The sequence below is a fragment of the Excalfactoria chinensis genome, chromosome 10 (assembly GCF_039878825.1).
Source record: "Excalfactoria chinensis isolate bCotChi1 chromosome 10, bCotChi1.hap2, whole genome shotgun sequence".
Lineage (NCBI taxonomy): Eukaryota > Metazoa > Chordata > Aves > Galliformes > Phasianidae > Excalfactoria > Excalfactoria chinensis.
The window spans coordinates 2,610,040-2,839,334 of record NC_092834.1 but is presented as its reverse complement, the minus strand read 5'-3'; the positions used below and the strand labels follow the sequence as shown (position 1 = coordinate 2,839,334).

The window sequence follows — 229,295 nt, the reverse complement described above, 5'->3', positions numbered from 1 at the left end:
GCAGCACAACAATTGCCCACTGTACACATTGGCCGTGCCGCTCACTGCCAGCCCTGCTGGGAGCTCCACGCTGCCTTTCTCAGCACTTCTTATTAAAGACTGCTTTTATGAAAAGCGTTTTTTATTAAAATAGTTCAGGTGTATCTGAATATAAGTTCAGGTCTGTGAACTTCTATTTAATTCGTATACAGAGAAAGGTGATTTCAGGTGCTCTTTTGAACTTGGTTTCAAAAGCCTGTCCAGGTTTGGTTTGGTGATGGGTTTTTTTGCTTGGTTTCACTAAGAAGGTTTAGTGTGTTATTCAACATTGTGACACTTTGCTGGTATGGCTCGGACTGTGCTGGATGAGTCCATTTGCAAGGCACAAAGTGGCTGTGGAAGGGACACAACACATTTCACTTTGTGCCAGCAGCAGGCTTAGGGCTGGATATGAAGCTGATAGCTGAAATCTGAGAGTAGCCGTGGATGTACGGATGAGAGAAGTGATGATGCTGTCATTAGATTGGATATAGGGAAAAAGATCTTTACAAAAAGGGTGATGAGGCACTGGGATGGGCTGCCTAGAGGGATGCTGGATGCCCAGTCCTTGGAGACACCCAAGGTCAGGGTGGATGGGCTCTGAGCACCTGGTCAAGCTGTAGATACCCCTGTTCACTGCAGGGCAGTTGGACCAGATGGCCTTTATGAGTCCCTTCCAACTCAAATGATTCAGTGATTCTATGATTCTAGCAAACGAGCCGAACCCATCTGATGGTGCACGCTCTGTCCTGCCTTGATGCAAATGATTCATATTCCTACAAGGCCAGCAAGGACGGGAGGTCAGGTCTGGCAAGCAAATAGCAGCAGCATCAGCGCATTCAGCATGATAACTGAAAGTATGAGGCACACATGAATTATAAGCAACAATGAACGTGCTCAGACCCAGGCAGGGCAGAATTACTTGTGATCAGCTGGCGGAGTGGGATGTAGAACAGGACTCTGGACTTTGCTGTAGCCTGAATGGAGCTGGATTTCTGCATTACATTATTTTTATAGTCTCTTCTCCAACAGAGATCTCTATTTCTTTGGTAACTGAAAGTATGAATCTGGGCTGCATATCCTGTGCACAGAATCATTAAGGCTGGGTGAGAGCAACATCAACGCTTTGCTTCTCTTTCCTTACCTTTGGCTTTCAGGTCAGGAAATCTTAATAATTTCCTTGTTATTAATTTAATCCACGGTTCCTAGTAATTACCATAAATTAAACCTGCTGGGGGGGAAAAGCACAGCCCATAAACTGCAGCAGCGGCCGGCTTTATTTGGTCACGTCAGTACCTGGAGGATTGTTTCCTGTAGGTCGCTCCCTTGGCTGTTGTGATTAGCACAGGATCAGCACGGAGTTTCCTGTCCACCATTTAAACACAATTCTCACTTGCCAGGAATTCTGCTAACACATGGGGTCCTATTAAATGCTTAAACTTGGTGTGAAACGAGCTCGCTCTTGCCCCTGTTTAGGCATTAAATATTTCCTGAGGACATTATGGTGCCCACCTCCTCCTAATGCCCAGAGCAAGTGGACACAGCACCAAGAACAAAAGTTGCAATGGGAAAATGCATGGCATCTTTTTGCATACATCCTCCTATCGCCTTCATTCTGACATGTGGGAGTCGTGGTGCCTTTGGGAGGTGTTAGGTGGGAATTACAGCAGGGCCTGCAGGCTGGGCTGCAGCCAGGCATTCTGGCATGGCACTGCTCCTCCTGCACGCGCAAAGTGCCTGCCTCAGCCAAAGGTTACCCAGCCGAGGTGATAGCTCTGCATTCCTGCCATGTCTTAGCTTTTTTAAATTAAATTCTTGCAACATGAGGATTTAATCCCTTCTGCTATATACATCGCGGATGTGTGTGTGTGTGTATATATATATATTTTCCCTACAAAAATTTCATCAGGCAAGTTATTTGTGAGTTTGAGAATTGGCTTGGATACAGGGTCAGTAACTTTCCACCCGGAGCCCATGGAAAGTTTGGGGTTTGAGGCAGGATACAGGGTCAGGTTTGGGCTTGTACTGAGTCGAAACCAGATCTGGGGTTGAGAGCCACTGGGGATAAAATCTGTTGCATTGCTCGTTATGTATTATTTTTTATTAAAAATAATGGAAAAGAGCAGTTTTACTGTGCCTGGGTCTTTCAAAAGCAGTGAGATTTATCACTGTTAAAATGGCAGTAGGAAAATTAGTGTACAGAATCAGTACAGAACTGGATTTGAAGTCCGATCCCAAAAGGGAAGCTCTGGACTGAAAATTCAGCTCCTTCAGTTTTTACTTGGAATAGAAGAAGATAACTGAGGACGTGATCTGGTTGTTGATTTCTTGTTGATTCCAGCCAAGGATGCCCCAGCTCCAGCTCTACAAAGGGATCAGCACTTAAGGTTGGTCCTCACCTTAAAGCAAAGAGAAACCAAACCCACAGCACTGGACAGTGAACACTCAATTGCTCTAAGCCATAGCCCAGATGGGAAGCACCTACCTTCCAGCAAGGATACAAATCTGTTTCATGATGCATTGATTCTGGAGACCTCAATATGTCAGCATGGTGCTTTGCCCTGCAAGGTGTGCCCAAAGCTTCTCCCTCCACACAGCCATCATGGTGGGCACAGATGCAGCTTTTCCTCAGTGAAGATATTGGTTTTTGTCACCACTTTCAGCTCTGAAAGAAAAATTGTTCCTCCAGGTCTTGACATCTGCTGCTATTTAAAGGAACATCATCATCACCAGTGCATTCCTCTGGGAGTCTTAAGGTATGCAAAGCCATATTCTTCCAAACCTTGTGATTGAAAACAGATTATTACATGATGGTGTCCCTATAAATGCCATGTATTGCTGAGAAACTTACTAATTAGGGGTCCTGCAGGGCAGAAGCTTGCAGTGAATTGAAGAGGCTGTAACCATCGTTCAGGTCAGTTGTGGCCACCTGCAGCTCTCTGCTGTGCTGTAGTTTGCAGTGCCCAGGTCTCCCCTGCTGCGTTCAGGCAGTGTTTCGGGGTGAAGGAATGGTGTCAGAGGAGAAATTGCTGCTCTGCCTTCCTCCTTCTGCAGTATTTTCTGTTAATTGAAATTAACATTGCTCAGGTCAGCGCACCATGGCTTTGCGTTAAGAAACTGCCCATGTGGCCCTTCCTTCTGTGCTCCCACCCAGGGTGTGCACCCACCGAGACGCACACGTGCACCACAATTAATGACTTGGCTGATTTCAAAGCACATTGCACTTGGGGCCGTCGTATTGTTTTGACACAAAGACATGGGCTTTCACTTTTAGGGATATTCAGTTTCATTCTTCTTCCAATTCTAAACCTTCCATGTTTTTGTCCTCAGGGAGCAAATCCCTTCAAGAGAAGCCAGGAAAGGTTAAAAGCAGAGGGCCACGGATGTGACAAAGCTTTGACACTGTGTCATTTTTATCTTCCTCTGCAAGCTCTCAGCAACAACCAACTGCCAGGGCCATAAAAAATGTCAAGGGTGATTAACCATGTGGCAGCTGGGGCATATATCTCAATGAAGACAAGGCAGAGAGAAGCATCAGGTTGTACAAATATGTCTCTCTCCCACTGGGACAAAGTCCCCTGATATTCATTATTGAGCAAACTGATGGTGTTGAGCACCTGTCAGGATGTGCTCCAGGCACATCTCACCCAACTCGTTGGTCACCTCAATCCCAATATATCTGTCCCCAAAGCATTGGGTGTCCTGAGCTGGAATCTGTGCTGTACCTACATGGGGACTCAACTATTTGTTCCATCTATTGTATTTTCCATGGAAAATATTTTTTTGGAGAAATACATTTGTTTTTGTTTTGTTTTTTAGACAGGCTTCAAACTGTTGCCGAGGCCTTTGGCTTTGCAAATACTTGAAAGAATGGGAATTTTTCACCCTCACCACTGAAAACAGCCCAATTTTTTGCCCACTGCAATCTGAAAACAGATGAATAAACATTAAGGCTGATAATTTTGGGCAAGCTATAAAAACTTGTGGCATTAAATGAACAGATGATACTTTTCTAATTAGAGTTGATGTAGCATCCTCAGTTGTACAATCCTAAATTGATTTCTGTTGGCGTATGTAGAATTCAGTGATTTACAACTAAGCTAAGGGATAACTCCTTGGGTAACATACAAGCTAAGGTGTAAATTTTAGCTTAAACTTTACCAGAGTTTCAAGAAACCTTTGGGAGTATGAAGCAAGAAGAAGAAGAGCTTTTGTTTTCCTTCTGATGCAGGCGGCTGAGGTTGGGCATTGCAGAGTAGAACCCAGAGCTTCTCCAGGCAAATAGAAGAGATCTGAGAGACTCCAGTCCCCAGGATGGTCACCACAGCTGCTTTGAGCATTTAGCAGTTGTTGCTTCCTGGGAATGATCATGAGGTTGTGGGTTATGCCCAGTCTGTGGGTTGCTGGCTGAATCTTGTTGTTTTTCATCTTGTCCCTCAGATACAGTTTTGGCTGAAGCTGATGGGAGCCCTTGGGTTGGAGGGATGGCTGCCACCTGCATCCCTCGCATCCCAGCTGAAAGCCCTGAGGACTGTGAATGATACCGAAGGATAACACTAAAAAAGAGATAGATAGATAGATAGATAGATAGATAGATAGATAGATAGATAGATAGATAGATAGATAGAGGAAAGTAGGAATTAAATTATATTTTCTTGGCCTTTATGTTTGTCCCACAGCATAAAAATAAAAAGTGAAGAACAAAATGCAGGGACGGGGTTTCTTCTTGGAGACCTTCAAAAGCCCTGGGTAACCTGCTCTGGGTGTCACAGCTTGAGAGGGGTTGGGCCAGATGGACCCTTCCAACCCCAACCTTTCTGTGATTCTGTGACAAAGTCGTGTCATGCACGATCAGAGCTTTCCAGAAGAGCAGCTCATTCTTTGCATAAAAGTCATAGAGTTTTGAGGAATCTGCAGCATTCCTGGTGTATTCCGGTGCTCGGCTCCCCTGGCTGAAAACCAGAAGTCTCCTTTCAGTTCAAGTGGTGCTCACTTCCCTTCCCAGTCCTCAGACCCTCTTTGGAGGGAGGTAAAGAGCCTAAAAATATCAGATCTCCTCCCATCTGCCCCCCAGTGAAGCACTGTCCTCAAGCTGCTTGCCCTCCCTCAGCATCCATAAAGCAGAGCTATTGGGGTCAGAAAGATCAATGGCATCGTAAAACACTTCAAGCGTATTCCTTCGCGTGGTGCCTTGGCTGGGATGGCCATTTAGTGGGCGTGAGGCCTTCATGCACACAGCTGTGATCTGTTTTTTCCATTGCGGACTCTTCTTTGACCCACCTGCTTGGGAGAGTGATGGGGTTCTGTCCTTAGTTCAGTTTTCCTTTTCTTGGAAAGTGATAAATCTGTTAGGGCTTGTGAGTATTTTTTCCCTGCTTTATAGCTTGCCATAAATATTCAGTAGTACTGTGCTTGTGGCTGAGGGGCTGATGGTTCCAGATGACCCATGTCTGTGATGCCACGGAGTTCTCACCAACAAGAAATAAGGGATTTCTTTTTTCTTATTGGTGGCTTAAAAGTCGAGTTTGGCTTTGTTTCCCAGCTGCACACACAACAATTTGTTTTTTCTCTGTGGTGCTCTCCTTCCTATGGAGGTTTTGTTCTTAATTTAACTCCTTTGAAGCCTCACTTCTGGTAGCCATGCAGCAGCACCAGAAGAGACAGGGCATGAAATGGAAAACTCTGACTGCAAATATCCCACAGGGGTGCAATCCTGCAAAAGTCTGCATTTTCAGGATCAAGTGTTGAGGGCATCTTGTCTCAGCTTGCTTAAAGCCAGATTTGCAACTTTGGAAGATCAAGGGGAAGTGAAGATGTGTCCATAGGGCTGATGGAAGTATCCACTCGCTCTCCTAGCCCCATAAGTACATAACGGTGATACAGAGCAGCTCATTTGCAGAGTATTTGCTACAGAAGAGCTATCATTCATCAGAGGAGATATGTGCTTAATGCAAAAAAGAGCCTGGGATTGTGGAGCTGCTCTGCACAGCCTGTAGCTGAAGCATGTTGTGATACCCCTGGGTAAAGATCAAACTGGAAAGGACTCACCGACATCTGATTCTCCTCAATTTTAGTTGGATCCAAATCTAGCAAAAGGGCATTTTACGTCTGGTCACAGTCCAAAAAGATATAGCAAAATCACCTGGAGTTACAAATGTGTTGCAGAACCTGTCCCTAATCACATTAAGAGCTCTAAACTGTAAGGCTCAATTGTTTGCCAAATGAAATATTCTCCTCCGGTATTTGCAGAAAGGAATTACAGTCTGTGAGTAATGTTTTTCATTTGGTATCGAAGCACAGTTTCTATTTTATGGATCCAATCCTGAGCTTGGGGAAAGAGTCATTAAAAAGGCTTTGTTTTGCAGGGGAGTGAGGGCAACGTTACCCTGTCTTCACCCCATCTCAGGGCTGGGCTCTATGCACCAGGACCAGCCGCTTCCAGCACAGACTGTGCCACCCCTGGTCCCCACCCATCACCTGCAGTGCGAGGAGACGTGGTGGTTGTGACACCAGCATTTGGGCAGCAGCAGGTCCAGGACTTTTCCCTTTGAGTGAGGCTTCCGAGCCTCTGGGGTTGACACCATGAAGCTTTTTTCCGCCCTTCTGAGAGCTTGAGTTTGTTGTTGTTGGATCTGAGGTTGTGCTTAAAGAATGGGAAGACTGTGCCATCACACAATCTGGGCCTCCAGAGCCCCAAAGCTGCACCCAGCAGGCATGAGGCTCCCTGTGCCCATGAAGCATCTGGTGGGCTCCATGGTCCTCTGTCCCACACTGGGTTCATGGAGCCAAGGGCTGTGGGATGGTCACACAACTCAGAGCTCCACTCCTTCCTGATGGCTGCTCTCAAAATGCGGAACTCATCTGTGAATGCTGGAGAAAGGGAGGTGAGAGAGGCTGCGCTGCTGTTATAATGAGGACAAGGGGATAAATCCCATTGCCTGTGTTTGATCCTCATCTCCTACGTATAGTGATGACCAAGAGGCTCCTACCACAGATAAAGCCAGCCCTTTTGTGCTGAGCATAGCAGCTGTGGCTCCTGGTCTGCCGATGGCTGTGCATCAATGCCAGCCATAGATGTGCTGTCCTCCAGTGAAATGATGGATCAGATACAAGAGGCTTATACAGAAAAACCCCAAATCTTCAACACACAAAGGTAACAGATGAAATGAGGTCCTCTGTGGACTGTGTGCCATCCCATGCTGCTGCAACCCCAGTATAAAAGCAAAGCAGCTGGTGTTTTGTACAGCATGGAAGCTTGACCAATGTTTCATGTGTTGTTGAGCTGCAGGGGAAGGAGAACCCAAGCAGCCTCGTACCATCTCATGGCAAGCAGCCCTGCCCTGGGGACTTCGGCCTGACTTCTCAAAGCATCTTAATATGCCCCAGCTGGCAGAAATAATTGGATCATTATTAAATAACTGTCTGCAGCAACATACAAGCTGCAGTGTGCTGTACCGATTATTATGTCTCCATCTACTCACCCTACCTCAGTGTGATTCCCATGAACCATCTATAGCAGTGATGACTCAGTAGCAAGAATCTTTTGCAACAAAGAAACTACTCTACTTTCTGCCATGGTTAATGCCCCCAGTTTAATGAAACCTCCAAATCATTCTCACCACCCTAAATTAAAGGGTAGCTTATGCAATTAAACTGTTTAGCTTTCAGAATGCCCCTCTCAGGGTTATCTGCAAAATGGGTTGAGATGCAGCTGCTACTAATATTGCTTGTCTTAAAACTGGCAGAGGAAAAATCACTTTCATCTCCTTATTTTCAGTAATGTGCCTTTACTTTCAATTAAGCTGATTATTTGCACCATCTTGTTCCTGATCACTGTCCCATGAGGTTTCCCAAGCCAGGAAATATTTTATGCAATACATAACTGTCAATGTTTAGAGCTCTGTGTTTGTGTCTTTCAGGAATGAGGGGAGAGCTGAGTCTTGTGGCCAAATCTTACTCCAATTTACACCAATATTAATTCAAAGTCAGGCTGTGGTTTGCAGTGGAATTACTCCAGACTTATGCTGTTAGATCAGAATTTGCCCTCTTTTTTTCCCCCCCAAACAGAAGTTTAAGGAAGCAGAGCGTTTCCCAAGAACTCCCTCCCCAGATCTCTCTGCTGCATCTGGAACGTATTGCTCTATTTCCAGGGGTTAGATACATCCTGCTTTAACAGAGCATCCTCGAGGACCCCCAGTAGAAGTCGCAGCACCCACCCTGATGAACGTGGTGTGAAAAGCAGCTGCTCCTGCTGGGTTTGGTCACCGATTAGTTGGGAACAGAACATGGAGCTGGTGGGACAGAGCAGGACTGGGTGGTGCCTTTGTGGTTCTCCAGTGCAGCCCCATGTCCCTATCCATGTCCCCATCTTCCAAAGCGCCCTATGTACCATTGTCCTGGGTTGTCTCTCACAGCAAGTGTCAAAGACTCTGTAATTCAGCATTTCTTTCTCTCTTTTGTCCCCAGGATGTCAAAACAGAGGCACAAATAGATGGCACAAAGGAAAAAAAGAGCTCATTTCTGCCATTTCACCAGGAAAGGCTCTGCAGCAATTTAGCGTGTTCTATTCAGGATTCATCCGCAGCAAACTTGCCTTCTGCCTCAAACCTGTCAAGTGCCAATATTCATTTTAATGATCTCATTTTACAAATAATGGAAAGAAAAACAATACATTCAATAGAAATGAGATTAGAAATGGGAGGGGAATGAATTACAAATGCGAGAGTCCGTAGTTATTCCAAGGAAGATAAATCTCATTTTAAGTGGTCTCCAGTGAAATAGCGTCTTGCTAAGAATAAAACAACCAAAAAACCAAAGCCAACAAAAAAGCCCACATCTTTCGCTGATAAAGAAAGGTGCGTGGCAGCAGCAGGGAGTGTTTTCTGACACAGATCAGTTGTCATAGTATCTTGAGATCGGTGATACCTTGTTTTTCTTCTTGGCCTTGCCACTGTTTCCCAGTAATAAATCATTTAACGCCTGGTGCCAGCATTGCAGGACAGTCTGGAGTTGGTAGGTATAAACTGGTGTCATTTCAGCACCCAGACACCATTTGTGGTAGTGCTGTGGGACAGTCTGCCATTGGGATATCCTAATTCAGGGCTGTATCCTCCATGGGGATGAACCCATTGTATGTGTCCCAATGTAGGCACAATGTCAGTGATGGCTTGGGAATTTCCTGTGTGTTTTTGCCATATGTTTGGGCAGATTTGCTGGCTGTGTGAGTAGCAGCAGCAGCAGAGGTGTTGGCAGAGCCCTCACTGAGCCCAGTCCCACAGCCCCCTGTGCTGGTAGTTGACGATTCCCTCTGGGATTGCACCATTACATTTGAACTGAGTCCTGATGGGAAGATTTGGGACCATTAATCAGAATCCATAGCTAAGAGAATGTTTCTGGTCAGGCAGGGGATGGTTGGCATGGCCTCCTCTCTCAGTCCCTCCTCCTGCAGTCAGGAGTGAGGGCTGTGATCTGTGTGGGGAACAAGACATGACTGCACACTGAATTGAATATCAGCAATGCTGTGCTTGATCAATTAATACCTCCGGGGAGCAGATATTAACCCAGCTTAGTGACTAAGGGCATGGATACATACTGGGGTGCATGGATGCTGACCTGCTATATGCCTCTGCAGAAAGGTTTTACCCCAAAGTAACTTCCGTGAGACACCAAGCTGCAGCCATAGGAGAGGGCTCAATAACTTTATAGACTTCAGACACAGATGCATTTGTAAATAAATTACTCAAATGTTTATCTAGTGAGGGGCCCAGATTAACTCAGAAATACATTCAATAATGAGCCAGATCACCTTTCTAAACCAGAACTTACAGCATAGAAGGTGTTGGGTTTTTTTTCCCCAAAAAGAGAAACTTGGGTCAGTTGTGTGAGGAGACACAGCAAAACCACAGTGAGTTTGGGGATAAAGGGTTTCCTTTGCTTCCTCAGCAAACAATGTCTTGCTACAAATAACCACATGCCCTCGGCCTTGTCCTTTCTTGATGCTTAAACTGTCAATAATCATCAGGTTGCTGTCACAGCGCTGCTCAATGGGACTGACAGATTATATCTCTAAAGTCCCTTTATTGGACCTTGTTCCCAGAAAAGCTTGCAAATTGCTCTCATCTTACCAGACAAAGGCGTTGCTCACACTCTGAGTCCTTGGATATCCTACACAATAACGTATGAATTGGTGAGAATTACCTGAGATAAAATATCCCTTACAACATCAAAGTTCCTGATCTTTTACCTGTCATCCACAGGTATGTGACAGTCCTGACAGGCTGGAGATGGAAGGAAGAGATAAAGCAAAAAGGAGAAAAGAAAATGGAGAAAAATCTCTGAATGAAATGTTATATTGTGACTTGGCACGCAGGTTTCAGCACAAGGGATCTGTGGGGCTAGCAGAGGTGTGAGCGAGGCCCAGGGCTTTGCCTTTCAGAATGAATGAATGAATGAATGGGCAGCAGCTGGTACCGAGCAGCTGTGTCACAGCCCTGGTCTTGGTTACTGATAAAGCAAACAGGGGAACAGAGATTAGAATAAGGCTAAATCATGATCACATGCATCTTTCTAGCATGTGAGGTTAGTTCTAGGGAACGTGACCTGGAGGAAAAGGACTGTTTTTATCGAGCAATGGCTGGCACATTGCAATTAACACCTTGCAGCTGCCCCCAGGTGAGATCCTGGCAATAATTAAGCAGGATGCAATGTTTGGCTGTCAAGGAAGCACTGAGGAAGAAGCTGGGGGAAGGTTTTGTTCCTGGTGAGGAGGCTGGTGTCTGCTTATGGCTCTGATCTCACATTGTGTCAGGGGTGATGAGGTGACCAGGATGAATTGCTGCTGATGGCAGCTGGTCCTGCTCTTCTCCAGCTCCTGGTGTGCTGATGGTTGGTTTTCATGGCAAGATGGGTAGAGCCTGGATGAGGTGCTGGCGTCACCCCAAGTCTGCTGGCCACGCCAGCCCTCTGCACAAAGGTAGGTTTGAAACAATTTCATTGATGCAAAGAGGTTGAGCTGCCAGAAGATCTGTTTTGCTGGTTTAAAATCTGCCTTCCATGCTGTAAAGGCAGCACTGAGATTCCTCTGCCTGCTGTGCTTTGTCTTCCTTCCATGCTGCAGCTCAGGGAGTGCAGATCAGGCACCTTTCGGTCCTTAGAAAGGGCTGCATTTGGCAAAGCCACAGAATACTTTCCCCAAATGATGTAAACATTGCATGTTATTTGCTGCCTTGCCAAAACGATCCAAACTGAGTAGCGTTCTTTAAGGCTTCAGATCCTTGTTTAGAAAGAAATATATGGCATTTTATAAATCCAAATTGATTGTGCACCCTGCGTGTTGAAAATACATGCAAAAAATAGGACCCCAAAACTCCATTAAACCACTTCTGAGACAATACATCACTGCACCTTTATGTTGCACAGAGGGCTTTAACAACCCTTCTCCAGGAGAATATTTTACTGGGTAACAAAAAAAAAAGGTTATTGAAAACACATATATTTGATACTTTTGGCAATTCGTTTTACTACTTGCATTTCCAATTCATTGGTAAAGTTCATGAAAAAAAATATTTTTGCAGTTGGGTCATGTTATTATTTCTCTAATATGTTTCTTTCTACTTGAAAGTCACAATGAGATTTCTTTCTGTGGAGCAATGGAGGAAGGCAAATGCTGCTTTCCTGTAGATGTTTCAAGGAGCTGGGAGCTGCCATAGGTGCAGCCATCTACAGAAATACCTGGAGGAAATGATGGTGTCTTTGTGGATTTCTGTGTAGCTGATGTTATATCTGAACCAACCTAAAGAGAGCCAGGGGAAGAACTAGCATGCAGAGCTTTTGAAGGAACAAGAAGGCAGCATCATTTATCAGGCAATAGTAAGAACTTTTCTAGAATTATATAATCTTGCATCAGCACAAACAGCTTCTCCCAAACATCACTACAAGTGGCTTTCATGAACTGCATCACTTCATGTTCTGTGGAGCCTGAGATTGCAGGAGCTGCCAGCTCTGTGACTCTACCCAAAGCTGCTTGTGCATCAAACCCATTTTGGTTGGTCACTGTGGAAACTTGGGCATGTTCTGCCCTTGGGTGGAACCATGGGCATGTGTCACTCTTTGCTTTCCTCCAGGGAGGTTTCAAAGCAAACCCAAACCATATAATTGCTTATGGCTCATTAGTGCTTGCCTGCAACCTCCTCCTGCCTCACATATGACCAAGAAGGCTTTGATGAAGGGCTCGGTTAACCAATGTGCAAAGAACTGAGCGGTCCCCACGGTGCTCTCTGACTTCTGAACCCAGTGCTGGCCATTGGGAAAGCTCTGGGGTGAAGAGCATCCACACGGTGATCAACCAAAATGGTCAGGGCCATGTGTTCACTGGCCTTTGGACTGCTTCCATCAACAACACGGGTAAACCCAGCCTTCATGTTGAGGGATTCTGCAGGTATTCATAAGCAGGATGTGCCCCTATTTGTGTAGAAAACTGTGATATTTTTTTTTCCTGTTTTGACTCTAATTGCTTCCTTTCTGACACATTTTGTCCGGTCCCAGCTCCTTGTCAGATGATCTCCTAGAAGCATTCATTTCCTGCTGTGTATTTAATTACTGCTGTGTGAGTCCACCAGCAAAAGTGCAATCAATGTGAAAGATTAAGGAATCTCACGCTTTACCTCTCCCTCCCCCCCAAAATCAGAAAGCCCACTCGGTAGTTTCCAGCACACATCTATCATTACGCACTCCTGGGTCTCAGGTAAATTAGCAACCTGATTCTTTCCCCTGCTGTCACTTAGAAGAAAAGGGCTTCTTATTTGCCATCCAAGGAAAAGTACAGTAAGCCTAGAGCTAGATAAAAGGGAAGTAATCAAATATATTTAACTGTACTCAGCCAAATCCCATTATTTGTATAGATGTTAGTCAGAGCATTTGAAGAATTAGGATAGAGTTGTCCTTATTAAGAAATAACAGGGCTTCATTGGAAAGTGCAATTTCTGAGCTGGCGTTCAGGCATTTACTTAAAATAAGTACAGCTTTATAAATAAATATGCAAGAATTGACATGGTGACTTTAGAAGACATTTTAAAGTAGTTACATGTCCTTGCTATTCTGTTTAAGCATGCACACCCGTGCTCATGCAGCCTCCCTCTGCTGTTCTTCCATAGATGAGCAATGCCATCTCAGTGTGGAGAGGTTCTTTTCATTGGCCTTCCCACTTCTAAATGAAGCAAGTGAAGAAAATAATTTTAAATATATCATGTTAGGAAAAACTTGTTCTTCTTTCTATTAGGATAAGAGCAGTGGGGCACTGGTATGGGCTGCACTGAGAGGTGGTGAAGTCACCGGCCCTGGAGGTATTCCAGAACTGTGGAGATATGGCAGTTGGACTGGATGATCTCAAAGCTCTTTTCCAACTTAAATGGTTCAATGATCTTCCATTTATCAGAGAGCACCGACTAGAGCAGCCTATGGAGTATGCAGAAGGCATAAGGGGAAACTGAGTTGCAATAGGTTTAAGCGATTGTAACGAGATGGTCCCAACCACCAAGTCTGCTGCAAAACGTTGCAACTCCATGTTGTTTCACTACTTTGTGAGGAAGGAGGGAGATGAATCCCCACAGCATTTTTTTTTTCATGTACCTGAGTCAAATTACCCTCCCTTCTGCAGGGCTTCTTCTGAAATAACAGATCTTACTGTAACCAAATATTGCCATCCAGGAAAGCCATTTTGCAACCAGCAAGGAGGCTTCTTCCTTCCCAGCAACTGCTGAAAAGGCCCTTTGTTCTCAGCAGAGCACCTGGAGAGGTTTATCTGCTGTGGCCTCTGGGGCCGGCACTGAGGAGCTGTGACAGGACCCGGTGGCACTGGAGTTGGTGGTAAGCCAGGTGCTGCTGGCACCCAAAAACCATCCCAGCTGGGCCATGGCATGGGCAGCTTTTGGTTGTCTCTTCCATAGGGGTGAGAAAACTGGCTTGGCTTGTGTTTTCTTCCTTTTCCCAGCCTGTGGGCATTTCTGGAGGGAGGGGTGGGCAAAGAGCCCTGGGCACATGGCTCGGCTCTTCACCTGGAAGGGCTGGAGGTGACACTGCTTGATGGCATCATCCTAACCAGCAGCAACTGTCCAAGACCCCCACAAAGACCATCATCGCCAGGCAAATCAGCTTCAAAAGCCAAAACATTTGCATCCTTTTCCTGCACCTTCTGTGACTAAAAGAAGAATCTAGATGAGGAGAAGAAATCTGCACAGAGGAAATGCAGAGGCATAGACTTGATGTGGGATGACACGGAGATTTGTCACCATCCAAGTGTGTGCTGCTTCTGTGACTGTAGTACCAGCGACCTCGGTAGGAACTGGAGCTGCAAGCTGTGAGTTATTAAGCTGGTCCAAGTCTGCTGACCTTCCTCTGTGTACGGATTTTCCACTAAAGTCACAGACTGGACAGCCCACATCAGGAAAAGAAAAGAGAAAAAGCAAGAAACAAAAAGTAAAAGACATCATTCCTTGTTCCTTGATCACTCAGACGAAATACCAACCCCTACAACAGAGTCATGTTGGGGGATTTCGGCAATGCCTCAGCACAGGATGTGCAGCTCTGTGAAATATTGGTGCTGATAAATACTGAGAGTAAACCGCACGCTTTGAGAAAGGACAGACCACAGCTTCAGCTTCATCATCTGCAGTGGCAGTCAATGGCTCTCCTGTGCACAACGGCACCGTTGCCATTTCTCTGGGACAGGCTGTACTGAAGCTGATCCACGTGAGAGTTGCTAGCTTGTTCATGCGGCTCGTAGCTTACACGCTGCTCCCAGCCTTGGTCCCTGTCCAGGCACCACCACCAGCTCTCCCATGACTTTGGGTTTATGTCTCTTTTTAACATTCCTCCCTTTCTTCCCCGCTGAGGGAAAATGCCCAGGTTTGTTCTTTTTGACTTTGTGGTAGCGGCCTCAACAGAAGGACATAGTGTCTATTTAGTGTCTTTGCAAGGAAAAGGGAGAAACTTCTCAGTTACATAAAAGTTTGTATCAAAATTCAAGAATCCAGATTAATTATAGTAGACTCGCCTCGTATCATTCAATTTGTTTGAATAGCTTTAAAGATTAAGCGGATCCAAAGCCTAACAGAACCAGAGCCAGTAAGACAATAGCTGAGATTTCCCTTTGAAACAGAATATACAGGTGGTTTCTGTGACTTTCTGTGTCTATCTGCCCGGCTTTTTTATTTTTATGTCGTATCCAATATCACAGAACCTGGCAGTAGAAATCATATAGCAATTTGTGAAAGCTTGTTGCTGTTCTAGATATCATATAGTCCGTTCCACACCAGCAAAGACAAAACCAATGCCTTTACTCCTCGAGTTCTCATTCAAAGGATAATGATCTCTGGTAACAAAATATTTGGCAGCAGCATTATTTAAAATGCACAGAGGAAATGTTTGTCCCTAATTCAAGGGGCTGTGGTCACACAGTCTCTATTCACTCACAGTTTACCGACGAATGCCAAGGGCTAATATGCAAAAGCCCGGGAATGGAGTTAAGTTTATCGCTCTCCACCCTCAACCCATCCCATTGTAAGGGAGAAAAAAGTAATTACCGAATTTCTTTGTGGTCTGAGAACCTATAAATTCTCTGTTATACCCAACAGGCCGTAATGACTCCTTCGGTAAATACCTAATTAAGCGGTCAGGGTGTGATTACTTCTTTTTTTTTTTCCCTTTCCTTTCGCCGCATACTTTCGTGTTTTAAAATCCCTTCGCATTAAACGACTTCTCGAGTTCCCCGCACGTCTCACCGAAGGGAAGGAAGGAAAAACGGCAGACGGGAGATGTCAGCCGTGGGAACGGGACTGCGAGGCGGGGATTTGCGAAGGCTGCGGGCAAACCGTGCCCGCAATCTGCACCGGGAGCCTCACAGCCGCCGCACGGCTGCCAGCAAAGGAGATAAACGGGATGGGGGGGCACGCAGGGGTCGCTCCCCAAAAGCTAAAGGAGGGCAAAGCATCGCTTTAGAGCAGCTTTCCGCAATCCCGGCGGCGTCTCCCCAGCGCTGACGATGCTAAGAAGAAGCTGCGGGACCGGGGCCCATCGTCCTCCCACCCAGCATCCGTCCTTAACGCCCCGCGGCTGCTCGGCGGGGGGAGCTGAGGGTTTCCAGAGCGGAGATAGAGCTCGGGGAAAGCTTTTTGCTCCGGAAAATGCTCCCTGCGCCGGGGAACCGCTTGGTTGCAAGCCGTGCGGACGGTCCCGGCCGCTGCCCACCTCCTGCGAGTTCCCGTCACCCTCCCGGTTCTTCGCCCCATTAAAACATGAGGCGAAGCGGCTGAGCCGGGGCGCTGGGGGCAGCCGGCCGTGTGGGTGCGGGTCTCCGCAGGGCCGGGCTGCTCCTCCCCGGGCCCTCCCGCCCCCTCTCCCTCGTTAAGAAAGTGTTAGAAAGTTGCTGAAGTGCGAAATGAGCCTGCGAAATCTCGTTGTCCTCATTAAACTCCGACAAGGAGGGTGACAAGAAGCAACGGAGGGGAAACAATGCGGGTAGTGTTGGGGAGAGCCCCGCGCCGGGACAGCTTTTGTCCTTTCTAACAAAAGCTCTTGTTTGCATGTGTTAAAATCCATGAAAAAGCGGCAGCCCCAGGTGCAAACGCCAGCCCCGAACTGCCGCTCAACCTTCGGCGCTCCGCGGAGCTCCGCTGGGTGCGCTCCCCGGGACCCTAATGAGAGCCCTGGGCTGTCTCTTCATTAGCGGGCAGCAGGGCGAGCAGCAGACCTGGGTGGGTTCCTCTCGTTGTGCCCCCAGATTCTGCCCCAGCTTTGCCGTTGGTGGAAGCGGTGCCAGGAGACAATGCGACTCATTGTGCTCCTTTTTGCCACCTCGAAACACGGATGGGACCCCCACGGCCGGGTCGTGTGCGAGGAGCCGGTGTGCAAGACAAGTGTGCTGGTTTGGTTTGATTCGCTGTCTCCCACCAAGGTAGGTCGAGATGATGTGAAACCAATACACTGTTATAGATGTGCTCTAGGCAAGGAGAACATTTCCTAACCCACAGTTCAAGCAAAAATGAGGATTCAGCCCCAAAGGTGGCAAACAGAAGAGCTGTGCAAAGAACCACAGAAACCTTGCACAGGTCAGAGCCTAGGAAAACAACCTCGCTGTGCTGTTAGTGCTTTGCATGACTGGCACTGTGCTTCGTCCAAGAAAAAGTAATTCTAGGTCCTGTTGCAACAAGCCTGCACACATCACTTTATCCCCAGTGGGTCTGCCTGGGATCTGCCCCGCGGCTATTTTAAAATGTTTTGTTAATAACAATTCATTACAGCTGATAGGACTGGGAGAGTTGCCTTTTATTTTGCAATTAGACATAAAGGCTCTGATCTGGCAAAGGCTCTGCTCTGTGAGCATGTGAGGAGCTGTGCTGAAGTCATCTGGGACTGCTTAACATTAAGCCTGGGTGAGTTTGTAGGATCAAGGCCTGAGATGGTATCTTCTGTAAGGATATTTGTTTACCTGCTCTGCTCTGTATTTTCAAGATTCATTACTGTGCCCTGCAAAGCTATTTCTCTGAGAAGACCCGACGTGGCTAAGCCAGCCGGGTACGGCTTTAAAGTAGCATTAAGAAGCCAAGTGATTCTTCCTGTAAACAAAACTGTTTGCAGGCACTGGGTTTGGGAAGACATTGCAGCACTGGGTACGTCGCATTGCAAAGCATGCGGCTGTGTGAGCTGTGTGTACTGAGGCGTTAATGCAGGGCGGGTGGGCTTTGGGCCCAGAGCAGATGTGAGAATGAGTGAGAGCAAAGAGGCAGGGAGGAAGGAAGAGGAGAGCGCATTTCAGGCTCCTCAGTTCCTGACAAGGCAACCATGGCTTACCAAGCCTGGGCACCCACCCCGCGTGCCTCTTATCAAGAGAAAGTAGGAAGCAACACGATCTGGGAGAGAAAACAAACATATTTGGTTTTCCTTTTTTTCTTTTTTTTATTTAATTTTCTTTTCACCAACAATAGCTGTTTGTAGGCAAATAATGCTCAGGTCTGCATGGCTGGATCAATGCAGGGAGTGGTTCACGGTGCCAGACGCACTGAATGCTTCATAATGAACCAAGTCCTTGAACTGCTTCCCAGCGCAGACGCTATCTTAGTGGGTTATCGTGCACTTGCTTCTGTTCCTGCTCCCACTCTCCTCATTTTCCAGCATTGGCTCTGGCAGAGAGAAGGGATGGCAAAAGGAAATAGAAGTTGTTTTAATATAAGAGCTTCACAGTGCTCAGCTGTTTGTTATTTCCTTGCCACTGACTTTTCCAGTTTATTTTTGGAGGCAGGAAAACTAAAGAGAAGGCCAGTCCGTGTGTACAGTCAGTTTAATACCTTTGATACACGTGAAGAAAATTAACATGAGTATTTTGCTTCATGAAGTAATTGCAGTGCAAAGTATAGAAGGGCTGTCTTCCATCCTGAGCCCCTAAAGTCTTGTTTTGCACCATGAGGACACGTTTAGGATAACAAACAGGCTGCCAAGCCTACCCAAATAACATCTTGCAGTACTTTGTGTTGTTTATTTTCACCTTTACATGCAGATTTTGTGGATGTGGAGAGAAATGGAAGACCAGCCTCTTATTCAGAGGATGCCTTAACCTGAGGGGGCACAAGAAAGGTGATGGAAAAACTGGAGATTGGTGAGTTTATGGGGTAAGGCTGCTTTGTACTCTCAAACACACCCATTGCAAACAGCTCTTCTCTTATAGCATTTGGCACAGCTCAAGGAAGGCTGGATTAACTAGAAAAAAAGCAAAGAACTGTAAGACAGACCATTTCCAAAGGATCTTTGCGGCAGCCTGATCTTCTTTAAGAAACAGGGTCCTATTTCTAGTCTGCTGCCCTTTCAGAACTGCATGTGAATACTGAACAGAATTTGGCCTGGTATAAAATGGCAGAATTATTCATTAGCATTGTGTCATTTGCGATGTATTTCACAGCTGAGAGTTCAGTTATTACCATTCTTTCTTGTTTTATGTGGTATCTTTGCCTTCAATGAACTCATAGCAAAAAATACCCAAACCTGTAGAAGCCAAATCTTAAGCAGCAGAAGGTACCATTAGACAGCTAAGTAACTGGTTAGACACCTAAGGAAGCAATTAGGTATGTCTGTTAATGAGCAGCCCTTTTAGAAGGGTATCTGAGGGGCCATTTCTCCATCCTGTTGGTGACTTTAACCCAAAGTGATGAAATCTATGATTTTCAAGTCTGGAAAAATAAACTCAAACAGTAGAAAAGTACATCCAGAAAACAAAGTTACAGGAAGAATATGGTTGCAAAATCTGGCACTGAAAAATAAGCAAGTTCCCAGCTTAAACTCCCTGGTGAGCAATGCCCTGTGGGCTGTGTGTTATGCCTTATCTGGGTGTTAAGGTGGGAGATCTGCAGAGCCCCTGTGTTGTGCAATTGCAGCTGGAGCTGAGCTCACTGGAGCCAAGTTCTGAATGCTCTCATGCAAAGGTCTCAGCTGTAGGTGACCTACACTCAACATAATGAAGTCCTTCTTTGAATTCATCACCTCCTGCCTTGTTTTCTGGGGTCAGCATCCTCTCAGAATTAGTGGGAAAGAAAATGCTATGGTAAGCAACGTGGGAAATACATATGGAAGAAGTGGATCATTTTGTGCCCAAAGTGCAGTCTGAACAACGGGCAGTAAAAAGTCCCATTTCTGCACATTAAGGATAAAACACGAGGGGAGCTGCTTTTGCAAGAGCAGCAACCATTGCTGGTGCAAACTGAGGGGGGATGGCTGTAGGAAAAGAGCACTGATCACTCAATTACAACTCATCAGGGTATACACAAACAGGCAAGTTCTGGTCACTCCTGGCTGCTGGGTACTGAAGCGTACAGCCTGTAGCCCGTCAGAGTATACAGTTTCACACATGCATTCATGTTTGTGTGTGTGTTTCCTTCGGGGTGTATGTAAAGTAAGAAGAATAAGCTTTGGCTCTGTGCCACACTAACTGTGCAGCTATAGAACTTCTGCTCAGCTTGGAACATAGGAATAAATGCAAAGCATCCAGTAAATATCAACTGCTTGAATTATAAAGTAGCTCTCAATGGCTACATCTGTGCTGATGGGGCTCAGTGCAGACCATGGTCATGTCGATGGATATCAGCCCTACTGCCAAGCCTGTATTTATCTAGAGGATGACAAAGCTGCCCAGAACCATCATGATCTCAGGTGATACAGAGATCTTCATCAATCTTCTGGGTACGACCCCACTGCACTCCTGGTTTGGGACCTGGATATAGGACTGATATACAGGCATAGGGTGTGACTGGAGGAGCAGTTACCCACCCAAAATATTCCCTTTCTTATGTCTGGATAAGTTTAGGAATCCTAGCAAATTAACTTCTGCAGAAATGATGGCATGCAGCAGATAGGGACACCATCATAGCACAAACACATCTTAGGATGGCTCTCAGCACAGACTGAAACACAACAGTGTGGTCAAATCCAACTTGTGGTGGCAGATTTAGGAGCGTACATGTCTGACCCAAATGGGGAAAGGCAATCTTTGTGCTGGCTGGCAGATAACCGTCTCACAGACTCCTATCATAGGATAGCTTGGGTTGGAAGGGAGCTTGGTGTACTCAGAGTCTAGAAATGCTCTGTGAGATTCAGCCCTGAAGAAAAACACAGCAACGAGCAATGGGGTTATCGCAGTCAGTGCACACATCGTAGACATCTCTGAGAACACTGCTGCAACAGTAGAATGTAATAAGGTGACTCAGTAGTAACGTGACCTTTCATTAACAGACTCTTTCCCCCTGTTTCTGACACATTTATGAACTGTTACAAAGTTAGGTAAAACCCACTTTTTCACTGTTTCCACGTGAATGGTGGTGTGGTGCTCCTGGAGCATGGGAACAAATATAAAACGCCTCTCACTCGTTCTGACACAGACCCTGCTGTTGCTTTTAGGGCATCTCCCACTGAGCTCCCCACTCAGCAGGATGGAGGACTGAGTGTTTTCTCTGTGGTGGGTCTGATATAATCACTGGCCACAGAGGACACATCTGAGGCTGGTGGTGTTGGTTCGGTTTATGGTAGGACAGAGTTTCTCAATGAGGGCCCAGTGTCCACAAAACTCATTGGTGGAATATATTCTTACTCTACTTGTGATGTGACTAAGGGGCACACTGTGCACAGCTATGTATATTGGTCAAGGCTTATTATTTCACCTCATCCATATGCCATTGACTCACAATTCATTTACTTTGTACAGCCTTTTAAAGCAGTGCTATATCAGAAACCCCGTGTGCAGGACTTTTGCCTTAGCTGCATCTCACCGTGCACCTACTTTAACTCAAAGAAGTGATAAGTACCTAAAATAATGCTCCCAGCAAAAAATCTTCCTTGTGAGAGATTGAGACAAAGTCATTCTGTAGGAGAGAAACCAGTGGAATGACTCTTTTGACACTGCTTGCCCTGAAAGTTCTTATTCATTTGCCCTCATCCAGATATTTCAGTCTCTAATTACAGAAGCACTTTCCGCGTCTGCTGAGCGTTTCTGTGGGCAAAGTACAGGCAGATGGAAACACATTAATTCTATCTGTATTGTGCTACATCCATGGCAGAGTTTTGATGCTTCTCTTGTTTTGGTGGGAAAAGACGAGAGGTAATAATGGCTTTAGGACAAGGAGTAATGACTTCAAGTTGCACCAGGGGAGGTTTAGATTGGAAAACCTTCTTCTCAGAGTGGTAATGCATTGGAACAGGCCGCCCTGGGAGGTGGTGATGGGGGATAGCGATCCTTGGAGGTGTCCAAGAAGAGTGGCACTGAGGGATGTGGTCAGTGGGCACGGTGGGTTGGACTTGAGGATCTTAGTGGGCTTTCCCAGCCTCGGTGACTCAATGCAATAGCGATTGGGAAGTTAAAAAAGGGACAGAGTGGATGTAAACGTTTCTGCTGTCGTACTGCGTCTCCTCACCTGGAGCGGGAACCTCGGGAGCACCCCACAGGCTCCGGGAAGCAGGATCTGATTCACCAATGGTACTTTCCCTTCTGAATCAGCACTAACAGCCGTCATATCGCAGCCGATCTGCCTTTATTTCTGAGCGCTGGAACAGCAAAGTGCTGACTAGTGCTGGGGATTACGGATTCTGTGAAGCATTTTGTAAGATAAGCCCTGGCACCTCGCCACTCGTTATATGGAAAAATGTGCCGCATTATCTTCCATGTGTGTGTGGGTGTGAGGGTGCTCCCAGCGTCCCTGCCCCAGCCTGCGGAGCCCTACGCATACTTTATCCAGGGGGCTGTTAAGCAACGCGTAATGAACTCGTTCCGGCGCCGAGCCGAGATCTGTCACTTCAGACACGTTCCATATCCTTCAGGACTCCGTGACAGCGAGCATCCATCTCGGCGTCCCCACCGAGCTACGAGCGCTGCGCTGCAGGCCGCGCCCTCGGGCCCCTCAGATGGGCTCAGGCCAACTGGCCGCTCTCCCCGAGCCCTGAGGTGCCTCCATCCCTCCGAGAGGCCTCCACCGCCGCCCTGAGGGCCTCCGCCGCTCCGAGGAGCGCCAACCGCCGCCTTGAGGCAGCAGGCGCGGCCCGCGGGCGCCCCCCGACCCTTCGCCGGCCGCAGCGCCTCGGCGGGGCGGCGCCGCCCGTTACCTGAGGGCCGCTGCCGCGAGGAGGGCGGGGCCGGGGAGGGGCGTGGCTGCTCGGTAGCCAATAGGAGCGGGCGGCGGCGTTCTTAAGGCGGCGCTGCGAGCTGTCAGCGGTAGTAGGGCGGTGTGGGTTGGACGCGGTGGGGATGGCCGCGCTGAACGGTGCTGTGGAGAACGGGCAGCCTGACAAGAAGGGGCCGCCGCTGCCACGGCCTCTGAAGGGTTTGGAGGTGAAGTACACGAAGGTGAGCTGGGGAGGTGGGCTTCGCTGTGGTGTCACTTTGTGTCTGGGGGAAATGGGCTGCTGGTGAGATGTTTTCACTTTTCAAGTTGTTTTTTTGTTATATTCATTCAGTGTGAGCTTTATTTGTTGTTTTATCATCTCCTAGTGCCCTAGATAGTGGGATAATAGGGGTGTAAGGGTGGCTGAGTGAGCAGAGCAAGTCGGTCTCTGTGTCCTTTCTGGAGAGCTGCACTTGCTCCAACCTCTAAAGTCTAAAAACAAAGCAACAATATTATTATTTCTTAATGTAAAGAGCCTGTGGCACTGCTCTGGATGCCCACAGGCCCTTCCAGCCCTGGCACTTGGCCCGCTGAGGGCTGTGGCCCTGACGGCCATTTTGCCCCATCCCAGCTCACAGAACCCATGTGGTGAATCCCAAGGGCGGCACTTGGTGTCGTGTCTGTGCTCCACAAAGTCCCTTCTGGGCAGGGTGAGCCCAGGCAGGGCTAGGAGCAATGCTGTGTGAGATGCTGATAGCAGTGGTTGGCTCTGCCATCCCTGTGGGGATGCACTGAGCAGGGGATGCAGGAGGGCTACATCTGTAGGAGGACACGGAAGGGCTGTGAGGTGAGGCTGGGCCTGCTGGCAGCTCTGTGAGGCGAGCAGTATGGATGCCCATCTTGCTGCTTGCTCACCATCCCCATGGGGCTCCTTGTGGGCTCGCTGGCCAGCTCTGGGAGAAGCCAAACAACCCGCAGCTCTAAGTGTCCTTTCAAGCTCAGTTTGGGAGCTCTGTCCTTCAGAAGTGCTGTTGGCGTTGCAGGAGCGCTCAGTTCCACTCTGGCACTCCCTGTGCATGCAGCTCTGTGAGCCCCGAGTTGCTTTTTGTTCCCAACAGCCCGACCTGTGCTCTCACACAGCGGGGGAAATAGCCAGGCTCTTGGCTGTTATAATTCAGTTACATGGCTGGGCTAAAAGAGCTGGAGGGGCTGAGTGTATATTAACTACTGTTACATTTCTGCACTGAACATTTCAAGGTGAAAAACTACAAGCTCTAAACTCATTTTCTTGCAGTGAGGAGTAAGCAGTGATAGCATGTCCGGTGCAGTGTTGGTTTGAATTGTGCATCCGAAGTAGTGGAATAGATTAACCTAGCCTAGTGGTTATGTGAACTACTGATTTTTAACTTCTCTCTCTCTCTATTTGTATTTATTTGGAGATAAAATTGTCACTTAGCAGCAAATAGGATCTGCAGCTGCTGATCACAGAACAGCGTAATGCTGCGCTAACATCTCTTTCCTGTGTCCGGAATGGACACCGCATCAGGATTCGTCTTAAACATCCAAATGTTCTGTTTTGTGTTATTTTTATTGTTGTGAACACTTTTAAAGATTCCTTAGGGATCCAATCCTGCAGCCACGTTTGTTTTAAAGATCAAACTTCTATTCTCCAGGGTTTTACCAGAGACTCTCTGCGCCAAAAGTATCGAGGTTGTAACTTAATTTAACAGTGGGAAACAATGTTAATTAAAAGTGCGAATTTGATATTTGATCCAATGCCCCTGGTGCATCTGAGAAAATAACGAGCAGCAGTCAGTCTTCATAAAACAGAGGGGTTTTCTGCAGGCTCTGAGTTCCACCAGATGTGTGCAGCTGATGGCACATTTTCTTTGCAAAAAAAGAATATTATTTTTTGGTTCTACCAGTTACTGAGCTGAGGGAGAGGAAAGGAAGACTATCACCAACGATCTTCCTTGCGGAACAGCTTAATGCTTGTCCTGGGTGTGTGATGGAAGGGGTCTGTCCAGAATCTCATGTCCTGCATTTGCAATATGCAACGTGAACAGCTGATATGCTGTTTTGTTTCGTTTCAACTCCTGGCACCAAAGACTTGGGTTATGCTGTGTGGTTTCCAGAATGGTGTCAGCATATATGTTACATTCTAAAATATTGAATCCTGTCGCCGTTGTTTTACTAATTCTCATGGAAATGTTGCTTTCTGATCTCAATCTTCTCATGTAAAATTAATGCTCGGTGCAGAGGTGGGGGAATAACTCCCCTGTACTGAGTTTGTGAGCATATGTCTGACTTTGTAACTTTACACTTCTTGCTATCACCTCTCATGCTTATTGTGACTTTTTTTCAAGAGAAACAGAGGAAACCTGAAGTGGAAGAGTTCTCTATTACAAACATAACAGCCTATCATTTAAGTGCTGCATTTTAATTTCTAATACTAATTACCATTTCTAACATTGACTTCATGCAATAACTTCTTGGCGATGTTCTCTTCCTAAGCCTGTATGAAACAGGTGGGAGCAGAAGTGCCGTATCTGTGCCAGTTATGTCTCAAATACTTCCCTGCAGAAACAGTTGGGAGGAACTCCTTTCAGGAAAAAAAGCTGCCCGAGGAAAAAATATGACCCAGAGCAGTGGGAATTTCAAATGCAAGGGATGCAACATTAATCTCTTGGTGGTGCATAGAGAGTCATAAACAAGATTGCGAATGTGGAAGACTTCCAAGTAAAAGTACTAGCTTACAGCCACTAATAAAGATTACTTCATCTAATCTTGATTTTTAAAAGTATCTTTATTTATAAAACATAACACTGCCAAGTTAGATCGCAATGCGGATAAGATGCATGTTGAATCAATTAATTGTATATAGGTATTCATGTTCTGTTTACGGAGTGTAACAACACTCTAGCATTTAATGCGGTTTTAGTTACGCAATGCTGGGACTGTTTGTTCTTGCTCTGGAAATGCAGTATTTTGAAACACTTAAATCTTGTCACAGATGACTCCAAGTGACGTGGGAGGCGCTATCTATCCTGTGGCAAGGCATAGTGGAGTAGAACCAAGCTTGTTTCTATTTTCCTCTGTGGTGCTGAGGGCAGTTGTGGAAGTAGCCCAGGGCAGGATAAGAGTGACTAAGTAATATTGCACACAGATGTGTTGCCTGTAGCATGCAACAAGGGGCAACTTTTACCTGAACCCGATGTATGGGTTTCTCTTGCTGTTCCCATGGAAATTGATTTCTGGCATGGTGTCTCTCATTGCTGAATTATGGCATTACACTGGGTGCACAAACACTTTCTTGTCCATTTTCTGGCTCAGTCTGGATAACTGCTATCTGTCATAAACAGTCTCACTGGGACAGATTGAACGCACCATCAATGGAAACTGAAGAGCCTCGGGACTTTTGAAGAGTACTTGTATGATATTTGTTTCATCTGCATCAGTGTTGTCCATCTCCTACCTGTTCTGCTCATCTTGTTCTTTCCTCAGATATTTATAAACAATGAATGGCACGAGTCTACCAGTGGAAAGAAGTTCCCTACCTACAATCCTTCAACACTGGAGAAAATTTGCGATATTGAGGAAGGAGACAAGGTAAGTATTATTAGAAAGGCGATGCAAAAGAGTTGATGGGACTCACTTTTTATTCATAAAGCATACAGAGGAAAAGCTGGCTTTTAACAGTTTACAGCTAACCAGACTGGGAGCTGGGACACTACGTGTACTGCTTGAGGATTACATGGGTTGGGTGGGATCAGTCTTGTCTAGCTCAGCTGAGTCACTTTCCCTGATAGGAACTGCCTACCAAATACTGCAGGAATGAGATTCGGCATCATTCCAGCTTCACAGAGCTGGAAGCAGGCAGCCATGCTGAGGTAACAGCGATGACAACAAACGTGCATCCCTGACATTCACGTGCCATGTTTGGAGTGGTTTCCATGCAGTCTGTATGGCAGCCTGTTGGAGTCACTGGACTGAAATTCACTTTTAAAAAAAAATATGATCAACAAATAACCTGTTTGGGGAAAACTTAAGCTCAGTAATGCGACGCTGATCACTTTCTGCTAGAGATTCCTTACCGTTTCCTATTCCAACTGGTGTTATGGATTCAGGCTACCTGCACAAATGTGACGACTGTCATTTAAAATAAAACCAGCATCTCTGAAGAACTTCACTAGTCCCTGGCCTTGGTACACTGTATCTACAGTTGCTTAGGGCATGACAGCTTGGGTTTGGTAACAGTCTGAGGTAAGAAACAATCGGATGCAACTTGTTTCCAAAACAGCTCATCACATGTGGGCCATCTGGTCTGCTCTGTGGGAGAGAGCTGGCCTAAGACTTGCTTTTGACAGTATGTCATGGGAAGGTGATTCACAGCTTCCCTAATGTAGCAGGGCTTTGGCTAATCATCACTCTGGGCAGTAGTGATAGGCAGTGTGTGCTCTTCTCACTATCTAAGTTTGCCCATTGCTTGTGTGCCTTGGAGAACCTCTGTTAGTAAGAGCTGTGTTAGCTGGGAAAGTGCAGCGCGGCTCTGGGTGCTGTGCTGTACAGGTCAATAGAACCTGAGAGTTCTGGAGGTGCAAGTGGTGCACAAGGTAGCTGTTCTTTTTGGATGCCACTAAAGCAGTCCCTGAGGCCTACTGTCATGATGGATCTGTGAATCCATAGGACAGTTGTAGATGAAGACAGAGCTTAATGTATGTAATTCCTCTGCATTAACTGGGTAGTACATAGCTCTATTTAGTGGTATGTAAACAGTGGAGCTGAAGCAACTCTGACGCAACTATATTTTGGGAGGCAGAAACCATGACTCTACTACTCGCTGAGCTAAGTGTCTCTCAGGCAGTTACAGAGCATTACATGAGTATTTCAAGCATACTTCTTAATTGCTTGGTTAGAAAAGACTCTTAGGCAGAACTGAAAGGACAGTGTTGTGCCTTGCCTCCTTGAGACTTGCCCTTGCCTGAATTCAAGCATAGCTTTTCAGCTTTCAGGAGAGTTCCTGTTTGTGAATACTTGGTATAGGTGCCTGACTCCTGGGTGTGTAAAAATAATGGTGTGCAAGAGTGTATGCTAGATGCAGCTGAAAGCCTCATCTACCCCCTTACATCAGACATTTATTTCACCGTAATAATTCAGTTTGAGTAACTGAGAAGAGTCAGACCTGCTAGTGGGTTAGCTGAAAGACCAAACTGGAGTGGGACATGTTCTAAAACAGCTGTTAGGCTGCTAGTGATACGTAATGATGTCCCACCACTCTCTGGGCAGAGTACCCTGAGAATTCCCGTGGCCAGCTTGATCATCTCCATAGTAAATCTATGACCCCAATCTGCTGGGACAAAGCTCCCTGTTACTACAGAAAATGGTGAGTCATTTGGTGCTTTTCAGTGTTCTGTCTCCTTCAGCCACCATGGTCAGTTGTGCTGATGAGTACTGCAGTAGGGGTGGTAGGTTCTGGTTCTGGCCTCAGCTGTGCTGTGCCGGGGTTGGCTCTGCCTTCACAGCAGACAGGGAGCAGGACTCCACTTCACTAACCTTGCTCGGGAACCTGTCCCTCCTTGGCCATGCTGGGTATGTTTTGCTTGGGCTGTGTGTGAGGGGTGGGAATTTGGCAGCTGATGTTTCAGCGGTGACAAACAAGTCTGGTGCTGAAACTTGGCGCTGGTGTTAGAAGGCTAGGTGTAAAGGTTTTGTTTTGTTCTTTAGCCACAAAATTCAAGAGACAGTTTCTCTTGATGAGTAGTTGGGGAATAAAGGGAAGTCTCGGGTGAAAGAAGAAGCACTTAAAAAATAAAACCACTAACAATAAAGCAGCAAATGATTCTATTGTATACCTGGAGACTTTCTGCCTCCCAGTTTGTGGCTTAGCGTCTCAGTGTTCTCCACCTACAATCAAAAAGGGATAACTTTCTTCATGAGGTTTTTGACCATCAGAAATGGTGCAGCCCTGGAGTTTCTACCCTCCCTTGCCATATTACTGTATCGTGGAGGGGGGAAAAAAATACATTAGCTATTATTGTTTCTCTAGTCCTATTGGTAACACTTGAAAATAAGCTCTTCTCGTGGCTTTAATGTCCAGCAAGGACAGGGGAAAGGAACTCTGTTCTTAAAGGAGTACCCACTTGGCTGTCTGGCCCAGGTGCATGGCTGGGACTGAGCAGGATGGGTGTTGTGGAACATCTGTCATGGTCACTTCTGAGCATGCTCTTTGGCAGTGGATCTTTAGATGATTATAAGCATGTTTTGTTCACAGGCATCTTGCCCACCTTCAGACTATAAGACATAGGCTGAGGTAAGAGGCTGCAGAAATGTTATTCCACCCAGTAAGCTCACAATGCAACTGTTAAGTTGCTCTTTGTAGCTGATTGAAATCTTGGTTCTAAAGTTAGAGCAATAAGAAGCATAGACTGCAGGGGACTCACTTGCTGGAGAGTGACTCAGCTGTGAACATCTAATTGGCCATGCTTCTGCATGTGTTGGAAAAGTGCCTTTCTGAGCATGTGCACAGAGGGGATTCTCCTAAGAAGTTCAGGTAAGATAGTCAGCATTGACTGTGCTCCATCCCCATCCCTTTACTGACATACAAAGCTGTGTTACCTACACTGAGCTTGAAGCAGAGCAAGGCTTTTTCTGCAGATTGTTCTCCCTGTTCACCAAGGCACCAGGGTGATGGTTTGCCAGGTGCTGAGGCAATAGAGAGGAAGAAGGGACTTCACAGAAGTGGAGCAGTGGTGAGCAGAATTTGAAGTAGAGAAGGAAGGTGGAGGACGTGGCTTAGAACAAAGAAATCATGAGTTTGTTCAGGGCAAAATGGCATGCAGTTGTGTAACTGGGGCTTGTATCATAATGCAAACATCCAGGGTGGGTATGAAGGTTTGCTGGCATTTCCCAATCCTGCATTGCTTGACTTTGCAACTTCAATGTTCTCTTAGTAAAGCTTTTTATGTAATAATAAATCTGTATAGATCAAAACTGAGCAGCAGGTTGCATGGACCTCTTTGTGGTTTTGTATGCTGCAGGGTGTCCTTGGCACTTTGACAGTTAGAAGTCTGTCTTTGTCACGCATTGTGCCTACCTATTGCAACATGCCTGTAATGAGCACACCATTCAGACTCCCTTAATGTCTAGTCATAACAGGATGGATTAAGAGCAGCATTTCAGCCTTGCTGGAGGACTTCCTTGTTTTTGCTTGTCTCTCAGGCCTATAGAAACTGTGTGAGCTCACAAGGTCTCAGTTGGTGGTGCTACCCTTAAGGGTGTTTTGGGGGAGCTTTTGTTTGTAATAGTGGCTGCACTCTGAGTTGCTGTGCATGCTCTGCAAGTCCAAGAAAAGGGGCTGAGAATCAATGTCCTTTTAAAAGGGTGTAGTTTTCCTGGCAGTGCACGTCAGAGTACCTTAAAGCCGTGCAATCTTGTGAAGAAAGAGCCAAATTTAGTTTAAGGTGCTACTTCACTGGACAATGACTTGCTCTAAGTCAAGCATATCTCCCCATAATGCTTTTCTTGGTTGAGCAAAACAGGCTTTCTTGTGATGGGAGGAGAGCCAATCCTTGCTGGGTCTGTGCAAAATAGCCAAGTCTAGTGTGATCAGATCTGAATAGACAAGCCTTGAGGAGAGGAGTCAGGGCTGTACTGTGTCCAGAGCATCACATGGAACTTTGTTGGGGTTGACGGCATGAGAAGAGATGGAATTTGTTGCCTTCTTAAGTAGCAACTTCTGAAAACAGAGTTAGATTTGGTCCTGTGTGCAGTAAAGCATTTGGGAGAGCGGCACTAAGTCTGGGTAAGTGAAATGACTGTCAAAGCACTAGACAACAAAAACCCTCCCATCTGGTAAAAATAATCTTGAAGAGCAATCTGGGATCTAAGGGAGCCTGTTTGTTTGTTTGATGTTACTGGCATGTGTTCAAGTGGGATGTAGTGGTGGGATCCCAGCTATGATTATTCCCCTGGATAAAACCAATCTCTCTCATGGGAGACTTTCCTTCCCACCTTTGTGTAGACCAGACTGATTGATGGAGGACAATACTCTGTCAAGCTTAGGGAAGCTCCAGTGGGAACAGAATTGGGATCTCATTTTTCCATCCTTTCCCTGGTGTCACTTACATCCTGTATCAGCACGAATTTGATTCTGGATTATTTTATAAACAAACCAGTTGCATAAAATTACTCTTCAAAAACTCTGCTGGTACTTTGGCCTTTAAGTTGTTTGTCAGCCCAGACCAAACCCCAAATGGCTTTCAGGCTTGGTTATAAATCCAAGAGTAAAATGGAGGTGTTTTAGCCACCACAGCACCATATAGGAAGCAGCTTTCTGGGGCCTCTGCCTTTGTCCAACATCTTCCTTGTAACCTATCATTTTCTTATGTGTGATGCTGCTCTAGCCTGATGTGGATAATGCAGTGGAAGCAGCAAAGGCAGCATTCCAGAGGGGGTCTCAGTGGAGACAGATGGATGCCCTGAGCAGAGGACGGCTCCTACACAAGCTGGCTGATCTTCTAGAGCGAGACAGAGTCATCCTGGCAGTAAGTATGGTGGTTGGTGAGTGAAAATAAAAACAAATGAAAAAAACAGCAGTTGGCTGATAACTCAGCTTCATCTTTCCCATTTTGCTGCATCCATCTCATGTCACACTACTTCCAAGGGCTCTAAAGAGGAGGGAATCCTGCAGAAAGGTCCCATCTTCTAGCTCTTCTTCTTCCTGTGCTCATTGCCTTAGGTTGCCTGCTCCAGACTTCATGCTGTAGGGAATATCTGACAGCTTTTTCGTTGTCAGTTCATCATTTAAGTTCTTCAATGCTCTTGTATCTCCTAGCTTAGGTAATACCTGCATATTTAAAACAACAGCGAGAAAAAGCCTATAAACCACACAGGAAGGCAAAAAAAGCACAACTGACCAAACCTGCCTCAGTCCTTATTACAGAAATGCAAGGCCAATTTGCCTTCCCCCCCCAAAATTGCTTCCCCTATAATAGGGGGCTGGAAAGAGATTCTTGTTGGATGTCATCCAAAGTTTAAAATGTGTGCAAGTGGGATCTGGTAGTTTCTCCACTGAATGCACTGGCTCACAGGAAAATCTCTTTGTAGCTGTGAGGCTGTGTTAGCTTGGACTTCTGCACTGAAGAACTACTACTCATGATTTCCTATCCTGTCTTACATGAATCCTTTTGGTGTGAAGCGGGGAGTAGGACCTCAGCTAAGTTATTCTGCAGCTGATAAGAAGCTTTTATGTTGGACTTGTCCATTTATACAAATTGTTCCTACAGTCCTTAATATCTCTCAGCTTAGAGCTGCTATCTATACTTCACTAGCTCAACATTGCACCCTTGCTTTGCTCTTCTATTGCATTCATGTTGCCCAGTGTTGTTGTATACAAGAGTTCTTGAGCTGGTGTCCCACTGAGAGCAGCGAGTGTGGGGTGTATTCAGAAATCTGTACTTACATGACTATTTCAAGCTAGGTCTCTTCCCCCAATATGTTCTCTGTGAACCATGTGATAGCCTTCAACTTCTGTAGAACAGACTCAAAAACTCCAGGTTTGAAGGTAATTCTGGCCAACAATTCTGGCCAACAAATAAAAAGGGGGAGATACAAGTGTGTGTGAATATGCTCTGTTCATTTTCTGCCTTTTTTTGTTTCTTAATGCAAATACAAAGGAGCCTCCTTTTCCATAAACCAGGGCACTGATTTCAAGCTTTCTGCTGTCCTGATCTAGGCTGACTTTCTTGGCATTGCTACTCTCTCTGCAGAAAACCAGCCCTAGCTGCTTTGGTTGCACGTTAAGTAATCACTTACAAAAATCAGTTGTTTTAGCAGACATTCAGAGTGGATAACAATCCTAGTCATTCCAAGGGGATTGTCTGTTTGGACCCTTATGTCTGTGGAACATGACAGGGTATGACTTCATTTGTAAACAAAGATGTTTCAATCTATCAAGGGATATTGCTTCCTTTATGGATGTGCTGGCTTTTTTCACCAATCTCCCATTTAATGACCTGAGCAGAACAAAGTATTCACTCAGCTAATGTTCAGAACAGTGAGAAGGGTGCAGGCTGAGACTGGTCTTTGTTTAGAGCTGCTCAGTGTCAGTGCAGCTTCAGTGAAGTAACTTTTCCCCTGCATTTGTTGAAGCACAGATCTGAGCCCAAATGTTACTTTACTAGAACACTGTAAAAATAAATAAATATAAAAATAGAAATGTGTTTTCTATCATCCTGTGGATAAAAGAGGCATTTCAGAGGTTGCTTTTAGGACAGCAAAGCAGAAAAATAAAAGGGAAGTGGGTCAGGCTGATTTTAGTGACACCATCTGGAGTCCAGAACATCTGTGTCAGAAGGTCAGATACAGTGAAGTCAAGGTACTTGCATTCCTTCAGAGTGGTGCTCCAGACCACAGCCCTGTATCCCACCCACAACCACCTCCTGGGCTCTTCCGAAAAATGTGCATTCATTGCAATGATTGAACAAAGCAACTTGTGTCTAGTTGTCTCTATTCTACCTTACTTGTATTAACTAGATTTCTCTTTAAATACAAAGGGAGGGAAGGAAACTGTCTCTGCAGCAAAAAAACTCAAGAAAATTGAGAGCGTTTTTTCTGAAAGTTGTTTTTGTTGTTAAGAAAAAACGATGATATGCCTGACAACGCATGTAATTGGGGTGTTTTTTTTTACAGACTTTGGAAACAATGGACACAGGAAAACCTTTTCTGCAGGCTTATTTTATTGACCTGGAAGGCTGTATAAAGACACTCCGATACTATGCTGGATGGGCTGATAAAATCCAGGGCAGGACTATCCCTGTGGGTAAGTTCCTTCACACCTAAAATCATGGCTGGAGAGGGATCAGGCTTGATTGGCCAAGTGAGAGACATGGAAAGATTTGCTTCTGAAAACCTGCAATGGAAGGCATTTATTTTCTGTCTCCCTATAGACTTTAAGTAGTTATCTTCTGAGATTCAAACTCGTATGAGGACTAGGAATGCCTGGATAGATCTCTGGAATATAATGGAAGGACACAGTCAAATGTTCAGTGGTTGAGATTTTTTTTTCAGAAGATCTTTTAGACTGCAGGCCTAGAGCAGTCACATTGCACTCCTAGACCTATTCTGAAAAGGATCATCATCCGTTTGAAATCACCTAGAGGTGTGTTTTAAGATCAATAGAGATAGGATTCTTTGTCTAATGTGGTTTTGGATTTGCCTCCAACCTCTCTGTTTGCAATCATCTTAACTGTTCCTATAGAAGCAAGGATTTTTACTGTTGTTTTTTTTTCTTTTGTTTTGCAGATGAAAACTTTGTCTGTTTCACCAGGCATGAACCAATGGGTGTCTGTGGAGCTATAACTCCAGTAAGTAACATCAATGGTGCCCTTGGAAATGGAGGAAGTGTATGTGTACTTCCCTATCTTGTACTGCAGCCATTTGATTCCTAGTTAAGTGCAGCTGTTCTGCAGTGAACTCCCATTTCAATTGCTTGATGTAGTTTCTTGATTTACCCCCATGCCAATTGCTCTTGGCAGTGCAAAATTCACTGCAGTGAATGGGTGGGTCTTCTAATCAGTTGCTCTGTTCCTCTCTGAGGATGACAGCAGTCACCAGAGACCAGTCAGAGCTCTCTGACTCGTCAACTTCTAGGACAACCATCTTGTCATTACATGTGCTAGCTCCTAGCTGCCTAGAGCTGATGCATAGTTTGGAGTTTCGAATCATATCCATTATTAATAACTCCTGGCTGTTTTCTGAGCTTTCTGTGATTAAATCTCACAGAACGCAGTTTTTCTTTGAGGTCTCTTTGTCTGCTGAGGGGACAGCATGGCTAGTTCTTGGAATACCTCCAGTTTTAGTATATGCTGCTTGCTCTGTTTAAACAGACAACCAGAAAGACTTTACAGCTACATGGGAGACAGAGTTTGTTCCTGTCTGGTTGTAAAATGCCTTGAATGTGGTATCCTACAGGCTGTGAGGCAAGCAGTGTTGTGCCAAGATTCTTTAGATACTTGGATCAGTGGAGTCCACGGAATATTTTGACCCTTGGGATCAGGTTATAAGGGAGATGGGATAAAATGCATATGTGTTTTGGGATTTTTTGGACCCTGGGGATACCAGGTCTGGACCAATTCCCAAAGACATCTGGAGAAACTTTTCTTCAGCTGGACTGAGCTTATAAACCTGCCGATAAGATGGTACAGTCTTTGATGCCCTATGAGGGTTAGGCAAATTGGGAGACAGTTGTTACTAGTTACCAGGCATTTGGCTTAGTGACATCTGCACAGCTTTTCTGCTTGAACAAGCAAAGTGCCTGCTTATAAGCAGCTAGAATCCATGACTTAATATCAAAACATCAGGTTTATCAGCAATTATCCTCAGCGTAATAAGTTTAATTGATCATCAATTAAAAGATATTTTGCTGTTATACTTAAACCACCTTTGGTGCTCAGAAACACTTTCAGAATTGATCACTTTAAAAGCCTGCACGTAGGATGCTTTGGAGGGCCACTGTAAGGGAAAGTAGTGGGACTTCTATGATTTCAGGTGGGCCTTACACTAGCAATAAATACAATAATAAGACCAGATTTATCTCAAGTTAAACACTGTTTGCAAAAAGCATGATTATGGTCAACAAAGCCATGTCTGTCTCCAGTTTACTTAGAGCAAATCCTCTTCAATTTTTTTTTTTTCCCAGTTTGATCTCTAACATGAACAGTCAGTGGATGTGATTACTCCAACATGATATGAAGGTTCTACATGTCTTCCTAGACCAGTCAACAATCCTTTTTTACTGTGGCTTAACTATGCTTAAACAACCTTCTTAGTGAGGGCGCTTTTTAGAAGATGCATCATATGACTGAACTTTATTGCAGGGTGATATTGTCAGGCAGCCTTCATATCCATTTCTAACTGTTACTTTCACCATTCTGCAATCGAAAGGTCTTGGTGGAGTTGTGTTGTGCTCTGAAAGCGTAGAAAAGTAGTGAAGGTGCAGGTGGCCAAATATGAGAATTCAGGCCTTCAAGAGGGCTTAGGAGAAAAAGACAAATAGGTAAATCATAGACTGTGGCCATTGGAGAAATCACTGAAAAGGAACAGGTCTGAAAAAGGGGGAGAGGGAAGCTGAAGAACAGCACATCAATTGAAGTTCCACTTTATCTCAGGGCTGCTGGGTTAGAACAGAACTCATCTCTTAAAATCTGAACTGCTAATTCATTTCTAAGTGTGAATTTGTGGATTCCTGACATACTTGGCTTCTTTCTTGCTGAGGGCCCGTGGCTTGAGGCTTGACAAGAAGTCCCCTTACTGGCCTGCTTCCATCATCCCTGAAGCAGTATTAATTATTTTTAATGAAGAAATCCTTTCTGTTGCCAGATGACCTTTACTGAGATTCAATGTGAGCTAGATTTTCCACTTCTCACTTAGGCTCCAAGATCTGCAAATGCACATGACCATGAAACAGATTAGCACAGAGGAAGCTGATGTGGACTTGTTCCTGATTCCAAATAAGAAAACTAATTGGAAAGGAGTGTTTTACAGAATGAAGGGAGAGTAAGAGCTGTCTTGGGCTTCCATGCCTGAACAACCCACTGAAGTTTTCTAATTATAAACCTGAAAATGAATGATAATGTGCAACTCCTAACTCCTCAGGGATTAGTTAATACAGAAAACCGAGTTTCTTTCAATGAACAGCTTCAGTTCTCCCATGTAAAGACTCTGTACAAAAGTGATGCATCAGAATACTACCTCCACCATGGTTTCTGTGAACAGACAAAATCTTACAGAAGTGTGATCAAGCTTCTGTGAACAATGAGGACACATCATGCAAAGATTTGTTTGACTTAGAGTTAACTTGAGGACTGCCAACATTATTGGGGATCTCAGTGGGGTAGAAGAAGATATACTCTGTTGTCCAAGAAAATGCAGTATTGTAAGCAAACACTTTTCTTTATGGCTATGCTCCCAGTTGCTGGTTTCTCCCTGAGCTGTCTGAAGGTAGGGGAAGTGCTGCATGGAAGTGAGTAGGTGACTGATCCGAATGACCTTGTGTTCTTGCAGTGGAACTTCCCATTGCTGATGCTGGTTTGGAAGATGGCACCAGCACTGTGCTGTGGAAACACTTTGGTTATTAAGCCAGCTGAACAAACTCCTCTCACATCACTGTACATTGGTTCACTGATTAAGGAGGTAAGGAAATCTGAATAAGACACCTAGATACTTTTCTTCTAAGACCATAAGAATTTGAATTGTCTGCATAGGTTTGAAAGACATTAAATATACAGTGAGATGCGAGAATGGCCTGTATTCTGCCTCTTTTCCCAAAGGCCTTCCTGAGTTGAAGTGGCTGGATGGCAGGTAACAGAGTACAGAACTTTGTAGGCTTTCCTCCTTTAGGAAGCTGCTGATGCTTTTATTTTTCTTCCTTGTCTTTTGCTTTCCCAAATGAGCAAAAGATTGCAGCTCAGTTTTATTAGGCAATGGGACAAAAAGGGTTATGATAGACAACAGTGAGTTTTTAAGTGAGATAATTCAACCGAGGCAGAGTGAGTGCCATAAGAAACAATTCTTCATTTGTCTGTGGCTTAAAGAACAACTTAGCTACATCTGGCCTTTAAAGCCAACTTCTGTATTGACACAGAGAGAATACAATAAGCTGAGATTTCTAAGTGTTGTTTAGGTATTGTCAGGTAGGTCCCTGGGTGCCCTCAGATCTATGTATAGTCTAGAGGTGGTGAGAGGTGCACAGTACCTTCCAGGACTAGTTAATACATCCTCAGCCTCCTACAGTTAATTACATGACTAACTGTGAACAAATACTAAGACGTTTGGAGGTATGCTTTTGCCTCTCAGCTGGAAAAGTCTGTTTGTTGGGCTCAGTCTAATGATGATTCTGTCTGTTCTTGGATAGACAAGGCAGGAGGGCATGTTAATAATTGACACCCAGGGCTTCTTTGCCTGTAAAGGAGGTATAAAAGCACTTCCACTTGAGTATCTCCTACTGCTAATTGACTTGATACACAAGTTGAGCGAGCACAGGGTGCAGTTGTCATTACTTCTAGTAGCTCTGCCATGCAACTGATCTTTTGTATGTCATTCTGACGTACAGCTCTTCAAACATTTGTACAGTATTTGCCCACGAAGGGCAGCTCCTTTCTGGTAAGGTTCATACTTTGAGCTGAAATCTAAGCTGTCTATTTCTTGCAGTTGTGCTTCAAGACAGAAATATAATGAAGGCAGAATAATTTGATTTGAAGGTGCCCTTTTCTCCACTCAAAATCAGCTGAACTCTTTGCAGGTTTTTTGAAGAACAAGTTCAACTTTTTTGTAATCTTTAAAAGGATGCAGGTGATCTTCGTACACAAGCAAATCTACGTGTTTGGTTGAATGCAATAATACAAGGCCAGCCAAAATATTTTGGCTTTCATTTTTGCAGAAAAACAGGAAAAAAAAAAGTTTAGCTCAGGGAGACCTGAACCAATTTTTTGCTTCCTTGTGGCTTTGCTGCTGACTCCAAACACCATTACTTGCACAGTTTGACATTCAGTATTTCTTCCTGAAAACTCATTAGCCAAAATGTGAACTCTATTGAACTGTCATTTATCATTATCACATGCACAAGAGAATCAGATTGTCCTGATTTACATAAAAAAACAAACACCATGAACCTAAATTTTAGCAAAGCAATTTCTTGTAAGGTTGTACACAAACAATTATTTCAGTTTTCTTCTGTATTAGGAAGGAGCAGCTTCGTGTACTGAGATTTTATGTGGAAAGGTCAAAAGGAATGAAGCAGATGTTTTATATTCTGCCATTCCACTCTTAGTAAATGCAGGGAAAACAGCCTTTGCAATCAGTGGTAGGGAAGGGCTGGCTGGGAAGGGCCAGCCTAGAAGAGCTTAATCCTTGAAACTATTATTTCAGGAAGTAAAGAACAGACCAGTAAGTCCCACACTTCTCCTTGTGCTAGAATTTCATCTGAAGTTTTACCATTTGTCTCTTTTGGCAAAATGACTATTTGGCTAATCTAGGCTGTAAATGTGGTGGAAACTGGCATAAGTCTGTTACCATCTGCTCTTGTATTCCTGTTTTATTAGCCCCATCATCTAGTGAGGTTTTACTGACTTCTTAATCACTCTGGTCCCTGAAGAACCACAAATGTCAACCTTTGTTCAAAACAAACTTTCATTCAGTTACCCCTTGGCTCCATCTGCAAAGCAGTACCTGGGGACCAAGTTTGGCCAAAAGACTTGCTCTCCTTTGATTTAACATTGGGACTCTTCCAAGAATTCTTACTGAGCCCTGGCATTTCCTAGGCATGGCTGTTATTTTCACCCATATCTATTCCAGCTGATAGTACACAGTCATGTTACTGGAAAGTCTGGAAAACACTGATGGATGTAGTTTGGGCTCTTTGTCTGCAACTTGCAGTTTTTAAGTGCTGCATGCACTTTGAAGTACTTTATCGTTCACTAGGCATGTTAAAGACTTTTTTGCATATCTGTTTCTTGTATATTAATAGGGAAATGTGTGTTTGTGCCTTTAAACTGATCTCAGTGAGATTAGTAAATTCAGGTAGTGCTGTTCATTATTAAAGACTAAGGTGTTTTGCTCACTTATCTTCTGTGAGGCTACATAGATAAAGGAGTTTTGCACAGCCTTCCTAGAAGTGCTTCAGAAATATTCCCAAGGGAAATGCTGTAGAAATTACTGTGGTTGTTTTTAGGGTTGGTCCTTATCCATAAGAATACAGTGCAAGTAATTCAAGCGTACTGAGAACTGAACTGCAGCTCTTAGGAGTGTAGAGAGGCTTCAGAGTGCTCAGAATCCCTCTCTATAATGCTGTTTTTAACCTCCATTTTAGGTGGGTTTCCCTCCAGGTGTGGTGAACATTGTACCAGGCTATGGCCCCACAGCTGGAGCAGCCATCTCTACCCATCAGAGCATTGATAAAATTGCTTTTACTGGATCAACAAAGGTAGGTGATGGATTACTCATAAAACACCTACTGTGCCTCTTTGTATTCTCTTCTAAGGCAGCAATTCATAATGGATAATACCAATGAAATATCAGCAGTTTCCAACGCTATTTTCTATCATGTTCTCAGAAGCGTTCAGGATTTGTCTAGGTCAGGTCCATCTCTTTTTACTACTGGTTCCTGTGCCTGTTATGATCCCACCTCTGTAAACTGGGTTTTTGCCAAACTGCCACGTATCTATAAGATCTGTAATAGACTGTCTTACCTTGTGTCAGAACATATACAGGAGAGGCTGGCAGTTACTTAACATCATGTCATTGACCTGATGGAGCTTCTGGGCAAGTTTGCCTGCTAATCCTGCCCTGCATATGTATGTAGCTGGAAAACATGTCAGTCAGAGCCCTGAACAATTCTTCCTTGGCTTTAGTTACCTCTTAGGAGCTAGACTTAAATAAAAACATGGCCCTGTGCCTACAGCTTCCTCCAGTGATGCGGATGGGATTAACATTGGAGTGTCTTTTGAGACCTACACAGTAAAGCACCTTTCTATTTGTTTTTTGTCTTCTTTTTCCCTGTAAACAGCTACAGCTGCCTTGCTTAGGAGGGGGGGTGGTGGCAGTGAGGCCTCTGAAATATTGGACACCTACAGACATCCTGCCCCGTGTAGGGGAATGGAATGCGTGGCTTGGCCTGCTCTATAGAACTGAGCTACAGCTGTGACATGCGTGTGAATTTGTTTCTAGTAATCGCTGCTTCAAATTGTCAAAAAAAAGCATGCTTATAAATGTTTTTCCACTCACTGTTTTAGATTTTTCTTGCAGTTTTTGTACACACACCCTGGAGAAGGGGCAGCATGCTAAGAATGGAAGTGCTAATGCCAGTAGGTTCAGTTGAGGCAAGCTTAGTCTCTTCACTCTTATTGCCTTGAATAATATTATTCTTATGATCCCTTGATGACTTCATCCATTCTGATGCCTATAGTTGTAATTGCGTAGTGTAATCAAATTACTTAATTATTGCTATTTACCTTCAATGGAATTCTTGGCCAATAAAGGTAAATCACTAAACACACAAAAGCTATTGCATTTAACAACAGTACCATCTAGTGGCTTTGTCTACATACTAACTGCTTAACTTAACCCAACAGAGGAGGTGTGTTAAGCTTCCGTTTCTGTATAGAAATAATGGGAACAAATGTGAATGCAATAAAGTAAAAGTTCACAATGAGCTTTTACTCTCTTGATAGTTGGCCTAATCTCAGAGTTTATCCAGATACATGCTTCCCTCCAAATCCTAGATCATAAACTTTTAGCCTGGATTAGATGTTGGCTGTGTGAAAACAATAGTGCTTACAGACTCTTCCAGCCCACATGGATCTGTTTGGGTTTTTAATGAAAGAGGAGTATCCAGTGGATTAGGGGCAGAAGGAAAACCTCAGCTGCTGGAGCCTATGGGCAAAAAACTCCTATAGATGCTGTGCTTGTCTTTCTAATCCATGGGTGTGCAGGAAACACCAAGGGAGATAGATTCTTTGCTAATGCGTGTGTAATTTAGAAGTGTTTTCTTCCCCCTCCACCCATCTGTGAGTTCAGCTGCACCTCTGCAGTATTTGCAGCATAATGCTACTGTTTCTGAGCCAGGAAGTAAAGCTAATTCAAAATACATTTTGATTTAGGTTTTAAGCCCCAGCTTGGGCTCAGCGCCAGCCTGAAAATGCTGATGACAGACTAGACTCCATGAGAGTTTTCCCATCTAGATTTCTTCCTTTCCCTCAGTTTAACTTGCTCCTCCCTGGCCAGCCTAGCTTGTAGTAATACTTCTTGGGAAGCTATGTTCATCTGCAGCATGTTGCGTCGCTTTATTTCTCCTGTCTCTAGAGCTAGGCTGCTGAGTGACTAGAACTGATCTGTACTGTTACATTCAAGACTCTCTCTTGAGTTACAAAGGCAAACAATGAGAAATCCAGATTTAAAATTGCCAGCTAGCTGCCTCGTAGAAACACAGAATGGTTTAGGTTGGAGGGATCATTAAAGGTCAATTTAGTTCCAGCCTTCCTGCCCTGGACAGGCTTGCCAATCAGGCTGCTCAGTATTCCATCCAACCTGGCTTTGAATGCCTCCAGGGATGGCACATCCACAGCCTCTCTGTGCAGCCTGTTCCAGTGCCTCACTTCCCTCAGGGGAAAAATTTCTTCGTAATGTCAAAGGCCACAGTGAGGTCTCCTCATTGAGTCTTCTCTTCTCCAAGCCAAACAAGCCCGGCTCCCAGCCTTTCTTCATGTAAGAGCTATTTCAGCCCTTTGATCATCCTAGTGGCTCTCCTCTGGATCTTCTCCAACAGCTCCACATTGTTCCTGTACTGGGTGCCTTGGGCTTGGATGCAGTACTCAAAATGGGGCATTACAAGGGCAAAGTAGAGGGGGCCAATCCTCTCCCTCTCCCTGCTGGCCATCCCTCTGTTGATATTGCCCAGGATACTGTTGGCTGACATTGTCAAATATTGTCTAGGAAGGGATATGAGCCTGCTAGGCTCTTTGATCTTTTTTTGGCACCATGCTTCTCACATTTACACTGTTAGGGGAAACTGCCCATGTTCTTTCTCTGTCTCAATGCTGCAGGTTGGAAAACTGATCAAGGAAGCTGCTTCTAAGAGCAACCTGAAAAGGGTGACGTTAGAGCTCGGAGGAAAAAACCCCTGCATCGTGTGTGCAGATGCAGACTGTAAGTACTGGCTGCTGTGTTTATTTGCTGTAAGAGACAATGCTGTGCTCTGTTTGCCTCTGATGTCCTTTGGCAGTTAGCAGGGCTGCTGTTTGCCACTACCTCCACCCCAAAGGCTGGAGGAAACCTCTGCTTAAGAGCAGGATGACCTGGTGCTGTGCTTGAGCTCTTCCCCAGCATGGGGACCATTCCTATGAAAAATGAAGACCTCCTTGCCTTCCCTGGGGATGGCTGTAGCTGCAGACAAATCTTGTTTGTGCATGTCTACTGTTGTGGTACCTTTTCTTTGGTTTGTGGTACAGCACAGCCTGAGCAAAGTGATGGGGAAAGCAGTTTCCTAAAATATAGACTTTCATATGACAGGAGAACTCTATAGGGTGTGATCTAATCCAGCTTTCACCTCTATCCTGGGAGCCTGTACAACTCATTTATGGTACACCATAATTGCTGCATTAGTGAGGAAGATCAGGAGATGTGTAAGCTGTGGCTACCAAAGTGAACTGAAATTCTGTTTGGCTTGGGAAAAATGCTCTCCACTCTTCTATGTAGCACTGTGGAGATTGAATGTCAGAGGTACTTGTGCCACCTGTGTATTGCAAGGAGCTGGTCTGAGCTGGTTGTACAACACAAGGGCATGTTGCTTTCTAAACATCAGTGCTGAAATAAGTCTTTGGGAACTTGCATTGTATCTAGGAATCTGCATCTGAATTCCCAATGTGGACAGAAACTGGTTAATGCCCTCAATGACTCCTTAAGGAAGAAGATATCTGTGGCTGTGGCAAACTGGACTCTGAGACAAAAGACGAGAAAGGGGGTGGAAATAATCAGAGAGCTGGTTTGAAGGCTGTGTGAGCCCCTGTGAATGCCTTCAGTGGGTGTGGATCATTGTCAGCATTTTTTGAGAAGGCTTTCAAAAGAGAAAGGGGACAAAAAGCAAGTCTGAGAACACTGAAAGGCTGAAACTGTGCTTGTGGTAACGCTTTTCCCTCCTGGGCTGTGCTGCAGTGGACTTGGCAGTGGAATGTGCCCACCAAGGTGTGTTCTTCAATCAAGGACAGTGCTGCACAGCTGCCTCACGAGTGTTTGTGGAAGAGCAGATATACCCGGAGTTTGTCAAGCGCAGTGTGGAGTACGCCAAGAAGAGACTTGTGGGAGACCCCTTTGATGCCAGAACTGAGCAAGGGCCCCAGGTAACTACATGCCTGAGAGCAGTTGTTGTTTGGTTTTTTGGTTGTTTTTGTTTAATATTCCTTCTGTAAATATTATCCATGTGAAATATGGTTCCAGCAGAAGCCTGTAAGGGTGAGTAATGTATTGTGGACTTATTTTTCTCTGTATTTTAAATATCAATCAATCAAAACAGTTGAAATGTTATGTTGTAATTTTTTTTTTAAACACAAATGTGTTTAATTCACTTCTTATCCAGCATTATGGAAGGGGTTGCCTCCCTGGTACCGTAATACAAAGCATGTTGCAGTGAGGAACAGCAATGCACAGATGGGTGCAGCTGCAGAAACAACCATTTCAGCTACTTGGCTATGTTTGGCTATGCTGGTGATGACAAGTAGTTAAAACCCAGAGACTCCTGACTCCCCGCTTTCCATATCCTCCTCTGCCTTGCTTCTGATCCTTTGGAGAAGTTTCAGCTGAATTAGCAGAAAGAACCATGCCAAGCTGATGTTGCAAACAGTTTTGTCAGTGCTGCCAGAGCCTTCATCTTATTTCTTCCTTCCAAGGCAATCCAAGCTGAAGTCAAGATCTCTGGAGGAGGATGATCCTTGAGTCAGATCTTCTGCAGGGCCACTGTTTGCTTCCAAAAATAAAGGGAGAATCCCAGAAAGCTATAGCCCAGGCATCATGCTCATAGTATGACACAGATTTTATTCTTTGATGCTGTATGGGATCCCTCAGAGTAGGGATGACTGGGGGGATATCTGCCTTCCCGTGCCTGGATCTCTGTGCACATTCACACGTGATCCATGCATGGGAGAACTTAAATGTGTGTCCTCTTGAAAGGGGAATAAAATGATGTACATCTCCAGGTCATGCTGAGTCTGCATCTTTCCCTGTAACTGGTCTAGAAAGAGATTTCAAATTGCTCAGCACTCTTGGGAAAATAATCCCATGTTGGAATTTGCTTCAGGAGAGATGAGCTGATCCTCAAACAGATTCAGCATGAATCTTCCTGTAAGAGCTCTCAGCTTTTTAGACTTGTTAGATTTATATCATGTCATCTTAAGACTTACCCAGCTCTTGGTAGCAGTTATTGGCTGCTTATTTCAGCTCATCTATGCCCTTTGTGCTTGCCAGGCTGGCAGAGCACAACTCTGCTGTCACTGCTATATACAGAGCTATAATTAAGGGTAGCAGTAAGTACAGAGATTCTGGCCAGGTTGTAATATGGTCCATATATCCTCTTCTCCTTCTTTTAGCTTATCTGTTACCCTTGTAGCTAGCAGAGGTATCACCCCATGTACACACACGCTTGAAATTCTCTGTGTGCAGTTTGAGATGGGAAAGTGTTGAGAAAGTGGAAGGAAACTGTTAAACTCAAAGCTTTCATGTGGCTCTGGTGCAAAGAAACAACCACTTCCTCTGCAGTGATGGTTGCTTTCCCCCTTATGATGTAATGCACAGAAATTCAAGCAGAAAAAACATAATACAGTGTCACAAGGGCTTAAAATATTTCTGAAGGCAGTAGAGATTCACACCTGCCCACAAGCTACTGTTGAACTGTAAAGTTTCCAGACTTCTCTGTACGTGCAGTAACCTGCTGCGCTGGGAGGATGGGGATTATTTTAAACTGATGGAGAAGGGAAGATTCACCAGGAGAAGAAATCATCTTTCTTCATCTTTCTCTTCATCTCCCTGCTTTAGGGCTCAGCTGCCTCAGGTCCAGGTCATTGTTTTACTGTCCTTCTATGGGTCAGCTTATGCAGTGTTACCAATACCATGCAGGAGCTGCTGTGTAAACCTCTTTCTGGGATGATCACTGGCTTATATGCTAGTTAGGTGGATGAGCTGGAGCCTGACCTTACAGGCTACCAAAACCACAGCCTAGTCCTTTTGGTCCTTCACCAGTTCCAGGTGCTTTTAGCCAGACAACTGGACCAGGAACTTTGATACAAAGCTCAGACTGTGTGAAACAGGAGATCCTCTGCAGTCTCAATGTTCAGTTAGTGCTCTGCAAAAGCAAACCACTCTGTGGCTGAGCATATTTCTAAGGAGCTGCTGGACAGCCTGGAGCAGGGCAGTTGGAGTGATAGGCAGTAGTATCTTAAAGTTGATGAAAGCTAGTCCTGGATATTTGGTGCTGTTTGTAGCTGCTCCTTCCTATGTTGTACTGTGCTTATAAACTAGCTTGAGGAACTGGCTGATTCAGGTCTGAACCAGGCTTTTTGGAAGTGGGGAAGAAACACTTTACTTGGATCGGTTCCCTGATGTGGATTACTGTGCACTGGCATGGATGCTGGTGGCAGAGATGTGGAGAAAATACCGTGTCAGCTGCAGTATTGGATTGTGCATTATAATCTGCACTTCTATGATCAAATTTAAACGTTATTAAACTTAAATAGAAAAGAGGAGTGCTTCTGATGTGACTTCTCTAAAACTTGTGTGTCTGACTGTGTGGGCTGGCTGGGATTCAAAGGACACCACAAGCAACCTGAGGGGTAATCAAGACTGTTAGAGTAAAGTCCAACCTCAAATAACAGACCAAGGGCACTTTTTGACTCTGGATTCCTGTGAACTGTGTCATAGGAAATAATAAAGTAAATCTGCACAGATGACAACTTAGTTAACCAGGACATTTACAAAACTGTGAACAGCAGAGTGCATTATATAAGACTAAGGTCCTAGTGGACCAAAGCAGGGATTATATCGAAATGAGGCTAGGCTGGCTTTACTGCTATAAAACCTGAGGTCTGTGAAGCATGGTCTGCAGGAAGAAAATAAGCACTCAAACTGCTGTGTGGCACTTGCTAGCCAGAAATTATTCAGCCCAAGCCCTGTTATGTGAGCTTTAAGACAGTGAATTCTTTTCTTAGACCATAGACTTCTGTGATATTAGAATTAAAGCATGAAAGTAGAACGCGTAAGGGGAAAGGGTCTGTCAGTCTACTGAACACATTTGTGGGGTTATTCTATATGATTAGAGATACTAGGCTTGGGAAAGGAGAATCTGCTTCTCAGTTTTGGCTTGAATGAAACAAGACTTGAAGATTTGGGGGTTCTCAGCATTATGGTGATCTTTAAAAGCCTTTTCTTTTGAATGGGTTGGACAAAAAATAGAATTTGCTCTATCAGATCATGTGTTTTTAATAGAAGGCAATCCTGAAACCATAAATAATAGTGGAGTGTGGGACAGAATTTAAACAAGCTTTGCAAGCTCTAGTTACAATGACAAACAGTTCCACCCTTGCATGTCATTTTTACAAATGTTTTCTTTCCCCAGTGTCTTTTAATCTAACTATAGTTTGCCTTGCAACCAGTTACAGCTGTATAAATATCCTTGTTTTGTTTTCTGTGATGTGAAGTGGATGAACTGGATTGGTCTGGATCACAGACATGCCAGGATGGAAAGCAGTTGCAGATATTTCCAAATTATTTACATTTGGCAACTAAGCAACCAGACAAATAGACAATATGCATGACACCTGCCAAACTGACTGTGACACCCCGTGTCCTACGCGAGGGCACAAATTTCCTCATGCAGTGGCATGCATCGAGTGTTTTCTTGAGTAGCGCCTTAACACATGAGGGAACGTGGGCTCTCGGTACAGGCAGCCCGCAGTGCATGTGATATGCACATCTGTGTGACAGGAGATGTACTGTTTTCTGTTTTCACTGTACCAGAAGTGCCCCAAGGACACCCTCCTGAAGCTTTGATATTTGTCTGAAAGCATGAAAACTTGGATTGCGTGTGGCCAGGATTAACAAGAGACAGGATATAGTCTGTAATCTGGAGGAGTCAAATGTGAAATGCTCCGTGTAAACAGTCCCAACTGGCAACTGGCCCTGCCAAAATTAAAACAGATGTCTAGGGAGGAGCACTGAACCAGTACAAGCATTTGGTGATAACTGGCATTCAGAATAACCTCCCAGGCTGCCAGGCAACCATGAGCCAGTGGCAGAGTCTTGTATTTAATTAACCGCCATGGATTTGTTGGTTTTTGTGTTAGTTTTATGGTTTTTTAACATCTTCATAAGTATTTTACCATCTGCAGCCTGCTGTAGTAAGGCGTAGCATTGCTTAATTATGTATCTTTGCATAGCCACATCCATTTGTTTGAAACCTGCCTATACTGTTCTATAATTCTATACCTCCAGCACAGTGTTCCATGCTGAGTGTGGTCAGAAGTGCTGTGGGCTCCTGCACATCTTCCCAGCATGTGACCTCTGTGCTTATGAGGCGTAGTAGGAATTGACAAAGTAGATTCCCAGTAGTAGGAATCTTTGTGGCTTTTCATACAGTGGATCGTGAACTACTGGCACAGTAATAATGAAGTCACTACTGCCTGCTTTCTTTTTGTGTCTGACAGATTGACCAAAAACAGTTTGATAAGATCCTGGAGCTGATAGAAAGTGGGAAGAAAGAAGGTGCTAAGCTGGAGTGTGGTGGTCTTGCCATTGAAGACAGAGGCCTGTTTATAAAACCCACTGTGTTTTCAGAGGTCACTGACAACATGCGTATCGCCAAAGAAGAGGTACAGTACAAGTCATTTGAACCTTTAGATGCATTTTCTCCTGTGAGTGGGAAGATGGCTGTAGAAAAGATGTATGGACACAGTTTGAAGTGAAAACCTGAAAGGAAAATAGAAATCTCACGTATTACCTAACACAGCACCCTAAAAACAGGAAAATCTGTACTCTGCTAATGGGAGTATCTGCAAGGTGAGCTTCAACCTGGTGTGGTACAGAGCTGAGGGGATGTGAGAGGAGGAAAAGAGCAGTGCAGGCAAAAACACTGTCAAAGTATTTTAGCAGCGTTTTGTCTTTTTGCACAATGAATGGGGACTCTGCTTGCCAGCCATTTCTGATGCACTGCTGCTTGTCCTCGTTTTATTGCCCCAAGGAAAACAATAGCCTTGTGAGTGTACTTACCCTGCAACAACAAATCAAGGGTGGGTAACAGTGCTCTAAAGCTTTCAGATCTCATTTCCAGACCACTTGATGTAACACAAAATATAAGCAAATGCCTCACCTAGATACAGCTGCTATGAGTAGTGATGTTAGTGGTTTCTGACAGAATCTGTGACTTTAAAGCTCAGTAAAAGTAACTGAGATGGTGTAAGGCTGGAGCAATTCTGCATAGTCTTTGCCCCATAGTTTGAAAGGTCTCCTGAAGATGGATAGACTCTGCTACTCCGTACAGATTGTGCTGTGTGCTCTTCTGCACCTCCTGCTGAATGGACTTGAAATTGCTCAGCTCTGTTACAGGCTGATCCTGAGCGACAGAGAGTGCAATGGATGTTCTTGCTCCACTGCTTCATAAAAAGGAGCTGCTTTGTTGTAGGAAAGTGGAACAAGAACTCCAGGACATGCAGCTGGTGAGGAGGGAAGGAAGAACTCTGCTCCATTGCCACTGAAAACCATTTTTCAATTAGTGTTAGCATCTGAAATAATCTCAGGTTCACTTCCCATGGTGAAATCCTTCGAGGCTATTTTTTTTTTCCCAATTTGAAAATGTGGTTGAAGCCAGCAAAATGCAGATCTGACAGTCTGACTTCCATTATTCATATGCAGAAAAAATTGAGCAAGCTGCATGTAATTAGATCCTGTGCTATTCCTTTGAAATGTAGTTAATTTACTTTTCATCATGTTCCCCAGTGGAAAATAAGTTGGTGCTGAAGTCCAACTTGGCCCTCCAAGGAACCAGGGGAAGATATCAGTCAGTCTGGGCATGAGTTGCATTCTAAAAATAGGAAGAAAAGCTGAAAATCCCATGACAGGCCTTTTTGTAATGAACTGACTCCAAATCCCAAGCTGTGATTCATGAGGCTTATCCAGTTTCATTCATATGTGGTTTAGTTGCAAATACATGTTTTTCACCTAGGAACGAGGCTCCCGTTTGACACCTGGATCTTCCAAAAGAAAAGAAAATACTTAGGAATACTTGTATGTGCCTAAAGGCCAGGCACGTTCCTGGACTGACCCTCAGGCTGGCACAAGTGAGACTTTCTCTCACCTTTGGTGGAGGATTATTGTATTGAAAGACTATGCCAGCCAGAATGGTGCCTGCCTTCAGTACTATGCTTGATGGTGGACTCCATCCCAGAGTTGGGAAGTATAGTGTGTGCTGGCAGCTTTTATACCGACAAATTGTGATGCCAAGTTTCTGGTCAAACACACATCCTTCAGAAATGCACTGCGTGCAAATTAACTGCATACACTGGCAAAAGGGAAGTTAAAGAAAACCTGCAGTGCTTGGAACATGCTCATTGCTTTTTGACTTTTTGAAGCTTGTCCAGATCTAACCCTGCTTTATTTGACTTTTGTAGCTCATCCGTTAGTTGTGGCTTTTAGCATTTATTAACTACCACAACACATCACTGTATTTTCTTTGTATTCAGTTTAATTAGTAGTTGTTAAGAGGGTCTCCTAGTGAATTTTTGAAGGCTGTGAAATGTATATAATGTTTCAGTTATATTATCCAAACAGAGCTTCTGATTGCCTCAAAATTACCATGAGTAGAAAAAGTTTTCTTATACTGATGTTTAATTGTGCAGATTTTTGGGCCAGTTCAGCCTATTATGAAGTTCAAGAGTATAGAAGAGGTCATAAGAAGAGCCAACAATACCGAGTACGGACTCACAGCTGCAGTGTTCACAAAGAATCTGGACAGAGCATTAACATTAGCTTCTGCCTTGCAGTCGGGAACCGTCTGGTAAGCAGTTTAACCTGGTGTTTTGTTTGCTGGGAATGAAGAGGGCTGAATAATTTGGAAACCTGTGCAAGTGCTGGAGGTCACATTCATGGGTCTCTTTAATTGTTGATATTTTGCTTGAAAGCAATGTCCATTTATCAGAGTAAAGGGGTGAGGACCAGACTGTCTGGCATGAAATAGTGTGTTTCTTAATTCAATCACTGTAGTTCTTCACTTCTGGATAACTCAGCAAATGAAGGGGTTCCATGTTCCACCAGATGTGATGTCTTCCAAAACAATGTATGTAGGAAATAAAAGCAGCTCATGATCTTAAGGCAGTATCAGAAGGGGTCTTGCACAAGTCAGTACGGGCAGTAGATGGCATCATACCACTGTCAGGAAGATAAGTAAGGGTTTTTGCTTACAACGTTTCTTATATTGGAACAATTTTAAAGATGGAATGCAATTCATTTAATTATTTCCCCCCCCCAGTAAAGACAGGAATGCGATCTGGTGTCTATTTTTATGCATGCAGAGGAATGACTTCAGGAATTTGTGCCAGAAGAATCTTCCTCTTTGAAAAATACATAAAAAAGGCGATGTAGAGCTTTGAAGGACACATGTCTGCTGTACATACATGAAGGTGCAGTCCTACAGCACCAATCCATGCCTGGCTATTTTTAGTCATTTCATCTCACTGAGTTTCTGTATCTTCATTAGCTCTTTCTATGCAATGCCTACCAGAACTGGGTAGAAGAACTTCTGCTTTGCTACAAGACAAATGTCTAATGCAAGCTAACTTTTTCTCTGTACCTGGAAGTGGATGGTGAGCATTTAGACAGCTTTTGCAGTAAGTGTGTTTATTCTAGAATCAAAGAATGGCCTGAGGAAGGAGCCTTAAGGATCATCTAGTCTTTTGTGCTGTCTTTTTACAATGGTTGTTTTCATTGTAGGATCAACTGTTACAATGCTCTGTATGCACAGGCTCCTTTTGGTGGCTTTAAAATGTCAGGAAATGGCAGAGAACTGTAAGTTTTGTGCATTATTTTGTTTACTTGTGAATTGTAAATGCAGTAATGATTGTGACTTGCTGATAATGTTGTTGAATTTTCTTGTAAGCTTACTCTTGCAGCATGCTGTGCACATTGGTGCTAGGCCAGTACAGCATGGATAGAAAGCACAGCTCTGGGGACTTGAGCAGTTCCTTCAGAATTACCTTCAACTGCCTTGTAAAATCTTAATGACAGTCAATTCCACTTGCAAGCCTTTTTGCTTACTGGTGTGGTTATTTCTTCTATGACTTATAAAAATAGCACTCAGTTTTCACTGGTCTGAGAGTAATAAGATGTTATCTTGTGAGTTAATGTGGCCTGAAGCATTCAAAGCTTCTTCTGTGACAGTGAAGTTATGTGCATGTGAATTTATGTCATGGTTGTTAGACACAGTGAGCCAAAATGATATCTTGTGCGAGTGCACATCTGACTTTGGTGGCCTACAGCAGTATCTACAGCAGCTGTTCATCTGTGTCTATGATGCACTTGTGTAGAAACCTCTTAAGGAACTGCACATTAATGTGCTACAATTGTTTGTCCCTTTCTCTTTTTCCTTTTCCAGTGGTGAATATGCTTTGGCAGAATATACTGAAGTGAAAACAGTCACCATTAAACTGTCCCAGAAGAGTCCATGAAAACAGGAGGCCTAAAAATGCTGACATTCTGAATGTGACACACTGAGGACGTGTTCAGAGCAAGTGGGAGGGGCGGGGTAGGAAAGAAAATGGAAATGCCTAACTTTATTCCTCTAGAATCACTGAATCTACTGGACTCCATTTTGTCAACTGGCTCACTGAAAACTGATCTAACTGACCCTATGGCAGCACAGCACACACTTGTGCTGTACAAGTCCCTGGCTTAACACTTGGCTGCTACCTGTGTCTGAAACGCTCAGTCAGTCACAGTGTTAGCAGGACATCTGCTTTCAAACTGTACCCCTAAAGGACCTGAACGTCAATGGCATGTTAAAGAGACTTCTGGTACCATTAGCAATTAGCTGACTGTTAAACTTCCTCAGATGCACTTGGGTTTCACTTGGTATAAATGGACTTGTGTGGTAGGGCTAATACAACTGACACTGATGGAGTTTGTGTGAAGACTGCAGCTGGAGTTTTAGTTGGGAGTGCAAGCTTTCATGGAAGGATCTGTAAAGAAATGTTTGAAAGAGCTATCTTGGTCTCTCTAATTATACATGCATCTTCCACTCTGGTGATATTCTAGCCCTGAATGAAGTTGATGGGAGTTTCTTAGAGGACTCCTTTGGGGCCAGCATGTCACCTGACAGAGCTAGACTTTAAAGTGTCCTTTGAACCTGATGTTTTGGTGTGCACACATCATACACGCTGTAAATGCAAACTTGTAGCTCTTCTGGCTCTGACTGAGTCACAATTGTATCTCATACCTTCACTATAGCACTTTTTGCAAGAGGATTTTGCACTGTACTTACCGTGATGATACAAAGTTGAATTCTAAACATGTAGCATGGTAGATACCCTACGGAAAACACCCCATGCCACTCCTTCTGCTCTGGGAGAGGGAGCAGGAGAGCTGCAAGAGGCTGTCCTCCTCTCTCTTTCACTGCAACTGTGTGAACATCTCTTCATTGTTTGAGCCAGAGCTATCATCGTGAGAGTAAAAGTTACAAGTTCTTCTCACTGCTTCTTTATCCCTTGTGAATGTAGCTTAAAATGGATTACTGGAAGTACAGTATAAAAAGGCAGGTGCTCCTAAGCCCGTACCCAATGTTAAGCATGTAGGTGTACAAATGAGTTAGCCTGGAATAAGCTGTGGCTGGACTTAAACGTGTCAGCACTTTGCAGTAAGTGCTGTCATCTTGTAGCTGTTCCTTCACTGTGGAATAAGCTGCCATGAATTGTCTGTTGCTGACAGTTGTGTAAACACGCACTTCTGTGTATAGCACCATGGAGTGGCTGTCACACCAAGTTCATGCCTTAGAATCTCCTGCAGTCATTTCTTTGCATGCCCAGATGTTGCTTACTACAAGGTTGATGAAAAGCCGTCTGCTGTCTTCAGTTCCTGGCTTCATTACTTTCCTGATTGTGTACTGGAGAACCACTTGCAAACATATAAGAAGCTCCATGCCTACAAGAGCAGCAAGTGAGCAGGATTTTGTGGTGTCAGCCGGTTAGGAAGGTCATCTGATCTGGCTAGGCTCATCCTTTGACAGCAAAGTGATGCAGGTTCCTCATGGAACACTGACAGTTCTCCATAGAGCACTGCTGCCGGCTGTTGCTTGGAGTTTTCTGGATGTCAGGGCTTGCAGCAGAAATGAAGGTCTAACTTCTGTGACACAAGCAAGATCTTAACCAGTAACTTCTGTGATCAGAGAGGTAGCTGTCAGTAACAAGTTCAATTGCATGAGTGGATGTTTCTTGGAAGGAAGGTGGGCGATGGTAAGTGAAGGGGAATGTCTGTGTGAGCCTAAACTTCCTTATTAGTTTGCACTTCAACACTGCTTAAAGACTTAAGCAACATACCTCCAACAGCTGTGTACATCTGAGTGCCTGTCCTCCCATGGTGGTGTGAGACGGGCACGTCTCCCCATCCAACAAAGGAAATGCCCTCCCTTACCCCACGAAAGGCCAAATGGGAACATTGTACATAAGCTCCTATTTTTGTAATACACTTCAAGCTCAAACGTCTTCTCAGACAAACATTTTACTTTTGCCTACCGGATGGTTTGCTGGGGCTGCAGTCAGGCAGGACGGAGGTAAGGCAAACAGTAAAAGGCTGGTTATCCTGATGTATCTCTGTACTCACTTTTGATTAACCGCAGTCAATACTGAAATCATCGGAAGTTCTTACAATCCTAATATTCTGGCTTTATATGTATAATATATATTTCAACTTCTTCTTTTTTTTTGTCGTTCCCCATATCAAGTTTTTTTTTTAAAAGTCAGTGTATCTCTTATTGTATAAATCAGGGTTTGGCTCTACACACTGAATTTTCTAAGTTATATAACAGTAGACACTAACTTTAAAACAACCCCTCCGAGGGTATATATCCTTTCATTGCACAGTAAGGCTTTCATGAAATACTACTTTATATTAAAAAGGAAAAAAAGGAAAAAAAAAACCACAAAAACCCAACAAAACTATATTTATAAATTAGGATACAGTTAATCTAATGTATTTTTATAGCCAAGGGTACATGAGAATGCTATGTTTAAACTTCTTGTATATATTTTAGACTATGGGTATCTTTTTTTGTCCTAGTTCCTGTTCCTAATAAATGTTGAACTTTGGGAAATAGTTTCTGCATATCCATGTGGCTCCAAGTAAGGAGGGGGACTGGGAAACTTCTACTGACTGCACACTGGAAGGGGTTAAGGCTTCATGCTAGTGGAACAGAACGGCACCGTGCTGTTGGTTGCAGGGGGTTCTTCCTAGAACAGCCTGGCATCTGTTTCTCTCCATTCAGCAACCCAGCACAGTTCTTCATACAGAAACATGCACCGGGCTTGCAAGATGCAATGTGATTTCCAGGTGTCATCTCCATGCAGCAGGACTGAATGTGGAGTGTCTGCCTGTGTGTATATGGAGGTTCTGTATCACACTGAGGGACTGTGAAGGATTCACAACTTGGATTCACTTCTGCAATTGGTGAAGGATTGTGTTCCCTAAAAAAGGGCAAGGGAAAACAAGTGCTGAAGTGTGGTCAGCACTACAAATAGCAGCTGGGTTGGGGGGCTGGTAGCTTACAGTGAGAGCAGGCACTGCTCTTGAAAGCTCTGCCTCTTGCAGTGAGGGGAAGAGAACTGCAGCTGGCAAGGGTAAGCCCAGCTCCTACCAGTGCAAAGCAGGATGGATCCTTTATGCCTTCTGAGATGGGCCTCCAGGTGGGGAATGTGAAGGCACTGCGGACTGTGCTGCCAGATGGGGCTTTGTGAAACCCTCTTAGACACAGCCACTGTTGTATGACTGCCCCATAATGAGACATTCCTGTCTTATCTCCCTTACCTGCAGAGGAGACAGAGCAAGAACATACCACCATTTTTAACGCTCTTTGCATCCAATCATAGAATGGCCTGGGTAGAACAGGACCTTAAAGATCATGTAGTTCCAACCCCTCTGCCACAGGCAGGGTCACCAACCACTGAACCAGGTGAGAAGAGATACAAACAGCTACCATCTCCCTACACACACACAGCCAAATCCCATCCATTTTCCACTCAGCATCACTCAGGAGCTCTGCAGCCGAACATGAGAAGGGAGAAGCACGGAGATACAGAGGGACTGAGTGATGTAATCAGTGGAGTTATGAGTAAAGCCAGGAGGAAGAGCAGGATGAGATTTGGAAAAGGGAAAAAAAAGATGGAGTGAAGAAATTCGTGCTAAGGGAAGTTCTGGCCTCTCTCAAAACAAAACGTGATTTGAGATTTTATTCTTATTCCAAACAATGGTGCCAAAAAGAAAAGTGTAAGAAGGGCCTGTCTAAGAACCAGAGCGTGAGGCATAAAAGGCAGCAGGCACGATAGAAAGTGCAGAGGGTGTCCAACAGGTGGCTGCAGCCAGATGCAGATTAACGGACGTCTGAACGCCCTTTAAAGCACCTGTGAGGATCCATCTTCTCTGTGACTCCGTAATCACAGCGAGAAAAGCACTTCAGAACAAACCTTAGGCAGCAGCAGCTACGGGTATGGCTTTTTCCATCCTCAAGAGCCCATCTCTTGATTTGGGCCCAGGGAAAGACCTGTGAGTGTCGTTCGAGGGATCGTTATGGATAACAAAAGGCGCTCCGAAACGCGTTCCCTTCGGAAGCTCCGTCGGGTGGGAATGTTACAGCCGGACTATCGCGCAGTGAAAGCCGGTGCGGGGCGCTGCGGTGGGCAGGGATGCGCGCACCGCTCGCGTTGGCTGCGGCGTGGAGCCCCGGCGGGAGGCAGGGGGCGATGCTGCTGTGTTTATCCGGAGAGGAGCAGCTCCGGGATCCGGGGAAGGAGCAGCCTTCAGAAAACAGATCTCGGGTTGGGCCGGGATTCGGGCACAGAGCCGAGCAGCGAAGCACCCGCGCGGCTGAGAGATGGCGGTGCGGCCCCTCCGCCGTCCAATGTTTGCCGAAAAAGAACGCGCAAAACTAAAGCGGTGTAAGCACGAGTAGGGCGAGCCGAGGGAGAGGGCGGACACCGAATGATGGATGTTGGGAACGAGCCCTGCAGAGGGGCAGCCCCGCGGTCCCTGCTGCGCCCCACGGCGGGGAAGGGCGCTGAGAGGCGCTCCCGGCCGGACCGCCCCGAGCAGCCAGCGGGGTTCCGGGCGAGACGCGGCTCCGACCGCGCCCTGACCGCGGCTCCCGGGCGGGCCCAGCCGGGGCCGGTGGTGGAGGAGGCGCCGCGCGGCTGCCCCGCTCCTTTTCCTTTCTTCCTCCCTCCGCCTCCCGCGCCGCACAGCGAGGCGGGCGGGCGGCCGGCGCCGGAGGAGGAGGTGGCCCCGGAGAGCCGGGACGCAGGAGGTACGGCTGCCCGTGCCCGGCTGCGGGGCGGGTGGAAGCGGTGAGGATGGGGGCGGGGGGAGGCTTTCTATGCAGAGAGAAGCGGGGAACGAGCTTCAGGAAAAAAAGTTGGGAGCGAAGTCGCGGAGCGAGCGGGGGCGGCGGGCGCTGCGTGCGCTCGGCGAGGGGGGCGGCGGAGCGGGAGCGGTGCGGGGCGGCCCCGCGCTGTCACCCCGAGCTGCTTCAGCCTCCCCAGGAGTTGGGGGCAACGTGGGGCTCGCGTTGCTGGCTGGGATCGACGGTCCCGCTTCCTGGTGAGTTGTACGCACGGAGCGCCTTCGCTTCTCGCTCTCCGTCGTGCGATCTGCCGTGCTTTTCCCGTGGTTGCTCCCCGCGGGGCTGCACCGCAGCAAAACGCGGTGACGGAGTCTCAGGAGAGGAGCTGGGAATACATGTGATGGGATTGCAGCCCTCCCCCAGCTGTGTGCTCTCCTGCTCTATCTCCTGTGTGACGTTCTGCGGGGCTCAGAGGACCCGCACGGCCCCGGTTTTCCGGGAGTTCTCTCTCCCTACATCAAATCCAGACGCGGTATTTGCACGTGTTACAGCTGGGCACGTCTTGGTTAAGGTAGAAGCGCTGTGGGGGTGTTTTTAATAGACACAGAGGCCCTGAAATACGGAAATACAGCCATGCACTGACAGCTCAAAACTTGCTGCCATAGCTGCAGCTAAAGGGAACTGGTGATTGAAATTGTGCTATTGCTTTTCCTTTTGCTGTATATGAAGAGCATATATTCATACCCCCAAGTGAAAGTTTCTCAACTCAGCCCCTTCCAGGTGCCGGAGCTACACTCTGATGCATGGAGGTCATGATGCCGGGCTGTGTCTGCACACCTGTGTCCATTTGGAGTTAGGGCTGCAAAATCATTCAGCTGTGGGGTGGGTGTGCAGGTGCCTGCATGCAGCCCTCACCCCTTTCTTGTGATCACCCAAATCACTTTTCCCATCTTTGAGAAGCTCCCAAGCACCAAACCGCAGCCTGCGGCTTTGCCCATTGCCCAGCTCTGAGCTGTGCATCCCATTGCCAGGCACCACAATGTAGGGATCAGCAGAAGCTGAGTTTTGTCATAAGTGCACCTAAAACTCAAACCTTGCCTGGAAACAGCTGATGAAGCATTCAGAGAGGTCTCTTTTTTTTTAACACTTGGTTTGTGGTTAAAGTGCTGTGTATGCAGTGAGGAAAGAGCGGGCAGCTTTTGGGTGGTGGATCAGTGACCCCATCCCCAGCTCAGGAAGCCACTTGCACATCTGGGTCCTGCTTACCAAACCAGGAGGTGCGTTGTGTGTTTTGTTCAGTCAGAACTTCTGGTCCAAATCTCGGCTTGGCACAGCAGGTGTGAGAAAATCTAATAGGGATGAAAGGTGAAAAAGGTTGCTGTGCTGAATCTGAGAAGCGTTTGCAGACCGAAACTGAAAGCAGAAAATGAAGGAGAGCTGGTGTCAGCTGGGCACCGACTGCAAAGTCAGCCTTTAATCTCTATGGAAGAGGCATGGAAAGGGAGAAAATGTTACAGGCGTGTAGACTGGAAGAGGTGAGAAGGTAGAAATGCCCTGGAAGGCACCTGAGCCATATGCAGCCAGCAGCAGCCAGCATGAGAGCTCCTAAGCTTGGTTTGCATGCAGGATGCACTTCAAGAAGCTGTTTTGAGAGCACTGGACTTCACTAAAAGAAGAGGGCAGAGAAGCTGCTGTGTCTCTCTGAGCCCTCTTCTTTCTGGAGAGGATTCTCAGTGACCACATCAGTGTGTTCCAGCTTCTCACACCAGAGCTGCAGTCGCTGTGGGTGGGGAAGGTTCTGAGGTTGCCTTTTAGGATTTTTCCAGCTGCGTTTCATTGTTTCAGCCCTCTGCCTTCACAGAGCTAGTGGGGAATGGGCTGCAACTGTGACCCTTTGCCCACCCCACATATCCTCCACCCAAAGATGCAGCTGCTTTGGTGGAGGAAAACTGGGAGCAGTAGCAGAGATGTTTGTTTCCCATCTTAATTCACGCTATGCTCTTAATGAAGCTATTATGAAAATCATTGCATTCACATTTGCATAGTGCATTTCTTCAAAGCAGTGTTTTGTCAGCCGTGTTGGAGTGCATGGGGATACACTGCTTGCAATGTCAACACCGGAATGATTAATTTGTTTTGCTGTTGATTTCCAATCAGGGTAAACGATGCTCCATCAGGACGGCGTTTGGTAGCGGCCGCTCTGCCCTGCATTTAGCTGACGTTCAGCTTTGACAACGCTCAGTCGGAGGCGCTGCAGAAAGTTTGCTCTGTTGGATCCTCACCACTCAGACCCAGAATGTACTGGTGCGTGGGGACGGAGGAATCCGCTGTTTCCAGAGAGAGCAACATGGATCCACAGAACGGTAATGGGGCGACTTGCTTCTTTTCCTGCACAGATGGGGAGCGGGACGATTCAGGATTGAGGGTTGAAAATGAACATGAGGATCATCTGGTTTCAACTCCCCTGCTATATGCAGGGTCACCATCCACCAGGCCAGGCTGCCCAGAGAACTCGAGTTGCAATGAGTGTTGGGTGTATGAAAGATCCATCAGTGCACTGAGCCTTATTGGAAGGGCTCAATGATTAGAGCCACACGAGAAAGGCTGCAGCTCAGAGCAAGGAGTTTCACTCGCAAGGAGAGTGATGTTGGGTTGTTTGTGTGGTAAGAATAGACTTCTCGGAAGAGAAGTTTTCTCCCAAGGCCTGTGGGATTAGTCAATATGTGCATCGTGTCTCGGCAGCTCCTAAATATGTTTTACAGGATCTGTGCTTTTTCAGCATGTGAATGCAAATATGTTCCCAGACGCTGTGGCAGTGTGTATTCGGGGTAGGAGAGCTGCTAAAATCAGAGCATCGCTTCCCAGGCTGAACGGGTGCTGCTCCAGTTCTGCTGTCAGCTTCAGGGACTGCAGTGATTTACTGCTGGGGCGGATGGGGAGCTCTGCGTTTATGTAATATAATAGATCCGTGGGTGGAAATGTCTCTGTAGGAAGGGGCAGATGCTTCAGGTTGTTTCCTTTCTGTTACTTTTTTTTTTTTTTTTTCCTTTTTCCTTTAATTTTTGGCCTATTTTTTCTCTCTGGAACCCTCCGTTCCCGGGCGCTGCTGCCCTTCTCTGAGCCAAAACCCAGCTATGTTTCTGCACTGAGGAACAGCCTTCTGCTCATTGTCTTAACGGTGTTCCCCCCTTGCAACAAATGCTTCATCAGGAGGCAGCATCTGCGTGCTGCGTGTGGGATGAAGGTGTGTTTGACGCTTTGTACTGAGTAAGCAGGCTTCGATAGGAGCTCATGTATTTGCAGCCCTATTTCGGGTTTTATCGGCAACGATGAAGCAAGACCTGATACTTGATTCAGAGTCCTCCTCCTCTTGCTTGAAGACAGTCCTCACCAGCGTCACAGGGAGCTCTGGGAACCCTTCCCTTCCTCCGTATGTATTCTGCTCGTTCCTTAAGCCTTGTTTTGTTTAGTTTGGTTAGTTAGCGCTGCATCTTTCTGTGATGCTCCATAACGGAACGCTTCTGGTTAGCTGTAAAATAGTTGACTCCTGTCGCCTGCGTTTCTCTCTGGAGGAAAAGCCTCCAATTGAATACTGAGCAAAGTGAGGCATCCTTCAGGAGAAGGCTTTTAATCTGTGCTAAGTGTTAAGAAGTGCTAACGCTTTTATTCTGCACTGGTGATTTGACAAGTTTTTCTTGCTGCTTACAGCAAACAAGCAAATCAGTGTGTGAGCAAATAATGAGGGAAGGCTATACGTGAATTTCTGTGCTGGGAATTCAGCTCTTCTGAGGAGTCTCCTATGTCTTTCTGTTATGTAAATGCAGTGGGTTAACGTGGAGGCAAACAAACCTCATGGTTATAACTCTTCTGCTCTGACGTGCGTGGATTATTTCGTTTGATGAGCAGTTTTGGAGTACTGGCAGAGCAATCCCAGGAGAGCATGAAGATCTGTGCTGCCTGCTCCGTTTGCTCTTTGTGAGCACACTGTATGTGTTTGAACTCATTTCTGTGTGGGGATTCTTCGGGTCCTGCCAAGAATAATTGTCATTATCTAGCTGGCCCACTCACCGGTCCTCCTTCTGCCTTTGAATCCTGTTACACAACTTGAATGCAGGAATGCAGTGACTCACTCAGCTTCCACTATTGAATCTATTGTTTACATGCATCTATTACCAACCTGGATGCAGCCTCCTGCTGCCATCGGGTGGGAACTGCAGGGAAGGGGAGTGAAGTCACAGATATTTAATGCCGAGGATCCCATTTGTGCCCTAAGTCTGCTTTTGGGCAGGATGCTGAAGACTTTAAGACCCTAGAAGTGGGTATATACAGGCAGGTTGTATATACAGCCCATCCCTTGATTATATGAAAGCCTTTAGGGCTTCTTATCCCTGACAGCTGTATGTGTGGTCAGATCTTCATGGGAACAACCTGCAGCATCACCAACTCAAGCAAGCAAATGCAACATATGATAAGGTGTGCTCACCTTGCTGCATCCACACCTCCCCCTGCTATTCCACATGGCTACAGCAGCGATCCTGCCTGCATCCCAGCCTGCATCCCAGCTTCCCACCAGCAACTGTGCTCCTCAACCAGACCTGAGCAGCCACAAGGATGCTGCTGAGCTCCTCTTGTGGCTGCAGTGCGGAGTGATGCTTCCTTTATGGAGCTCTTCAAACCTGGCTTCCCCTCTCTGGATTTGTTCATGTAATGCGAATGAAAAAGAGAGAAGGCCAGCAGAGGTACAGGATGGCTGCAGGCTCTCCTGAAGGAGTGAGGCTTTATTTTAACTGAGTTAAAGAGCTCTGTGTGATACAGTGGAGGTGACATAATGAGGTTCTGGTAGGAAGTACAAAGGAAGCCCGTAGCAATTTTACAGCTGGCATTTAATTCTCATATGAGTTTATAGGAGACAGTTCAGCAATGGTGTAGAAAAGCAATAATCGCCTTCTGGTGTGCAAGAATAGTTTTGTTAGAGGGGCTCATCTCTTACTGAGAATCCTCATTGGAGTCCCAGGGTGCTTGTGTGCCTTTTGTGTGCTGGAACCTTTCAGACACAGCAGAGGGTGCCTCTTCTCTCTGCTAAATCTGGAGGTGAGTACTGAAGAGGTGTGCTGTATGGGAATGTGGGTTGTGTTACGCAATGGGGGGCAGTGGTGCCAGTGCTTCCCCAATGGCAGAAGGCTTTATGCTTAGTCTGAAAGAGGGGACCCTTGGTGGTGGTGCAGCAGCCTTCCAGCACCATTGAGAAGAGTTTTGCTGGGAGAGCTGAAGGGCCATTCTGACGGGAAGCACTGCTCTACCAACCCTGCAACTCTACATGGGAAGTTTCACAAGGGATTGAATGGCAACAGCTCAGGGTTAAGTAATAGTGAATTAGGATGTGTTTGAAACTGGCTGCCCCCCTGGTCTTCTTGCAGGAGCTAGCAGCATCACTTGAGGCTGCTGCAGCAGTGTGGGAGCAAGGAGGAGCAGGAGGATATCTGGGATGCATGCAGAGCATTGAGACCTGCAAAGCATGCTGGCTGCTTGAGCTTCTGTACAGCAACCACTGCAGGCTCCCTGTTTTTCTTCCTGTTTGTTATGCTATAAGTTAATTTGAGTCCAAAAAGTGAATTGAAAGTATTCTTACAAGCAAAAAAAAAGCCAAAAACACAACAACAGGGGGAGGGCGTGTGGGTAAAAAATAGATCAGGTATTGATGTGAGCTGGCCTTACTAATGCCCTGCAGAAGGAGAAGTAGGAAATGCTGTGCAGGAATAGGAAGTACGCTGGTGAAGTGGCAATAGGCTTGTATTTTTAAACACATTTAAATACATGCTTCATACAGAAGTGGTGAAATCTCACATGGGACCAAACACTGACGTGGAAGGGCAGCCTGCAGCTGAAAGCGTGTGTGGTGCAGGCTGCTCTGCAACCAGCCTGTAGCATAGCCACGTGTCACACCAAAATGGCAGTGAATGCAGGGATGTGTGCAATTAAGTGCCCAATTTAAGGTGCTCTGAACTGATTTTTCAGCATCCAGATGCTGTTTTTCAGGAACATCCCCTGGAAGATGTTCCTTATTTTGAATGAGAGGTATCTGAAAAAGCTGTTTGCTTTGGGAGATGGGTTCATATGTTGCTATACCAGCCTGGAGCTGAGGGGATGTAAGGGAGCAATGAGTGGTGGCAGCTCTAGGCTTCTCCCATTGAGTGCTGTAACATCAGGGCTGTAGCAAGAAGGAAAGCACTGCTGGGAACGCCAGTGGTGTGGCACAGACCTTGGGAAGCCAACTGGGCAGAGTCCAGCCTGAAAGCCAGCTTGAATTACAGGCAGTAGTGGAACACTGATCTTTATCTGAGCTCTGTGTGGCTTTATCTGTTGCTTTACAGCTTTATTTTTCCAACTTCCAGTTAAAATGTACTGGTTGTGTGTTACGCTGACATGGAACTGGAGACAGCTCTGTCAAAACACCAAGAAAAAAAGCAAAGATAGGGTGATAAGGGAAGAAAATCCTTTGCACTTAGAACCTGTGCACAGGAGCTCCCTATCAATGGCTGTGTTGCTCTCAGGTGAGGTTGGCACTGTGGTCATGGCCTGAACTGCTGTACTCTGTTTCAGTGGGAAAAAGCAATTGATAGCATTCACACCAGCTCAGACTTTACCAGGCCTGTAATTGATTCATTGTTTTGCCAGGGATGCTGCAGGTAGTTTTATACTTGCATTAAAGAAAGTGCTATGATTTTATGGTTTTTTTATCATCCTCTTTGTAGCCTTTGGGGGCCTTATCTGAAACCCATTAAGCCTCTGTGCTGATATAACTGGCTCTGGTCTCGATCTGCAGGAATCCTTAGAGCATTAAGGCTGAGGTTTGTTTGATTTCCATCTCTCTGATCAATAACGGGGCTGCCAGGGCTGTGCGTGGCAGAAGGCAGCTAACAGAGGGAATGTCTGCATGGTAGATGAGGGTGTCGGGGGGATGGGTTTGATGCCAGTGAGCTCTCGGTCTTCTGTATGGGTGAGTTCTGTCCTTCATAAAGTCCCATTGTGGATTTTAAATGGAGTTCATGGAATCATAGAATGGCTCGGGTTGGAAGGAACCTCAGGGATCATCAAGCTCTACCTCTCTGCTGCATGCAGAGCTACCAACCTCCATATCTAATTCTAGACCAGGCTGCCCAGGGCCCCATCCAACCTGGCTTCAAACACCTCCAGGAATGGAGCATCCGCAGCCTCTCTGGGTGGCCTGTTAGGGTTAGAAGTGATGTTAGGCTGATATTTAATTCCTGTTCTTAATCAGTGTCTGTATGCTCTTTATTGGGTCAACAATAGTTTCTTTGCATGGCTATGTAAAACCATAGCAGAGCCCTTTCATTTGGGTGCTGGTTGTTTTACCCTAACCGTGTGTCCATGAAGACCTTTCTCCTTCCAAGAGCCTTCCTGCAGTCAGCGGGGATCTGTGTTGGGAGCTGCAGAGTGATTTAAATCCCTCCGTGATGCTCCAAATGTGGCAAGCATGAAGGCTGGCAGTTCAGGCACTGCTGGGACAGCTCTGTGTCGCTCTCTCCACTGCTCCATTTCTGCGCATAGCTGCAAATCATGGAAAAAGAACGAACCGAAGCAGTGATTCAAAGGAGAAGTTGGGATAAATTTAGCTCAAATATTCTCGGTATGTTTGTGGTCGCTGTGGAAATTACATCATTGCTTGTTTTAATGATCAGAATATCGCTTGGAAAGCTGGCATGGCTACCCAGGAGGAGCTCAGCAGGCAGCCTTTAAAAAGCATTTCTGCCTTTGGAACTGCCCCACCTGCATTTAGTTGGTTTGGGGGTTGTCTGTTGTATTCCTACCTTGGGCAAGGGGTGGTTTGACTGCAGGTTATTGCTGCACACTCTGCAGTGTGATTATCTGCTTCACCCTGCAATCCCATCTAGGGAGTAAGACTCAAAAGGAGTGCTGATAATTGCCAAAGACCAGACCTCCTCCAGTACCAGCCTGCATGTCTTCTGTCTTTCACATCAAAGAGCCTTTGAAAAAGCTTTTATTTTTGCACCAAACAGGAACGTTTTAATTTGTTTTTTAAACACTAATGGACAGGATCCCTTTTCAGACTTCAGATGTAGCTTGCAAAACAAAAAAGCCATCCTTCCTTAGGTTGGCTCGTAATCACAGTCACAGTTCTCCAATGTGTTGCACCTGGGATTTGTCACACAACGACAGAGCAAAAGCTATTAAAGTAATTTGGGCAAGGCTCTCCAATGCCGTGGGTCTGAGTTCCCCATGTGTTGGTGGGAAGGGGATGAAACACCCTTGCCTGGTTTTGCCCTCTCTGCCTCGGAGCAGCCATCTGAAAATGCTGTGAGCTGCAGCAGGTTCGCAGCACTGCCTTCATTTGAGCACAGCATCCTTGGCTGTCCTCCGCTGAAACGAGAGCTGACGTTCCCAGAAGGGAAGACAAGAGGGAAATATTTCCCCTTTCCCCCTCTCTCTGCTAATGCAGGCACTCTGGGGTTGTGCCACTGGCTATGGAAGAGGCTTTTTTTGGTAGCCCCTGTTAAATTTTTGGCAGCGTGTGATCACACAGCCTGACCCGCAACCAGCACTGCTTTGGCCAACAGCAGAGACCCTTTCATCAAGGCTCTCTCTGCTGTTCCAGGCACAGCTGCTAAAGCAATATTCCCTCCTTGATATTTTCTCCTGGAAAACTCTGAGGATCTGCTCTTTCTCACATGGAAGCCAATGGAAATGCTCACAGCAAGTCTAATAGAAGCTGGAGCAGAGCCTCGCTTTCTCACTTCTTATGATGATTCTGTGAACTCGGAACGTTGCCTTAGGACAGGCAAGGCTGAAGGCCCGTGTCTTGCTGTCACCCTCCTCAACCTCATGCAAGACATGTTTTCAATGAGTTGCTCAACTGTTCCTTTTGCTTTTTCTAGAGGGCTGTTCCAAAGCTTCATCTCTCCAACTCTTCATACTTCTAATTGGCAGCTGAAATGTATTCGTACCCTGCACACAAATAACTCTCCTCCTTCCCTGATGTCTCCCTCTGGGTGTATTTATAAACGGTGCTCCCATCTCTATCCAGCCTTCATTTTTCCATCCTCAACCAACCAAGCTCGTTTCATTTGTAATCTTGCAATTAAGCAGACTGTTTCTCTCATTAATCTTCTTCACCTCTTCCAGATTCTCCTAGAACGTGATAAGCTGGAGTGGTGCAAAATACTTTTTACGTCTCTCTTTAACATTGGAGTTTGGAAAGGAAGAGGGGCGTAGCTGGCCTTGCATGCAAAAGCATACATAGGAACAACTCAGGCTGTAGGACTGGAACCCACAGCTGGGGCCAGGAGATGGAAATAGAAACTTTCACTTAGAGTTGAGTCATTTGTGTTTTCGACACGGCGGTCGTCACTTTGTCATGAATGCTTTGAGAGCTGCTCATGTTAGAAGGGACACGTGAAGCTGGTGAGGGCTGGCATCTGTCCTCGGGTGAGAGGGCAAAGCCATGGTCCTCACTGATGAGGGAATGCCTGGTTCCCTTTGGTGAATTGCCATGTTAATGCAGAGTTGCTCATTGCAGGAGGGTTTGCTCCTGCCAGTCATCCCCCAGTGTTTGTTTCATTGTGTTCTTGTTCAGCTCAATTCCGTGCCCTTTGCTTTCTATAGCCTCTTTTCTACGTCAGAGAAACAGAAATAGCCATTTCATCGGAAATTCTTAGGCAAAGCAAATGATTTCCAGAGTCACGGGGATCTGGGAGGCACAGACACAGATGCAGGAACCTGCTCACATCTGGCAGAGCTCTTCCGAGGTGTCTGTTGTTTATAAGTCAGTTCTGGAGCCCTGAAAAAGGCAGCAGCTCAGAGCATTTTTCTGCCTCGAACTTAATTTTTTCCTTTCAGATTTGCATGAAGCAACTGTTTTGTTTTTAAACTTGCATGTTAAGAGTTGTTCTAAATAGATAATTTCCATTGGCTCTGTGATAATTAGTCACTGTACTCTACTGTACCTGAAACTGCCAGCATACCTCTTCCAAATTCCTGTGTGCTTGCTGGAAAACATTTATTGCAGATCAGCACTTAGTGTGCATGGTGTTGGCATGCAAACTGTTTTAAAATAGCCCCAGACTATGCAGGAGTAGTGAAAAAGATCAGTATGGGACTGAACTGCTGCCTTTGAAGCATTTTTGTGCCTTCATTTCTGGTTCTTCGTAGGGTTGTAGGCTTCCTTTGGAATCAGGGAGCATTCTGATAAGCTATGTTGTAGATGCAGGTTATATTTGTGCAGTACACACACCATGTTTTCCACTGGCTTGGCAGGTGGACCTTAATGGCATAAGGCCATTTCTGTAATTAACTTAAATTGGGGAATTTGGGTGAAAACAAACCACATGAAATGGGCAGGAGTGTGTGTAGGGTTCCCTCCTTGTCCTGAGAAGCTGGTGTGTTTTGCTTGCCAAGAGGAGATGTTAGTAATGGTGAGGAGGACACAGCCCACTTCTGCTGTGGTCTCTCCAGTGGGATGCTGGACTTCCCAGGTGAACCAACTTGTTGCCTATCAGGCCCATTCACCATCACTTTCCCTCCTTATCTCCTCACAGGGACATTTGCAAGTGGTTCTGACTGCTTTTAAATCCTGCTGCCTTTATTTTACATCAGAATTGATTGGAATATTCCCGTTTTTTCCAGAATGTGAAAATGAGACAGGGTAGATCACAGGCTTTTTGCTACAGCCCCTCCTCTGCGTGGTTCTGGGCCAGGTGTTGGTTGTGGGGCCATGTGGGCAGGCAAGGGAACTGCAACCTCTGCTGGGCCAGGTCTTGATCCATGACTGTCTCTTAAGAAATGAATGAATGAAACCCTCATAAATAAATAAGTAGGTAAATGCTGTTTTGATGTGTTAGGAAATTAGACGAGGAAGGGTAAAGGTATCTTTGTTTTGTGAAGCATTTTGGCTGACCTGGCTTGATTTAAATATATATATACACACTATATATATATACATACAATATTGTGTTAAATAAACACAGGTTTAATATTTTTTCTTCCTGCTTTGGGATGGGAATAATTTTCACTATCTCAGAAATTTCTATAGGACTGAAAACCTTTTCCAACCCCATCAGATTGGAAAGCACGATGTAGGACTGATCCCTCGCCCTTTGAAATGAACAGAGCTCTCCCATGGGTTCAGTTTGTGGGTTCAGTTTGTGGATCTGGAGTTTTTCAGAGCAATGGGAGAGGTATCAGTGTGATGCGGAGACTCTGGTTCTGCACATCAGACAGGCACCTCACCTCTGCCCCATTCTTTCCTGGCTCAAAAGTCAAAATGGCCAAAGATGAGGCTGGTGGAGGTTAGCTGTGGCCATCTGCTGCTGTTGAAGAATTACTGTCTGAGCTCAGCACGGAAAGGCAGCCTCCTGCCCACCCCCATCCCCAGCTCCTCGCTGAACCGGAGGCTTGGATTTCACCGTAATGGGGCATAGGGATGAAAATAACTGTCAAGGCTAAAATGCGGTGGTTAATTCAGACAAAGCAGCAACCAGGCAGCCGACGGCGTGACGCACAGTGGCCACTGCAAGAGCTGTCAGTGCTGGAGCAGAGGTGGGTGGCTGACAGTCCAAGGAATTAATAGCTTAATTGAGCATCACTGAATGGGAGGCTGTGTTAAAGCCATCGTCTTGATTCGCTTCTGTCTCTGGGAATACCTGCACGAATTATGACAAGGTCAGTAGCAGTTTTAAAGTCTTTCTGTTATTGTAAGTCTGGATTGGAGTAAGGTAGATCTCTTCCCAGTTTTATCCTGTGTTAAGCATCTCATTTATATCTTTGATAAATAAAAATATCACTCGCCCAAAACACCAACGTTATCAAAGGAACTAATGTAGGACTTAGAGCCTGGGAGGGGTTATGTGTCAAAGGCAGGAATGCAGCGATTTGGGACATAAAGTTAATGGTAATCTGTGTGTGTACTGTTGTTCAGTTATGCAGCTGTTTGCTGATTCACAGCATCACTTGCAAGCTCTTACTTCTTTACAGGTGGTGGCATATTGTAAATCTAGAAATGTTAGGTCTTTCTTCCACTTGCTTTAATGACAAGGCCTAAGACAGGAGGTACCTGCATCCACCCCTAGCATTGTCATGATGCCTTTTATTATTTATTAGACCTCATTTTATTTCATTTCTTGCAGCTGGAGCAGCACAGTCTTCTGCATTTTTAAATTGATGCTGCTGTAGTCTTTGAACGGCAATACAGTAATGCTGCTTTCTTATTGATCACCACTGCTTCCATTTTAATATTCTTGATAGAAAACTAGTCTTAGCTTTTGCGAAAGGCTGTTTCTCCAAAGGCAAACTTACTAACTCTTGATTTCAGAGTTAGTTGCTGTAGTGCAGGCTGCTAAGTGATGTGGTCAGTAGGTGAAGGATGTGCTTCTCATTTAAGTTAATCCCCTCATTTTTCCTTTACAAATAGGGCTTGGTTTGCTTACAGTCATTGGTAGAAAGCAAGCAAAGAAGCTGTGAATCTATGGAGAATTTAAATAGATGTGGTGATAAGGGACTGAATAGTAGAGAGTAAACCCCGTAGTCTTATCATCATGGAAATTCAGATGTGTTAAAGAAGTGAGACCAAGTATTCTGCTTTAGTACAAATCAGCTGCATTTATCTGCTTCCCTGATGCAGCCTCAGGAGTTAAGGAGGGTGCAGATTTGGGGCCATAGCTTTAAAGCATCCCACGCCAGCACAGGAGCTCTGCTTTATGGCCGATTCAGCAAGAATTAAAGGAAATCACAGCAGGTGTGCAAGAGCTTCTGGAATCTCTGGTAGCCTTTTATTACAAGAATACCCAAGAGGTGCTGATAAAATATCATAACTTACTATGCCATGTGCGTTGTCAAATGTTAATGTAGCCCCTACTGAGCAAAGTGTGAAGCTGGTTCCTAAACCTGCACAAGTCCAAGAATTAGGAAGAGTTTATTACAGTGCATTCCATGGTCAGTGCAAGCAGAGCCTGTTAGGAAAGCCACAAAGTGTAAAGAGCATGGGGTGTGTAAAGAGCCACAGAGTGTAAAGAGTATGGGGTGTGTAAAGAGCCACAGAGTGTAAAGAGCATGCAGGTCATGGGGTTAAAGGTGTGGGCAGAATTTCTTTGGATTTTAGCCCGGGTTTTTGCTAAACATAACTGATGCTGACAAAATGTTATTCCCAGCCCACATGAGTGCAGTGCTGACGATAGTTCAGTCATGCATCTTTTAGAAATAAAATGGTCTTTAGTCAGTCGAATGTACTTTTCCACTTCTTTTTCCCCCTACTGATGAGTATAAATCAAGCTTATAAATCATGCTGCTTTGTCATCTGTATGTCAGAGATCAATGTAGTATTTCTCAAGTCACCAGAAAGTCCACTATGAAGTCAGTGATTTGGTTCACAAGATGCTTAGCTTTACAGCAAAAGCCTTCTGTGCTTTTTGTGAAGCTCGGAATGGTTGGCCCACCTTCTTTCACTCAGTGTTTGAAAGCTCCAATTAACTTCTACAAAGCCACGTGGGTAGAGCTGTTGGTTGAGGGCAAGATTTCTGTCGCTCATCAGTTTTGCTCTTTGCAAGCTTGGAATTATCTCAATTGCAGGGTATTTTTTCATTGAAGATCTTTCATGCCTCCCTGCCTCAGGTCATCGGTGGGAGGTCGGTTTGCTCTGCATGATACAACCATAGGAGCCTTGATGACAGCTACATAACAAACATCAACGATGAGCAGCACTGTCTTTCTGCCAATAGTACTTAAATATATCAAACAATAGAATTGCTCAGATCACTTAGATTCGATGAAGCTTTTAGTGACATTTACATGCTGGACGTTCCTGTGTATCCTCACTAGTAACTTTGGGTTAGATCAATGAAAAATACTGATTTACCTAAGGCAAGGCTAACATTTCATGTTGGAACCAAAATATACCACCTTGAAGACTTTGCCAGCTAACTATGAGATCACATAACCTCCAAGGAACAGCCATTTGTGCCTGCAGAAGTGCCCAGAAGTTGGCCAAGGGTGATGACCAGCCCACATTCTCCAAGCAGTGATGCTATTAGTAGCTGTTACAACCACACCATCACACTGGAAAGGACTTAAAGAAGTTCTGAAGGGGCCAGAAGCGTAAGAGGAAGCATGATGCATCTGCCAAGTGTTTTCATGAAGCAGCCATTGGGTAAAACAGAAGCGATCTTGGTATTAGGTTTAGCCCACCGAGTTCCTTCTTCCCTCAGTCACGGTAGAAATATCGTCTCATTTCTTCAGCTTCTGCATTATTTCTTTGGTAATACACTCTTATTACTCACAGATTACTTAACGATGGGCATGAACTGTGAAGAGTGAGTGCAGTGGAAATGTGCCTGCATGCTTGGGATTGGTTCCAGGTGTGGCTCTTGAGTGATAGTCTCCAAAGTCAGGGTTAAGGCCAAAAGGAAACGGAACCAGTCCCTCCTTTCAGCATTTATCTTTAGGAACTAGCTTCAAGTTGTTGAGCTCTATCAGCCCTGCTCTGCAGCACTTCCTGCTCAGCTCTCCAGCTGTTTTGGATCTCTGATGTGAGGCATTCTTTCCTCCAAGGGGAATTCCAGTTCTTCTCTCCAGGCTCAGGATTTCATCACAGGCTGTTGAGTGCACTGAGGCGGTGTCTCAAAGTCACTGCAGTGTTTGCTTGCATCTTTACTTTACTTAGACCAGTTCTGAATTGTTGGGTTGGAGAACACTTAGGCTTTCAAGTTCTCTATTTTTATCACCTTTGAACGGTTGCCTGCATGGGAACCATTTACGTTTCCTACTTTGTTGTCTTTTGAAAAAGAGAATTAAAACATAACCAAAATGCTTAGAGGTCCATTGCAGGTCTGCTCCGTGGAGCAAACACCGGATGATTTATTTTCCCATGTACTCCCTTAAACTACAGAATAATGAGGCATCGAAGTCGCTGCACCCATTGCATGAACTCCAAGCTGCTGTTTATTGTGCTGTTATTTAACATTGCATCCATCTTCCTGCTCTCTGTCCTTCACACGTCCTGCATCATCAGAGCAAGGTTATTGATGTGGGCACATCTTAATGGCATGAATCTCTGGAGCTGTCTCCGATGTCTGGGTGATCTGAGCTCCGTTTCAATAATTGATGAGAGCTGTTAGTCAGAATGTATTGGTGATTTCAGACTGCATTATTCAAAGGTATTTACTGACAGTTATGTGTTGGTCCAAATTTACTTCTTTTTCCAGACTGCATTAAACTAGCCCCTGCGCGAGCACCCATTAACTCATGGAAATCTGTGGGCTTTTGAAGGTCTTGGCTTAACCAATTGTAAATAAGCAATAATATTTTAATAGGGGAAAAATAGGAATATGAAATGTCTTTTTTCAAGTGAAAATGGATTCAGTTCTCTGTCCTGCATGTATCTATTTGTGCTTCTCAGTGCAGTCAGGTTGACATCTCCTCTCCAGGCTCACAGGCCCCTGTGCTGGGTACTGGGAGGATCCATGGGGAAAGGAGCATCACAACCCAGAAGGATTTGCAGCCTCCGCATGTGAGTGAGAACAGGGAGATCCGGGCCCAGGAGATCAGTGCCAGAATCAGGAATGGAGCTGAGCATCTTGCTATTACCTTGGTGGCTTTCCTGCTGAAGTGTGCAGCTCTCCCCTTCCTCCTAGTTGGAGTGGGGGACAACGTTTTCATGGCTGGCTCTGTTAGCCACTGCAAGCATCTCCTCTAATGGTTTGAAGCTTTTAATCTTTGACTTGTAAGAACTGTTCTGGCTCCTAGCAGCATTAAAAAAAAGAACAAGTCTAGCCTAAGAGACTCACTAAGACTGACCAAGGTAGCACCGGGCATCCTGTGTAATGTTTTGCTCTGTCTTCCCAGAGTAAGATTTCTTTCGGTGTCTTTCCTTTTACTGTAGCTGTATAAATCTCTAGAGGGAAGTGCTGGAGGGGTACAGTAGGGATCTATTTTGTAAGCTCTTCCCTTCTCCTGTTCCTGTAGCAGAGGGCTGAATGTGTGGGCTGCAGTGGAGCATCCGTGCCTGCGTGAGCTCACACACCTTCCTTTGGAAATCACCTCTGGGAGCAGCTGGGGAACTTGCCATCCCTTTCAGTTTCATGTCCCTTCTGGAAAGTACTGTGGCATACAATCACTTTCCTATACCAGACAACTTCGTGTCAACTTTTTTTCTCCTCTGTTTAAAAAATCATGTGTGGTAAATATTCCACTGAGAATAACTTACCACTTTTTGCATTGCCAGAATGCATTGGTGTTGCAGCTGTGCATGAGTAGTGCCCAGGGATTTCTTCATGATGCTTCTCTTCTATTTTTGCTATAGGAACTGTGGCCATGGGTGGCAAACAGTCCACAGTCGGCGAAGTCTCCATAAATCAGACACCTGTGACAGAGAGCATTCAGGCTGCTTACAAAGCTGGAGACGCCGCTAAAGCCCAAGAGCTGATTAAGTTGTCATGTGAGGAGGCTGCACTGCAGGTGGAAAAGGTAGGGTGGGCTCACTGCTCTTTCTCAAACCTTTTTGGCCGTGAAAGCACTGATCAGAAAGATGAGACGAACCTCAGGGGAGAGCATATGTAGCAACAGAATCAAGGACTGGAACCGCAGGGGAGAAATCCTATCCACATTGAAACGAATGGTAGAGCTGAGGTCAGTATTGCACACCACACTGTTAGTTTGTTGGGTATGTGTGGGTGTGTTGGCTTTGTCAGGTGCAGAGAGTCCTGGGCTTTTCTGCCTGCTCTCCAAATGCACAGCAGCTCTGATTCAGAGGCTGTGTTACCGCCTGAAAACAGCACTGACCTCCAGCTAATGTGCCCTGCTTTTCAGGTGCATGACTTGATCTCTAAGGGATGTACAGCACCTTGTGTTGTCAGGATGCTGGTAGACAGCAGGCAGAGCCCTTGCAAACATTGCAAGCTGCTTAAGCATGCAACCCAGTCCTACATGCAGTAAGCACACAAAGTGCCTTCAGTGCTTTTGCACTGAAATCATTCAGGAAACAAAAAACAAGCAAAACCAGCAAATTAATCTAATTACTTAATGCAGCAGTAACAATTATAGTGACTACTATTGTTTACAATGTTCTCAGTTAACCGTAGTGACATGTACACAATTGCATGAGCACAAATAAATACAGAGCTCTAGAATTGCTGTCTTTCTCTGCTTGCTCCCTTCACAGAGATGCAAAGAAAAAACAGAGTTTGTTTTGCTGTCTTTTCTTTACCAGTGTCAGCTTTTAGGTATTGCAGCAGCCTATGGAGATCTGCAGGCAGTGAGGTATTTACTGAAGGAAGCATTAGTGGTGTTACCAACTGAACCTAATGATGACAACGCAGCTGTGGTGGCCACCTATTTTGGACATAAGGATGTTGTGAAAGAACTGCTGGATTCCCTGCGTGGTGAGAATACTGGATTAACTCTCCCTTTCACTCGGTGTCTGTTTGCTATGGCTTTGAGCAGACATTTGTTTTTATCCCATCCCTTGAAAGATGAGGGAACTCAGTTGTGGGATGCAGTCGTGGAGGGATCTAATATCTGCTGTGTTTTAAGAGTACTTTATCCATGGGAGAAAGACATATGAATAAAAACATTCCATGTTTGCAAAGATGCCATTTAGGCAGTTCATTCCCATTAGCTCTTACAGCTGGATGATGCCCCAGAACACAGAGAAATTATGGGATGTTCAGTAAACAGCACTGTCCCCCTCTGCTGATCCTGCAGGCATAGCAGTGCTGGGAGTGGATGCAGCATGGCTTCCTGGTGGGTAACAGCACGTCCTGTGCTCTCCTCTTGGCATCCTGATACAACATTCAGGGGGGTTCCTTATTTTGAGCTGCCTTTGTGTTTCATTTGCATTTTATCTTTAAAATGATTTTGCGACAGAGCAAAGCAATTTGTAGATGCAGACAGAATTTCTGAAATCAGGTGCAGGGATGAAAAAGGGCATTGCTGTGAGCCTGGCCCAGGAGCTGTGTTTGGGTCACCCATTGCTCTCATCACTGCAGGCTTTGCAGCTGCTTCACACAGGGACCCCCAGTGGAAGGGCTGTTTGTAGGGCCTCTACAACGCCTGCAACTTCCAGAAGGTGTTATGCAAGACTGAAGTGTTGGGACGGGCTGCTCAGGGAGGTGGTGGAGTCACCAACCTTGGAGCGTCAGGCCTTTTCACAGCTGCTATTTGTGGATGAGTCTGGCACGTTACAAGCCAGTGGCATCGACTGAGTCAATGCCTTATCTTCTTGGTAGGTCCCAATACTTGCCAGCAGCTCCTGAACTGGATGCTGGCCATTGCCTGCCAGCAGGGACATTTGGACATAGTGAAACTCCTAATTCGTGCATACAATGCTGACCCCGAGAGCTGTGCAGTCAGGAGGAATGAGTTTCCAGTTCTTATACGGTTGCCTCTGTATGCTGCTATAAAGGCAGGTATGTATTTGCATGCTGCAAAGCTTTATCCCTCTTCTGCAGAGTCTTTCAAGGAATAGTCTGAGTTGTTCCAACCTGGGAACACTATTAGTGTGGGCTGGCTCGGCTGGGATTGTTCTGGATTTCCAGCAAGATGAATTAAAACAGAATTGGCTCTGAGCTGTTAGACTTAGCCAAACTGAAGTCAGGGCCTTTCTTAGTGAGATTACTGCAAATGCTGAGAGACTGAACTTTCCTCATTAATTTTAAACTCCTGGGGAAAGGACCCTTCAAAAGCAGAAAACTTGCGAGCAAAAGCATTTCTGATATGGATATGGTGGCACAAGGGCTTGATTTTAGGCTGAATAATTTATACTTCAAAGCATAACTGTGTGTGTAATTTAACAAGACTGAGGAAGGGGGGAGTGGGGAAGAGGAGTAAAGAAATGGAGCTTGGGCCGATGTTTATATAGAGTGCCTTTGGTGTCTCAGTTGGACTAAACTGAGTCTTATCAGTGGAGGAAATAGCCTATCTACTCAGTTCCCTTTTTGCACACCCCCGTGGGTTTTTCAGAAGTGGTTATTTCCCAGGATTTCTATTCAGCTCCGTGTTGATTTGCTTGCTTGAGAAGCAGAGAGCAGACAGTCTGCCTTTTCTCCAAAGGGAATGAAGATGTGGCCGTGTTCTTACTGCGGAATGGGGCTTTCTTTTGTTCCTACATCCTGATGGACAGCCCTGAATCCAGCAAGCACCTTCTGAGGAAGTACTTCATTGAGACCAGCCCGCTACCAGGTAGTGCTCCAGCAAAAACAGTAAGTAGCCATTTATCCATCTGAAGAGATGCTCTTTCAAAGGAGCACCGTGCTAATAATTGATGTTTGTGCACCACGTGGCTGGTGGTGGTTCTTCTCAGCTGTGAGACTTGTGGTTTGCCACCCATTTAGAGCACAAGCTGTGAAGGTGGCTGTCGTGTCAGTGATGGATTGGAAGGTGCAAACCATTAGGCCACACCAAGATGCTGTGTGGCACCTTGCACTTGGCTGCTTTAGCACTGACGTGTGAACCAGGCTTCTGCTGTGAAAAGAAATCATTGACTTTTGCTCCAAGTCTTACAGAGAAATAAGCACTGCTGTGGGGTTCTCTGTGGTTAAATCATTCACTAGACTTCTGTGGTGCATCCTGGTTACGAGTTCTGTGCTGCCAGGAGTGTTAGTATGGCTGTGTTAGCTGAGCACATCAATCCTTCTCTTGCCCTGGGTCTCTTAGCTCAGATATAGCACATACAGACAGGCTCGTGTGACTTTGGCTTAGCTGGAGCATAGGTAGAGCAAGCTCACATCTGTTATCTATGTATTCCTCCCATCTACAAATCTTCATCAGTAAAAGATAACTGGTAGCCTTTACTATCACTCACTGAGGGCACCTCAGCTTTCTGGAGCAGCATTGTGAGCGTCGTGTTTGATCAGGTCACGTTTGTGATGGGAAAAGAAATCAAAGCCATTTTAGGTTGGCAAGATCTTTGGGCAGCTTAGTCACTGATAGCATTTGGACTGTTTGGGGAACAAATTTGCATCTGTTTCTTCCACTACAAAAGGTGGAAATTTTAAATTCCTTGCATCATAGCTGTTGGAAGGATTACTGTATAGTAATGGTGCAGTGAGATCTATGGACGAGTGGCACTGTTTTCATGCAGGACATTACTACATTGCGTGACTATTCTGTATCTTTGGAGAATAAGGCCGTATTCTTCATTCTCTTCATCTTGTATTATTCAAGTCTTTTTCATTCAGAACTGGGAAATGTCTCACTGCACATGCTGTTACTGCTTTGTAGGTCTGTGTGTAGCATTTTGTTTGTACCAGTAGCCCACCATGTAGTTATCTTTTTCCTCTTCAGTGTATAGATGAGCTGCAGTTGAATAGGAGCATTAGAGCTCCGAGTTAAGGGAAATTTTGGGACTGAGGTTCTGACTGCATCAATCCCACTGCCATTTGAGTATCTGCTTGCTCAGCTAGTGGGGTTGTGGGGTGTTGATTCTGCTTTGGTGTCAAGTAAAACTAAGCAAAGAGATCCTTGTAGCATTCCAAGCTTTTCTGTTCTCTCTTTCCCTGCCAACACTGTCTTGCTGGATTCCAGACAGCACTGCAAATGGTAAGGACTACAGTCCACATATGTGACCTTGACTTAAGTTGGGTTCAGTCATGAGATTTAGAGCCCTTCCGATGTCATTCTAAGTTTTAATGACAGATAGACAAAAGGAAGCTAAATCCAAGATGTTTTTGGACAGGAGTTGATCAAACTGCATGCCTGCTTAGAAGGAAAACAGAATCCTACTAACGAGATAATTCAGCTTGAATAAACTTCGGAATAAACGTTTGAATCATAAGGGAGCGATCTGTTTTCCATGTGAACTTGCTGGCAATATTTAACTTTGCTGCTGTAAAAAATGACTCAGCCTTGCTCTTGTCACACCCTGAGCAAAGAAGTCTTAAAGCATCAGCTAATTGCTAGAAGATCTTGGTTTGAAAAAAGAAAATAAAAGGAAAAAATAAAAAAACATTAAAGAAACAGGCACTCAGCAGCTTGACCTGGATTCTTCTAGAGGCTGCTTATTTGCAACATGTTGCAGATTCAGGCTTTTCCCTTTGGTCCAAATTCAGGAAGATTTGATTTGACCCAGTTTGCCTGCAGAGCTCAGCTCTGTGGGAAGTGACGGTCACATCCCTCTATGACTTTTTTCAAGTCAGACTTTAGTGGCAGTTGCAAACTGATAGAGCTCATCAATGTCAGCTTTCCAAGCGAGTGCTGCGATGTGTTCTGCAGTGGGAGGAAGCAAAAGGATCACTCAGAGGCAGCGGTGTGCCTGGCAGCCAGTTGGACGGCAGCAGCCTCCTCTAGGACAGGGCAGGCTGAGCATTGGGCTTGAAAGGACTCATCCTATCTGTGCTATCTCTGAGGGAAAACACTGCACGGTTGACCTCCAGTTGGTTTTGCAGCAGTGCACGCTACCAACTATGCATAAAATGTGGTTGGAGAGCCTTCCAGGCTGCTCTCATGCTTTGTATGTTGCTGTCCTTCCTGAGGCGAGAGAACATTTCGTTTTTCTACTATTTACTTATTTATTTATTTTCCCCTGTTGTATTTTTAACCCCATAACAACCCACTGTCTTTCTAAACACACTGGAACAGGTTTTGCCCAAGGAGGCTGTGGATGCCCCATCCCTGCAGGCATTCAAGGCCAGGCTGGATGTGGCTCTGGGCAGCCTGGTCTGGTGGTTGGCAACCTGCACATAGCAGGAGGTTGGATTGAGATGATCACTGTGGTCCTTTTCAACCCAGGCCATTCTATGATTCTATCGTTCTACTATTCTAAATAGGAGAAGTGCTCCATTTTTACAGGAACAGGTAGCAAATGCTGAAAATTCCCCCTGCTCCATGCAGATTCCAGACTTTGATATGTGTGTTGTAAGCATGAGGATATTTAACTTTCCAGTGTGTGCAATGGTCGATTTTCTTTGCTTTTCCATTACGGGCTGGAAAAGAGCTTAAACTGCTGCATTTACCCAAGGGAGTGTTTTGCCAGGATTTTTGGCATAGAAGCATTGTGTGTGTATGTGTGTGTGTGTGTGTGTGTGTGAGCCTCTGATTTCTTGATCCACTGCCTGACTAATCTCAGTTACCGTCAATAAAGAAATCTGTAGCAGTTCCACTCGGGGTTCACAACAGCGTTATTGATGGAGGAATTAGATCACCACCCTCTGGATATCCTGCCTACAGCAAGAGAGAGGTTCTGGTGGTGCGCATGATGTCAGCTGGGAGAAATGCACAACAGCCTTTTTTAATCACCTTACCAAACAGCCTCAAATTGAAGTAAGCTTTTTGGTTTTTTGTATTTCATTGTTTGCCCAAAAGCAGTGGGGTTTCTTGCTTCTGCACAATTTCCCATCCCTTGCATCCCCTGACATAACTGCAGTAGAAGATTTCCATTCAGTTTGCGAGACTCAAATTGAGAAGTTATTACCTTGGCAGGAGAGAGGAGTCTACAGAGGTTGTTCTGGTCCTGCTGAATATGCTCAAGAGCCAAACAGTGTCTCTGTCTGCTTTGGGCACGGAGCCCACCAGCCAAACCACAGAGGGCTGAGCTGATTCTGTCGGTTCAGCATTGCAGCCCTTTGGCATCTGGAATCTAGTGGCGATGGTTGAGTTGTGGTGGAAATCCCCTCTCTTCATGGCATTGCCTTATGGCATTATCTTTCACATAATTACATTTTCACCCCAGTGAGTGCAGAGCCAGATGGATCCGTAATATTCCTTCCCTGACATCAGGATTTAGACACCATCGTTTGGTGTTCTGTCCCTAAGTAAGATGAAAGAGCTTGGCTGGTGCTCTGGTTTGCAGAGAAACATGGACACCAACCCCACGGCGTGCTGAATTTCATGATCTTGTCTGTGGTTTTAGGAGATGCTGTGTGAATTCTGCAGTTATCTTTCTATCACATTAGATGCCCTGAAGCCAGGACTGCATTTTTGAAGTAAATGATACGTGTAATCGAAATGCAAAGTAGAGATCAGTATCAGAGAAGCAGCCTCCTGGTCCTGTTTGCACCCGCTGAAAGCAAGCTGTGTATCTTCGTATTACTGCATTGGTTGGTCTGCTCAAGGACAAGTTCTTTTTTTGTGCTAAAATAAGAACGTGGGCCTGCATAGGGAGCATCCTCTTGAAATGGGGCAGGAACTGAGAGGAGGGATAAACACAAAGAGTTCTCTTTAAAAAAGAAATAAAGAATTCTTTATTGTAGCTCTGTTGGGAGCAGTTTGAGCAGAAGGGAGAAACGTGGCAGTTGGGGTTGGCAATTCATGGGAATGTTCTTCCAGACTCTTGGCTGTAATTCTGCATCTTCTTGCTTTTTCATGTATAGGTGAATAGGTGAATAGTTCAAGGGCATGGATGCTCTGGTTGTGCCCTGCTGGTGATCACAGAACGTAAGTGATGGTTCTGATAGAGAGGGTGAGATGAATTCACCTTCCTTCAGCCCTAAGTGTTGCCAGCAGTTAAAACTCAGTTCCAAACCCTGTGCGTCTTGACCATGGTGTAGGGAAATGGGAAGTCCCTTACTTGCTAGCAGTTGTTTTCAAGACCACAGAGATGTCTGGAACCGCTGCCTAAAAGCTTGGATTTTCCCGTACTCACTGTGGTTTATCCCGCCTCCATCTTGGCTGGATCTCAGAGTAGCTTTTGACAAAAACAGTCTGCATTCCTGGAAGGAGCAGAGCAGGATGGAGTATGCTCTGCCAGCCGAGGTCAGTTGTTAAAAGTGGTGAATTCTCCATTAAAGCATCTCTCACATCCCTTGGAAAACGCTTGTATTCTGCTTTCAGTACCTGGATCTTTTGCACCTTCCTTCTAGCTGGAGTAAGTCTGTTCCCGGTGGCCTCAGCTGGGAGCTCAACCAGCTGAAAATTCTCTATAGTAAAAATGAGAAGTACTACAGGTGCTCTCAGCATGTTCCCAGGTGGCTGGACAGGCACCACTTGAGGACTCTACAGTGTAGAACTGCTTTCTGCATTACCTGGATTAAGGGGCTGGCTGCTGTTTTCAATTCTCGGGGTAATTCAGAGCACAAGGAAAAATGAGTCAACTATCTCAGCACAAATGTGCTCTTTCCAGTAAGGTTTCCTCGTGCCAGAAAAATATTGCAGTCTGTTAGCACCTGCCCTGCATCCTGGCATCCCTCCTGAAGCATGGGGTAGCTAGAAATGGCTCTCTTTGCAGCATAAATCACACGTGATTGCTGTCCAGGGGTGTAAACTTGCCCACCTCTGGGCTTTTACAGCTGAGAGAAAATGGCGTACAAAATTTTAAGCAAGGTTTTGTAAGCAGGAAGCTGTTCAGCATACAGGCATGGAAAATCTAACAGCAGAGCGGGATTTGTTGGGTGTTGATGTAAGAGATTCACACAGTAACTCTGCCGGAGTCGATTTCTCATAGTAGCTGGCTTGGTCTGTTTGATATGGATATGCCCTACAGCACAATGGTGAATGTAGCTTTAGATAAACAGCTTATTCTCTCCCTTGTTTCCCCAGTGACACCATGGGCACAGTATTCTCATTCATATCTGTTGGGCCATCCTGAGGTTTCACTGTGAACCTTTGAGAAGCATCATGTCTTAGTAATGCAGTAATACAATTATTTTTGATTTCTAAAAGGTACAACTTTTTACCTTTCATTCCATCTTCCTAGATATTAAACCGTGCAGCCTCCATTACCTGGAGTTCTGAGTAACAAGAAAGCATCTGCAGTACACCTTTCTTTCCCTTTTCCAAATGTATTCCTTTTCATTTTAAACTTAGGGTTAAAAAGAGCTTATGAGTTAAATACTGGAAACTGAAAGCAAATTAAACTTGCTGTCAGGTCCTTGCTGCCTCCTGGTGGTGAATTAACAATTGCTTCATCAAGGCTTCCTTATTGGAGAGAGATGCCGAAAACACCGAGTTTACAAAACCATTTTGGGAACAAGAGTGTGAAAGTGAGTAGTTTGAAGTGTAGATCTTACTGGGAGACAGTGGGAAGGTTTTGTAAATGAAGGCTTGGTTTGTTTCCTGACATTCATGACTGTTACGTGTTCACGTTTTCTCCTGCCTTGAGCTGGAGGCTGAAGTACGTAGCTTTGCCTTTCACAACTACTTCTGTTTTTTATTTCCATAAGGGGATAAAACAGCTTCCTCAACTGTCAAAAGCAGCAGAACATTACCCAGAAAGGAGGCAACTGCCTAAATCATACCTCTTAGAATAGAACCTTGCTAAATAACATCCAACAAGCTTCTGCTGTTGAGAAGTGTCTCACAATGGGATGTTTGCCTATCCCAGATGCTCCTTTGCAAAGCCTTATCCTGCCCCAGTTGTTCTGGTCTGCTGTTGCTGGAAGTTTACAATGAGGAAGCAGAGCCCAGGGGTCTGTCTGTGGTTCCAAGCCATGGCAGCCCTCCTTTGTGGAGCACACCAGAGGCAGTGTATGGGCCAGGTCTCTGCATGTGCTTGATCGTGGTCTTTGCAGCGAAGTCATTGAGTGACCGTGTAGCACAGGCTGCTGATATCCAGGCGTGACTTCATCTCTGAGTCAGTTTAATTCCTAGAAGCAGATTGGAAAGTGAGCAAAATGTTTACAGCCTGTTGTGTGATCTGCCAGATTCCCAGTGGTGTAACAGACCGAGAGCAAGCAAGATGTTACTAACGTGTTTTTTCTCTTTTCTTGACATACGCAGGCTTTGTGTGTGAACTGGTCAAACCTCAAACTGCCCTGGGTGGATCTGGACTGGCTGATTGATATCTCCTGTCAGATAACAGAGCTCGATCTGTCTGCCAACTGCCTCGTCTCCCTTCCATCCGTGATCCCATGGGGCCTAATGAACCTGAGGAAGCTCAGCCTGGCTGACAATCAGCTGGCAGAGTTACCCAGCGTACAGTCATCGGATGAGATTATATGTACAAGGTGTGTGCTGGATGCCCACAGCAAACCGAGCCCTTACAGAGAGCAGGTGCAAGGTTGCTGCTGGTGTGAAAACTTGCAGCTATGAAAACCATACACAGGAGTTTCTTGGTTGCTTTTCTGCCTGTTGTAAAGTTGAACTTAAAATTTGCCCTTTTCCATTCTCAGCATTACCCTGTTAGTTGTCAGGCCAATTGTAGGGAATTTCAGACCTTAATCCTCACTGTCTCACGCTGCTTCTTGTTGCTGCCCAGTTTTGGTGAGCACTGTTCCTCTGAGAGAAGAGTCTTAGCCCTGGGCTGACCCAGATGGATATTTGATGTCTTACTTCAGTTATCCAAACTGCTGTTGTTTCCCTGACAGGGTTAATGTTCTAAATAGAGCTTTTTTGCTTTGCTGTGTGAGAATGCATTCCAGCTACTTTCCTCCAGACCCAAAGTTGTCCTGATAAAATAGATGTCTATGGCAACAGGAGTCTTGCTAGCATTTTACTGATGCCTGACCGAGTGTCTTCTGTAATCACAGGTTACTTGAGGTCGATGTATCCAGCAACAAACTTTCTACTCTCCCTTCTGGATTCCTACATCTTAAAAACCTTAAAAAACTCAACGCTGCCAAAAACTATATGGAGAAGTTATTTGACGAGGAAAACAGTACGTACGGTCCCTTGTTGCACTTACGTTTGAAGGCCTGATTTGGGAAGGAGAACCCCAAACTGTTACTATTACAACTAAAAGCCAGTATTGACAACAGATGCTTAATGTCTCCCAAGTCTTTGTCCAAAGTAGACGAGAAGGCCTGTTTATTTTTAGTCACTCCCAATATCTATTGGCTCTTATCTAGCAAATATTCAGCATCTCGCTGGGTCAGACTGCTGTCACGCTTACACAAAGTCTGCAACGCTTTGTGTTTTCTAGCAACTAATTGGATTGGCTTAAGGAAGCTGCAGGAGTTTGACGTCTCTGACAACAGGTTGGTGGAAGTTCCAACGGTTTTTCTATACTGCTTCAAGTCCCTAAACATACTGAATGTTTCCCGAAATCAGCTGAAAGTGTTTCCAGATCCCTGGGCCTGCCCCTTGGTAAGTCACGCTGCTCTGTCAGAGCCACAGGCTGTAAAAGCTGTTGAAACGGTGCAAAAATGATATACGTTGTGATGCTTAGGAAGCTGTCGGATGTTTTAGGCTAAAAGGGGTGTCCTCTTTCTGTAGGAGTGCCCTTGCGGGATTTGCTTTACGAGTTTCAGGGCAGGACTTTCTGAGGTTCTGCCTCTTCCTGTAAATGTTGATGGCATTGCTGGAAATCTTCTAGTAAAATGTCTTAGATTCATTGTCTTGGTAGCTCATTTGAGCGGAAGTGTTTTTAGGTTTGTTCTGATTGAACGATCAGCCTTCGTCCAAAGTTAACTTTGCCCAAACTGAAGTCTACGTCTGCGCATCGCTGATGCTTTGATCCTTATTATTATGGGAAAACGTAATGACAAGACCCTGTTAATGGCAGAACAGCATGCTTTAGCCAAGAGTTTATAATGGAAAAGCCAAAGGGTGCTACTTTCAAAACAGCTTTTGAAATAATTTCTTGCCCAGCAAAGAATCTGATCATCAGTTATGTGAGTGCATCTCCTAAGCAAGCAATATGCGCCTACATGCACAGTAATTTATTTAGATCAAAATACCTGAAGAAGTCATCTGGAATTAATGTGTAATTGCCAGCTGACCAGCTTCTTTTATTTTTCTTTGAAGAGATAATTACTATTGCTTGGGTGTTTTTCTTTCTTTTCTGCTTTCCAGAAATGTTGCAAAGCATCCAGAAACTCGCTGGAATCCCTACCTGACACATTCACTGTGTTCTGGAAAAATCACCTCCGAGAAGTGGATTTTTCAGAGAATTCACTGAAAGAAGTTCCACCGGGGCTCTTTCAGCTTGAAGTGAGTATTGTTTCTTGAGTATTGTTATAATGCCCTTGGCCAAGCTGGTTGGCGTCCCTTGCCTTTGGTCTTGTGCAAATAAAGCAATTCTTTGCATCAGAGCTCACTGGGACCCTTCAGAATTCTTCAGAATTTGTGGCTTTGCAGAGTTTTAAGTTGAAACAAAGCAGAACTTGGGGGTTTCCCTCCAAGGTTCCCTCCTAGCTTGTGGATCTCAAGGTCACGTAGACAGGAATGAGTTATTATATGTGCAGAAGTTTGGCAGCTCTTGCACTGCTGGCCTCTGTGGGAGTGATGCAGAAGTGATGGTTTGTACCCATGTCCAATTTGGACCTTGGCAGTCTGCTGCAAAGGTAGCTCTTGATCTTGCCCAGAAGAGTGCTGAGGATCATCTGCTCCCTCAGTTGTTTTTAATGATCCTGGCAGATTTGTGCTTGCTTTCTGGTAACCATTTGTTTTCCATTGGTGTTTCTTCTGGAATTGAATGAATCTTATGGGCTGTTGTCTCCAAAACTTTTCTTTATGCATTAAAATAAGTCCAGTAACTGGGAACTTAGTTCCAAGCCTAGTTAGCTTCTTTCCCTGGCTGGAATTGGTAAGATGCTGGTCATCTTTTCCATGTCATGTCATGAGCTGGCTGAGGAATCATATTCTGGATGCTGTAGTTCCTTGTCTCTGATACCAGAGGCCTCTTTGCGTGCCGTGGCAGCAGGTTGGAAGGAAGCTCACTTCTAGAAGCACTCGTTCCCTTCTTGAAAGGCAGCAAAAATGAAGAAGTTAGAGATGAGAGAGAAGAGGCAATTGCAAAACAAGGACTGGCAATCTCCAGAGTTACAGTCATGAAGAGTCGCAGCTAGTTAGAAGTAACTATCTTCCCCCTATGAAGAATCACATAAGTATTGCATGGGGTCTCTCCAGGCTTTTGGCTCTCGTGGGGAGCAACCTTTGTCACTGATGATAAAGCACTGGCTGTCAAGACCCGAGGGGCAGGGAGGGTTACAAGTTCACCAGCCCGTTCTTCTGGCGCTTCCCTCGGCATATTTGCAGTTTTTTGTTGCACTTTGCTTTCCCCGGGTCCCAGCAGGGCCCGGTGCTGCCCCTCTCGTGTCACTAGAGGGAGCACGTTGCATGGCAGATGGCCCCGCAGGGCTGCTGGGTGTCCATCTTTATGTCACACGGATACCTCCTCCTTTTCCAGCTGAGGAAAAGGGATGGCCAAGAAGCCGGCTTCGTGGGACGCTGTTAATCTTCCTTAATGAAGAAGGTCGTAAACCTTTTATATCGTGCGGAGCATATGAAACATTGAACACACTTGAAGCCTAAGGATCTGCTAGTAAAACAGGATTTCCATCGGGTATAATCCATTAATACTGCTGTAGTTAGGGCACGAGATAATTTAGTCTGCTTATCTCCGTTTTCATGGGAGCCCTGGTAGCATAGACCTGGTAGGAAATTCTGCATAGATATATACTAACAAAGCAGTTACAAACTTTCCTTGTGTGAAATAGTTGGCATTTTTCATCTTGTACAACAGATCTAAGCCCGTTCAGACATGAGCTTGCACACATATGTCCTTACATGGCCTGCTGTGTATATAGATCACACTGTTCTTTTTCGTTGGGAAAGATTTCCTTACTATGTTCCTACTCTCCTGAACAGCTTGTTTCCAATTGAATCTGTCAGTGGGAAAAGGCGTACATCGTGTTTCGGTTCTTGTGTGCTTGGGATACTTTTTGTCTTCTAACTACAAGCTGTTTTTGTAGGCTTTGGTGTCCCTGAAGTTGCTGGGAAATCACTTAACTACGTTACCTTCGCAAGATAAGTGGAATTGCAAGCAGCTGAAATCACTGGATCTTTCAAAAAACCAGCTTGGGAAGTGAGTGTTGGTTGCTTTAAAAATACCTAAGAAAACAAAAGCTGAAGAAATAACAGCAAAGCCGAACCTTCTTGTAATGCAGAGGGTGTCAGTAGTGAATTAATTACCTGCATAGAAGGCATTGATATCTGCATACCACGTCTCTAAGTACATTGTGTGTCTGTGACAGTGATGAATTATCCCTTACTGCTTCTTTGGGCACTTAGCATGCTATATCATTTATTAAATGGAGAGATTACTGATAATGGCAGTTTAATTTCAGAGCATGCAAAGATTTCTTTAACCCTGTGTGTGGTTCATCACTGCAAATTCCAATTGGTGGGGAGAGTATCTTAACCATGAACCATCTGGCTGGACTGTAGCATGCAGTTAGTGTGGGAGTTGTTTTGGAAAAGATGAAAAACCTTTGTTTTTTACATGGAAGTGTAACCAGCTGCAAGTTTATAGAGAGTAGTGACGCTAATAAGGTCATCCAATATAAAGGTGATATTCTTCTATTTAGCAATTACAGCGGGGATGTTTAGCATGGAGACTTAAGAGTCCTCAGTCTTCACCAGAACTGCACTTAACTGTGTCATACTTTATCCTTCTCATATGGGAGACTGCCCAGCAAGTTTTGTGGAGTCCTTATGAGTCGCTGTGCCCACTGCTAAAAGGACATTATCATTTTGGGAGTGTCTCTGTGTCTTTCCAGAGTCACACTGTTGGGTCGTCTTGTCAGCGACTCTCAGCTGAGAGCAGGGAATGGCAGCAGGTCAGTTCTCTCTAAGGCTGCTCCTGAAGCTTGTTCAGTTTGCTGTTTGACAGGCTACTTAACCTTGACACCCATAAAGCTGCAGGTCAAGTGCTCTCACCCTAGGAGCTGAAAGCACTGCCTTGCAGAGCTCTGTTCGTTTTGCTGGAAGAAAACCATAGAGCTTGGACAAGTGTTGGTGGAGTCCAGCTCTGTGATTACACAGTGGGTTTTAGTCCTATCAAAACCAGACAGGAACCTGTAAGAGCTGAACTGGGCATGTAAGAGCTGAACTGGGCATCCCACAGCCTCAGGTGGAGTCCAGCTCTGCTCTCACCTCTCCTGGGCACGGAGCTTCGGCACAGTTCCCACCTGCCACATCCAAGCTCAGTTTTCCACACACTGCCATTCTGTTTTGTTTGCAGGAATGATGAGGGATATAAAACAAAGCGGATTCCCTTTTTCACCACGAGGAACAGGGTGCGTGGAGGCCCAGAGGCAGGTAAGGGGCATGGCAGAGCAAATGTTGAGCTTGGGCTGAGGGGGACTGTGATGCAGCAGGAAGCTGTGGGGTTTTGCTGAGGGAAATGTGTGTAAATTCAGATGCAGCTTTAAGTGCGATGGCATTTAAAGAAAGAGGAAATGTTTGGATAAAATGTTCCTAAAGTTGTGCAGCTGGTTGGTACCGACAGCAATGATAGATGAAAAGAATAGGTGGAACCTGTTCCTTCCGTGGAGCTTTTATTCATTCCTTGATGATTATTCTTTATAGCCTGAGCACTGACTGGTGTATTGAAGGGAAGTTAACCCATAATAAGTCTTATTGCTCTTAGGATTGTCTTTGTTGTTGATCGTGTAAATGCATATATTGCCCTGTCTCTGAGTTGCACCTGAGGTTTGCAGCAGAGCAGAATAGATGTGCTGTGTTATTGCGCATGAAATCTCAGAGAGAACAAAGGAGCATTTGAGGATATTTTTATGGCTTCCTGCTCACTGTGGGACTCATCTGCATTTCTTTTTGTTTGTTTGTTTAATTTTAAGTCACTTGGAGAGCATTCTTATTCCCGGCTGCCTGGAGAATAGCTTGCTTTAAAAGCATCTTTGAGAACACTTTCCTAGTGAGTTCTCCCCCAAAACGTGCTTCTCCATCAATGTGAATGGGTAAATCTGGTGAATGCACTAGGTTATTATAGTGAGGGAAAATGTACGGCTGTGTGAATCGTGCTGATCTGTGGAGTCTGACATCTATCTTCAGACCTCCTCTGTCAAGTGCTGCAGCAGCATTTCCCAAGGGGAGATAAAGGCAGGAGCAGCAGGCAGAGCTAAAATCAGCTGCACAAGGAACTGCTGCCCTGATGGGAATTTCTGCGTGTTGTAAACCCAGCATAACTCTTCTATGTACGGCAGGAAGGGCTGGACTCTACATTGGTACCATCTGAAAATCCTTGATCATGGCCTGGTGCAACCCAGAGCTGCCTGAAGTTGCTGCAGGTTGCAACAGGGCTCGGAGTAGACTACCTGGCTGGTGCCATGTTGAATAGCCACAGAGACAGAGCAAAGCCATCTCATCATTTTCTCTCTGTTCCTTTGCCAAGTGTAGCTTGGTGAGACTACAGGATGTGGCCAGGAATTTAAGGAACATCAAGAGAAAACAGAAGCTGGAATACATCAGTTGCTCACAGAAATCTCCCGGCGAGGTGGAGGGCAGGTTTTCACATGATTTTTTTTTACCAACAAAGCTATTTACTTAAGATTATTTAAAGAAAGTAATTCATGGATGCTCACTATACCTGATTGATCAATCTCAGAATAACTTCTTGCTCACGCACGCGGCATTGGTGGCATTTACTCATCCAAAAATATATTTTCAAGATGGGATTTGTTTCAATTTTTCTAAAGTTCTTTAAAAGAAAAATTGAGCACGAGCCAGAGAAGTCATAAATAACTCATGAATAAATAATTGCACTTCATAAACACCTTGAGCCTGCTTCCAGCATAGTAGAGTCCTTTTCGCCTTGGACTCTTTGGTGAATTGAGTATTGCAGCTATTTTGGGTGCTTGCTCCTACGTGTCCAGGAGGGACTAAATCTGCGCCTGGGTGCGTGCTGAAGAGGAACAATGACAAGTTTAAGTTCACCGATGAGCCAGAAAGGAAGGAAATGGAATCCATGGAAAAAAAAACCTTAAAATAATCCCAGAGATGAATTATTGCCTTTAGAAAACTTAAAGGCAGACTGTGACACCCTGCCTGCACTGAGCCGTCCTGACATGTATGGAGCAGACATCTGCAGACAGTGGGACTCTCACTTCTTCCTGATCATAGCTCATGCCTGGAATGCTGTTAAAATGAGAATTGGGAAGTTTCTCCTGTGAAAACCTCTTCCATTTTCTTTATTTCTTGTTAAATTGAGTTTCAGTTCCTCAAGCCTTCTTGGTAAGGGAAGATCTTGGTGGAAGTACAACTGTGTCCATCCTAGAGGAAGGATGTGCATCAGGTCTCAGAGCTGCTTTTATAGGCTCTGGAGGCAGCAGATGGTGCTGCTTATACTTTCCTAATCAGAGGCTCAAAGTCTGCATGTTCTTGTGTGGCCTGATTTTCCTTGACTTTGGGATGCTTCTTGGTAGATGTATGTGACAGTCTTAAGACAGCAATACAATTCATGGCAGCTTTTCATGCCGCTCTCCCTGGAGGTATTTGTGGAGCAAAATGATGCTCTTTGGAACCAGCTGAATTTTCCTTTGTCTGATCCTCCCCAGCAACAGCAAGTCAGCCATGCAGTGTCACTGTTATTGCTTGGGTTGCTCCCAAAATAAGCCATATAGAAAGGCAGAAGTTCCATGAGACCTTGCAGTTATAAAACAGAGCAGCAAGACAAATGCAAGCTGTGCTTTAGAGGCGGCATAGGTTAGCAGTCTGTCAGTTGCAATTTGGGTATTCATCTCTGTTGTTCCTGATGCAATTTACCCCTATTGCACCAAGTGGCAACATGAAGGCCTGACCATAAGTTTAGAACAATTTTGTTTCCTTTTTCAACATGAAGAAAGGATGCTGAGAACCACTTGTGCCTTTGACACTGCAGGCTGGTAGGCTGGAGTTGGGACAGTTTGCAAGGTGCTACCAGCAATGAGAAACAAAATGCCACACGTGCTCCAAAGTACAGTCATCGTGGTAGGCCTGGGGTTCCTCTTTCAGTGCCCTGGTGATGGTCACCTTTAAGCATGTGCATCTCTCTGACTTGAAAACACTGAGATGTGAGCGTTGATGTTTGGTCTCTGTTGAAGGCTCCTGGCTTTTCTGCTATTGCTTTGTGGTGGCTCCTGCCAAGGAACGTGACCTCATGTCCTGCCCACAGAGTGAAGGTGAAGGTTCTTGGTGCAGAGCCTCGGTGCTTGTTGTGTTTTAAAGGTGCAGTTTGTTTCCTGTCTTGTTTCAGGTCCTTTTGTGGAGTTCCCAGCATTTCTGAGCGATTCTCTGGAAGTCCTTTATCTGAATGACAATCAGCTGGAGTCCGTCCCGCAGTCCGTTTGCCTTCTGAAAGGTTTAACAGAACTTTATTTGGGAAAGTAAGTTGGTGTTCTGGGAAAGCTGGGCAGCGTTATTTCCATGTTGTTTTAGTGACCAATCCTCTATAAAGCCCCACCCCGGTTGTCCAGTGCCTTTGAAGTCACAAAGCTGGAAATAGTGAACCCCTTGTTCGAGCCGTGCCCATCATTTGCTTTAGATAAGGGGGAGGCCAGCCTTATGAATTAGGGAAGATGATCTAATGCTTTGAACACAGGCCTGGGAATCTAGTGTGCCTCTATTTAGTTCTGGCTTTTTGCTGTCTGCTTCTATAGCGTTTGAGTCAATAATTCATAATTTTTGCCTGTATTTTCTCAACTGTCCAATAAAAATGATTACTCTTGTCTGCCCCGGAGGATACACTGAGGCTATGCATCACTTTTAGGATGGAAATTACTATTAAAGTGCTGAATGGTCTTATTAAAATGTTAATGGAAGATTTCTACGAGGAGAGAATAGTGTAATGTGAGAGTCCGTGAGAGAAGCTACTTAGACACAAAGCCTGGTTGTTGGTAGATGTATTTGTTTTTGTACAGTAACCCTGGTATCCGAGAGCTTCCTCCAGAACTTGGACAGCTGGCTAATCTCTGGCAGCTGGATATCGAGGAACTAAGTATCAGCAATGTTCCTGCAGAGATCAGAAAGGAGGGTAAGTCTGATCCGGTCGGTTCTTTATTACATTGACTGAACGTATAATGAAAGTAGCTTCTTTTCAACCATCCTGAACAGGGACATTATGAGCCCCAATCCTTGTTGCATTTAACTGAAGTTGCATAGGGTGAAACTCCTACACACATTTACAGGTCTGATAGTGCTGTGTTACGGCACCATTTAAGGTAGATTGCATGTGGAAGTGATGATTTACCAATGCAGCACTTCATTTGCAGCATTCATGCTGGATGAACTCCATGGCTTGCTTCCTGAATGCCTATGGTTTAGGGTGTATAGACACTCTATTTCCAAAGACTGAAGCATTTAGGATCAGCAGTCACAGTCACATTGCAATAACTTTATTGTAAGCTGCTGGGTCTTTGGACCCAATTACAATACTGTCTTCTTTTTTGTGTGTTGTAACAAGAAAATCCTGCGGGAATAAAGTTATTAGGAATTATTCCTTCTCTCCAGCACAAGACTAAATCTAATTTTAAGTAGAAACATAAAAGTAGAAGGGAAAACAGTATTTTCCAATACTAAATTAGTATTTTATGTTTCCTTTGAGCTTCTGAAGCATATGAGCCACGGCGTTTGTTTCTTCTTACAGTGCTCCATTGTGGAGTCTCAGAGCAGTGACCTTTTTTGGGCTCTCTGTCTCAGGTTTGTCCACTGGAGGTTTCTTTGTTTATTCTCTGGGTCGTCTCAGCCCACAGAGAAACTTCAAGGAAAATATTAATTCAGCTGATACGTCTGCAGCAGTGGGTTTTGTGCAGTCCAGCTGTACATATGTGCATTTGTAACTGCTAACCACAGATAAAGCTTGTCTTCTTCCCCCCTCGCTGTAGGCCCTAAAACAGTGCTGGCGTACCTACGAGCACAGCTGCGCAAAGCAGAGAAGTGTAAGCTGATGAAGATGATCGTCATTGGTCCTCCACGGCAGGGAAAGTCAACTCTGGTTGAGATCCTCCAGACAGGAAAAGTCCCTCAGATGATGCACAGTGACGCCACCATACGCACAACAAAATGGGAGCTACCCAAGCCAGTGGGACACAAGGCAAAGGTGAAGAGCAGTTGAAGATATTTATTAACCCTAACGGGCTGTTTGTGCCCCACAGGGACCCTTGGGGGCTGAAGGTGCCCAACGAAAGTGGTTTCCCTTTACCCATGAAGCATACCTCACAAGTGTCATTTTAGAGTTGTCACAGTCCCTCTGTTTCATTTCCAGTTGATGTAAGAGGACAGTTCTGTTCTCCTAAGAATTCAACCTTGACTTTTCATCCTAAAGAGTGAGAACCATTTGTAGACTGCCTGAATTTTGGGTTTCCCAGCTTGGGTGGCTTTTGGACACTATTTTGAGAGAAATATTTTAAATCAACTTCTCTAAAGCGGATTGTCCATTCATATGGGGCCACAAAATGGGACATCGTACCTAAGGCTTGACTCCCTTGATGACAGAACTATTCTAAATGTGGAAGATGGGTGGAAGGTAGGGTGCCTGAGCTCTGATTGTGATGCCAGGATATATCTAAGGCATACTTTAAACATCCAGTTCTCAGGCGGCTCATCCAGAGGGTATGTCAATCCATACTGAGCTAATTTGTGCAGCACTGTATTAATTCAAGTATTTGAGAGATTTGTAGGTGGCCCTTTCTGCTACCATACAGGGATTAGAGTGTGTAGAATTGGTCCTGGGCTGTTGACAGAGCTGAGGATGTGCAAACACGTGGCTCTCACTTTTCAGATGAGAGCCATGGGCCACCAGGCTGTTTTGGGAGGGGTGAAGGAGCCTGCTGAGTTCAGCTATTATACAGCAGAGTGCCAAGCCAGAGACAGAAAGAAAAAGTGCAAGCACAGCCAAGCTCTTTAAGGAGAAGACTTTGGTGGGAGAAGAGCTGTGCGTTTTGTGTTGCAATTGAATATAACAAAAACCTAGACAGTGCAGGAAAGCAGAGTGGGATCCAGGTTGCTGAAGAGCCTGTTGTTCCTACCTCTCAGTCTGTCTTTCCATACAAGCACCCACAGCTCAAGGTCTCTTGGATGAACAAGGCAGCCCTGGTGCTAGTTAGGGTTTGGTTTAAACAATATGGAAATTCTTCCAGCTGTTCCTAGGAGACTTCAGACTGGGACTGTGCTAGGAGATTGGAGCCGTGCTGAGATGCTTGACTCCTTTCTGCAATCTTATGGGGTAAGATTAGCGTGTGGGATCAGACAGTACTTGGACCTGGATCAATAAACAGAGCTCACTCAGGGTTATGTGATGTCATCAGAGGACGGTGGCTGGAGAAGGGTTCCCTGCACAGCCACCAGCTCCTTGCTTCCCCAGAGTTAGATGATTCAGGGACAGAGCCTCCAAAACATATAGATACATCCTACCGAATGCCATTCAAGCAGAGAGCTGTACTGCTCTTAGTGCTGTCGTGGGCCTGCACTGTGGAATGGATGCTGAACTGAAGAGACTGCCATTCACACATTCCCCTGAAGTCAGTGAGTGAATTACACTGAGCTGTAATTCTGGCTCGTCTCTGGTGTGACACGCTGACAGCCTCCAAGCAGTGTGCAGAATGTCTTCATGCAAGGCTGGAGAAGTTTCCCACCTCCCAGGCACCTGTATTGGGTGTGACTCAGCTGGGGCTGAGCTCCACACAGTGATTTCAGTGGGGGGTTTCCTGTTCCCTGTATCAGTGGCAGATAACCAGCTCCAGCAACGCTGTCGAGTGTGGCACAGACGAGGATGAGGCAGTTTCTATTCAAGATGCAGAAAAGTACAGGGCTCAGAATGAAATCCTTGTTTGTACTGGAGAATCCATAGCATTAACTGGAGATTTACCAGCATCAAGGGGACCTCTATTATTTTAGCAGCAAGTAATTAGTCTTTATTTCCTGTGGGGAAGTGGTAGCCATGCTCAACAATTGCTTGTTGATTTTTCTTTCCTGCAGGCACAATTAGGACATTGAAACCCTCCTTGTGTCATACATTGTGCAGACGTAGGTTTATGCTTCAGCTATTATCTCGCTGTGATTTACTGCAACCGTTTGATTTGAACACTTCTCTTTGTCTAAGTAGGTTGATTCAGTGGAGTTCAATGTCTGGGATATCGGAGGCCCGGCGAGCATGTCTACAGTCAATCAGTGTTTCTTCACAGACAAAGCATTGTATATAGTTGTATGGAACTTGGCACTGGGGGAAGAAGCTGTGGCAAACTTACAGTTCTGGTTGCTGAACATTGAGGTAAGAAGTCACTGGTGGACTCCAGGGCATCTATTTATCAAGCAGTAGCTCAGCACATAGATATGCGATATTACAGATTCCTTTTAGTCTGCTTTTAAGCGCTCTGTGTGAATTTTGCATAGCTTTTGGAATTAATTTTCCACTGCACTGGGGGCGTTATTGCTACGTTTAAGGATTTAAGTTTATCATCTGCTTTGTTCTCCCTCACACACGTCAGAGAGTGAAACAAAAGCTGATTTATAAACCCTTACTAAGTAAGGACAAACGTACTTATGTTGGAATTAGTGTTTGACCACACTGTGCTCTAAGGGAGTTCTGGAGCACCTTCTTTTCTGTGTGGGTTAGGCACATGTTAGTCTTGAAGTTAAGGTTTTAACACTTCAAATCCGGATAAGCTGGAGTGTATCTCCATGTCTGCTGAGCCTCAGAGCTGCAGTGAATTAGTTGGCATCGACTGATTTTTATTCAGTGCTCATTGCTTGCTCTCTGCCTTTACATTATGTACACAGACAGGGGCTCTACACTAGTGCCCCTCAGAAGAAACATCTTGACATTGAAATGATGTTAGGTTAATATTTGACAGCAATCAAAAGCACAAGCTAAGTAACAAAGCAGAGAAGATAATTACTGTATTTCAAACGTGTATGGCATGCCTGTGGCCCTTCACATATCCCAGTTAGCATGTAGCAGCTTCAGAAAAGATATAGAGAAATGAGAGCATCATGCTTGTAAGTATGGAAATGTTTTTGAATGCAGTGTGATTAAATGGACCTCTTCAACTTGGGAAAGGGGCAAATAGGGGTTGTAATAGGCTGGGTCACAAGAAGATAGGGCGAAAACCCTGAAGAAGAATTAGTTCATGGTCTGTAGACAAACTAGGAGAGATCAAATGAGAGAGTGAGATGGTGGTTTAAAACAAAAATAGGAACAGGGTATTTTTCTGTGGTTGAAGTCCTTTTGATCCACTGACTGATCCCTGCTTAAACTTTAGCAATCCTGTTGTACTTGGCAGCGTGTTTCCTGAAATCTGGGTATTTTCCAGTTCTGTGATAGAATCGTGGAAGGATTGGAAGAAACCACAAGATCATCTCATCCGTTCCTTTGCACTGATTCAAGATTGAGTAGATTTGGGCATTTCTAGCAGTTTATCTCATCTCTCCATATGCCTCCAGTGCAGATGTTTCTATTACTTCCCTAGGTGTCCTTCCTGGAGTGTCACTTACCTTCTCCAGGGTATCAAAGTTAGATCTTCCAGCTACAGGTTAAGCTAGTTTCTCCTTTCTCTGAGCAGACATAGTTTTTTAGGTTAGATCATTGTCCGTGTTTTCTCTTGCAGGCCAAAGCTCCGAATTCAGCAGTGTTAGTGGTAGGAACACACCTTGATTTAATTGAAACCAAATTCCGTGTTGAGAGGATAGCAACGCTGAGGGCTTACGTCCTGGCTCTCTGTCGCTCTCCCTCTGGATCCAGAGCAACTGGTTTCCCAGATATCACATTCAAGCACCTGCAGTAAGTACTTGCGTATTTGCCTTTGCGAAGCTCAGTCACTCTATTTTATGTCACTTTAAGCAATTTTGGTAATACTTGATCTCCTTGGCAACAGAACCAATTTGAAGACTTGTCGGCATGGCATTTTATCTATTTTTGATTGAGATAACGTGATATAATCAGAGAGGAGTTCAGTGCGGTGCAGGGGTCTGATCGTGGGGCTGAAGCTGGAAGCTTTAAAGTCGTGACCTTGGCCACGTCTTTCAGTGCTCCTGCTCTGCTCTGCCTTCTCACTGGTTAGATGCTGATAGGGTTTATTAATTAGTCACAGGGAAAGAACATGCAGATTGAGTAATTAATGCTGCAAAGCTTATTTTACCAGGCATGATGACTACATGGGGGGTGCTGCAGGGTTTGGTAGGGGAGGCTGCGTGGGAGCCTCTTGGCTGCTTGAGCACCATGAGGGGTGAGTCAGCCCCATGAGCCACCAGCAGCCCAAAGCTGTGCCATTTCAGCTCTCTGCTTGTGATAGCACAGGGGTTGTGCTGCCTGTCACATCGGTGTCAGGCCATGGAGCCTCACACAGCTCTCTCCCATCTGATGGAGAATGCCCTTGGGAAGAGGAGGCATTCGTGCTGGGGAAGAAGTGGCTCTGTCAGCCAAGGGAGTGCACAGCTCAGAGGGAGCTTGGATGCAACTGGCTGGCACCAAACAGCTCCAAACAGCGTGAGATTGCCAATGCCCGGGGCATGAGCAGGTGGCAGCTGGCAATAAAGAAGGGCACTGCTATGTCCCATTGCGCTTCACATCTGCTGCCTGGCAGAGCTGTCAGGAGACCTCCCACACTCTGCTCTGCAAATGCAAGCTCTGCATCAGGCCCCCCAGCTGGCTCTTTCATCTGGCTGTGGCTGGGAGAAGTACCAGGGAGCCAATGTGAGGCACGCAGACACACAGTGCAGAGGAGAACACATTGTGGTTCAGTTCTCTATACGTCTTTTCCTGTCATTGTGATCTCATTCATCCTATCTCAAGGGGACTTTCTCTCTTTCCCTGCCCCACATCCCTCCTGTTCCCCTTCACCTTCCCTTCTCCCAGCCTGCACTGAGCCTGATTTTGCTGGAGGAGTATGCAGAGTGCATGGTGTAAAGCCCTGTGTGATGAGCCTGGGGTGTGTTTGTCACTGTTGCTCTGCCAGCATCCCAGCGAACGTAGATTTCCTAGTGCCACTGGTGGCTGAGGTTTAAGATAAAGCTTATTGCTTTAGGAAAGGATTTTCTGTTGGCCACAGGAACATGTGTAGGATCAGTTATAAAGACCTTTTGTTGGGGAAAGTGGAAGAGAACTGTTCTTATTCAGCCCACAAAACGACCAGAAATAGCAGGAGTTGGAATGAGAAGTTTGTTAGCTATCAAAGCCGGAATGAAGGCCAGCTTTTAGGATCTAAGCACCAATTCCCAGATAACAAGACCCAGATGAGCAAGGGCCGGAATGAGAGTGGGAAAAGGTGTCTGGTAGTCATCATCATCTTTGCCTCTTTGATCTGAAGCTGGGAGGACTGGACTCATCTCCAGAGACTGCTGGAACACAGGATTTTCCTCATCTTTCAGTCCCTTCCAGGATGTGAGCAGCACTGAAGGGAAAAAGGGTGATGGCTTTGGTTGGTGTCCCAAGGAAGGCCTGATAGGTCACAGTGCATAGGGAATAGAAGAGCCCCATGCAGCAAATAGAGCAAGCAGAGCAGAGTTTGGCTTAGTATTTATTTTCCAGACTTCTTAGTATTTTTCTCTGAAGCTGAAAATGCTCACTGACAGCCTTCCTCCCATTCATCTGACACAGGAAGTTTAGTCAGTGATAAGAGAAAGCGAGCATGGAAAGGAAGCCAGCATGCTGATAAGGTTTGGTAATCCTCACCCTTGCGTGACTTTTGCAGTGAGCTCTCATGTAAGACTTTGGAAGGCCTCGATGGACTCCGACAGCTGATTTTCCATGTCACTTGCAACATGAAGGACGTTGGCAGCTCAATTTGCTCACAGAAACTTGCCGGGAGATTGGTAAGAATTGTGCTTTGTAGTGGTCTTCCTTCCCAGTGGCAGCTTTTTTGTGGGCTGGGTTTGGACTGAGAGGTGAATTTTAGGAGTTGCTACTGCAGGAGGCATGCAAAGCACACAGAGTGTTTAGACAGATCATCACTGACAGAGTGATTGCCGTCTGATCCTGATCCTGCTGTTTTTCTCCTTGCAGATTCCAAGGAGTTACCTTAGTCTTCAAGAAGCTGTCCTTGCAGAACAGCATAAAAGAAGTCAGAATGATGATGTGCAGTATTTAACAGACAGACAGATAGAGCTGATCATTGAGCAAACCCCTGGCAACGATATCAAAGATTATGAGGACTTGCAGACTGGTAGGTCATGGCAGGCTGATAATTTCTTGGCAATTAGTGTGTGACCAATTGAAACATTCAGTGAAGAATAGGGCCCTTGTCCTGAGCTATTTCTGGAGGCCTTGCTGTGCAAGAGCCAGAGACAGGCTTGGTGGGGTGGCAGGAGGGTGAAGGGGAGATGTAATGGGAACAGAAAAATGGATGGTTAGACAATGTGTGTGTGTGTGGGGTGGGGGGAATTGCAAGTGGAATGCCAGATAGCAGCACTCCTCAGGTACGTGTTGCTTTTGCTTTGCTACGTACAGTCTATACCTGGTGTGAATAAAGCTGCTCATATCCCTCCTCATCTTCTCTGTGCTTTCCTAATGCTGCTCTGTTGCTCATCTACAATTCTGTTGTTTTTTGTTCTTTTTTTTTTTTTCCTTGCAGCAATTAATTTCCTCATAGAAACAGGTACACTACTGCATTTCCCAGACACAAGCCATGGCCTGAGAAATCTCTACTTCCTTGACCCCGTCTGGCTCTCTGAGTGTCTGCAGAGGATTTTCAACATCAAGAGCTCCAAGTCTGTAGCTAAAAATGGAGTCATCAGAGCAGAGGATCTCAGGATGCTGCTAGTTGGGACGGGCTTCACTGAACAAACTGAAGAGCAGTACTTCCAGTTCTTGGCCAAGTTTGAAATTGCCCTGCCAGTAGCCAATAACAGGTATGTTGATAATTAGAGATGCTTAGCTAGGCTGGAGGAAACTGGACATTTAATCAGTGGACATTAAGAGGCTTTGTCACTGTAAGCAGTAGTGTGGCACGAGCATCCTGTAGTCCAAATGAGTTTGAAAAGTTTCCAAGGCAAGTCTTTGCCCATGCAGTGCATTGAGGCTGACAGGGAAAGGGATGCTCAGTTGACCAACTCAGCCACCAGCACAGAGGGCAGTGGCATGGGCAGGGATGTGGTGGTGAACAGATGGGAGCTCTGAGTGCTTGGCTGGCACAGCTGAAGCTAAGAGGGAATGTGAGGCTCCTGGCTGCTAGGCCTGAAACATAGATGGGCTGGAGTCATCAGTTTCTAATGGAAGATCCTCACTCCATGAGTATGGCAGGAGACTTTCGGTAGCCAGTAATGACATCAGGTCTGAAAGCACGACTGTTTTATTTCTAGTGAGAGCAGGGAAGTGTTGCTTCAGTAGCTTATGTGACTTATTTTTTAGCATCATCCAAAGCTGCTGATTATTTTTGCCTAAAAATAGAGCAGGAAGCCTCATTCTCTTTAAATGTCAATGAATCTTCCTCCCCCCCTCCACCTCCCACCTCTCATCCCTTTTCCTTTGGTGGGCAGAGTTCCCTGCTATTTTTCTCTCTCCCATCTGCTTGGCGACCGCCTGTCGTTGGGTTAATGGTGCAACCATCGTCATAGTGCACTTCTGCTGCAGCATTTGCATTTCCCTACCTTGCCCTTCCACGACAGTGTGGCTGTGTTGCCCTCAGCCTCTTGGGAGCTCTGAATGCCAGCACAAGTGCAGCATTCTTTGTGCTGTCATTATGCCTGTCACTTATCCAGTCCCGGATGCCAACAAATTTTCTCAGGCTTAACACAGATAAAGCAGCGATGTTTCTGCTTTGTCCAAAATGCCTTTTGGACTCCTCGTCTCTGTCTGCCATTTTTCTCTAAGAAAATCACGTTGTTTGAGCCTCAAGAACAAGGAAACTCCTTTTTCATGGCCTGCCCAATCTTTTTTAGAGCGATTCAAGCCACATTAACAGAATATTCTTCCTATTGACAGACGGCAGCTCTAGCAGGTTGGATTCATTTAACGTGCTAGCCAGACACAGAACAATTATTTGTTACCACACTTCTGCAATTATTGTCTAAATTGCCAGATAGGATTTCTGTGCAGTGAGCAGAGAAAGCAGCTGCTGGTTTCTGTTCTGAAAGGGTGGATGGGGGCACGTTTCACATATTTCCAAAATTTGCCTTGGCTGTTGTTCAGGAGCATCAAATCTCCATCTGTATTGTAATCCGCTATATACTTGTGGTCCAGAAGGGCCTCACTGGCCTTCTTACCTCCAGTGCTCATTGACTCTTTCTCTGATGCACTGAAGATTTGATGCCATAAAGTGTGTCGTCCACTTGTGTGGAACAAGGCTAGTGCACTCCGTTTCTCCACCTGAGGTGCATACAACTTAGCTTTGATCTGGTTGAAAATATGGCCATCCTTACTTTAATTTGTAAGCGAAGAGAAATTTTTATCAGTTCTACATTCCAAGGATAATTTTACGGAAGGGATAATTTGATCATGTAAAACACCATCAGATGTTATGGGCTGTGACATATGGAGAAGGCTGTTGTCCAGTGATAGGTACCTTTTCCAAAGTGACTTTTCAGTTTTTACAGAGTACTGCAGCTGCTGGAGAGAAAATGTGATAGGCTTAAAGCGTTGGATTTGGACCCAACATTAGTTTCTAGTGGTGTGTCTTGTCTCTGTCACTGTATGTCGATCGGGGCCCTTGGCTGTTTGCCTCCTTGCTGTCATGATGCCCGTCAGTGATGAGCCCCAGATGCTGACAAATTTTCTCAGGCTCAACGCTGATGAAACAGCACTGTTTCTGCTTACAACCAAATGTGATTTGGGCTGATTTTGGATTGTGTAAGTTATTTGCTACAGAAAAGCATCACCGTTAAGAGATTTATTGGCAGGTATTGAAAGCCGTAAGCTCGTAGCTTTCAAAACAGTTTTATGCTTCCAAAGTTTTAGCTTCCTAGATCGTGAGGATCGGAACAAATGGATACTCAGTGCTTACTGAGAGATCTGAAAACAATTTGAAGGCTTTCTGTTGGCCTCTGCTCCAGTGCTGCTCTCTTCTGGTAGCCCGGTAGCTCTGGGTTTCCTCCCACACCTGGGAAAAGATCCACTGCTGGACCTAGTCTGTGCTTGCAGGACGAGATGGAGGAAGGCAGGGAACATCTCTGCTGGCATCAGCCTGGCACAGTGAGTCCTCGCTGTGGAAGTTTGTCAGGGCCACGGCAGGGAGTCCAGCAACACAGTGCAGCAGGGAGCACTGTCATACTGACGCATGAGATGCTTAATGCTTGGGGCTGGGATGAGAGCCAGAGCAGCCTCGTCCCTGCAGCCTGTAAATGTCTCATTGCCATCTCCCACCGCACCTCCTCTTCCCACCTTCTGGGCTTAAAGAAGCTGAGCTGCTTTATGTTTTTGCATTTATCTTCTGTTGCACGTAGCAGCACAGCTGTATTCTTCTGTTTACTACCAGAGCACGGTAATAAAGATACCGAGCCTGAATGAGGCTCAGCATCACAGCTGTTCTAACGACTCTTGTATTTTTGTGCATTTAATTTGTGATTACACAAATGTCCTGCTGATTACATCAATTTTAGCCCCGTCCAATAGCCCTGGCTGAATTATGTCATGTCTGTTTTGCCTCTGCTTGCTTCCATAGTGTAAATGAACTTCTCCATGTATTGCTGCAACGCCTTTAGCCTAAAAGCTTTTTTATATGCAGTAGGCTGTGCCATTAAAAATCTCTTTGGAGACTGAATCGCCTTATTATCCAGTAACAATGTACTCACTGTTACAAGCTGTAGCTGAAGTTTGAGCTGCTGAATTTGGTTTGTTTCAGCTACCTCCTCCCTCATCTGCTGCCTACCAAACCAGCGTTAGATATCCATGGGTTCTGCCACCAGACCACAAACACCATCCAAAGGGTCTTCAAGATGAGTTTTGTCCCAGTCGGCTTCTGGCAAAGATTCATTGCACGAATGTTAATTAGCCTGGCAGAGATGGACCTCCAGGTAGGTGACTGTACCTCTCTCTGCAAGCAAGAAAAGACTGTTAAAGTTAGTACTTGGGAGTGTTTCTTCCCATCCAGCTTGATTCAGTCATGGCCTTCAATATTATTACCTGCTCTTGTTTACCAGCAGAGATCTGGAATATCTCCATCAAGTCAGCTTGGATCCATATGGGTTTAAAAGAGGAAAAAGAAATTACAAGTCTGTTGCATTAATGAGATAATAAGTGCAAGCAGGCATCCCATTAGTAGAAGTGGTATGCATATTATGAAGGTAGTCTCTGTCAGGCTCTGAAAGCTATGTGAATTCTGTTGTTATATAGGTGACTTTTTACAGCAGCTCAGATCTGAAAACGCAGATCTGCTGGAAGCCGTAACAAATAGCAGCAGAATATTTTTAGTGTTGCTGTGGTATCTTCTTAACAGCTACGTGTTTACGCTGTGTTCTGTCATCAGTGTACAGAACGTGGAGAACATGTGCCTTGTGTTTGGAAGGTACTCCGAGTTCCAGGATTCTGAAACCATTTCATCATTTTACCTGTTCTAAAGGGCTGCCTTGGCAACTCCTTGCTTACATCCCCACGGACACTGCATGACCTTAGAACACCTTTGCTAGTGACCTTATTCAGTCCTTAGTGAGGTAAATGGAAAGACGTCTGCAGAGAAATAAGTACCAGGGCAGTGAATACAGTGAAGTTCTGCAGATTAATGCTTTGGTTTGAAAACAATGGTACCTTTTGCTCAAAGTGCTGGTTTGAAATGCCTTGGAGAGGAGCTGTCTTCCTCCCACTGAAGCAGGTGGAAGAGTTAACTCTACACTGAGGGCAGACTTGTTCATTAGTGGCAAATTAGAGCTAAGCATTTAACTCTTAGGGTTTTTAAGACTTCTGGAATTGAAGAGTTCATGTCACAGATGTCATGATTGTAGAATTAAGCTCTCCTGAAGTACTGAAAGGCTGTGCTGAGGTCTCCTTGGAGCCTTCTCTTCTCCAGGCTGAACAAGCCCAGCTCCCTCAGCCTTTCCTCACAGGAGAGGGACCCCCTCCTCATTTCTGTGGCCTCCTGTTGACCCGCTCCTACAGCTTTGCATTTTTCTTTTGGAGCTGTTTTCTGTCATGAAACTGTTCCTTTTTGAGTAGCATGGAAATGTTTTCATTGCTGCAAAACCAGCTTTGAATGTGCCTATTTTCATTCCAGTGCTATTTTTTTATAAATACAGGTCACCCTGTATGGAAACATTATGGTAACATCTACGAAGGCCAGAAAAAGAGTCGGCACCATAATAACTTGAGTAAAACAATGTTATTAGGAGAAATTTCAGTGCTTTGGTGGTTATCATGGTTTTGTTTGTTTCAGCTGTTTGAAAACAAGAAGAACACCAAGACAAGAAACAAAAAGGTGACCATCTACAGCTTCACAGGCACCCAAAGAAACCGCTGCAGCACGTTCCGAGTCAAAAGGACTCACACTGTTTACTGGCAGGAAGGTCTGTTCGTTACCTTTGATGGAGGCTATCTTAGGTAATTTGTGTTTGTAATGCAGCATGCGTTACAGGGGACTAATAGAGTGTGTGAAGCACATCATCTGAATGGAGATGGATGGGCCTGACTCATTGTCGGTGCTCACTCATCGGTGGAAGAGGAGGCTCTTGTAATAGACATAACTCATCTGGTAACAGCTGGTGACAACAACAATGAGTAAGTGATTGCATGGCAGTTCTGAATATGTCAGCCTTACGTGTTATTGCGGCCACGAATTTAAAGAGAGCTGAAAGCAGAGAGTGGGATTCAGAGCAGAACACTTTGCCAGGTAAAATCGTGCATTTACGCCTGCAAATATTTCCTTAAGTCAGTGAGTTTTCCAATGAATCATTAAACCACTGTGTGGCAGCAATCCAGGTGAGTGGAGGTGCTTCACTGCTATGAGACTGCATGTGACAGGAGCTATGGGCAATGGGTTTAAGTTGGTCAAGGCAGAATATCTGCTGGTTGTGAGGCTGGAAGAATGCTGCCACCCATGTTCCTTCAAAGATAGTCAGTGGCCACTTAGACTTCCATCTCTGCATTATCTGCAGATGCATTTACTCTTCCAGTGCCTGGAAAGTCATTTGCAGAATGGATTGAATTGAAATTCATATTCAAAGCCAAGGTTTTATTTTGATTGCCTGTGAACTGCATGTTATTTTGTAACTCAGCTTTCCTAGGAGAAAGAAAGCTTGTTGACGCCGATTCTTCACAAAAGCTTCATTCCGCTGTCCTTTGTCTTTCTTAAACAGTGTTGAGTCTTCTGATGTCAACTGGAAAAAGAAAAAAAGTGGGGGAATTAAAATCATTTGCCAGTCAGAAGCGAGAGACTTTTCAGCCATGGCGTTCATCACAGATCATGTCAACTCTTTGATAGACCAGTGGTTTCCTGGTAAGAGAGCTGTTGTAATTGTCAGCGTGGTGTTATGTCTGTATAACAGAAAGTCCTTTGGGGAAGCTCTCTGGGCGTGCAGTGTTGTGTGTGAAGACCCCTCAGGTTCTGAGAGTCTCAAGTCAATAATGTCTGAGAGAAGCTGATAACCTGCAGACAGATTGAGATTCTTTGCCGGCAACCATTGGTCTACAACCACGTGTCTTTCATCCCATCAATCTCAGCAAGCACAAGTGAAACATTACAGATGAAGCAAGACCTGCTTGTATAGTAGTGAGGGTCTCTTCCCTTGCTCATAACGGAGGCAGGATTCCACCCAGACTACTTGGTTCTGTCCCTCAATGCCAAAACTCCTTTTGGGGTCAGCTGGGATCAGCTTTTTATCCCCCATTTTGAATAGCCTGTAATTAATAAAATTGTGATGTGAGAGGCATGAGCGAATACGATACCAGGGATTCTGTGCCAAGGTAACTTCCTTGACTCCAGCAGTTATTTTTCCTGTGATCAGCACAGATCATGCTGTTACCCAGCGGGCCGTTTGCAACCCCAATACGCTTTGTTTAAAACCAAAACAAAATCTCAAGTATTCTTTGTCATCTCATATCGGTCACTCAACGGTCTGGAACACTGTGCCAAAATCTCTTAATTGGAGGTTCTCCCAAGGAAACAGTTGTCTCACATAATCATGTTCTGCGTGCTACAAACTTAAAAGAAGATTTTATTTGCCTTTAGATTAAAATAATGATAATGTTAATTGCTGAAGCTTGAGAAGAGTCTGACTTCAAAGGCTGTGGCCTGGATTCGTCCACTGGACTGTAGGCATTTAATGGGGGCTGACAACACCAAATCCCTCTGTAGTTGAAGGGAGAGGTTCTGTCATGGTAGCTTTTCCATTAGAGGGCCTGAAATTGTTGCTCATGAGAGAGAGGGATGTGTTCCTGCCTTCAGTGCTGCAGATAGTGCTTTCTCCTGCCCTGCATCAGCTGCTTTCATAAGCCTGCTTTCACAAACTGCTGCAGTTGTGGGTCTGACCTTCTGCCATTGGATCCAGGCAGTGACTGCAGACACTTGAATGCACTCGGAGCTGTTGCTCCTTCTCAGTCTGAGTTACGTTTTCTGTTTGTTTGCTTGGTTTGAAGCACTCACAGCCACTGAGAGTGACGGTACGTTGCTGATGGAGCAGTATGTGCCCTGCCACATCTGTGCTGCTTCCAGGTTGGAGGACAAGTGTGGCGAGAAGGCAGAGGATGCACAGTACTTCAACATGGAGGACTGCGTGCTGACTGCCATCGAACTGGACTACATCACATGCCCTAACCACCCCGACATCCCTGTTTCTCTCCAAGAGCTGGTCCCAGAGCTCTTCATGACAGATTTTCCTGCCAGGTAACGTTATTCAGTGACCTCCGGTCTCTGCTAGAGGAGCACACTGACAGTGAGGATAGTGAGTAGAAGGTGTCCCTGCTTATGGCATGGCGATTGGAACTGGATGGTCTTTTAAGGTCTCTTCCAACCATTTTGTGACTTTATTTTTCACTTTACTGAATCTTCTCTAGGATCACAGTTCATTCTTCTCAGACCTTTTTGGGCTGGAAGCCGAGCTGTGATGTGTCTTGACCAAATGGTGTCCCATCAGCTGCTCTTGGAGCTTTCTATGTTCCCGTTGCCTCCCAATCCCTTTTTACAGTCATTTTGATGGGTATTGTGGGCCAGCATCACCAGTGGCCACCCACTATGGTCTCTCCAAGAGACTTATTTGGCTGGTGCGAGGTGAGTGGAGATGTTTGAAGTACGAACAGCTGTGAAAGTAGGCTCTGGAAGATTGGGGAAATGATGAATTACAGCCTGGGAACAGTAAGGTGATTGGAATAATCAGGTTTTGGAGTGTGGGGCTGTTCATAAACATCCTGTCCTGCCTCAACAGAGAGAAGAGGAACAGGAGGTAAATGAAACAAACAAAAAAAAAAATCATTAATACAGACGAATGTTAGAAATGTCTGTAGCTGTGCCATCTGCTTGGAGAAGGAGCTCATGTGCTTTCCAGATCTGTTGGGTTCTCATAGGATAAGCTGGCCCAGTAAAAAGCCTTTTTCACTTATTTGCTTCTAACTTTTCTTTCTGCAAAGAATCTGCTGGGCCACATGTGAGCCAGCACAGAGCACCTTGAGATGACAAAGGTGATCCAGTCTTCTCAGCAGATAAAACAAGAACCTAATGGGTGTGTGTGAAAATGACAGTGACATTAAAAACGTGAATTTGCAGTGCCTTTAAAGCTCCTCCTCTAAATAAAAAGCCCCAATGTCTTTTTGGCAGATTGTTCTTGGAAAACAGCAAGCTGGAATGTAGTGAAAATGAAAACAACGTTCTTGGCCAGGGTGGAAGTGGGACCGTTATATATCGGGCACGATACCAAGGAAAACCAGTGGCTGTGAAGAGATTTCAGATCAAAAAATGCAGCGGTTCTCCCACTTCAGCTGCAGGTACAGTACAGAATCAGCACTGAGATTCACTCTTGCAGCCTGAGATCGCAAGCTGAGACCAAAAAGCCTTTGCTCTCTGAAGTGCTGGCAGCACCTCTTTGTATACAGCTTTGAAATATACAGCAAAACTGATGTGTTTTCATGGAGGAGGAAGGTGTGTTTTAAGGAGTCTTTCATGACAGCATCTGTAAGGTACAGAAATTAAGACTATTTTCACTGTAGGATGTCAGAGAAGGAGGTCAGTGGCCATGAGAGGTGTGTATTTGCATGGGTTTGCATTAAGGACTTGCAGGTCTCTACCTTATTATTAAGTCTTATTCCATCTATGCCAGCACATAAAGAAAGGGAATAATTGGAAAGCTGGGGACTGAGAAGGAGTTTTTCTGTCTTGCCAGATACCATGTTGAAGCACCTGAGGGCCATGGATGCCATGAAGAACTTCTCCGAGTTCCGCCAGGAGGCCAGCATGCTCCACTCGCTGCAGCACCCCTGCATTGTCTCCCTCATCGGCATCAGCATCCATCCACTCTGCTTTGCACTGGAGCTGGCCCCTCTGGGCAGCCTCACCACCGTCTTATCTGAAAACTCCAAAGGTAAAAAGCACCATCTCCCTCCTGGGAGATTTCACTCCTGTGTCACGATAGTGGCAAATAATTGATAAAGCCAAAACCAGTGCTCAAAGGAAGGAGGGAAATTGGGAGGGATGGTGCTGCTCTTCAGCTGTGCCTCTGGGGAATAAGTGTAAAAATTGATGCTCGGGGTTTTGTAAACTACTTTGGAGACTGGGTTTTCACTTTCTCTGCTAAGTAATAAGAAAGAAGTGCACCTCTCTTCAGTTCTGCCTGTGTAGTGCTGTGTTCTTCCCCCCGCAGATGTGTGTCTGGCAGTCTGAATTCTCCCATAACTATCTGTATTCCTGCCGCCATCAAATGAATGACACTCATTCTGAGTGAGGCCATCTGACCCTCTTGGCATCTTGGCTTTGTGTCAACTTTCAGCTGAGCATTAATTCTCACCATAAGATTTGGGGATCTGGAGGTTGGAAGGGTTTTAAAGCTCGTAATAGAACTGCCAGATTTGTATAGCAACCTAAATGGTGACGCTTTGAATGTTGGCATTGGGTGATTGATTTAAAACATTCTTAGTTATTGCTCTGGTGTTTGAAAGAGGGAAAAAAAGGGGGAGAAAAGCAGTTACATTTACAAGATGTGAAGGCAGGCTGTTCCTTTGTGGCAGGGTCTTCCTTTGTGCCACTGGGACACATGCTGACACACAAAATAGCCTATCAGATTGTCACCGGCCTTGCCTACCTGCATAAGAAGAACATCATCTTTTGTGACCTGAAGTCAGACAATATCTTGGTGTGGTCCCTGGATGTCAAGGAGCACGTCAATATCAAGCTGTCTGACTACGGGATCTCCCGGCAGTCGTTCCATGAAGGAGCACTTGGGGTGGAAGGCACACCAGGCTATCAAGCCCCTGAGATCAGGCCTCGCATAGTCTATGATGAGAAGGTAACCGTGGCATGTCCATGGGTGGTGGTGGTGGCAGCTTCATGATGAATTCCCTTCTAATTGCTGTGTTGTTATGCAGCGCTATCTTTCCCATTGTGTTCTTCCATGCTGCCTTTACCATGGGAGGTTTGCTCTGTTGCTGGCTCTAGGTTGACATGTTCTCCTATGGAATGGTGCTGTACGAGTTGCTGTCTGGTCAGCGGCCTGTGCTAGGGCAGCACCAACTGCAGATCGCAAAGAAGCTGTCGAAAGGGATCCGTCCTGTTCTTGGTCAGCCGGAAGAGGTGCAGCTGTATAGGATGCAGGCACTCATGATGGAGTGCTGGGACACTAAGCCAGAAAAGGTACCAGACACCCCTTATCACCAGCATCCCTCTTGGTACAGCTCTGCAGCTCAGTTGCCTGTTTCCCCCTCCTGCTGATTTGGCCCAGAGCTTCTACTACCTTAAATTAGAGTTTTATGAATGAAACAATGGCAGATTGCTGGCCTAAGACATCTGGGGTGACATGCAGGCCTCTTGATGTCAGTGCCAGTTAAACTATTGATTTTGCTTGGGCAAGACGTTACCCATAATTTCTAGAAGCAGCTACAGCATCATGCTGGGAATGGAACTACAAAGACTTCAAAACCCCTCCAATTATATAAAGGCAATATGAGGGGATAAGAAAAGGCTTTTAAGTATTAAAAAAAAAGGATATTGGTGTATTACATTTCTCATTAATTAAGTTGATGGTTTGTAGCTCTTGTTCTTCAAATAAAGGTTGCCTTGACTCACAAACAGGCAGAGGTTGGGTCAGGTCCCAGAATTCTTGCACCTTATGTCTGAATAAATTCTTGGATACAGAGGGATGCTGAGAACCACTGAGGGGGGATTTGTAAGGAGATGTTGATGCAGACATGGGTACGTTGCAGGAGATTTTATTAAAGAAGTCCTTGGCTCTGTAGCTTTAATGGCAATGATTATGACTCTGTTCTTCTATCTGGACCTCCAGCTGCCTTTGTGATGTGTGTCATTCTCTTTTCCTTTCCCCACAGCGTCCGCTGGCCATGTCTGTGGTGGGACAGATGAAAGATCCCACCTTTGCTACATTCATGTACCTGCTGCCCTGTGGGAAGCAGTCCTCTTTCTTCTGCTCCCAAGGACAGGAATACACTGTGGTTTTCTGGGATGGGAAGGAAGACACCAGGTTAGATGGCTCCTGTTTCTCATTTCTTTTTAAAGTACGAATCCTTCAGTGTCTTCAGTTACCCCTCCGAGGGGAGGTAAAGAAGGTGAAAGTGAATTTGAGCAAATGCCAAGGATACATTCAATGCTGTTTTCCCAAACTCTTTTAATTGGGAACAGTGGTTGCTTTATAAAGGATATTTAATGAGCTTAACTCTGCTTCGGTTAATATGAGGAGAAGATTAGGGCAGTGTAATGATTCATACACACAGGATGGAGCATTTGCACATGAGAACAGACGTGTTCTGCCTTTCCTAATGAGGCCATTTAACGCTAAACCTTTCCTAATTGAGACTGCAGTTCCATCTCTCTTCTGCAAAGCAATTAAGCACATGCTTAAATCCTATTGAAATCATCAGGAGTTAGCCACATGCCTGAAGCTGTGTGTGCATCCAAGTGTATGCTTCCAGTAAAATGCGTGCCATACTGGCTAGGCATGTGCCATAAGTGTTATTAAATGGTGACTGAGATGATGGCATTTTGCTCAGCCACCTATGACCCGTAGCTGGTTAGGTTTATTTTTATGGATGTTACTGATTTTTACAGCCCTCGTTTTATTTGGAAACGTTCGCAAATGGATCTGAATTTTGTATTAATTGTGCGTAAGGCATCAACCTAATGGGGAAGGTACGTGATTTGTTCCTGAGCTGTTTGCTTTGCTATTTGTGGTGCCTGGCCGGCCGTTCAGCGCAGGCAGTGCAACTATTCCTGCTGAAACACATGGGACCCACAGATGTATTTTGAATACATGGATGTTGTCCAAGTATTCACAGCAATATATCTCAGGGAATCTGCTTCCTGACCGGACAATGCAATTGCTGGAGACTGCTGAATAACAAATTGCTTCTATATGACAGATTTGGGGATGTGTGATTGCCTGTGCTGCAGTTGGTCCAACATCTGGGCTCGCAGATGCGACTGTGAATATCCAGTTGTTGTTCAAACACCCAAAGCCAATAAACTCCCCCGAACCCAAAACAAACAAAATCCTTGTAGCTGCAAAAATATTTATAGGTCATATTTATAAAAGAATTTATCAGGTTACGGATCTTTGCTCTTAGGTGGAGGAATCGTCATCTGCTGTTTATGTACCAGAATTAGTAATGAAACAAGATAATACTGAGGCAGCGAGCTTGGGAAAAGAGCACATATTCTCTTGAGAATCTTAATGGGTGAGGAAGGCCGAGAGCTTCCAGCTATTAATTACTGCTCTTCAGCTGGAGCTGCTCGTCTCACAGCTGAGTTATAGTAACTGGCAGTGGATGAGCTCCTCATCCATTTCAGTGCAAAGTCAGATAGCAGAGCTGAAATTGCACATCCACCCTGAGGAAGAGCTGGGCCATGTCTTTATGTCTTTTCCTTTATGAGAACCCTTTGGAGAGCCCTGCAGCACGCTGTGGCTCAGCCAGAAGTGCCCTGTTGCAGGTTGGATGCTGGCTGCAGCCAACTGTTTGCTCTTTTCAGAAACTACACGGTGGTGAATCCAGAAAAAGGGGTCATAGAAGTGGAGAGGATGAGCTGCCCCGGCATGAAGCTGTGCTGCCAACTGAAATTTCAGAACACCCTCTGGGCTGCTACGGAGGTAAGGCCGTCTGCACCCTGCTCAAGTGCTCCTCCTCGCAAGGCATGCAAACCTATGGCCTCTTCAGTCAATAGAACTAAGAGTGCTGGAGACAACAGAGCTGAGCAGCGTGGCTTGACACCTGCTGCCTCATGGGCTGTTGGTGCTGCATGATGTTTGGCTGACACGTAGAGCACGGTTGTGTCTCCTGGTGTTCAGAGCAGTCATGGGAAGCTCAGCTGCCCGAGGTGAAACTGCTCCGGTTGGAGTATATCTGCACCCAGTGGTTCCGTCTGGGAAATATCCTTATCTCTGAGTGATAAAGGGGAGCAGTGAAAGAAACCATTCATCGTGGGTGGGGTTGTAAAACAGGGCCGAGGGATTTGGAATCTGGTGGGAAATGGGCACCCAAGTGCAGCGTTCACCATGGAAAACCACGGCTGAAAAGATAAGAGTGGGAGAGCACGGCTGGCTTATCTCTGAGCCTTTATCCGCCCATCAGAAAGGGCTGTGTTAAGTGTCAGCCTGTTCTGCACAACCATTTGACACAAAGCAAACAAAACATAGATGAAACAAATGGGAATGTTCCTGAAGTTCAGTTTTGGTGTTGAGGGGCAGGAGGCCACGTGTGCAGAATAAGTAATCTGTGTTGGTGAATTCACATGGCTGGAGTATGAAAGCTGGAATGGAGTGAAGGTGTGTATCTTTCTCCCACGTTGGTAAATAAGGTATTTGACTTTTCTATCCACTCAAATTGAGGCAGGGTTCGCATATTCCTTGTAACTCCAGTATTATTAGTCTGAACATACACGTTAAGGGTTTGTTCAGAGTTGGGGTTGCCAATGCTGGTTTTAGATACGCTGCTGTAACAGCTGGAGTGCTGATTTTAGTTGGCTTTGGGTCACAGTTGGTTCTGGGGAAGGCAGCCCCCAGGTTCTACCCATAGGCAAATGGCCTCCAGAGAAAACAAAGGGAAATCCAGGCTTTGCGTAGGAAAAAATACAAATAAAAACCGTTTGGGATTCAGTTATCAAAGGGTAAAAATCATGAGAAGCGAAAGAAATTCATTGAATTTGGTGTGTTCTTCCACAGGACCAGAAGATTTCAGTGTACAGGCTGCAGGGCATGTGTCCTCTGAAGGCCCCACAGAAGGGTTTGGACTCCCCTGCTGCTGTCAGCTGCTTCCTGGTGATTCCTGTTATCAAAAAGGTATGGGGGAATCCTGGCTCCTGCTTGGGAAGAGTGTGTTGGTGAAGCCAGGCTGCCAGGGCTTGTGCCACTTGTGCAGGAAGGCTGCTTTGGCTCTTGGTGTCTCTGCCAGCAAAGCAAGGGGCAGAGGTGTGGGCATGAACCTGCATCAGGGGACCGGAGCTGGCACTGCAAACTCTGCCAGGTTAATAGTCCAAACAGATCAAATTCCTCTGCAAGGAAGTTTTCCAGCCGTGTTTCCACATCACTGCATGGTGAGGTTTAGGCTGATCAAGCAAGGTCGAGGGGATGTGAATGAGTAATTAGTATAGAGATCTGTTAACAGTTAATGCGGGGCTTGGGTATACCCTGGCTCCTGCTCTCACTCTTTCCCTGGCATGTGTGCATGCTGTTGTTTGTGTTCACAGTATTACCTACACTTCTTTTTGGTTTTGGATGGGAACGCTTAGGTCATAAATGCAGTCTCTGAGCTGCCACCTATGACTAATAAAACGTTGTGTGCTATCTAGCTGGTTGTGAAACTACTACCATCCAATTACTGGCAAGAGGAATCTGACATTACTGCCTATTGCGGGCAAGGCTGAGGGATGTACAAAAACTGCTCTGGGGCTAAATTACCTCCGGTTTGTCTACAGCACCTCGAGTGAAAACACATAATTATACTCCAACGTTAATGGTGACCATGAAGTTTTTGCAGATGCCAGTGGGCTGTCTAAGGCTAAAAGCTCAACGCGGAGCAGCTCTCATGGCAGCCACGGAGCTGTTTTATACCGCGTGTCTGTTCCCATTATTGTCCATTTCTGGCTGGTCTGCTCAGACTGCTGTCTGCATCCAGGGCGGATGGTTAGTGTAAGGTGTACCACTTGACTTCCAAACATGGTGTGAGGAGGACTGGAGAAGGGCACAGAGCTGAAGTTGGCGGAGGGACGAGTTTCAGCCGCCTGTCGGCTTTCTTTGGCTCCCACGTCTGCAGTGTTTCTCCTCTGTGCAGTTTCATTTCTGACGTGTAGGGCAAATTTCTTTTTCGTGCTGCCTGAGGTTTTGTCCAGGATAGTCGAACGAGTCTTTTCGCTTTTCAGCTTTTCCACTGTCACACAGCTTGCAAAGCCATTCCTTAGGGGTTACGAGTGGCTTTATGTCTCCTGGTTTCTATTTTCAGTTTGTGGCTTGCCTAGAAAATGTCATAAATAATGCCAGGCTCTACAATAGTAATATTGAGTCTAGACACCTCCCTTCCTCCCCCGACCCTACCCAACCTTCCAGCAATCCACATCCCTTTGCTGCTCTCCTTGCTTTATTGCACTTACTTTTTCCTCTCTCCTTTCTATGAATGAATTTGGCAGCGAAACAGCCAGAGCAGCAGCCGTGGGGATGTGCAGACCAGGCTGGCAAGAAACTAAGCCATTTTTTGAAGCAGCCAGTTCTTCCCATAAAACAAAGCGGAAAGCTTACACTTGTCAAACTCGCCGTACAGCACGGCGAGTTGTATCAGAGTTATCACATGGTAATTGTTGCCTGGTGGAGGGAAGAATTGCTCTCGTTTCCCTGGGTAGAAAGCCTTCAGCTGTTGAGATGTGAGGTAACTCGCAGTCAGAGAGCTGCTGAGGGATGTTGCTGGGAAGGGGAATTCTTTATGACTGCCTTGGGAAGGCTGATCCAAAAGAAACAGTTTCCAAAACTCAGTTTCTCATCCAAAGGAAGCATCATGGAAACTTCAAGGCAGCGGAGAGGGGCCCAGGATCCAAATCTCACCCGCCAAGGAAAAGTTTTGTACAATTTGAGCTTTTTTGTTGTGTGGTTTCTGGGGGAGAGAGATGTGTATGGGTGCGAGCCTCCAGCCTCCTGCAGCAACCTGGAACGGATGAAAACAAAAGCTGCATTTAAAGGCTGCAGTGCTCGGTGCCAGCAGCGCCTAGACCCTGTGGGAAGGAGGGAGGAGGTGACCGAGGCCGCTTTTGGTTTTAACCTGCTCCTTGTGGCCGTCCCGGCTGCTCCTGTCCTTAACCGTGAGGACAGAACGTCTGGAGCCAGCTCACCCTCTGTGCTGCCCATCACATCCCATCACAGCCCCGCTCCAAGGCCTTCCTTGCTGGCACAGCGGGGCTGCTGGCAGGACACGAGCTTCAAATGCAGTTTTGTTGCTGCATGTTTTTGTTGGCTCTTTGCTGAGCTCAAATGTTGAAAATGAATTCTGAGAAAGTTACTTAAGGTTTCTGGAGCCTGCCGCGCTGCCCATCTCTGGTCACTGTTGCAATAGCCTGGGTCTGAGGGCTTTGCCACGCTGCCCTGCTCCACCAGCTCCCCATAATGTCTGGTAGCACCTGGGCAGCCTTGGTGCTGCCTCTCTTATGGGCCCTGCTAGGCCAGAGATGGCAGGCAGAGGGCATTTCCCAGGGTCTGAGTTCTTACTCCTCCTTTCCCAACCAAAGTGATAACGGTGGTGGCTGGAATGAAGCAAATCCTGATAGCCGAGGCTGTGAGCAGTGAGTGCCCCAAAGCATCAAGTACCTGTCAGGTTTGCTTCCACTTAGGTTAGCCAGGCTAAAACCTGGCACGATCCGTAAAACTGAGAAGGTATAAATGATGCAGCTCTGTGCTGTTGGTGTTCCATTTTTAGTAAGAAATACTCGGTCCTTTGGTCTGAAAACAACTGGACCATTTTCACCAGAGAGATGTGGGCTGCTCTGCTTTGCTTTGTTCTGTTTTAAATAATTGAATTCTTTTTCCAAAAGCAAAAAAAAATCTGAAACCCAGCCTGTGCAAAGCATCGTGCCATGTCCCAGCCTCTTGATGCAACCCCCCTCGCAGGTCCACATCCAGGAACCTTTGCACCAGATCCACTTGGCAGTGGGGACGTGGCACCGAGCACTGCAGGCCACTTGGGTTTCTTTTAATTAGTGGTTAGAGGATTGAGACCGGGCTGAGTTGGAGTCCAAGTCCCATTTCACAACTTTCCACTTGCTTCCCTAGTTTTTCCCATTACTGTAAAATTCTGCTGTGATTTGGATTAGTCATACGAGCGCAGCACGCTGATGGCTTTACTCATACTGTGTGTGCAGATAGATTGATTTAATCTAGGACTCTTAATGAACCTTGCAAACAGGGCTATCTGTTCAACTCATACTTACCCCCGTGCTGTCTGCCCCCTGGTATTTGAGAGCAGCTCAAGGTACTGATTTTGGACTCTGTGGACCCAGAACCATCTCATGGGGCTGGCACAGACACAAGCCCTGAAGGTTTCCATCAGCTTCAGAGCAGCCAGGGGTGACGCCAGGTCCCCGGCCCATCTTACAGGGCTTTGTGCCATGGAGGGCTGACGCTGTGTTCTTTGGTTCCATTCGCTTTTGGTTTGTAACAGCAGTGAGAAAGCCCTGGGCAAAGGGTCTTGTCTTTTTTTTTTTGGAATTTATTGCTCCACAGGGAGGAAATAAAGGCCTTTGAGGTAGGTATTGTTTTATCTGCTGCACAGATGGGGAGTTTCTGGTACAGCCCTGAGGTCACGGGGAGTTAATTCCCAAGAGTCCCATTTCCCAGCCTGTTTCACAGCCCTCTGCACCGCCTCAGTGAGCGGGAGGTGCTGGGGCTGCACTGAGCCGTGGCCTTTTTGCCAGCTCCCATGCAGGGACGTGGCGGTCCCCGCTGCAGCCAGCACATCCCAGGGCAGGATGTGAACTACCTGCTGAGGTGTGCGTGGGCACCTGGCAGCTGTTTTTGTGCCTGGCAGTGGGAACACCGCCTGCGATCCCACACCCAGAGCTCATCCCTGGGAGGAGCGCAGCGGTTGAGTGCGGAGTGATGGCTGTGCGCTGGCGTTGGCCGAAGGACCATCTCCCTCTTCCCATTTCATCCTGCATTGCTTCCATTCCTCTCCTTGACTGATAGCAATAGCTTCACTGTGCTTTACTCCTTTCTGGATTTGAGCCGCGTTTCTACAGCTGGATTCCTAGGTTCACGATGGCTGTCTCTGAATGTGTTCCAGCTTGAATTTGTTAACCTTGGGGGCAAGCTGCCAGGCCTGTCTATCCTCCCTTGCCAATAAAGAGAGAGGTAATGCTGGGTGAGAGGCGTATGGCTCTGCAGCAGCTTCTGTATAACAGCCTTTTATGTTGCTGTTATCGCTGAGCGATCTGGGGTAAGTTACTGGCACAGTTATAGGGTTGTGAGGGGCAGTCAGCGCCTTCGGGATTGAAAGCTTTTGTCTGGGATGGAAGTAAAGAATCTGGAATGAATCTGCCAACTCTTTCTTGCAGAACTCGTACGTGGTGCTGGCCGGCCTGTCGGATGGACTCGTAGCGGTGTTCTCAGTGGCCCAGGGCATCCCAGCAGACAGCTGCTCCTACCTGTGCTCCCACACAGCCAACAGGTCCAAATTCAACATTCCCGACGATGACCCGCGGCAGAACCCGTACCCGGTGAGGGCCATGGAGATCACCAACAGCGGCACAGAGGTGTGGTACAGCAACGGCCCCGGCATCCTCGTCATCGACTGCACCACGATGGAGATCAGCAGGAGGCTGGAGCCCTTCAGCCCACCCTCTGCCATCTCATCCATTGCCTGCAACTCGGAGTGCCATGGGGAGGAGGTGGTGTGGTGTCTGGATGAGAAAAGCAACTTCTTGGTGATGTACCACTCCGCCACGTACCAGCTCTGCGCACGCTACTTCTGTGGGGACTGCAGCCCCCTCAGAGACATGTTTGCCATCCAGCAGCCTACCACAGCCATCCCTGCTACTGCTCCTATCAACCCCAGGGCGCTGGAGGGGAACTCGCTGGTGGACATGAGCATCATCTACAGCCCCGAGGTTGGCACCCAGATCCTCAACCACCAGGACTCGCTGACGGATTATTGCTCCGTGTCCTCCTACTCCTCCTCCCCTCCCAACAGGTTAACCCGCTGCCCCTCCAGCCTGCCCAGCTCTCCCACCAGCTCTTCCAGTGCTCCACTCTCCACAGATTTCGAGGAGTCGGACAAATTTCATGAACTGAAGCCTTCCCCGGATCACGACGCTGTGCCTACGGGTGACAACTCACAGCATCTCCAAGCCGTCAAGATTCTGCCTGTGAAAGACCTCATATGGATCCCCAGGTAAGCGGGTTGCTTCCCCAGACAGCTTGAGCCAAATCCCTCCTGGGCTGAGTAGTGAGAGATTAGCGGCAGGTAATTCAGGGACTTTGCACGCATGCTTTGATTCACCTGTCCAGAAAATCATCACTGAGAAACTGTGCTCACAGTACAATGGCGCATCCATTTCTCCACTCGTTTTCAAAGATATCTGGTGATGGCAGAATGGCCGCAGCTGAGGCCTCGTGAGATTGATTTCAGCAGAATGGAATAGCGGATGGTGAGCTCAACACCCAGTTTCCCTGGCTACTGAGGAAACAAAGAGCAGCAGGCAGCTTCCTTGCTCGGATGTGGTGCTGGCACGTCCCGCTGCCTCCTGTTGAGTTGCTCAAAACCACTAGAAATGAGATTTGCCAGCTGTAGGGGTTCTTAGCGCAGCAGATTCAGTCGCTTCTTGGTGAGGAGGCAGTGCCCTTTCCCTGCAGAAATCAGTGTCACTGCAGGAGGGATTGCAGCAGAGAGGGTGGGTATCCAACACGGGATTTGCTCAGCTGCCAGCAGTCCCCATTGCAGAGTGTGTGTGTGCGATCTCCCTTGTTTCTTTTGCAGGAGAGGAGGGGATATCATCGTGATTGGACTGGAGAAGGAATCGGGCATGCAGCGGGGCCGAGTGATCGCCGTGCTGAAGGCCGGGGAGCTGGCTCCCTACGGGTGAGGCTGAGTTGGGCACCAGCTCCCAGGGGCACAAGGGGATGGGTTGCAGAGGTGAGGGTGAGATGCTGTGACCACAGCCTGGTCTCCAAAAGTCACCCGGTGCCCAGTAATGTGATGGGCAGAGCCTGGTGTCCGTCTGATCCTGCCTGCTGCTGCCTCCAGGTACTCGGAGGGCAGCGGCACCTGGCAGGAGGTGGCTGGAGCTTGGCAGGCTCTGGCCCTGTGTTAGGAACAAGCAGTGTATTTATGCAGAGCGCAGCGCTTGTCTGTGGCTTCATTCATGTGGATCAGGTTGAAGTTCTGGCTCTAAATGAACACCTTTGTGCTGTTGGCAGTGAATGGCCAGGGGACGGCTCCGAGAGCACAGGGGAGAGTAGTTCTATACATTAATGTAAAGGGTTTCATCCAGCAAACGAGAGTCCAGATAAATAAATAGCTGCTGGAGAGATGGGGGTGCTCCTGCTGATCACTTAAATACCAGTCTGGGATTGTACTATTTATGTCCAAACAAATGGAGGTTAAGCACTGCTAAGGATTATAAATGACCATTTATTACCACTGGGCAAACACAGCGTGAGATCAAAGCACTCCTGCCGTTCCCTCGCCTTGTTCACTGAGCATTTTTATCAGTTAGTTGAGAGCGGGGCATTCTTGGCTGTAGGTTTGACTTTTATTTTACCCAACCGTTAAAAAGAATTAGGGGGAAATTAGGTGCAGAGCCACAGCCGTTGGGGCTGCCACTGGCTCACCTCACAGCACTGCTGTGCGATGCTACCCACCCCATCCAAGCCCATCACTCACTTGGGCTGGAGGCTGCTCTGGAAACACCCAGCTGGCTGCAGGGATTGAACAGATCAGGAGATTATCAGCAACTTCAGAACGTTGCGGCAGGCTTATGCACGTAGCTTCATGTTTGGGCACCTGAATCCCTGACAGAATCTTTTCCCATGTCACTGAACCACTTGCTTTTGCCACAGTGTGGTTTCTTGTTCCTCCCTTTGCTGTGCTCTCCCTTCTCAAGGATTTGCAGCTTATAAAAGGAGATTCACCAGCTGGAAAGGAGAACCTGTGAATCGGTGCCTTTGGGATTAGTGGGCCCCGCTGCTTAGTGGGGCTGCAATCCACCCTGATGCCATTCTCTGCTCTTCCTTCCCCAGGACGCTGGTGGATGCTGCTCTCATAGCAAAGGACACGGTTGTGTGCTGCTTTCAGAATGAAAACACCGAGTGGTGCCTGGCTGTCTGGAGGGGCTGGAGTGCCAGAGACTTTGACGTTTTCTACCAGGCCTACGAAGAGCTGGGACGGCTTGAAACTTGCATGAGGAAGAGGAGGTAGTGCTCGTGGCACTGGAAACCGAGGGCTGATGGAAGAGGGAAGCGTCCTGCCCTGAGCATGCAGCCCCACACAGGGAGGGGATGGGGTGCACAGGGACAGTGTACCACTGTTTGCTGCTAAGGAGCTGCATGGGGTTTTGGCAGCAGAGCCCAGCAGGGGCAGGATATGGGCGCTGGGCGCTCTCCGTGCAGCTGAGAGCAGGAGGTGGCTGCAGCTCGGGGAGTGAGCGAGCTATTGAATTGCACTCCTGCAAAGTCAGTTGTAAAATAGAGCTGATACAAAGCAAAGCCACTTGGGCTGACAGCTACTTCCTGATGGGAGAGAAGGGAGAGCTCTGTGACCAGGGAAGCCCATAAGCTGCCTTTGTTCTGCTTCTCTTTCTCTGGGTAACTACACTCTGGAGTATCAGGAGCACAATAAGCTTCATTTGCCTGTCTATCTGCTCAGCTTCCGCCGCCGCAGCTTTTAGTTTGTCTTCATTAGTGGCCCAGGATGCTTTATGGGCTCTGAGTTGCACTTCCTAATTCCGAGCATGTACAGCGCTGTGAAAGGAGCCTGGCTCCGTGCCCTGTGTAAAGGTGTACAGTTTGGACAGGTTTTTGTTTTTCTATTCCAAGAAACTTGTGTGAGCATCGGCTGCACGGGCTGAGGCCGTGCGGGCAGGTCTGGTTCATGTCCCTGTTGCAGGCTGCTACGACTCACTTTGTCTCTAAAGAGGGGTGTCTTCAAATAAACAGATTCCTCCCTACAGGCACTTGTGGTGGGCAATCTGCCGCAGGGCTTCGGGTTTGCAGCGTGTGCTTGTGATGCCTGGCACCCGCTGGTGCCTTCCCTTCCAGCTTCTTTGCAAAACCACTATCTGGAAGAGCCACAGTGGCTCCACATTGCCCCGAGCCCCCCAGGCACAGCTTCATGCTCTGCACCCCAGGCTGGGCTTTGCGCCTCAGCTCCGGCCCCAACCTCAGCATCACCTCAGTGGGCACAAAGCCGCCTTTGTCCCGCTGTTACTGAGCACGAGCACCACCGCCCACCCCAGACACATCGTAAAGTGGCTGCTCTGGAAGTCCTGCTGCCGGGAAAAAGGGAGCGGAGGGGCTGGAGCTGCTGGGAGAGCTGATGTCGCTGGGAGCGAGCACGTCCCAGTGGGCAGCAATGGGCTGGGAGTGTGGGATTAGAGCCCGAAATCTGCTTCCCAGCACTCTTGTTCCCATAACCCTGGTGTCTGTCTGCTGCTGGAGCTTGGTGTGGACGCTCAGCCTTCCTGTGGGAGGCTCAGTGCAGTTTTAGGACTTCAAAGTGCATTTTCAACTAAAAGAGGCACTGGGGCTCTACTCAGTCTTTCTTTATGGGGGAGACCCTAAAACAGGAGGCAGCAGCACCCAGCTGGGCTGAAGGAAACCACAATGGAGTCATCACTGAGTGAATGGGATTGGAAGATGCTGTCATCCGTGTCCGTGGAGCAAAGGGTTCTGTCGGGGGGTGTTCCAACTGGGATGGGGAAGGGGATGGGATAGGAACATGGAGGGGATGAGGAAGGGAATGGGGAGGGGACGGGGATGGTAGCAGGCAGGAAGTGGGGATGGACTGGTGATGGGGATAGGCATGAGGGATGGAGAAGTGGATCAGGATGGAATGGAGAAGGAGATGGAAATGGAAGGAGGGAGGGGATGAAAAAGGGAATGCGAATAGGATGGAGATGAGGAAGGGGATGAGGGATAAGGCTGGGGAAGGTGGCTGCTGCCCTCTTTCCAGCTCTGCAGAGCTGCCTGGGGCCCACCTTGTGCTGCTGAGACGCCCATAATGCCACCTGCAGAGCCAAGGCCACTGCAGCTATCGGCCATTATCTCCTGTTTGCTTTGGGTGTTTGTGTTATCCCGGCATCACTCAGATGGTTTAAACTATGCCCTTTGTAGGAGCCTTCTTGAAATGTCAACACAGCACAGAGGTGTGGGTTTGATTTTTCCTTCTGTCTTTGTTCTCCAAAGAGGCAGAGAAGCAGAGCAGGGCTTGGCCAAACTCCCTGCACTGGGACCCCTGCTTGCTGGAAACTCTGGAGCTGATTCAGGGCAATTAAAGCCGAAGGTTTTATTGAATTAAAAGTGTGAAGGCAAATGCAGCCAGCCTGTCAGACAGCCCCTGCTTTTTTTGAAGCTAATTCCATTTCATTTTTTCACCCTGCTCATAGCCATGCCTCACAGCAGGGGCGCGCTGGGCCCTGTTCCCACCTGCCCATGGCAAAGTGCTGTGGGATGTTTCCAAACAGCTCTCGTGGGCAAATGCTCGTGACTTCTGCACTAAGTCATGGCTCAGGTGTTAGGAAACCTCCCCCTGCACCAAACACGTGCAGTAATTTAGGAGCAAAGCATTCCAGCAGTGGTTTCCATGGAAGGCTGGGTTAGCACCTGAGCGCCAATGACTTCCACCTGCTCAGCCTCCCTTACTCAGGCAGCAAAATGACGACGACTTTGTTTTTTTTAAGCATAAAATGGTTTTTATAAGGTTGGAATTTATCGTAGATGGCTGTAATTGAAAATTTAACTGTTAAACGATTACTTTGAAGCTGTTGAGCCCACCCCAAATCCAGGCCCAAGGCTCACCCATGGCAGACCCCCTGCAGCATCCCCCCACTGGACCCATGCTGGTGAATGGGGACGGACTGAGGCAAACAACAGCAGGAGCTCCGATTGCAAATAAAAAACAAAAACCTTTATTGCATCTTAGAAGCAAGTCTTTAAAAAAAAAACAAAAAACAAAAAACAAAAAAACAAAACGAAACAAAACAAAAAACTCCATGCACTGAATCCATCCAAGTACCTACATCCTTGGGACTGTCACCAAAAAACGATGAACATCTAAAAGACACTGAATCTACACTATCTGCAGTTCATATTCCATACACGTGTAAACAACGGTTATCTTTTTCTTCTTTTCTACCAGAATAGCAATTGCTCCATAAGATCCCCTCCAACGTGGCAACAACCTTAGCATTGGTTTCTCTCCTTTCTTTCGCTATTCTCCACTTCCCAAAGAGTAGGCAAAGTGGGACTGAGAACAATGAGACAAAATGGTGCTGGAGGAGACGATAGAAAAATATATTGTTCGCTGGTTTTTATTTTTTGTTTCTGCTGAGCAAGTTATTTACAGGTAGGTGGGTCCCGATACATCACCTGCTTCAATGACAACGGCCATTCACTGCGTAAGTCTCAGTGTAAAGGGTTCCCTTTCTGGCTTTAAGGCACTTTATTTTGTGTGTTTGCTCTAACCTTGCTAGGTGTTCCTTCGTAGGGGTCGTCTTTTCCTCGTACTCAGCCTCCCCATCCGCAGTTCCTCTCCCAATACCACAAAGACTCCTCACCTTTCTGATGTCGTTCCAAAAACGTTAAAGAAATTTTGTGTGTGGGGGAGAAAATCCATTAAAAAAAAAAACAAACCAAAACATTTTAGAAAGTAATCTTTGGAGATCATTTGCTGCAATACGATGTACACTACCTTATCAGTGAGAAGATGCAATACATTCCTAATATATATATATATATATATATATTTACACACACATATATATATATATAAAATATTAAAATGACTAACAGATATTCAAGGAAAGGTCAAGAACCTAAAACGATGGATATTAAATAAATTAAAGGTCTATCGGATACAGGAAGGAAAAAAAAAAAAACAACGAGAAAATAAAAAAACCCAACTAGTAATCAAATGTAATAATTGTTCCCATTAACATCAGGTAACTGATCGAACGAAGTAACGCGACCGGGTGCAGCACACTTTGTAGAGAGGTGCTTGCAAAGTTCTCACGAGGGAGCTCTCCTTGTTCCTGCTGCTCTGCTGCTTCTCTCAATGATTCTCGTTCCCTCTGTTCCCATCCGCCTCTCTCTCTCGGTCTCAGCTCCGTGCAGGACAGCAGTTGAGGATAATACACAGAATCCACCACGGATTCCTAATGCATCAGATCTGGATATGGACCCAATATAAAAGACAAAGATTTCCACCTGGGCTCTTTGGGGTGCAGGTGCCCACCCGTAACAAAGGGAAGTGCACAAGGTAACCCAAACCATGGGCCCTTTGGGAAACCTCCTGCAACAAACGCCCGTCCCACCGCCGCACCCCTCCGTTTGTTCTGACATGGTTTGATTTCAAAAAGCAGGGCTATCCTCAACAAAACGCGGGATCTTTGCACCGTGGTGGTCACAACAGAACACTCAGACGCAGCGCTTCGTCCCTTGAGCGCTCAGCTCCCATCCGACAGAATCCAGCAACGGGAAAGGTAAGAAACAATCTTTCGTTCCTAAGGAAATTCTAATTCAAGTCAGGCGCCTGCAGCTCGCTCAGGTAACTCCAGAACGGTTGGGTTGGTTGGTTGGTCTGAAGGCAAATACTGATCACAGTTTTGTTCAAAAAGAAACAAACAAAGAAAAAAAAACAACAAAACAAAACAAGAGAAAAACCAACGGCTTCGTCCTTCTCCAAGTGAGCGCTTTGTAAGAAAACAACGATGATTGCTAAAATATATCCTGTGTGGTCTTTTAAAAGTGAATTATCAAAAAACATTTTCCCAAAAATAAATTAGATAATTAAAAAAAAAGTCTTTTTCCAGCATAGCTGGACATTAGGCTGTCCTCACTGAGCCATTAGTATTGCTGCTTTTCCCAAAACTGGGGTCGTTTTTTTCAAACCATATTTCAGCCAGCTGCTGCGTGGACCCATAAGTGGAGGCTTTGGACCCCAAGCACATTTTATATTGTTTTGGATCAAGATTAGGGTCACAAAAAACAGGGTGATGCACGTGGACTACTCCAATTTCTTGGCTTCGGAAAGTTTTTAAGCCGGCTTGTATGACTTTGTTGAAAAGGTCGACGTCTTCGAGGCCCCAGCCTTGGATGGAGACATCAAAGCCCCCCGCTCGAAGAAGGTCGCCTTTGTAAATGCAGGTAATACCAAAGCCATAGTTCCTCCAGAAACCTGTTTTCTGGGTGAAGGCAAAATGATTGTCACTAGGAACCTTTCCACTATACACAATCTTTGGATCGTACTGGCTAAAAATGATGGGGAAGTATACTTGTTGACCCAAAACCGTATTGGCTCGACACCTCTGGAGGAACTCTGTGGTAAACACTAAGTCAACATCGCAGAAGAAAAGTAAAGACTCATTCTGGAACTGAGAGGATCCGACTTCCAGAGCCAGCGCCCTCGAGAACTCCCCGGACACCGGTAAAACCTGCATGTCAGCCTTGGGGTATTTGGAGCGGTACTCTCTCATCAGGTCAATTTGCTTTGCTTTGTCAGGGTTGGAGTTGGAATTGAAGAGCAGGACTACCAGCTTGACGTTCTGGTTGGGAATGAGGCACGTCTTCTCAAAATTCCCCATGAACCTTGCAAACATATCAAAACGTCCAGAGAGAGGAATCAGGATGTTGATCTTCTGGTCTTTGAGTTCCTTCCTCTCTACTCTGGATCTGCTGAGCTGGAAGGGAACAAACATCTTCAGCGAGTTGGAGAGGAAAGACAAGGACCCAGAATCCTGGTTGATTTTGCTGGCCAGCTCTTTGGCATCCATCTCTTCATGCTCCATAAACTGGATCTTGCTGAAGGTCTGCTGCAAGTACGCGTGCCTCCTGACGGGAACGGTCATCTTCTTGCCCTTGTGTTTTTTGTATAGCAGCAACAAGTCAAGCACGTACTCTGCTCCATACATCGGGTTTACCCTGCGATAGCCATACTGTATCTCCTTGAAATCAATGATCCTCCCCCTGGTCTTAGCGTTCGCGTTGATCATCTCCATCACCTGCATCACAATGTCATCCAGCGCTTCCCGCTGGGACGAGTCCATCCCCCTGCGAGGGGGCTGCCCATCAGCACCAGAGTACAGGTACTTGCCTGTAAGGAACTCCCACTCCAGGATCTCCTCCCGGTGTCGGGGCTGGAACCGCATGAAGGAAGGGGGCATGCCCAGCTGCAGGTCCTCTTTGTGGACTTCTGTATTGCTGTATTTGCTCATCAGGACAATTTCTCGGTGCAGCTGCACAGTCCGGTGACGCAGCTCTGCTATCTTGCGGCTTAGCATGTAGCTGTGAAGTCTGTACTGGTAGGGGGGGTTCTTGTTCGGGTGCAATGTTATAGCTCTGTGTATTTTGCTGTTCCTCAGGTCTCTGATGTAGCCTTTTTTGTTCTGCTCATAGTTTTCATAAAACAGCTGCTGCATCTGGAAGAGAGGAAGGACAGGTTAGCACCTGCAGTGCTGTGCTGAACATCAGGCCCATGGGGATGAATGCCCTCGGCTCGCAGGGCCAGGAGACTGAGTAAGCTGCTTGTGGCATTAGGCACAGGTTGTAGCAATGCCAGCTGCTAGTCAGGGAAATTAAGAGGATTATTTGTTGTAAAACAATGCAAGAAACATCCACCGTGGATTGGGGATTACTCCTGCCCACCCTACAGACAGCAGGCAAACAGCTGAGCAGTACAGGGATCCTAAGCTCATTTTTTCCCAACAGCACAGCATCACCAGGAAAAAAAGGCACCCAGTACAGAACTCTTTGCTATGCTCCTTCTCCCCAGGGGCTTTAATAAAAATAATAAAAACAATAAAAAGAGCAACATATATAGTAAGTATGATGGCAGATTTTCCATTACACCCAAGTGCTGTTCAGGTACGAAAGCTGCACGCTACACTACGGATTTGAGGCATGAAAATGGAGCGTGCTGAAGGCTCTGGTCCAGATACTAAGTATGATATTGAATCACTGCGCTGCCATACAGAAATGATGAAAAAGCAACGGCTCCCCTGTCATTTCAGAATGTCGGTGGAAAACAGTAAGTGCCTGAGATTGCTGGCAGCACGGGACGAGCGCGTATGATAGAATAAAAGGATCCTTCAAATGGAAACTGCTGTTTCAAAACAACCAGATAGTGAGCTCAGATTGGATTCAGAAGTCTCGCAGGAAGCCACCACGTGAGCCAAGCAGGCAAACAGCTTTATGCTTCTGGGCAGCTCAGGCAGCAGCTGATACAATGGAAGGCAGACGCGAGCCAGCATGACAGTGTGGGAAATGAGCTCAAAGGAAAACGAAGAGACGGAGCAAATTCTAACCCCTGGGGTCAAAGCCGTGCACAGCCCACAAGAGGGATGTTCTAGAAGATCGTGGGTTGGATCTGCACCAAAAATGCCACTGAGGTGCCAGAAGAGCAGGCACATCGGCTTTGTTTAATAGAGACCCAACCGCATTATCGACAGCAGGATTTGCCGTAGGTGATGCACTCAATAAAGTACATAAAAAAAGGCTGGAACAATAGCACAGAGCTAAAGCCAACAGCAAATCAGGAGAAAACGACTCAAATCTGACGACCGTGAAGCAGAGCACTCAAAGGAAAATCACATGCCCAGAAAGGTGCCTTTCACAAACAGCACAAGTGATGCCTCCACCAGCTGCCCTGACCCAGAAGCCCTGTTTTATTAGGCCTTCAGCTGCATTTTTCCCATTACTGTGGACAGACAGTGAATCTCGGGGATCAGCTCACACCTGGCTCCAATTGTCGCTAGCAAAACAAACCAGATGTGTGCATACTTTGACCTGGAGCTCAGCATCTCAGTGCGGGCAGCAAGGAGCAATCTGCTGGAGGGACACACTGCTGCCTGCACTGCTTCCTCTACCAGTAACACCCAGCTGCTGCCTGCTGGTAAGGGCTCCAGCAGACCTCCCATCACAGCCACGTAGGATCAGTCCCATAAGAAGCCAAGCATATGTGTATTTTACTCCACTGATCCACCATATACGTAGCACAAAAAGTATTAAATACAGCTGCACTGACATTTTAACTACAATACAACCCATAGGTCAGGCTTTCTGAAGAGCATTGCGGCATTAGATAAATATCCTTAAAACATGTAATTAGGCAGCTATTATTTAAAGGGAAGTTAACAATAGGATTTAATTTCAAATGTTGTTTTCAATTTATACAGTAACAAAATCAAGACCATGCAGCCTGGATGTGTTTCTTGCCGAACTGCCATCTAGGGCATTCAGAATTAGCTGCAAGAGGAAACCATGAAAGCAGAACGGCTTTTAGGTTACACAACAAAGTTTTAATGAGATACTGATGGGAAGGAAAAACGTTGCAAAAACTTCCCCTTGGAAGAACAGATAGGGATCCCCAGCAAACCTTCCTAAAGAAAATTAACAAGGGTACTTAAAGAGAAGGCTTAACATGAAGGAATCACCTCCCAGGTTCACTTCTGGATGCTCAATAAAACCTCCTGCCTCTTCCAAAGTCTGGCTCACTTAGAAGCCTGAATAAAGATAAAAGAGATCCCTGCATGATTTCACCAGTGCTTCAACCCAGAGCAATTCAGACCAGAAACATCTGCCAATGGCCACCTTGCCCCGGCCAAAGAGACGACAGCCAGCCAACAAGAGGCACGAAAGCAGCCAGACATGCATGCAGCCCTGTTTGGGCAGGACCAGCACTCGGTGCTCTCCCCAGGAAGCCTCCCCTCCAGCATCCTGTTTGCTCTCAGCCTGTGGGATGTGGCCATGTCTCCATCTGTGAGCAGCGTGCCAGGGGGATCCAAGGCATCAACGGGGTTAACCCATCCCTTACAGGGGGCACGGCTCACAAACTGCTTTCCTACAAGCCAGGTCCAAGTGGCCAGAAGCCAACAAGGCAATCCATCCCTCTGCAGGATGCTGACCTGACGCTCCCAAGCACAGCCTGCCCAGGGCTTTTTCTTTGCCCAAAGCAGCCCCAGGTAGGCCGTGTTTTCTCACCCACATCTGCAAAACCACAGGTGAGTTCCTGTAAGAAATAGGCAGCTCCCCCTGCACAGGTTGCTGGCTCCACCAGCATGAATCAATCTGCTCAAATCATTTCAGCTCCGCTTCTTGCTGCAGTTTCTGGGCTCCATCACTACCAAGGGCAGCATCCAACCACATGCTTCTACCTCATTTGGGTCCCAGACACCACCTATTACCTTAAGTATCTCTTGTGTCGAGACTGGTGGTCAAGAAAAGAGGCAGAGAAAGGAATACCTGTGATGTGTTTGTTCCTCCTACCAAGCACACCCATGCAGCGACGCAAGCCCTCGCGTACTCATCTCACTCCAGCATTACGTGCCAGCTTCCACATGGCCATGACGAGCCTCCTGCTAGCTGAACTCCTGCAAACTGCCTTCGGGGAAACAGGTTTCTCTCTGAGTCTTTAAATTAAAAAAAAAAAAGAACCTTTCACGGATATTAATTTTGCAATGATTATATTCTAAGCATGCTTTATTCTAGCGCAGAGCACTGAGAGCACGGGGATACAAAGAAGAGCTACTCTTTATTGACCACTATTTACTCTAGACCTGTTGAAGCCTTAAAAACCCTAATGTTCCCCAAACCATTAGAGACTGAATGTTTAAACTGTGGTACAGCTGTTGTGGGCACTCCTGGCTCACCTCCAAAAGACCAACTGAAAGAGAGAGTGTTATGTTCTTCATTTTAAATGAAGAAGTCTTTTGCAGGCCAAAAAAAGTGTACTGGAGAAAATGGACTTAAAAAATAAGAGCAGTTTATGCAGAATCTGGCCCGCAGCCACGGATCAGCCCCCGAGGGCTTTCTCTCACAGCTCCAGATTGTACTGGCACAGCCTGGAAAACACAGCCCCACAAGTCTCGTGGACAAGACATGTTGTATGGCAGGCCTCAAAATGCCTGAGATGGGCTTTAAATACAAAGCCAACCTAATTTCAAAGAGGAGAAAACTGGCTAAAACGTCGCTCGGTGGGGAGCACCTCACTAGGGAGGAGATAGCAGGGACTTGAATTTGCCAGTGCAATTGCTTCTCCTTCCACGACACGGAGTGGATGTGCTGCCTCACCAATGAGCCTTGTGCACCTACCTCTCATCTCCTGTCAAAGCACTGCAGAACGCATGCCAAAGATCTCAGGCAGGATTCTGCAACCTCGAGGTCACTGAACTCCCAAGGCATCTGCAAACTGCAAGAGTCGCTGCTGGAGTTTAACCTTCTGCTAGCAATACCAAGTCTCTGTTTAATTAAACAGCTAACCTTCTCCCCATGCTTTTCCATTAAGTTAGAAGAAAAGCTTAAAAGTTACCTATTAAAGTAGAGTGTCTCAATCCAAGGGGCCTTTAGAGCACAGGATCACAGAGCGGCTTTGGGTTCAAAAGGACCTTAAAGATCATCTAGTTCCAATGTCCGCGTAGCCCTAACTTGGCCACAGGAAGGAGAAAACCTGCACAAATTAATCTGTCTTCAAAACTGGCACCGTGTATCTCACCTCTGATCTTCAGCATGACGGTCTTTGTTACCCCAAACCTACAGGTGGAAGCAACCCACATGCTTGAGAAATAATCGATTGAGATCCTCCTGCCAAGCTGCAAAGGAGAACCTCCCCACTCCCAGCCCTGCAATAAATACAATAAATACTTTAAAGCACAAACCAGAATCTGACCTGAGAGCCTTTGCTAACTTAGGAGAAATCAAGTAGAAATGAACGCGCCGTTTTGGGATACCAAGATTCAACAGCACAAACCTGAGGAGACCCGGCTGCAACTGCGGGCCGTGCTTCCAAAAGGCTCCGATTTAACAGCACCAAAAAACAAACAAAACCCCACTAAACACGAACAAATGTTCCATCCCGCAGCTGTCAAGGAAGCAGAACATCCTAGGTGCTAATAACTAATTATCGCAGCTATTGCTTGACCAAGTGCACTCGGGATTTGTTTCCAGCATCATTTGCACATTGCGAGGCCTGGCGAAAGCAGCCATTCTGCACATGGCTCCGACCCAGGGGGTGATTCAGCTCTCCCTGCCCTGCCGATAGGGACTGCCTCCCACCGCACCCAGAGGGGAGCAGGAACCCATCCGTTTCGAGGCCAGGCTGGAAATGATGCCAAATGACTTTCCACCAAACACACTGCGTCGCGGGATTTCTCCTCCTTGTTGTCAACTCCTCACTTGCAGACTCGGCGCTACAGGCAAGAGGACAAGAAAAACTTGGTTTTCATTAGGACTTTCAACAGGCCCACGAAAGGAGCAGGCGCAGCCGTGGAAGCCTGGAGCTGCTCTTCCTCACGCACAATGTTGGAGGGCAGCTGCTTGGAGATGATGAGCAGAAAGCTTCTGACACTGCAGCAAACAGTTCTTGGATGCTGGAAATGAAAAGAAGGGACCACAGAAGAAAAGACTTCTTCTGGACCGCCGCGTGATCTTCCACCATATGTTTTCAAGAGGCGGTAATGTAATCATTTAGAAATACTTCTGTTCGCGGCATTCAGAGATTCCTGTTTGGAAGCCACTTTCCACACGCAGTGATTTTGTAAGAACCATACCAGACGAGGAGCCCTTTTGCTCCCCAAACACTTGGCAAGGCCACCATGAGCTGCTGTTACAAGGCAGGACACAAACCCTCTGCTCGGAAGGGCCTGAGCTGCAGCCAACACATCCAGGCATCACCCAGCACAACCAGAACAGATTCCCATGGACTGGGGAGTACATACTTCCCAGGTAACATGGGACAATGCTGGGGCAGCAGGGCCAGGCTGAAGGACAGCCTTGAAGCAGTGCAAAGCCCTAAGCCTCCCTGAGCCTTCACAGGATTACAGTGAATTTAATTAGGTGAAGATTTGGCCTCACGATAGCTACAGCCGCAGCTCTTCCCTATGTGTACAAGTGAGGTGGGGGTGGGTTTTAAATACCAGGATTCATTTTCAAGACGTTTGGCACTCCCAGCCCAGGCAGCGCTGCTTTAGATGAGGGATCCGTCTGTCTTTCCTTATGGCAGCAGTCCATGCTCTCTGTTTCTGATCCCTTGTGAAGACTCGTGGCAGGAATAGATCTTTTGGAAAGGGGAAAGAGGGGAGCTGGGAACGCTGAGCAGAAGCACCAGGACAGAGCCAAGTGCCGAGCCGCCGTGCCAGCAGAGTTCCCAACGTGCCGGAGCATCTTCCATCACCACCTTTAGAAATCTGCCTGCAATGGCAATGCTGCTGCTCTGCCAGCACCCCATGGAAACTCAGCCTGGGGGTTTATTAGCTAGCAAGCCCTCCTATAGCTGCCACAGCAGCGGTCCCTGCGGGTGCAGCTGAGAGAGCCTCTGCAGGAGGGTCGGTGTTTGGGAGATACTTTCCAAGCCTTATCCCTTCCACACTGGGAGAATGCTCCACCATCCTTCCTCAAGAAAAGGGGGTTGGGAAGAACACCACAGCTTTTTCCCGATAGCAGAAAGGAAGGGTAAGCCACACCATCCCATCTGTGATGCACACCGGTGATTTACGTGGTCCTTTTTCAACAGCCTCCAATGGGTTCTTCACCCTTGATCCTGTTTTTCAGCAGAGTCGCTGCTTCTGGAGCCAGTTTGGAGGCCATCAACAAGGCACAGCCCTCACCCACCAGCTTATTGCAGGGGGAGCAGCGTGGGATGAGGATCTCCAGGGCTGGCTGCAGCCACGCAGCATTGTTCTGAAGCGTGCATTTGAGCCGTGAGCATGCTGCCCTGCCAAAAGAATTGTTTAATAATTGCTCAGAGGAGGGGAGGGAAATAAAGCCACAAAGTCTTGTTTCATGTGGAGAAGCCACATGTTTCAGTCAAGCCGTGAGGATGCTACAGCTGAGCCCAGGCCTGGGAATTACGCAGCTTCAGAGGGAGTGATGGCAAAGAGCAGAGCGTGGTAATGCTGTGCTGCAGACATCATTTCCACAACGATTGCAAAATGCAGAAGTTTTGTGCTTGTGTCATGACCACACAGGGCTTCAAGCCTTCCCACTCTTCTGTGCTGAAAAAAGCAAACCCTGTCCTTTGTCCCATCACTGGAAAGCTGGTGTACACTGCCTAAATTAGACGTGGCACTGAGAAAACTGGAGCAAGGCTCTGCTACCTAAAATACAAGCAACCTACAATACATGCAACACATGATGGTTTGGTTGTACAAGATATGGTCATCCATATGGATGGGACTCATGAGGTGGGTCCCACCTCCATATGGAAGGGAAGTTGCACACGCACCACTTTTGGACCAGCCCATTTCTCTGCCGTTTCATATATGCTCTGAGCTATAAGGAAGGCAACAACCTTCTGTGCAGCCCCAGCCTTCATTGTCCTCCTGTCAGTGGAACAACTTCCTCATTATTAAAACGAGCTGTCAGGCAGACTGGCATTTCCCCCCTTGTGGTATCCAAGGGAGCCCGTTAGTTCAAATATGGTTAAAGACTTCACATAGTGTTGCTGGCTAACTGTATATGGTCTGAGGTTTTCTGGAAGCTCGCTGTCTGGCACAGCTTGGAGAAGTAACAAACAGCACAGCACTGCAGCACAGGGCTGAGTGCCTCAGGCATTACACACCCCTGGCATTGCACACCGCTGGCATTACACACCCGCTGCGTGAGATGTGGGCTCACCTCTGGGCTGCTCAACCCTACTGCTGGATGCTGTCTGCCATGCGGAATATTCAGCAGCTGCTTCTGTAATGACCTCAAATAACACAGGTGTGGACAGTGACAAACACAGTTAAGCTTCATCAACTAGAAAGGAAAAAAAAAAAGCCCTCACTGCTTCCAGTTTTCCCAAGCTTTGTGAAGGATTTCCTACTCCTACAGCACACCGAACACTTTCAACCATCACCCCACACACACGTGGGGCTTCCCGGTCCCATCCTGGGGCTTCCTTTGCTCCTGTAGAGCAAAGACCCACAGGACTTCTCATTCTGCTGTGCCTGAGCAGTTTTGGGGGGCACAGACCAACCCCAAAGCTGTCCCTTGCCCCTCATCCCTCCACACCTGACTGGTGCTCGCTTCCTCTTCCCTCCCCTTGGAGGCTGCAGCCCATCTGGATGTGGAAACCACTCCGCTTTGTGCAACTTTCACGTCCCCACGCGTGACACCCCCTTATCCTATTGCCACTTCATCCCAGCGCAGGAGATGGGCAGTGGGAGGAGCGGGGAGACACGGAGATCAGAGCAGTCTGACCACGGGGCCGGGTCCCGGTGCCCTGAGGAAAGGCAGGGAGGGAGGAAAGGACATTGCTGAGAAAGCAGAAGCAGCGCTTGCCAACAGATGGAGAAAGCTGTCGGAGCGAGCACCCCTGTTCACCAGACAGCGATGCCTTGTCTCCTTATGACCCATTTTCAGTTGTTGATCAAGGACATTTCAGGGATTTGACTCATGAATAGCAAATGCCTTACGCCGGGGCTGCCAAAAAGCCTTCTCCTTGCTGCAGGAAGGCAGGGACGCTTTGAAGCAGCTCCTGAAGCAGGACAATTTACAGCCTGACAGCTTAAAGCTGCATTGAGAGGGGCCGCGTTTCCTCGGGGCCCCGTAAATGGCCGCGGTTCAGACGCAGCCGGGCCATGGGCCGGGAGGGCAGGGTGCATGGATGGGGACAGTGTTCTTCTGCCGTCCCACGGCGGCACGTCCACGGGGAGCCAGAGCCCTTCAATGGGGCTTTCAGTGGGACACACAGGACTACATTCTGCTGCAGCTGCCGCGGTGCCCTTCTGAGATAGAAGCCTATCATCTGCATGGCAGGTTCTTGCCGAGGTCAGTGCGGTCAGAGCTGGAGCTACCACGGGCTCCGGTGTGCTGATGGATGTGCTGCTGCCTCCAGCTCTGGCACATGGGTTGAACACAGCTCCTGCTTGCAGCCACACGCTGGGCATCCAGGCTGGCTCTGTGCTCCACAATAGAAGCTCTGGTCCATACAGATGGGAGGCATGCAGAGATCTGTATCATAGAATCATTTAAGTTGGAAGGGACCTCTAAAGGTCACTTGGTGCCACTCACTGCAACAAGCAGGGACACCGCAACTCCATCAGGTGCTCAGAGCCCATCCAGCCTGATCCTGGGTGTCTCCAAGGGGCATCCAGCACCTCTCTGTCCAGTCTTCCCTTGGGACACATCCGCAGGACCCTCTCCTCTCACTCCCAGCCACTCTGCCCCTCACCGTGGTGTTTTTCACATGGCAGTGCCAGCAGGAAGGCACCAGCCGTGTTCCTATCATGCCATGCCTCGGCCTCACCTTGATGCAGGTGCCAAACAAAATCCACCCACCCGCAGCAGATGTTGGGAACTTGTCTGCCTGTCTTCAGCTGCGCTCTCAAGGCTGGCCTCCTGTCAAACGCCCAAGGGCACGGCTTTAGTTTTTCTTTTTAAGGCGGAGGTAATGCATCCAAAGTACTTTTTTTTTTATGCTTGGAGAAGGCAGAGCTACACCTGGTCCAGAATACACAGCAGCAGGCAACATTCCTGTGTCTCAGAGGGAAGCTCGACCTTTTTACTTGTGAAACAGCTGCTTTCTACCTGCCTGTATAATTCAGAAGTACTACAGGAACACTGGTAATAAATCCGGCCAAATCTGCTCGGTGCCACCTTCTTCAGCAAGCAGCCTGAGGACAGAATCTCTCCTTTCCTCCTGCTACCACATTTGTTTCCACAGAACCAGAAGCCAGAAGGATGCAGCGATGGCACCTGGGACGCTTTGCTCTCCAACTGTTGGCTGGTACAACATTTTGCACAAACAGGAAAAAAAAAAGAGGAGTAAAAGATGTGCAAAGATAACAGGAGAAAGTGGGAGGGAGAGGGCACAGTCACGGACCAGGACAGACACATGTGCACATGGCATCTTCCAGCATTTCTTATGCAAGATCCCCCTTTTGGGTACGTCGTGTCCCAAAACCAAACCGTAACAGCAGTCCGTGTTGCGCAAAGAAGAAAGATGGAACACATTATGCTAACCTTAAATGTAGCTTGGGGGCCTGGTGCATCACAGGCTGTTTAGTGTTAGCAGCATCCAGAAAAGCACTGAAAAATGCGTCGCAGGATATTGAAGAAATCTATATCCGGATATTAAAACTAGTATTCAGTAAAGTGCTGGGAGTGGCTACCGCAATATGGTCAGACCACAAGCTTAATGAAGCCTAGGAAATAAAGCACCAAGACTAATTGGAAGCACGTCACAAGAAATCACATACAAACTCCACTAAATCCACTAAATCAAAAAGGATTCTTCTCAGCCTGACATGGGATGGTGAGGAGACAACAGGAACACGTGATTTATGTAAGATGCTGTCCACTGCTTTACACTGATTTTCAACACATGGCAGTCCCTACTCTTCAGCTCTGGGATTTCACACTTGCTGGCTTTCCAAGAAAGGTTTTACAGCTGGAAGTGGGCCGGCGTGCCCAGCCAGGTGGCACAGTGCCCTGGTGCCTGCTGCCTTCCTGCTGCCCAAAGCCCTGTCCTTGAAGCACAAAGCTCCAGGCTGTGAGCCTCCAGCAGAGCCCGTGTCCCTCGGTGGATCACAGAATCACTGAAGTTGGAGAAGCCCTCTGAGATCCCCAAGTCCAACCCAGCCCACCCCCACCATGCCCAGTGCCCATATCCCTCAATGCCACATCCCCACAGATCTTATCACCTTCAGGAACAGTGTCCTCATCACCCCCTGGGTAGTTGTGCTGGTGCAGCACTGCTCTTTCCAAGGAGAAATTCCTCCCAATATCCAACCAGACCCTGCACTGGTGCAACTTGAGGCCATCACCTCTCACCCTGTCGCTGTTAACTGGGAGCAGAGGCCAACCCCAGCTCAGCACAACCTCCTCTCAGGGATTGTGGAAAGCGATGAGGTGTCCCCTGAGCTCCTCGTCTGCAACTGACCTGCCACAGTGGGCTCCTCTCCTCTCCACTCGGAATGGCAAAGAATCCACCTGACCCAGCAACGTTGGCTTTTTTGTTTTGTCTATGGGCTAAAACACACTGGGGAAATAATAGAAACCCACAACATCAAAAAGCACACATCAAAAACAGAATAATCTCACCCCATCCCAAAGCACTCCTCTGATCTTCACCCTGCAGACAGCTCCTTCTTGGTACTGAGGCTGGGAATGGTCTCCAAAGGGCACTGTTTACTGAGCTGGGCTGCTCTGGTTGTGCTCTGTGTGACACTGCAGAGCATCCCATAAGCAGTGGGGTAGCCCATGGAAAAGAGACAACACAGGACAGTGGCTGGTCAGGGGACTGGGACAAGGCACGGTCTATGGCCTGAGAGCTACTGAGCAACAGACAGGGTGCTACAGGGACTCACTGTTTGTAGGAGCTGCACCAGCTCATGTCACTGCTGCACGGAGCCAAACCCCAGTTCCTGATGCACAACACGAGGCTTCCTTCCCTGCATGGAAGCTGCAGAAACCATTCTCCTAATGCCACAAGCATTGGGTTTTCGTAGCACGAACCTTTTCATCCAAAACCATGAAGAAAATAATATAATAGTAATAATAATCTGTAAGGCTCGGTGGTGAACAGGAGCGTATAATCTGAGTTAACTCGCCCGCTAAATAATGACACTTACATCATGCTGAAATAAAAGTCTAAGTCGTGTTTTCTGAAAAAACAAGGAAGAGATCAAACCGTCCATAGAAAGAGCTATAAATCCACGCTGCAGAGAACCCAGACCAAAGTATGTAATCAGGACATAACAAATGGAGTTTAATACTCAGAGGAAAGCCACAGCTCTGGAAGACGTTTAAAGGAATATTTCCATTTTCCTAGGTACTATATCAGGTTCTTGGCCAGACGTTTTTGATTGCCCTGGACTAAAAATACAGCCCCAATTTCAGGAGACAAGAATTTCAGAAGCATGACGAAACGTGGAAGGTAATTGCAGAGCTCCGCAGAGCTATTTACTGCACTATCTAACATCTCCAAAGAGATCAGCTCACAGTGCAAACATTCTGGTTCACCCCATGTTTCAGTCCTGGCACCCAGGGAGCAGCAGGAAGAGCTGTGCTGGTGCCAGGGAGTGGAGCAGAATAGGGCAAGCAGCATGGGATGAGCAAGAGCACCTTGAGGAAGGCCAACAGAGGGCAATACCGAGGGCTTCAGCTTGATGTCCCCAGCAGCTGTGCGCTGCTACCATCCCAAACATACATTCTTCCTCTGTAAAACCAGTTTTAATCCTAAGGGCTGTCTTCAAGCAGCCATTAAACCCAGGATTTAAAGCACAGCGCTGCAAAACTGAAGACTCGTTTCAGACAAGATTGGATGAATTCTATTTTGAACGTTCGTCTTCTAGAACTGTACAGGCTGCTGTAACAGCCAGCCAGCGAGACTGCCTCCAGAATACGAGGTGTCACTGGTCAAACGGATCCTCATTAGATGGTGGCCAAGTGATATTTATTTAAAGCGTTACACGCTATGAATTAAACATTTATTTTGTATCACCCAGTAAAATATCTGAACCTCGTGTTGGCAGCTGTGCAAATTCTGCCCCGACTGCATTCATGACTTACTGTACTTCCTTTGATTTTCGCAACGCCTCTCTTCTCCTTTCAAGAGAAAAACCTAAAAGTCAAGATTGTCAGAACTGCGTAAGTTTGTGTGTCAGCCCACGCTGAGCAAAATGAAGGCGAAAACAGATCACCCCTCAAGACATCGTCTTCATCAAGGCTGCAGATGGAATTACAGCGTGATAATTAGCACATTCCAAGACTTGGCAACCTCATCCTAGAAGGAAGGTACTGAGCAAAGCCGGAGAGCAGACCTTCCCCTTCTGCAGTGGTTAAACAGGGACTGATTAAACACAGGGACCCCTCGTGCCCCTGGAGATCTGACTGGTGGCTCTTATACCCCAGGAGAGATGGAGCCTCACATGTTTTGGCCAGGTGCCCTGCAGGTCCTCTGCCTGGGGTGGCTTAAGCTGGAGAGAACAGCCTGCTGGTAACCTTCGCACAGTCTGGAAAGCGTTCCAGCATCCAATTGGAGCAGGACTGCAAGATTCATTACAAATGCTCTTTGGACCATAATGCACAGCAAAGCTGCTGTGTGTCACTGCTCCGCTGAGGCAGCATTAGGAACATGATATTTTTTCCACCTCTGAGCAGGCCTGGAGGGCAGAATTCACCTTCGCTACCCAGGGGATGGTGACTGCAGACGGCAAACTGGCTGGTACAAGAACTCCAACAATGAAAGCTGAAATAGGAGCTGCTGACACCTACATCTGTTGGGCACGGGGTGTTCAGGAGGCAGAGCCACGCTGCTGCCAGGTGCACTGAGGGACCGTCGTGGCCTGTGCTGCCCCATGAAGCATGGGTTAGGATGGGGCAAGACTAACAAGAAGGTGGGATGGTCACAGGAACAAGAAAGAAAAGATGGCTGCAAGCTGCTGTGATTTGCTTCGTTTTCTTCAACTGAGTGAGCAGTAGCTTAAGAAAAAAGGTATTTGCAAAGTCCAAGTCACAATTTGAATGCTAGGCGTGGGTAGGTGCCTACCTGACAATAGGGGAATGGTGTTTCATTAGTGATTTGCAGGCACTGAGATCAGCACACCTCAATGCCAAGTGGCCAAACCTTGGAACAGTTCTTCTAAAATGCACTTGGTGCCCGACATAGGATGCTACCGCCCAACCGCTCTGACTTCAAAATGAGATTAAAAAGATTTAAAAAAACACATATATACCTTAGATCAAGTTCCCGGGAGCTGCTGCATGGCCTCTGTGCCCAGAGCATCCCTGCTGCTCAGCTGCAAGCACCCTGCCTGGACCAGAACCTGCAAATCCTCCATTTAGCTGCAATTGTCTTGATCTTGCTCAGCATGTGCTCACCACAAACCCTTAGTACAGACTGGATATCTGGGGGCTGTGGCAGCAGTCCACCAAGATGAGGCTTGCTATTGTTGCATCTGTGGTAGCAAAGGGTGGAGGAGATCCAAGGGGCTTGAGAAAGGCTTCAGAGCATTTCACACCAGAGCCCTGATGGCAGCACTGTGCCTGGCCAGCTGTCACAGCGGGGTGTTGGGGTAATTCCTGCCCCAGGACAGATGGTAGAATAAGCTCTTCCCCTGCAGTGCAGGATATGCCTCTCTCAGGTCCACTTAAGCACCTCTCCTCTAATCAGTCACCCCTGGAGAAGCTCAGAAATGAGCTTAGCAAAATTAGAGCAGGCTAAAATTCTTCAGTCAACACAGCGATACCTGATACGTGATGCACAACATCCAAGGAGCCTGAAGCCCAAGCACAGCCTGCTCCTGCTTCCCCATCCTCATGCCCTGCATCAACCAGGTCGGGTCTGTGGGGCTGCAGGGAGCACAGGGGCCGTGTCAGCAACCTGCAGAGCAGCAGCACCAACTGCCAGCCCTGGCAATGGTGTGTGCTGCACCTCGTGGAAAAACCATTGGCAAAGAGTGTGCAAAGCCAGCAGGGCGAGCGATGCCAAGCAGCAGGGAAAGCAGCCACAGCCTTCCCAGCAACGTGGATGGGTGATGAAGCTGCAAGGACACAGTATTCCTCCAGACACCAGCTGGGCCCAGGCACACATTTTATGTCGCTTTGGTCACACCACCGGTTTGGAGCAATCAGAGCCTCAGCCGCAGCGGAACTCCGAGCTAAGCTGTGGGCACGAGAAGCGCTTTGGGATTAAGCAGCATTTTGCTTCCCTCCAACTATTACCCTGGGTGGAGCACAGCAGCTGGTCCAGACATCCCTGAAAGGCACCGCTGCGAGCACAGCTGCATCCTCTGAGCTCTGCTGCTGCCACAGACTAAAGAAAGCTGTTAGATTTTGCAAGAGCAATGCACAGGGCAGGTTGGCTTGAGGTACAGATCCCCACCCTGTCCCAGTAATGCTAGAAAGCCACTGTGTTCCCACACCCTAAGCAGGAAGACAAGCAAAAGGCTCACACAGCAAGAACCTGACTCAGTGCAATGCACCAAAACTCAGCTAACTGCCAGTAAAACACAGCCTGGTTTGGGGGCAGGGAAAATCTCTGCCATTCTGGTCCACTTGCAAGGGCTGAGCCCAGGGAAATAGGGAGAAGCATGCTTGGACTGGGAGGAAGGGATGAGGGAAGGAAGCGGATTGCCAGCTGCAGCCCCAGATATACATCAAGGAGATGAAAAGCTTTACTTAAAGTGCCAAAATCAGTTCAATGTATTTCTGAGGGCTCACAAAGTCCCACCTGCGCAGAGCATCCCAAAGGAGCTCCGCAGCCGTGGGATTTCACAGCTCTTTGTTGGCTCTGCTCTGCTTCCAAGACTGCAGAGCACACTTATAGGACTGCCATGAAACAACCCCCAATCAGAGCAATCAGTGCTACCCCAGTTCTGTCTCTTCCCATCCCCAGCAGGGTGCTCCTCCGAGGAGCTGAGAGCTGCAAGCGAGGTGCAGGCTCTGCAAACCCACTGCTGCCAACTCCTCTGCAATCCACCGTGCTGAATGCAAGACATAAAACCTCCGCAGCCTTTTGTTCTGTGACGTATTTTTATGACTGGCATAACCATTATACTTGAGGTTTTCTTATTTTTATCTCTGTGTTCAGTTTCTTTTTCTTTGGTCATCAAAATGGCAATGGTTTATTATATGCTTTGAGGTTTCCTGCACACAAAAAGGAAAAAAATAAAATAAAATATAAAAGGCTGTGCTGCTATTCCCGTCTCTAATTCATCCCTTTTGCTGCAGGCAAGACATCAAATCATACCCAGCAATTTCATTTGCCTCCCAGTTACCAAAAATGAGCACTGCGGCCGCTGGCGATGCGCGGGGTTGGTAGCAGCACACCCACTGCACCAGCAGCGCCTGGCAACCACAGCTCCTCTTCATTGAAAGCAAGCAGGGCTAAAAGCATCCCTGATAAGCTACATGGCCAAAGGGGCTTCGGGCTGATAGGCTGAGGAATGCCATCTCATTTGTTAGCTGATGCGTATCTGTCTTTGTTGGGATGCGTGCCCAAAGGTGGAATCTATGAAATCCATGCCTCAAGATATGCTTACTTCTAACGAAAGATATAGAAAGTGTGGGGGGGAACCCCCTACATTATTATATATGGGGAAAACTACAGCTGGGATCCTCTGCTCAGCCCATCCAGATGCCAAATCCCCCAGGATGGAGCAGCTCAGCATCCTCCTCACACCATCCTTCTGAACAGGATCGGCAGAGGACCACACTCATTTGCATCCACAGAACAATGGAGAAATTAATGGAGATGATTGCGATTCATAGCGCCTTGTGTCTTCATCAGCGGAAAGGTCAAACAAATTAAGGCTGTGAATTCTGGGCAGAGATTTCAAGCTGGCTCTCTAACACTTGCAACACAAGGGAATAATTAGAAGACATCTATCAGCCCCACTTCCGTCAGAAAGGAAGTTTCTGTTAACATGGAGATGAGCTGTCCTCTACATAGCTAGATCTGCTGTCAGATTATGGGCTATTATCTCTCCTCAAGCATTTCAGTGCTCAGCATGGGGCCACACCAACAACATGGGACAGACATCTCATATAGAAAGAACCCCACAGGGCCAAATGAGCCACTGTGAGAGCCACCACAACCCCTGCAACACCAGGAAGAAGGAACGGTCCCACACTAACACAGCCCCAGGTATTCCTCAAAAAGACCCACAACAACACAGGATTTCCACACTGAGCACAGGAACCCACAGCAGCTCCCTGCTTATACAGTTACAAAGCCCTACACAAACACTCAGTGCTTTAGGAGGATCACCCCACTGAGCCACTGGGGGACATCAGCACTGCCCCTTCCCCACGTCCCATTTGTGTCCCTTTCCCCCCCCCCTCATTCATTTCTTTTATTCCATTTGAAATGCAAGTTCTGGGTTAGCTGAAGCTCCACTACACTTAGGAATGGCACCGAGAGCAAAATAAAACAGACTTCTCTGCTCTGTCCCTCTGCCTTTGGAAATAAAAACGGTTTGGCTGCCAAAGAAAAGAGAGAGCTACACCCATGTAAAGCTCTCACTTAGGAAGAATTAATACAGCCAACTGGGTTGGGTGGACTGCCAGCGAACTACAGTACAAAGAGAGAAAAAGAAAAGCAGAAGCCCAAGGCCTGTCCTCTCCCATCGGACTCGCTCCAGTTTCTGCCTTCTGCTGGGTTCCTGTCCGGAGGGAAATCCACCGTCACCTCTGTCTAGACTGCTCACCTGGTTTGCTTTTGGAAGCACAGCGGCTAAAAACACACGCTGTCATAAGGCAGAGGTGCCAATGTCCTGCCCTAGGAGCCTTCAAAGCACAGGAGCTAGAAAGCATACGCAGGTTATGCTCCATACACTGACAGACAATGATTTATCTACGTGCCTCTGTAGCACCAAGGAGCTCAGTGAGATTCCCAGCTGTGTATTTCCCTGCTGACCACCGAGTCAAGTGCTCCTATCTGCCTTCTGTACAGAGAGAAGCTGCACGTGCAGCTCCTAGCGTGATTCCATGAACCCCTGCAGAGAAGCCCTTTAACCTCCCCGATAATCATTAACAATAATTAAGCGCCGATGACGCATAAGACAGAAATAAGAGGTTAATGAGCAGGGGAGTGACTTTCCTTTGTGAACAAGTGCGGCGCCTGCATTTAGGAGTAGCGTTATCACAACCACCCGAGCAAAAGCATGTGGCTGGGGAAGGGAACCAGGAGGAGTCACTGAGTGGGGCCGGCAGGGGGATGCACGTGAGGGTTCACAAAGCCTCCATGCTCCAAACCAGGCACAGCTGGAGAGCTCAGTGAGGCCTGGGAGCATCCCTCCAGCACTGCACCAGGCAGGGAGTTTGTACCGGGAAGAAACAGGGTTCTCCATACTGGGTGTGATCCTCTTCAGCAACACGAGCTGGATGAGGCCCATTAAAACGCATCATTCACAACTAAAAGCACACCGAGTATATGTTCTTTTTCCACTTTAAGAACAGCTTCAGCTCCTTTCCTCCCCCCTTCCCCACCGGGAAGCTCTGAATAACAGCGACTGGGAGGAATTCGCCCACACAGCTCCGAGCAAACCAGGATATCTCCAAAAACGCTCCCAATTCCCCCTTGCCGCTCTGAGTCGCTTATCAAACATCTGACAGAGAAGCTGCTGGAGACGATGGGTCTGTGTGCCGGCGGCTCAAGCGCCGCACGCTGTTGCTCAACATTGCCCTGCTTTTTTGTCTCCTTCAGAAGAAGGGCAGGCAGCTGTTCCAGCAGACAGCTCCCGGATTTCCCTCGACGTGCGTCAGCGCCGCGGTGCGCGCTCCTTCCCAATCTGGCGGCCATCCTTCAGACAGAAGGAAGTAAGACAGTGGTCATATCTAAGCTACCGCCAATCTTGGCCGTACGCTGTGAAGTGAGCCAGACAGACGGCGTGCTAAAAATGAATCTCCAAAAGCCACGACGCTGGATGGAAAGCTTTAAAGCCAGCCGGCCGAAAAGAAAGCCAAAGCAGAACGGCACTGCCAACCGAGCTCTACTGTGTCATTGCTTGGGCTGAAAGGTCTCGCAAGCAGTTGCAGACACTTCAATTAATCCATCGTTAGTGAATGGACAGCAGGAAGATGCTGACTGCTCGCTAAGCCCCCAAGCTTTTTGCCTTCCTACAGCCACATTCTCTTCAGTGTCTTTTAATAGTGCAAGCTCAAACACAAATCAACCACAACTCGGCATATCCTATGGAGGAAGAGCTCAGCCCGTAGCACAGCAGGAGAAAAGGGGCTGTGGGGCTGTGCTGACAAGGGAAGAAGCCAGGCCCCATATCTCCCCTCAGTAGCCCTGACTGGACCCACTCTGCCCCATTCAGAGCTCTGAGAGGGCAAACCCACAACTCAGCAAGGACCTCCTTCTGGCTGTGGAAGCGCTGAGAAAAGCTTCTTAAAAATCACTGAACACACACTGAAGGGTTTCTGCCTCACAGCAGAAAAGACACTCTCACTCAATACCTCTCACAAGGCTTCTTTTTGCCAGGGCTGCCTGGAGTGTCACAGGGGAAAACAAGATCTGCTTCATTTCCTCACCACCTCCTGCCTAAAAATCCATCCCAGATAACAACATCCCAAAGCTGTCCCTGCTGCAGGCGAGCCCAGAGAATGTGCCTCCCATCAGCCCTTCACGCACCAATTCCTGCCTGACACCTTCAGATCAGGATTTTAAAATCCCTTTCATTTTTCACCTAACGAGCACTCACCACAATTCCCACGTTAATAAAACATACCACTGAACCCACTGTAAGCACAGCCATGTTCAAAGGGTGCAATGGCCGGAGCGGCAGCGACTTGGCCGCGTGGTGACAGCCCAGATGTTCCCCATCCGATGCCTCCCCCCACCCTCACAGCATTACTCACTGGGACGTCGGCACAAAGCCACATTCAGGCTCAGATCAGCTTTTGTTTGCCTCAGAGCAGGGGTGGACAGCTGCTGTATGCTCTGCCCTGGGGTCTGGGGGAGCTCTCCATCGGGGTTGTGGAGGGGCTGAAGGTCTCTGCTCAAGCTCCTGCTCCACGTGGGCGCAGCACGGTGTTTGTCCCATAACTCTACAGCCGTCCTCCCTGCAGCTGAGGTGGCTGTCAGATGAGCCCCCAGTTTCTTCCTCACAGCTCCCTTAGCTTCTCTCTGGAGGACGTCTTGGTGAACTTCTGCTAAAGTCTTTCCAGTTCCCCCAGGACTCTTTGGAGCTCAGAAGGAAATAGGTGCAAACCCCAAGCGCCAAGCAGAGGGGGATATGAGCTTCCTTCCTGCTGACTCTCCATGCAGGTAAGAAACATCTAGCTTTATGCGTGCTGACTGCAATTAGAACTTATACATGTCCTCACCACAGCCCCAGGTCACCACAGAATCACAGAATGGCTTGGGTTGGAAGGGACCTTTCAAATCATCCAGTTCCAACAATGCTGCAGTGAAGCATTCCTCCTCTGTGATCCACATCCCCCATTTAAAAAGAGATAAATACAGAGATACCTCCATAAAGGTCTGGGTAACACAGCACAGCCCTGTCTTGAAGGTGCCACCGAAGATGCAGAAGTAATGTGACCATGTTCACACGTCTGCCCCAAATCTGCGCTGTTTCCTCCCTTAAGACAAACTGTAAAGGTCTTAAACATATGCAATAGTTCATTTGGGAACATTTTCACTCTTAGATTATATACAAATCAGCCCTTACGTAATCAAGAGAAAAACAGGGCACTTTAATCCATCATGTTTCTCTCCCCTGTAGACAGGCATTTAATCAGCAGAAGATAAAACACGGCATCCGGAAAAACCACTTAAATGATCAGATTTTGCAAGCAAAGCCTGCCCTGCAATTCCTTGCAGTTTCTAAAGTAAAGGGAATGAGAAAGCAGTGGAGCCCTTTTGAGAACAGCTGCTCTCACTGACGGGGACACAAGAAGTCACCTTCCCACCCGCACCCTCTTTGAAGGGTCATCGAGGTGGGGCTGCTCTTGTGAATCTGCTCCCCAAACCCACAGGAGCTCAGATCTGGAGAGGAAAGCAGAAAGGAGTGGTGAGGAATATATGCCTTTCCCCACCTTGCTGAATGCAGATCCCTGTGGGAGGTTCAAGCCCCAGAAGGCAAAACCCCACTGTTAGCCATATGCCTTCAACCCCAATGCAGAAGCAACTCCTACAGCAGGGCTGCCTGGGACATGCGGTGCTGGATGCGTGCCCCAAAGGACGTGCTTTGACCCCAAACTCACACTCGTGCCCTCTGCACGGCACCTTCGGGCTGTCCCACACACTGCAGCCAGGCACCGACCTGCCACGTCTTGCTTTGTTCCCCTTTATGGCCTCTTGGACTGACAGCTGTTTAAAAGGTCTTTTTTTCCCCTCCCCCCCTTTTTCTGTTTTTTTAAAGGAAGGTGCTGACGCTGCAAGTGACCACCCAGGCTTTCAAAGCACTGCAGGAGGCCAGAAAGGAAAGTCACCCATCAAGCCGCTTGTTATCCTGACATGTCTTTACAAGAAGGCAGCTCTCACAATCAGCCCCATTTACTGCAGGCTGTCATTTCACCCACATGGCAGTAACAACTCCTCGGGTACCACTCTAATAACGTGCGAACGCCTCTGAGGCAATATTTCAAATTAACAGAGAAAGGATTTGGGTCACTCCCCACAAACCTATTGCGTCCATTTGCAGGCTATCAGTTCCAATGGACTCACGCGATGCTTTCTGGTGCAGAACACACACAATAGTTCGGAACCAGCGTGACGAGGAAAGGCCACGTGTGTGACGGTGCAGCATGACAAACCTGGGACTTGCACTGCTTCAGCCTCCACTTTCAGACCACAAGCTCCAACAACAAGTGCAATTTCTCCTGGAACGCACAGGGATGACTGAAGCCAAAGGTTTCAATCTCTTCTAAAGATCTCTGCCGTCCTAAGTTAACGACAGCAAACTTATGGCCAGCAGCCATATTATTTGAGTTTATTATGCACAGCACAATACACACAGCAACAAGTATGTGTCAAGATGCAGCCCATCAAATGTGTTGAAAACATTTACTGGGCCATTAGCAATAAATGCTTCCCTGCCCTCGCATTGCACAGATAGAGGTTTACCACACACAACACGAATTCAAACGCGTTGCCCAATGTGCAGCCAACAGATCCACATCCCAAGTACTTTATGAGCGTGCAGCCTGGACCCAAGTTACATGTGAGCAATTTCGACTGGAGTTGCGTTCACACGTGCAACAGACCTCTGATTGCAACAGGGCTGCAATGAGATGGCCTTTTCCAGCCGTTTACAAAATGGTGAACTCCAATATCAAAGGTCGTTTAAGAAACCTCGTTAACTGTAACAGAGCCCACAGCTGGGAGGAAGTTGCACAGACCCTGCTCAGAGAAGGGAACTTGCACTGGTCATGGGACCACATCCAGGGTTCAACCACTCTTGCTGTAAGGATGCTTGATGTTTAACTCTTGAAGGCCTTTTCCAACCTAGACGATTCTATACGCAAATTTATGTTGCTTATTCTCATTGCTTAAGGGAGGCTGGCAGTGTCCTCCTCACTGCCCTACACCAGCTCATTATCTCTACACGTAGAGCCTCCTTTCCGTAAGCTGAGCCTTACAGCTCTGTCCAGTTCTCCCCATACACCAGCTTCTCCAGTCTCACCACCTTCGTTGCCCATCACCGGACTGCAGCACATCCAATTCTCTTTCACACTGGGAAACGCAGCACAGGACAAAGCACTCGTGATGTGCCCCAGTAGGGCTGGACCTCAGAGGACACCTCCCTGCACCTCCTGACAGAGCTCTGCCCAAAGCAGCTGTTGGCCACCACTGTTGTATGGGCATACGACTGGATCACATGCCACCAGGACCTCATGACCCTTCCTATCAAATTCCCCAGATCATTACCCGAGTGAATTCTGCACATCACTAAACTTTGTCTCACATCAACAACTACCACCCAGTCCTTATTTCTGCTTGCATGAGCAGGAATCCACATGCAAACAACAGACTCACCCAGTGCGTGTGCAAAGCAGCCAGCACCTCGCCCATCCTATCCTATAGGAGTGACGCAGCTTGTTGGCGAGGACAGGACAAAGTTGAGGTAAGATATGGATTGGAACATTGGACTAATGATGCCACCAGTGTTAATTAATAGGAGCTTGAAACACAATGGAAATGATGTAAACCAACAGGAACCGATAGCGGTAGCACAGCAGTTTGAACACGCCTGTTATTGGATTCCCAGCTGCAAGTGTAACAGAATTAAAAGAAAAGGGGGAAATCAAGTTAATTCGACCAAAACGTAATTGGGAATGGAAGCCAAATAAACTACTGCATGTCTCCTTTCCCTCGCAATAGAAGTCGCCCCCGTCAAAGCCCTAACATCTTGTAAGTGCACGCCAGCAAATCCATTTAAAGCTCAAACACAGAATTTCATTCTTCTGTGCCCGCACGGCAAAAGAAATCATTCTTTCTTCATAGTGCTGGAAGAGTCTGGGCTGAAAACCAGCAAGAACCTCATTCTAAAGCTGGGTCACCGCTTCCCCTGCCTCTTCATCCCGGTAGGGCTTTGGTAGCAACCTTCAGCTTTGTCAAAGGAGATTAGAGAGAGCTTCAGGAGCAGCACAGAGAAAAACAGAAGTGTTACCTTTAATCATTACCATGAAAGACTTCCACGGCGTTACCATAGGAATTAATCCTTATATTAATATTTAAAGCATGAAGAAAGCGAGGACTGTGGAAGAAATCATGGGGGAAAAGTGCTAGCAGTTTGCCACCGCAATGCACTGATGGTAACTTAAAAATAAGGACAATATAAAAAGACAGCTGGCAATAGCTATTTATAAAAAGAGGGAAAAAAGAGAAGACTTAGACACCTGAGCATCCCTTAAGACCTCGGAGGAAACTGTGCTGAATGACAACGTGAGCTCAATCCAGAACCACTTTATTCCCCACTTTACTCCCCCCAACACCTCCAGCGAACAGCAAAGCCTTCCCAGATTTCTGCAGCCTCCAACACTGCGCTGCTTTCCACACACACAGCATTCGGAAGTAAACGCCAGCTCAAGTGAACCGCCTCAACTGCGACAGACTGAGATGCTAAGGAAAAAATAACTCCTTTCCAAATTCTGTGGGGCCGTTTCTGAGCAAAGACAAAGCCTGGCGCCGCACCAAGCGCTACGAAGTAGGAAAGCATCACGCCACGTTTCACACCGTGTTTTCAGCAGATGAGCAATATCTGCCTTCCTCTTTGCATCGTTGCTTCGCAGCAAGCCTGAGCTGTACCTTCCACAAAGATGGGCAACCCTCAAAGAGCCGCAGAAAGCAAAGCTTCCTGGGACTGTGCCTGGTGTGCGTGCAGAAACGTGTGTCCCAGCTCCGTGCACGTGGCTTCAGTCAGAGCTCTGCTCCACTCGGCTCTGTTAAAGCAAAATACAGGCAAAAAGCAGGCAAGAGAGCATTGCTTGCAGCAGTGTTACATGAACCTGACTGCTTTCAATGTGATGAAACCCTGTGTAAGCACTGTGACACGGCAACGGGTTGCTAAACATAAGGGTCATGCAATACGCCAGGCCATAAGAAATATGGGGGTCTGTGATGCTAGAACAAGTCTCCCTTTAAAGGCCGTTATTTCAAGAGAGCTTGCAGATTTCAGCACTGCTTCCTGCAAGACCTGCAAGCTTCAGCCTTTGCTTTCCTGCCAATTTTCCTCCTCCTTTTTTTCTTAAGAAATTTGTACACCAAATGCTGCATTTCTCAACTTTGCTCATTTACTCCCTTCCCTACCGACATGCTGTACGGATTCTTACAGGCTCTGACGTCATTTTAGCCTTCTGACAGTTGGACTGGATGATCTTAGTGGTCTTTTCTAACCTTAGTAATTCATTTGGGATCTCCTTTCCTGTGGGGAAGAGCACAGCGCTCTGGGTCCCTTTGCAGGCAGCTCAGAAGCAGGGAGTGCCTGAGAAGGTTGGGGGAGCATTCACTTAAAGGACAGGAAGACTAACAGCAAATAAGAGAAGCCCTCCAGTTCTAATTTCCTGAAGTTGATGTCCTGAGCGCTGCAATAACTGCAGAAATAACAAGTCTTTTTTCTTTCACCCTTTCCCCGTTAGCAGCAGCTATAAATGTCACCAACTGTAGCAGCAGAAATCCTCCACAGAGTGCAGGACGTGAAGCAATGAGATGCTTGGCTGCTTCAGAAACCATTACGTTTGCCATTTCCACTGAACTCCTACAGTCAGTCCTTCCTGAGAAGTTCATGGGCTCAAGAAATAAAATAACCTACCCAAGCAGAAAGAGAAATTGCCTCTTGGGGGTGATTTGGGATCGGGAGAAATTGCCAATTGGGGTGATGGATCAGCACTATGCAGAACAAGAGTGGGGATCTGCAGGGCAGCACAGCAACACCCAGACTGACTATTGCTCTGGCTGAAAGCATGCTGTAGCCTCCCCTCTCTGTTTCTGCCCTACCTTCCTGCTCAGGTCCCTGCCTTTACACCACCCTACAGCCCACAGGAGCCATTATTTGTGAGCGTGTAATTACCCCCAGCCTAAAAAAAAATCACCACCATCAATGGGCTGCCAAAGTTCCAACATAGTTTTAAAAGACAGTAATGCCACTTAAAAGCAGACCACCACAGGCTTGAGACAGATCCTCACGAATGCCACGCAGCCAGATCCAACTAATAGATGCCTTCCATCAGCAGGTTGAAAAAAAACTAAATGCAGCATCTGAGCTGCCTCACGTAGCACAGATCCCACTGCTGTCAGTTTGACAAAGATTGCTTGTTAGTCCAGCAAGGCAGCGCAGCAAGAACTGGTGCCTTGCAGGCTGTTGAATCCCCTTGCAGTGCTCCTATGGAAGGCACAAGCCCAGAGCTCCCTGTGCTTTGCAAAGACAACCAAACGCAGTTTGTTGCAAAGGTCAGAATCTGTCAAGAGAATGTTAATGGCTTCACAACCCTCAAAGCAGCGCTCCAGGCTCACCTGCAGGAAGGGTTTGAGAAACAGTGGTCAAGAATACGAGCTGTCAGCTACTGCCACAAACACAGCAGCTGAGAAACAGAGAGTTTCAGACACGGTGTGTGTGCGTGACACCTCAGCACAGCACTTTTGCCAGGGACACAGACAAAGCAGTGCTGGACTCACACCCCCTGCACGATGCCCATGCTATTCTGAGAGATGTTTTGTTGATGTGTCTGTCCTGGAGGGATTATCGGGTCTGCCAGCACCAAGCTAACTCACGTTACATGAGGAGCTGCTGGCCGAGCCCTTGTCACAGTGCTTCCAAAAGACAGGAACGTGTAGTTATCTGATGTAAAAGAGAGAGACTGATGAGTCAGGTGGACACAAACAGGTAAAGCAAGGCTTTCTGCAGAAAAGCACACAGATTGCTGCAGTTAACACCAGGTAACAAAGCAGCGGAGCCTCTGGTAGCTGAACAGCCCAGCTGCAACAGAAGGGAGAAAGGCAAAGCAAACATCTGCTGCAGGACTGTTTAAGTAGAGGCTGGTTTTCAATAACTAAAGCATTAAAGGCCACTGTCTTGTCCATAATACTTTACCACCCACTTTTAAAAAGCTGACCAGCATTTCCAAACGCATCCTTGAGTTTTAAACACCACACAGGAGTGTTGTGGAAATCTGTCCAATTCGCCTGGACAGTTTTGACAAATCCAAGCCAGTCTGCTGAAATGTTTAGCGAGGAAACATTTTTCAGGAGATGTAAGATCTTTTATTAGACCAACTGATGCAAACAAGAAGCAGGAGGGCTGGGGAGCAAAGAGGCTGACAAGCTTTCAGCATCTAAGTTGCCTTTTCCAGCCTGAAGAAGCGCTGCTGGCCTGAAAACCTTTCTGCTCAGACTAAATAACATCAGAAAAATTAGAGAACTTGGCTCCTCCTCCAAACCTCTCTTCATTTGTAACCTCCACATGTCAAAGCCTCAACACTGCTTTGTCAAATGATGAATATACCTTTGGACGGTGCACTTAAGATACCAAAATGTTCGCAAGCCTTTTTTATATAGTAAGAAAACTTCCATCTGTGAGCAGAAAGCATACAGTGCCACCTCTCACCAGCCTCTGCTTCCCTGCCCCACAAGGAGATGTCTGTCCCAGAGTCCTTCCCCAGCCCTAATAAGGACAGAGGTGTCCCAAGCCTTAGGCTGCTCACACGGTGGACAGAACAGCAGAACCGTGCGATGCATGCAGGGCAGCAAGCATCTCTTGCTGACTGCTTGGTTTCCTATCCTATGAGAGGTGAGAGACCACTGGAGCCATTCAGATGGCTGTAATCTCGCCAGCACCAAAAAGAGCCAATGCCTGTTTTGTAAGCAGATGTTGCTAGACACGAAACACTCAGGTGTTTCACTTTTAATAGCTTGATATGTTCTGGTAGGGATGCACAATTAGGACTCCCTTAACAGACACACTCTGCGGGTAGAAATACAGATGATACACCCTCCTGGCCAATGGCTCCTAGGACTAGGTCACCTTACCCATGAAAACCAAACCATGGCAGCATCGGGAGATCCTTGCCAATGACAGGCAGAAGGAAAACATCAGCACAGACAGATGGCTTCTGTGATTTCTCAGACGAAGGAGTGGAGACCACAGCAAACTACGGCCAAGGAACAGGGGAGGAAACCCAGAGCTGTGCCCATCCTCACGTCTGGCCTCACATCCTGCAGTGCTCAGCAGCCTGATCGCCAGCCAAGCGGAGCTGCAGGTTCCAGCCCAGCTGCCCAGTGTTCCATGGTGATGTGCCACGTGGAGCCAGCAAGAAGAACCACAGCCTGCAGAATGGCTGAGCCACACACAGGTGCAGCTCTAGGAAACACCACTCTGGTAGCACCCATCCTTTGGAGAGCCCTTGCTGGGTTATTCACACACACCTTTCAGGACAACCTGAATAGCAAAAGCAAATCGGGCTGGGAACGTGCGCTGGATGAGGACAATCCTCCCCACGACTCAGCGCTGCTAAATCCTTGGAAGAGAACCATAAATAAAAGGCTGAGATATTTTAAACAGCAGTTTCCCTACTCCTCCCTTAAAAAAGGAAGCGAAAGAGTCCAAACTGAGCACTGGCTGACTAACCCAGGGCCTTAAATGAGCAAGGCAATTCTGCATTTGACTTGAATTTTAGTATTATATTAAACCATATTATTTTTTGTTCTCCTGTACCCCACAGTAAAATATATATATATATATATATATACCCTTAAATAGAAGTCTGTGGCTGTGAAGGCTGGTATTAACAGCAGAGACAAGTGTCTCTGAAACCCACACCCTGCAGAGATCCCTGTGCATATACCCTATTATGGACATTTCTATTTCCAAAATTTTTTTTCCCTGGAAAGAGTCTGGAATAATTGGACATTTCTGTAGCACACAACACTACTGGGACTGATCCATACGAGAGTCCTCAGCACGTCATGAACAATTCCTTACAAAGAGGAAAACTAAGCAACAAAGTCAAGAGTCCCAAACTTAGGCACAGTTTTGCTATAAAATGCAAGTGAAAGGCTGCTGCACAAGAGGTGGTGAGGCTCAGGCAGTGGGAGGGTCAGTAAATACCACTGCCAGAAAGGCAAGGCCTCTCTCATTGTCCTCCAGGGAAACAGCCCAGACCACGTGCTGGAGTCAGAGAAGGGTGAAATAAAACTTAAAAAGAAAAAAAAAAAAGGGAGAGAAAAGAAAAAGAAGAACTTGTCAAAAGATATTTTATTACCATGGAGTCGGGGCCAACTGTACAAGGAAGACTTGCAGGAAGCAGACCGCTCTGCCAGACAGCTGTGAGAACTTCACACTCGTCAGACAACCAACCTCAGCTCTAATCACCACCTCCAAGAAAGATTTGCTCAGAATCTGCAAGTTGAAGACAATTCTGTTCATAATTTACGGTCTGGGGATAGCTTAAGGCTCTCTCTTAGCCCAGATGGGAACTCATCAAGCTTGGTAACAAAGTGAATGAGGAACAAAAAGAATTAATAGTAAAAAAGCCCCAACCTCTCCCTGACCTCCAGAATTTACAATGCAAAAGGAAGTTGACAGGCAACGGGCAAGTAGAGGCAGAGAGAGCGGGAGGCAAGGGGTGAGATCATACCTCAGCATCAGAGGGCAGCGGGGCTGCAAAGCAAACACATCTGGAGCCGATGTGCAGGGAAATGGGGTGGCAGACGAAAATGATAACGAACAGATAACATCTCATCAAGGAAACAGTCCTGCCAGTGCACGTCATCCTTTCCATGTGGGGTTCTTGCAGACTGAATACACCGAGCACAAATCCTACCCACAAAACTGCTGTTTGCAAACGCGGTGCAGAACAAGTGCATTTCCTCAGTGTGACCCTTCAGGGCCATTTTTGTGCACCTGCTTTGACCAAATCACCCGCTGGAACCACTGCTGACAGCAGCAGGAGTCCAAGGGTGGAACAGGAAAAACGTTCCTGAAAGGAAAGAAACTGGGTTTACAGCTCTGCAGGATATCAGCCTTTGCAGCCCCAAGCTTTGCATTTCAGTTGTGGCAAGAGTGGAGAAGAAAGGCATCACATCACATCACTGAGAGCTCTCAGGGAGTTCTGCATGCTGATGGTTCAACAACCCTACGGTGTTTAATCACAGCTGTGGTGAAAGGTGATGTATTTGCCCATTACAAGTGTACAACTGGGAAACATTCATGGAACGAGCAGCAAGTTAGCATGTCTTCATTTCCAGCAGTTAAAAGAGACTTCCGAGAGTCCTCCCTAATGTGGTGGTCATTTGTTTCATTGCATGAAGCTTCACGCTCTGGTTTAGGATTAAAGTGTCATAGGGGGATTTACTGACTTAACTGAATACTTGCTTTCTGAGAGAAATGCCTGCTGTCTGCTCCTCGGTTCTATCTAGCCACCAATACAAGCCAATTTCAACTTCATCTTTCCTGAACGCCTGGATTAAGAGAAAAAGAGGTGAAAATAAAAACCCATTTTTGCACAAAGAAAAAAAAAAAAAATCAGCCAAGACAACAACAACAAAACCAGGACAAGACCAAGAAGAAGCTAAAAACACACGGGTCTGGCCCAAGACCTACAGACATCCCTTCTGCTCAGCCTTTATTACTTCCAGCTTCACCCGAGCACACAAAGCTGCCGGTCTGACACGCAGGGCTGCTGCTTTCTGTCTGCTGTCCAAACTTGCTGCACAACACAGCGAGGCTGAAGCCTCAGCAGCACTGCCCCGGGCGGGCAAACACCCATGCAGCCCAGGAAGCCAAGCTCTGTCTCAAGGAGCTAATCAGATCAACAGTTATTTTCCGTTGTGTTGTCACGTTCAAGCATAAACATGCTTATATTTGTGCTTACCATACAGAAAGGGCAAAGCGTGGCTGCAAAAATCCCTTTTCCATGGCTGACTGTGTTGCAGGAGCTATAATCCTGGATAGGAAAAAGGGTTAAGGAGTAACTTCACACTGTCCTTACAGCTGCAGCATCTTGAGAAGTCTACAGGATTGCAAGTATTTGGTTTGCAGTATATTATAGATATATATAGATATATATCTTTTGTAAGACACAACACCAGAAGGCATTCTGGTGAATGTAAAACCAGGTAATGTTTTCTTTTCCTGTTCAGATAATTTCAGATGACACGGTCCCATCATCTGTCGAGCCCTGCCCCAGGTAAGCCAGAACTGGGAAAGGAAAAAAGCAAGTATCTCTATTTCTCCCTTAACCAAACCCCAAAACACAGAAAGTTTTCCTGCAGGAGGGAGGAGAAACACAAACTTGGCAAACACTTGAAGAGCCAGCAGCCCTTCCTCATTGCTGTTATTGATCACCATGAAAATGAACAACTTGGAAACTGTTCTCACACCATTAGACATCAGTAGCAAAAGCAGATGCGCTTTCCCTTCCTCCCCACCTGCACACAGCTAGCCCCAGGCCATGGTTCTTTACCAAAGGATATTAACTCATTAGATTTAAAAAGCTCTCAGCTTCACGCCTTGCTGCTCTGATGTTCCCTCACTGCCGCAGTGCCCTTTGGAGTGCTGCAAAGGGCACGAGGGGAGAGAAGGGAGAGGGAGGAAGCCAGAGGAGACATCTGAATTACAAGCAACCCAGCCCCGTCTATAAATTGAGAGCTCAACAAGATTTCACAGCAGTCTGGACAAGGAAGCTTCCCACCAAACAATGCTGGTTCCCAGACAAAGAGGAGGATGTGGAATCACAGAAAGGCTCGGGGTTGGAAGGGACCTCATGGATCACCTGGTTCCAACCCCCTACCAGGGGCAGGGCTGCCAACCACTGATCAGGCACCAGATCAGGCTGCCCAGGGCCCATCCAATCTGGCCCTGAACGCCTCCAGGGAGGGGCCAGCATACTGGAATACACACATTTGGATGCCCGCTTCATTTCCCGACACCGAAACCAACCCTACACCTCAAAGCTCCATTAATCATTACCTTCAAATACCAACTTCTACTAACGTGTTTTTCTCTTACCAACAGGAAGGGCAATACCTGAACCTGCATTAAGTGACGGGAAAGGAAACACTTCAGATAGAACCCTCTCCTGCTGGCAATTAAAGAGCTCTTCACGGAAAAGCTGCCCTTTACAATGTTTGCCCTACTTAGCATTAGCTCTCAATTAGTAAGAGGCAATGCTCCAGAGGATGACAGGAATCCAAAGAAAAATATTACCAGGTAGAGAGCAGAGGCGGAGGGCTGTTAAATGAGCTCCCAAGAACCTCCAGGTGGCAATAAGAGGAGGAAAATGGGATGGAGCAGACTGAACACCACAGCTTGTGCAATACAAACACGCTGCACCAGAAAGAAAATGGTACTCGAGTCCTCGGAGTGTAGGAAAAGGTTAAAAAACAGCGAAGGAAAGTCACTGTATGAGTGGTGGGGATGAACCAAGTCACCCAGAACAATCAAGGGAGGAAGGCTAAGGTTCTCCTTTCAGATATCAAGGCAGGGGAAGGGTTGCAGACATCACTGACATCCCATTACTCTCTCCTATTACAAAAGCACTCCGCTCCATTCCATTTGGGGAACTTCAGTTTTGCTGTGTAAAAGCTTTCTCTGCTGCTTTTCCCATGCGTAGGGCAAAGCTCACACCCAGCACTTTGCACGACAGTATTTCTAGCATCTCTGCAGACAATTAATATATGCAACCCGTGCATCTGAAATCTCAGCATACATGGCGATGTGCACAAGATACTGCTGCCTTCATTCACTGTGCAAGTACCAAACCATGAGGTGTCCAGAACGACCACACAAACCATTGTGGATTCCCACTTACACCTGCCCTGCAACTCCTGACGCACTTAAAAATCAACAAAGCTCAAAGACGATAATGGTTTATATTGGCTTGGCTAAAGTGCTCTATAAATAATGGGAAAATGACTGCAGTTCTCAGACTATTAACATTTACCGAGCAACAAATGCAGCAATAACCTGAATTGATTAGAGGAACTGGAAGCTTTGTGGTTTGCGCAGCGTAACCATCAGAAAGGTCTTTCAGAGGGCAGGGCTGTGTTCAGCAGCACAATGTGGAGACAAAACAGGGCTGCTTTACTTCCCAGATGGTGCTCTGTGCTGTGGAAACCAGGTCCTTCCCCATCACTTGCACGTCAGAATTAACACATGGCCAACAAGGGGGAAATCTCACTGCGTTCACATAAGGCTGGCAGGGAAGTGACGGTCATCTTGGAGACCTTACTGCTGTGTTTTATAAGCAGTGATGTTTATCAGTGGATAGATAAAACCACTGATGTTATTCTATGTAAGAACATTTTTCATATCTGTAATTTCTCATTCTCCCACCCCCCACACTTCAATTAACCTCCAAATACCAAACCAGCACGCACCATTGGTGCCATGCAGTGCTATCTGTCCCCAACCAAGTTGCTTCTCCTTTCTCTCCAGACACAAAATCTGCTACATAAGTCCTTCCTAAGTCACAGAGCATGCAAGATACCATTGACATCTGCTACAGGCAGTGCATCTTAGTTAATCACAAGCAGCAGTTCAACATCCCACCGCACAGACGCTATTTATGATGGGCTTTGTACATTTCAAGGGGAGATTCCCAGATGGATAATGGAAGAGTCAGCGCTGCAGCCCCATCCTGCAACAGCCCAAGACACTCAGCTTTAAAGTCCTGCCAGTCCCAGACACAGAACAGCTACTTGGGAGAATTACAGAAGCTGTAAGAATGCCCTTGGAGTCCCACCAAGCTGAGCTCGCTGCAGCTAAGAGCTGTAGTTCTGCAGGCAGAGGCTCCTGAAGAAGGAACTCCCTGTGTCTGAACAGGGCTCTGAACAAAACCACCCTTTAGTCCTCACTGTCTTCTTGCAGCACATCACAGCCACACGCCAGATTTATGAGCCTGATCTACGCTGATGTAAACCAGAGTTACTTTGCTACCTGACCAAGTCACACCCATCGATATCAGAGGCAAAGTCAGCCCGGTGCCAAGGCCATGTTTAGAAGTAACTCCGGTAGCCCAGCTGTATTTCTGGTATACTATAAACAACACCTTAAATCTTATGTGACGCAGCAGCACTTGCCGTTTTGAACTGAACTCTGTTACAGCAGAGTTTATTTCCTGTTGTGCATACGTGAGAGACAACTGAAACCAAAAAGGCAGCAGCGTTCACACTGGAAGAAGGGCAAGAGGAACACGGGTAAGCACAAGGACCTGCGTGCAGCTGCACCCCACACCTCCATCCCTGGGCATCCCTGCCAACGTGTTCTGTGCTGCTTTGTGAGTGCTCAGGTGTCCCCTGCAGCCTCACCTTGCAGCCGGAGGTGCTGTGCAGAGCAGAGGAGGCATTGCTGCCTCGTGGCAGGGCGCGCTCTGCTCCTTAAGGCAAAAGGGCGCTGGGAAAGCCAGCAAGAAATGGCTCTGAAGGATGTTAAAACACCAAACCCCTGCTATAGCTACCGTGCAGCTCAGCCCCTGCTGACGTCCTGAGTGCAGCCTTCACATTTTCAATCCCTTCTGTTAAATGGGCATGATTAATTCCCCTGCAGTCCTCCCAGCCTGCTTCTGCTTGGAAGCCAATTTAGCAATTAAATGAATCGTCGAATATTTCTTGCCAGAGAGTAAAAAGGGAGTTTCACCTCGCCTGGGCAAAATGCGATTCCCGAAGGATCTGAGAAGTTAATGAGTGGAACAGTTACAAAGAGAAGAGGAAAAAAATGTACAAAAAATTGGCAAATCAGACAGCCAAGAAAGAGACAGGAAGTGACAGATTTCAGAAAATACCTCTAAAGTAGAGGAAATGAGTCGTCCTTTAAGGGGGAATCATACACATAAAGCACATGGAACAGAGTATTCTTTGTAGACCTGACTGAAGAAGGGGGGAAAAAAAAAAAACAAGGTTATAAAAAAAAAGGCACATCCTGAATAGCATTAGAAGCAAAGCAGCTCCAGCAGCCTCAGCCCATCGAAGGTGGAAATTGGAACCATCTTAAAAGCAGTGGCCCAAATCTATCTGCAAAAGAAGAGAAGGGAAAGAACAAAAGAGGGGGAAAGGGCACTAAATGCAGCAGGAGGAGGGAGCTGAGCCCACCAGGACCCCTCGCTAAGCAGAGTGCTGCTGGGCTGGGCAGCACAGGGGGGTCCCCGTGGTGTTACTGGATGAATACGAGCAATTGCAAAAAGTGCAAACCACTCCCATGGGGAGGGAGGTGCTGGGAAAGGCCTTGCATGGAGCTCCTGCTTTAACAGAGCTCTGCTCAACCTCATCCACAAGCTACAAAGCAGGCATCATCACTACGTTAAGGGGGTGTTTTGCACACAGCTTGAAGAGCACATAAAGACACACACACCTTTGTCTGGAACTGCCTGGCTGCACCACTGAGCTCAGGGACACACAGCCCACCTGGGAAGGGACAGCAGCAACACGAGGAAGGCATTCAGCCTTCGTCAAATGACACAGACGTATTTAATAGGAAGCACAAGCTACATACAGCTTGTGTGAAATGAAGTCCTCCTTATGTGCTATTTTTAAAGGCAGTTGCTATAACGCAGGAAATGTCACATATAAAAGAGCTTTATCTGAGTGCAAAACACCTTAAAGAGCAAATTTCACCTCGGTGATTGCATGTTCATCCCAACAAAAGAACATTCATTGTCCAGATGCCTTCTGCAAGGCTTTGCCCAGAGGGGAGAAGGAGAATATGCAAGAGGGATAAAAAATCTTCGCTCTATTTTAGAACTGGGAAAGGCATTTAGTAAGACCTTTCTGTTAAGCTAAAGCGTTCTCTTTCATTACAATGTTATCTCATTAAGGATAAATATACCTGGAGCTGATGCGTTGCTTTTGGAATGATCTAAGACTAGGCTGAGAAATCAGACCAATTAATAAACCTGAAATCCTTCCTCCATAAGGATTTCCCCCCAGAAGGGCTTCAGCAGCAGGTTTAGCACCGAGCTGCTCCAAGGAGCTCACAGCAGGGCTTCCTGGGGCTGTAAGTAACAACTCTGCTACTGTAACACGCCACCCAGGGCATGGAACCATGATAAAGTATCTGCTGGAGAGGGGATGCTGTAGCCAGCCCTAACAAAGATCACTTCATGGAGCGTTGCCTAGAAATCAGTTTGAAGAAAGGACATGAAAAAAGCCTAGGTCGTGCGCTGTGCCCATGGGGAGCACTGGGAAGCTCCCAGCCTTGGCTGCCTCAAGGAACAGGGAGCTGCTGCCCTCCAAGCTCTCTGCATGGGCACGGGGATTACAAACCTCACATCACATGAGGTCAGGCACAGCACAACTCTGCTGTCAGCCCAGCAGATCACTCTTGGGGAGCTGAAAACAACCCAAATTGGATCATATCTACCTCTGACCGCAGCACCATGAGCCAGCGGCCCAAACAGGAGGCAGTGCCAGCATCCTTCCTGGCAGGATAGGCTCAAATCCACTGGGCAACTGGATCTAAGAAGAATGGACAATCCCATGGTCTGTTTGAAATGTTATAGAAGACACAGGTTGAATGCTAATCAGAACGAAAAAAATACCGATCATCAACATATCAATGGGCTCCGTTCAGCTTTCAGCGCTCGTTATTGTCTGGTGGGAGATGCAGGACTGGGTTTGGAGGGATATTTCCAAGTCGCAGAGTTATAGCTGCGGTCTGATTCACAAAGGCGGACGCGGAAAGGACTGCAGGACTCTACAACACATTTGAAGGCTTTAAAAAAATAAAGATAAAAAAAATACAAAACCGACACAATAGCATCATCCAAGCAGCAGTGCTCAGGAACAGAGCCTGGAATATTTTACAGAGATCGTTATAGTCCAGCACATCCAAAGATGAGCATTTGCTTTAGCTAACCACAGTGTGCGTGGGCACGCAGGGTTGCATGAATAGGGGGTGCTGCCCATCACAATCTGCAGCACTTGGGGGAGACCAAGCACAACACTAAGAGATGGCCGTGCTTCACTGCTATTCACCACTGAAACACCACAAGAACCACCACTGGTCTTTTCTTTTGCATATAATCATCATATTGATGAAACTGGCACCAACCCCAAGCTGGATCTGGCTGTTTTGCCCCATCACGCAAAGGCACAAAGACAACCAGTGGTGTTATATTGGCTCCCAAAGAAAACAAAATCCAAGGCACTGCTCTTCCCTGCACGCTCCCTGCTTGGACAGGAAGAAAACATGCTCTCAGAAGACACTCTCAAACCTCTTTTTTGGATGAGTTGTTGACTATTTTGCATGGTAACCAGGCATGAAATTATACCAGCTACAATGCAGCCTGCCCGGGGCTTTTTTCTGTGCTGGCCACCAGTCAGGTGCCTGAGTGTTCCCACTTAGATTTCACTCGGATGCCGTGCCAGAACACATCCCATCAGCATCACACTCGTCACATTAGTGCAGGATGGTTTTGCTGCCATGCCAAAGCAGCTGAGTTTCAGAGTGCATTGCTTGCTTGGCAGGTATCCCTCCTTGCCTGGGGGAGACAGGCACTGGGGAGTTCTACGTCTAAAAAAAATAAGATTATTGTAACCCATCAGATATGATTCCAGCTTTAAGGATTAAAGCTGCGTCACAGTGAGAGCCAGGGAAAACAGCAGGTTGTTGCACCTTGTAACATTTTATTGTTTACTTATTTTAGGCCAATTTCCCTTCTGAAAGGGCATCTCGGTTCTCCTCTGCCTTCCCCATCACATGCCCAGCCCCCTTATTAAAAAGGCTGCCTGCAACCAAAGTTAAGTGCATTTAAGGTGCTGTCCTCACGCTCCATAAGGAGACAGTACCTTCAGTAACTGCAAGAGATAGCTTATCCTTCAGCACTTCCAACCTCACCTTTCATTACTGTGAACACAAGCAGCTCTAACGGGCCACTCGGTTTACATATAGGCAGACAGACCAGGAACACTGAGCAGCAGTTACAAAAGCAGCAACATCTGCTCAGTAATCGTGCGGCAAAGCATTGCACAAGAGCAGCTCTTTTAGTCAGCCTGATATTGCAAACGCCGAAAGAATTTGGTTCCCTCGTATCTCTGCTCATGGGACCTCTGTTTAGAATATTTGGAATTACTTGGACTCCACACGCTAACAAGACCCCACTGGGTTTCACTCTTGCTCTGGCCACCTTTCACCTCCAGGAGGTTTTTCCCCACTGCTTCGTGCTGCTCCCCGATGCCAGCAGTGAGTCCCATCAGCACCCCTCATCTTCATTAACTAATTGCCTCCAATGAGTGCTCTGGGCTGCAGTTCAGAAGGGCTGCAGGAGAACTGCAGCTTTGTCCCTGCAGGGCTCCTCGCTTCCACTTCAATCCGTTCACTCTTTGATGCCCTCTGGGAATCGAAGCAAACAATGCTGATTACTTTTTGCAATTTCTACCTGTGGCTTTTCTGCACCATCCTTGTGGGGAGGGGGCACTTCCTGAGCTCACCCTGGGAAAAGGCTCATTCTGGCAGAAAATTCACTTCTCCCTGTAAACAAGTCGGCTCCTGCCTCCCCTCACCTCGGCCCTGACGGTGGAATTTTAATTGAAATGACTGGGACAGGAGGGAGGGACGTGTGGCTTGGCTGAATGCAGGACCCCAGGCTGGGCTCCCCACCTCGCCCCACCACTTCTCCTCCTGTGGACACCCCCACACCGTGAGCTCCTTCCACCCCAGGATGAGAGAGCATGGGAAAGGTTTGCAAGACACCTTGATGCTGAAGCACAGAATTCTAGACCCAAGGTAACAGTTGCCTCAGTGCCCTGGGAAAGCTGGTGGTTCTGAGTTTTCCCTGCAAGCAAGGTCAAAACCACCCTCCTTCAAGCTTGCTCGAGAAACGGCAACCAGTCTAAAATTAAGCTGAAAAGTAATTTCTCATCCCCTTGTGAAAAGCATCTTCAAAGCCTCAGCAGACCTGTGGTGAGAGCACAACAATCCCCAGGGAGCAGAGCAGGTACGGGCACACGAGGCTGCAGGGCAGGGCTGCTGCTCTCGAGGGACAGAACCAGTGGCACACAGCACTGCCCCCAGTCACCCCGTGCCACCCCCAGCTGCCAGGTTTCACCATTTATCCACAAGAGAATGTCACTGTGAAAGCAAAAGAGCTTAATGGGAATCAGGGCACGTCCCTCTTGTGCTCTTCCTTTATCCCACAAGATCTATCTGGTGGTAATTTGTGGAAAAGATGTTTTTCCAGCCAAGCTCTACTATAAGTCAAAAAGTCAGCGGTGACAGCATGGGAACGCTATTTGGGAATGGAAGTGGGGAGCAGTCAGCTAGCTCTGTGGGGTTAAGGAAAACCAACACAGTAAACCAAACACAGGAAATGGGGAGATGGCAAACCTAAGAGATGCCCAAAAGGCAACGGAGACCAACAGCAGAGGTTGAGCACTCACCAGGACTCAGTCAGCTGGCAGCCCGCTCTCCCCCTTTGCTCCCTCCCCTGGATTTCAAAAGATGAACGTGCATTTCTGGGCAGGACGGGTTTCAGCAAAAAGTCTCTTTGTGAAATCGGCACGAAAACACACGCAGGAAAAAAAATTACTGGGGCAGATGGGGCGAGATGATGGGGAGGAGAAAGACAGGAGGAAAGTCATCCAGGGGCTGCATAAAGCTGAACATCTCTAAAGCTGGGGCTTCTGTCCAGCTGTGAGGTGCCTTGTGAAGGATGGAGTCCTCCTCCCACTGGTGCACACACGGTGTTCCAAGCCAGGTCTGTCTCCGCAATAGAAATTCAACACATTTTTCCCCAGAGAACAATCTATTGTCCTACAGCCACGCTGCCGAATTCGGACATTTAATTCAGTTCCTGAGTGTGGAAGAGAAGGATCCCAGTCCTGCCTTTACAGCAGGAACCTCCAAGCTAGCGCTTCAGCACAACCAGAGCTGGCTTTGTCCAGTGCAGGACACAGCACAGCTCCTTGTCCCCAGATGGAAAGGGAGGCAGCATGCAAACAACATCTCCCTGTGCATCGCAGTCTCGGAGCACCTCGCACAGCAGCAACCGGCGCTAACAGTCTGAGGCACCTCGGCAGATGTATGGCCAAGTGCCTATAAAAGAGCCTTTGTGCCGACTGGAGGGAAACAAGGCATTTCTGTCTGTGAGACAGCCTCGACCACCTCGTGGGACGAGCGGGGCCGCACACTGCACACTTCCTCTGCACTGGGATGCAGGAGGGCAGATGGCACGGAGCAGGCACAGCCCATGCGCCTGCAGAGGAACCCGGGGTCACCCAGACGCTGCTCCAGAGCCAGACACGCACCCGACATCCTCATCTCTAGGCCTCATCTCTGCACGTTGTCAAATATCCTTTTCACCTTCACCCTAGTTTCCCATTCTAGACTGGGCTAATTCCTTAAGGCTGCAGGAGCTGTGCTGTTGTTTCTGGCCTGCAATAGATAAGAAACCACGTGGATGGTTTCTCCCCAGAACGAGCACAAGCAGCAGCAATGATACCATCAGCAAACCACAGGGCTCAGCTCAACACGTTATTCCATGGGCTCAGAAATGGCTCAGCTTCCAGTTGGGCCCAGCAACAAGGACTGTGCAGCTGCAAGAAGCTTCTGCAGCAACCACGGCACGATTTCAGTGCTACGGAGCCAGAGAGAAGGGGATAAAAAAAGATTATTTGGAACCGTCAAAGAAAAATGGCTCTGTTCAAAACCTGGAAAAGTCACAGCTTGCTCTTATTGCCAGGGAAGCAAAAGTCCCAGTGCTTTATGAAGATTAAACCTGCTATTGTCTCTCAGTTGTTAGTTCCCCTTGGCCAAAGATGTTAGGAAACATCTTCAACAGAAGGATAAAAACCAAACGTGTCAGCTGTAAGCTGCGATAAGGTCACACAAACACACAAGGTAAGGTAAGGGTGAGGCTTCTTGACAAATCATCTGTGCAAAGGTTAAACAAACTCCTCTCTTGTCAGGGCAGCAGAGGTATGCAATGCACAGGAAGCGTATTTCTGCTGGCCTGGACCACGACCACGAGAAACACGACTTCTGCAGTCACTCTGGTCCAACAGCACTGGTCTTAGTGAAGCATCTGCCCTGGAGGCCCTATGGAATGACTAAAAAAGTCAGGTCGGGTTTTTAACACACTCTGCACCCATATAAGGAGGGGGACTGCAGGAAAAAAGATGTATGAAATAGGCCTAAGATGCAGCCGTACAGTGCAGCTGGCCATACAGTCCTTGTGCAAAATGACACTCCGTGTTAATTACCAACACTCACTTCCTAAGGACTTTTTCAGTCCTTACTGAGGACAAAGAACATCCCCTCTCACAGAGATGCTGAGGAGTGAACTCTGCTGTCTCGGGGTAAACGTCTTCTCTCCCTGTAAGACAGTAACACACGTTACAAAGCGTGGTTACAAAGGATTAAGGCAGCTCAGTTAATACAAACTAGCACTCTCTCCTGCATTCCTCACTAATACAGTGGTGACATAACCAGCCAAAACATTTAGCTTTAATTCAAATAAGGTTTAAGGAAGTTACTGCCAAGTAATTAAACCCATTGAAGGCTTGCGAGCAGAGGAACCTTCATTAATACGAATAGAGCGCTCCTCTAACCAGCTGCACCAATCTGAAGTGGCAGCCGTGAACACCAGCAGGGTTTTCAGGATCAGACTTGTGCCTCTCAGAGCTCACTGCTGGAGCTCGGCGGGGCTGCAGCAGCCCCACTATGGGCGAGTTTCCTGGTGCCATGCTGCTTCTCCCTATTCCAATACAAAGAATGTGACAGGAGCACTTCTGGACCCGCAGGCAGCTTCCCTGCTTTGTAATGAACTGAGCCCAAAGCTTGGGCTCCCATTCCTTTCATTGCTAGAGCTAACGTCTGCCTAAGAACCTGTGTTTAATCCACAGAGAGCATGGGATGCTTCTGAAAAGCGACTCCAAGCAAAAATACAGCACTCAGCAGGAGTCCCTAAAGCCATTCAGTTTGAAGGATTAAAGTCAGAAGCTTGGATGGAGCTTAGGTCCAGCAGGCCTGATCCTACCCATGCTCCCTTCAATACACATTGCACCTTCTCCTAAACAACTCCCCAAGCTAATGCCTCTGAAGTCTAGGAGCAGCATCCCAGAGCTCCATGCAGACATCTCAGGGCCCATCTCGCTCGTGCTCTGAGCCAGGGCAAGACATGCCACACAGCCAGCACAGCTCACCGGGGAGCAGGAAAGCTGCTAGGGTTGGTAAGGAGCTCGCTGCAATGGCTTCCTGCTCAGTGCTTGCAGCATGGGAAAGTCTTAAAAACACTTAGGGTCGTTAACAGCAATGTAAGTTGCATGCAGGTCTTCCATTCTTTCTCTGAAGTCTCCATTGCCACTGCAAGTCACCAGCACCAAGCTGACTGGGACAAGATCCCACTGACACAAATCAGTCACAGCTTTCACTTTTGCTTCGTTACCATAACAGGATGTGCTCAAAATGCATCCAAGCAACCACTGACAACTCAATGGCATCATCAGAACTCTGCCCGTAAGTGAACTAACCTGAAATAACCAGCACTAAACTTTCAGTTATGCAAGGAGCCCAGATATGCTTTCTACCCACAACTTCAAGACTTAAGAAATCAAGACCAGTTAGGTCCCCCAACCCCTCCAACTGCATTCCCAGCTTCTCTGTGGCACATAAAGGTCACACTGTTCTGGGTATGTGGGAGGATAATCCCCACCCTTCATGCAATCAGGATTTCTGGCAAGATTTTAAGAGGTCTCCAGCTGATAACCATGAAAGTTCGCACCGCCAGGAGTCCAGATAAGCTCTTAACTCAGGAAATTAGTGCTAAAATGTTTTAAGCATTTCAGGGATCAATTAAGGAAGGCGCAGCAAAGTAGAATAAAGCTGCGTTGGTTTGGGTTTTTTTTTTCCCCCCCAAATCAGATGGTTTTTGAACACAAAACAACAGCAGCAGCTCTTCAGCTGGGAGGTTACACAGGAAATGAGGTTAGACAGATGCTGAACAATTAATCCTCCTGCAGCACGGGCTGCTCACTGCCATCAGTTCGCATGCACCATCTGCAGAACCACCAGGCACCAAGCAAAGCTACGGCCCTGCTGCAAGAGCCTGGTGCTGCATCTGTCCTCCTGCATCTCCTGCAGGGCTGTGCAGGAAGCAGCAGTCACACAGACAGCAGCAGCCCACTGGGTGTTACTTCCCCCCAAAACATTAAGGAAAGCCTTCAAAGCACATGAACACACCAGCACGGCTGGCTATAGGCAGCCAGTGCTGAGAGCATCCGAGCTGGATGTGCCATCCCTTCAGTGACCTCAGTTAGTTTACATTAAGCCCCTTCCCCACATCAGCAGTCATTTGTATTTCCCATAGCCAAACAAGCCTGGCTTTTGTCTCCCTTTCTTACAGGCTCCATCACCTCGGTGCTGCTGGGGCTTTAAGCTGCTCACACAACTTGGTGGCAACAGACTGAAAAAAGCAGCCATTTCCCCCCAGATTTACACGCAGCCTCCCAAAACATCCAGGTCACTCTTACCCTCTTCTCCATATACACCAGCTACAAAGCTCCATGCCAAGAGCCCCAGCTGAAGCTGCCTGGCATCCACTTCGACTGAGAAAGCCAATTTGCTTTTCTCTTTTTTTACAGCCCAGTCACTTGGGGCATTTCACAACGAATTTGTTTGTACTGCGGCACACAGCAGTTTATTGCCCCAGGGTGAGGGGTGCTGATAGCTTTTAAACCACTCATCCCAGCCTGAACCAACTGGTGTCCTTCCAAGGGCCCCAGGCAGGTGGCATTCACCGGGGATTACAGCACAAAGCTCATTAGGTACAAGGAAGGATCCAAGCGCTGTGCCGCATGGCTCCAGCAAGAACCTACCCTGCAAACCTGGAGGGCATTTGCACTGCTTCAGGAGGGAAAAGCACACCAGGAAGCTCCTGGGCACAGCCTCCTCTCTGCCCATCCCACGGCTGCTAAACCCCAGCAAACTCAAACCCTCAGATATCTTTTATGAACCTTAATTATGCAGCTGGGATGACGAGGCATTTTATTTGAGTTCTTTATCCCGCCATGCAATGAAGGATTAGCCTTGTCCTCAAGATAACAGCTAATCCAGGCAGCCACCAAACTCAGCAGGCAGATCCCCATCTTAACAGAACCACTGCACTCCAAAAAGCCAATAATGGGGAAAAAAGCAAAGCTTCTGCTTCCTGGGTTCACCAGCGAAGCTTCCTTAGTGTCTACACCACAGCACCAACAAACCTCAGCACAGGCACCACAAGCCATCCAGCCAACCGGGAACAGATGAACTACCCATGGGCTCAAGAAAATGGGTCAGTCCCAAACAATAACCTACAGCCTGCAAAGGTTCATGTAAGCATAAATCACGCGGGGTTCCCCTCTTAAAACAAGGGCAAGCTGAAATCAGTAAGATCCAGGCTCAGGTGACTTCGGTCCAACACTCAGAGCATGATACAAAGCAGTTCTTGGTCAACGTAACAAACAGAAATCCTTTACCAGCCCAGGTCCACAGGTCACTATGAAATGATCCACGGGTGCCGTCAGTTTTTCCCCTCTGAGATATTTGTTTCTCAAATATGTAATTATTTTCTGAAGTGAAAGAGTTTGGTCAAGACTTGGGTGCAGATCTGAGGTCTCTGCTCCTATTCCGAACCCTCCCAGCCCACATCTTGGTTTCATCAACCCAAACTGCTGCCTCTGCTCCTTCTGTGACCTCTCTGCCCTCCTCCTTAGCAAACACTGCTCCCAAAATTAGGCCCTGTGGTCACCTCTCGCTGCCTCCCCCTTCACACCACAGACTCCCTGTGCCATCAGCAGGCATTTCAGCCTCCCCAGGCATCACCTCCCCTGCCTGGATAAGGCTCTTCTCTATTCTTACCTACATGCTCTGACAGTACCGTTGCTCGTTACCCTCATGAAGAGCAATCTCTATCCATGACCCCCCCAGGACCAATGGCCACCCACCTCTAACTCGATCTGAAGCCAAGCAGACATCTCCAAAGCATCTCAAAGGTTAAATTCACCGCTTATGACGGGTCCATTTATAAACATCCACCGTACAACACTGGGATGCTTGTATCCTCCCTCTCTCACACACGTGATGTGTACTGTAGGTTCCTTGAATGAAGAGCTTCAAGGGGCTGCATGCACACGGCAGGATGCAGGTCTCTGCTGCTGTCGGGCTTGCCAAGTTCTGCACTTGCACTTCAGAAGTTAAAAAAGGAAAAAGAAGAAGAAAAAGAAGAAGAAAACAAGAGCACGAGCTTTGAAGCCAGGACAATGCATATAAATCAGAGCACCTGATTCCAAAAGCACAGCTGGATGCTGCTCCCAAGAAGACGTGTCGAGCCTCATCCTGGAGGAGTCTGCTGCCTGGAGTCCAACACAAGGATCCACCAACCCAACGTTGTGGCTCAGCATAGCCCACAGAGAACCACAGTGCCCAAAGCACAGCAGCCCCGGGCCCATCCCTGCCCATCCCACCCAATGCCAGGCAACAGCCAGCTGGAAACGGGCTGCTCTCCTTCCTCCTTTCACGGAGGGCAAAGCAAAGGAGCTGGAGGTCAGCAGGCAGGAGGTGCATCTGTCCCCAGCGTTTGGGTTCTGATCAACAGCTGCAGGACTTGCCTTTTTTTTTCTTATTCATACAGAAAACCATAAACCTTAGTTTTGCCCAGGGGAGAGTCCATTCCAGAAACAGTACGTTCTGGCACTGCCAACGTACTTGGCAGACAGGACGTGCACTTCGAGGGCTTTCCTAACTTCAGTGAGTTTCAGAGTAGCAATTATCCTCAATTACTGCAGATGAAAGACAGCACAAAATGCCAGCACGAACCCACCCTCCTCCCAGGAGCCCCCCAACCACCCACAGCCACCAGCACCCCACTGCTCCCCAGCCAACGCCTGGAGGTTGGACCACTCCTTGGTGCCCATCAAGGATCACTCCCTTTGTCACAATTTATATTTCTTTGCCATTTACAGAGGGGTTCGTGACTGCAGAAACAATTGGATCTGTACCAGCACTACCTTGATTTCCTGCAGCTACGGTAGAGATCTCATGTTAAAGGTACCAGCACTCTCAAGCTGAAGATACCAAACCCTCCATACTGAAACAACGCTCAGCGGTTGCAACAAACAAGATGGAATGGATACTGAGCTACAGAAGGATGGTTTCACAACTCAGATGTGTTCAAAGGAATCCTAAACTCAAAGTGAAAACCGAGATCAGCAATTTGTTGTGATGGTTAACACACAGATGAGATGCCTGCCATCAAAGCTGGGACATGAAGGCAGCACACGGCTCTGCAGTGCTACAGCACATGGGAACAGCCCTGGCATCCGCTCAGTGCCAACCAGATTGCTGCCAGGGGGAGATGGGAGAAGGAAGGAGACTTAAATTGTTGCTGAGGAGAACACCCAGCAGTGTGCCAGGGGTCCAAAGCACCAATATTCACTAGAAATGCACAGTCACGTCCCAGCGAGAGCAGCACAAGCCTTCCCTCCTCTTCAAGAGAAAGGACTGCACTGTATATCGCCTCGTAAACCATCAAGCTCCCATCTGTGCTCCGCAGATATTTCACAGCCCTGCTCTTTTTACGGGTTTGTATCCATAGCTTTGGCTGCTCCACCCTACGGACGGCTGAGGTTTAGAGCTATTTGTCGATGGCCGTGGCAGCCTTGGTTTTGTTTTTACAGCGATGATAATCCTTGCTGTAAAGAACTCGACATTTTAAGATGCGTGTCTCACTCATGACTCACTCGACCTGTCCCACGCAGGGCCACAGCCACACACCGATAGGAGCCCAAAACCCACCGGTGCTACAAGCTGTTCCCAGAGCAGAGCTGGAGGCTGAGCCGTGTTCTCCTGCAGCACACCACTACTTTTGTTGCATCTTTCCCGGGCAGGGTGAAGCAGAGGGTCCAAAGAACCGTGGTGTTGATTCTTGTACTGTATTTGCTGAGAAGCTCCCGAGGGCAGGAAGAGCACCAACAAATCTTTACGACGGGCAATAAGCAGAGCTGCAATAAGCAGAGCTGCTAACGGAGCGGTCTGAGAGGCACCACAGAGAGCAGCAAAGCAACAGAAACACAGGAAGGGGGGGAAAAAAGGGTTTGGAGACAGATTTACAGACAGACTGCTGAGAGCAGAGAAAAAAAACACAGAGCCAGGACTGGAGGCGCGGCTGGGCACATCACCAGAGAAAGAGGCAGCGAAGATGAGCAGCACAGTGAGGACATTGTAGGATCCTAAAATCAGAGAAAGGGGGCACTGACAGTCGTGGCAATGAGTAAAACGACTCCGGGCGCTGTGCCCACGGCCAGGGCAGTGCAGGAAAGGAAACCGCCCGAGGGGAGCTCCAGTGGGGCCCTGCGTGTGCTGGGGCTGAAACCAAAGAGCCGGGGGCAGCCCAGCCAAGGACCCGGAGCTCCTCACTGCTGTTGCACTGTGAGGCTGCAGAGAGGCAGTGCAGGAGGTGAAGGTGGAGCAGCTCAGGTTTGGTTTTTCTGAGGCCAACACAGCCCTGTTTGTGGAACCTCACGCTGCAGCCGCTTCCTTTTCAATGGGAATTCTGAGAAAGGTGCTGGCTGAGCCCCAGCACAGATAAAGCTGCTCCATCAGAAATCCACATAACATAGCACTGCACGGTGCTTGCAGCGCCCCGTTACGTGACATTCATCAACAGACAAGACATGGAAAATGTCGCTTTTACACCCAGCTACCCTAACACAGCTGTTAGGACAGCTGTGCTATTTCATACCACCACTGCTTTGCCTTTGATAAAGTACCGGGCATGTTTCATCTGCTTGTTCAGGCAGTGAGAGGACCAGGTTGAAAAGCACAAAAAGTCAGCAGGGTTTGAAGCTGAGGCCTCAACTGAACAAGAGCAGAACTGCTCCTCGTGGAAGTGGCACCACCCAAAGAAACCTTCCCTCTCTCCAAAACTTGCCTCAGAGAGTGGCGAGGCCCAAAGAAAGAAGTTGGGGGCACCTGGAGGTGCTGATGTTGGATGGGGCCCTGGGCAGTTGGAGCTGGTGGAGGGCAACCAGCCCACAGCAGGGGTTGGAACTGCATCACCCTTAGGGTCACCTTAAGCCACTCTGTGATCCCAAGAACCAGCTGAGCATCAGCAGCACACAGCCACGAGTGCTTCTGAGTGCCCCGCAGCTCACACAGCTCACACACTGCAACTCCAGGCAGCTCACCTGGAAGAACCCAGCCCTGCAGGTCACCCCACAGAAGCTGATCAAACAAAACCACTTTTTGAGGTGAGGCTGCACGCTGTCATTCTTTCAACCCAAAATCTGATGGCAATGGATTTGAGGGGGTCTCTGCCAGTTTCAATAGGACCGAAACGCTGACCTTCAGGAGGTACCACACAGCACATGGTAGAGGCATTCATACCGAAAGTTGTTCCAATCCTGAATGACTGAAGTGAAAATTTTATGCTGCCAGAAACTGTGGAAAAAAAAACGTTACTGACTCCTTGTGAAGGCCTAACCACAATGCTGGCAGCGCACAAACTAATGCCAGGTCGGTGAGCTGGGAATGTGGACAGCCACCGTCAGACCAGAAAGCCTTTATGAACAAAAGATAGGAGTGAGTTACTGCTGCTGGAAACCTCCTTCCCCTCCCACAGCAGCCCTCCTGTCACCGAACTGCGAGCTGAAATGAAGCACGAGCTCTTGGGGGCAGAGGACTCGGTAAACACGTCAAAGTTTAACGCGAGGCTTTGCCAGTGAAAGAGGAGTCAGCAGCAGCCTCCGTGACCACGGCTCCGCTGTCAGATGGATGGAAGAATCTCCCTTTTTACCACATCTCATAAAAGGACAAAGCTGCAGTTGTAAACCAGTCATAAATGCTTGCATAATAAAGATAAACCATTCGCCCTCTGCTGCGCTCCCAGCCCAGCTTCCCAAAGAAACCCTCCAGCATTTCCCCAGGAGAAGATGCAGGTTGAGCCCAGCAGGTGTTTCCAATGAAACAGCCTGTAAACAACCAGGGCTCACTTCAAAGAGCTGAGGACCCCAGCAGGAGAACCCTGGTCATCCCCCACAGCATCAAGAAGTGCTGCCAAAAGCAGGCTGGCCAACCTTGCAGCCATGGGCAGATGCTGTCTGTCACTGTCAGAGCGCTGTCTTGGCTCTGCTGTCACCAAGGAGCTGCTTGGTGGGTCCTCCCACCATCCCAACGTGCCCAGCTGGGCTCAGGCTCCCTCAATTCCACATTCAAGCAGGTCTTTTGTAGGTCAACACACGTAAGAGACAAGAGCATCGAAAGCATTCAGTGGCAAAGGGAGGTGAGCTCTGGAGCAGCTGCTGTGCAGCCCTACAGCCTCTGCCTCCCCCAAAATACACCCCCTGCCCCCCAGTCTTACCTCGTACGACCACACGCACTGCACGCCCGCAAACCGCCGCACGCATCTTCCCACTTCCACGTCCTCGTGGGTGGTGTACATCTCTCGCAGGCACTCGCCAATGTGGGGCACCATTCTCCGCAGGACCTCCCGGCTCATGATCACTCCGGGTCCCCCCATGCAGAAGTTCTCACCCGGCTCCAGCGCCAACTTCCCCATCTCCTCCGTGGTGCCCAGGCCGGTCTGCCCAAGAAAGAGGGGCTCACTGCTGTTCAAACTCCTCAGGAAGTTCTCCAGTTTGTCCCCTTTGATGTAAACGTCGTCATCGGCTCTCATAAACCATTCGTATTTGTCCAAGTAGTGGTCATGCATGTATTTGAGCATCATGAAAGATTTCTTCTGGGGTGGGTAAGAGTCATCGACACCCGGCAGTGGGACGATGGGGATGGGGATGGAGGTGTCCGAACCCTCACTGGAGAAGAATTCAACCTTGCCAGGAATGCTTTTGGACCAGGTTCTAGGTGGAAAAAGACAGTAAGAACTAATTGAGTATGCAAACAGACAGAAGCAGAAAGCACTACCCAGCGGGGATAACTCAAACGAACTACAGCACACCTCATTTGCTTCACTGATTTTCTTTTTAAATGCCTGGAAGGGTTATTTTTTTTTCCCCATGCAAACAAAGGCGTTTGTGCTGCACCTCGAGCAACTGGTGCAGCACGCAGAAAGATCTGAGACAGTGAACACCTGAACACTCTGCAGCTGCACCTGGTAAAGAATAATAGGGTAAGAGAAGTTCACTGCGTCCTTAAGCATGCTCAGAGTCCATCTAACAGCAACATCAAAGAGAACCAAGACAGGCAAGCAGGCCCTACAACTGGATCGAATGCCTCAGAAGTTCCCTGCGAGTTATTCAGCTCCATACCCACACCGCGTTTCCCCCAAGCCCCCTCAAAGCTCAAAAGCACGCTCAGAAGTACTGACTTCCAAGGGCTAAATAGATGGCAGGCTGCACGTTAACGCAGAGGCTGTGCCCTATGGGGAAGCACAGCACGTGGCAGCAGCAACATGATGGCTCTGTCACACCAGCACAGCACTGGTATAAAAAGCAGACTGGGACATCCACGGCAGACACGTAACGACACTCCCCAGGCGAAGGATGCAGTTCTCCTTCAATACATCACCATCTCTTTACCAGCTGCCTCCCTGCACCGGTTCCTTGCCAAAAGCAGAACAGAGTTTGGGCAGCAGAAACCACATTGCAATTGGAAACGTACAGAATTGGCCACCACACCAAGCCAGAAATTGAAAACTATTTCCAAAGAATCCAACCTTAACTTTGCCTGGGAAATGCTAAAGCATTTAAGTGGGTCTAACTGCGTACCAACTTGGACAGTTAGACGCTAATTCAGCTTCGTGTAATGAATATCATCCAATTGCTTTAAAAGCTTTGTCTTCTGCATTTCTTACTCACAGGGGTAGGGTTACATTGGAAAAGTTTAGACCCTGGCTTCCCACAGAAGCACACAGAGAATGAAGTCAATGGAAACATTCCTGTTGACTTCACAACAGAGGTGATGGGGCCCTTAATCATCGGTGATGTAACTAATGCACAGTGATAGTGACATCCTGGCTGAGCGCCGCGAGCCGCCCGTCTTGCAATGACACATCCTCGTTTTCAGCTTCCCTTATCTGCAAAGAAACGTGTTTATTTTCTGACGGCCACGCTTTGGTTGCACATCAAAGGGTCTGAATGGAAAGATTACGTGGGAAATTGCTCTTCCCATGGCAACTCACTTTCAGGACTTCATCAAAAAGCAAGTTCGGCGCACGCTCAGATTAGCATCTCGGAGAAAGGAAAGGTGGGAGCTGAGAGCTGCAGCTCATCTCACCTCTGCGACCAGCTGTGATCTCTGCAGGAGCGACCTTCACTATTTTACTTTATTTCTATGTCTAACGCCCCTCTCCCGCTGCTTCCTGGTTTCAGTTTTCTCCCCTCCCTCTAACCAGCCTCCCTCACCTCGGGACCCCCTTTGGTATTGTCAGCACAGAGATCCCATTCAACAGAGGCGGAACAAAACATATGTACATCTATAAACCGGGCCAGATTTGATTTCCAGCCCTCATATTGCATGAAAACCCCCGGCTCAAAGCCAGCTTGGCCCAATTGTTTCTTGGACCTGGGCCATATTTAAAGTTTCATGCTAAAACAGGAGGAAAGCAGAGAAACCTCCCTGCAGTCTCAGGGTCACAGTGCACAGAATAGGACCGTGCAATGACTGCAGCCTGGGGCAGCACTGGGACACGGCTGTGGGACTGCAGTGCATGTCTGGACTCAGACAGATGAAATGTGCTCCCACACCAAAAAGCTGCCTGTGTGTCTGTGTCTTCTAAGGTAAGATCTGCAAACGAGTGTTTGATCATTAAACAGAACAAATATAGAGGAAAATATCTATAGAGAAACCTGGCACTGCCCTTCCCTCAGGAGGACTCCTTGGTCACCCTCAGCTGTCACCACATCCCTGCCAGCCCTGCTGGTGGCCTCGGCCAGCTGAAGCTCCAGGATGCTCGACTGCCCAGAGAGCAATATCAGGTTCAGGACACAACCGATACGTGCACCGCGTTGGTCACTTAAAAACCAAACAACCCCCAACCTTATCTCCTCCATGTAACCCGAATCTGCTCTGTTAAATAGGAGGATGCTCACGAATCAGGACAGCACAGCTCTCTGTTACCTCCCCAGGAGCATGCTGACAGCACGCCCGGCCATGTGCAACCTGCTTTCTCTGTGTATTGGGAAGGTAACACTGACAGAGCACAGCTCGGGGCAGGAGGAACACAGGCACAGAGTGCCGTACCTTCCATTTCCAGTGCGCTCCTGATTTATTTGCATTAACTTGCTTTATCAGCAGCTCTGCAGACTCAGCACCAACTGCCCACTACTACCTCAGGCTTCCCTGTGAAACACAGGAAGGTACTCAGGGTATGTTCCACAGCCCCAGGCCACGTGGCAGATGGACAACGGACTCGGTAATCTTGGGAAGCCCCTTCCATCTGAACCGTTCTGTTCTATCTGCTTACCTTGGGCTATGCAGGAAACTTAATTTCTCCTGCTGGCCCACACACCAGCACCAGACTCTCCCATCTGATGCATGTCAGAATTGTTCTATAAACATCTGTGTAAATTTCTGGTGGCTTTTCACCATCAGGAAAGCTCAGAGTGTCACATTTGCCCCAGGTGATACAGGAGGAGCCAACACAGTGTTGATCAACATGGCTGACCAGAAGAGCTGACACGTTGACCAGAACACGTCAAGCACTGTCACGATGTCCAAAGTCACTCCTTCTAAGAGGTAACAGAGCGCACGCACTGTGATCCACCCCATTACCTCACCACCAACCAGAAAGACCCAGAAACAACAAATACCACCCAACAGCCCAGAGAGAGGCTCTGAATTTGTTAAAAAAAGAAAGAAAAGCATAAAAATGTGTTTGGTGTTATGCTTCTGCAGCAGCCACTGGGAGCTCACTGAGATAACACCATTGCCTTTCGATCCCAAATCCCCCTGGCTGCCTTTCACTCAGGCTCCTCCAAGCACTCAGGTATTTAGATCCTAGAAAGTTCAAGGCACAGGCTCCCTCCCAAGGACACACTTCTGCCCCATGCTCAAGGGAGAAGGGCTCAGCCCAGGTATAGTAAAACACGGCACCTCCCCTGTCCCCCACACCGATGGCTCTATGGGACTGTCCCACACCATGGTCCTCATCCCACAGAGCCATGAAGCAGTCACAGCGCTGTGGACGAGGCAGACGTGGTCTCAGACACCAAGCCCCAATAACACCCAGCCTTTAGCTGCATTCGTATTGCTCCGCTTGCAGGTTTCCCAGGAAATCCAGTTGCTATGCAATTAAAAAACAAAAAAGGTTAACTGCCTGATATTTCTGCTCCTGAGACAGCAGGCTTCAGTCTTACCCCTACACCCTCCTTTGTGCATGCCTTTAAGCTCCCCTCAATCGCAACCTATTGCTGCACTTTCCCTGTACCTCAGCTCCATCCTGCACTGTTTCATGTCTTCCCACGTGTCACCGCAGCTTCTGCTGCTGCACTCCACCGACCTGCTCATAGGGAACCTGGCTGTCAGAGGCAAGAACTGCCCACAGCAAACCTGGCGATCTGAAGCTTATTCTCTGCCTGGCAGACTACAAAAGCACAACTGTTTCAACGAGCCGGGCCCTCTCCTGAAAAGGCAGCGGCCGGCTCTGCCTTGCAGTGGTCATTTTGCAGTGATTGATGTTCAGGAAGTGGATTGCTTCCCCTCTCCTTAGATCCTATCTGGATTCACGGCAGCGCCGATCGGCGAATGCTTTCCGCTCCGGGTCCTTTCAGCAGTGTGTGTCAATGGCCTTTCAGCCGCGGCAGTGCGGAGTTATTCAGCCCCTGCATCCCTAATTCCTTTCAGCCGAATCAAGGCTCCGCACACGCTGCCACCCGGGAAAGCCTTGTGAGCAGCTTCCCGTTGGGCGCGCTGTGCCAGCGATTCAGCTCCCCAGGATGCTTTGTCAGTGCCGTAATCCCAGCGATTGTCTGCCTGAACACTTCATGGCAATCAAAAGCCATTTAGGATTTCAGGTTTGTCTTCCTCTCCCACCCCCCTTCAAACCTTCTCCCAAAGATGTCTTCCTGTCACCAGGACATGAGCTCATTTCTTTTGCCCATGGCAGGAGGAAGATGCATTCAGCCCTACCGCAACGCTAAGAGCCCCCATTATTCAGCCCTTCCGAGAGCTGACAGCCCCTCTGGAGGTTAAACCGAAATAGAAGCGCAATAAAAAGTGATGTTCTGCCTCCTTCCCAGGGCCAGAGGAGCCCGATCCGCTACGTTGCATCTTTAACCATTTCATTTCATGCACGGATGTTGCACACTTGGATCCATACACCTCTCAAGCATGGAACCATTCAGCAAACACAAAGCGAGGGGTGAGAGCCCTTCCTAGCAGGGACGGGGTCAGGTTGGATGCTGGCAGACATTTCCTCTCAAAAAGAGCAGTAATGCACCAGCACAGGCTGCCCAGACAGCGGGGTCACCATCCCAGCAGTGTACCAGAACCATGCAGATGTGGCACCCGGGGACCCGGTCAGTGGGCACGGCGGGGTGGGCTTGGGGATCTCGGGGGTCTTTTCCAGCCTCGGGGACTCTATGAATGAGAAAACGCCCACAACCAACTGTGAGAGCTGCCCCTTCTGGGATCCCCGACCCGAGGCCGATGGTGTTCCACGTGTCCCAGCTCAGCTCCATGTAAATGCCCATTGCGCAGCTCACGGGATCCGCAACCCAACGCGCTCCAACCCACGCGGTACAGAGAATACATCACCCTGAAGAAACGCATTCCTTCACCTATTTCAAAGCACCAGTCACACACCCTCCGTAACTTAATTACACACCTTCTGCTGGAAGAAGGCAATAAAGCTCCATTAAAACCAACTCCGGTGCCCGATGTGCTTCGGACGGCCCCGAATGAGCCGTTTCACCACATTAAACACCGATACGAAGAGAAGCAATGGGAGAGGGCAGGCCGGGCACATCGCAATGATGGAGCGGGGTTTGCCTCAGCGCAGGAATAAAGGAAGGGGAGGTTTATTGGGGAAGAGCCGCCCCGGAGCCCCGCTGCACCCAGCCGGCCCGCAGCTCTTAACTCTACCCGATCCCAGCCCGGCACCGGAGCAGGGGGTGCGTTTGGGGGGCTCTGAGCGGACACGCCGCCCGCACGTTGCTCCGGGCCGTAACGGCGGCGCTCGGCGGGCAGCTCAGACCCCGCTCCGCTCCACAGCCGCTCCCCGCTCCGGCACAGCGCGCAGCGGCTGCTGCCACCCTTTGTTCACAGACCCGCCGCCGGGTCTCGGCTCCGTCACTCCGGACAGATCGCAGCCATCCGCGGATCCCGGCTTTCTCGCTCGCACATCTCTGGCCCCGAGCGGCGGCGGACCCCGTGCTGTGAGCGCCGCCGGTACTCGAAGCCCGAGGGGCCGCCGCAGCTCAGCGCGGGGCTCCATTCCCCCCCCCCCAACTCGGCCGCCGCTCCATCCCCGCGGCGCGGCCCCCCGGCGGAGCTCCGCCCGCTTCTCCCTCCGTCTCACCGGTGCGCGGCCACGGCGCGGCTCCTCAGGTACTTCTGCGCCGTCATCACCCCCACGAAGAGGAAGCTCTGCGCCGGCGGACCGGGGCGGCGCGGCTGCGGGACAAGAAGAGGGGCGGCGGCGGCTGCGGCTGCTGCCGGCGGCGGGCGGCACCCCAACGGGCGGCTCCGACGGGGCCGCGCCGCCGCCGCCAGCTCGGAGGCGCGGGGCAGGACGAGCCGCGAGGCGAGCACGAAGCCCAGCACCAGCCCCAGCAGCACGCTGAGCCAGGCGCGGCGGCCGCGGCCCGCCATAGCCCGGCGCCCGCCCGGCAGGCCCCAGCCCCGCGCTGCGCCTCCTCACAGCGCCGCCGCCGCCGCCGCCGCCCCGCGATGCGCCGCCGCCGCCGCCGCCAGCCGCGCCGTGCCGCCCAGCGCCGCCATGGGGGGAAGGGGAAGGGACGGGAAGCGGAGGGAAGGGGGCGCCCGCCTCCCGGCCCTGCCCCTCGGCACAGGCGCCGTGTGCGGCCCCGCGCCGCGCGCTGCCCGGCGCCGCTGGCCCCGCCCGGAGAGGGGCGGTGGGGATGGGGGGGGTGAGGAGGGGGACGGAGGCGGCGCGGATTGGAGCGGAGCGGAGCGGGGCTGAGGGAGGCGCCGCCCCGCAGCGACAGGCGGGGAGTCGGGTGTGGAGGGGGGGAAGGGGGGGAGCCTCAAAGTCGGGAGCTCGGGGTGCTGAGCCGGGCGGGGGGCGCAGGGACTGCTATGGAGAGTGTTAAGCGGGGTGGGACCCCGGGGAGGACCCGGGACTGAGATACCGGAGTGATGAAGCCCTCGGGGCACAACCTGGGACTGAGACCTCAGGGCAGGACCCGGCGCCGAGATCCCAGAGCCCGGCACAGCAGCCAGGACTGGGAGCCTCGGGCCGGAGCCTCTGGGGACCGTCCGCAGCCGGGACAGGCTGCAGGCCCAGCATGAGCGCCCAGCACTGCAGCTCGCGGCCAGAAAGTTTGCACTTCCACGCCGCCCTCGGTTCAGCACAGGTGGGCACTGCTGGGACACGGCCCTCCAGCCCCAGCTTTGCTTGGTGCTGCTGCATCCCCCCCTGCGTTACGCTTTGCCAGGCTGGGACGCAGCCCATCCATCCCCACCTTACTAATTAAAGCCACCAGAAATAGGTCAGTCTATTTCCATCCTGAGGCCATAATGACTGCTCAGCAGGGTGAAGTGTTTCCTTTCTCTCTGCCCTCCGCTAACTCTCCACGTGCATTTCAACTACAGAGAGCTTCAGCATCCAACACTGCAGCCTCCAAGCCCTGACATTTTAAAGGAGAAAACCTCCAGCCTTACCAAAAGCAATACATCCAGTCCGGCCCCCTGCCCACCCACTTATCACTGTGGTTTCTTCCACTTCCTACGCAGCTTTGCATCTCCAATTGCCAGTCTTTCCCCTCGCATCTTATCAAAGAAGTTATTTATACTGCGGTGTCATCCGCGACAAGCTGAGACGAAAGCCTCAGCATATGGCAGCCTGCTATTGAGCAAGGAGCATTGCGAAAGGGAGCAGCAAACCAACCTTTCCTGAGGCAGGCAGGAACATAGGGGGGGTCTGATGGTCTTCCAGTAAGTGCCACAGTTCTGAGAAAGGGCAGGTAATGCTACAAAGCAAAGCACGTGTGTGCTTGTGGGAGCAGGAAGAAGAGCAGAACTAAAAGGCAGAAGGCAGGGAAAGTGAAATTCTCTACTCCATCCCAGGCTTTGCAATGCTTTGTTGCTATTTCCAGCTGTTGTGGACCCCATCTCTTTCTCCCCGGGCTACCCTCAGCCCTGGATTTGTTATTCCCCTTTGGAAAACTCCCTCCAAAGGAGCCTCACCCAACTCTGCTTCTCCCCTCTCTCCGCTTCTTCCTCCCCACAGTCATCAGGTCCTAAAGGATGGGAAAACGACAGATGTTCAAGATAAAGTTGAAAGGCCTCCCCTCCTTTCCAAGAGAGGGAGATGTGGCAAGTTTGTGAGCAGGAATGGGATTGCTCTCAGCATGCTCCAGATCAGCAGGAAAAATCTCCTGATTCAAGGGAAAGACGCTGCGGCCTATGAATTGCAGGAAAAGGCAGAGCTCGTGTGGTTAAAAGGCAATAAAAAAGGAGGGCTGGAGCAGCGGAGCCGTCAGCTGGCTGCTTCCCATGAAGAAAAGAAGTTAGTCATCAGAACTGAGAACTTGATGCAACTTCAGCACACATGGAAACGATGAAGCGTGGAGCAGCGATGAGAGGCAGCCAGCACGTTCCCCACACTGCCTTCAGAGCAGGTAGGGCAGCCCTTTGGGAGCCCGCTTTTACCCAGCAGGACCACAATGGGACACGGCTTCACTGCACAGAGTGGAGTTAAGCCCAGCCCAGTGAGGTGCGAGTGCTGCTCTGCCATCTCTGCTGCTCTGCCATTTCTTTTGGCACGTTCCCACTTTGGGTAGAGGGAGGGCGCGCATCCCAGTGCCATCCTATGCCCTACAGGAGCACATACACTCAGCCTTCCTGCTGTCCCAGGTCTGTGAGCAGTGCAGTTGTGTGCGTCACACAGGCTGAGCAGCAGCCGTATGGGTGGTGGGCAAAGCAGGAAGCTGGCTGCCCTCCTTCTTCCAGGCAGGTATATTAATGCCACCCACGCGCAGGCTTCAGCCTCTACCTGAAGGAACATTGCTTCCCTGTTGTCTGAGGCTTACAGGAGCTGTAACCAAGTATGTCTGGGGCACGCTGCCAGGGCGAGACGTCCCGCGAGCATCTCATGCAGGGCTTCAGTGCTGCCAGGGGTCAGTAACTGCCTCACCTCGAAGGACACTGCAGGGAGAATCATCACTGCATGAGCACATCTGAAGGGCTGCAGCTCTCAGCACAGCCACGTCCTGACAGGCAGCACCCAGCCACACAGCCCTCCACAGACACGTCGCCACATCTAAGTGCCTTCTCCTCTTAGCACAAATACTCGACGCTGTGCATTATTGCTAGCACAAAATAAAAGGTGAGCTATTCTCCTGTGCATACAAGCACAAACATGCCAATTTTTATGCAGCGTGTTTTCTTTTCTGCATGAAGAGTTTGTGGGATTGCTCCAGGAAATACTGTGAGGGCTCTCCCGGGCCTGCAGAGGACTCACACCACGTGCATGCAGCACAGCTCCCATCCCACAGCTCCCCTCAGATCAGCACACACACTAACAGGGAGATCCCCCACCACTGACCCGTGCAGTTCGGGCTCCTACTGAGATGAACAGAACAGAAAATCCTGTTTTTCAATGAAGAAAAAGCCACGCACTGGAAGCAGCAGAGTGTTGAGTGTGTATGCAGTATAGAGACATCTTGGAGTAAAGGAGCAGAACATCTCCACATCCCTTCCACATAGAGGACATTACCCTATATAGGAAAGAGAGACCATCTCGCACTGTAGCCATTCTTTCCCCATCCATATGGATTGCCAACCAGCCCGCTTACAGGTTGTGCCTTCTACCCCATGCAGCTTTTACCGTACTTTAAAACAATACATCAGGAACAAACTACTTTCCAGCACTCCAGCAGCTTTCATTATTAATGTTCCAGTACTCAAACCGATACTGTAAAAATCTACCCAGACACTGGAAAATGAGCAACACTTCGTACATTCAAGGTAACAGACTCATGATGGAAAAAATCTAGCTGGGCAACCAGCAGCATTTGTCTTTGTCACAGTATTTCCAGCAGCGCTGCGTTTTCCTGAGTGATGCAGAATCTCCTGCCCCGGTTCCAGCACCCACTTTTACATCCCATCCCCTGACACGGACCAACCCTCATTTCTCCTCTCGGCTGAATCACTTGGAAGGAAAACGTTCAAGGGACAGAAAAATGTCACCGGCTGCTGCTTGCTCTCAAGCCAGGACAACATTGCCATCCCACGGCCCAGCACCGCAGTGCAGCTCCCACGTTTGGTGGCTGCTGCCCTTCCAGCACTGCAGCTCACTACGGGAAGAGCCTCGGTTTGTAAACTGCGGTAGAGACAGAGGAAGGAATGAAGGCATTCATTTATCACCGCACATTTCTCTCTGTGCTGAGAATGCCGGATAGCAGGCATTCAAAACTAAAGCCATCAGAAGTCAGATGAATCAGAGCAGAGCCTGCATATCCACCAGCCCATCACAATGGAAATCTGCAATAAAATGTCTGTTTGCATGTGGGTCAGCCCCAAAACTGAGCTGAGGAGATCTATTCCATTGCAACTACTGGCTGCTTTATAAAAACTCATGGAAGTTTTGGAAGATGCTGGCTCTGGAGCTGGGAATACAGGCAGGCTGTGTGCCAGCACTGGAACAGCTGGGCTGGAAGCTCATACAACTTCAGCTACAGCCGGGCCAGGACGCCGCCCAGCCAGCAGCCATGTGCTCTTCCTTTGTGATTGCAGAGCTGTTCCAAAAGCTGAGCTTCCATTCCAAAAAGGAGAAGAAAAAATAACCCCACATCTTCAGCCTATCCACGTTGAGACCAATTTTTTTTTCCTGCAGCTGGGAATTGTATGGTTTTAGTGTTCAGTGATAGCAGGGATGGAAGCACAGCGTGCCCCACTCTTGGCTAAGCTGGTCACTGAAGAGGTGTTGCTGTGCAGCCTGGACAATGTCAAAGATCCTTCATAGGGTGGATCTGATGCAGAGATGTGAGCAGCTGTGCAGCCAGGCCTGAATAAAATGCTACTGCCAGAGATGGGAACAGCCTCACTGAGCACAGGAGGCACGAATTACACTGTCAGCATGGTTCAAAGTTACACCAACCCCATCCAAGCATGTGAATTAGCACCAGCACAGTCTGAGGACCAAAGCTCAGGCCGGGCATAGAGTAGCAGAACAGCCTTATTCCATGAGATCTAGAGCTTAGGGTCAAAACAATACACACCTTTATAAGTCACAGTGCAGTAGTGGTTAACAGTCATTACACACCTGCATTCAGTCTCTGCTGGAGCTGCAGTTCTTTGCAGAAAGGAGTAAAGCAATCGTTTCCATTCACGCGGTGTTTGGATCACACAGCGGGATACCTGGCAGCAGCTCTGCTCACAGATCTGCCCTCACCTCCTGCTGGTGACTATCACGAACATCTAGTGTGAGAAACACATTCAGTCATTGCTAACCATTCAGTATGCAACGCAATACAAGCTCTTTCAAGCTTTTCCTCAGGTCACAGCGTTTTTGAAAGGCCTCAGCAAATCCAGATCCATTTTAAGTGCTTTGTTTTTTCATTTGATTCCAGGACACAGCATTTGTTGGTGAATGTGTAATAGAACTATACACAGACTAGACCACACCTGCACCTTAAAGCAAACAACACCTTTGTTCCTCTGGCATGTAACCCATCTGAAAGGCCAAGAAAATCGGCCTAGCTATATTTCTCAAGCAACAACCATTTCCAGGATGTTTTTGTGCCACCAAAGTTAGGTGCTTGTCTGAGGATAACAACACTCGAGACAGAGTGCTGTTCAGCTGTTAGGTACCAACTCTGTTGTATCAGCTCGAAGCTTGGTATCTAGTTTCTTCCATTGGAAGATGTTTCCAGAACATCTACACCAGTACAGCAAAACTGCTGTTACAAAAGAAGAAAGAAATTCTCCTGAAGGTTTTCTAATCTCTCTCTCATAATGGCAAGTTCTTGGGAATCCAGACCAAAGGAGGAACAACAGATTGACGAGTGAGCTCACTTTCACTGAATGCTTTCTGCATGCTTCACTCAACAGCTACAAGGCAACAAGCAGCCAGACGTGTTTTGTGGTCAAGGGAGAACCTTCTGTTTGAAGTCGGAGGAAAAAACCCCTCCGTGTGTTTGCATTATTCATGAGGCAGAGGTTTTACCAACTGAGGCTCTTCCTCCCACTCTGTTCAGTAGCTTCTAAGTGTCTGATCATGAAAAATGTAAGGACTTGCAAGTTGGGGAGGGAGGGGGAGAGGGGAAGGGAGAGAGAAGAGCGAGGTTTCAAGAAGTATGTAAGACACTGAGCTCTCTGGATATGCCTCCAGCTCTTGGAGTTGGGCAGAAATCCATAACCCCAGTCCTGGCCACAAGCAAGACTTGAGACAGTGGGAGATTAGCACACGCTCAGTTCAGACCTGCTCGTGATTCCTTTTGATGTTTTTACTGAACGAAATCAACCCGTCTTCACCATTTTATCAACACAAAGAACTGCGCATCTCCAAGACAGCAATCTCCCCTGGATGCGTTTCTGAAGACAACACCAGACTGTTGCTCGCTTCCCCAAACTCAAGGGAAAAGAGTTTGCCATAGGCACAAACAGGATCATGCAGTTGTCTTTACTGATGAAGATCTTGAAAGTCTTTCCCCGCCTCTGTTTGTTTTCTTTATGTTTTAACGTAGATGAAAACCTGAAGTTACACCCTGTTACAACAAGGGAAATTGAAGTATCAAAACGTACAGAAGCCAGGAAATGAAAAAACTCATTGCCATTAACAGCCTTTCACTTCATCTTCTACACGTGTTACCACACACACATGTAGGCCTGGAGTAAAAGGTTCTTCCTTTTTCCATTTTGTTAGCTGGTAACTTCAAATCTCAGGAGCGATGTGCTACTGTTATTTACAGCCAGCAGAAAACCAGGGGCTGGGTGACAAGTAGGGCAAACAGTATCTACATGCAGCACCTTCAAAGCTAGCAGTCACACACACTGACACACTGACAAAGCATTCCAAGCATAAGCATTTAGAAGCAAGTTCTCAAGCAGCCCTAAAATACACTGACAACATCCTGATACAAACACAACGCCCACATACAAACTCAACAGTCTGACACACATGGACAGAAGTATTTCACTCCTCATCACGGACAGGCTGGATTTTGGTCACCTCTTCCATTTGTGCCAGTAACAAGAGGACTGGGGGAGGGGTTGAAAAGCAACTTCATTTTCTGTCCATGTTGCTGGCTATGTGTCAGAAGGATGGAGACCCCATACACTTCTGTTACTGATCCCTTACAGTCTCTCACTTGCAAACATTTGGTGGTCGTAGGCCCTTTTCAGGGGGAAAAAAAACAACACTAAACCAAACCAGCTTACGTGCCTGACAAGCTGACAGGAAGGTAAGAACACACATCAGAATCCAGCGGGGCTATTCAGGGCAGCCACGCAGCCAGACTATCAATTCCCATCATGAGACACCTTCAGAACAGAACAGCAAGTTCCCTGCATTGCGAGGTGTGACCCTGATACCGCACGGCTAATGCCAGGAAACAAGGCACCACACAGGGCTCGGGTCAGGCTGCTTTCCCCCCTTTGAAAGCACTGACCATGCCTGTGAATACTCTCCTCCTCAAAACGTATTTGTTAGCAGCTCTGCTAAGAGCAAAAGTCTTTGTTGTATGTTTTCTCCAATTAAATTCAGTTACGGATGAAGTGCTTAACAACTCCTAACCCAGCCTACCTACATCACAAACACTGGAGGTGAGGATGGGCAGCTCCACTTCCTAAGCTTGAGGAAATTTGGTCTTTTTAACCTGAAGGTGATCCTTGTAGAAAGCACAATTTGGAACACAGAACACCTAAAGAAAAACAAAGCCATTAAGAAAACAAATCAATCACTTAAAAACAAACCAACAGAACAGCTATTGTTTATGGAGATAAGCAAAGGAAAACCATTTCATTTGATCTCACATATGTTTTGCTTTACACACACGTACAAAACACTTCAGCGTTCTGCTTTACCCACATTTACTGCACTGGAACACGTGCCTCCTATATCAAAAGATGCTGTAGAAAACCACAAGACTGTAAATAGTGGATTCATGATTTGTTTGCAATTATATTTAATATTCATTGTATCGTTTTTACAAAGCAGTTAAAATAAAAGGAAATAGCAAGAACCCCCCATCTGCTGTCGAACATCAGTAATCCTCATTGGTTTGTGTACCATTTCTGAGGAGAACATCATACAAAGCTGCTTGTCACAGAGACTCCCCACAGTAACGAGCTTCTGGTGCAGACCCAACGCGTTTGTCAGTTCATCCAGGCTTCCTCAAAGTCCCTCCTTCTAAAATGGAACCTGTCTGCCAACCCTAATATTCTTCCCTCCTATATGTCTTCCAGCCAAACACAATAAATCCCATTGCACGTGTTTAAGGTTGGCGAATCCCCTCATTTTAAGCAGGTAAACTGGGATCAAGACATTGATTTGTTTGAAGCCAAACTACTGCATGGCCAGGAACAGAACCCAGCTTTCACAACCACAAGCGATCACCCTGCATGAAAACTGCTTCCTCACTAAAGAGAAAACAGAGGGACTAATTAGACTGACATCATTTCTTCCTTCATCCTCTCTAAGAGCACCAGATATCTTTCTCATGTAGCATCAGCTGCTGTTAATATTCAGCAATGATGTACATCTGTATTAACACCTGCGCTCAAACAAATCCCAAAGGAGTCGGTGTGACACGCAAACTGCAGGCAGGCAGACAGTGGGAATGCTGAAGGGACCCCAAGCAGGTTAGCCTCATCCACCCGCAGAGGGGCCCCTGCGGCCCGGTCTCCAGGAACAAGTTCCACCTCCTTCTCCAGACAGGGGGTTGTAGCCTGGAAGGACAGACGAGAAATCCACCATATTAACAGTCACACCCAACAGGAATTTGCCAACACGCGTGGAATGCCACAATTACGTTTCACAGTGATTTGTACCTTATGGCACAAGGAGCAATTCAAGGAGAAAATAAGGAAAATGAAAGCAGAGAAATTATCCAGACCTGAGATGGTTTATTTGAGAGCGTTAGCGATAAAAGCCATTGCAAAACGTTTGTGTTCTAGTTGGACCTACTGGGATTAAATTAAATTGAAATTAATTGCCACTTAATTCCTCTAAGTCTACATTAAAGCCTGAATGGTGCTCTGCAGTTGCAGCAGAGCAGTAAGGGTTTATCTGTCCTCCAAGAGCCCTAATAGTTAAGGACATAAAATAATCACAGAATGGCCTGGGTTGAAAAGGACCTCAAAGATCATATAAATTTCAACCCCCTGCTGTGTGCCACACAGCACCAGCCCAGGCTGCCCAGAGCCACATCCAGCCTGGCCTTCAATGCCTGCAGGGATGGGGCATCCACAATCTCCTTGGGCAACCTGTTCAGTGCATCACCACCTTCTAATAGTCTTTTATTCCAGTCCTGCATGGAATATTCTAAAGGTCAAAACAACTTATCAATACTATAAGATGTGTTTTTAAATGAATTTGAAAAGGCAAGTGCACGCAGTGAGGCAAACAGCCACTTTAGGTAACTTCATTTTAGGAGTAAGTACTTGGAAAGATACAATGTGGCAAATATCTTCCCTCTGTACAAGGCCAAGAAAAGGAAAATGGGAAGCCTGCTCCGAGCCTTGTTAAGGAGCAGGTTTCAAAGCAAGCTGTCCTTCTGAAACTTCAACTCTTTGAAGTTTGTTTTTCTCATACTAGCTGAGTTCTGCTTTCTAGCTTAATGCAGCAGCTGAGCAGTACAGATGGTTCTTTCACTTCATCCTCAGCTAACTCATGAGATCAGAGACCTCTAATTCTATAATCTGTTAGTTGAGCCAAGATTCTGCCTCAGCTGAAACTAGGACAGGTAGCATCTGGAAGGATGCCCCGTCAAGGGGGCCCAGCTGGCCTGTCGTGTTTCCTAGCATGAGAAGGAAACGTGCTAAGAGAAGGCATGCATTTCTCATTCCTTGCAGTGGTCAACATGCTGTGCAAGAGCTGCAGAAGATACTGGACAGCAGCAGACACTCGACTGCATCCAATAGCATGAATCAATCTATCAGACAGTTCCTCCAAGCGTTACCAGCAGCTGTTGGTATGGATACTCAAAGCTGAAGTTCTCAGCACTGAGCTGCTACTGAGGTATAATGTTCTTTAATCAAGAACGATAGGGTTCAACATTTCATCGTGTAATTCACTCACTGCTGCACCCTACGTGCATTTCCTTTCCAGCTTGTTATCACTGAAGTTTGTCTGTATAATCCATTCCACTATGGCAAATCGTGATTAAAATATGATACAGAAATCAGCAATTGTGGGTATAGCAAAAGTTGTCAGGCCAAGAGGAGAGAAAGGCGAGCAGCTGCACAGCTGATTTACAGCAGTGATCCTTATGTGCAGGATTTAAGGCTACAGACAAGAATTATTCAATCCATCAGGACAAATTTCAGTGGTTGACAGTGAGTTTAGTGCTCAGACAGTAATGGAGGATTGCAGAGTTGGTAGCAGTCCTATGGATCAACAGGGTCCATCCAAGAGGTCATTACCTCAACACCTGACAAACAAGGTCATATTCTCCTTAATGAAACATCTCAATGGACAGAATCTACATAATAGAAAGTAAGATATATTCTTCTTACATTTAATTATTATTACAGGTGACTGAAGGACAGACCAAATGAAACCATATGACTTTCAAACCACGAAGGAGGAGACCCAGAAGCACTGAAAGAACCTGCAGTTTCAGTCTAACAGTCTGAGTGAGTTGTGGCCAAAACGCTGCCTCTCCTGGGGAAAAGCATGAGGGAACTTCCTGCTGTTCTGCCCCAGCTTCAAACACAGTGGGTAGAGCTAAAGAACTTACATGGAAGGCGCATTTTGTTTCCTCCTTGAATAAGAGGAAAATTATGGGTAATTATAATGGCTTTGTACACAAGGACACGAGCTGTACATTGAGCTGCACACAGCTCTGTCTGTAGATCAGAACACATCAAGGATTCCCTACTTACCACCTCCTCGCAAGGGCTTCTTGTTTGATTTCGATTTCGGGACTGCTGATGAGGTGGAGGCACCAGATTCTGCTTCTTGCTGTTCACAAAAGCAAATATTACTCAGAATTCAGTCAACATGAACTCCAGCTAATCTAACGACACACACGTAACCTGATTAACGACACGGTTGTTACCTGACTCAGTTTCAGGTTTCCTTTATAACTTTTTCCTTCCTGCATACTTTCCCACATTTCTATCTTCTGCCTTCGCTTCTGTTCTTCAAGCTAAGAAACAAAACGAGGATACATCAGATTAAGATTTCAGGATGACCAGAATTGCCATTGCTACAGAAACAGCTACAACAGGATACACGAAAGCCACTGGATCCCTCTTTACCTGATGCAGTATCAGATCAAAGAACTCGGATTAATGAGCAATATTACTGCTCTGCTGATCGCTTTGATTTACAGCTCCAAGGTAGCAAGGCCCAAAGCATTCCAGCCACACAAATTCTTGCAGGGAAGCGTTAATCACTTCAAGAATGAGCAAAACACTAAACATCTCAATCACTCTAATTAACTAAGAGCAGGAGGACCTCAGGTCAGCGCATCATACAAGTACACTGAATGGCCATCACGATACCTAACACCTGTTATCACAAAGTCCATCAAGCCGTATGAAAAGCAGATCAGGTGAAGGAGGGAGAAGAATCCCACCACCCCCATTCCAGCAGAGAGATCCTATTCTGGTATCTAGAATGGTATACAGCTTTCTACAACAACAGCAAAGCACCTGATGACAAGTTAGTGAGTTAAAGAAAGAAACGCTCTCCAGTTACCTGTCTTTGTTTTTCTTTGTATCTTTCTGCTTGTGCATTCAGCTCCTCCTGCATCCTGAGACGAGATGCCAACAGAGCTTCTTGTCTTCTTACCACCACGTCAGGCTCTAGGGAATAGGCAGAGAGTTTGCAGAGGAGCTCAGAATAGACTCTTAACTGGTATCCTCAAAGAATTGCACTAAGGGAAGGCACGCATCTCTCACTGCAGCAGCCCCACAGAAAATCACAGCTCAAGTTTGCGGGTGATTTTTTACAGTAACTCATATGCTGATCTAAAGTTCGTATTTGAATGGTTTTAGAGCTGCTACTTTGATGGGTTTTTAATGAACGTGGACACCGACGGAACAAACCCACACAAAACTAACATCCGAGCTTCTAGGATATTTGCTTCTATTTCTGGAGGATTTGTTCAATACAAGTAACTTCAGAAATACCATCCATGCTTCACAGGAAACCCATTTGTATCCACAGAACCCGTTTGATGCAGAAGCAGAAGGCAATCAGCCCACATCCACTCCTCCGCCATCTCAGAACTGCTGCTGCTGCTTGGGTTAAACTGCAAAGCAGTGGCAGATTTAATGTGCTCCATCAGCATTACTCACAAACGTCAAACACATCTCAACAGAAAACTGGCAGTCCTGGGGAACCTACATTAAGAAACCACCTCTGTTCATGATTGGCCTTTAGAAGATCGGCTTTTTCACCCAGAAATGTTTATTTTTATAACTGACCACAACTCCTATAAAGCACAAGGCTCTCTAAAATCCTGCCCTGTCAGATCAGTTACTCCCTTGTTCCGCAACGCGCTGCTCCTTTTCTCCTGATCTCATTACTTTGTGCCACTATCCCATCACAATACAGGCTTTTAGAGCCATTTCTCTTGTGAAGTGTTTCCTTATCGATGCTGTTCAACAACGAGATCTTTACACTTTCGCAGGCCCTACAATCACAGACTCATTAAGGTTGGAAAAGACTCCCGAGATGATCAAGCCCAAGTCCAACCCAAACCCACCCCACCATGCCCACTGACCACGTCCCTCCGCAGTGCCACATCTGCACAGCTCTTGAGCACCTCAGGGACAGCGACGTCACCACCTCCCTGGGCAGCCTGTGCCAATGCATCACTGTTCTTTTCTTCTTTATATCCAACCCGATCCGCCTTTGGTGCAATTTAAGGCCTTTATCTGCCATCCTATTGCTGTTACCTGGGAGCAGAAGCTGACCCCCCCCCCCACACACACAGCCTCCTCTCAGAGATCAGCAGAAAGCAATAAGGTTTCCCCTAAGCCTCCTTTTCTCCAGACTGACCCATCCCAGTTCCCTGAGCTGCTCTCCATAATGCTGTGCTCCTTCACAGCTTCACTGCCCTTCTATAGACACAGGCCAGGCTATTTCTTGTAACGAGGGGCCCTAACAGCCTTCCCAGGTGTTAAAATCCCCCACTACAAAACATCTTGCTGCCACTAAGCAATATTCTGCACGTGTGGAACTCAACAGTTATCAGACGGCTGAGCAGCACCCGCAGGAACCCACCCACCATCTGACAACCACGGCCCCTCGGCAGCACCCACACAGCCCTCAGAGCCAACGCCGTACGAACCGACAGCTGCTCCCGCTGCTCCTTGTTGGCTGCTGGGCCTCAGCCTCAGGTTTGGGGATATCTTCTGGACGATGAAATAGATGGCGGCGCAGGCCAGCAGGATGTACCAGCCATAGCTCGACAGCAGGGCGCCCACTGGGGGGGAACAAGGAGTCGGTCACAGCCCTCAGCACGCGCCCAGCGCTGCCCCAAGGACGCGGCGGCCTCCAGCCCGGCTCCCCTCAGACCGCCGCCACCCGAGGCCCAGCTCCCCCCGCCCCAGGCCTACTTCTCCTCACCCGCTCCCCTCACCGCGCAGCCCCCAAACCCGCCCGCTCCCCATCATCTCCGGGGCCGCCCCCAACCCCACCCGTGTGCTGCAGCAGCTCGAGGCCTTCCCGCTCCAGCGCCGGTTTCCCGGGGCCGGGCCCGGCCCCGCCGCGGTCCCCCAGCTCCATGGCTCCACTGCCGCCTCACGGCCGGGAGCCGCCCCGCCGCCAATCACCGCCCCGCCGCCAATCACCGCCCTCCCCGTCCTCTGCCGCCAATCACCGCCCTCCCCGTCCTCCACCGCCTCGCGGACAGAGCGCCAATCGGGAGACGAGTAGGGTGACGTCACAGCTGTATAAACCAATGGGAAGAAGAAAGGAAGACCAAAGGGACCAATCGCGCAGCCGGCCGCTCCCCCTCGGTGCAGGAAGCAGGCCGGGCGGAGCGGACACGGAGCTTTATTGAGCGCGGCGCCACGCGGGGAGCGGAGCTACGAGCCGGTGGGAACCGCGTCTTCCTCCATCTCCTCCTCGGCGTCCTCGGCTGAGCCTGCAGGAGAGCGGAGCGTCAACAGAGCGGGTGTTCGGCTCCCTCCCAGCACAACCTCCTTGAGGCGGCAGGAAGCAGTTACAGGGGGGGGTTGTTTAGGAAGGGAAGCGCTGTGACCTGCTTTGCGTTCCCTGCCGGGGATCTGGCCGGCCTGCAGCAAGCCTTTCAGCCTCTCCACTTCGGCCAACGTGGAGGCATTGGCTATGGCAGTCTGAAAGACAAGGGAGCACAGGGAATCCTCATGTTGAACTCATTGAGTTGTGTTTTCCATGTGTCACAGTAGATAAAGAGTGCCAGGAAAAGCCCCCCGAGCAAACAGAACTGTGTGCATGTCAGCCAGTTAGAAGGCTGGGATTCAGCTGGGATTCACTTCACAGCCCTCCTGTCGTTGCTCTGCACTCACCTTAATGGCCTCGACATCCCCCGGGGAGGGCCCGGCTTTCTTTTTGTCCGTAGGCAGCCCAGCGCCGGGACTGAAGCTTCAGAGGGGAAAAAAACAAAGCAACTCGTTAATCTCTGGGAGCAGCGTGTGCTTCTCTTGACTTCCAAACCAGGTTTGGAAGCGTTTCATTCAATCAAGTGTAGTATCTTATCTTTGTTAACAAACTGATACAGTGATGAATTGCCTCCTTCAGAAACACCATCGATTTGTTCTCACTGTCCCATCCCCTTCCCCCCCCCCCAAATCTTTTCATCTGCTCATAACGAGGCAGATTGTCACCTTAGAATTAAGCAGCTGATTGGATTTGGATGTTGTTGAACACAGGGTGGGCTGTTACCATCACAAAAAGCACAGGAAATGAAATTGGATTTCCTTTTCTCATGTGTCTCATAGGATTCTGGGACAGCCTGCCCACAAGCCTTAAAATGAATGGCAGAAGTTCCTGCTGCTGCTTAAAGGAAAGCAGTTTGTTGTCTCTGGAAATGGAAGTCACAGACAACACAGCTGGAAGGAACGGCCTGAAGGTGACCCGGCTTCAGAGACCTGCAGCCTGTCCTGCGTGTGGCCGCTTGGTTTGTGAACTGGGTGTTTGGTTCACTGAGTCACTCGTTCTAAAGCCATCCCAGACCCGGCCATTGCCACTCATAAACCACAGTGAGAGCCATGGGAGATTCAATAGGAGATTTTCCAGTTCCCAGTCACTGTAGAGAGTAAAACCAAGCCAACCACAGCCACCTCTCTGCTGTAAAATAACACAGTTTCCTGTTTACTGCTATATCCCGATCCACCCCGACCAAACGGGTCTTCCATAAAGATCCCTGAGATGTGTTCACCACCATCCAAAACACCAGGGACGTCTCAGTTCAGTGCCGCACACAAAGTGGTGTTTCTGAAGGAGAATGCCAGTGCGAGTGTTTGTTTCATCTTACGTTTTTGATCTCCTGGCAATATCCTTTGCAAGCTGTGCACCCCGTTTGCCCTTGAACATTTTCTCTGCCTCCTGTCGCTCCTACAGCGATACCACACACACAAAGTTAATTGAAGGACGAAGCGTTTTGCAGAGCTGCTGTCTTTGCAAAGAAAGATGCTTTGGCTCATCTTCAGTGAAGCCAGAGCCCAGGTGTAAGAACAAGCACAAACACATTGCCCAAACATTCCGACTCGAGGCGTATCACTTCCGTGCTCTTAAAAGCAACAGCCCCAAGCAGAGGGCTCTGCTCTCATCTCTCATTCCTTTCTCTACGTTCCCCTTATCACCACCAACACTGGCCAGCCAGAAAAGAATCAGACTAAACAAACAACGGCAGTGAAGCATCAATAAAAACAATAAAGCAGACCACATCCTGAACAGTGTGAAACCATCAAAGGGAAGCACCAGTTTTAAAGCCTCGTAGGACAAACGGTTTCATTGCCATTTACAGCTGGGGCAAAAAAGCTTTACTGTTCTCACTGTAGAGTTAACAGGAGAAAAGGTCTCCATCTGGTGTTCAATCCGAAGGTGACAGACTTACTTTGAGTTTCACTTTCTGAAAATCCAGCACTCTGACTTGGGGAACTTTGTAGATAACATATAGTCTGTAATGCTTCTTATTTGTTACTGGGTTCCTTAAAATGCTACAAGGCAAATAAAGGTCACAGAGAGTTACGTTATGTGAAAGACATCACAATAAATTACAAGCCGCTGCTTTTCTTTTCAAGATTACCCACCTCAGGTAAGTCAATGATTTAATACTCGATAATGGATCCAGTTCACCCTATGTAATGGGAAGAACAGAGTAAGAATCTTAAATCCATTTCACAACCATCAAATATTTCAGAACGAAGCTCCTGAAGAAGAAGACTAATTGGAAAGACGACAAAAACATGCGATTTAGAGCTGTCAGGATTTATTCTGCATCAAGAACTTACCAGTTCAGAAATGTTGTTGTTGGTAAGAACGAGCTCTGTGAGACTGGGCAGAGCTTGTTCAAGTCCTTCCCCAATCCGACTGCAGAAGAACAAAAACACAAAGATTTTACCTTTGGCTGGAAATTAACAATGAACACATACAGAGAAAGATGAAAAGTCACGGAATCATTAAGGCTGGAAAGACCTCAGAGATCATTCAGCCCATCCCCATCATCCCCAATAAACCACATCCCTTGGAACACCTCTGTCTGTGGCCAGCACAGCTGAAAGCATTTTGGGCCACCTCTGTCCCCTCTCCATGGCTCTGGAACACCTACAGAGACAGTGACTCCAACCACCTCCATGGGCAACATAGAGCACCTCACTTAAACACAGCCAAGTATGACAGCAGCAGAAGTTTGGGTTAGCATCAGCTTTCTAACAAAGCTGACATAAAACAGCAGCTGCCACTGTACGGGCATCAGGTGCTGCGAGGCAGCTCTGTTCACTCAGCTGCAGACACCCTTGTCTGTATGTCGCTGTGGGGGTAGTGAACAACCCCCAGAGACTCAAAACAAACTCCAGACCCTGCGTCTCATTGTCCTGTCTGAAAAGGGAACACAGAGCTGGGGCAGAACTTTGCAATGAACAAAGCTGGCTAATTGAAGGCTAAAGCAAATACCCAGCGCTATTTCTTCCCCATAAAGCAGCCATTTCTACACCTATCCGGTACTGAAAGACACAAGCACGCTACTCTTCCCATTAGCAATCTGCTCAGCCCCGGGTCCTGTCTGATCACAACACAACCGCGTACCAAATCCTGTTGTTATTCATCAGAAGAGTTTTCAGCCTTCTCAGCAGAGGGAACCCATCCAGTTTCCGGATCTCATTGTCCGAGAAATCAATCGCATCAAACTGATCCAACGTGGCCCCTAAGTTCTCAATGACGGGGATTTTATACCCTGTGGGGGGGAGAAACGTTGAGAAGGGAATCCAAGAACACAAAGCGCGATGGGAACCGCTCTGGGGACACATCTGAGCGGAAAGAGCCACTCCACCCGCAGAACGACCCCCCACCCCGTGCAGGCCCCACGCCTCCCCACAGCGCAGGCCCCTTCCCGCCGCAGCCCGCCCCTCACAGGCCCGCTCCCGGATAGGGCCGCGGTCCCCCCCCCCCCTTCAAACCCGGGCACGGCTCCCCCCGGCAGATCCGTCTCACCCCGCAGGTCGAGCTCTCGGTCTCGCACGGCGTTGGTGTATTGAGCCGCCTGCTCGATCAGCTCCGCCGTCAGCTTCACCATCCCGCCGACACCGACAGGCCGCGCCGCCGACACGCCGCCGAGCCGCTCAACCAACCGAGCGCCGAGCGGCCGAACGCGGCCGAGCACAGCCGAGCACAGCCGAGCACAGCCGAGCACAGCCGAGCACACCCGAGCACACCCGAGCACACCCGAGCACACCCGAGCACAGCCGAGCCCCGCCAGGCCGCGCAGCCGAGCGCCGAGCGGAAGAGGGCCGCCCTCTGCTCCTTTCAGCCCCTCCTCCACAAAATGGCGGCGGGGAGGCGCTGTGCTGTGCTGGGTGTTGTGACTTGTCGAGCTGGAAGGGAAGCACACGGATCACTGAATCACGGCGTGGTTGGGTTAGAAGGGATCAGGCCGGGTGTTGGAGAGGGGAGCATCCACCGCTTCTCCTGGCAACCTGTGTCAGTGCATCACGACCCGTAGTGTAAATAAAAGCCACGTTGTCCTTACGCTCAGTTACGTGGGATCCCAGCTGCAGCACTTCGGCAGCCGGTCAGCAGAGGGAACTGCCGTCCTGCGAACAGCCCTGTCTGCGGGCAGCACAGCTGGGAGCGTTGCAGGGCCACCTCCATCCCCTCCCGTCCCAGGCCGCCCTGCCACCCGCAATATGGGTTTGCAGGAGGGAGGGATAAACATCATGAGGAGGAGCGAAGAATGAGCAGCATAGTTTGAGTCAGGGATCACGGGGCGGTAAAGGCAAACGCTGCCTTCAGTCACGTCAGGCAGGCATTGAAACGGGACGCTGCAGCCGCCTGGAAGGCAAATCAGATGTGTGCTCGCTGCTCTGGGCTAGCAGGCGGCAGATGGCTGTGGATGCAGCCTCACAGCCAAACTGCAAGCGGGGCTTCAGCCTGCCCTGAGATCCTGCAGCAAACAGCCATTATAGTGGAGTCGTTGGTGCCAAGAGACAGTGGGGAAATGTGCTTTAATAAACTGCCCGAGCATTGGTTTATCTGGAGGAGACAGACACTTTGATCCTCTGCGCGTACCACTGGCAGAGAGGCTTGAATAGCTCCGAGCGAGCATTGCAATAGCCTAGATAAATAATCTGAATGTTATTACTTTCCAGGAATGATTTCTGAGGGAGTTGGAGCCCTGGGAAACACTGGGAGCTGATGTCGTTGCGTGAACTCGACACGGAGAATTTGTTTCTCTTTCCTTCCTGGAAGGCAGCAGAAAGCGGAGACTGCTGGGGATTGGTCACCTTCAATTGCATTGCCTCACCCAGGCGGTGTTTCCATACTTTAAGCTGTGCCAAGGATGGAAGTTAAACTTTTCAGCATTTTGGTGCATCTAAATACACCACGGAGCAGCACTGCAGGCAGAGCTGAGTGCCAGAGCTGACACGGTGCTCCCGGCTGGGACACAGCAACAGAAATGGAAGTTTGTTATTTGATGAGCGAAGCGGCAGAAGCCAGAAGCATCTCACCCCACTTCTGACCTCTGGTTTGGCCTGAAAACAAAAGGGGGATCCCAGAGCAGCAGAAGGAATCAGTGTGTGATCATTCATCTGGCTCACTCCCGCTTATCCTGATGAATGCGGAGAGCTGTGAGATGCACGGGCCCACAGCAGCACAGCTCTGAGCAAATCTTCTCTCAGACTCTGTGATGGTTGTGGATCCCTTCCAACTCGGGGTATCCTATAAGCCCCTCACGGGAGGGCTCAGTTTTCCCCTTTTTAAAGCTCAGAACCAGATACCCAGGCACTACCCCAGGCAGTTAAATCACTGCAAAAACAAACACAACAACAGGCTCCAGAGCTCCCTCTGCTCCCAGCCAAGGAGGGTTGAGTGTGAGCTGTGCCGTGGGCAGCAGGGCTGCAGGATGCTCAGAGTATGGCTGGGAAGGGCAGCGAGCCCCCAACCAGCACAGCTGGGGGAAAGCCCATCTGTAGCCAAGCTAAGACCCAGCCAGAGGGTCTGCAGCAGCAGCTGCACAGATCAGCCAAAAGCACAGATCCATCGCTCGGGGGAGATCAATAGTTTATTAACTTAAAGGTCAGTTCACCCACGGCTCTCAGGCGAGGCTCTCCCCTCTTTGCCCCGCAGAGACAAGCCTGGGCAGGGCGCAGCGTGGCAATGGGGGACAAGAAGGGATCAGCCACAGCTCCACCAGGAACTGGAGTTGATTTACACTGTGAGTTTCGTTGGCAAAAGGTTTAACTCGTTCAATCTATCAACAGGGGAAAAATCAGAACATGCAGCATAGGGAAATACTGTGGATGTTTGGTTAAAGAGAGCATCTCTGCGAGGGCGGAGAAGGACGTAGGACACCAAAGATTCCCCGCTCCCCATATAAAAAAATAGTCTACAGAGAAAAAACAAGGACTGTATAAGTTATTAAAAAAACATATCTGTAAAACAACACAGCCAAGGATATCTGAAACACGGTTGTATAAACAGCACGTGACGTGTTAGGAAGAGAGCATGGAGAGGGTTGTTTGGGGGCGGGTTTGTGGAACTGAGAGTTTCCTGGCCAGATCCCTGGAATGTCTCTTTTGGAAACAGAAGGGGAAGAAAATCACTGCCGTGGCTGGGAGGTATCCCAGCTAAAGGCGGGATGGTGATGCAAAATGCTGGAAGAGATGAACTGGGAAACCACCTCCGAGAGGAAGGACAGCGCTCCTTCCCCAACTAAACGGCAGCTCAGCCTTTCGGGAAGGAAAATGCGCTTTGCCATAACGCTGCCCCGCGTGGACGAACCGCCCCCTGCAGGCACCCGGCTCTGCCTGCACACCGGGGGGCTTCGCTCTGCGGAGCTCCAGTCGTTGCCGCACTCACAGGCAGGGAGAAGCAGCTGGGTCGTCGTTTCCCGTGGGCACGGAGCACGGCGCTGGCTGGCAGCAGTGCGGGTCTCTGGGTCACAGAGCGGGGCCAGAGCCGCGTGTGTGTGCTGTCCCATCCAAGCACAACGTCTGTAGGATCTCTGTGCAGAACCAAACCTGGGTGCACGGGTCATGCCTTGCTCCCTGCTCACGAGGAGTGTTTGAGAGTATTAATATCACTGCCTGCTTGGGGCCTTCCAGGTCTCCGTCGTTTGGGCTACAATCTGTTCTCTGCTTAACGTATTGCTATAGAAACAAGCTGACAGTGATATTAAAGCCATCAAACTTACAACAGCACCATGTAAACTCTCCCAAAGCTGAAAAAATATGTTATTTTTTGTGTCCTAATCATTTGGCAAAACCGGGCTGGCAGTCAGTGGAAGTCCTGGATGCGGCCGCTGGACTTTACCCGGCCATAAGACACGTCTGACAGCAGAACTGCACAAACAGCTTCTTTTCACAGAGCTTGTTTGATTTCACCATCTCACAGAAAGTCTTGTCAGCTGGGAGGGCGGCCGAGGAACAAGAGAAAATGAGAGCAGATTAACATTTTAAATAAACAAACATCGCACGTAACAGGCGGTGCAATTCGTTCCAGTGTTTGAGGAGAGAGAATGGAAAAGGCGTTGCTTTTACAGGGCATCTTTCACATGGTTCTAATGAAGGAAGAAAGAAGCTTTGCAGCGAGGGGGAGAATTAGCCCCGAGACTAAAGCAGAATGAAGAACAAACACTTGGGTAAACGCTTGCATGCATTTGAGCAACAGGCAGACAGCCAGCAGCTCTGCCAGCCACCCGCACCCCAGCAAGCCCAGCTGCCTTTAGCTCTACACTACTAAGGGAATCCCCCAAAGCCCTCCTTTCTGCAACAGGGGAGGACCGTCGGTGCCACTCACCATTGGTGCAGGTCTCGTTGGTCACGCAGGAGCCACCAAGAAGGCTGAAGCCGTCCTTACACCGCACGCAGTTCCCACTGGAGCCCTCGCAGGCAGAGCAGTGCTCGTCACACCTGGGGACAGACCACACTGTGCTCTGCTCACTGCCCCAAAGCCAGGCGCTGCGGGCAGCAGAGCGCAAGAGGTGGAAAGCAGCAAATCTGAAACCTTGTGCCTGTGAATGTCAAGTCGCCTCCCAACCCTCCCTTGCACATCAGCCCCATGGGGAGAGCAGCCAAATTGCTGCCCCGCGGCTCCTCCAGGGCCTGTGCTGGGTGCTGGGATGGGTGAATGCTGAGGCCGCAGGGCAGGGACTCTGCTGAGAGCTGGAACATGTGCTCAACATCACCCTGCCTCCCACACCTCGAAGAGAGCCTGGGGCCAGGGCTCAGCCCCTCCACATAGCCCCAGGGCACCTTGGCTGGGTGGCACAGGGGATGTGCCGAGCTGGCTCCCTCCTCCCCTTTTTGTTTGATTTCCCTATAAACAGCTCCAGCTGCCAGCTGGTTTCACCGTCGCCACTTACTTCTTTCACCAGGTCCTTACCTCTTGCAGACCTTGTTGGGCAGCCCGTGGCTGTCAGCAGGATAGAAGCCCTCCCGGCAGGCAGAAACACAGCGCCAGTGAGGTGCAGGGCTGTCAGGGGTACAGGGTGTGCAGTCATCCTCACCAGGTCCTGCCGGACAGGGGACAGAAGCCACTAAACATCTCAGTCTCATTTGGGAATGAACAAGATGCTCATTGTGCCAATGGGGTCCTGCATGCTGCTCCCACCCCAAAAACCCATCCAGCATCCTGCCCTGGCAGCCCTTGCATCAAAATCCCTTTCCTGCTCCCAGACATGGATGCAGCAGTTTGGTTTTCCCACTCTGCTCGGTGCAGTGCATGGAAAAAAAGGGCAGATGCAAAATGCAGCTGGGGAGGAGATGTGTGGTGTCCATGTGCCGTGGCTTTGCTGTCATGAGGAGCCTTCCACGCACTGTGCGTGAGAAATGGTTATGTGGGAAAAAGAGAGGGAAAAAGGCTTGAAAAATAATGGTGGGAAGTGCATTTATACTGCCTGGAATAAGAATTAGAAGGAAAATAATTTTCTTAAGGGATTAAGAGTCCGTTCCCTTCCACGCTTGCCAACAAGATCAATAAATATTTTGGATTTAGCCCTAGGAAATTGCCTGTGTGTGATAAATGAGATTCATACGACTGAACATGAATTGTCTGGAGATCATATTATCATCAGATCTATGATGATTTCAAGAACAGGCACAATCATTAACCATGGAAAACAATGAGACACGCAGACAGCAAAAAAAAGGCAAAATTTAAAGGGGACGCCCAGTGACTCGGGGACATGGGTGGATGTCCCCAGCCCTGGGGACAGCACACGTTGAGCACATGACATTTTTAAGCACCGCAGAGCCATCCTCCATCACTCTGAGAAGGTTTTACTGCCTCCCCTGCAACCTTATTAAACCGCAGCACCTGGATTCAGAGGGATCAGGAAATAAAGAATGGCTGTAATCAAAATGTAAAAACTCCCTGCAAGCTTTTCCAGCAGGAATGCAGCCCGGCACCTGCACTGTGTGCGGGAGCACTCTGTCCCCAGGGCTCCTCCAGGCATCTCCCTATGGATGCTGTTATTCAGTGGGACAGCCGCAGGGAAAATAATGCAGCCCACAGCCTACCTGTGCTGTGATTTCTCTCTCCCTGCCCCAGCCAGCATGGCTCTGGGTGTTACGGGCACCTGTGTGTCATGTGCAAAGATGTGGGTTTTTTGCAGGGAGATGCAGGGGATGAAGGCTGTACCTGTGCCAGCAGGGCAGGTCTCGCAGCGCCGGTGCTCACGGCTGAGGTACATGGCAGGCTGGCACTCAGGCACGCAGCTCTCTCCCACCAGGCTGACAGGAAAGCAGAGAACACTGACACCCACACGTTGGCTCTGGGGACCTGGTGCAGCCCATCCCCAGCTCCCACAGCCCCTGCATGAAGCACAGTCAGCCTGCCCCATATGTGGTTTGCAGTACGCGGTGCAAATGTTTTCAATGCACTTTCCCTTGTGTTAGATGCCACTGAATTCAGATGGGCGCTTCCGAACCATCCCCGTGGGAGCTTTCCATCTTCCAAAGAGACACAAAGTGCCGCCTCTCCATTCCCTTCGCACCGTTTTGCAGCACAACCTCTAAAGCAGGATCCGAGGTCTTTAACTAATGGCTGACTAATTTCCCCCCATGGACAGGCTGCTCATCCACTTCCCACATTTAAAACACAGCCCTCAGTGCCGAAGGTACAAGCTCTGGTATTTTACCTGAACCCATCTTTGCATGCAGTACACTTATCCGGCTCGCCGAGACACTTTTTACAGCTTTGATGGCATTTCAGACAGCGTTTCTGACCTTTCAAAAAATACAAAAAACCAAAAAAAGAAAAACCACAAGGAGAGTGGGTGAGGACAAAACTTGGATGGGGATTTGCAGGTAGAGCCGCATGGCCCCATTAACAACTGCCCTTATTTAATAGCTCTGAATGCATTTTGCGGCCCTCATGCACAACTCCCCCCTCTATTCTGGCAGCACTTGAGCTGGCACTTGGAAATCAAAGTGTTTTCTCCATTGAAAAGAGCATGAATGCACGCAGGGTTTAGCCCTATGATACACAATCCAGTTATGAGCATCCTTACGTTCCTCGGCGTAAAAGCTGGGCGGGCAGAGGGGCAGGCAGGCACCCATCTCAGGGTGGTGGTAGAGGTTCCTCTTGCACGCTGTGCACTGCCCCGGGCCCCGGCCAACACAGCTCTCGCAGCCCTTGTAGCACCGCCGGCACCTCCGCGCTGCCTTGTCGCCAAAGAACCCTGCTGGGCAGGAGCTGACACACATCCTGGAGGAGGAACAGAGGGGCTGAGCCTTGGGGTGAATTTGGGTTTGTTCTGCTCATCCACTGCCACCCATGTTTTAGGGTTGCCCAGCCCCATGCCCATCACAGCAAAACCCAACTTCAGGTGCCAGCTGGCACCTCGGCCGTGCATTCTTTGGTCATCGATGGCTCTGGCCAGCAAAGTCAACAAACAATACCCTTCTGGCTCCATTTCCCCCATGCCATCCTACTCCAGGGCAGAGGTTCCCATGCTTCCTGCCTCTGTTTTCTCTCCCTTATCCTTCTTGCTCCATGCAAGCACCCCACAGCTTCTCACCTGCCAGTTTTCACGCTGCCCAGGCTGTAGTGGATGCAGTTCAAGCACTGATCGGCACTGGGGCCATCGCAGCCCTGGTCACCACACTCGGGGTGGCAGGGACCTGTTGGGAGATGGCAACTCAGCTGGCAGCTCTGGCACAAGGTCAGAGTCTAAGAGCCTCCTGGGGGCTGTGGGGATGCTCTGAATACAAACAGTCCCCCCAGCCCGGGACAGATGGACAGAGGGAAGGGGACACATTTCATTGTTTGCTCCAGGGGGAGGTGAGCAGAAGATCTTTGTTTTTTTTATTCCCTAGACGCCTCCACCATCAATTTGTGGTGGGAGCGCCGGCGTGCTGTTTTTCTACCTTCTAATTTTACCGTCCTGCTGCCCTGCTCCAGCCACAGGCACTGCTCCTCCCCACTCTCCCACCTCGCCCTTGTTATCCCAGCTCAGATTTTTGGGGTTATGCTCAGGGAAAGGACACCCCAAGGCACCTACCTGCATACTCCTCCTCCTCCTCCTCCGCCATCTCCACCTGGCTCTGCAGGAAAGCAGCCCTCGATGGCTCCATTTCCGATACCTCCAGTGTCCTTGTGCGGGGCTGGGAGGCCCCTGGAGTGTTGTAGGGGTGCTCAGCCGTCCCATAGAAGACGATGCTCCACTCCTTCAGCTTCCCTGTGGGGCATGTGTGCCATCATACCAAGCTTCCCACACAGCGCTTGCCCCATCTCAAGCTTCAGGGCTGAGCTCACTGTGACATGATTAGAGGGCACGGTGGGGTTGGGTTGATGGTTGGACTCAACGATCTTAGTGGTCTTTTCCAACCTGACCCCTACACCCCAAATTTCACCGCCATTCACTGAAAGTGTGCCCAATGCGCAATGGGTGCAGCCTCAACAGGAACAGCTCCCCATAGGTGTCCTGCCCTGACCCACATGGCTTTGGGACCATCCAGAACAAACAGCTGCTCCTTCCCAGCAGTTCTTCCTGTTGCAATTCTCAATCAATGCAAGTCACTTCAAGTCTGCAGTGCATTCTGTTTGAACCACTAATCCCCACGTTTCCAAGGGCTTAATGATCTCAAACAAATATCTTGGCTCTTGGTGCTGTAAGCTCCGTGCTCGGGCAGGACGGCAAGAAGCCACCTGCTCCATCCAACATAGATGGAGTGGAGCCAGCAAAGGGCAAGCTCAGGAGCCCTCATCAGGGACAGCTCAGTCACCTCCATCCAACAAAGAAAACAAAATGACTTAAAGGTTTTGCCTCCCATCTCAGTAGATGAGTGCCAGCAAATATTAGCCCTGCACTGGGCGGTGAATGGCAGTGGAGGGGAATATCCCAGCCCTGGCCATGAGCATCTCTTCCCTTTCTTCCCCTTCATCTTTCTTCCCTCCTGTTTTGCACTCTCTGCTTCAAACACACTGTTGCAGCTCCCTAAGGGGTGACTTAATGTGCTTGTTTGGGGTTTATTCCACACAGCCAGGTAAGGCAAAGCCCTGGGGTAGCGTGCAGCCACATGGAGCCGATTCCCTAATGCCAACTGAGAACCACAAATACGGGGGAAAAGCAATTCTGGGGATGTTTTGCTGCTGCTCCAATGAGTTCAAAAGCTTTCAGGCCAAGGCAGCAAACAGCAACACCTTCTACACAATGAGCCCCCATGTGTTCCTCCTGCCAGAGAGCAGCGTGGGTGAGGTTTTTAATTTTCTCCTGGCTTTCTATCAATGAGAATGTGAATTTTTACACCCCCATATGGCACACCAGCCTGGGGCACGATACTTTATGTTCCACATCCCCTTCCCACGAGGCTGGAACCTACCAGCCCAGCTCCTTGGCCACTAAGGGGGCAAGGACTAGAGCCAGGCTGAGGCTGGGAACACCTGGGAGGCTCTGGTTGGGGACAGTCCCCCCCAGCCTGTGTGGTGGCAGCTCAGGCAGGACGTTCATCTGCACCCACAGGGCACTGTCCCCTTGCGCCATTGCACAACCATCCCACGCTCCAGATGTTCGAGCAGCACAGCAAAACAAACAAACAACAATTACAGCTCTCGGGTTTCCTCGTTTTGGACTCATTACAGTTTAATTTTGGAAACCTCGTTCTCGGCTGCAGCAAATTTGCCAGAGGGAGAAAACCTGCTGCCGGCTCAGCCCAGCCTCTGAGCAGCAGGGCTTGGCTTTTACACCCATTCTTGGAAATTTGGGCAAAAGATCTGAGATCTGAAAGTTTGGGGCAAGCAAAATTTGGGGCAAAGAGGCTGGGGGAGGTGGTGGTGTGGGTGCTTACCTTGTGCGGTGGGGCTGCGCACCTGGGATGGCGTGTCCTGGATCTCCAGTGTCCACTCGCCAGCTGCCCTCTCGCCCCAGCAGTGCACCGTCATGAACTCCCAGCCCTTGAAACCCTCATTGGAATGGTCAAACACTCTGCAGCGGGAGAAGGAAAGCCACACAGGTCTCATTCAATCAGGAAAGGGAGGTGTGGAATGAAGGATACATTCGGCATCACTGCACGGGCCAAGGATGTACAGATCCCATTGCAACCGAGATGTGCTAAAGGTATCCCCATGAAAGACTCCAGGCATATCAAGCACAGCTCACGGTGGCTGTTCTCACCTCCTGGCCAGGAGCTGTGATCTGGTCCCTGCTGGAGACACGAGGCTGATCTGCAGGTCACCACGGCGCGGGTGCGCGATGCTGAGCCGCACCACCACGTGCTCCAGGTACAGCACATGCTGCTCCCGCTGCTCACTGCAGGCACTGCTCAGGGTGCTGGCACGCAGCACATGGTCCGGGCGGATGTACCTGCCAGGATGCAATGGTAACCAATCAACAGTGATGCAAATCCTGAGCCCTCACGCTGTGTGCAAGGGTAACGTTTCCCCCTCACTGGGAAAGAAAATCCCTTTTCTACAGGCTGGTAGGGTTGGAGCATTGAGCTCCCACTGATGGGAACTGGGTACCATCCCACTGATGGGAGCTGGGCACACAAGTACACTTTAGCTCTGCCGACAGATGGTTGGAATGAGGGCTTAATGCCCATGTTTGGGAGTATTTGTGAGCATTTCCCTTGGTGTCCTATTGGCACCGTGCTTCCCCATTTCTTCTCAGTTGTGTTTAAACCCAGATTCCTACTGCTTTGCAGCAAAGAGTGGCAAATTATCACCTCCTCCATGGCAATGCATTGTCCTAGCAGGGGGATTTGCTGAATTGCCCGATGGTAACAAGATGCTTTTGAACTGCCTGTAAGATCTATTCCTTATAGGTTGCAAGGGCACTTTTTTATTATAATTATCAGTGCAGCATTCCTCTTTGGGTTGTAATTAGTGTCTGTATCAGATAAATAGTTTCATGAACACACTTGGCTCCAAACCCATTCCTGCTTTGCATACTTGATGCTCTCCAAAGAAACTGTGCTTTCCTGTTGAACAGCTCACTGCAAGGCTAGGCGGTGCCATAGTTGTAGGCTCTGCTCTGTCCCAGCAGATCCCAACAACCCAGAGGGAACCAGGGGTCACTACAGAGCCCCTCCCAGGATGCATAAGCACAAGAGGGGGCAGGAGAAATCACCCACCATCAGAGCTGGTCCCAGAACACAGCCCACGGGACCTCCTGCCTTAAAATCAGCCACAAAACAAACGACAAAACAATAACAGAAAAAATGCTCCTGGCTTGTCCAGGTGACTGACACTGACCCAGGACTGCACCCCCAATTCTTCCAGTTCAAGGGAACCACGTCCCAGCCCCACCACTCACTTGGGTACCCTGTCCAGGCTTCCCACGCAGACGTGCTGGGGTGGCACTGTCTTCCATTTCTTGGCTTCCACTACTATAGCTTCTGCATCAACCAGGCCGAAGCCATATAGATGGCTAACTGGAAAGAGAGAAGACTCAGAAATCTCCATTCTGCCTGACAGATGCTGCTCCCAGCATGTCTTGATGTTACAGGTCCTCCACCCATCTGGGAAGACATAGAGCTGACCCCACTGTGGCAGGAGGTGCTCCAACACATGGAGCTCATCAACCTGCCCGACTTACACCCCGAAATCACCCTGGTAACACAAATAAAAAAGGGGCAGCCCAATGGGCATAGAATATCCCGAGTTTGTTAGGGACCCACAAGAATCATTGGGTCCAACTACTTGAACCACCCAAATCCAAACCTGATGTCCGAGAACGGTGTCCCAACATTCCCTGAGCTTCAGCAGCCCAGGGCTTTGCCCACCTCCCTGGGGGGCTGTTCCACACCCACCACTCTCAGGGGCAGAACATCCAACCTGACCCTGCCCTGACTCCATGCTGTTCCCTCAGCTCCTGTCACTCCATTACCACCCAGCACCACAGTTATGGAGGTGGAGAACCTCCACCAAGCAAGACTGCAAATCTCCCCCAACAGCAGAGTCCCCAACCCAGCTGAGAGCACCCATCCAGTGTGAATCCCCTGGAGCTGGGAGGCCTCTCATTTCCCTTTGGATGCTGTTTTTGCCATCCCACAGCACCTCACCTTTATGCCCTGCTCCATTGGTCTTCCAGTCGGCTGCCCGCAGGTGTACTGGCCGTGAGGTCCTGACCAGGAGGTGCTGGACGTCCCTCCACGTGAGCAGGGGGCTGCAAGGAGACGTGGTCACAGCACAGCTCTGCTGCCCCCAGTCCTCCCATCAGGCTAAAAATCAGTCTTTCCTACCCAAATAGGGTATGAATTGGTTATTTCAATGCTCACGCCCTGCCTGCGGGGGGTGCCCATTGCTTGGGGTGCCCAAGTAGAGGGAGAGCACCCAGGGAGGGATGCTGTGTGCCCATGAACAAGGGGTATTTAGTTCTTTAGGCTAAAGAAAAAAGCTGGACAAAATCCTGAGTTGCTCATTTAACATAAAAACAAAAACCCAAAGTGTCTGCAAAAAAACCCCTTATGCAGTGATGACATGATGTCTGTTCATGGAGCCTTGCAGTGAGCACCGCATGTTTCTATGCCCCAACACAGGGATATTTCTGAAGAATTTTCTGTGCTTTTCTTACAGTCTCCTCAGCATCTCAAGCTGTTACTGATATTGCTCTCAAACAACATTTAAGAAAAAGAAATACAATTTATTCCTTCTCATCATAATGGGGCATCTGAGCGCCTGCACCTCCCAGCACCAAGCCCTGGTACTTAATGTTGCGTTTTATGCCTTGGATAAACAATGCAAATCCTACACCTAACACTCCTAAGAAGGGAAACATCTCCCAAAACGTGATCACTCAACCTGAGTACCAAGATTAAACTGGAGGAGATGGAGTCTGCTGAGTGTGACCGCCCCCAGATACAACGGCAGCTCATTCGTGACAAGGGGAGACAAAGCCTTGTTTGTATTCCACCCCATAAAAACACTAATAAAAGCTCATGAGCAGATGCCCTGCAAGCCAGGGAATGGCTGGAGCGGGGCTGAGAGTGCATTTGATGTTATGCAAAAGTAATCCTTTTCCCTAAGCTTGGGAAGGTCCCACCCCAGCGGGGCTGACTTACTTTGCCTCCAAAGCCAAGGCAATGATGCCAGCCACCATGGGTGCAGACACAGAGGTGCCAGTGTGGCCATCGGTGCAGCGGTGCCGGAGGTCGGTGGTGACCTGTGGAGAGAGCAGCTGCAGCCCCACGATGCCAGAGGTGCTCCCAGTACTGACCATTGAGAGCTCAATGGAAACCATGGTGCCACGGCATGGGTAATGAACCCTCGCCACAGTTCCCACATCATCAGCCCAAACGAGGGGCTGCAGATGCATCTGGCAGGTCAGCAAACACCTGCGCTTGTGTTTTCCCTTGCAAAAAAAAAAAAAACCTTGGAAAAGGACAAAAATTTAGTTTAGTTGTGGATCAGCTGCAGGAAAAGCTACGGCTGGAGCAGAGCTGGAAAAAATGCCCATGGGCTCATGCTTGTTTGCATTTCTATGGGCTTGTTTTCATTTTTACACACCAATGGGAAAACCCAGATTTTGGAGCTTCCCGAGGACAAGACCACCAAGGCCAGTGCACTGAACAGCTGTTACCAAACAACCCCTCGAGCAGAAGCCCTCACCACAAACACTCAATGGGCTGCTGATCTGCTCAGGGCTGCACTTACAATTTTCCGCTCATAGAAGGCCCCGCTGCTGTAGGTGGTGGCCAGGGTGGATGCACACTCCTCCAGGTACCAGGGCTTGTAGCCGTTCTCGGTGGTGCTGCTGATGGAGATGGTGTAGATGCTGTTGGTGTAGCCATCACAGGAGCAGTAGTCGCCCTCCCGGCCTCCGTTTCCCGATGCCCAGACAAAAATGGACCCCAAGCCCCTGCGACCCTGTGGGCACAGAGAGAAAAGGGTGAGGAGACCGAGTGTTTGCCTGGGATGAGCACAGGGAGCAGCCCAGGGAGCAGGGGACAGCAGTCGGGGCAGACACCACTGCACTGGGTTTGGGGCAGGATTTCGGGTTTGGTTAGGGTGGAAGGGTGGCATCGACATGCAGTTTTCCCCCTGGGTAAGAGCAGCTGGGTCACCTCATCCTAGAGGAACATTGAGAAACTCCCCAAAACCTGTGCCCCACTTCTCTCCAGCCCACAAAGCCCATCGCAAAGCCACCCACCGCCCACCCAAACCATCAGAGAGCTTCCTGCAACGCATCCTTTAGGCTTTGTTTGTTTGCTTCTTTCATTCCCTCATGGCTTGGCACGAACATCTGATGGAGCATCCCCACCAGGCAGCCTTGCCGACTGCCCAGACCTCCCCAGAGCTGGGGAAAGTCCCAGGTGGGAGCAGCCACACTGCTAACAAGGGGCCCTTAATGAAGCTGGCAGCACGGCACAAGAGGGGCCCATTTGCTCCCCTTGGGGCGCACAGAGCTAATGTGTTATTGCACATCCTGATGCTCTGCACGGGTACTGAGCAAGCATGGAATGGAGCGCCATCCCTGCATATCTCTTTTGTTTAATTAAGTCTCCTCCTCTGAAATGGCTGCCTTGCTCCTTTGCCTCCTTAGAGCCCTGGACTCCTTGCAGAGAGCTCAAGGTTCACCTGGGCAGATCGGCGCCTGCCTGTATCCCCACCTTCTGCTTGGCTGTCTGCTCTCACAGCAAAAGATGCAAAATCAGAGCAATTTGCTGGGATTTATCCTGTCTCCCGTGTATATGGCCATGCATACATTGGGCCAGCTGGTCATGCGTGATGGCCAACGAGACCTAGCAGCAAAAAAGCACCAACAGAACCCGTGTGCCACCTACAGCATCTAGTGGTACCACAGACCACATGCAGAGATGTGGCTATGGGCTTCATTTGAGGGGAAGCCAAGATCTCCCTCACAAGGATGCTCCAGGCTCTGCCTGTGTCACTGCATCCACAGCGGGAGTCAGCTCCAGAACCAAGAGAGCATGCAAGCAACATCCCTCCACCCCAGCGCAGCTCCACTCACACCCAATGGCAGCTCCCAACAGAGCAGGACATTGCCTCACTTTGCAACTTGGTTGGCCTTAAGCCATCCCTGCACTCCCCAGCCAGCCATGAAGCTTCCCACAAGCAGACCCGAAACACCCAATGGCTTTATTGGCTACCCTCCCCAAACCAATACCACCCTAGAAAGGCTGCAATAAAAACAGGAGATGCAGACAGCATCTAAACCCCTGGGATTTCCCTCTTGGCCAATGCTTGGGACTAAGGAATCAGTGGGACACAAGGGGCACATTCCCTGCTCCTGTAGTCCTGGAGCCCTATAGTACCAGGAGAAATATCATCCTATTAGCTTGGGAGCTAACAAGTGTGGTGAGTAACGAGATGATAAATGACCCCCGTGCAGCCCTACTGCTAACAGATAAAGGTTATTTTAATGTTTCCATTAAAAACTCAATTTTAAGGATTTATAACTCAGACGCAGCCATTCGCTTGGGCTAAAGGTTGCTGCTAGCTCTCTGCTTATGACTTTCCTCATTAATTAAGGGGAGGCAGGCGGCAATTAGGAGCTCTGCAAGGAGGGTGGTGAGGGCTGCTAACATGGGTGGCACTGGCCAACAGGAAATGCGAGATGGGGATGGTGCGGAACCCAAATCAGTCTGGTACAGAGTGGGAAAGGCAACACGGGGCTCAGGAACACAGCAGTCAATCAGTAACCCTGCCTCATTGAAAAGGAAATAGGGAAAAAGGAAGGAGGAAAGGGAAGGGGAAATGGGAAGGAGGAAAGGGAAGGGGAAATGGGAAGGGGGAAAGGAAAGGGGGAAAGAGAAGGGGGAAGAGGAAAGGGAGAGGGGAAGGGGAAAAGGGGCACCGAGGGGTGCAGGTCCCATCTTCATCCAAATCCCCTCCCTTGTCCTACCACCCCAAGCTCAGCTGCAGCTCCTGTATTCAAATGAAAGCAGAGATTTGGAGAACTCTTCCCAAACGGCGGGTCTGTGCTGGGCAGGGACCCCACTGCTGCCTGCTCACTCCCGCATGGAAAAAAGCACTGTGAAGGGCGGCCTGTTCCCTGTATTTACACGACGTGAACTCCCAGCAACTTCAATGAATTCCTCTTCAGCCCGACCGCCCCGGCAGGAAATCAAGTAAATAGTGGGAAAACACTCCACCCTATTTATAGATAACATGAGGGCGGCAGAGCTGAGAGCAGAGAGGAGGAAAGGAGGGGAATGGTCTCAGAGCAGCCAAACCCAACCCCAAGCTGCCCCAGAACGTGGGGGGAGCATCACTTACCCACCGAGGGGCCGTAGAAGAGCTTTTCCCGGTGCTTTGAGCCAATATTTGCTCTTTTCTTTTTAATTTAAAAGCACCAGGTCTTTGCCACTCGAGGGGTCCCCCATCACCAAACCCTCAGAGCTCAGGGATGGGATGTAGGGGGCGGAGCAGGGGTCCCACGGGGCAGGGGAGAAGTGCCAGCACTGGGCACTGCGCGGTCCACACCTTTTTAATGCCATGCTCAAAAGCCTGCTTGGCCAATAGGCCGGGTCCATCAACTGTCTTCCCATCATCATCTGGCCCCCAGCTCGCGCTGTAAATGTCAATGTAATCGGGTCTGATGCCAAGCGACTTCGCTTCAACAACATCTGTTACATCTCCATCTAACATACGAATGCCTAAAAGCACAAAAACATCAGACATTAGGGCTTAATGGCTTTTATGAAAGTGCAAGGATTGCAATCAAAGGCCTTTGTTAGCGGTGGTGGAAACCGCGAGGCTCGGCATGCCTCCAATGGCTGCAACAAGAGGCAGCACCAGTGAGCCCATGGCCAGGAGCTGGGAGGGCATGCAGGGAGCTCTGCTCATGCTCCCTGTGCTGCTTTATTGCAAGCAATGAGGATTTGGGTGAGGGTTTAAAATCAGCTCCAGCGGGTCTGAGCTGTTAGGAGGAAGCTGCATTCCCATCATCAAAATTCCCATCCAAAAACCCTGGTATTCCCATCCTAAAACATTGGCTTCCCATCCTAAAATCTTGTTTTCCCCACCTAATCCAACAACACCACCTGGATGACAGCAGCTTTTCCCCAGTGCTCATGGCCCTGTTGGCTTTGGGCACACACGGGCAGTGGGCAGTGCCACAGGACAATGGGACCCCATGTATGGAGGCAGCAGTGCCTATTGCTGTGTCACATCACTGTCCAACTGAGCCAGCAGTGCCAGGACAAGGATAGCAAGCGCTGATGCTTTGTACGGAGAGCCCAAAGCGATGCCCAGCATCCAGTCAGGGAGACTCTGCTTTACACTGATGCATTTCCCCTTCCACATGTGCTTCTCTTAAAGAAAACAACTGCAGGCAGATGGAATCACACTGCAGCTGTGCTCCAGACAACACTCAGCTCAATTACGTTTCTCTGACGCTGTCCCACAATAGACAAACACGAGTTTGGAAACGCAGGAAGCTGTGCCCAAACTCCCTGTCCCAGGAAACATGAAGGGAAGCTGCCCCCCAAGCGAGGAAAGAAGAGAGGAGGAGGTAGGACAGGAACCCTACTTGCTTATGGCAATGTTTTGCCCACAGCAAATGAGAAGTGATGCATGAGCGATGGAGAGCAGCGAGTCCAATTAGGTGGGAGCTCCCTGAGTGTGAAAAATGGGCTTCCCCAGCAAGTTGTGCTCGTTCATCACTGCTTTATTTGAGTCATCCATCTAAAGTCACTCTCACTGAAGCTGCAGTGTTTTCTTCCTCAAATGCAAAGGTGATAGGTCTGGAGCTTGGGTTTCTTGGCTCTGCCAGGCTGCCTGCCTCGCTCACCATCCCCAGCACACACACGGGTCAAGAAAAGGAAGCAAATTAAAACAGAACCCATAATAAAGACAGCAAGCAAATCCTTTCTGTAGCCCTTACTGGGGAAATACAGACACCAGGGCCTGATCCTGCAGGGTGCTAAACCTTAAATCCTATTGAGTGGAGGAGAGCCAGAGCCTGTCCAACCCGGCTGAACAAGGAGCAGAAGGCATCACACAGGCGGGATGGGATGGGGAAGTTTGGGGACAGAGAAAGTTAGGGATGGGGCCACAACACAGCCTTTGCCAGCCCCCCTAGTCACTCTCCCCAGCACATCTTCCACTGAGGTTACCCCAGCATCAGGTTCCTACTGCCAGCCATGCACAGAAGGACGCAACCCAATGGAAAGAGGTGTGGTTGCTGGGATGCAAAGAACCAGACCCTGAGCACTTGGGACTGCTCCTAGTGCCTGGGGTGGCACAAGGGCTCACAGATCCTTTGGCAAAGCCCCACTCCTGCTGAGGCACCCACAAGTGAACACCCAGCTCTGGGCTCACCACACACAGTCCCATCAGCCACACGATGTGCTCACACTCCCATCTGCACAACCATTTTATTTTCCCATGAGGACATTCTGGGGTCCTCCAGACCCCCCTGAGCTGCTCAGTGACAGACAACAACCTCACAAATAAGTGATTTCTGGAGCTAACTCGTTGCCACCAGCCAAACCAAATACATGTCCCATTTAGACTGACCCCCCCCAACACTTCAGGGCAAAGCCACCACTACCCATACACACGTATGGACTCATGACAGGGATGCAACCGAAGCAGTTTTCCACCCCAAAACACACAGAGCCAATGTCCTGCACACCCTGGGATCACCTGCATGGGGCTGGGGACCCCCATCCTCTCACAAGCCCCCACAGAGCTCCCTGCTCCCCATGCTGGGATTTGCCCAAATGGGGGATGATCCACATTGAGCCACGTTGGTGCCAAATTCCCAGCAATATGTGGGGGAACAACATCCCTCTACCCACCCCAGGAACACACCAACCCCATCACAGCCCCATGGGGGGAGTAGGAAGGGCAGAGGGCTGCAGGCGGTGCTGGCCTCACCTCCAATGCGTGCGTTGTAGGCAATGCCCACAATGCAGTACGAGTTGTTGGCTGCTGCTGCCACCTCCCCTGCGCAGCGTGTGCCGTGCCTGCAGGGAGAAAGCCCAGTGAGCAGATTTTGTGTAAAGCCCCTAAAACAGCATTCCCTGAAGGGATGGGATGGGATTCCATGGGATACGATGGGACAGGGTCTCAGCAGGCATACAATTAGCACCACATACTTATTCTCATTGCTGGCATCGTAGCGCGGCGTTGGGTCATGGTCATTCCCATTGACATCATAGCTTGCAAGAGGGTCCTGAAATGGGTTTTCTACCATTAGGTTCCACTTATTGTCATGGGACAGCAGCTCAGACCCTGCCAGAGTTTCCCCACATTCTCATTTCTCCTTCCTAAAACACCCTCTTCCTTTGACCTCCTGCTGCGCAGCCTCATGCTGTGCTTTTTCCCCACAGTTCAGTGGAAACAAATCCCCTCCATTGGCATGACTCAGACCCGGGTGCCCCACTCACGTAGTTCTGCAGCAGGTCGGGGTGGTTCCTCTCTATCCCGTCATCGAGAATGGTGACCACCACGTTCCTGCCGGTGTAGCCCCTCTGCCAGGCGGCGACCACATTCATGTCCGAGCGGCAGCGGCTGTTCCTGTCCCCGCAGTGCTACAGGGGTAGCAATGGCAGAGCATAGCCTGCAACAGGGCTGCAACCCAACAGCCTGGGCTTCAGCCCCTCCACGGCAGCATGGAGCTCAATTATCAACCCAAAATCACATCCCAACCCCTCCCAGTAACTCATAGATCAGCTCCAACCACACTGACCGAGGCTGCCAGCAGCGGTCAGCTCAGGAGCACCCTCTCCTCTCCCCATTATTCCTTCCCTCCACCACTCTGCACACTGCAGGCTCTTGGCTTTTGAAGCGCCCATTTCCTCTCTGTGCTTAATTTCAAACGAATTTCCCTGTCAAACACGGATCGATGAGCCAGGCAGGAGGAAAAATGATATTGCAAATAGATGGTAGCAGCTCTTTGATGGGCAAAGATGTGCCGGCACTGCAGCTGTGATGCTCCGATGTCTATGCGCACAGTGCAGCAGCGAAGGCACTGCTGAAACACTTCCAACCCTTTGTACAAAAACCAAATAATCTGTATTTTTAGCTCATTCTGCATGGAGGCAATACAATACTCACCAGGTACCACATGTTGGGCCACACCGGGTCGTTGAAGGGCAGGGAAGGGGGATCACTGCGGACATGCCTCTTCACCCGCCGCCGCACCTCCTGCTGCTGCAGCCACTCCACCTGCGGGCACAGAATACTGCTGGACAAAGGGCTGTGGGGGGAAGTGCCCCCAACCCCCAGCCAGCTCCATCTGCAGGGAGAGGGGCAGGATGGACAGCCAGCAAGCCAGGAACCACTGGCTGAAAGTTGTCATATGAGTTCTATATGTTTCATTCATTCATTTGCCAAGGTGCTGTTGTTCCATCCTGATGCCCATCTCTGGTGGGTCCCCATCCTGCAGCCCCACCAGCACGCACCTGGACGTCCCTGGCTTTGTGCAGCCCCAAGCACTGAAGGTTCATCAAAAACAACCCCATGTACCCCCAAGCATTTACCCCCCCACACTCTCACTGTGCTGGAGATGGGCACAGAGCTCCCCAGCCCTTCAGCCCTGTATCTCGGGGCTCTGGCGGCCCTGACCTCCACATGGCTGTGACTCTGATCTTTAGACAGAGACTTTCCCGTCAAAAAAATAAATAAAAATGAATACAAATCCGAACGGCAAGTTTTTGTTTGGCTGGTTTATGCGGGAGCTGCCAGCTGAAGCGAACGCTCTGCACTTGGTTTATGGCTTTATGGCTCTGATTTACAGAGATGGAGGCAGAACGGTGAGCATCGCTCCCAGCCTAGAGCTGCATTTTTAAATCTATATATTTCCAAGGGGGGGGGGGGGGAGTAAAATAAAATAACTGTTGAAACAAACAAAAACATATTTCATAGGAAAATACGGTTCCGTGGCACCTAGCCTGCTGATAGCAAGCTGCTTCATTTGTGCAGCGATGGATTTAAGTGTTGGAAGCAAAAACAAAACACAGCTTCGTGGTCTGGTTGAAAAAAACTATGTTAAATAGAGGAAATTGCCCAATTAGGCAGCTTTTCTCCCCAAAGCAGAGCTCCCTGGCTGAGGGGCTCGCTGCCCACCCCCTTCCCAGCACTGCTGCTGTGTGAGGATGGGAAGCAGCCCGGGGCAGCCCTCAGCTGGTGACATTCCTGACAGCTCCCATCACCCTTCACAGGGGGCAAAGGCTTCTTGGAAATTATATTGAAAAGAAAAACCCTGTTAGAACAAAGCCCTGCGCTGGGATTCTGGGCAATGAGCAGAGGGGCAGCTCCTGTGCTCCCCAGAGCTCTGGGATCTCCATTGAGTGATATGGGGCAGTTCCACCCAGTGTCTTCTCCTTTTCCCCACAGCAATTGCCAGGTTTGCTAAATCCCTTCATCCTCACCACACCATCAGCCCCACAGCGAGCAGCTACAACCTCAAAGGGTTCTCCAAGGGTATGGGTGCAATTTGGGGTGTCCCGAGGACCCTTCTTGCAAGTTCCATCACCACGCTTTACTGCCAGAGCCCGAGGGAACCTGTCTCCTGTGGTGGAACCGACTAATAAATCCCCAGGCTGGAACAATAGCCCCCTGGAAGACACGAGATGTGGAACATCTGCAATTGATTGAATTTGCTGCTTCTTCGGGGTTTCTGCAATGTTTGTTTCCCAGCTTGCGATGTCGCGTCTCCCTGTGCCTCGCAGGGATTTTTTTATTGCACTGTGCACACTCAAATGCCAAGACACCTCTAAAATGAGCTGGAAACATGGGAAGGAGGGAGAACATACGCCAAGAGGTCCTAAACTCAGGGTGAGAGCCAACAACGGGACCTCAGAGCTCTGAGGACCGCACAGCAATGCAAGGCACACGCTCGCAGACCAAAAGCCCATTGACTCGGCCCCATCTGTTGGCCCCAGACTCATTGAGATGGAAGTATTTCCATTGCAGGTTGGAATCCATCATTTGCTTGGATGTTCCCTGAGCAGCACCGCCGCCGCTCCGGCACTTTGCACATCTCCAGGCATTAGCACTGAGGATTTGTCCTTTGCTCTGCCAAAATAACATATCACAGAGCTGCAGTCCTCAACACCACCCAGCCTCACTTGTCCTGCATCCTCCTGGTACCCCATTGCTTTTGTCAACTCAGCTGCAACCCAAATCCCTTCGGATGTTTGCTCTAGGAAGAAGCAATGCACGCCGATTGCCAACGATTTCACACATAGCAACCATTGAGACAGCAAATGTTGTGGCAACTGGATCAACACCCAAGCATGCAGCAGCCTTGCGATCCTGGAAGGCTTTTTCCTCCCTTTGCTTTCCCCCCATCCTTCAGGCAGATGTTAGCATTTAGTCACTTTAAGTGTTTTTCATCACCAATAAACATCCCCGTGCCCAATGAGTCACCGTGTGCATGCACAGGGCTGCATGCTCAAGGACAGCGCTGTCATCACACAGTGCTGCAGACCACAGCTGTGGGGTTTGGGGGTACAGCCCCATACCTTGGGGTCCATGCGGAGGAAGCTGTGCGGTCCCCGGCTGCTCAGCGTCGAGCGCTTGAATGTTTTGCTGTGGTGGAAATGGTAGTAGTTTTCCAAGTTGCCAATCTGGAAAAAAAAAGGAGATTTCTTTTACAAAGGCGAGGATTGCCCACAGTCTGGAGGAAAATGCCACCTCCAAGGTTGTGCTGTCCCCAGACCCTTCATCTCGCAGCCAGTGATGATGTGCACTGCGCTCTGAGCGCCTGCTCAAGCTGTAGGTGCCCCTGTTCAGTGCAGGGGAGTTGGACCTTTAAGGGGCCCTTCCAACTCAATGATTCTATGGCTCTATGTGGGCCCTCTCTTTCCAACCCAAAAGCACGGGCATCACTCATTCAACCCAATGCCCTGCAGAGATACAGACAGATGGGCCAGGGGATTATAGACCAGAGTTCTTCATTCCCACAGGATTACTGAAGGGACAATAAGGAAACCAAACCAGGCTGGGTTTAACCGAGAGCCAGACCTGCCTTCAGCAGGACCTTGGGCCAAGGGACCTTTTGAACCTGGCTTTAAACCCAGGAAGAAAAACTCAAAAATGAGATTTCCACCTAAAAAAATAACAAATTGATGGAAGAGTATTTGCTCTCCTCTCTGTGGGATGAGAGAGGACATTGCAGGAGCTCCTGCCCCACTCACTGGGAGCAGTGTGAGCCCCACAGGTGGGAGCTCCGGGGGAGCTCAGGACACTCCAGTTCATTCCCATGGTTGGCATCAATAGGGCTGAAACTCCACAAGCACAACAAAGGGGTTGCTGGAAATGCCAAGAGCAGCAGAGTCCCACAGAGAAACACAACACTGCAAGAGGCGAGTTGATCCCTTCTGTCTCCAGACAAGCTCACACATCCCAGTTCCAATGGGAATTGCTCTACAAATGTCATCTTTAATGTTAAGCAGCGATACAGCCACACAGGTTTGTCAGCCTCCTGCTCTGCTTCCCATCCCCTTCTCTCCCAAATGCTGTGAGCAGAGGGGAAGGGAAGGCAGCCCTCATGGTGGCACAGGAGTCCCCACATCCAAGCGGGGTCCCAATAACTGAAATCCCAGAAGCTGAAAGAGGGAAGCACCGCATATCCCTGTGCCAGAGCAGGGACAAGCGCAGAGATCCCCAAATCCTCGTGCCACTCTTTCTCCCCTCCTCATCCCCATAAGCCCCAGGGACACGTGCACAAAGGGGAGGGCGTGGATGCACGGGGTTCAGCACTTGGTGACCTCCCCATGGGTGAGCCCCGGGGCTGGGGACGGCCCGCAGCAGCCAGAGCACTGCAGAGGTACACGCGCCGGAGGAGAGGCAGGAACGCCCTGATGCAAGCACAGAAATATTTCCCTTGGTCTGCAGCCTGCTGCCGGCTGTCCTGGGAGGGCTCAGGGGAGAGGGAGGGATGGACGGGACATACAGATGGATGGGACAGGCAGACAGAAATGATGGATGGATGGATGGATGGATGGATGGATGGATGGATGGATGGATGGATGGATGGATGGATGGATGGAATGGCGAGGGATCGGTGCTCAGGGCAGCCGATATAAGGCAAAGCAAAACCCCAAAGCAGGAGCACAGCGTTGGGTCGGCACAAAAGCCTAAAGCAGGAGCAGGTCTGCTGCAAAGCGGGACGTTTAATGGAGACGTTCAGCTGAATGGGGAGAACCAACAGAAGGGCGCGCTCCCGGCTCCGCGGTGGAGGTCGGGATGGGGCTGGACGGCCGGGGAGGGCAGAGCGCGGCGCTGCAGGTGGGGGACCCGGGATGGAAGGACACGGGATGGAGGGACGCTGCCGCCCGACAGCTGCGGGACAAGGGCACGGGACGGGTTTGTTGATGATGCAACATCCGAATTACACTCCGTGGGGTTAGGGCAGAAAGCAGAGCTGCAATCAATCGCTGGGACGCGGCTCCCGGAGGGGGAAGGGGCGGAATCCCCAGACCCGGGAGGCACCGTGCCGGGACCCCCCCCCCCCGGCGCTCGCGGGGGGGACCGCCCGCTCCTCGCGTTTCCGACACCTCCGATCAACCCCGAGCGGAGAGTCCAAAGTTTCCCCGATCCACCCGTGCAACTTCCCGGCCCCGCAGCCCCAAGCGCGAACCCCAACAGCCCCGTACGGCCCCTCCGCACTCCCCACCTCGCGCCCCCTTACCTGCCCTAAGCTGCTGTACCCATAGGCGGCTGCCAGGCGGGCGGCCTCGGCCGGGCCCCCCCGCACGCGGACGGCCCAGTGGTTGGTATAGACGGTGCGGGAGGGCCCCGCCGCCCCCCCCCGGCCCCAGAGGAGCAGGGTCAGGACCAGGAGGCAGAGGGGGGCGGGCGGCGGGGGGGCTGCGCGGCGCGGGGCGGGCGCGGAGGCCGGAGGTGCGCGCATGGTGCTCGGCGCTCCGCGGGGCCGCGCTGGGCGGAGCGGGGAGAGGCGGCTTTTAAAGCGGCCCCGGAGCCCGGCGGGGGCGGGGGGATGCTCCCGGGGTGTGTGTGTGTGTGTGTGAGAGAGAGAGGGAGAATGGAGGTGGGGGGAGAGGGAGGAGGGCCCAGCCCGGAGGCAGAGGGGGGAGAAGGAGGATGGGGACGGAGAGGGTGGTGTGAAGTGCCTGCGGGCATCGCTCCCTCACCCCCTGGGTCCCGCTGCATCGCCTGGCACTGAGAGCTGGGAGACCTTTCTGTACCCCCCTTGCACCCCACTTCTGCAGTCCCGCAGCCCCCTACACCGTCGTTACATCTCCGGACACCCCCGCTACACCTTCTGTGCCCCCATGCACCCCCTATGTGCCTCCAGCACACTCCCAGCACCATCTCCTGTGCAGCTCACACCCCTGTCCATATTCCCCGCATGTCTCCAGGCAGCCCCCCCTGCACCTCCTCAGTAACCCCTGGCACTCCCATCTGCATTTCCCTGCATCCCACCAGGCATCCCCTCTGTATCCTCCCTACATCCCACTGGGCATCATTATCCCCCTCAGTACCCCCCTGCATCCCTCCTGCATCACCCCAGGTACCCCCCTCACCCTCCCTGCATCACCCAGATACCCCACTACAAATCCCCTGCATCTCCCCTGTATCCCCTCCACACCTCCACACCACCCAGCCCAGCCCTGTAACCCTGACACCCCCCTGCACCTCCAGACCCTACTTAGGAGATATCAGAAGCTCACGACGTGTTAGCAAACAGGTTTGTTACAGGACAGGCAGCAGAATCCCCTCTTCCCTCTATCCAGCATCCAGCTGATCCACTGGGTCGCGGTGAACTTGACCTTGGTGTGCAAACCTGATAAATGGACAGTGGGGCCACAGTGAACTTCAGCTGCTCACAATGCAGCCATGCCCCAAAACAAGGAGATATCCAGGGCATGAGCTACAGCTGTCACCCAGAGGTCCCCCTGCAGCTACCCCCATTGACCCTCCTCATTACCCTGTGATGATGAGTGGGGAACATGGGGTTGGGTTTTCCGTGGAAAGGCATCAGAAACTCAGCACTGAGATGAATCCAAAATGAACCCGTGGAGAGCCCAGATTGTCCCATAGGGTCTGACCCCTGTGAGGTGGCACGTCCCTTGGGAGACAATGAGAAGGTGAGAGATGGGGAGCAGAGCACTGGTGATGAACCCCTCGAGGGGAAGTAAAAACAACTGATGTTGCCCATGAAGGTGGTATTGTTGAAAAACACCTTTCAGCTAAAAATATGTCAGAGCACATTAATGACCGCTCTGGTTAAGTGGGGAAGGATAATTTCCACTAGCATGAGGAGGTGGGAAATCCACTGCTCATTCTCCACCTGTTTTACACGCTTTGCCTTGAGACTCCCCAAACGGGGCACAAAACCACCCCAGAGCTGCAGCAATGGGGCTACTCACAAGTTGGGTGCCTACTGTGCATCGCAATGGTTCCAAAACCTGGCATGCTGCTCCTGCCCATTTTCTTTCCAAACCTGGGAAAAAAAAAAAAAAGAGAGAGAGAGAGAGAGAGAAATAAAGAAAGAAGAAGCAGCAATTCAGAGAATAGGGGAAAGCCTTTGGAGCACCGTGAACATCGATCGGAGGGGAGGAAGGCAGCGTTCCGCTCCCGGTGCCAGCAGGGAGGTGCCGGCTGCTGGCTGACCTCGCAGTGCCGCGAAGCAGACTTTGTCCCCACCGCGGTGCAGCGGGGCACAGCCTGGCTCGGCGCTCACTCTTTTTTCCTGGGCTGATTTCAAAACCAAAGAGCTGCAGCGCGATCCAGCCGGGCGCGGAGATTACAGCAGGAATCAGGTTAAACCCTGGTTATGGGATGTGCGCCGGGGTACGGCGGTGGCACAGCACAGCCCCAGCTGCGTGCGAGTGGCTGTTAATTCATGCCGTGCACTTGGAAAGAGTTCTTTCTGTAGCTTGCAGGCTTAACCAAATGAGTGAAGACTGTGCTGGTGTAATTAAAGCGGTGCGGTTTGTGATCTGTCTGTGCTCTGGAGTTATTCTGCAGATGGAAAGTCCTTGGATGGCCGCAGCCCCGCATTCTGCATGGTTCCGGTTTCCATTGCTGCGATGGCACCCATGGACACCGCCATCCTCCTGGGCTGCACTCATATGTTCTACTTTCATCCCAGAAATGCTGCGTGGAAATGAGCTGTCTGAGCTCGATAGTCAAAAATGAAGAGCCGCAGCAAGGTGGCCAATGGATCGTTTTTTCACTTTGTGAAAATCCCGAGTGGATTTTACAGGGATTTGTGCTTGATGGAGCCATGCTGCACCTGCTGGTAGAGAAATGAGGAAGAATTGGAGTTAAAAAGGCTCTGGGAGAGGGCTGCCGTTGGGGCTGGAAGAGCCCAGCACGGAATAAGGAGGGCCGTGTGGATGGGATTTGCCATGCAGCAGCTCTCCCAGCCATCAGAAGCTGAAGGCAGCAGCACAGGAGATTTAAACTGGAGATTAGAGAGGTAGCAGGGAAGATGGGAGCATCTCGTGCCAGAGCTGCAGCGTGAACAGCATCCGTGCTCTGGATTTCTGCAATCCTGGAGTGATCTGCAGCATTTTCTATCATCCTTTGCTTTATTCCTCTCCAGAAAGATTAAATCTTGATTGTCAGGAAGCAGTGTGGCGGGTGAGAAGATTTCCCAGACCAGTCAAAATGTCATCCTGGTAAAAATGCTGCTAATAAAAAATGAAAGGAGAGGGCCCACTGTGGGCTCAAGCCTGTAAAGATATCCAGAAGATGGATCTGGAAGTTTAGAAACAATTTTAAGCACGGTGCGAATGGTTGCTGCAGGGACAGAAGGGCTCAGCGCGGATATTCATGGTGGGAGGAAGAATTGATAAATTCATAAAAATCAGCGGCGTACCCAGTGTTGAATTGAAAGAAGGGAATTAAACACAATGTTTTTGTAGGTCCCAAAGGGCTTTGTTGATGTCTAAGAAATGAGGGCAATGATGGAGATGCCCAGTGGGGTTGGTGGGATGTTCAGCCCCAGCTGGGATCAGGCACTGCACCTCGTGCCAAAAGCAAGCTTGGAATAACCTGAGACAAAGCCAACCCCACCCACTGGAATAGCAGGTCTGGCAGAGCTGGGCTTCACAGGCACTGGGCAGGGGCTGCTCAGTGGCTGAGCAAAGGAGGATATTTTGGGTCCCCCAGGCTGGAGCCATGCATCTGTCACTGTCATTGTGGCTCTCTCCAGGGCTAAAATTGGGCTAAAGTTGGGACTCCGAGTGCTACCCGTGTGTCCATGGGGACGTGAGTCACCAGCAGGGACGGCCACCTGCTTGTGCTGTGGCTTCTGCAAAGAAAATGCAGCTCCTCTGCACTGCCTTCAAAGTGGGTGATGTCCCTGAGGACCCACTGTGACCAGCACTGCTGTGTCTTCACACCTGAGCTCAGCAAAGGTTTGAGCTCCGAGAGCGCAAACGTGCAGGGCAAGAGATGAGCCCGAGGGTGGAGAGATGCAAAGATCAAAACAAGAGTGATTTCAAAATAAAATCTGTCAGCCAAGGGAAAACACAGCGTGTCCCTGCCGAGACTATCATTTATGGCAATTAAAAAACATTGGCATGGCAATAAGGAGAGCAGCGTGGTATTTCCTGACAAGGGCGTGGGGAGCATCCTTGGAAAGTCTTCCCTGCACGATGTGCTGGCTGCTTCCAGAAAAACAAAGGTTGCTGTGACCCACCTGTCCCTGAAAAGCAGCTATTTGGGGCTGTAATGTGGCCCTTGTTTCAGCCAGGCCAAGGAGAATAAAAGTCACTGGTTGAATGTGGTGGTGGAGCTATTGGCAACTTTTCCCAACTCTGAGGTTTGGGTGTTTGCCTGCAGTTCTCTAATTGCTGTGAAACTCTTTAATAAATAAATAAATAAATAAATGAAAAGCCCCATCTGTAGAGCTGGGCTGCAGCAGCCCATATGAGATGAAGGAGAACTGGTCACACGTATCCATCCCCACGTCCCCACACCTCCCAGGAAGCCAGGGCTGGGACGCACTCGGGGCTCACCCAGGGCGTATCTGAGGGTTTCAGTGGCGTAACAAGGATTGCCAAAGCCCAACCTCTGGGAGCGATTACCTTTCGCACAGTACTTCAAGGGGGAGCATGGAAAGCAAACAGAAACCCACACGTTTTCTTCGCCTTATCCTGCCTATCCCTCCTCAGAGCTGCAGCCAGGCGTTTGTGTGATGAGACCCGCACTGCCGCCGGACGTGCCATGATGCTGAAGAGAAGCAGCTCCACCTAGGCAGGCGCTGCTGTTAGTGCAGAGCCCACACGTGCTGCTATGCTGCCAGCTCACTCGCCAGCCACTCACCATCAATAACTGACCATCAATCAGTGACCATCAGTCATTGAGCATCAATCACTGACCAGCCAATATTGACCATCAACAGCTGACCATCGACCACTGACCGTCAACCACAGATCATTAACCACTGACCATCGGTCATTGACCACCAACCATTGATTGTTGCCCACTGACAATTGATCATCAACCATTGACCATTGATCAATGACCATTGACTGTCAACTATTGACCACTGACTATCGACCATGGACCATCGACTATTGACCATGAACCAATGACTGCTGACCACGGACCATCAACCATGGAACCATGGACCATCCATCGCCCCCTGAGCACCAGTGTTGGCACCACCCAGTCCAAATTTCAGGCAGGTTTCAAGCTGCATCGAGGTCCTAAACCCTGGAGCCAGTTGAGAGTCTGGTTTCCAAGTCTTCCTTTCACTGAAGCAAAACAGCACCTTCAAAATCTCCAATGTTCATTTTCTTTCCCAAGGAGGTTACCAGCCAGTTGCCACTTGCAAAGTCATACAGAGAGCAATGGGAGGGAAAATCCTTCAGGAAACAGAACTACGCCTCAATAAGACGGTCCCAGGTGAGAAAAGACCCTCTGTGAGCTCTGAAATTGCTCAATTGCAGTGGTGCAAGGCAAAGCGGGGCTTTGTGGAGCCCTGGACATGTCTGGATTAGCCCCATAGAAATTTGTTATAGCAGCTGGTGGTAAATGTGGGTTTCTATGCAGGAGACAGCAGGGAGACGTTCACCTGCGCTCATTTTGAAAGCTGCTCATTAGTCCTCATCAAAGATAATTAGGTTTCAAATCAGAATCAGATGTCCAACAGAATTTTGAACAAACATGATGAAGTGGGTCCCCATTTGTTAACCCAGGGTGAGGAGTGGTTCCTGGCTGCTGGGAATGCTGGTACCTGGAGGAGTTTCTGCCCACCCTGCTTCCCCCTCCCTGTGAATGTACTTTGTTTTTTCAGGAGAAAATGCACCCAAAATGCAAAGCAGAGCATGGCAATGCCTTTTAGGGCCAGTGAGGAAATGGGCAGGAAATTAGGGGAAATGGGCAATGAGCTGCATGGGGAGGGCAGCTTCACCCCAGCCCCACCTCGGCAGGTCGCTGCTGTTGTACACTGCCTTCCCAGATATTACTCTAATGCTTTCTTTCAGCTTGCAAATAAATGGGCCTCTTCAGAAGACATTAAGCCCGCTCTGTTCCAAAAGTTTCTTTAAGAGAGCAGAGGAAAAGTTTGGATTACGCTGAGCTTCTGAATTCAGCTTTTATGGGTGAGCTGTGAGGGGTTTCCTTCCAAGACAGAATAGGGCCAGTGTGCTTTTTTCTCCTTTCCTTCTGCACGATGACGGAGGACACGCTGCCCCTTCGCCTCCTGCATTTTCCTCCCCTCCCGTGGTTCCCCATGGGCTGCATGGCACCACCAATGTGATACTCAACGGGAGGATCAATGCTGCAGCTGTGCAGTGCCTGCTGAGCCCCGCACCATGGGCAGGTCCAGCCCTTGCTGAGACAATGATCCATGTTCCAATTGATTTTGAAATTCCTGGGTGGGATCCTTCTCTGTCTCCGGAGCAGCAGCTGTGAGCATTGAATCACAGCAGAAACAGGGAGAAGCGTCTAATGGGAGCAGCGCTGGGTGGGAGCAGCAAAGTGAGACCCAGAGACTGCTGGGCTGAGGAAATGGCCATGTAATAATGGTTCAGGGGTGGTGGAAATGGAGAAAGGACAAAAGTGAGCCAAATTTGGGAAGAATTTTGTGCAAGGAGCAACTGCGCTGAGAAGCCCTGAGCAGGCTGGGTGAAGCCACCTCCTCCCAACCTCAATTACCCAGTGATTCAGCCACTGGGGTTGGTGCAAGCTCAGCGAGCTCCATGTGGGCGTGCAGGGTCGGTCACTGCTCACCTCTTCCCAGACAAGGCAGGGTGACAGCGGGTGACATGGCGTCAGCGGGGACAGCCTGAGGGAGGTGGCTCATGGCGGCTCTCAACCACAGGGACGCATTGGCTGCAAAGCCCCAGGGCTGCACGAGGGCAATTAGTGAGAGCCTGTGTCCTCTGGAAGAAGGGACAGACTACCTGGGGAGATTACAGGGAAGTTGCTAAGGTATGCGGGGAGGAAGTTAGGAAGGCAAAAGCCCAACTTGAACTCAGATTGTCCACTGCAGTAAAAGAGAATAAGAAATCCTTTTACAAATATATCAACGGCAAGAGAAGAACCAAGGAGAATTTCCGCCCTTTACTTGATGCAGCGGGGAATGTGAACACTGAGAATAAAGAGAGGGCTGAGGTCCTCGATGCCTTCTTTGCATCTGCCTTTAATTTCTTTGGGTAAGAATCTGGCTAGAGGGCCGTGCCCAGTGCATAGTGGTTAATGGAGTTAAGTCCAGCTGGTGGCCTGTTACAAGTGATGCCCTCCAGGGTTCGGGACTGGGACCCATCTTGTTTAATATCTTCACTGATGACCTGGATGAGGGGATTGAGTGTACCCTCACTAAGTTTGCAGATGACACCAAGTCGGGAGGTGGTGTCGATCTGCCTGAGGGTAGGGAGGCCCTTCAGAAGGATGTAGATAAGCTGGATCGCTGGACTGAGCTGAATGGGATGAGGTTCAACAAGGCCAAGTGCCGGGTCCTCCCCTTGGGTGCCATCCCGAGCTCGGGCAGTCGCAGCTCCGCGCAGCCGGGATCGGTGCTACGCCGGGCGGCCGCTAGGGGGGGATGGCAGCACGCAGAGAGACCGCAGGCTGCGAGCAGCGGGAGGATGAGGAGGAGGAAGAGGGTCTAATCAGGCTCCAGGAGCAAGCAGGGGGTGAGGGCAGGAATGGGGACTGTGTCTTCTGCGTATTGAGCACATCCCAGCTCCTCATCCAGGAGCAAAAAGAGGAGCATATTTTTACCCTTCAATATAGTCAAAACTGACGGTGCAGATCCCAAACTGGGGTTTGCTCGGGGCTGCAGAGCCCCATCACTCACTGTGCAGTGAAGGCAGTGGCTCGGCCACCAGATCCCAGCCCGGCACTGAGCCTTCCATCAACCAGGAGCACTGCACAGCCAGTGAGTTCCACGTTGATCACCTGCGTTAATTACATTTTGCAATGTGAGACAAAAAACATTGCCCGCTGCTGATTCCCATCCCAGCCACGGGATTCCAAGCCACAGCACATTCCCCCCATGTGGCTGCAGAGCCCGGCTGAAGCAATTCAAC

General features: G+C 48.3%; 6 protein-coding genes across 9 annotated transcripts; 2 read left to right on the top strand and 4 right to left on the bottom strand.

Annotated features, from left to right (window-relative positions):
- Window positions 1–22,761: 22,761 nt before the first annotated feature.
- ALDH1A3 (aldehyde dehydrogenase 1 family member A3) lies at window positions 22,762–54,331 on the top strand. Its single transcript, XM_072345364.1, has 13 exons — window positions 22,762–22,888; window positions 26,151–26,255; window positions 31,049–31,189; window positions 33,336–33,465; window positions 33,948–34,009; window positions 36,708–36,836; window positions 39,511–39,624; window positions 42,242–42,344; window positions 43,350–43,534; window positions 47,885–48,049; window positions 50,072–50,229; window positions 51,162–51,236; window positions 51,823–54,331. Exons 1-13 carry the CDS (start codon window positions 22,790–22,792, stop codon window positions 51,893–51,895), a joined length of 1,539 nt encoding a protein of 512 aa, XP_072201465.1. The 5' UTR covers window positions 22,762–22,789; the 3' UTR covers window positions 51,896–54,331.
- A 4,595-nt stretch (window positions 54,332–58,926) lies between these two features.
- Window positions 58,927–120,582, top strand: LRRK1 (leucine rich repeat kinase 1). Of its 3 annotated transcripts, none has more exons than XM_072345679.1 (33): window positions 58,927–59,132; window positions 73,097–73,260; window positions 74,003–74,174; window positions 75,021–75,200; window positions 75,844–75,992; window positions 82,444–82,670; window positions 83,193–83,320; window positions 83,585–83,748; window positions 84,457–84,594; window positions 86,358–86,470; window positions 87,629–87,705; window positions 90,638–90,767; window positions 91,302–91,414; window positions 92,265–92,479; window positions 94,484–94,648; window positions 95,985–96,157; window positions 98,067–98,187; window positions 98,378–98,537; window positions 98,946–99,222; window positions 102,150–102,321; window positions 103,674–103,837; window positions 104,593–104,732; window positions 105,872–106,118; window positions 107,046–107,212; window positions 107,608–107,805; window positions 108,449–108,726; window positions 108,876–109,070; window positions 109,763–109,914; window positions 111,417–111,534; window positions 112,606–112,722; window positions 116,973–117,808; window positions 118,394–118,495; window positions 119,656–120,582. In XM_072345679.1, exons 1-33 carry the CDS (start codon window positions 59,066–59,068, stop codon window positions 119,831–119,833), a joined length of 5,997 nt encoding a protein of 1,998 aa, XP_072201780.1. In that variant the 5' UTR covers window positions 58,927–59,065; the 3' UTR covers window positions 119,834–120,582. The 3 variants fall into 3 exon arrangements, with proteins under 3 accessions (XP_072201780.1, XP_072201781.1, XP_072201782.1); XM_072345680.1 differs by lacking the exon at window positions 58,927–59,132 and adding an exon at window positions 59,838–60,013; XM_072345681.1 differs by lacking the exon at window positions 58,927–59,132 and adding an exon at window positions 60,012–60,199.
- Window positions 120,583–122,584: 2,002 nt separating this feature from the next.
- CHSY1 (chondroitin sulfate synthase 1) lies at window positions 122,585–180,227 on the bottom strand. Its single transcript, XM_072345408.1, has 3 exons — window positions 179,935–180,227; window positions 173,821–174,316; window positions 122,585–126,047 (listed from the first exon to the last, which is right to left on the bottom strand). Exons 1-3 carry the CDS (start codon window positions 180,225–180,227, stop codon window positions 124,455–124,457), a joined length of 2,382 nt encoding a protein of 793 aa, XP_072201509.1. The 3' UTR covers window positions 122,585–124,454.
- A 7,481-nt stretch (window positions 180,228–187,708) lies between these two features.
- SELENOS (selenoprotein S) lies at window positions 187,709–193,557 on the bottom strand. Its single transcript, XM_072345585.1, has 6 exons — window positions 193,416–193,557; window positions 193,067–193,201; window positions 191,467–191,573; window positions 190,823–190,912; window positions 190,647–190,725; window positions 187,709–188,489 (listed from the first exon to the last, which is right to left on the bottom strand). Exons 1-6 carry the CDS (start codon window positions 193,501–193,503, stop codon window positions 188,410–188,412), a joined length of 579 nt encoding a protein of 192 aa, XP_072201686.1. The 5' UTR covers window positions 193,504–193,557; the 3' UTR covers window positions 187,709–188,409.
- Window positions 193,558–193,706: 149 nt separating this feature from the next.
- On the bottom strand, window positions 193,707–197,653 carry SNRPA1 (small nuclear ribonucleoprotein polypeptide A'). Its single transcript, XM_072345584.1, has 9 exons — window positions 197,413–197,653; window positions 197,008–197,155; window positions 196,215–196,293; window positions 196,014–196,060; window positions 195,818–195,920; window positions 195,236–195,315; window positions 194,268–194,343; window positions 193,982–194,075; window positions 193,707–193,864 (listed from the first exon to the last, which is right to left on the bottom strand). The coding sequence occupies exons 1-9, from the start codon at window positions 197,492–197,494 to the stop codon at window positions 193,806–193,808; spliced, it is 768 nt and encodes a 255-aa protein (XP_072201685.1). The 5' UTR covers window positions 197,495–197,653; the 3' UTR covers window positions 193,707–193,805.
- Window positions 197,654–199,235: 1,582 nt separating this feature from the next.
- Window positions 199,236–221,692, bottom strand: PCSK6 (proprotein convertase subtilisin/kexin type 6). Of its 2 annotated transcripts, XM_072345852.1 has the most exons (21): window positions 221,471–221,692; window positions 219,300–219,404; window positions 216,889–216,999; window positions 216,219–216,362; window positions 215,928–216,004; window positions 215,707–215,795; window positions 213,307–213,479; window positions 210,514–210,726; window positions 209,922–210,022; window positions 208,923–209,026; window positions 208,175–208,292; window positions 207,035–207,223; window positions 206,709–206,845; window positions 204,923–205,099; window positions 204,440–204,542; window positions 203,930–204,126; window positions 203,558–203,645; window positions 203,059–203,150; window positions 201,802–201,931; window positions 201,217–201,329; window positions 199,236–200,824 (listed from the first exon to the last, which is right to left on the bottom strand). In XM_072345852.1, exons 1-21 carry the CDS (start codon window positions 221,690–221,692, stop codon window positions 200,727–200,729), a joined length of 2,781 nt encoding a protein of 926 aa, XP_072201953.1. In that variant the 3' UTR covers window positions 199,236–200,726. The 2 variants fall into 2 exon arrangements, with proteins under 2 accessions (XP_072201953.1, XP_072201954.1); XM_072345853.1 differs by lacking the exons at window positions 219,300–219,404; window positions 221,471–221,692 and having other exon boundaries at window positions 199,238–200,824; window positions 216,219–216,402.
- Between the last annotated feature and the right edge of the window lie 7,603 nt (window positions 221,693–229,295).

What these genes read in the sequence shown, in the direction of transcription:
- SELENOS (XM_072345585.1), bottom strand. Translation starts at nt 193,503, where the DNA reads ATGGAGCTGGGGGACCGCGGCGGGGCCGGGCCCGGCCCCGGGAAACCG. An exon ending in ACAAAGAAAAACAAAGACAG is followed by an intron (nt 190,913 to 191,466) that starts GTAACTGGAGAG and finishes TTTGTTTCTTAG; the next exon opens with CTTGAAGAACAGAAGCGAAG. An exon ending in GAAGCCCTTGCGAGGAGGTG is followed by an intron (nt 188,490 to 190,646) that starts GTAAGTAGGGAA and finishes CTGTCCTTCCAG; the next exon opens with GCTACAACCCCCTGTCTGGA.
- LRRK1 (XM_072345679.1), top strand. Translation starts at nt 59,066, where the DNA reads ATGTACTGGTGCGTGGGGACGGAGGAATCCGCTGTTTCCAGAGAGAGC. An exon ending in TCAAAAAACCAGCTTGGGAA is followed by an intron (nt 86,471 to 87,628) that starts GTGAGTGTTGGT and finishes TTTTGTTTGCAG; the next exon opens with GAATGATGAGGGATATAAAA. An exon ending in GGGGAGCTGGCTCCCTACGG is followed by an intron (nt 118,496 to 119,655) that starts GTGAGGCTGAGT and finishes TTCCTTCCCCAG; the next exon opens with GACGCTGGTGGATGCTGCTC.
- CHSY1 (XM_072345408.1), bottom strand. Translation starts at nt 180,227, where the DNA reads ATGGCGGGCCGCGGCCGCCGCGCCTGGCTCAGCGTGCTGCTGGGGCTG. An exon ending in CGCGCCGTGGCCGCGCACCG is followed by an intron (nt 174,317 to 179,934) that starts GTGAGACGGAGG and finishes TTTTCCACCTAG; the next exon opens with AACCTGGTCCAAAAGCATTC. An exon ending in AGTGCGTGTGGTCGTACGAG is followed by an intron (nt 126,048 to 173,820) that starts GTAAGACTGGGG and finishes CCTCTCTTCCAG; the next exon opens with ATGCAGCAGCTGTTTTATGA.
- ALDH1A3 (XM_072345364.1), top strand. Translation starts at nt 22,790, where the DNA reads ATGGCCGCGCTGAACGGTGCTGTGGAGAACGGGCAGCCTGACAAGAAG. An exon ending in ATATTGAGGAAGGAGACAAG is followed by an intron (nt 26,256 to 31,048) that starts GTAAGTATTATT and finishes ATGCTGCTCTAG; the next exon opens with CCTGATGTGGATAATGCAGT. An exon ending in TCAGGAAATGGCAGAGAACT is followed by an intron (nt 51,237 to 51,822) that starts GTAAGTTTTGTG and finishes TTCCTTTTCCAG; the next exon opens with TGGTGAATATGCTTTGGCAG.
- SNRPA1 (XM_072345584.1), bottom strand. Translation starts at nt 197,494, where the DNA reads ATGGTGAAGCTGACGGCGGAGCTGATCGAGCAGGCGGCTCAATACACC. An exon ending in ACAACAACATTTCTGAACTG is followed by an intron (nt 196,061 to 196,214) that starts GTAAGTTCTTGA and finishes CCCATTACATAG; the next exon opens with GGTGAACTGGATCCATTATC. An exon ending in TTCAGAAAGTGAAACTCAAA is followed by an intron (nt 195,316 to 195,817) that starts GTAAGTCTGTCA and finishes GTATCGCTGTAG; the next exon opens with GAGCGACAGGAGGCAGAGAA.
- PCSK6 (XM_072345852.1), bottom strand. Translation starts at nt 221,692, where the DNA reads ATGCGCGCACCTCCGGCCTCCGCGCCCGCCCCGCGCCGCGCAGCCCCC. An exon ending in TTGAGCATGGCATTAAAAAG is followed by an intron (nt 210,727 to 213,306) that starts GTGTGGACCGCG and finishes CTGTGCCCACAG; the next exon opens with GGTCGCAGGGGCTTGGGGTC. An exon ending in GGAGGAGGAGGAGTATGCAG is followed by an intron (nt 204,543 to 204,922) that starts GTAGGTGCCTTG and finishes ATCTCCCAACAG; the next exon opens with GTCCCTGCCACCCCGAGTGT.